The 268,375-nt window shown below is 40.3% G+C and overlaps 13 protein-coding genes and 14 non-coding genes across 45 annotated transcripts; 16 read left to right on the forward strand and 11 right to left on the reverse strand.

Annotated features, from left to right (window-relative positions):
- Positions 1-2,464: 2,464 nt before the first annotated feature.
- n6amt1 (N-6 adenine-specific DNA methyltransferase 1) lies at positions 2,465-4,731 on the forward strand. Its single transcript, XM_023297874.3, has 6 exons — positions 2,465-2,725; positions 2,810-2,896; positions 2,979-3,069; positions 3,837-3,920; positions 4,009-4,150; positions 4,231-4,731. The coding sequence occupies exons 1-6, from the start codon at positions 2,589-2,591 to the stop codon at positions 4,344-4,346; spliced, it is 657 nt and encodes a 218-aa protein (XP_023153642.1). The 5' UTR covers positions 2,465-2,588; the 3' UTR covers positions 4,347-4,731.
- Positions 4,465-19,298, reverse strand: gart (phosphoribosylglycinamide formyltransferase). 2 transcript variants are annotated; one of them, XM_023297870.3, is made up of 23 exons: positions 19,206-19,298; positions 18,924-19,011; positions 17,258-17,407; positions 16,259-16,354; positions 16,016-16,190; positions 15,384-15,495; positions 14,457-14,525; positions 14,243-14,368; positions 14,073-14,160; positions 13,899-13,984; positions 13,648-13,816; positions 11,603-11,834; positions 11,231-11,325; positions 10,757-10,866; positions 10,380-10,578; positions 9,336-9,587; positions 7,897-8,049; positions 7,555-7,758; positions 7,271-7,429; positions 6,718-6,848; positions 6,434-6,575; positions 6,235-6,350; positions 4,465-5,023 (listed from the first exon to the last, which is right to left on the reverse strand). In XM_023297870.3, exons 3-23 carry the CDS (start codon positions 17,400-17,402, stop codon positions 4,826-4,828), a joined length of 3,057 nt encoding a protein of 1,018 aa, XP_023153638.2. In that variant the 5' UTR covers positions 17,403-17,407; positions 18,924-19,011; positions 19,206-19,298; the 3' UTR covers positions 4,465-4,825. The 2 variants fall into 2 exon arrangements, with proteins under 2 accessions (XP_023153638.2, XP_023153639.2); XM_023297871.3 differs by having other exon boundaries at positions 18,924-19,008; positions 19,206-19,239.
- Positions 19,299-20,617: 1,319 nt separating this feature from the next.
- LOC111587762 (protein jagunal homolog 1-B) lies at positions 20,618-23,005 on the forward strand. The gene is made up of 4 exons (XM_023297868.3): positions 20,618-20,772; positions 21,708-21,805; positions 22,354-22,426; positions 22,507-23,005. Exons 2-4 carry the CDS (start codon positions 21,717-21,719, stop codon positions 22,894-22,896), a joined length of 552 nt encoding a protein of 183 aa, XP_023153636.1. The 5' UTR covers positions 20,618-20,772; positions 21,708-21,716; the 3' UTR covers positions 22,897-23,005.
- nfkbiz (nuclear factor of kappa light polypeptide gene enhancer in B-cells inhibitor, zeta) lies at positions 21,493-31,475 on the reverse strand. Of its 2 annotated transcripts, none has more exons than XM_023297867.3 (12): positions 31,138-31,475; positions 30,633-30,730; positions 30,426-30,555; positions 29,359-29,426; positions 28,712-29,025; positions 28,288-28,393; positions 28,060-28,206; positions 25,209-25,263; positions 24,959-25,128; positions 24,583-24,693; positions 23,307-23,474; positions 21,493-23,223 (listed from the first exon to the last, which is right to left on the reverse strand). In XM_023297867.3, exons 3-12 carry the CDS (start codon positions 30,493-30,495, stop codon positions 23,185-23,187), a joined length of 1,248 nt encoding a protein of 415 aa, XP_023153635.2. In that variant the 5' UTR covers positions 30,496-30,555; positions 30,633-30,730; positions 31,138-31,475; the 3' UTR covers positions 21,493-23,184. The 2 variants fall into 2 exon arrangements, with proteins under 2 accessions (XP_023153635.2, XP_054864464.1); XM_055008489.1 differs by having other exon boundaries at positions 29,347-29,426.
- Positions 31,476-31,626: 151 nt separating this feature from the next.
- gk (glycerol kinase) lies at positions 31,627-48,426 on the reverse strand. 2 transcript variants are annotated; one of them, XM_023297849.3, is made up of 21 exons: positions 48,214-48,426; positions 46,269-46,342; positions 45,964-46,070; positions 45,769-45,846; positions 44,620-44,699; positions 44,198-44,335; positions 43,695-43,804; positions 43,451-43,517; positions 43,146-43,163; positions 40,103-40,138; positions 39,941-40,008; positions 39,775-39,817; positions 39,607-39,687; positions 38,450-38,528; positions 38,178-38,274; positions 37,990-38,074; positions 37,640-37,760; positions 36,138-36,281; positions 35,949-36,035; positions 35,042-35,128; positions 31,627-33,059 (listed from the first exon to the last, which is right to left on the reverse strand). In XM_023297849.3, exons 1-21 carry the CDS (start codon positions 48,304-48,306, stop codon positions 33,049-33,051), a joined length of 1,704 nt encoding a protein of 567 aa, XP_023153617.1. In that variant the 5' UTR covers positions 48,307-48,426; the 3' UTR covers positions 31,627-33,048. The 2 variants fall into 2 exon arrangements, with proteins under 2 accessions (XP_023153617.1, XP_023153618.1); XM_023297850.3 differs by lacking the exon at positions 43,146-43,163.
- A 382-nt stretch (positions 48,427-48,808) lies between these two features.
- Positions 48,809-48,880, reverse strand: trnae-uuc (transfer RNA glutamic acid (anticodon UUC)). Its single transcript has one exon. It is a non-coding gene; the product is annotated as a tRNA-Glu (tRNA).
- Positions 48,881-49,454: 574 nt separating this feature from the next.
- Positions 49,455-70,544, forward strand: LOC111587764 (N-chimaerin). Its single transcript, XM_023297869.3, has 15 exons — positions 49,455-49,512; positions 49,846-49,940; positions 52,345-52,383; positions 53,188-53,243; positions 57,011-57,042; positions 57,844-57,957; positions 59,177-59,303; positions 60,492-60,653; positions 64,295-64,372; positions 65,001-65,085; positions 65,511-65,684; positions 66,782-66,859; positions 67,346-67,483; positions 67,656-67,761; positions 67,995-70,544. The coding sequence occupies exons 2-15, from the start codon at positions 49,922-49,924 to the stop codon at positions 68,164-68,166; spliced, it is 1,380 nt and encodes a 459-aa protein (XP_023153637.2). The 5' UTR covers positions 49,455-49,512; positions 49,846-49,921; the 3' UTR covers positions 68,167-70,544.
- Positions 70,545-72,362: 1,818 nt separating this feature from the next.
- trnam-cau (transfer RNA methionine (anticodon CAU)) lies at positions 72,363-72,435 on the forward strand. The gene has a single exon. It is a non-coding gene; the product is annotated as a tRNA-Met (tRNA).
- Positions 72,436-73,262: 827 nt separating this feature from the next.
- Positions 73,263-73,335, forward strand: trnam-cau (transfer RNA methionine (anticodon CAU)). The gene has a single exon. It is a non-coding gene; the product is annotated as a tRNA-Met (tRNA).
- A 330-nt stretch (positions 73,336-73,665) lies between these two features.
- On the forward strand, positions 73,666-73,738 carry trnak-cuu (transfer RNA lysine (anticodon CUU)). Its single transcript has one exon. It is a non-coding gene; the product is annotated as a tRNA-Lys (tRNA).
- A 652-nt stretch (positions 73,739-74,390) lies between these two features.
- Positions 74,391-74,461, forward strand: trnag-gcc (transfer RNA glycine (anticodon GCC)). Its single transcript has one exon. It is a non-coding gene; the product is annotated as a tRNA-Gly (tRNA).
- A 299-nt stretch (positions 74,462-74,760) lies between these two features.
- Positions 74,761-74,833, forward strand: trnai-uau (transfer RNA isoleucine (anticodon UAU)). The gene has a single exon. It is a non-coding gene; the product is annotated as a tRNA-Ile (tRNA).
- Positions 74,834-75,109: 276 nt separating this feature from the next.
- Positions 75,110-75,181, reverse strand: trnad-guc (transfer RNA aspartic acid (anticodon GUC)). The gene has a single exon. It is a non-coding gene; the product is annotated as a tRNA-Asp (tRNA).
- Positions 75,182-75,634: 453 nt separating this feature from the next.
- Positions 75,635-75,705, forward strand: trnag-gcc (transfer RNA glycine (anticodon GCC)). The gene has a single exon. It is a non-coding gene; the product is annotated as a tRNA-Gly (tRNA).
- Positions 75,706-76,137: 432 nt separating this feature from the next.
- Positions 76,138-76,210, forward strand: trnam-cau (transfer RNA methionine (anticodon CAU)). Its single transcript has one exon. It is a non-coding gene; the product is annotated as a tRNA-Met (tRNA).
- A 1,203-nt stretch (positions 76,211-77,413) lies between these two features.
- On the forward strand, positions 77,414-77,486 carry trnam-cau (transfer RNA methionine (anticodon CAU)). The gene has a single exon. It is a non-coding gene; the product is annotated as a tRNA-Met (tRNA).
- Positions 77,487-78,992: 1,506 nt separating this feature from the next.
- On the forward strand, positions 78,993-79,064 carry trnah-gug (transfer RNA histidin (anticodon GUG)). Its single transcript has one exon. It is a non-coding gene; the product is annotated as a tRNA-His (tRNA).
- Positions 79,065-79,273: 209 nt separating this feature from the next.
- On the reverse strand, positions 79,274-79,346 carry trnam-cau (transfer RNA methionine (anticodon CAU)). The gene has a single exon. It is a non-coding gene; the product is annotated as a tRNA-Met (tRNA).
- Positions 79,347-80,295: 949 nt separating this feature from the next.
- Positions 80,296-80,368, reverse strand: trnar-acg (transfer RNA arginine (anticodon ACG)). The gene has a single exon. It is a non-coding gene; the product is annotated as a tRNA-Arg (tRNA).
- A 798-nt stretch (positions 80,369-81,166) lies between these two features.
- trnah-gug (transfer RNA histidin (anticodon GUG)) lies at positions 81,167-81,238 on the reverse strand. The gene has a single exon. It is a non-coding gene; the product is annotated as a tRNA-His (tRNA).
- A 6,074-nt stretch (positions 81,239-87,312) lies between these two features.
- On the forward strand, positions 87,313-112,275 carry zgc:65895 (uncharacterized protein LOC393546 homolog). Of its 3 annotated transcripts, none has more exons than XM_023297857.3 (3): positions 87,313-90,134; positions 109,148-109,199; positions 110,668-112,275. In XM_023297857.3, the coding sequence occupies exons 1-3, from the start codon at positions 88,048-88,050 to the stop codon at positions 110,929-110,931; spliced, it is 2,403 nt and encodes an 800-aa protein (XP_023153625.1). In that variant the 5' UTR covers positions 87,313-88,047; the 3' UTR covers positions 110,932-112,275. The 3 variants fall into 3 exon arrangements, with proteins under 3 accessions (XP_023153625.1, XP_035798635.1, XP_023153627.1); XM_035942742.2 differs by lacking the exon at positions 87,313-90,134 and adding an exon at positions 103,899-104,366; XM_023297859.3 differs by lacking the exon at positions 87,313-90,134 and adding an exon at positions 108,659-108,981.
- Positions 112,276-114,743: 2,468 nt separating this feature from the next.
- LOC111587760 (coiled-coil domain-containing protein 122) lies at positions 114,744-136,625 on the reverse strand. Its single transcript, XM_023297866.3, has 7 exons — positions 136,607-136,625; positions 136,105-136,220; positions 134,655-135,053; positions 134,396-134,512; positions 134,150-134,223; positions 133,740-133,821; positions 114,744-114,923 (listed from the first exon to the last, which is right to left on the reverse strand). Exons 1-7 carry the CDS (start codon positions 136,623-136,625, stop codon positions 114,744-114,746), a joined length of 987 nt encoding a protein of 328 aa, XP_023153634.2.
- mtrf1 (mitochondrial translational release factor 1) lies at positions 115,989-141,537 on the forward strand. 5 transcript variants are annotated; one of them, XM_023297861.3, is made up of 14 exons: positions 115,989-116,077; positions 121,706-121,831; positions 132,496-132,608; positions 134,727-134,825; positions 134,955-135,070; positions 136,141-136,205; positions 137,977-138,077; positions 138,153-138,234; positions 138,434-138,541; positions 139,762-139,934; positions 140,043-140,160; positions 140,828-140,964; positions 141,047-141,145; positions 141,236-141,537. In XM_023297861.3, the coding sequence occupies exons 8-14, from the start codon at positions 138,153-138,155 to the stop codon at positions 141,371-141,373; spliced, it is 855 nt and encodes a 284-aa protein (XP_023153629.2). In that variant the 5' UTR covers positions 115,989-116,077; positions 121,706-121,831; positions 132,496-132,608; positions 134,727-134,825; positions 134,955-135,070; positions 136,141-136,205; positions 137,977-138,077; the 3' UTR covers positions 141,374-141,537. The 5 variants fall into 5 exon arrangements, with proteins under 5 accessions (XP_023153629.2, XP_054864641.1, XP_054864640.1 ...); XM_055008666.1 differs by lacking the exon at positions 136,141-136,205 and having other exon boundaries at positions 134,706-134,825; XM_055008665.1 differs by lacking the exon at positions 136,141-136,205.
- A 503-nt stretch (positions 141,538-142,040) lies between these two features.
- Positions 142,041-146,778, reverse strand: wbp4 (WW domain binding protein 4). Its single transcript, XM_023297875.3, has 10 exons — positions 146,640-146,778; positions 146,404-146,476; positions 146,257-146,319; positions 144,285-144,411; positions 143,991-144,185; positions 143,798-143,868; positions 143,621-143,696; positions 143,237-143,481; positions 142,922-143,154; positions 142,041-142,763 (listed from the first exon to the last, which is right to left on the reverse strand). Coding segments are annotated over exons 1-10 (1,287 nt in total). The 5' UTR covers positions 146,642-146,778; the 3' UTR covers positions 142,041-142,561.
- A 1,508-nt stretch (positions 146,779-148,286) lies between these two features.
- On the forward strand, positions 148,287-224,043 carry LOC111587753 (FERM, ARHGEF and pleckstrin domain-containing protein 1-like). Of its 4 annotated transcripts, XM_023297848.3 has the most exons (28): positions 148,291-148,506; positions 157,973-158,200; positions 186,765-186,869; positions 189,192-189,234; positions 189,428-189,506; positions 193,218-193,315; positions 195,568-195,682; positions 197,126-197,273; positions 198,679-198,774; positions 200,177-200,343; positions 200,428-200,496; positions 200,666-200,741; positions 201,710-201,911; positions 209,310-209,512; positions 210,151-210,240; positions 211,914-212,047; positions 212,783-212,864; positions 213,030-213,091; positions 214,210-214,385; positions 214,471-214,601; positions 214,683-214,751; positions 214,845-214,934; positions 215,152-215,234; positions 216,237-216,349; positions 220,496-220,656; positions 221,628-221,735; positions 221,906-222,057; positions 223,188-224,043. In XM_023297848.3, the coding sequence occupies exons 2-28, from the start codon at positions 158,027-158,029 to the stop codon at positions 223,261-223,263; spliced, it is 3,102 nt and encodes a 1,033-aa protein (XP_023153616.2). In that variant the 5' UTR covers positions 148,291-148,506; positions 157,973-158,026; the 3' UTR covers positions 223,264-224,043. The 4 variants fall into 4 exon arrangements, with proteins under 4 accessions (XP_023153614.2, XP_023153612.2, XP_023153615.2 ...); XM_023297846.3 differs by having other exon boundaries at positions 148,287-148,506; positions 200,180-200,343; positions 214,471-214,751; XM_023297844.3 differs by having other exon boundaries at positions 148,289-148,506; positions 214,471-214,751.
- A 448-nt stretch (positions 224,044-224,491) lies between these two features.
- Positions 224,492-227,001, reverse strand: LOC111587770 (gamma-glutamylaminecyclotransferase B). Of its 3 annotated transcripts, none has more exons than XM_023297877.3 (2): positions 226,905-227,001; positions 224,492-225,391 (listed from the first exon to the last, which is right to left on the reverse strand). In XM_023297877.3, the coding sequence occupies exons 1-2, from the start codon at positions 226,926-226,928 to the stop codon at positions 224,894-224,896; spliced, it is 522 nt and encodes a 173-aa protein (XP_023153645.2). In that variant the 5' UTR covers positions 226,929-227,001; the 3' UTR covers positions 224,492-224,893. The 3 variants fall into 3 exon arrangements, with proteins under 3 accessions (XP_023153645.2, XP_023153646.1, XP_054864163.1); XM_023297878.3 differs by lacking the exon at positions 226,905-227,001 and adding an exon at positions 226,741-226,898; XM_055008188.1 differs by lacking the exon at positions 226,905-227,001 and adding an exon at positions 225,573-225,725.
- Positions 227,002-228,651: 1,650 nt separating this feature from the next.
- arl13b (ADP-ribosylation factor-like 13b) lies at positions 228,652-237,400 on the forward strand. Of its 5 annotated transcripts, none has more exons than XM_035942748.2 (10): positions 228,652-229,219; positions 231,437-231,507; positions 231,848-232,097; positions 232,565-232,670; positions 232,904-233,106; positions 233,543-233,657; positions 233,778-233,931; positions 234,454-234,582; positions 235,286-235,354; positions 235,939-237,400. In XM_035942748.2, the coding sequence occupies exons 1-10, from the start codon at positions 229,161-229,163 to the stop codon at positions 236,013-236,015; spliced, it is 1,233 nt and encodes a 410-aa protein (XP_035798641.2). In that variant the 5' UTR covers positions 228,652-229,160; the 3' UTR covers positions 236,016-237,400. The 5 variants fall into 5 exon arrangements, with proteins under 5 accessions (XP_035798641.2, XP_054864679.1, XP_054864680.1 ...); XM_055008704.1 differs by having other exon boundaries at positions 236,083-237,400; XM_055008705.1 differs by lacking the exon at positions 235,286-235,354.
- The last annotated feature ends 30,975 nt before the right edge of the window (positions 237,401-268,375 follow it).

Here is a 268,375-nt window from a genome sequence, read left to right on the forward strand (position 1 = left end):
GTCAAACCAAGAGTTGTAGTATGACCAGCAGGAGATAATTGAAGGCTCCAGTCATTTTGGTGATACTACAATTCATAAGAGTGAAGTTATTGAATTTTATGACTAATAAAATAATAATTAAATAATGAAAATTCCTTAAAATTCAGATTTTGTATTTAGCATCAAACCAAGAGTTGTAGTATCATCAGCAGGAGACAATTGATGGCTGCAGTAAATTTGGTGACGCTACAGTATATAAGAGTGAAGTTACTGAATTTTATGACTAATAAAATAATAAGACAATAGTAAAAATTCCTTAAAATTCAGATTTTGTATTTAGCATCAAACCAAGAGTTGTAGTATGACCAGCAAGACACAACTGATGGCTCCAATGATTTTGGCGACTCTACAGTATATAAGAGTGAAGTTATTGAATTTTATGACTAATAAAATAAGACAATAATGAAAATTCCTTAACATTCAGATTTTGTATTTAGTTTCAAACCAAGACTTGTAGTATGACCAGCAAGACACAATTGATGGCTGCAGTAAATTTGGTGACGCTACAGTGTATAAAAGTTAAGTTATTGAATATTTGTGTAGTGCCTCTCTTCGCTGTTGCAGCGGTTTTGCTATTTGCAGACGGTCCCTGTTCACTCGTCGCACAGCTCATAGACATCAATGTTATTTCTGCAGCTTGAAATACAGCGACTTTTGATAAAACTGGCCTTGTAGTACATTGTCTAGCTTACAGCGATTTGAAAGAGGTATTGTTTATGTTTTTACAACGTATATCCCATGAGTTATTGAGGCCGGAAGTCCGAATCTGTGAATATCTTGCCAACTTTACCTAACTCAGTCACTCTTAGGAGTTTATCATCTTTGTGTTTCTCTAATATCATCGTTTGCTCTTCATTTCTAAAACGGGACACTTTGTCTCCAGTATTGGAACGTTCCTGATGATACCGGGACTAAATATGTGGTCTGCATGGATCATCTGCTTTTAAAATGACGCAGCAGCAAACATCACAACAAAAAGTCACTCAGAGAGAATCTTCAACTAATTCACTTTAAAACCGCATCTGTTGAAGCCTCAGATTAAAACTTGAAGCTTTGAAAGTCTCGAATCATTATTTGATGTCAACTCCAGCATGAAGGAGTGCAGAGACAACACAGAATAAACCTACTCACCTGGATTCACTGTCCTGCATCCTGTATCTGGAGTTACTGTACAGCCACAACAGGAACAACAAACCAGAATCAGCTGCAGCTGATCCACCTCAACTTCCTCACAAACAGCCTCAATCCAAAGCAGGAGGCGCCGCCTGCTGGTCGGAGGAGGAACCAACAAACAGAAAACGTGGAGGCAGAATCAGTTCACTTGTTGGATTTTCAAAACCCAGAGAGGTTTTAGTTGACAGCCAGTGGTGGATCTTCTGCTTGAAATCGTTTCCTGATGCTGTGTCCAATGAATGAGCAGCAGCTGTTGTATTGGGTTCTTTTGCAAATACAGATTGCTGCTTTGAGTAATCACTGAGCCTCTTTATTAACTGGCTGCAACAACAATGCAGTTCTTCAGTAGTCTCTTCTCATGCAATCTCGTCTGATCTCGGAAGCTAAGCAGGGTCGGGTTTGGTTAGTACTTGGATGGGAGACCGCCTGGGAATACCAGGTGCTGTAAGCTTTTTACGTCTCCTCATGAAATGTCATTCATTCTAGACCAGACTGTCAATCAACTAGCAGCGCCCCTTGATGTCTCGAAAACTTTGACACTTTATATAAAATTCAGCATTGATTTATTTTCAGATTGGCCACCCGATCTCTGGTTTTGACCATGAAAACTAAACTAAAAATCCTGAGCTGTAGAAAAGCAGTCTTTTCGTTTTTGGCCATGTAGAGTTGGAGTGTGAGGAGCTTTTTGGAGCCATACCAGAACCTGGATGTAGTGATGCTGCAAGTTCTTTGGGGTGGGCTTCAGATTTTGGTTGATTGCTACATCCATCTTTCTTATACAGTCATATGATATACACACACACACACACACACACACACACACACACACACACACACACACACACACACATATATATATACATATATATATATATATAAAAATAAAAAAATCCATCCATTATCTATACACCGCTTAATCCTCACTAGGGTCGCGGGGGGGGGCTGGAGTCTATCCCAGCTGACTCGGGCGAAGGCAGGGGACACCCTGGACAGGTCGCCAGTCTGTTGCAGGGCTACATATATAGACAAACAATCACTCTCACATTCACACCTACGGGCAATTTAGAATAATCAATTAACCTCACCATATTTTTGGACTGTGGGAGGAAGCCGGAGTACCCGGAGAAAACCCACGCATGCACAGGGAGAACATGCAAACTCCATGCAGAAATTGACTCTTTTACTTTTTTTGTTGCTTTACAGTGAAATAACGTGGGGCAGCTCATCCGGGGTTAACATACGTCACAGTGACGTTGTTTGTAAACAGGAAGTGCAAAGCGAATGTGCAGCTCGTGGTGTCCTAGCTTTTAGCGGCGTTTTAATGAAGAGTCAGAAACTGTACAAACCTTTGACTCACCGGTCCGCCGTTAGTCAACATGTGCAGCAGCTTTAACACTCCGGTTTACGGTCACGCTGGACGAGCAGAGTTCCGGGATGTTTACGAGCCGGCGGAGGACTCGTTCCTACTGATAGACGCTCTGGAGAAAGATGCGGACAGACTGAAGCTGCTCAGGTTCACTTCTCATCTTTCTTATTAACCTCCTATTAACCTCTTATTAACCTCTGACCTTCTGCGTTTCTTGTTAACCGTTTCCAGCCCGGAGGTGTGTGTGGAGGTGGGCAGCGGCTCTGGAGTGGTGTCCGCTTTCCTGGCATCAGTGGTTGGACCTTCAGCTCTGTACATGTGAGTTTTTCTTCCGTTTTCCAGCCACGTGTGCTTCATAAAACGTGTGAATGGATGCAGTGTTTGCGTGTTTCTGTTGCAGATGCACTGATGTGAATCCCGCAGCAGCTGGATGCACAGCAAAGACAGCTTCATGTAACGGTGTTTACCTGCAGCCCATCATCACTGACCTGGTAAGACCCTGATAATACAGTTACCATTCATATGATTGGTGTTTCTCATTACTGAGATCTAGAATTCAGCTGCAGATATCCACAGCTGGGAGTACACAAGTGTTTTGACTGCTACTAACTCCAGTTTCAGATATCTACAGTTTAATTCTAACTAATCATGAGTCTAGTTCACGATATCTGTAATTCACCTTAACTCAACATATCTAATTAAAAGTTAGTGGAAGATATCTTGAATTTTAATTCTGGATAGTCAAACTTTTTATGTTTTTATGTGGATATTACTTTGATTTGCACCACACAGCTAAATATTGTCACAAACGGGGATGCAAGTTTGAACAGTCTTCTAAACCAATAACTGTCGGCCTGATCAGTTAATCAATAAAACATAAGTAACAAACACAGTGAACTCAGTTGACATCATTTAACATCCCGATGAACATAACGGAAACCTAAACTCCCACAATGCTCTCTGCTTCCCAACACAAAGCTGCCCAAGCTCCACCCGGCGGGACAAACAGATACTGCAGCTAAACTACAATACATATTCTGGCATGCATGTCCTTCACCTTCTGCTTCATCAGTGAACATGCTTTTAACATGAGGTCATTGAACATCTCTAGTTGCAAATTATCATTTAATCAGACCTGAGCCATGGAGACCCCACCGGCACCAGGATGACCTAAATGCTATCCAACAGGAGGTTTTAACGTTGTGGAGTTGAATTAAAGCCAGCATATCTGAATCCCGTCTTCCTGTCCTTCCTTCAGGTTCAGTGTCTTCTGCCTCAGCTGTGTGGGAAAGTGGACGTCCTCCTCTTCAACCCTCCCTACGTGGTGACACCTTCAGAGGAGGTGGTTTGGCTCACCTCATGGACTTGATAGTTATAAGGTGTGAAACTAGTCCATGTGTTCTCATCGGGGGTTTCTGCTTCTCGTGCAGGTCGGCAGCACCGGCATAGAAGCTTCCTGGGCTGGAGGGCATCGAGGCCGAGAGGTGACAGACAGATTCCTTCCCATTGTGGCACAGCTGCTGTCCAGTAAAGGCCTGTTTTACCTCATTACCATCGCTGAAAACGATCCAGGTTTGTTGATTTGTCTTTTCTGCAATGAGCTCCAGTGAAGGAAATTACATGCATGAAAATGTATCTCTTTTTCTCACCAGAGGAGATCATCCGATTACTGGGTCAATGTGGCTTGAAGGGAGAATCATGTTTGTCTACAAGAGCTGGAAACGAGCGGTTGTCTGTCCTGCGCTTCCATAGGAGCCAACAAATATGAACTACAAGAAGTTTCTGGACAGTTTCAGGATGTTTCTGTTGCCTTGTTGGACAGAATCCTGCAAGAACAGATGACAAGCGTCTCTCTTGATGAATAAAACAAACGCCACATGAAATGATTCCTTGCATTCACCCAGACCAGTTTAATAATGCAGACATTCAGCATAATCATACTTAGACTAACGTCATTTCAGTGCAAATCTAACATTTTCATTTGGAATGTATAATTCGTTTTTTTCACAGGAAGCTGAAATGTCACTATCTATGGTTTACAAGCTCAAACGACATGACACTTTGTAAAAAAGGACATCTGAGGGTAGTGAAATGGTAAAAAGTTGACCTTAGCTGATGCTTTTAAAAACAGTAAATGTGTTTTCTACTCATCAGTCTGCTTTGTTAGTGTCTCTTTTGGATTCTAAACCCAGTTTAAGGAACCTGGTGGAGTTGAATGTGCAGTAAGTTGAGCTGGATTTGTGCTCTTTAACTCTGAGAATTGGACGTCCAGACGATGTGTCCGTCCTCTCCCAGCCGAACGGCGCCGCTGGCCACCAGCTCCAGAGCAGCGGGGAAAGCTCGGTGCTCGGCTTCTCTGATTCGGTCCGACAGACTCTCCTCTGTGTCGCCGCCCATCACCGGCACCGCCTCCTGCACGATGATGGCGCCTGCATCCACCTCCTCCTGAACAAGGCAACAGAAAACAGCAGCTTCAATCAACATTTCACCAATTTGCCTCTTTGTCTGACCTTTTAAAGTTTCTGGGTCTTTTTTGCTACCATCACATTTTTCTTACTGTGCCAAGGAACGGCAGAGTTATGTGATGATCAGCATACGTTTGTCTGTCTGTTAGCAACATTACTCAAAAATGGATTAACTGATTTGGATGAAATTTTCAGCGAAGGTCAAAAATGACAAGGACTGAGTGATTAGATTTTGGCAGTGATTCGGCTTATAGTCTGGATCCACAGATTTGTTAAAGATTTCTGTATCACTGATAGCAGCACAGCGTCACTGTAACTATGACTACAAGTGAACGCTACATCAGCTGCCTGCTGACAATCACATGATTGCAATCCTACTACAAATCGACCGCTGCGGACTTATACAAGGAACAATTGAAGGAACAATTCCCACAACCCCCTGCATATTTAGGTCACACGATTCTGCATCCGTACGTAACGTACACATGCATAACACACAACTGTGCTCAGCAAAAGGTCATTTTGTTTGTGGGTACATCTACATTCTATAGCGCCAGGATTTCTGCCACAATTATTTTTCAAGATTTCATCCATTTGAAATGATACGACTGAGCAGCTTTTGCGGAGTACTGCGCTCTCTGAATACTTTTCTTTTTTACTTTGGGTTCATTTTTATTGCAGCGTAAAGTCCTGCACCTCTATGGAAACAACAACCATGAAGAAGGAGAGAGAACTTAGAATGTCATAAATGATCAAAAAACAGAAACAACAAAAGTCACATTTCTTAGATCTTTCAACTTGCAAAAAATTTAAAAACCTGAAGTAACAACATTGGCCACAAGTGTTCCTAATACTGGAAAAAAACAAAATGGTGGCTCGACTTGGATTTTAATTTTAATTATTTTCCTCCTTTCTGCTCTTTGTAAACAACCTGCAGTTCTGCTGAATAGTGACTGTTGATCACAGCTAAGGTAGTCAAGCCTTCTGGTGCAAGCAGTTTATTTTGGGCAAACATTAAAATGTGACACTGATTTTTGATTAAATATTGCTTAGATTTGGTAAATCTCTCCGGTTTTCAGTTTCTGCCTCTGATAAATTGTGCCATTTTGGCAATTTAGTAAAGATAGCAGGCGTTTCAAACTCCCCCACAGGTTTCGGCGCTCACAGGGTTAAACGGCATCTTCAACTTACTGCGACAAAGTGGACCGTGCAGCCGGCGACCCGCACTCCAGCCTGCAGAGCCTGTTTCTGGGCGTTCACACCCTTAAACGACGGCAGCAGCGACGGGTGGATGTTCAGTAGTTTACCTGTGATGACAAACACATTCAGTGTCATCGTACTTGATAGTGCAAACGTAAGAACTAACGTGGTCCAAGGAGCATTTTCACACCGTTCCATTTCTTGACGAAAGTCCCCGTGAGGATCCTCATGAATCCAGCCAGACAGACCATCTCCACCCCGAATTCCTCCAACACGCGGTCGATGGTGGCGTCAAACTCTGCACGGCTGCCGTACAGTTTGTGATCCACCACCTGGTTGGGAAACAACAGAGTGTTGGTGTGTTTTTCTTCCAGCGTCCTAAAAGAAGCGGTGGTCGTCACGTTTCCCCTCATCACCGTGTACGCTGGTTGTGTTGAGAAACGTCCTGCAGCTAATCTCCATTACTGCTCTTACCCGTGTCTGGATGCCGGCCAGCGACGCTCTCTTCAGGCCCTGAACTCCCGGCCTGTTGGAGATGACCACCACAATCTCTGCTGAGCTGGACGGACGCTTGGCCTGCTCTATCAGGGCCTGCAGGTTGGTGCCTGGAAGAAAAGGTTGTGAGAAAACAACAATTTGGGACACGTTTATTTTTGTTTTTTTGCAGAGTTTGATGAGAAGACAGGTTAACTACTACTACTACTTTTGCATGTTTTTGCTCTCCAGCTGATGCTAAAATAAGTGGAGATTGTTAATTTGTCTATTACACATAGAACAGATACACAGTATAATAGTATAGTATAGTATAATTAGGTCCCACTCTGATTGGTCCTACGAGAAACCATTGCTTGCAAAAGGTTCCGAGGTACATACTGAATATGTACAAACCGGCATTTGGAGAATGGATTCACTATCTCGGCTGCAGTCTGAATGCAAGTGCTATGTTGCGAATTTGCGACGGTAGGTGTCAAGGGGTTAACATTACATAGTTTCTGTCAGAGACTTGCCAGCATTAATGAAAACACACCTGTGCCAGAGATGAGAACACCAACTCTTGTCCTCTTGCGTGGCGTAACGCTGTTGCCATGACAACCACCATTCTGCTCGACCGCTGAGTCTCCGCTGGAGGTCGGTCCTGCATTCAGCAGGCTGTGTTTTAGGTTTCGGACCACCACAGGTTCTGCCCCTGCAAGAACACACAAAAAAACCCCTATTTTATAACAGCTCTATCTTTCGGCCACCTGCCTACTTTATTCGTCTGCTCTGGGGATAATTCTGGGTGTTTGTCGTTGCATTTTCTGTCCAGCTCACCGGGCTGCTTGTGTGCCAGCGAACCCACGATCCAGGCCTCTTCGTGGGCTTGGAGCTGCCGTAGAACCCTCTGAGCGTCCACGGGGGCCACCACCAGCACGGCCCCCAGGCCACAGTTGAAGGTTCGGGCCATCTCCTCCTCGCTCAGACCCCCTTCATGGTGGAGCCACGAAAACACAGCAGGGATGCTCCACCGAGAGGCATCTGAGTAAACAGAGTGGGAATATTCATGAGAACTGTCTGTGGCTTAAATAACAAAAATCACATCTATGTGTTGTCAAATGCCAAACCACCTTTCTCCAGATAGTTTTTTTTCTTTATGTTCAAGTGTTTTCCTCTCACCTAAATCCACTGCCAGCTCCTGGGGCAGCACCCGGGGAATGTTCTCCAGAAGCCCCCCGCCGGTGATGTGAGCGAAGGCTTTGACAGCTCCACTCCGCAGGATCGGCAGGAGCAGGCGACTGTAGATCTTCGTTGGAGTCAGCAAAACCTCCCCTGAAAACAGAATTACAGTTAAATGGTGGCAATCAGAGGTTAAACAGCTGAAAATTAGTGGTAAAATGCTCTTCACTGTCCCTATGCCCAAGATGAAATGTCCATAAATAGATTTTTTTTTTCTTTTTTGAAAAACAAATCATTCTGAAACATCCCAAAGACATTAAGTTCAAAATAAAAAATCCTCACATTAGAGAAGCTGGGAATGGGGACTATTTGCTTTTGTTCTGTTTCATGGAAAAAAAGGATTATTCTTTGTTTGCTACTGAACTGCACATCTGATTTTCAGCAAACACAGTCCAACCTTCTAGCAAATCAGATAAAGCAGTAATTTAAGGAGAGAAAGCTCATCTGTATCACTGAAAAAGCATACTGTGATGAGTTAGAAGACTATTTAATTTATAGAAACTGTCCTTGAAGATGGCCTGATGGCCAGTTAATACCTTTCTAGGCATCATCATGCTTTTAGAAATAAAAATTCAAATGTTAAATTCTTCTAATAATCTTTTCCTGTCCTGATCTACCTGTTATAACGTGTTCCTGATGCATTCTTGTTTTTCAAGAACTGTGTAGTTCAGGTGGCCATTTCTTGACTTAATCCAAGTTACACAGTACAAAAGAAGTTAGAATACATCTGTCCAACATCACTTAAAGGTCAAATGGTTCAAAGTTACATCACCTCTTTATAACGGCACTATGTCTGAGCTGACAAGCAGAATATTTCCTTTTATGAACCATCAGATGCAAATACTTCAGAAAGACTGTTGGAAATAAAGTAGAAACTCAATGCAACAAACATGAATACAAGCTACCAAGACCGGTTACCACTGAAACTAAATTGTGTACAGTTGTTTATTTTTAAGCATCCTCACTACAAGAACATGGTTATTACTGTAACAGACTATGTTTACACCCTGCTTTTTATAAAACACGCTGCTGCTAAACTGCATTTCACTGTACTCTGTTCAATGTCAGGGAAGTTGAATGTAATCTAATAAAAGTCTACAGGCTCTGAATCTGTACTGAGTCACTGTGGTGCTTTAACTGAATGCTAACACCTTGCTAACATTTTATAATTAGCACTAAACACAAATAAGGCTGATGGGAATGTCATTTATTTTAGTGTTGAACTAATCTTTGCCCTAATGATGGCACCACATGGAAAATCTGAAAATCATTGTTTATTCAGCAGGGAACATTAAAATGTCACAGCAATCCAGCTTCTATGTATTCAACCAATCATTTGCCACCAGTAGCAGAGATTTGCATGACGATGTTTGACTCACCGACAGTCTGTCCCGTTGTGCTGAAAGCAGCAGTGGAGCTGTAGCCAAGGTTCACCTTCTCCAGGACTTTACGGACGAGGCTGAAGCCGTTGCTGTGAACCCCAGAAGAGGCCACTCCGATCAGGAGGTCCCCCTCGGCGATGTCGCCCAACCGGGGCAGCAGGGCTCCTCGTTCCACCGCTCCAACACAGAACCCAGCCAGGTCGTACTCTCCTGGAGCGTAGACGCCGGGCATTTCTGCTGTCTCTCCACCTGGACAAGGACAAAGAAGGAACTATGAATAAACCATTTAGAATAATTCTTACTAGGACCACGATTTAGGGATCAGGAATGCCGACTCCCTGGTTTGTATCCATTCTCACATGTTGAAAATCTTAGATCAGCCACAAGGACAGAAAAATTCTGTCACAATCCATCACAATTTCATTTAATACAGATGCACTGGCTGAAGGTCATTAAGCGTCACGTACGAGTTGGTCATAGTGGCCTTTTATGCTTCATTTCCACATGGCTTTGTGTTCATATATGAACCAACTGGAACTCCATTCATTCCTATGAGATCTGATATGTTTGCAAAACTCCGCCTTCTGCCATCCTGCAACAGAACATTTCACCAAACTGGCTATACATGAGGATGAACAGCCTCCTCACTTATTTCTCTTCATGCATTACTGCTCCTGTTTTAGTCGCAGTAATGCTCCTTGCACACATTCCACAAACTGGATGGTAAAAACTGATTCTCTCGTACAACTGCGCTTAAGTTTCTATCCATTTGTAATGAAATGCATTTCTTTGCGTTGAGCATCAGGGGGTGTAGTCCAGATATTATACAGATTTATGGACATTAAGCAAAACTATGCGGAAACACGGCAGTTTTTACTTGCCAACATGGAACTACCCACCACCTCCTGCTACTAGAATGGTAAACAGTAAAAGTACCTGGTGGAACAGCCAGGTACTACAGCTACATATACAATACAGTGTTAGTTGTTTATTAATGGTGTTGGCAGATACTAAACACGAAATGACTCAGGTAATCGTTACCCAGCAGAGCACATCCAGCCTTCTCACAGGCCTTTGCAATGCCGCCGACCACTGAGGCGGCTACATCGACGTCCAGCTTGCCGCAGGAAAAGTAGTCGAGGAAGAAGAGCGGCTCGGCACCCTGAGCGAGAACATCGTTCACACACATGGCCACCAGGTCCTGACCAAGACCGTCATGCTGCCCGCAGGCCTGGGCGATCTGATGAAGAAAGAAATCATTTTTAATCAAAGCAAAACTCTTGTAATCTTTGAACAGTGACAACGAATTCCTGATTGAAAAAGTGACAGTGTTTAGCAGAGGGAGGATTACTGTTCATTACCTCACAAACCCTCTATTATTTTCCTAAAAGTTCTGATTAGATTAACTGAAATTGCACCTTCAGCTTGGTCCCGACTCCATCCGTCCCAGACACCAGGATCGGGTCGACAAATCCTGCAGCCTTCAGGTCAAATAGTCCAGCAAAGCCTCCGAGCTCTGCACTACACCCTGATGAAACACACACAAAAAACCTCTTACTTTTATTTATTGCTTCATTTATTCTAATTTAACTCTCTTTACATCGTGGCTGCTGAATTGATCTTAAAACAGACATAAAAATCACAGCATTTACAACTCCAGTTAATGGAAACACTGCAATTTGTTTCCAAATGACAATGATGCACAAAATGGGTCAAAAGTGACCCAAATCCAGTGGGAAATGGGGATCTCCTGACCCACACTGCGCATCAAAGGGTTAACGGTTCCTCCAAGTGCCGTTTGTGTCTGACACACAAGCATCTAATAAGGATTTAGGTTTACAAGACTGTATTTCATGCTCAGGCTTTAGTTTTTGATGCGAGAATAAATTTACCGGGGCGAGACGTTGCCTTTGCCAGAGGTTTGATCATGTCCACCAGCCGGTTACCAGCAGCGATGTCCACTCCGCTGTCCTTATAGGTCAGACCTCTGTCAGAGACACAGTGGAATAACACTCATTCAACTTTCATATCATGCCTATCTACAGCTAAAAGGACAGAGGCTTCAAATCAGCAGGAAATCCATAGTTGTGGATTTAGGTGTCAAATTAACAGAATTATTTCCTTGAAAAGAAAAACTAGGACACATTTATGACCAAAGTGAAGTTTATTACTCTACGTTCATTACTCTACATGATATACAGAACAGAAATAAAGTAGTGCTCAGAACAGGAATGTTTCAGTGTTTCAGCCACATTCACACACACCTGTGTTGGTTCAGGTGAGCGGTGGCTCGGTGGCCGATGTCGCGCCGGTAAACGGCACCCGGGAAGCCGATGGCCGCCACGCCCCGATTGGCCGCCTGCAGCGCCGTCTCCAGGGACGACCGGACCGCCGTGACCGTCAGGACCCGCCCCCCGCTGGAGACCACGGTCCCTTCCTTCAAGGCGGTGCCAGCGTGGAAAACCTGCAGCCCCAAGTCCTGAAGCTGGGTCAGACCTGAGGGGGACAGAGAGACTGAGAATGTGCTGGACGTCGCATGTAAAAGGAAGAAGCGGTTTCTCAAAATTCAAGAGTAGAGGAATTCTAATCCTCATGAAAATGTTTCGTCCCACTTTCAAATGAGACATTAGCTGATTTTTTTTTTCCTGAAATAGGACATGAATGAGGAAGAAAGAAACTTTGGTGTGTCAGTTTTTTAAGTGTTGTTTTCAGTCTAATATTACACGGGTTATAATGGGGTTTCAGAGGCATGTTGTGCTAAAAATTGTCCAGATCATAGTAATTATCTGAACCACAAACTGTAAAAACAGAGAAAACAGTCAGATTTTAACCTTTCCCGCTGCTCTTGAACAACTCAACTGTAAGTTGGAAAACTTAGCGAAACCTGACCCAAAACTGAACCAAAAAAATTCATGATATTTCATCAAAATCATTCATCAAAAAAGATTTTCACACTAAACCTTCTGATCACCTTTGCTTTGCCCTTCCATTAATGTTGGAATAAACTTCTTGTTTCTTCTCTTCTGCCTTCATCATTTCCTCCATCATAAACAAACTATTAAATATAAAGCTTTTTACACAGTTCCATTTAATAAACAACTGATTATTCAGCAATTTTACTTCTTGGAGCTTCTCATTTTTCTAAACACAACTACATTTTATGTCTCTTTAAAAAAAAAAAAATGCCAAAGATAATTTATTCCAATCAGATTTTGAAAAAAAGCCTCAAAATTCTGTCCTCCACAGCAGAATTCAAAAATGACTGACTCAAAAGTTCAGGGACTTTTCAGCTGAACTGCAGGTAGTGTTTATACAGACCAGCCAAGAGACAACTAATTCTAAAAAAAAAATCACCGTCATAGTCACCATTTTTTACAGTATCAGTAACATCTATGGGCACTTTTAAAAAAACTGGAATCAACATGTACAACATTTTCTGAATTTTTATAAAATAAATAACTTTTTCTTTTTGGCATTCTAAATGTGTCAAACTGCACAGAAGACATTTCTGAATTCTCTCTATTTCTGCTTATGGTTCTGTTTCCATAGAGGTACAGAGTTTTATATTGCAGTGAAAACGGTGAGTAAAAATGAACGGGAACTAAAAAACTCCAAAAACAGCTAAAGGTTCAGAGTTCTAACCACAAAACTGAGTTATCACCAGCAGATAAGAGTTCTATACTGTCAATAACCTGAAATAAAAGGGGTCAGAAATGACAGATACAACATTAAGACAGCTTTTATATGTTGTTATTCTTATGAATAAAAATATGAATATTACAAATACAGTTAACAAATATTTGTTACATCTTTTACCACAGAGATGAGGAGACTGGTGAGGAAACAGAAAGATGTTGTTTATTTTGTTAAGGCAACTGCAATTCATCACCAAGAGAAAATACGTTTAAAGACCATTTTATTAAAATCCACCTCAGATTCCTGAGTGTTACTTTTAAAACATGTGTTAATTATTTTCTGTTTCACAAAGTGGAAAAGGAAAACCCACTTATAAATGTTGTATCTGTAGCTTCTGACCAGGATGTATGTTGATTATAGAATACTTTAAGTTTGAAAATAAAGCCCATCCTCGAGAACATTGAATTTGTAGTTTGTAGAGTGTAAAAGGTTTATTTTTGTTTAATTTCTAAAGGAGACATATAGAATAAAGTGACTTCTGCACAGTATCATGGTTTGAAGGTTAGATCTGGTTCTTTATCATGACAGAGCTGCACATCACAGATGAGTTGACAGTCTGATGATTATTTCTGTTTTTACTGTTTCTGTTTCTGATAGAAAAGAATGACTGTACCTGTGATCTGGACTCCTTTCTGGTAGGAACCGGGGTAACCGGCGCTGGCCATCACCACAGTAACTGCAGAGCTGTCCTGGTGCCACACGGGGGCGCTGGAGGCCAGTTTACCACTCATGGTGTTCAGGATGGCCTCGTACAGGTCGCTCTGCAGCAGCGGCAGCAGCACCTGGGAAGCAGCAGCAGTGAGGAGCAGCGTTTAATGTGACATGGAGGAGATTCAGAGGCAGCAGACAGGAAGTGAAACTCACCTGACACTCTGGATCTCCAAAGCGACAGTTGAACTCCAGAACCTTTGGTCCCTGATTGGTCAGCATCAGCCCTGCATACAGCACACCTGAACAACAACAACAGAAAGATGTGGAAAATGAGCACCTTAATTACAGATTCTGAAAGACTCAAAAGAAAAGAAAGGCAACACTTGCCCACATAAGGAGTTCCCTCCTCCCTCATCCCGTCCACAGTCTTCTGAAGAACCGACTCTCTGATCTGCTGCAGCAGCTCCTGACTCACCTGAACAGCATTAAAGACCAACACAAGCATCACTTTGTGTTCATTACTGAGCACTAAAAACCTTTTCCCTTGACTCTGGTACCTGTGGGGTGGGGCAGTAGGCTCCCATACCGCCGGTGTTTGGCCCCTGATCACCATCCTGGAGCCGCTTGTGATCCTGTGCTGGAGGCATCGGCGCCACCGAGTGGCCGTCACTGAAGCACAGGCACTACAAAACCAGAATAAATAATCAGTTTGGATGAAAAATCACCCTTGAAAGTGATCCTGGAGCACTTCAGTGAAAAAGTTCCACTCACAGACACCTCCTCTCCCTCCAGAAGCTCCTCCACCACCACCTCCTCCCCTGCAGATCCAAACGCTCGGTCCTGCAACGCACAAACACCGCAAACTGTTGACACTGAAGAATGTAATTACCTCCGGAACATCCTTCAAGAGATGAATATATCACAACCAGATATTATTCTGCAGAATAACCAGGTGACTCAGCGCCTGAGGCAGCAGAGGAGCTTTAAAGTCAGACTGTGTGAGTGAGAGAAGAACAGCGTTTAAATGCCTCTGCAGCGACTGTTTCTTCTGGGAAGATCCAGAGAGGAGAAAGAGTTTTACATGAGCAAGGCAGACTAAAGATTAGAAAAATTAATAACTGCCAAAAACATAGAATTCGTTTATGGAATAAAATGGAATGTGTGAACAAGCGGCAACTTCTGTGACTGAAAACTGAAGCCAAAGCTGCAGTTCCTCAAAGTGTAAAAGGTTAAAGTGAACATGTTCAGTCAATAAATAAATAAATTAAAGATCTTCCGTCATGTATTATTCCATTACTATTCTGGATGTTTTAGGTTTTTGCTGTGGTATCATTTCAGTATCAAAATCACTAGTTCCATTCAGTTTACTGCTCAACACTGCTTCTGAAAACATCTCCAGTGTTGGAGAGAGTGCAGCCAAACAGTGCAGCTGCTAAAACCACAACAATGAAGTGAAAGGTGCTAAAATGCTCCATAAAGCTGAGGGGAAGTGCAGAGTCGATAACAAGGCCCTGCGAGTTCATCACTATGACCCCTTTCTCAGTGGGCAGAAATAACTGAATATTCATGAAGGATGCCAGTCATTTATCTATTTTCAATAAAATTTTGGCCAAGTACTGTTGGACCTTTACCCCATTCTTTGCCAATGTTCAGCCCAAGATTAATGATTAACCAGAGAAATGTTTAATAACCTCGTACCTTCATAATGTCCATCACAGCCCGACAGGCCTCATCTTGATCTCGGGCCACAATGACTCCCTTCCCCGCTGCCAGACCGCTGGCCTTCACCACCAGAGCTGGGAAGTCGGCCCTGATGAACCCAAAATAAAGAAATAAACTCAAATATTTGCAGGAAGAACAAACATCTTTTCACAGACAAACACATCTGGAGCAGATGCTGCAATGCTGTTACAGAGCATGAAATGTTTCTTTTGTGGACCATTTAACATTGGCAGTGCAGACTGGTGTTTGGGAATGGGTTTGGGATCCATATGGATGAAGGCTGTCAGAATATGGCAGCTGCCGTTCTGCCCAAAAATGACTTTCAGCGAGTACAAAGAACTTTCTCTTTTTGCCTGCAGAGGTTCTGGCTGTTTATGTTGGATCTGTGGTCTTTCAGGGTGCTCTCATAGGAGAAGCAGTTCTTACATCTTAGATCATTAACTCATGAAACCATCTGAGAAACAAAACTTCAGTGAAGATTTCAGTTCTGTGTGTTTAATGGCTCTGAAAACAAAAGTTTCTACAAAAAGTGAGCAGGACAACAGTGTTAAACTCTGACTCTACTGAAGTGTGTCTGTAGGGGTTACGCCTTTATCTACTGTACTGACGTGCGGATGTAGTTGCAGGCCTGCTCAGGGTCGGTGAAGGAAGCGTAGCGAGCCGTGGGAATGCCGTGGCGGTCCATGAAGGCCTTGGAAAAACTCTTACTGGCCTCCAGCTGAGCCGCTTTGGCTGAAGGACCAAAACATGGAACTCCAGCAGCCGTCAGGTCGTCCACAATACCTGGAAGAAATGGTGCACGTGAGCGAAAAATAAGATGTACGAGGCAGGAAAAGGATGGAGACACTCACCTGCTGCCAGTGGAACCTCAGGTCCAACCACAACCAGCCCCACATGGTGATCCTTACAGAACTGAGCCAGGATGCTGTGGTTACTCACCGAAACCTCTGCAGGGACACAATCACACAGGAAACACTCTTCAGCTCTAATCTCCACAATAAAAGTTTGACTTACGGTTACATTTATGATTTATTTTGGCCGTAATTAAGCCAAATGAAAATATAAACCATACAAGTAGTGAAAATTCACCATTAACATTTCGTTATTATTGTATTTAGTCACTTACTTATGTAATTTCCAGTCAGAAGAAATGGCTGGCTGAATAAAAATTCACTGGAAATTTAAATCTGGCATGGGTATGAGTAATTATGAGCTCAAAGCTATTGAGAAATAACAATAAATAAATAAATAAATAAACTATGATCACTTTATCACCCTTATTGTCACTTACTTTCTTGGTAAAAACAGACAACTACAACAGAAAAACACACATTGTACACACACAAAAAAAACAAGTTTTGCTTGAACACCATAATATTTTGTGAAAGTCTCCACATACAAATGTTCTAATTATATCTAATTATTAATAGAATGACTTTTGTCCCAAATTATCTCATGGACTTTGTTCACTCACACTCCTATGTGGTTATTTGTTCCAAAATCCTTTACAGAAGCCCACCAATACGTCAGTAACATTTTGAAGTGTTCTCTGCCTAGTTGTTGAGTCCTTGTAGCTGTAAATATGTGTCTTTCTTCCAACATAACGTTATTATTTAAGTATTTTCCTTCGACATCCCCCCATTTTAACTGAACAGCTGTGGTTTATGGCTTTCTTGGTCTTCAAAAGGTAAAAAACTAAAAAAAAATCTCAAGTCTTTTGAGTGCTGGTGAGACTTAACATAAATCTGGAAATATTAACTTGGGCTCCCAAATGATGGGATGTATATTTTTTCTAATTAAAACGGCAATAAAAGAGTCTAATAAGGAGCCTTTCTACATTGTTGTGTTACCAGAGTTGCTGATCTTGCCACAGCTGGCCGTGCCGGCGTTTCCCGGAGCCACCAGAACCTGCTGAACCTGCGGCGACTGAGCCAGTTTCCAGGCCAGAGCATGTTCCCGGCCACCACCACCGACCACCAGCACCCGCTCTGCCATGACACCTGAACGAGGAAAAAAAATACCTGAAACCAGCGACACACAGCAGCCAGCGCTTCCAGCTCGCCTTTTATCGTCTGTGGAGCTTAATTGCATGCAAGGACTGACCTATAACTGAGCTGGGAGGAAGCGCTGACCTTTTCTCAGGCCTGGGGTCTTATATTATCTAACAAGGATCCAATCAACTAGAACAAAAACACGAGTCAACAATTACATGCCATCGTCACCAGCAGCTCATTTGCATTGAAAAACAAAACCATTACCAGGGCTGACATACAGTAAACTGCACAGCTTCAGCCTCCCTGTCTGCATACGAGGAGATCATGCTTGTTTCTTTTGCAGTTTAATTCACTGTTTGCATGTGTAACATCAAAAATATGCACATTTTAGAGCTGCAAAGAATCCTGTTAAGACCTTTGCTGTTTTTCTGATGATTTTTGCTACTATCTTAAGTGGTGGTGAGTTAATAGCTAACTGTATTTACGTGGATTTTGGAAAACAATGCCCCTCATGACACATTTGGATCAATATAATCACATCACTGATAGAAAATCCTGAATGATTTGAGGCTTATTTTGTTCTGGATTTACAGCACTATTTCAGAAAGTAGTTTGTACAAAGCAGCTGAAGCTAATAGAAGCGTTCGGTCTGCAGGATGCTGATATAAAAGAGGCTAAAAAGAGTTTTCTTTGCAGTACAAGTCAAACAAACCTGGGTCAGAGTTCAAACCATCCCAATCTGCACAGACCTGAAACCTATTACTAGCAGGGTTGTGCAACTGTCTAAAAGCTGCCTCGAACATTAACTTGGATGAGATGCAAGACAAAGAGGCGAGTGTTGCACCGTCTAGCGCACATGTTTCCAAAATTACAGGCTTTGATTGAAATCACTGCGCTCATGTGACTCACATGTCAGAGAAAATTAAATGCAGGAGCCACACTATGCACGCTTTTCTGCTTCCTAAAACCAGATAACACCTTAAAATGTTATGTCTTGTCCAACGATATCCAGTTTAAAGTTATAGAGGAGGGAAAAAAATGACAATATGCACATTTAAGAAGCTGGAATCTCAAAATTGTGACTTTTCTTCCTAAACAAATGACTCAAATCAGCAATTAATTGAATATTTAACTCATTGCAGCTGTACTTCTGTCAACTGACTGTAAAGTGGCATTATTGAGCTTTTTGCACTTTCCTCCTCTTATCAATGAACTCCACGGACTTTTTGGTGAATGTACTAAAAGCTTTTCATTTACTTTGCTGTGATTTAAAGATGCATTTCAGCCATGCATCTGCATTGAAGAACATGCATTTCTTGTGCAATTTAAAGACATTAACATGCATTTTCTCCAATAAACTAGACTTATTTGTGTGTGCAGGCACGTAAAACCTGAGTGAGATGCATTAATTCTGCTTTTCGATTCAAATAATCACAGTTTAGTGACTTTAAAGCTCTTTTTTGCGGTATTAGCACGTCAAACCGTAGAGGAGGGAACAGCTAGCATGAAGGTTAACACTCACCTGTGCGTACTAGTGAATGTGTGCTGCAGGAAATAGCCGAAGCCCGGAGGTGGACAGCAGTCGGGTGTTAGCCGCAGCTCTCAGCCTGCTGAGTGAACGAGTGGATGCAAACTCGTGTTATCGTAGTACACACACATATAACACGCACCACGTGGATCCAATGTAGCACAAAGATGCACACAGTGAAACTAAATGTCGACAAACGCAACACAAAGTTAGCTAAAAGTGCGACATAGCATTTTAAAAAGTGAGAATTCGTCGAAGTGTGAGTCCGTTTCTTACCTTTATCTGAGGCACAAACTAATTTGGGTCAACTTTTTGGGGGATTCTTCAACTTCCTTTCAGTGCAACTTTCGAGTGCATCATGGGAATTGTAGTTAATTAGCCACCAGTCATCAATTAGCCGAGTGTCTTTAAGCTAGCTGCCCTGAAAAAAACTCTTTACTGTTGACCATAAAATATGTTTCATTTAGAAGTAACTAAAATCATTTTCATGCACATTATATATGTAGGCCACATACACACACACACACACACACACACACACACACACACACACACACATATATATATATATATATTTTTTTTTTTTAAAGATATATTGGGTATATACATAATGACAAACTGCATTTCTATTATATCAATTATTATTTACTTTAATTTAGTATTTATTTTTGTTTATTGTATAGTATTTATTTCCCCTGTCCAGATACACCTTTTAAATTTCAGATCAGATAAAACAGCTTTAACAATTGAAAAATATTACAAAACAATCACACATATGCGCGCGTGCGCGCGCACACACACACACACACACATACACAAATAAATTAAATTTTTTTGAAAAAAATGCATAAATTAAAAAAAAGTTGGATAATAGGCCCAATAATAAAAATGTTATAATTTTGATGTCATTATTCCTATGTTTGTCTAAAAATACAAACATTTGTCAGGACTTATTCCCTTTTAACTTTCACTTTTTGTTGGACTATTTAGCCTGAGAAAAGACTAACTGAGATTGTCAACTATTCTGGCCAATATCATGCTGAAATAACAGACACACAACACCCAGAAAATCATACAATAACTCATCATTAGGCTAAAATGCACATTTTTAATTTTAAGTATGGAAAAGTGACCCTTTAAAAGGACATTGTAGGCCTGACTCCACCATCCTTAACACAGCCTTTAAAGCAATCACAGGCAAGTATTCTGATATAAACACATATAGAAGTGAGCACATCTCCATGCAATATCACTCAAATGTCAAATCACTGGGAATTATATCATCTTAAAGCACTTGCATCACAGTTTATCTCTGTTGTATCAAAAATACACGTCCAAGACATGTCCACTATCATCTCTTAATTCTCCTGTTTTTTCAACTGATTTCAACTGATGTAGAAATGTTCTAATCTGATTTAAGCAAGACTTTAATGGTATATTCTCCAATTCAAATATGTTTATGATTTCATTAGGTCAAATTGGTAACAGTTCACTGTGTTTCTGCAGCCTATATCATTATAATTATCCATATTTTATTCCATAACATTTTCAGGCAAATCAGAAATGGTGAAGCAGAGATTGTTGTAAAAATGTGATGATTTGAGGATGATTTTTGGAGGTCATCTGTCACGCCCATAGACTCGATGGTCACACCTGAGGCAGAGCTGGAGGAGCTGAAAAGCAGGAAGAAGGAGACAAACTGACCAGTCAGAGTTGGATAATCTCCCTTCCTGTCCCTGATTCTTCCTGCTTTGTATTTCTCCGGCCAGCAAGCTGCTGTGTAGCCAGTTTAACCAACCATTTCTGTGGTTGAATGCGTTTTATGAACAACAGAAAGTGAAAGGTAAGAGCTGTGATCAATCCCTGATCTGTTTTCATTGATGTTAGGTGAGAGTAAAGCTGCTCCAGCTGCGTATTTGTCTCCCTCTGTGTGACCTACAGCAGCTAACGGTACGCATTAGCTTGTTAGCTCAAATCTTACCTGTTGTATACGTTGCACAAACAGTTTCACTTAACCTGCCGACGTGTATCATGATACCCGAAATGAGCTGGAGCTTCTGCTGAATCATTTGGACAAACAAGCTCACAAGTCGAGTGGAAAACAACCGGAGTAACGCTGCTAAATGCTACCCATGCTAACTTAGCAATGCTAGCTAATGAGCAATGAGTGAACAGCTGTGCAGTGGAAGCATGTTTGCAGCTGTGAAGCTCTTTTATCTTTATTCTAATTTTAAAATCTTGTTACTGTTGGGCTGTTTTATTAATAGTTTTGTAATTTGAAGGCGCTGTTTTCCGATAATATGATCAATTAGAAACTAAACAATGCAAATGTGATAAAGAGACATCATTTGTCAAAACTGCAAGTCAAGGCAGTCATTCTGATGTTGGCATTATTTTATCTGCTCTGGGCACCAGAGTGGTTGTAAAAGCTTTCAAGGACCAATTTAAGTTATTAGTCATCGGTGATTGCAGGTGCTGTATTATGACTGGAATGTTCGACCTGGAAAAATGGAGCCAATATCACTTATTAGGGTTATATTCTAAAAAATGATATTCCATTGGATACCAGCGATACAGAATTTCTTTATTTTATATTTAAAACTATTCTTTGTGTTAATTACAGCATACACAAGGATATTAAACATGCATTCCATGAACATCAGAAACAATACTACATATATTACACACATACTGGATGATACAGCTATAACCAGAGGTGTGAAACCACTTTTGAAAGAAAAGTCCAAGGTTGAACTTGTGTGTGTTTTTTGCTTTCAGATATCCATTATGGCTTCTCGAGCAGGTCCGAGAGCAGCTGGCACAGATGGCAGTGATTTCCAGCACCGGGAGCGGGTTGCTGCTCACTATCAGATGAGGTTAGTTTATGTACAACACAGTGAAATATAACAGCATCACAGAATACAGGGATATAAATCTGTAACTCAGCCTTGATCCAGTAGTTGAAGCATGAGTGACCTGCATCTGTTGACACTGTTTACAAAAGGATTAAATGTTTGCATGTTTGAAAACATTCTAAAAGAAATTAGTTGTAACTTTTTCACAAGACTTTATATCTGTGAGCTTAAAGAAACAAGATAGTAGTTGTTTTTTTTTTTGTTTTGTTTTTTTAGATATTAGAGAACTGATTAGAGCAACATGTAGGTCACAGCCTTAAAGTCTTGTGTGATTCAACAATACACGGCACAGCCCAAACTACTTAGTCTGGGCAAATGCAAAAAAGCCAAAAAAAAAAACACTTTAGTTTCATAGAGCTACATTTCACGGAAGTATGTCTAGTAAAAGTAGGTTTTTCTGCAAAATTTCAATTGTTGTTTTGAGAATTTAGTAGCTTTTAGAAGTTTAAAATTGATTGGTGCAGTCAACCTTTAATGTAACTGTTCTATCTCTGTTATTCTGCACTCAGTGTTGCTTTGAAGTCTGAAATCCGTAAACTCAACATTGTCCATTTGCTGATCTGGGTGCTCATGGCAGCTCAGGTAAGAGCAAACCTTTAGTGTTTCGCTGTTTTTCTAACTGCTGTAAGAGCTGAGCTCCACAGTTGTCTTTTCTTGATCAGGTGACGGTGAGCCAGCTGAGCCTGGTGTCCCACAAGGTGGTGGCCTCTCCATACCAGTGGGAGTACCCCTACCTCCTCAGCATCATCCCCACAGTCTTCAGCTTCTTGGCGCTGCCCCGCAACAACATCAGCTACCTGGTCATTTCTATGATCAGCGCTGGGCTCTTCTGCGTGGCCCCGCTCATCTACGGCGGTATGGAGATGTTCCCTGTAGCTCAGCAGCTTTATCGCCACGGCAAAGCCTACCGCTTCATCTTCGGTTTCTCTGCTGTGTCAGTTATGTACCTGGTAATCGTCATATCTGTGCAAGTACACGGCTGGCAGATCTACTACAGTAAAAAGCTACTGGACCAGTGGTTCACCAGCACACAGGAGAAGAAGAAGAAATGAATGCAGTGGTTGGTTGTGGACTGTAGCCAACAGACTTGCAGAGGCCTGTTTTTATAATTGAGTCTTTGTATTGGCTTCATTGTGTACATAAAATGTGACTGGAAATGCTGCTTATGTGTCATAAATTTAACTGAGTGTAAAGAAAAATAAAGTAGTTTAAGAGATGATTGGAGAGTTAACAGTAGTGCACTACATAGTAATGAACATCTTGTTTCACTGAAACAACCTTCATCTGCCTTGTTAGAGCAAATGTCTTTGTCGAGTTGACTGTCTAACTGACAGTGTTCTTTAAGCATGAAAGAGTTTCCCTTTGAGGATCTTCCACACCTGCAGAAACAAGAACAGCTTTTACACCCACTGTTAAATTCTGTAGCAGCACAAAGTTGTCATTCTTTCCTTTGATTCGGTACCTTTTCACCAATGAGTCCTTCAGACACCAGTTGACATGGCAGCTCGTTCTCCAAGTTCCTGATCCCTGGATCGGCTCCTTTCCTCATCAGCAGCTTCACTGCTTCCGCTTGAGTCGGATTATTTTGCAGAGAGCTGACAATGTGCAGGGCCGTGTTTCCACTGAACGTCTGAAACGCAGAATCACACATTCCATGCAGTCTGAGCACAGGTTGTGAAAATGTAGTTCTACACAAAGTCAAATATCCTATCTGTAATACTTGATGGGTAATTCCATCAAGTATCTCCACATTTTTGCTCCACTATCTGATTTGTTTTCAAATTTTATAGCATACAATATGGATATCTCCAAAGATATTCATGAAATTTCAGCTTGATATATCCAATACTTCATGAGATAACTTTTCCAAAAATTGTCGATCTACCTACTTTTAGCACTTTTTTGTGCTTTGAAATTTAAAGCTTTGGTTAAACCCCTGAAATTTTCAGTTATTTCTAAAATACTGGATTTCCAGATCAAATCTGATTATGGGTGAGTTGAAATATTTAAAAAATTCAAGCGGTCATCCAAAGTCCTACCTTTCAGCACACATTCACAAAAAAAACCCCACAAAAATCATCTGATATTGTTACTAACCATGTCCATCCCTTTATGACCACAGTGTACCCATCTTCTGATGATTGGTTCCACCAGGATAATGCACCATGTCACAAAGCTCAAATCATCTCAAACTGGTTTCATGAAGATGAAAATGAGTTCACTGAACTCCAACGGTCTCCACAGTCACCACATCTATATGCAATACAGCACCTTTGGGATGTGGTGGAACGGGAGACTGGCATCATGGATGTGCAGCCGACAAATCTGCAGCAACTGCGTAATGCTATCATGTCAAAATGGACCAAAATCTCTGAGGAATGTTTCCAACACCTTGTAGAAAGTATGCCATGAAGTATTAAGGCAGTTCTGAAGGCAAAATAAAGTCCAACCTTTTACTAACCAAGGTGTACCTCATAAAGTGGCCAGTAAGTGTATGTCAAGGCATGAAAATTTCCACCTAGAGATGTGCAATAAATGACCTGAAAGTTGGTTAACAAGCAAATTTTTAAAAATCTTAGAAAAGGATTTGATATGTCAGTTTAAAATTTAACAGATATTTTAAGCATCTATAATTTATGATTTAAAAAACAAGCAAATCAGAGCTGGTCAAACAGAACCCCCCTGATGATATAAGATGGACTAAAACCTGACCGCATTATCACAACAAAGAAACGTACCTTCACGTTTACAATCGACAGCGATATTGGCTGATCAAGGAACATGTTCAACAGTTCCACGTTTCCCTCCTCACAGGCCATGTGAAGGCAAGTCCGTCCACTTTTCAGATCCTGCAGAAATAAACACAATAAAGCATATTTTGTCAGTTTTGCTGCTTCCAACATCTTTCTAGGCGATAATATTGTTGCAACACTTCAGCTAATAGGGAATTAAAACCACTGCTTCTATCACAGTGAACTTAAAATTTGGGATTTTACAATTAGTGGCATTGTTTTATTGTCTATTTTGTCAACTGGGACGTGAGGAAAGTCAAGCTGTTTATTGTACTATTGAACCACGTCTACTGAAATGCTGCCTAGGAGATGTAATAATTACCTTTGTCCCATAGGAGGCTCCCATGTGCAGCAGAATCTTAATACATTCCACTAACATCTGCCTCCTCTGCACTCTCTCTGCCACCATGTACGAACACGAATCTTCCGCTTTCCTCATCTCTTTGACGGCGGCGTTGTGGGACAGGACGGCTGCATGAAGTGCTGTCAAACCTGCAGAAAAGCACAACATGATTACAAAAGGTGTTTCACGTTAACATCACCAAGTTTCCAGTTAAAGAGAACAAACTCACCGTCATAGTTGAACATTTCAACATCTACTTGCTGCCCGCTGTTCCTCCAGATTCTCTGTGCAAATAAGTGGAAAAATAAGACATCTGGACAGCCAAGAAAATGTAACATAATGCAGAAAAATACACATTTTATTATTCCATTTATGTTTTTCAACCCTAGGTGGTAAAACATCATGTAGACTATGTTGGATTTAGGATATGTTACTCATAGTTATGAAGTCCAACTTTATTACTCCGCCAAGGAATGCGGCGGAGTTATGTGACGATCGGCACTGGTTTGTCTGTCTGTCTGTCTGTTCACAACATTACTCAAAAACAGACTAACGGATTTGGATGAAATTTTCAGGGAAGGTCAGAAATGACACAACGACCAAGTGATTAGATGCAGCTTATAGTCTGGATCCACGAATCTGTTAAAGATTTCTGTATCATTGCGAGATAGCGGCACAGTGTCACTGTAACTCTGACTACAAATGAACACTATGACAGCTACCTGCTGACGATCACATGATTGCGATCCTACTACAAATCGACCGCTGTGAGCACAGCACCGGTCCATTGTTTTCATCCTTTGGAAATCAGTTTTCATCCAATGGAAATCATACAATGACTGAACAGCATTGGGTGCAGCACTGTGCTCTCTGAGTGCTTTTCTTGTTTTTAATGTTTTGAGTGTTAAGAAAAGTGTTTTTTTTTCTTTTTCTTGAACAAAAACCTGCTCATCAGTTAGACCAGTTGCACCTGAGGTAGAGCTTAGCTGTGGACTGTTGGCAGTCCGCCTAGCTGGGGGAATATATAAGGATATAAAGAGGTTTTTGACTCTCATAGCAGTTGGGGAGTAGAAGGTTCTGCACCATCAGCTGACTTTCTTTGGGAATACTGAGTGTGAGAATCAAATTATTCCTTGCTTCTTTTTTTATTTTCTTCAAACCCTTCACAAAACTAGTGATAAGTTGCGTTTTGGGTCGTCATTTTTAGTTGCTTTATCCTTTTGATGGATTCAGTGGGCGGTAGTTGAGTCACAATCACCCTAACCCCATTTTGAGTGTGCAGTTGTTTTGTGTTGTGTTCTGTGGGAAGGAAAGGTAACACAAGCCAAAGGTTTTTGGCACAAAAGCATCAGATAAACTAACATGAAAGGCTCAGTGTTTCACATTAACTGTGACATTACACGGTTACAAATTAACAGCTGAGATAAGCTGCATGTCCCCAACAGTAGCGGCATTGTGAGCAGGTTGTTTTGCAGACACTCAAAGTGGCTCGAATACAATGACAAGTCCAGTTCACATTTTATATTATTTACACAAGAGTTTTTGGACACTAAAATATCCAAATTTCATATCCTCATTGTGGCCTTTTGATGTTTAAACGTTGCTATCCACACAGCTCGGTGTTTCAGTTTAAAAAAAAAAGATGGACTGGTGCACTAGATAAAGCCTGACGTCAAGCAGCAAAACTGAAAACTTTAAGGAAGGAAAACCTTTGAACTGCTATTAAAATCAAAGCTTGATGCTTTGTTTAGTACATTCAAGTGTTGGCGGATGCCTCAGGTAGAAGTTAGAGTTGCTGGACATTGGTTTAAACTTTATGAGGCTGCCTGTAAAAAAGCTTTTCCTCTCCTCATTATGGGTTTGGATTACATTCATTGCAGAAAATATGATTAAATCATGTCCTATTAAAGGCTTAGGTTTGTGGAAACTTTATGAACTGCCTGTTTATTTAAATCTACAGTGCAAGTTTGGCTAGGCAACTCAACAAACTAAACTTTCATCTTTTAGCTTGAAAGGTATTTCGTTTGATGCCTGTATTTTATTTTAAAGCCTTTATCAGCTGATGACAATCCTATCATTCATCCTTAAATCTGACAATACAATAAATATAAACCATTTTGCTAATAATTTGTACTTTCACTTAAGTTTTTAAAACAGGACTTCATATTTTGTAATTTTTTAAGCTAAATGTGAATGCTTCTGTAGCTATTACTAGTCCTTCACATATTGTGTAAATGATATAGTAAGTCTCTACACTGTACAACTGATCTTAACATTAGTATAAATTATTTATTATTATTTTATTTTTAACTTTATTTAACCAAGAGAAATCCCATTGAGATTAAGAACCTCTTTTTCAAGGGAGTCCTGGCCAAGATAGGCAGCAGCAAATAGAAAACAGTTACAAAATTACACAGTTAAAACACAATTAAAACATGAGCAAAAAACTAATAAAAAGTTAAATTTACAAGTAAATTATGAAAAACAAGTGCATGTTGTGGAGTCGGCCTCAAGAACCCGCAGTTTGGATTTAAAAACGCTCAATGAGATCAACTCGTTTAATTTCCAGTCTTTCTGCAACATATTCCATGCAAAAGGTGCAGAGCAAACAAAAGCCTTTATACCCAATTCAGTACAGGCATATGGAACAGAAAGCAACAAGTGATCTTGTGAATGGAGAGAGTAAAGATCAGAACTTTTCTGTGCAGTTAGAGAAGAAATGTAGGTCGGTAGTAGTCCATTGGAGTCTTACATATAAAAGTATAACAATGATAGAACCCAAATAAAAGCATTTATTTGTAGTGGCATATAGTAAGATTAAAACACTTGGCTGAACTCTGCAGCAACAACGTTTGTCTTATTAAAAACAAACTCAAAATCCAGCAACATTTTAGAAAGATTAGTAAAGAATGATGAGCAAAAACACCAAATTAAAAGCACTCAAAAGTCTGGAATGACTCTTGCAGGGTATTCATCAATTAATTAAGGCATTGATTAACATTTAATTAGGTGCTAAATTGATGCTACATTGACATCATTAAAATATAGCTTGTGCTGGTGCATTTCCTGTCAGTTCTTACCTGAAGACTCAAGACGTGGCCCTTTTCAGCACATACATGTAACGGAGATCGACCCCACGAGTCTCTGGTGTTGATCTGGGCTCCGTGTGAAAGCAGATCCTGGACAATCAGGTGGTGATCGATGGTAGCTGCGATCTGCAAAGCTGTCTGTGCACAAAGATTACAAAAACTGGAGAGACTGTCAGTGACAACTTAAAAATACGAGTGTACACTGATGAGTGTTTGTACCTGCCCGTTGTGTTCTTTCATATCCAGGGCGCCACATCCAGCCATTTTTGCAGCAAGCACATAAGCAAGAGCCCGTTTGCCTTGAGCCACCGCGATGTGGAGAAATCTGACAGTAGGAACCGAAAAGGGCCAGTTAGAGTCAATATGTTGGAGTAAAATTAATCTAAATATGTCCAAGTTTAGGTTCACAGAGATTTGGATAATCCAAAGTTGAACATTTTATTTATACATTCCCTTCATAGCTAAATATGTCAAAGCTTTACATTTGATTTTGTATGATTTTGATGTTATTAATAATCTGCATCATGCCATGTTATAATCCAACAATGCTCCTTTCCTCAACTGCAGAATATAACCCCAGTAATACTAGCGCCTAGATTGGAAACCAGGAGTCTAAAAGATGACTTTGTTCCTGCATACTTACGTGTCACCATCTGAATCTTGCGTGTTTAGCAGCTCGGCAGAAAGTCCTCCAACTTTCTGGGTTTCACGCTGAATCTGCCACTGAAATAAATTCATTTTTTGTCCCTGCAGAGCTGGATATTGCACTGGAAACTGCGCTTGTTGCGGGGTCTTTTCAGCAATTTGAGGAGCTGCAGGAGGAAACTCGATGGTGGGATTTGGGTTTAGTGGTGCTGGAGGGTTGAACGGATGAGGACTCACATCGTAGAGGAAAGGCTCATCTTTTGTATATTTTAATTCAGGCTCCAAGTTGTTGTCTTGTGAGCAGTTCCATTTCTAAAAGAGAATCAATTCAAAGCTGTCAGGTTTTGGTCAGCATATTACTCATTCTATGCTGGTATGTGAATGTAGTCTTGCTTGTAATAAAAACACCCACATGATCTACATATTAATCTTCATGACTTGTACTTTGCTCTCAGTTTTGTATCAGTTCTTCCTCATACTGAAGGAAAGGCCAGGACTTCCCTGTGCTGCATTTTCTAGCTACATGTGAAGATGCTGATTGCAACATTTTCCAGGGAAACCAAACCCTATCATAAATTTGGGATTAACTGATCTTAAACTTGTCTTGTCATGTTCTTGGGCTTGTGGAAATACCTGTTCACTTACAATCGCTTGTCGTTTCATCATTAGAAGTTCTTTCACGGTGTTCTTATTGGACACAGCTTGGGCGTAATCTGGTGGTTTTTGATCGGTCATCGGAGAGCCCGAAAGGACAATCAAAAGAGGGTTGTCAGTGAATCACTAATGGACGCCGTATTGTTGACATAAGAGACCAAACACTTCACAACATGACTAAACACTTCCCTGAACCAACGTCATGCTCCAGTGTTTTTCCAAGTAAACTTTTTCAAAACAAAATGTTGCATTCAGAGGAAGAAAACTTCCATTTTACATGAAAAAAATAAACAGAATCAGGACTTTTCCTTCTGATACTATATTGAACTATACACTACCCTTCAAAAGTTTGGGGTCATCCAGACAATTTCATGTTTTCAATGAAAACTCACACTTTTATTCATGTGCTAACATAACTGCACAAGGATTTTCTAATCATCAATTAGCCTTTCAACGCCATTAGCTAACACAATGTAGCATTAGAACACAGGAGTGATGGTTGCTGGAAATGTTCCTCTGTACCCCTATGGAGATATTCCATTAAAAATCAGCCGTTTCCAGCTAGAATAGTCATTTACCACATTAAATATGTCTAGGCTGTATTTTTGATTAATTTAATGTCATCTTCATTGAAAAAACTGCTTGTATTTCAAAAATAAGGACATTTCTAAGTGACCCCAAGCTTTTGAACAGTAGTCAAATATATTGGAAGCTTTGGCCAAAACAAACACTGCTACCAGTTAATAGCACCACACTGTAAACGTACTATTTCGTTGTATTGTAGTAAAACAATCATCAGCTCAATATAGTTCAAGGATCAAAAGCAGAAGTTCTATCGTCAACAAACTTGGTATAAAAACTTGGTTGCTTAAGAAGGAACTTAGTCATGTTGTTAAGTGTTTGATTTATAATTTAAATTTAAAGAATGGCTTCCGGGTTCTCATGTGTCTCTAAAAGAATACAAGAGGAATCAAATGTTCCGAAACCAGACGGTTACTGTGTCCTACTTGTAAAAGTGTTGAATATGTGTATCAGGTTACCAAAATTATGAAACTGACCTTTATAATCCTGGTTCCCAGCTGACAAAACGTGGCTTCGTCTGCCCTCGTTCCCTCTTGGATCCAACATGTTTAAGGAGTCATTAAATGACTCGCCACCTTCAGCTGAAACTTATCCGCTGCCACACACCTGCAAAGTAAACCACCTGTCAACACAAGTGTTATTAACGGGGCGGTCTTCATTTAAAACATGTAGGACTGGCTCACCTTTCTGTTTGTCACTGCAAAATCAGAAATGAGGAACGACTACACAAAATGCCCCACAACAGGCACAACTTCCTGGTCGACGGGTTCCTCAGGTGACACTGTTGTTCATTTCAAAAGAAGAGTTTTAAACACTTCATCACTGCTAAAACTCAACCCTGAAGGGTAAATCTGGCAACATATTGTCTACTCATTTTTTCTTTGCAGATCAAGTTAAAAGTCTGATTTAAAAAATAAAAACATGCTGAAAACAGATCCCTTTTGTTTTGAAAAGCAGTGAATATTAAAAGCAATATTAAATAACAAAGAAGCCTAATAAAGAAATCAGTTAGTCTTTTGAGCTTTTTGTATATTGAGGATCAGTTGAAATGCAAATGAGCTGACTCACTAATATCTGCAATGCAAATTTGAAAGATCCATGCTCAAATTAAAACGAAACAACATGTTTGACATCAAGTTTGCTAGAAAATCAGAACTTTAGGTTTCTATTTTGCTGTGAGAGACTTACAAGTTAAGTGGGTCGCTGCTGCTGGAGCTTCTGTGGGGTGAAACCAACTGAAAGCAAGTACTGATTAATTTGAATTTGTTGTTGGAGCAAACCACTCCCTTCTCAACAGCTCTATCTGTTGGGATTTCCCCGCTAGAGAGAGGCAAGCTGGTTACGATGAGGAAATAAGTCCCAATTACATAAAAAACACAAACATACACACAGGTTTGTAGGCACGTAAAAGTTTAAAAGTCTACTTGTGGTTGAAAAGTTGACAGTGAGGGCTTACACAACAAAACAGCTGGTGAATAAGTAACTAAGTAGTTAGGCTGGTTGACTTATTTCAGGTTAAACATTCTGGAAGTAAGAGCTTATAATATGCAGTTATATGAGTAGAAATGGAAGAAGCGGTAACAGACACGCTTTGTTTCTTCATTTTAAACCCCTGCTGTATTATAGTTCCTCCTGTTCCCCAAACTTTTCAACATCAGCACACCTGGAAGGCCCCAATTTGGGTTAAACTGCTCTTTAATGTGGTGAGAAACTCAACAGATTTGTACACTTTTCATGTCCCGAATACAAACACTGTTGTTGCGCTGAAGGGGAAAACATGCAGCGTTAGTAGCAAAAGAGTGTGAAAAACCATTTTCCATTTCACAGTTACGGGTCTTTGAAGTTGAATATTGGTCGCACGCGATGACATTTCCTATGTTGTTTGTGCATCAATAAATTATCCATTTGCAGAATTACATCTCTCAAATTTCCTACTTTTACAGGACAGGACAATTTAATAAATAACAGCATAACTACAAGGAGCAAACACCAACCGATTATCAACCAGAACATCTGTTTTGTCTGCAAACTTCATCAATAACCAAACACAGACAGGCTTTTCTTTTCATTTCAGATTCTCATTGAAGACAAACATGACAAATGCCAGGCAACAGAATAAATACTGAGTTATTTACTCACTTAAACTTCCTCAAGTTTCTCAAACTGCAACCAAGCAGCAAAGAGAGCAACTGTATAAATTCATGCGTGTATAGCACAGGTCCCTTTAACTTTACTTTTAAAAAATTATTCAGGGGAAAAAATGAGTAAACACTGACATTTTAGTGCAATAAAGCGGCTTTGTTGTGGTTGAACTTTAAGGATGCAAGCAAAATGTTTGCATTTTACTCATTAAACACAAGTTTTTTGCTTAATTTGACAAGAATTTTGCATGAATCTATGAATGTATGAGTCAGAAAATGTTATTTTTTCCAGAGTAAGTGCTGCTTCAGTTCGAAAGTACTCTTAGTTGTTTTGTAGCATTTTTTTTATCCAATTCTGATCAAATTCATCAACTACACTCCCTTCATTCTTTTGATGTCACTACAGACTACGTGCCTCTCAAATATTCTAGAAAAATATATACATCGACTTGTTAGTGCACAGCAAGACAAAACAGAAACATATAAAGTGCTCTAAAAAAAATAATCCTTTGTAGCGCATAGTGGAGGGTCTTTAACAAAAACATCACAATCTGACAGTTCAAGATTAACAGTAAAATGACAAACAGCAAGTCCTGGATATCAGACAGCGTGCTTCACGTACCACTGCTAGATTTTCGACATAAATAAGCTCAAAAATTCCTACCACATCAGCTCAGTAGAAAAACGCATACTGCATGTACACGTCTGACAAAATGCATGTCTTCTGTACCGATGTGGTTTGTATGTCACGCAGGAAAATAAGAAAAAATTAAGGAAAAAGCACAACAAGAATAATAAAGAAGTTCCAATCGTCAGTTCAGAGTCATCCAGCAGTTCAGGTTTGGCAGGAGTCTTTCGTCAGGAATGGTTTTAAGGAAAGAGTTCAACCAGAGTCAAGTGGTCCAACACCAGGAACGTCCACTTCACTCTTTGCTTTAATGCCTCCAGGAGTCTGAGCCTAGTTGTGGCCTGATGTCGATGGAAAAATAACAGTTATGGTTTGTCACATTAACAAAGAGCTCCAGGCATGAAGCAGAGACGTGGCGAATGTTTGTGATTCTAAAAATGTGGAACAACTGGCACTAACAGGGCTGCATGCGGGATGCTGATGAGTTAGGTGATTCACAGACAGAAGCTGTTATCAGGTAGTGTCACGATTTCCCGGTAAAGAACAGCAACATTGAAATTTTCCACTTGTATAAGAAGTGATTTTTCAATACACCAGGAACATTTTGTAAATTTAGAAAAAGTAACGTAAAAAGAAAAAAACTACACATTAAATAAGGTATTTAGCCCATAACCCAAACAACTTTGTATAAAACATGAACCGAACCAGTGCAACAATCAATCAAATGACTTGTGTTTCGTAATTTTAAAACATCTTCATTGGTTATTCTGTGCGTATAATAGATAAATGCATCAATGCGTCTGTAGAACCACATCTCTGCTGCAGTGATTTTGTTTGACATTTTATTATTTATGTTCCAAGATTCACATTCATACATCAGAACTGCGAGAAAGTAACAACTGAGAGTCCTCATACAGATGCTAATTGCTGTTTTCTTGTTTGTCAGTTTGTTTTTCATTTTTACAAACGCTGTTCTTGCTGCCTTACATCTGATATCTGTTTCACTCCTCCCATCTGATGTCATCCATGAACCGACATATTTGAAATGATGAACCCGCTTCAGTATTTCTTGATCTAATTCTATGTTACAGGTTGGGGTGACATTTTTCTTTGAAATTACCATTACAGCGGTCCCTCGTCTATCGCGAGTGTTACATTCCAGACTGCTCTGCGATAGACGAAAATCTGCGAAGTAGCGACCATATTTTTTTTTTATTATTTATATATATATTTCAAGGCTTTATAGACCCTCCCCACATATCGCAGAGCAACAGTATGCGCAGCGATCAGACATCAAGGTGGAACGGACAAGACCAGATGCTAAATGCTGCTACACAAGAGACAGAGGAGACGGATGCTACGGTCTCTCAGCCAATCAGCAGCCAGCGCTGTACGCTATGCATTTTATTTACATTAAATATCCTTTTAATATGTTTTAATTATTACTTTTATATATATTTATTTTGTATTGTTTTAAATTTTTTAGGCTAGAAAATGCTTATTTTACCACAAAATAATTAAAATAATGTAGCGATCGCAGAGCCTGTCGCTATGATTGAACTGTTTTGCTGCAATGCACCATGGGAGTTCCGAGTGTTCGGGGTTTAAATATCATTATTGTGGTTTATGTTAGTGTTCCAGTGTTATTAGTGTTTGTGTTTTGTTGTGTTGTTGTGGTTTAGTCAGCCTAGTTAGTTTGGTCAAGCGTTACGTTGTCATGACCGTGAGTGTGAAGTGTCGTGTGTTTGATGACTTCCTGCCACATTTTATCATGTCGGTATCTGTGCATGTCAAAATAAAAGCATCCACCAGTTACAGAATGCATTAACGGGAGATGTCTTTTCTCCAGCAGCATTCTTAAACACAGCTTGCCACAATAACAAATATGCAAAAATACCTCTATGTCGCAAAATCCTGCAATATAGCGAAAAATCCGTGATACCAAATGTAGCTTAAAAATCCGCAATACAGTAAGACCTTGAAAAGTGAACTGCAATATGGTGAGGGACCACTGTGCTTCTGCTTTCTTTTTGTTCAAAGACAAAGCAAGTTTTTGGCTCTCTGTATTAATTGTGGATACTTTGGTTTGCAAGCTTTCTTCACTGTTTGCTATCAGCACTGTATCATCTGCGTATGATATTTAAGTTCTAACCTCTGATGGATACTGCCGGTGCAATGGTGTCACTATTAAATTCTATGACAAGAAAATTGTACTTCATGTTGTGCAGACATACCTGAAGACATGCTGGCTGTGCAATAGTCTCTAAATCTATTTCTACCACGTCGAATTGATTGACTGATTGACATTGGAACAGACGCTCACCTGCGAGGTATTTCGCACCAATCAGCATCACCATGCTGCCCATGATGTAAAAGCCCAGTGGGACGCTGCTGAAGATACTCGGTTCACCTTTTGGTCATCGGAGCAGAACGTCAGTAAGTTTGAGGAGAGAAAGACAGTAACAGTGATTCTAAGCGACAAACAGTGAAAACATCTAAGTAAATGGTGGTGCAGATATATTTAGAGTTTAGACTTTTATACCATCTTCATCCACTTCATATAAAAGTCATTCTGCCCAGCCATCTCTGATGTGACAGATTTTTGTTTTAAGTGATGAATATTGATTGAGTTGACCATGTGTAAAATCTGGGCTCAGAGCTAAAATTAATTGTTGAGTTAAAACTTCTCATAGTAGGTGTTGATCAATGTTTGAAACCATAACTGGAGAAATAATGCAGCTGGAGTCCTGAAAGTTTACAGGTTCAGTGATCTGTATATCCGGTCTTTGATGTTAAAACCCTGCTCTAATGCAAATTTTGTCAAAAATGTTCTATTCTGACATTCCACCAACCATAAAATCTTTATTGTTCATCCTCAGAGGCAGATTTTTATTCCTGTGATTGGCACCAATAGAAGCTTTAAAATGTGGAGTATGGAGCCAGTCAGAGGCACTTTATGAAACTATTAAAATTATACTTTTTGCTGTATGTCTGATGCTGAAACCACATCATAGTGTCCTAGCTGGAAGAGTTCTATAATGCTGTTACTGGGCTAAAACAAAAATCAGGGTTTTAAAACTTCAGTACTTGATCTAATTTTAAAAAGTGGAACCATACGCATCAGCAATATGGCAGACTATACAGTACTGTCCAGAAGTTTGGGGGCAGTTAGAAACGTCCTTATTTTTGAAAGAAAACCATTTTTTTTATTGGTTTATGGTTCTTCCTACCGTTTCCGTTACCAATAGGCTCTGTTGTTTCCCAGTTCATGGATTTCTGCACCGCCCTCTTCCAGCGCGCATACCGAAACTCACTCTCTGTTGAGCACACACAAAATGCAAAGCAGCAACTACTGATAAGCACTGAATATCATCATGTGTCTTTTCAGGCGAGCAGAGACAGCAAGCAGCTCATTTTACCTTCAGGGTTGATCTGAGGCTCGAACTTCTCTGATGTGACTTCGCTCAGGTCGTCTGGGTTCAGGCTCCACACACTAACGCCCTCTGCTGCTCCCGCTGCCATCGCTGCCCCCAGAGCTGTGGTCTCTGGCATGGAGGGCTTCACTGAGAACAGCAATTAACGCAATCAACAACAGGTATTAGAGACTCGTCTTCAGAGGTCAATGAGTTCATAGGAGTAATTATAATAACATCAAATCACAGTGGAATAGACAGTGGTGTGAGAGTTTGTTTAACTAAACTGTCCACCTGAAATTTATTGAAAAAAGGGCATTACCAACAGACACTCTGAAACTGGGGTGTTAAACATGTGGCCCGTGGGTCAAAACCGGCCCGCGAGACGGAACAATCCGGCCCACGGGACGACTTTGTAAAGTGTAAAAATTACAGAGAAGACAATTGCAGATTGTAAATTTGTAAATCTAAAAATTTAAAATCATTTCTAGATCATGACAAGTTGTTTTGATCATCAAGTAAAATACTAGATTGCTCACTGTTTTGTCATTTTGAGTCTCATTTTTGTAATATTTTGCCTTGTTTTTGTTGTTTTTTTGTCTGACTTTTGCAGTTTGCTTCATGTTTATAATCGCTTTGTGTTTCCTTTTTTGTTTCCCTTGTGTTTTTTGTCTTATTTTTGCCATTTTGTGTATTGCTTTATTCATTGTTTTGTATATTGTTTTTGTCGTTTTGTGATTCCTTTTTGCTTCCCTTGTGCTTTTTTTGGTCATTTTTTGTCTCATTTGTGTCCATTTTTGTCGCTTTGTAACTTTTTTTGTCACATTTTTGTTTTGTTTTGTGTCGCTTGTCTCATTTTTTCCATTTTGTGTCTCATTTTTGTAATATTTTGTCTTGTTTTTGTTGTTTTTTGTTTCACTTTTGTTGTTTTGATCATAAAGTAAAACACTTTATCATTCAGTTCCAGATACCTGAGACTAAATGTTTTGCTCCTTTGTAGGTACTCTGTGATCTGGAAGCTGGAATGTGTAAATGATAAACTGGGGTATAATGATGTTGAAATTTAAATTTTTTTTAAAAAGAAATTTCTGGTTGTTCATGTTTTATAAAAGGATAATTCCTTAAATGTGAACATTTTTGCACTAAAACTAAGGAAACATTTGGAGTTGTGGTTATTTATAGGTTATTATGCTCCAATTTTACTGGCCCAAACCACTTGAGATCAAATTGGGCTGAACGTGGCCCCTGAACTAAAATGAGTTTGACACTTCTCCTCTAACAGAAAGAGTCAATTAATAATATTTTTTTTCCTCAGTACAACAGCGACACCTAATGGCTTTACATGAGATAAGTGTGTTCCATGTTTCACTGTGCATCAGGACGAGCTCGTGGTGACAGAACTAATTTAATAAGTAACTAAGTGTCTGCTAATACTCTCCCTTCCAGTGTGACACTGATCCCTACAATGGAAAACCTAAAAACATGATAGGAAAAAAATGGAATCCTACCAACAGGGATACAGAGGATGTCGGCCTGAAGCTGCATCAGCAGCTTGTTGGATGTCATTCCTCCGTCTACCTGGAGCTGAGTCAGTGGGATGCCGCTGTCCTGATTCATAGCGTCCAGTATCTGCATCCAAACCAATATCCCAGTTATTACACAAATACCTGCATCTAATCAAATAATAATCATTTTACTTCAAAATGTGGTAGGTTGCATTTTAATAGTCCTTCAAAACAGTTTGATGCAAAATCTCAGCCTAAGAAAAACTGATGAAAACGTTTTTTTTGTTTTTTGGGGGGGAAATGACACACCACTCAGCTAGGTGATGACCAGTTTTAGAAGGGGGAGTGTTTACCTCTCGAGTCTGGAAGCAGACAGCTTCCAGTGCAGCAAATGCGAGATGACGCTTGTTAGTAAACTGTGTTAATCCGCAAATGATCCTGAGACACAGAGGGAGATTAAAATTGAGTTAATCTGAGTCAGACTTATTTCAACTGGCACTATAAGATGTTCAGTACACTGCAGAGTAGTTCTTCGTCGTACCCTCTTGCGCTGGGCTCCCAATAAGGCGCATAAAGACCCGAAAAAGCAGGAACAAAATAACAACCGTAGGATGTACCGACTGATGCAGCCAGCTTCTCTGTAAACAAAAAAAATCTGTCATTAGTCCAATTTCATTTCCCATCACTACAAGGACAATACTGACGTTTTACACTGCTCTTATTTGTTTGTTGTAGAACTTTACTGATCTAGAAACTAAAAGCAGCCTGAAAAATACTGCACATAACATTTGAATAAAGAGGAGGAGGACGTACCAAGCTCTTCAGATGATCCGATGATTCCAAGATTGTCCTGCAGCCAACGAACCACAGCTCCTGCAATGGCCACAGAGCCCTGACGAGAAGTAGCACAAAAAATAAATCATGAGTGAACTGGGAGATTTTTGTATCCTAAGTTTGCTTATGTCTGAAATTCTGAAACTACGCAAACTGTACCCGATTACATTTCACTGCGACCATTACAGTATTTTTCTTGTGCTCCTGAAACACTGAAAACTATCGTCATGTAAAGACACCAAGCACCATCTGCAATGGTGTCAAAATGGCTTTAAACCTACTGGGGAAGCGGAAAAGGTCGCCAGGAGACAAATAAAACAGGACGAGAGAAGACTGGCACCAAATGTTCTCTCTCAGACGTTTTAGGTTATTAGAGTTTAACTCTGCTTCGACCCTGGAGGACTAAATAATGATAGAAAACACTGAGCATGCTCCTGGTTCATTCCTGATCTCATGCACCTTCTCAGTTTCAGACACTGACCACTAAAAACTGCTGTTTCTTCTCTTGATGGTAGCTGCAGACCCACCTCACATTACTAATTAAGGTTCTCAACATGAATCTTGGAAAACTTCTGGCTGCTGACCGATAAAGAATATTTCCTCTTTGCTCCGGTTTGTAGTGCATATTGAAGTCACAGATAGGCACCTACCAGCCAGGACCTCGTGTTCTGTCATGACCCCTCAGAAAGAACTCACAACTGTTTTGAGATTACAAATACTATATAATTACACTACTGTTAAAAAGTGTAGGGTCACTCAGCCAATTTCATGAAAACTCACACTTTTATTCATGTGCTAACATAACTGCACAAGGGTTTTCTAATCATCAATGAGCCTTTCAACACCATTAGCTAACACAATGTAGCATTAGAACACAGGAGTGATGGTTGCTGGGAATGTTCCTCTGTACCTCTATGGAGATATTCCATTAAAAAAATCCAGCTTGAACAGTCATTTACCACATTAACAATGTCCAGACTGCATTTTTGATTAATTTCTTGTTATCTTCATTGAAAAAAACTGCTTTTCTTTCAAAAATAAGGACATTCTAAGTGACCTCAAACTTTTGAACGGTAGTGTATATTAGGAAAGAAGTGACTGATCTTGGGAATGTTAGTATATTTAAATGACTGTACCTCCAGTGCATAACAGGCAGGTTTGTCCCGACCAAGTTTGTACGCCACAGTGGTCAGAAGACCGTGTTCAGACATTACAGGCTGCAGAGCAACAGAAAAACATCAGTGCATGCTGCGTGAGGGATGTCATCATGTATATGTTTAAAACACCAGTCTAAAGCAGTGTACCTTGGCTCCAGTGTTTCTCAACAGAAAGCAGCCAGTACCATACCTGAAACAAATTTTAAAAAATCTAATTTTTAGCATAGTTTCAAACAAAGCGGTAGCTTTACATCTAAAGGGTAAGCATGAAAAATGACCACAGTGTGAGTTTAAAAGGCACAAAGCCACCTACGTGTTTTTAGCCTGCCCATCTTGGAAACACATCTGTCCGACAAGTGCTGCTGACTGATCTCCAAGACACTGGTTATGTAGAAAAAGCAAAGATTTAATTGGATTATCAACATCGAAAAGTAAATGAACAACAATGAAACAATGGAAAGAGGAATGAACTTACCCCTGAAATGGGAATACCTGAAAGAGCCCCTGATTTCTGTCATGAGAGAAAAGAAAACCTGTTCAGTCAGAGAATTTGTTTCTGAAGGCTCTGTGTCTGTATTTTAATATAATCTGATTGACTTCTGGTTGTAACAGCAGGTTTGACTTGGACATGACATTTATCGATACTGACAGTAGATTAAAATGTTTGAAACTGAACAGAAACATTTACTGCCTCTGATCTTCAGTAGAAGCTGACAGCATCACAACTCTTGAAATTATACACCTCAGTATAATTCAAGTGGACAGTTGCACAAAGTGTACTAATTCCACAAAAATCAATGGAGAAACATTTTAATCAGTATAAAAAAAAAAAACAATCTTGTCCCGACCACAACATTAAAAACAAAAAGGGAATTGTTATTATTTGACTGTGTGAAGCCAAATAACAGCAACATATTGTAATATTTGAATTCTACCACAAGATTAGTACACAAAGTAACAGTTCAAACACAGTGAGGGAAAACAAAAGGTGAGTGTGCACCCGTACAAACTAAAATGTCTTCACTCCTATCGTTTTGGTTTTGAAAAGACAACATAAAGATGGTTAAATCAAAATGTGGCAAAGAGTGAAGAGATTTGGGAGACGTGGTGGGACGTTGCCGAGGAAGACGGCCTGAGTGGAAAGCAGAGGGCGTCGATGGCGAGCGGCCTGGTGACATGCCACCACAGAAGCAATGAGGGTTGGGGATCATCCAGCACATTTCCAATGCAGCGTAAATGTATGTGTGCAGTCATGTTTTAGTCTGCTGGGTTCAAAACCGCTTAACAAAAGGTGCCACTTTTTGTTAATTGTACTGCCATGCATGTGAACATTATGTTTCTGTAGTTTTGACAAAACATTTTTAGAGTGTCATACCAGTTACTGCCCACTAGAGGGCAGCAAAACAACTTGTGATCACAACACTACTCTTAACAAACCACCTCCACCCTCCTGTTATCTTGTGGGTCAAATTCACCCATTTTAAAGTAAAAAAATCTTTAAAAAAATAAAATAAAATAAAATAAAATAAAAAAAAAAATAATAATAATAAATTTAAAGTATATTTTTCAGAATTAAATTTCTTCTGCTTGTCTTAATAAGTGTAATCAACATACAAAATGAAAGTGGTTCACTTTACATATTTGCAAACCCAAACTGAACAGAAGAGGTGTCTTGTGGTAATTTATCAACTACATGAAAAGAAAAAAAATCTAAATGCAAAACTAAATAAAAAAAAAAAACAATGTCATGTAATACAAATTTTAAAAAGTTTTAACGCATTTTTTTTAATGAAAAATGAGTGAATTATCCTCATTGAACTATGATCTGTGAGAGGTAAAAAACACCACTGCACTAAATATTGGTAGAAATGTTTAGTAATGGAGTTAACAATGAGATATAAACAATGTTTATTGGGATTTTTTTGGTTTCTGACACTATTGGATAGTTAAACATGACCCAGGAACATTTTTGCTGGAGGGTTAAACATCCAGCAGATAGAGAACATCATCAGCATGGAGTTTAATTTCTGACCTTTACTTTTATCTGTTTTGGTTTGCCCCGAGGGAAATATCTGGCTCTCGAAGAGAGAGATTAGCTGATAAATTCTGCACTATATTCACCAGATAGTTACAAACACTGTCCATCTGCAGCTTGGGGCTGAGCAGCAGTGGTAGAAGTAGTATTAAGATACTTTCCTTCAGTAAAATTATATCCAGCAGTGTAAAACCACTCCATTATAAGAAAAAGCGCTGCATGAAAAAACTATTCTCCGAATTACCTAAAGAGTTAGTAGCAAATGTGGTTTAAGTTATAAAGTTAAAAACAAACAAACAAAACTATGGGTTTGATTAGTCTGATTGGTATATGAACAATTTTATGCATAATTTTATATTGTAGGTCAGCAGATAAATCTGAGGGTGAATAAAAACAATGAAGTTTAGAGAGAAAAATCACAATTGGAAGAGATTTAAAGAGCTCTTAGAAATTTGAAATGTCTGTGAAAGTCTAGACATGTTTTTTTCTGTAACTGAAAAGCCAAAATAAAGTTGTTTTTAAAAAGCGGTAAAATGGAAGTATCCAAAACTGTAAAAACAGACAGAATTATTGAATTTTCAACTTTCTGATGATCCTTGGATTAAACACAAAATGAATCAAATCACATCATTTAAAAATTTGTGAAAAAATAAATGGTTTGTCTGAAGCAGATTCTGTAAAAAACGAAAAATTCTGCGTTCCTCGACAAAACCAACAAGTCATGTATGACTCAGGTTTAACCAATAGTCTGGGGACAAAAAAATAAGGGACTATGCAACTGAGCTGGGCTAAAATGCAGGCAGATAGGAGAAAAGCATACAAACTAATTCAAAATCTAAGTAATAAAATATTTAAAGTATTTAGAGATATAATTTTTCCAGTATTGGTAACGCCTCTTGCCACTTGAAAAACTGTAGCACGTGTTGATTCTAAAACAAAATTGTAACTTTTGTTTTTTCTAGCCAAGGTTTCCATTGAGGTGGAGGAATTTAGATTTCAGTGAAAAATGAACCACAGTTAGTAGAAATGTGAAAGCAGCCAAAAGACCTCAAACACTAGTCCAGAAGGTTAATAATGCGTTGTACTTTAAAAGCTTGGTATATTCTGCATTTTGTAAAACCTCCATTCAAAAAGTAAAGCTGACAGATAAATGTTGAGGATTAGAATGTTTCCCTCTAAATGGAGTGGCATGGAAGTGCAGTGAAAGTAGCATAAAATGGAAATATTCACCAAATGTACAAGTATCTTAACACTGTACTTGACTAAACGTACAGAGTTACTTCCTGCCACTGCTGAGATTTCAGTGTTGGTCAAAAAAATACTGTATATGATATAAATTTGACCCGTTTATGCTACTTTCCTCATACTGAAGTGTTAGCCTCCACGTGAATCTTGGAAATGCACTCAGTGATGGCGTGTTTGTTTTAGCAGGACGGGTTAGTGTTGCATGATGAGGAGAGTAGTGATGGCAGGTATTACTTACCCGACTAGAACATATTTTCTACCAGTGAGAGAAGAGAGACAATGGCACACAAAAAAAAATGCCTAAAAGAATTTCTCAGTCAACGTTCATGCACTTCAACAGTCTGAAAACACACTAACCCAAAAAAACTAAAGTACAAACAAAAAAACAAACCTCTATTATCTTATTAGTAGCCTGTTGTATGAGACATTCCACTCTTTGAAAGCAACGCTAGAGTCACACTAGACACAGCACTGAAATAATTAGAATAAAACATTTAATACGGTGAAATTGTGGGTAAACAAGAGTGATTTGTGCGTGCTTACCATGAGGCCATATATTTCTGAAGAACTCCTCACCCGGGGCAGGATCTCCATCGGAATACCAAAATATCTGATAGAGAATTAAAGCACGTTAATACTTAATCAGACTTTGCTTTCGGGACATTTTTTTGTGGCGTTGACAAACTTCAAATCATGTAAAAATGAGGCGCTGTACTGTGCGATTACGCAATTATCAGGGTTGTTTATTCACAATTTTCTGTGCAATATTTCAAAGTAGATGTCGTACTTGCAAAGTTCTGCGTCCCAGTCCATTGTGTGAATATTAAACAACATGGTTCTGCTGGCGTTGGTCACGTCAGTGCAGTGGACTCCACCTGACTTGCCTCCTGTCAAACACTGTTATCCAGCCATCAAAAATACACACAGGAAGTCAGTTTATCACCATCTTAACATATAGAACACATTTCACTGTCATCCACATAACCAGTCAAAAGTTTGGACTACCTCGTGAAGCTCATCCAGAGAATATCAAGAGTGTGCAAAGCAGTAATCAAAGCAAAGGGCGGCTATTTTGAAGAATCTAAAATATGAAACATGTTTTGACTTATTTCACACTTTTTTTGTTTACTACATAATTCAAATTGTGTTCATTCATAGTTCTGATGCCTTCAGTGAGAATCTACAATATAAATAGTCATGAAAATAAAGAAAAACCATTAAATGAGAAGGTGTGTCCAAACTTTTGACTGGTATTGTATGCATGTACTGAGGGAGAATGTGTGTGGTTACCCAGATGAGCCAGGAGTCCACAGTACCAAACATGGCGCGGTGAGACACGACGGCTTCATGGACCTCTTTCACATTGTCCATCAACCAGCGAAGTTTCACGGCGCTGAAGTAGGTGCTGATCGGGAGTCCTGTTTTATGCTACAGGATATCAAAGACAGAAATAATGCTGCTATGGCTGCTTTTAATTTGAAAATTCTTAAATCAATATCAAGTCTACATGGATAAAAACACGAAACACTGAGTTGAATCGCAATTAAAACAGATAACAGTCATTTTGTAGTATATTAAATTCATATCAGCTTTGCAGGCCACAATACAGAACTGCTGCACCTTTCTACCTAAAACTGAAAACAGCATTCAACCTCAAAAACAGAACTAATGCAGAAAGCGAGACAAAGGCAAGGGAACGGAAAGGACCTCACCTTCAAGTGGTTCTTATTCCTTCCTGGAGTTTTATTAATAAGATTTTCAACGGTTGACTGAGTGCGAAGGTCCAGCCACACTAAAACAAAAACACTGCAGTTATTTCATAGCACTCAAAATCACATCAAGTCACTGTTAATTACAAAGCACATAACAAGTTTAAACACTGAGGTTAAGACCCTATAGTGATATTTATGATGTGAATTTACCTGAGTAATTTAAATATTAAGGATTACAATATTACAAAAAGTATATAACATATGACTTTAGCTGACTCAACCCATAAAGTATTATTTTTTTATGGAGATTAACTCGACTAATCTAGAACTAAAGTCATGAAATATCCCACAAATCCAACAACCCTGCACTAAATGTACGCAAACTCTTGCTTTGAAATCACTCACATGCTGTTCAATGCTGCAGCGGTTTAATAAACTCCGAAGAAAGAAAGCTAGAAGCAAAAACCAACCTTAAAACTCCTGTCAATGTTTTATCAATCCTGGGTTACATTCATTAGTGAGTCTCGTTAAACTGACCTGCTCTGTCTTCATGGCAGTATTGTGTTGTATTTTAATGGAAATTTCAGTGAAATTGTTTTGTAAAATAAACAGAAAACATGTTCAGTGGTTTTGGCACATGAATTGAGGTCTGTTGCGCTCTCTGTGATGCTTTTGGACCAATAATGACAGATAGAGATTGACATTTCTGTACTTAAATTCAAGGCATCCAGCAGATAGGTAAAGGAACAATGTACAAAAGAGCATGCGAGTTGTCGTGTAAATTGTGGTGGTCGAAGAAACAGCAAAAAGATGAATAAAAGGTGCCTAAAATGTGTGCAAAACTTGGTGAGAACATTTGGAAAAAGCCTTCTCCAGATTACACCACACAACTCAAAGTATGTGGTGATCTTGTGCACGTCTACAAGTTACTGTAGCGGCGTTTATTTCAGACTTTTACCATGTTGGAAATGAGCCTGAAATGGAAGTAAGTGACAAATGCTGTTCATTCAGATGTCTTTCGTTTAATGGAAAGGAGTGCATGCTTTTCATTGCTTATACTAGCAAAAAAGATCACATCTGTACCAGAATAAATGCACATGATGTACACATAATGCCACTAGCTGGTAGTACAGAGATCCACATATTTACCGATTGCGTTGTAGAGGGGCTCCCCGGTCTCTTTGTCCCAAACCAGCGTCGTCTCTCTTTGGTTGGTCACTCCGATAGCTACACAAATTCAAGGAGCATTTTACAAAGATCACACTTGATACTGTAAACACCTTTTTTGAATAGCTGACAGTAATGTTCAAGGGCCGCTTGAATAGCCCAGGTGGCAGCACAAACCTTTAATGTTTGAGATGTCTATGTTGAGCTGTGTCAGTTTTTCACAGGTCCGCTCCATACACTCATACACCGACTGCAGAATTTCTTTGGGATCTTCCTCGACCCATCTGAAAACGAGATCAGAAAATAAAAAAAAAATAAAAATCACACATTTCTGAACTGAGAGTGCATCTTTTATGAAACATACAGGTGGACACACCTAATAATTAAAGCAGCTACCCGCAGTGGAGCAGTGTGTCATGCAGTACAAACTGTGAATACGATTTTTATGACATGGAGGATTTTTAGCCAGTTTATTTACTTACCCTTCTTTTGGGAAGCTCTGTTTGATCTCCACTTGATGGTGGCTGAGGAGCTCTGCAGTTTTGGAGTTAAACACCTTGAAGGAGACAATATAGCTTCAGCCAACTACACATTACATTATCATTCATTTACTCAGGGAGCGCAAACAGAGTCTACAGTCACTCTAATGCTTGAGGCCTCCTTTCCCATATTTCCACTGTTTTCTTTACGTTCTCCCTGCAGTTATGAGATTCAAACTGGCTTACTTTAAATCCTAAACCTGTTTTTAAGACTCCAGGCTGCTGCCATCCCACAAAAAAGACTCAACAGCTGTTCATGTGATAGCTCTTGTCAAAACAAGTAAATTTTTTTTTTATCTTCAGGCACACCTGCAATAATTACATAAAACTATTTACTCAACAATAAACGACTGGAGAGTAAACTTGACAACCAATGCTCTTAGAGACAGCAATGCAACGCAGTGTTGCAGCCAACAGGAGTGTAGCTATACAAAGCCAGTATCACACTTTCACAGGACAATTATCACAATCCAAAATACCTCTGCACACGTCATGTGGCATTAAGACGAAATGAGAAGTCACAGATGGCGCTGAAACATTAGGATTGCAAAGTCCAATTAATGATAGACTTAGCTGCAAATCTGTAACAATTTAACCGCATAATTATGAAACAAAAAAAAAAAAAAAAAATCACTTTTTCACCTGTCGTCACATGTCTTCTTAGTCATGCAGTAGTTTGACGTGATTCATGCCAATTAAACTCTTGGTTCTCAACGATCATCCACAGACAGGAAATAACAGAAATATCTCGGAGTGAAAACTGACGAGTTGCAGAAAAAACTCTTTTGATAACTGATTAATCATTTTCAGTAATTTGTTAAGAAGAAAAGGTGAAAATTTTCTGATTCCAGCTTCTTAGAAGGAATTATTTTCTAGTTTCTTTTATTCTTCTCTGACAGTAAATGGAATATATCTGGGTTGTGGACGAAACAACACATGTTCAGCTTTGGGACATTTTCTAACATCTTATAGAACAAAAAACGAATTGATAAATCAAGAAAAGAATAAACAGATTAATGAAAAATTAGAATAATTGGTTGATACAGCCTAGTGGTGGTGCCTTTCTTGAGAAAAAAAAAGCAAAAAAGGAATATAATCACAATTCCTCCAAACCCAATATATCTGGTAGTCAACCTGCTTTTTTTGTCTGAACAATCCAAAGCAAATAAAGTCTACAGTTTACTAAAGCAGAGAATAAGGAACACCACAAATATTCATGTCTGTGAAGCACAAACCAATAAATTTTGTCATGTAAACTGACACTCTTTCAATAATCAAAACTGGTACGGGCTTATTTTCTATAGACCCATCAATAAATTGACGAATAATTTAACTTCCATATTTTCCTGGTCACTCCATAATATTTTCATATTCGGACTGTTTTAAAGAGAAACTGACGATTCAGACAAACAGAGATTATTTCTATTAAACTCCTTTCATTCACTTTTATTTCTGCAATTCAGAAATACAGGCTAGGTTGTCAACTTAATATTGCAATCATAGACTGTATATACGGTCTATGATTGCAATACAGTAATTTCAAAAGAAAAATCTGCGAAGAAATGAATGCATGCATGTCTTTCGTGTAGGAAAGCTCCAACCAGAGGACGACCACCGTCTTTCCATCCTCTTAAAGGCTTATAAGGACAACTGGAGTCATCAATAATTGGAACTATTGATTCACAAACCAGCAGACAAACCAGCAACAAAGGCAATTTACTGACATTAAAAGACTTGTCACAAACCCTCACTGGCACCGTTTACAAGTTCGGGTGTAACAACGGAAGCTGAAATGTCCATCCAAGGACACTACGGGCTGCAGATATTAAATATAACCCTGCTAGCTTGTCCTGAGCTGAGTCCCTGCTGCCGCTACGGTTCGTCTTACCAAAAACCGAGTGGAGCTCGTCCCCTGGTCGATGGCAGCAACCAGCGGCCCCAACATTATCCGGTGTGAGGACGCGGCCATGGTGCCGTTCATGGGCAGCCCCGGAGCTTAGGCACGGAGCTGGGCAAGAAACCGATTAGCACCACCGGCAAAGCGGCTCAAGCTCAGCCAAAGACGGGCGGTCGAGTCGCTCAGTCGCGGCCGTCAGACGTAGCGCTCCTCCTGGCCTTTAGTGATGACGCAACCAGCTGCAATGTTGCAGGTTGCAACGGCAAATGTTCTTCGAAATTATAATTTCTTCCAAACATTTCGAGTAAGATACCGACAATTCAGAACTGGAGTTAAGCTGTTTTCTGTCTTGGTTACCCCGACTTTCTTTATGTCTTTATTTGTTCGTTTGGGGTTTGTTCATGTTATGCTAACACACTGAGCTTACAGTAACCGTATGCATTTAGCACTAGGCTATGGCAAACTTTTCAATTGCATGTGGTTGCACATGCACTGGATTTGTATTTGTAGCAGTGTGGCTACTTATAAAATGGTTTTAAATGTCAGTTATTCCACCGTAGGTTCTACGTATTAAAAATGTAGCGCGTTCCCATACCGGGAGTCGAACCCGGGCCGCCTGGGTGAAAACCAGGAATCCTAACCGCTAGACCATATGGGACAATGTAGTTGCTTTTCGCACTCATAGAATTTAACCCTCGTTTCGTGTCTGTAGTGTGCGTTCATTTTTCTTCTCCAGAGTGTCTCTAAAGTCTCGAGACATACGAATTCTCATTAACTATATGTATATTTTTGCCTTCATGAATTAAATATGGCTGAGTTGAACTGGTACGTCTTAGTGGAGGTGAAGGATGGACATATCGAAAGATAGCAGATGAATTTAATCTTTCGAACCTGGGTGTTCACCTAAATAAGGTAAGAAATATGTAGTTAATGATATTTCCAATGTGTCCAGACTTTAGGGATATAGATCTGTGCACTTTATATACTGTGATTGGTTTGCTGCTGTAACGGAACAGTTTGATGAATTTATTCAGTTTGCTTACTGACTGAGACTTCGGTGAGTCTTTCTTTCCTTTTTACACAAAACATGGCATTCACACTTGTACCACATTACCTTTAAACACAACCTAAATAAAGTTTAACCCGCTAAAAACAAACTCAATAACAACAACGACGTGTTCACCACGAAGAAGTATCAGCGGGTCTGTTGCCATAGTTACCCTGGAGAGAGGGCGAGACTGCTCACGTGACCTAGCAAGATGGCGACCATAATGTAGAATGGATGTGTATGTGAGTACTCCGTATTATTAGCCAGCCTTTAAATGGCTAAACCGACATGTAATTCCTCATTGTTGCCCTTCGTTGCCGCTCTACTTTTACTACATCACAAGGCGAATGTTTTTCTTTTACAATATGTTGTCAACAACATCTCTGTGTTCCGTTTTATCCTCGATTCAACCTGCCAACTAAAGTAACGCGGCGCGGACCCGCTAACGTTAGCTCTCTCATAGTCTGATTATTGTTTATCGTTACTCAGCTGTTTTTACTTCAACCGCCTTAGCTTAGCTTAAAAAGCTGTGAAACATGTCCTCATTGCTCTTTTTTATGTCTCTTCTTTTACAGGATTTGAACTAAGTGGGTGCGTTTTGGTGGAAATTTGGATCTGCTGGTTAATTGTTCATCATATCTGAGAATCAAGATGGCCCTAAATGTCTTTGGTAAGCTGTGTCACACTTTAAATGATGGTCATTGTACCCTTATGTGATTGTGTGTGTGCACTTTGCTCGGTTGAAGCCATTGTAGTAGTGTCTCATTTTTATCACCCAAGCTGATAATATCCTTCTGGTGTATTTTGATAAAACTGGGAGAGGCAGGACAAATCTTAGAACAGTGAGGCAGCAAGTAGACATGACAAGTTACAAGTCCTGGATTTATTTCCTACTTTTATAAAAGTGTCCAACTATTATCAGAAAATATGTAAATCTTAAAAAAAAAGTGCTCCATCTGCTGTAAAAATGTCTGTAATACATGATCCATTTTTAGATTGTTACTGCATCAATGCATAAGAAACATTTTAGTGGTGGAGCCAGTTTAAACTGTGTTGTATACATTTAGCTGATTCCTAATCTATGGGTCAGGGCCCCCTTTCAAAGCACCACAAGATAAATGGGAGAAGGTTACTGAGGAAGGAAAGAATTAAAAACAATGCTTATGTACACACTTTTATTAATTGTTTGGACTTTTGTGCTCATATTTGAAGTGGGAGTCTTGTAAGTTGTCATCAGCATTAAATAATGGTTGAAACTGTAATAAACGTTGCATTTTATTAGCTTTGCCATAAATTTTTAAAAACAAAACAGTCATGTTAAAAATAATTTGTGATAATAACTTGTAGTGTTTCAGTTTAGTCATTGTTCCCTGTTTTTTTGCATCATTTAGTCCATTACCGTTTTTGTACGTTTTTTTAATGAATATTTTCAATCTGCAAATTAGTTGCTAGTAGTGGCTGCCTGGAAACAGCAATGTAGTACAGTGTGTCTTTGGAAAAAGGGAAAATGCCAATGTAACACTTGAGTAATAACCCTGTGAGTGTCAGCAGTCTGTATGTTATGTCTGGTTTTCTTGTTAGTTTGGCCCTGAGGTTGTGTTGCCTCGAGAAGGAGGGTGAGACACTCGACCGGGGAGGATTTGGAGTTATTTTGAAGACAGGATACCGAGACGACGAGACTTGAATAGATAAGGCTTGTAGAGTGAGTACAGAGTACACCGAGGCAGGAAACGGAGCTGTGAGTTTTACCCATGCAGAGACGATGGAAGACGGTATATTCCTGACAAGCTATAGAATGTGATATGGATATTCATTTCAGAGGTCAGAGTGAAGACGTTTCACTTTAGTTTTTCCCTGTTTCAGGGATTGGTTGTAGTGGGGTTTTAAATGGTGGGATTTTAGTATTTAATTGCAATGCAGGAGACATTGGGCGACTTTCGGCAGATCAAAAAATTAAGCACAGCGTTGTTACATATAAGAATAAACAAATTGCATGTTGTATTGAGCAGCATTGCCTTTTTCACACTTCTACAACAAGGCTTTCTTTGTCAAAGTGTCAACACTTGCAGATATAAATCTAATATGTACTGTTAAATTAAAATATTGTATGTTGTAAATGCGGTGTTGCAGCAGTGGCAGGACAGTTGCAGCAGATTGATGAACCACATTCGCTTACTAAAAGCACATGACCATGAATTGAAATCAGTACCTGGACAGGGTTTCGGAGGAGTCACAAGTCCGGATTCTGAGTGGAAATGCTTGGCCGAGTTCAGCCAAACACCCAAAATGAGTGCCTGCAGCTGAAATGTTTCGCCTTTAATCGCATTTACTAATATTAATGTCACTGTTTATGGTCTGCTGCAGCTGAACAAACAAGGAGGAAACGCTGCTATAATGTTGATATCCATCTACAATTCATTTCAGACGGGTGGCCCTGAGGGGATGAAGCATGTCTGAGTGTGAGAAAGATAAACAGCTCATTTACAAGCCACCCTTTCTGCAGCGCAGTACAAATGAATCTTCTGCAGCTTTTCATGCTCCACAGAGTTGATCTATTTATTAAGCTACTTAGTCGCTGTTTGTGTTTAGTGCAGTTTCTGTTGGGGAGAAGCACGTCATCCATCAATATGATACCCCAACGTAATTACCTGCACGTTCAAGAAAATAAAGTAGTTGACTCCATATGTCATTCTGTCAGGGAGGGAACATATTAGGCTGTTTACTTAGTCGTGCTTATTTAGCAGCAGCGTTAATAAAAATGCAAAATTTCCTTTTACACTTTCTGCGCTCAGCCATGAAAATCAAGTGGCTGCTCTCAAATCTCTTGTCCAACTTCTCATCCATTAAGCTGCCATTTGATTGAATGTCTGACTTTGTTTGTACATGAAGTTTTCACTGGATTAGATACTATGTGATGTACAGCAGAAAGAAGATGGAAAAAGTGCATCCTGATGCCTAATTTAGACATAGAACTGGCAGACCACTGTCATATTCTCTCCACTTGAGGGCGCTGTAGCAAAGGAAATTAAGTTTGAGTAGCTGTAAACGCATTGTTGTGCTTTTTCTGTCCTCAGATCATGATGAATACAGGCCACCAGTGTGGAAGTCGTATTGTAAGTATCAATAAAACACAGTGTATATGCAAATACAGTTGAATACAGTACAATACCCAATTTTAATGAATTATGATTTTTGAGAAAAATATTGTGTGAGTGGTAATGTTAAATTTGAACTGTTTTGATGTTTGTTTGTTTTTTTTACTAAAGATGCAACGTCCAAAACTGTTCACATCCCTTGACATTAGAAAATGCACCTTCTGTTATTGTTATTAATGTTGTTTAATTATCATTTACCTTTATTTAACCAGGCTGTCCCATTGAGATTAGAGGTCTCTTTTACAAGGTAGACTTGGCCAAGGTAGCGGCCATACCAAATCTCATTCCAATGTTCCTCATATTTTCTACCATGTTCTTGAGCGTTCTAATACACCAAAAACTGAGAACAGCTGATGCAATAGCTTTCTAGTCAGTTATTCAGCCAGTTTCTTGCTATTAGGATCCGTCACTAAGAGAGAGTTACACATTGTGGCTCCTCAAAAATCTCTGATCTAAGTGTTTGCAAGCATCAGTGGCCACAGTGTAAAGCTCAAAGTGAGTGGTTATTATTAATCTTGTCGATGCTGGGGTCTAACTTTGAATTTCCCTCTGGATTAATAAAGTATCTATCTATCTATCTATCTATCTATCTATCTATCTATCTATCTATCTATCTATCTATCTATCTATCTATCTATCTATCTATCTATCTATCTATCTATCTATCTATCTATCTATCTATCTATCTATCTATCTATCTATCTATCTATCTATGATGAGAGATCCTCAAGTGATCATTTTGCTGCATCTTTTGTGTCACAGTGTACCAGCTCCAGCAGGAGGCACCTCACCCACGCAGAGTCACCTGCACCTGTGAGGTGAGAACACACTTCCTCTCTGTCAGCCAACCAGTTTAATTAGTCTGTCTTGTGTTATTCTTTAGAAATCCTGTTTTGATCCATGTGATCTGGCAGTGATGTAATTTAATAAAGAGACTTGCTGCATTGCTGAAGCAAGAACTATCCCAAGGACATACTCTTTTGGAACAACTAATATTAGCATATTTTTAGATAAATAAAGATTAAAAAGAATAATTTTCCATGGCGTAGCTTTTTAGCAACTGCCATGCTTATTGAGGGATTCAGATGTCCACATTTTTGAGATTTTATTTTATTTCATTAGCGTTGCCATAGTTGATGTTTGACAACGTGCTCATAACCAGCGACAGAAATAATAATGGGATGGACTGAGTCTAGAGCGAACATTCCTCTGCCTCCTCAGAAACTGCATTTGCTGACTCTGCTTGTGGCAGGCTGCTTATTTTTTGCTGTAGCTCACCAGTCCATTGTTTTCAGGGATCTGTTAAGCTGTATATAATCTAAACATGTTTACTGTCAATACAACAGGGTTTTTCATGTTAGCAGGGAAAGCTTCTGTGTCACTGAAGCAGTCCAACAGGATTATTTTGCTCTGTTGTACTTAAAGCCGCTCTGCTTCATTAGCTGTTAGCGGAGGAGCGAGTGTAAAAGGAAAAGATTGGAGATGATGTTGTGCTAAAGGTCACATGCTCCTCTAATCCTGTGCTACACAAGAGAACATGGAAAACATCTTAGCCTCGTGTCCCTGCTGATCCTCGAGCTATTAAACGGAAAAATGGTGCTTTATTAGTGTCCTCAAAAGGATTCCCTTTCACTGAAAACATGTAATTCCAAGTATGAACAGCACAAATGTAAGCTTGTTTTGTGTCAGTTAGAGGTTCAGTTTGGTCTTCGTCCTAGAGGAGGGCATGCAGGTGGTTTGGCATGTTGCTGATGTACGCTAAATGCTTCACACTGGTACATTTGCCCATACAGGGGGCAACTACCAGATGTGTGTTTGTGTGTGAGGCAGCACGGTTTGGGGGAATCCAAGGGGGATTAAGGATGTGAGGGATTGTGGATGTGGTGTTTGTGTGAAGGAAGGCAGACCTCTGAGAGTGTGAGGATGTGTGTGTGCTGGGGCAGATGCTAAATGAGCAGCTGTTGGGTTTGGTGAACTGGCCTCGGTGTTGTGGTCGGTGCTGACCCAGTTAAAGTCAGCAGACAGACGGATGGAGGGGCCCCCTGCCACCAGCAGCCCCATGTTGCCAATGTGGCTCTCGAGCCATATGTGATTTAATGATGCACCGATAAGCACTTATCTGTGGCTGGTGCTTTTTAAAATTGTGAAATACAAGAGTGGCATGAAGGAGAGGAGGGGCATTAGCTAAAAAAAAAAACTGTTCATAACTGTAATTTTTAAAACAATTTATTGTTATTTTACAGTTTTTGTTAAATTACTGAATTACAGACTAGTGAAGTCATAGAAAAATGTATTTATTTACATGTAATCTGTATATCGTACAACAGGTAATTCATTGTTACAATATTTGACAGTAAGATTGCACTCGTTTACTCAGAAAAATATCATCTTTTTTTAGATATTTGCTGCTATTTTAAAGTAAATATTAATATATATTAAGGATTGCTCTGATTAGAATCATAGAAAAAAATTTTCTACATGTGAACCATAAAAATTCCAAAACGATAAATCATGTCCACATCAAAAATCTGCATGTTTTATAAATGGTAATTCATTATTTTACTGTGTTTGACAGTAAGATTACACTGTTTTATTCTAAAGAATATCATTATTTTATAAGTATGTGCTGCTTTTTGAAAGAAAAAATATGTTATATGTTAATCAACATTATCTTTAATAAATTAAAAAAATCACATATAATTATAAATATATTTAGAGGGTTAACAAAACCAAATGTGCACAATAAAAACATAATCTTTGGTTCTGCAAAATTGCAGTAAGTTTAAATTATATTCAAAATGATTAAATAAACAGAGAAATCTCATCATTTCTTACAAATTCTAATTATTTTGGGAATTAACTGGCAAACCGAAGATCTCTGTATCCATTTTCAGGGCCTCAAGGGCTAAACAACATTTAGGATTTGAGATTTGGCTTCATGCAAAACATCTTCTTGTCAGGCTGGAGAAGTTTCTTCCACTTTCAGACAAGTTTCGGTCGTCTAAGAGATGTCATTTATTTTGTTTGGCAGGTATAATTCTCCTACAATAGTTCGCCTTTTCTGTCTCATGAGCCCATTTACCTCCCACAGTGATAGTTGAGTGGAAGTCTTTCAATGCACAGTGGGATGCTCCTTTGATTTTAGTAGAAACCATTTGATAAAACAGCAGGTAAAAGTAAGTGGACCGTGCTAGGATTTGTTGTCAGCTTCAGGTGTCTAATTTAAGATGTTCTAAAACTGAACATGTTGTGTCTTTGCCTGATTTATGTACCAAAATTGGAGATAATCCCCTTCAATAAATGCTCCACATGTTTGTTTCCAGGCTCTGCCAGTCACTCTTCAAAAAAATATTCCATTTCACTCAGCACCACTTTATTTCATCATTTCATTCAAAGGACAGAGACAGAACATACGGCGGGACTGGAAATGTGTTTTTGTTTCAGACAGTTGTGTCCCTGCGGCTCAGCACTCTGTAATGTGCAGCCAAGGATGTGTATTGAGCATTAGTAATGGCTGTTAGTGTGTCCGCTGCATGCATGGTTTCCTGACAGGCCTCAGAGCAGTTCTGGTAGCTGTCCAGAGGTGCACGTGGACGGATGACAGTTAACTAGACCTCGTTTTATTACTTAGCAGGTGTTTAGTTGATGCTCCTGTGGACCATATTCTACTCAAAATACAAGATTGTTGTCTCACATTGAAGTTTAAAAGCTGAAAATCAGATCCTGATTTACATATCGTATTTTGAGTGTGTAAGCCTTTTCTTTGTCTTTTACTAACACACACACACACACACACACACACACACACACACACACACACACACACCTGCTTGTGCATCCCAATTAATATTCACCGCTGTTGTTGGGTCTTTGTTGATTTATTGGCTCGACAGCAGTTTTGTTGAGAACACAGTGCTCAGCTTTTTATCTGACTCATGCGATATTCTCGGCGCCCCCACAACCTCTCGCTTGGTGCCCTGAGAGGTTTGTTTTCAAAAATGTGTCAAATTCTGGGGACACATTTAGCACGAGCACACAATTTGTATAATCTTAAGGCCATTCGAGGTCACACAAGATTATTATAAGTATTTTCATGTGATGGATGATCTTCTGTAGAAAGATACGACGCCATGTGGTGTCGTCATTGAAACTGAACAGTTGATGTAATACTGATCCTTTGAAAATTGCTTTGTTGGTGTGGAAATTCCAACTGTACATTTGTTTTTCAAAGGAGACCCTGGAAGACACACTTCATGCTGATAAAACCATTTTAAAAACCCTTTGTTGAACAAATCTTTTGGGTCACAATCTGCTCATTTCTCAGTTTAAGTGAGTTCTGAGTCAGTTGTGAGTGAATGTGCAGTGAACCACTGAGTCAAGTTCAAATAATGAATGCATGATAATATTGCACTAATTATTGAGTTTGGCTGATTTAGGCTTCATAATGACATACAGTTATCAGAGTCAGATAACTTAAAATTTTCTTTGAAAATCTTGCACATTCACATCACTGAGAATCAATGTCGTCCTTCTGCCTGGTTTGATTTTAATGTTTTGACACAATCTGTTTTCCTTCCCCCTGCAGGTGGACAACCGACCTAAATACTACGGCAGAGAGTAAGTTGACTCTCTGTGTGTTACCGATTCGTTTGAGACATGTTGCTTCAAAACATTTAAAACGGTGACTTTTACGTTTAACCCTTTGAACCCCAAGCAGTTTATTTACTTATGTCAGTTTTCACTCACTGTGGGCTCATGTTTCACTTCCATCTGAAATCCTGCAGCTCAACGCCAACAGAACAACCATGAAGCAGGAGTGAGAACTCAGAAATGTCTTTTGACGAAATTGACAGCATGATAACGTCATAGTGCCATACATAAAACAGAAAAAGTTTAAATTATTAGATTATTTATTTCACAATGAGTGATACTGCAAAATTGGCTTGACATGCTACTGATGTTTTATTACTGACATTTTTAATTTGTTTTCATACTTCTCTCATCTTTACTCTATGAAAACACTGCCTGCAGTTCAAGCAAGCCCCTGAACTGTTGTCACTCATGGCTTCATGGTTGCACTAGCTTATTTACGTTTTTAAGCAATTCAAGCAAATTTTTGAAGGAGACAAGTAGAATGAAGTGATTTTGATGAAATATCAAGATTTTAAACTCAATTTGGTTGTTTTTTTTTTAACCAAACTGAAAGTCACACTTGTTTAAAATCAGGCGATTCTTCCTGTTTTTATAGTTTCTCGTTGTGATGTGTGGTGGGATGTTGATATTTTAAAAGTTTAACCCACCTTTTGTACCTGCTAGTGTGTTTTAGGGTTCAGAGGATTGACAGAAAGTTGTAAATCTTTCAGGTACTGAGGGTTAATTGGATTTTTGTAACTGTTATGTTGCTTCTTTTATGTCCAGGTACCACGGGATGATCTCACGAGAAGATGCCGACCAGTTACTGAGTCAGGCCGAAGGCAGCTACCTCATCAGAGAGAGTCAGAGACAGCCGGGCACATACACTCTGGCTCTACGGTACGTTTGTTTCTGGCTAATTTAAGGAGAGATCGGTGCATTTAATTAACCACTACCAGTAGAAAATCAGTTCCAAATAGAGTCTGGAATATCAAGATCAGTGAATCTAAGTGAGAGGAAATAGTGCAATTGATGTATAATGTTTGTGGGAACTTGTGTGGGTCTAAATCACAAAGTTTTTACCTGCTAGCATTCTGGGATACTTTAGCTCTTCTAGGATCTGCTGCCTGACCTTCAACTTTGTCTTGCATGTGTGCGACAGAATAATGAAAAGAGAGTTTGTGCTGCTGTGTGAAGCGGGTCTAGCTGTGTGTAAAGGTGCTGTGAGGTGTGAAGGTTTATCTCTCCAGTAAAGGCAGCAGTCAAACTGTAAGCAGCTCAGAGAAGCTCATCTCTGAACTCACGTGGTTCCTCTCGACAAGCTGTTCCTCGTGAGGAGATGGGAAAGAGTCGGGGGGGATGAAGGTTAACAGTTTGTTTCAAAGGATTGTTGCTTCAGGTTCATTTCAGTTTCCTCAGTACCACCCTGCTGCCCACTTGTATTTATTTTACTGTCAGATTGATTGTGATGTGAGCATTTTCTCTGAGTAGGTGTCACACTTTTAAAATGGGTGCACGGCTTAGTTTGAATTTGGTTTTGGGTCAGCTGGGTCTATTCATAGCTGTGTCATTCTTCCACCTGCGCAGCTTTCCCTCTCTTCCACTGCCTCTCCTCTCCCCGTGGTTCTAATTACCTTCCATAAATACCCCTTCATAAACTAGTCCCAGTCTGGGTGGTAGAAAAGGAAAGGTTGGATTTTGGGTTAATGATCTAATGGTGCTGTTTTATCTTGCGGTGGTTTCATTGTGATCCACTAAGGAGCAGATAATGTGTTGGCCCAGTTCAGAGTCTGTCCATCACAGCTCTGTCTCTCAGTTTGTGCCATTTCTTTCTGACTTTGTTTTAAGTCGGCACTGTTTTTGGGGACAGAACAATAGAAGTAAATTTTAGCAATGATCAAAGCTCTTTTTAAATGCATTTGTTGTTTTTTGCTTTTGAGCTACCTAATATGTAAAAAATTAAGTGTAACTAATGTTTTAACAGTAGCGTTGCAACGTATTTCATATTACACACTGCTTCTTTCTCTGCTAGGCAGTGCTTTAGCTAATTTAGAAAGCAACATTTGGCTTTCAGTATAATACAGAACTGATTTTGCCCATTTCTGTGTATTTTTCCCAGGTTTGGGAATCAGACGAGAAACTTCCGCCTCTACCATGACGGGAAGCACTTTGTTGGAGAGAAGAGGTTTGAGTCCATCCACGACCTGGTCACAGACGGCCTCATCACACTCTACATTGAGACGAAGGTGTGTGTTGGCATCAATATGACCTTCTTTCCATTGCTAGTAACAAACACAAATGACCTTGAACTCACCAATCAGGACTTACAGCTGTAACTTCTCAATGTCAGTTGAGCTTCATAATTTTTTAAGGTCCCATGAACCTATTAGAGGTTTTCACATTATTTCTCTCAAGAAATTCCATGACATGAACTAGTGGCACTGAGCTGGGTCGACATTCAATGACCCTGTTGCAAGTTTTAATCAAGGGCCAACTGGGTCAAATGTGGTTTCATGGGCAGAAAAAAAATATTGTCTGGGGACACAGAAACACTGCAACTGTTATAAATGATCTAAACCTCTAAGTGTCTCAACCCTTTGATCCCTAAAACCCACCAGAGGGCTTGTCAGGCATATTATATTTTTAAAATAGCCAAAGTAACACAATTTATTAGATCCAGAAACTGTAAAAACAGGGAGAATCAATCCATTTTAATTATGTGTGTCTTTTGAGGGAAAAAAAAAAAAACATTAACCGGATTCTGCAGAGAAAAAAAATACAGTTTTGTGTGCCCTGGTGCAAATGAGAAGTCATTAGTGATTTAGCTGTACTCGGTTGAACTGCAGGCTGTGTTTGGATGGGTGGATGGTTAGATAAATGGATGGATGACCGACAAAAGAATGTGGAATTAACGTGCAAATTGTGCTGGTCAAAGAAATAGAATTAAGGTGCCAAGAATGCTGGTCTTTACAATAAAAGTGCAACATTGGTGGTATTTACAATAAGATAGAGTATTAGAAAAGTTTATACAGACAGGATAGGAGGCACATAAGGAAGAAAAATATAATGCAAGTAGTTAAATATTTATACTAAGTAGAGATACCATTTTTCTGTTACTGTTAACACCCATGATCACTTGTAAAAATGTTGATTTGTTGATTAGAGTTTTTTTTTCCATTTTTGTAAAATGAATAAATATAGAAATTAATTTCTTTTCATATAATTTGCGTCAGTCAAAATCATGTTATGTTGCACAGAAGGCATTTTTGAGTTCTTTTTACTTCTAGTCGTGGTTGTTCTGTTAGAGGTGCAGGACTTTATATTGCAGTGAAAATTGCACCATATGACAAGACCAGAAACCGCTTGGAGTTTATAGGGTTTATTGAAGAACTCTTCAGCTAGACTTTTTTACAGAGACTCTTGTCTTGTGTCAGGCAGCGGAGTACATCGCGAAGATGACCATAAACCCCATCTACGAACACGTGGGCTACACCACCCTGAACCAGGAGCCCACCTTGAAGAAACACCTGCCACATAGTCCTGAGGCGCTCGATGGACCTGCTCCGGCTAAAGATGACTGCAACACCGAGGAGAGGGTGAGGACAGACACATGTGCATGTAATAACACAGACTAAACATTCATGAAATAACAGGCTAGTGGATCAGGCAGAGGGGTAGAATCAATGAATTTGACATCATTACTGTTGTGCAGACCTGAGAATATAAATCTCACATTTTCTTTCTCATTGTATTTTAATGAGTGTCTCATTATAAAGAAGAATTATCAACAAGGGATACGTTTTGGAAGCTGTGTGACAATAAAGTCTTAGCAGCAGTCACAGTAAATACCAGTCAATATTTTCATCACTCCCTAGAAGAAATATTGATGTTTAAATTGGACTCTGTGTTGGCACTCAGGCCAGAAGCCTTCTCCAATTAATATACGTTTCTGGCAAACTGACTTTAAGGCAACAGGGGGTTTTGGAGGGTTAGTTTGAATAAGAAATTGAGTTGCTGGCAAAGAGTATTGGCTGCAAACAGAATAATATTCCCTCTAGTCTAAAATTCTCTCTGAAAATTATAAGACAAATTCCTCAAATCTCTTTAATGCCTTTAGTGAAGGACTATTAACATTGAGTGATAAAACATTTATAATGTCAAAATAAAAACTGTTGAAGTGCGCAGATTGACAGTAGAAAGTGTGAAGTATCTCTGAGGTGAGTCCTGTTTTGTATGATGCAATATTTACTTTACATGTTTGCAAATCCAGGCAACTTAAGTAAGAATTGTCGTAAATTTCTGTTTGAGTTCAGCTGAGAACAGAAGTGAGTGGATTTGTGTTGCGGGCAAAATAACTTGCCGCAAAACTTTTCTTAAAGTCACTAAATTAAACTGGATTAAATAAAAGTTATGTAAGTCGTCATGCATAAAATGTTAGCAGCACAGTATTTCTAGAATGTAGTAAAAAGTATAAAATACAAATAAGAACTGTCTACAATCTATAAATCAGGGATTGTAAAGGCTGTTTTTGGAAGATAAAGTGTTATGAAACTGTAAAGAATTCAAATAAGGACAAAGGTGAGAGAAGTTGCTGTATATGCAGCAGTCGGATGGAAGGATGAGGAACATTGTGAAAGAAGAAGGTGAAGAAGGAGAAGGAGGAGGAGGAGGAGGAGGAGGATGGATCCAGAGGATAGATGGCCTCCAGCCAAGGGCTCTGCAGTAAAATTACATAACAGCGGTTTGCCTGCAGAAACCTGCTATCTCCCAAACGCCGCCTACTAAGTATTCAGGCATCGAGTTTGCTGCCGGCTCATTAATTTTCATTCAGCTGTGAAGTGATTAGAGTTTTCTTCCCTGGAAACTTTTGTATCTTATCGGTGAGGCTTTTAGGGGCAAGAATGTGACTTAAATTTGGGAGATGTGAGGTTTTTGTATGACGCAGGAGCTAACTTGGATGCTAATCACTGGTTAAATGTAAATCTGAGTCCTGCAGCTGTGTGTTTGTGCAGGTGGGTGCGTGAAATTGAAGCGGGAGATGCAACTACTGCAGAACCCTCCGACTCACAAACAGAAGTCCAGCTTTTACACAACAACAGTCGGGTGCAAAGTAGTACCGTTAGTGTGTGTGAGCGTGCATGCGTGTGCGTTTAGCTGCTACACCGGCCTCCCGAGGCCTTGTATGACCTGCAGTGCATGACCACCTACACTGCACTTCATACATCACTGTCTCTGTGTGTGTGTGTGTGTTTGTGTATGTCTGTGTATATGTGTGTGTGTGTGTGTGTGTGTGTGTGTGTGTGTGTGTGTGTGTGTGTGTGTCTGTGTATAAAGGGGGTGGCCATGTGTACGTGTGTGCTTTCCCAATCGAGTGGATTTGCAGACGAAGCATTTCGTCTGTGACATTGAGACCATTGGTAGCTCTCTGTAGGGAAGACAAACACACCAGAAATTCATATTTCATGTGTTCATACAGCTAATCTCCTTTTATTAGAGGTTAAATGCAGTTTTATGGCCCCTGTGAGGACGATAACCGCATGGTTCTGGAGATTACTTTTTAAAAATGAATTTATAAGGCCTTCCTGTAAGATTGAATTTGTTGCATGGCGATGAGAATGGAGATTGCAGGAACCAGATTTAAATTCACCTTTGATCTGACAGAAAAGAATAATGCAAAGTTTGATTCAGCAGCATCTGTTGTTTATTCATCTTCCTTTCTGTGTCTGTCTGTAATCAAAATGCTCTTTTGTCCGGGGAATTGTAAACCATCATTAAATATCAACATTCTAAATGAGCTGCGATTCATAAACTTGAATGTGTGGTAGCTTGCTGAGGTTACAAATCCTCATTTTTTAACACCTTAATGTTGTGCAAAATATCCAAAAAACACCAAATCTTGAAGTCTGTGGTAGGATTTTATGCACCTTTGCTCAAAAATGAGCTGGAAAAAAATGCTGAAGACAACCAAACATTCATCCATCCATCCACCAGAACAGCCAACTTCTTCTAAAGTGCCCTTCTTAAGTGAAAACATAGCCTCGAACGTCTCTTATGTAATGTTACTTGCATGATCTGAGATAATGGATGATTTTCAGAGTCATCCAAGGACACCGTTGTTGTCAGTTTTAAGTACATAAAGTGGTTGCATCAGATGAAAAACAGACAGATGCTGCAGGTAAAATGACAAAAGAAAAGGAGGGGAACAGAAGGGGACAGAAAGTGTGAACGAATGAGCAAAATAACAGCTTGTTTCTCAGCTCATTCTTTCTCCTCTCCTGGGATAATTGAGGTGGCAGAATCGGTGGCAAACAACAGGACTTGCTGCACCCTGATTGGCTGCTTCTCCTATCATTGTGACCTGTTAAATTCATCCATTACTGCGCCGTAGCTTCCCCCCCTCCTCCTCTGCCGGCTCTCTCCGCCTCCATCCATCCCTCCCTCCTCCGCTGCTGCCTGCCGAATGTGGAGATGATGGGGAAAGAGGATTAACACGCACTGAGCCATGTGGGATGAAGCACTCACCTACACGAGACAGAAACACTGGGATTCAGTGTCGTCGGCGCGGTCTGGAGGATTTTACAAAACTCATCCAAGCAGTGAAGATTTATTGAGTTATTTTCATTCAAGTTGCCTATCTGGGGACAGATTTAATCTTGGCTGGCTGGCTTTTGTTTTGTTGTTATGAACTGGAATTGCACCATGCAGCTCCATCAGTATGCAGCGTTAATCTGATTGGCTGATCTTTGTGGTACTAAGACAGCAGGATTGGTCCCGCGCTGCCTCCTCGGTTTGGGATGTTGTTGTCAGATGGAGCTTTGAAATGTAGTTGTTGTGCTATTTTCTGTCAGAGTATTTCCTTTTTTAGTCAGTTTGATTGGCTCACTTTGTTTATTAGTGAGATTTAGATTTTGGTTTAACATCATATTTTTTTTTTTGTTTGAGTCAAACCTTCGCCACAGCTCCAGGTTCCATGATGCCGAGCCGAGAGTCTTATGTCGTTAAAAGAGGTAAAAAGCCTCGCAGGAGAGCAGAGAAGCAGAAAAGTCAGAAGGGCTCTTTGTTTACCGCCGCTCTCGGTTTGAATGTCAGTGCTGGTTCCATCCCCTCCTTGCCGGTCTCTGGTGGCGCCTCAGACTCCGGCGCTGGCTCAGGAGCCCCTCTAAGCCGGGCTCCCTCCAAACCCACCTCCCCTGCTTCCACCTTCTGGCAACCAATCAGATCTTTTGCCCTTTCGCAGCTCACATCGCTGGTTCGGCGGGCCACCCTGAGGGAGAGCGACTTGGCGCCCAAGTACGAGAAGGTCCACAACTTCAAGGTGAGGCGCTCCTTCACTTCCCCCCGATGCTGTTTGTGCTGCTGATTCAGCTCGCAGGGTCTTATTCAAATCCACCTCAGAGGGCACAGAGACAGTGTTAGGAGACTCACACAGTGCTGCGCTTACATTTAGTGTTTTCAGCCTTTGTTTAGCGCTTTACATTCACAGATTTAAATACTACAAGTAGCCATTAGTGAAGAGCAAGAAGGTCAGAGCCACAGAATCCTGAGCTCAAGAGAAACACAAAGAATGCTGTGATGTGATGGAGGTTATTAGCATTTCATTATAGAGTCAATTTGTGCAATAAATGAGCAGATTCTCACTATAATTCTTCTCTAAGTACCCTTTCAGCACTCCCATTGTGTCTCCATCATTCCTTTGTCAGTGGCTGTCAGTTTATAATAAAGATTACTGCTGGGATTCAGGTGTTACTTGACCCAATCTGGACATATGTGAATAATTTTCTCATCTTTTCTTCTCACCGTATAGCTGGTCAAATATACCAATGTGGCATATCTAAGTTAATTTATTATTTTGGCTGGGCTTATCTGTTGTCAAGTTTCATATTTAATCTCATAAAAAGTAATTTTAACATTAAATTACCCTTATTGTCTCTTTCTGTACCCAGGTTCATACATTCAGGGGCCCCCACTGGTGTGAATACTGTGCCAACTTCATGTGGGGTCTCATCGCTCAGGGAGTGAAATGTGCAGGTAATTCACTTCTTCAAGTGGTTTATTTTCCTCCTGTACATCCGTGCTGTTCAAGATTCGCTTTCTTGTTGCGCCTCCTCTCTGTCTTAAACCGTGACTCGAAACTGGGACAGCCGGCGAAAGTTAGTCACTTTGCTGTTGACTCATCTGCAGTGTTTCATTGGGCTTTTAAATGTTAAAAGATTCGGTTTGTTGCCAGAGAACAGGCTGTCAGTGTGATGATGACTGTGTGGGTGATGAACTGTGCCTCTGGTACTCCTACGATCAAATGCAACTTTTTTATGCAACCATCCTGTCTAGTAATTACAGCTCAGTGTCAGAAAATCACATTGTGCCATGTTGTTATTGTGTCATTTATGTAAATAAAACAGCAGAAGATGCCTAGAAGAGTCAGTTCCAAACAAGTGTGTGTTTGTATCTGTCAGATTGTGGGTTGAACGTTCACAAGCAGTGCTCCAAAGTTGTACCGAACGACTGCCAGCCGGACCTTCGGCACGTCAAGAAGGTGTACAGCTGCGACCTGACCACGCTGGTGAAAGCCCACAACACCAAGAGACCCATGGTGGTCGACATGTGCATTCAGGAAATCGAAGCTCGAGGTGAGAGAGAACAAGAGCATAAATGGGCAGGAGTGAATCAGTGATTATATAATGTTGACAAAAAAAGCTTTTAAGTATTGTTTGCTGCAAGAGAGACTACAAAGAGAGAACACCCACGAGGCTGGTGTACGTATACAAGGTGTGTGTGTGTGTGTGTGTGTGTGTGTGTGTGTGTGTGTGTGTGTGTGTGTGTGTGTGTGTGTGTGTGTGTGTGTGTGTGTGTGTGTGTGTGTGTGTGTGTGTTTGTTTGTCAGCCCACCCAGATTGAATCCAACATGTGGATTTATGTGAGTGTATTGGGTGACAGGGTGACATTTTCTCCCGGAGGGTCTGAGTGGTCACAGGGGAGCTGCCAGACGGTATTTTATTGACTCTGATTCAAGACCTGAGTGAAACTAATATGTGAAATCGATAAAGGCACCTGACTTGAAGTGATTGAAGTTGACTGCAGAGCTGGAGCCAGCTGAAGTCCTCCCCCGCTCATTCTGTCTTTCTTATCTAATCAATCTTCACCGTCTACCTCTTCTGTCTACGTCTTGTCTGTGTGAGCTGAACAACTGTTTCTGTAAGTCCTTGATTTACTGAAGCCGCTCCATTGGGACAACAGGAAACAAACACATTGCTTTGTCTCAGTTAGAGCTGCAGTTAATATGTTTGAATATTTTTTTAGAGGAAAAAAATTGGACTTTTCTGATTCTAGCTTTTGAAATGTGAATGTTTTCTGGTTTCTTTGTTCCTCTGTGACATCAGACTTAATGCATTTTTTGGTTTTGGGGGCAAAAAAAAGTAATTTCAGGACAATATTTACTAATTGACATTTTTCACCATTTTCTGACATTTTATAATATAAACAGTCAGTCGATTAATCCAGAAAATAGTCAACATATTAATCGAGTGGAAATAATTTCAGTATACATAACAGGAAAACAGACACTCACAATCACAAATATTCTCATTTTGGAAACTGACAGCAGTAAATTTGTGGCATCATGTCATAAAAAATGGCATAAATTACTTTATAATTAGTTATACAGAATCGAAGCCAACTTTTACACTTACTTGATCTGTCAAACTAATCCCTGATTTCCTCCCTCCAGGTCTTCAGTCAGAGGGATTGTACAGAATATCAGGCTTCAGTGAGCTGATTGAAGATGTTAAGCTGGCCTTTGACAGAGGTGAGTGTCGCCCCGTTGTTTCTAAAATAACTTCTCTCGTTGGATCAATGAAATGTCACTGTGATTGTTTTATTTGGCTGGAGTCACACTACAGGAGTTTCAAAAGATTCTGAAATTCACGCAACACATAAAGAAACGCTTCACAGATATTCTCTCTAATCTCAGACCTGCACACAATAGAGCAAGCGATTTGTTTTTGGCAAATTTTTACACAAAATGGTTTTGATGAAACATCCCCATCAAACAGAGACTAACACATGAGTAGTTTAAGAACAGTCAGAAGTTTTAATTATTTTTTTTTTATTGCAGTTTCTGGCTCCAAAAAATGTTGCAGAGTTGCTGATATTTTGAACAATAACATGCCTTTCAATCCTCACAGCGGCTTTTAGGTTTCAGAGATTTAAGACTGGATCTGTGAAAGGTACCAGACCAGATTTCTCCTCCAACTCACATCAGTTTGACTGACTTAACTGATTTCCTCCACAGATGGAGAAAAAGCCGATATTTCTTCAAATGCTTACGAGGACATCAACATCATCACCGGAGCCCTCAAACTCTACTTCAGAGAGCTGCCTATTCCAATCATCACATATGATGCCTACCCCCGCTTCATAGAAACTGGAAGTACGTCTTAAAACTTCATGTACTTTAATCCACTCTTTTACATTATTACATCACATTTTTCTTACAAGGGGCAAGAACAGATACTTTCTCAATACCACGTGTTGCTTTGGCACAATATTGCCTATAATCGGTGCTCCTAAAACACAGTTTGATATTGTAACGCATGTTGCAGAGATTACAGACCCAGAAAAACGGCTGGAGTCCCTCCATGAGGCCCTGAAGCTGCTGCCGCCGGCTCACTGCGAGACGCTGCGATACCTCATGGCTCACCTCAAGAGGTATGAACACACAACCGAATGGAAAAAGGCAAAATTCTCTGATACATGGGAAACAGTGACTGACATTTTTGACTATTTTCTGACATTTTATAGACCAAAAAACAAATTGGTTAATCAGAAAAACAATCAACAGTGAAAATAATCATTTTTAGCTCTGACACACACGCTGTAGTTTCCCTTTCTTTTTTAGTTGTTTGATTTCTTTACAACACTTTTCTGCTTTCCACATCCAGAGTGACCCAGTACGAGAAGGAGAACCTGATGTCCAGCGAGAACCTGGGCATCGTCTTCGGCCCGACGCTGATGAGGGCCCCCGAGCTGGACGCCATGACAGCGCTGAATGACATCCGATACCAGAGACTGGTGGTGGAGACGCTCATTACCAACGAAGACGTCCTGTTCTGAGGGGAGGAGATGAAATAAATCCGCCGGTGAGGACAGAACAGGCAGACAGATTTGTCCTTTTGTGAAAAGATGGAAGAAAAAGTGACTCCTGGCAAGAACGTGAAGGATCAACATGCAAGACAACAGAGAGTCCTGCTAGAGAGGATAAAAAGTACACTACCTGTTTTGTGGATAAATGGAGCAATGAAGGAAGGGACTAATTGCAAGGAAGAAATTTTTAAAAATATCAAAATCTCCCAAGATACAGTGAAAAAGAAGATGGTGGAAGGATGCAGTGTTTCCCTATGTTTTTCATGTAAACATTAGCAAAGCTTAAGGCATTCAACAAACTGGAAGATCCCATATCTATGACATTTCTGGAACACTGAACCCTACTTGATAGAAATTAAGTATTACTGTCTTTCTTGAAGAGATAAGGATGAGAAATAAGTAGCATTGCAACAAGACTACTTAGTCTGTGGAGGGGAAACACTGTTTGTTCCACCTTTACGTTTCGGTCTTAAATGAATTCCTTGACATGTTTTATTCCTCTGGAGACTAAAATAACCTGTCTGGTTTTTAGCATTTGTGACTGAAACCAGAAATGGTTGCAAGTGTCACCAGATATCGCTCAACTTTTTTTTTTCTTCCAGATTCTGGTGATAAGAAATAGTTTTGTTTGCTTTCTTTTCCATGGTGTCAAGGTGTCCATTTAATCAAGAACCAAGAAGCAGCACTGGCTTCGCAACAGCAGACAGCTGGATGAATGAATGGAAGAAGTGAACTCATAGCACGTACTCATTCCTCTAAATGCAGCTTAAGTGATCTGGACCTATTGTGTTTTCATTCCTGTTTTTAATTTACTGTACAGCTCCCTCTTCTGCTCTACTAGTTGTAACTATACAGCAATCTAACATGAACAACTGTCATTTTTTAGATGCTTACATGGATAAAACAGTTCCCAGCTGCCCTTTTTGTGTCATTTTTTAAATTTTAGCTTGAAAAGTGTTTGGTTGCTGTGTAATTGCACTCATTTATGGAGCTGATGGAGTTGTGAATTAACATATTTCCTCACTATCTTTGAACCAGTCTTCTCACTCCCTCACCTGCCTGCCTCAGCTGAAATAGAAAACCCTGGCAAATGACATTTACAAGCAAACATATGTAAATTTAAATTCAATCAGCATATCTTCCCCCCCCCACATTTGCATCTACAAGCTAAAATGTTGCTCCTGTCTGTATGACCAGTATTTGTCTGGCAGCTTTTCATTTCAAAAGCTGTCATGCATCACACCAGCGGCAGGTGAAGAACAGAAGAAGGGTGCGTAAGTGACTTGAAACATGAATATGTGAATCAGTGCTTCACGTTGCTTTGGTTTGTCATCCGTGTGAAGCAGTGTTGTAATTAAGTAGTGTTATGAAGCAGGCTGATAATTTCAAGGCCTGTCTGCTTTATTGGCCTGAGTGGGATCATTCCAGCAGCCAAATGCTCGGCTGCACCAGTCCTCCAGATCATTCGAAGGATTTTAATATCCCATCCCACAAATCAAAGCAAAGAAGCTCAATAAAACAGAAACTCATAATGTTAATTACTTTGCATCAGTGTTTGTCATTCAGGTGGCGCTGGTGCTTCCCATCTGTCACTTCTGTTGGCGAAAACATATCCAGCCGATGCCATTTAATCTAACTGTGAAACTGGGATAATAATAATAATGCTTACATGGGAGAAACGTGGGTTGATTTCTAGTTCTTTTTGACTTGTTTTCCTCTTTTACTTCTGCCTTGGACAGACAGAAAATGAGATTTTACCTGAATATAGGTTAGAGTAACGACATGCCATACAGATGATGTGATAAAAGCAGTATTAATTGTACGACGATGCTGATAGTCGTCTGTGATATGAAGGAGTGTGTTTGCAATGTTTTTTCTTTATTTTTTTAAAACTAGTGCCATTTGAAGGGATGGAGGTGTAGAACAAATGCCTTCTGCATGTACCCCCACCTCAACAGAAACCCACTAATCCCACCTTCTACATATTTCAACCCCCATTTTTGTCGGGGGTCACTGATTAACTTGTGTAGTGTCGACCCACCAGGCATCAAGGCCCATTTTTCAAAGCAGAGCTAAAATTAAATATCAATCAAATGGATGTAACATATAATTAACATCAGCATTTTTCTAACAAACTTTGTTTTTCATGTGTTCTTAACTGTTTTATTTACTTAACCATGTACTAACTATTGTCAGACTAACTAATGACAACTTGTGAGCCTTCAGTGATCTGTGACACCTGCGTTTTTTTTTCAGCATCATGAAATGTCTTTTTTTTTTATTACTGTCATTGCTGTAAAGTATTTTCTATTTGGTTTATGCATGGTGAAATTAAATTATTAAATATGCATTTTGGTTGTTGGTCTTTATTTCGTTTATTACAGATAAATATATACTAAAAGCAACTTTGAAACCTCACAAAGAAGTTTTCACATTGAACTCAATCAAACTTTATTTATAAAGCTACAAAACAAGAGAAAACTACAGACTATTTCGCCAAATTAATGGAATAAGAACCTAACCCTAACCCTGTATTATGATCCAGTGTTATGCATGTAAACCTTAATCCTCTAAATAAACTACAACTCCCAGAAAATGCGATACTTGCATTCAGTGCAGTTTTTAATGAAACTAGTTTTTTTTGGTGGTACGTGTTTGTAGGGTGCACGTCACGTGATCATGGCTCCTCCATTGGCTGCTCGTTAATTGAAGGCGCCTCCGTGTCTGCAGGTGACTTCGTGAACGGTAATGACGGATTTACACAGTCGGTTATTACCGCTTACTTTTACACTTTTGGAAGCATTTATGCTTCCGTTTGCTTCACAATTCGTGTTTTTCATCGAATTCCGGCGAGGACGGCCGGTAAGCAGAGCAACGGACTCCCGACATGAGCTTACTGCTAATGTCGGGACTGCGGACTTCTTGTCGCGCCAGGTCGTTTGGAAATTGTCGCCTCATTAGGTGAGTTATTTTTGACACACAGACACACACACAGCGTTTGTAATTAACCGTGTTGCTTTTGTGACTTTGCTCGGTGTCTAAACGACGTGTTCGTGAAATTAAACTAAACCTCCAAAAAGCGCAGTTTACAAGCTAACTAGCATAAGAAGCTAACCTGTTAAAACGTAATAATTGGTAACAGTTGACCTGCTGCGTGGCTAACTAGTTCAGGTCACCCATTACCTGTTTATGAACACTTACTAGATGTTTACATTCTGTTAAAGTGGCTGAAATGGGACTCTTTCACAGCTAAATGCCGTCGACGGCTTAAAAGTTTGTGCTGTTTGGAGGTTAAACTTGGAGAGGTTTTCATGGCCTACTTAGCATTGTGTTTATGGACATGCAGAGAAAGTTGGGTAAAGTTTATTAAACTTTATTGCTTTCAGCTCTTGAAATGATGAGTGAGTACATTTTTATCCAGAAAATACACAAAATTTGTACCTTTACTTCAACCTCGTGTATTTGGGAGGAGCTGTTTGCTATAATTATGGCGCTGTTTAAACATAATGAACAACTAAGTCAAAAAAAACTCCTGTTATGCTAACTTTAATTTAACTTTTTAATTAGCTTTTTGTATTGTGTGGTCATCCAATGATAGCTATACGACTTCTGCTGCCCTCTGGTGCAAAAATAATATTAGCTACCAATTGTGTTTTGGGTAAAGGTATGGAAGGTAAAAAGTGGCCGAATTTGCATTTGTTTATTGCAATTCAAGCCAAAATGCCCATTTTTTTGTGTCAAAAAAGCAATTTTAATACTGTTTCAACTGCAGGGTTAGGTTTAAACAGTGTTCCAATTGCAAGTTATGGCGCTCTATTGAAATGTTAAGATTCTGCTTTTTTATGCAGTGGCCCTAAGCGGGACCAGTAAGGAAGGTAGAAAGGGCCTTCCTTTGTTTTTTTTGTTTTTTTAAATGATTTTTTATGTAGTGTTTCTGTAACTAACCAGCGAAGGACAAAGCTAGTCCAAAGTAATGCATACATGAAAAGTGCCTAGCTAGCATTGTTAAATTGTGTTGTTCTTCTGTGGGTTGTGTCAGCATTTGTTAGTGGGAAAGGCGACATACAGCATTGTAAATAAAGTCCCACCGCCTCTCCTGTCGCATGTAAAATGTGAGTAGTAGTGGGATTTCCATTAATAAGGCTGCCTCCCATGCGTGTTTTCAGGCCTCGTTGGCGCAGTAGGCAGCGCGTCAGTCTCATAATCTGAAGGTCGTGAGTTCGAGCCTCACACGGGGCATATATTTTTGCTCCTTCCTCTTCCCTATCAGTCTCATAATCTGAAGGTCGTGAGTTCGAGCCTCACACGGGGCATATATTTTTGCTCCTTCCTCTTCCCTATTTCTCTTTCTTTGACATACTTTAGGTGTTATTAACTCACGTATTTCTTGAAACTGGGTCACTTCCACTTGGACATCTTGCTTATGTTAAGGCTGAACAGTATGTAATCTTGCCACCTTACTTTGACCGTGCTTTGCATAAAAACCTACAGATGGTTTTGGTGAAGACTTTGGTATTGCAGCATGATTGCAAAATTGTTTATTAATAGTGTAGGCAGACTTTTCCGTTTTGATGTGGACACACCTTGTACTGGGTTGTTCCTGGCTCACAATGGGCCATTGTCTGGTGACTTTGCACAACAGAAAGCCTGGTCAGTCTGTGGACAATAAAGGCAATGTGCCTGTGTTGCCTCATTTGATAGAAATCTGTTCAAATTCCTGTGTTGTCTGATGAATAAACTGTTATGTAATTGTTGTCTTAAACTACTATGTTTATATTATAATGGAAGATAAGGAATGGTGGCATTTCAGATCAGAACAGGCTGTTCGGTGGGGTTGAAAAGTGCATTGCTGCCACCTGTTGGTTATTGACAGGAACCACAAGCAACAGAGAGCCTTTTTTTAACATCAGTTACAGTATAAACACCATTAATTGTGGTGTGATTTATTTTTTTTAAAGGGGTTTTGGTGATATAGGAATGTGAATGAATATGAGCACATGTAAAGTTAGTGCTGTACAGTCAATTGCAGTGCCTCTAAAAACACTTCCGGTCACACAGGGATTCAGGCCTCGTTGGCGCAGTAGGCAGCGCGTCAGTCTCATAATCTGAAGGTCGTGAGTTCGAGCCTCACACGGGGCATGTCTTTTGATATTTAGTGTCTTTTATTGTGGCAGTTATTTCGGTGTTTGTAGTAACTATTTTTCTACTTTTTTCCTGATTTTCCCATATATATTCTTAGAAATACTTTTGTGTTGCATTAGCCTAATGCCTAAAGTCAGCAATGTTGCTTTTGTTAGTAGCAAGTTGGTGCTACGATGTCAATGCTAAGGTCATGTTAATTTGGTTTGTTTTGAGTAGCTAACAGCTAATTGTTGTTGTTGTACAACCAAATGCTAAAACAGATATGAACAATATAAGTTCCCAGTTGTGTCACATTATAAAAACGGAAGGTTTTGGTTGTTGCAGTAAGCCCGGCTAGCTCAGTCGGTAGAGCATGAGACTCTTAATCTCAGGGTCGTGGGTTCGAGCCCCACGTTGGGCGTCCAATTTTTGTCCTTTTTATTTCTGTTGTTAGCGGTCTAATTGTACTATTCATGACCACAAACAGCTGCACTCATGCTACGATTTTGGGTAATGCGTTAACCCTTTGATGCACAACGTGGGTCAAAAAATACCCACTTTCCATTGAATATGGGTCACTTTTCACCCATGTTGTGCACCAAAAGGTTAATAAGCAACTGCTTCTTCACTTCGTGTGCGGAATGGCCCACTAAATGTTGAGACAATAATTACATGAACAAAGCACACAGCTAATAGCCCAATAACAACCCGTGGCTCACATACTTCGAGGTGTGAACACTTGTGAAACTCCCAGGTCAGGGGTGACAAAGAGGGATTATAGTGCAAACATTTGCACCTCACCATACACATATGTTATGCAGAGTGGTTTATTGCTTCACCCCCTCTGTGCAGAAGTGGCCATTCCAGTTTAACATACATGTCTTCTGTCACTCTTCTCTCAAACCATCTGTCCTCTTTGACCTCTGTCTCTGAATGCAAAATGTTTTCTATACATAAAGTAAATCTGTGCAGTTCTTGCTGCTTTGTATTACATGTAAAATGTGTGTTATTGCACGTTGTATAGCTGGGAGGCTCAGTTTTTTAAAAACATGCCCACCGTGTTTTCCATGTGAGCATTGGTGGTTCAGTGGTAGAATTCTCGCCTGCCACGCGGGAGGCCCGGGTTCGATTCCCGGCCAATGCAGCATACATTTTTGTGTTGTTTATTTATAAGATGTTAACATTAAACTCATCTGCATTGACCTTGTGCCTGAAACTCATCTATGCTTGAATATATAAACTTTACACTCTTTTAGCATACTACAAAGAAGCTACAACACAGTGCATAATTCACTAGTTCTTCTGTTAGACACGGGTATGGATTGGTCCTTTTTTTACGTCATAAGATTCGTGTGTGCAATTAGGAGATTGTTAATGGTATTCATCATTTTTCGTTTAGGGCAAAATTTACGATTTTGACCATGCAGTTTGTTAACATTTGAGACCTCGTTGGCGCAGTAGGCAGCGCGTCAGTCTTATAATCTGAAGGTCGTGAGTTCGAGCCTTACACGACGCATGTCTTTTGTAAGATATGTTGGCTTGCCAAGCATTGATATGTATTCTGGTGAACACAGTCCGTTTCTTGTCTTAAGTTGTATGAAAAAATAAACGGTTACGGTTGGTTTAGTGATGTGCATACCGTTTCTATAATGTGAGACTCAGTAAGTGTCCATCAAGTAAAAGAAAGGTTCTATTAAAGGATTTGTATTCTAAAATGCTCTGCAGTTTGTTGTGTGAAGTCTATGAAGTGGTGTTTTGTATATGGTATAATGAAAAAGCAAAAGCATGTGCACTCCCCGTCGGGGAATCGAACCCCGGTCTCCCGCGTGACAGGCGGGGATACTTACCACTATACTAACGAGGAGATGTTGTTGCTTTCTCAGTCCTCCCCTTTTAAGTCATTTACATACCACAAGTAGAACTGCAACCCTGTACTGTTACACCTGAATGCTTCTGGCCTGTATAGACCTACACTATCAGTCAAAAGTTAGGGGTCTTTTCCCTCCTGCAAGCCAGTATAGCTTTAACACTTAAAAATATAGGTCTTTCCTATAGAGAAACTGCTAAGAACGTCAAGGTATCAGTGAGTACAGTTTTCTTCACCATTAAAAGGCACTCAGAAACTGGGGCAAGCTCTGGCAGGAAGAGGTTTGGAAGACCTAAAGCCACAACAGAATCAGAAGACAAGTTTCTGAGAGTCAACAGCTTACAGTACATGACAGCTGTCTCACTCATCGCCTTGCTCAGCCTGAACTTTCAACACGGAACGTCCTCATGATGTGCCATCGTGAGCCCTATTGACGAATGCATTTCCTAAGCATTGGTGGTTCAGTGGTAGAATTCTCGCCTGCCACGCGGGAGGCCCGGGTTCGATTCCCGGCCAATGCATACCTGACTTTTTGGGGTTTTTGTCTTTCTTCTTGAATATAAATCAGAATCTGTTGTTGTCATTTAAATTTTCAATACACATGTGAAGCAGGTGTCAGGTGCCCACAAAAAGCTCCCAATCAAAGGATTCCTATTGGATTGCTGTTTTTTTTGCTGCAGCATCAGCAGCATTCCCTTCATCACATGATTCTTTGCTGAAAGTGACCATTCATTAACAGTATTCAACTTTTTGTAGTTGTGTTTGTTAGGCATCAGAAACTTGTGATGTCTCGAAGGCTCTGCTTTTAATTACATTTTCAGAGGGGAATCACAAAAGGACTGTGGTCTGCAGTGGATTTAGGCACATTTTCAGACCTTCAATGCATGTGTATGATAAATTGGCACAGAGGACGTGTGAGCGGAAAAAAACAATCCAATTTGGTAGTGTTTCAGGCCTCGTTGGCGCAGTAGGCAGCGCGTCAGTCTCATAATCTGAAGGTCGTGAGTTCGAGCCTCACACGGGGCAAATGTTTTAATGCTACAATCTCATGTACAATCAAATTGAGACACAAAGCAAATACAATATTTAACTGTAGCTTGTCAAACAAAAGTACCCCCACAGGCTTGTAGGCACGAGCCATGATGAGTCCATCACTTCATCTGCCTCTCTTCTCACTGTGTACCATACTGTGGAACAGGGTAAATTTGGCCTCATCAGACCACATGACCGACCACATTTATTCCTCGAAAATGATGGTTCCCCAATATCTTTTCAGGTTTTAATAATGCGTTGGACAGTGATTGTAGCAGTTTCAGAAATCTCCTTAGTTGTTTTCTTTGCTTGATGCAGGCCAATAATTTGACCCTTCTGAGACAGATTAACATCCTTTCCATGACCACAGGATATGTCTTCTCATATGGTTGTTTAAGAAATGAGAAGCTCCTCGCTGCATCAGTGAGTATTAAAATAAGTTGTTGAGAAGCTAAAGGCTTATCGAGCCAACCAGCAGTCGAACCTAGAATCTTCTGATCCACGTTATCCATTGCGCCACTAGCCCTACACAAGTTGTTTTCAAGTGGGGACTTTGGGATCTGCTGTATTGTAATTGGCCAAATGCTTGATTTATCCTTTTATGAACTATGTTAAATAAAGCAGATGCTGTAGCATTTTGAACAGCAACATAATTTGAAAAACAACATTACAGCCACTGGGTTTCTTGGTGCACTGCTGTCGTGATGAAATATTGTGATGCTGGATGGATGAGAACTTTTTCCACAGGTTCTTTCAAACAGACTACTCCTTTTATTTTCAGTTAGCTGTTTATTGGTTAAAGGTCAAGTTTTGCTGTGTGGGAATTGGTCAGGGATGAGGAAGAGAATGTTAGGGGGGTGGGGTTAAAAGAAAAAGGGTAGATGTATGTTGGGGAGCGAGAGAGGAAAATGGACTTGTGGCTGGAGTTGTATTTTAGAAGTTATAAGTTGTTTATCGTCCAACTTCCTATTAGTTTGCCATTTCAAAGCAATATGTCTGTGTAGATTCTCAATTATCCAGGTCACATCACTGGAACAGTGATCTTTAAACAGGGGAGGAAGTTTACTGCATTAATTATCAAACAGTAGAAATGCAGCAAGAAAGAATAATATCCTTTTCCTAATAATATCCTTGTTATAAAAGAGTACCAGAGTACACGTGAGCGGAAAAAAAACACCCATTTTAACTGTCCTGTGTGCCTCGTTGGCGCAGTAGGCAGCGCGTCAGTCTCATAATCTGAAGGTCGTGAGTTCGAGCCTTACACGGGGCATGTCTTTTGATGCTACAATCGCATGAACAACCAAGTCACCACTGAGACACTAAGCAAATACATTATACAAGATATGACTGTTGGTCATCAAATGGAAGAATATCAGTTCTTCTGACGCTGAAAATATACATGTAACATATGAGAGACGCTAAAAGCTTACCGAGCTAGCCAGGAGTGGAACCTAGAATCTTCTGATCCGTAATCAGACACGTTATCCATTGCGTCACTAGCCCTACACCACCTCCTTTTAAGATGGGGCCTCTTCGGTGTTGTCATTGGTTAACAGGTTGCGGAATGTTTTGAGTGAACATGATTTGCTGAGTCTTCAAGTAAGGGGGCTCACCAACTGGAACACAAGCTGGGCACCATCAGAACCTTACAGCACCAGACTGAGAGGGTAAAGAGCAGGAGCACATACATAAGCAGAAAGCACTGAAAAGGTCTGACTTTCCCAAGTGGGACTTGTTGAGGTCAACAAGAATATCTGGGAAAATCTAGCACTACAGCAAATAGAGAAATAAAAACAAGCAGAAGAACTGAACGACTCAGCAATCCACCTGCATCTGAAGGATAAGGGACACTCTTCCAATGACGGCAATATTCACATTCTGGACAGAGAAGGAAGATAGTTTGAGAGAAGGGTGTAGGACCCCATCTTTGTTTAAATGGTACAGCGACCTCTAAACAGGAGGAGGCTACAACACCAATTACAAAACTACTTTGGTGCAAGTGGAGTACTGAGGTCTCTCCCTGTCAAAAACATCTTTAGAATGACACTGATATGTCAGTTTCCTATCCTTTGTTATGTAAACCGGCAGCTCCGCAATCCTCGGTGTTGTTGCTGGGACACTTGGTTTCATAAACATTCACACCTTTGAGGCTCGTGAGTTGTGGGTCATCAGTGGGCCATTAGACACATGAGCTGAGGGTGACGAGATACATCCCATACAACTAGAACTGAAGAAGCCTCTTGGATGAGCAGTGAGATGTCTTCAAGAATCTGAAACAGAAGATGCATTGCTTTTACGAAAGCTCCTTGAATCACCAACATCTGGAAATGTAGCATATGAAAAAACAACAATACTAACCAGCACAACATTACTGACTGACTATGGCTCAGAAGATTCTAGGTTTGACTTGTGGCTAGCTCGTTAAGCCTTGAGCGTCTCCATTATGATATGTATTTATATATACAGCATCTGCATAAATTTGTCTGTGCTCACAAATAGCCTCTATACAAATTTTTTCAGTGATTGCCACTGTTCTGCTTGTGCCAAACTGGATAAGAGGCAGAAGTCTAGGTGCATTTTGTTCAGGTTTAGGTTCTGCCGGTGCAGTCGACAGCATTTCAGTCTCAGAACCTGAAGATTGTAGATCCTGTTTTTGGGATGGGAAACAGGTGAAACACTCCTGAACAGGAAATCAATCAGTTTTAACAGAAAACAAAAAAAGTGTGATATTCAGAGCTCATAGCATGCCACCAATCGGACTCTCCAACATCCAGAGGCCGTGATCGTATAGTGGTTAGTACTCTGCGTTGTGGCCGCAGCAACCCCGGTTCGAATCCGGGTCACGGCAGATCATGCTTCTTTTAGTCAGTGATTACAGATAACCGAAACACTGTCAAGCATCGCCAAAGGAACTTACATCAGTGTTGAGTCAAATATATTTTCCCGTTTCAAGAAACTTAATTGCAGAATGAGCCAATCATCTGATCGCTTTCTTAATGCTTGTATGCCTATTACAAGGACGTAGTTCAAAGTCCCCGTTCATAGCATCAAAACACATGCCCCGTGTGAGGCTCGAACTCACGACCTTCAGATTATGAGACTGACACGCTGCCTACTGCGCCAACGAGGCCCACAGCGCAGCCCAACTGGGCGTTTTTTTTTCCACTCACATGGGTATTCTGGGGTTTGTCACCCGAGTGACATTGGATTGGCAGGATTTTGTTATCATTAAGGCCCTGTGACACACATTCACCTTTACTTGGTAGCTGTTGCGTTCCCTCATATTTTCTCTCCCTTATGGTGTTTTTCAGGAACACTCCATATAAAAGAACCTGTGGAGAAAGTTCTCGTCTGTCCACTATCACAATATTTCATCACAACAGCAGCCCACCAAGAAACCCAGTGGCTGTAATGTTGTGCTGGTTAGTATTGTGTTGTGACTGCAGCAATGCTGGTTCAAAAACTTTCTGAAGTGATGCTTCTGCTCAACATGCCACAGCATCTGCTTCATTTATCTTAGTTTAGCACAGGGTAAATCAAGCATATGACTAATTACAATAGGACAGATCACAAGGTCCCCACTTAAGAACAATTTGGGTGGGGCTAGTGGCGCAATGGATAACGCGTCTGACTACGGATCAGAAGATTCTAGGTTCGACTCCTGACTGGCTTGACAAGCTTTTAACTTCTCCCTCATGCTATACAGAATTGGCAAAAAGTTGTTAGCACTCACAAGTAGTCACGATACAACTTTTTTCAGTGACTGTCACTGTTCTGCTTGTGCCAAACTGGGTAAGAGGCAGAAGTCTAAGTCCATTTTGTTCAGGTTTTGGGTCTGCCGGTGCAGTCAACAGCATTTCAGTCTCAGAACCTGAAGATTATAGATCCTGTTTTTGGGATGGGAAACAGGTGAAACACTCCTGAACAGGAAATCGATGAGTTTTAAGAGAAAAGAATGCAAATGGTTCAGGAAAGTTCTAGTACAAGATGGAACAGTAGTAACCTCATATGCAGCCACTTACAGGGAGCTGGAGAAAGAAGGTGAGAAACATCCCACACATGTGAAACTAAAGGGTTATTGAGCTAGCCAGGAGTCGAACCTAGAATCTTCTGATCCGTAGTCAGACGCGTTATCCATTGCGCCACTAGCCCCACACCACTGTGCTTAAAACAACGCCTCTCAATGTTGTCATTGGTCAACGGGTATGAGGACTGTGAGCTGATGGTTTGTTAGTCTTCAAATAAGGGGGTTTTCACAGGAAAATATGCCTGACTCAAGCTTCTTCAGGTTGTAATACTGATGTGCTGTTTAGTGCTCAGTGTTTTAGACTCACAGTCTGAAAGTCTTAGATTTGAGCCGAGAGTGTGTGTTTAATGCATTTTTCATTTCTGCTAAAACACTATCAAGTACATGTACGTGATGGGAAGAAAATATCCATTTTAATCACGGTTTGTGCCTCATCAGCGCTCTCTGCTAATCGTGAGTCTTAAGTGAGTTTGCCAGTCTCTTTAATCTCCTGTTCATCAAGTTTGCTTACATTTTTAGAATTTTGCTGCAAGTTAGTTATTTTTACTATAAACTTGGACCTTTTGTTTGGAGTTTTCTTGGACTTCCAGCCATCTTTTGTTTGTTCTCCTGCCTTCTTGTGTTACCTGCGAATCGCTGACACACAGAACCTCCTCTGCAAGTGTATTTGGAGCATAACAGAGGAGATGATTGTAGGAATGTGGCTGCTACTCATCAGAGGTTGCTGCCACTTTCCTGTTCTGTTCCACCTTGCAAGTGCATCTAAAAGATGTGCCATGAAGAAGGTGTCTCTTGCCAGTGAAAATATGAGCAGTCAGCACACTGAACCTTGTTATTCCCTGATATAAATTATAGTCTGTCCCTTTGGTGATGCCTGACAGTGTCTTGGTTATCTATAATCACTGACAAAAGGAAGCAGGATTTGCCGTGACCCGGATTCGAACCGGGGTTGCTGCGGCCACAACGCAGAGTACTAACCACTATACGATCACGGCATCTGAGTGCTGGAGACTCCTGCTGGTGGCATGCTATGAGGTCTGATTATCAAACATTTCCTGTTTTTCGATGAAAATGCTTTTTTTTTCCCCATTTGGACACGTGTCTAAAGGGTTTCACCTGTATTCCTTCTCATCTCAACTTTTGTTGGTTAGACGCATTAGAATATAAGTGTCTGAGACACCGCCAGGCTGGAGAGTCTAGACTCTAGTGTACAATGAGAGATCTTTAAAATTTTGGCTTTAATATGCTGTAAATGAATAATGACAAATCAAGACTATACTGTCCAAGTTCAAGATGTTACAATCGGAATAGAAATATTTACAGTTATTTGATTCAGTTTCCTTTTTTTTTCTAAATTTAATGAGAAAGTGATCAAATCACTGGTCAAGTTGCAAAACAATGGATCTGATGAAGGAAAATAGCTTAACTTATCTTGTTTCAAACAAGAAATTATATACTATGCAGACATAGCTCTACAGAAAATATTAGTCTCTGAAATCTTCTATACCATCTGCCTTATAAATGTATTAATATACATGCCCAGCATGAGGTTCATCCTCAGAACCTTTAGATTATGAAACGGACACTACCTACTGTGTCGAGGACAAAAGCACAAGTACAATGAATGATTTTTCCCACTTACAGGCCAGTACTCCCGAAATGTTTAACTTTTTGCTTTGTCCTCTTACCTCTACAGGTCTGTGGGGGTTGCAGGCTTTCACACAGGATCTACAATCTCCAGGTTATGAGAATGAAATACTGTCGACTACACCAGCAGGCCTAAAACCTGAACAAAATGCACTTACACTTCTGTTTCTTGTTCAGTTTGACACAAGCAGAACAGTTACAGTCATTGAGAGAAGTTGTGAATGACTGTCACTGATTCAGGAATTCTAGCACATGTTGGAAGGATAGGAATCTAATTTACAGCTCTTTTCACCTCTATTTATGTACACAACAGAGGCCTCACACGGAGAACATGTTTTGTTGCTACTATCTCATGTACAGCCAGATGAGTGCAGGAAGCAACCACGTTTCTAAGTTCGACTCATAAAATGTGATGATGCTCCACCTGGTGGCCTAAGCAGGTATTGCAGTCTGGAGGCAATTGGCAAACGCTAGCTTGAGAAAACCTTCATTTACCTTGTGATTCAAGATTCAAGACCTTTATTTATCACAAACACAATTATGCATAGTATAATGCGCAGTGAAGTGCATTGTGCACCTGTTCCAGGCCGAGTATATATATAAGCCTTATATATACATAAGGCTAAAAGTAAAGATATTGAACAGAATTTGCAGCTTTGATTGTCTGTTGATCTGTTATATTGATTTGACTGTCTACTGAGTCTACTATTGAATTTTAGTTTATTGTAAGTTATTGTATTGTACTGTTTCCTTCCCCCTGTAGGAAGAAGCTCCTCCTCATCCTCTCTGTGTTTGTCTTCAGGCAGTGGTAACGCCACCCTGACGGCAGCAGAGAGAACAATCTGTGGCTGGGGTGGGTGGGCTCAGTCGCAATCTTCTTGGCCTTTACTCTGCATCGTTTGTTGTAAATGTCCTGCATGTTGGGGTGGGTGGTTCTGATGGTGCGCTGAGGGTGGACCAGCCTCTTCAGGGCCAAGAAGTCCTGCTGGGTGCTGCTGCCCATCCAAGTGATGATATTCCCAGCCAAAACACTCTCAGTGGTGCTGGTGTCAAAGCTCCTGAGCACCTTGAGAAGGAGCTGAAAGTGTGCTCCATTTCCAGTATTCATTCTATACTTGCTGTGAATTCGAGGAAAATTACACATGAATGAGTCATACAGTTAATTGCCATCCCTGTAGCATGTGCTGGAAGCTACCTGAATCTACCAGTCACAGCTTTCATCTTAGAGTACTGCTACCTGACAAAAAAAAATATTATCCCTGAAGAACACACAGAGTTGCTGTGATCCTGTAGTGGTTCGTCATTTGTGTTGTAGGTGTAGTAACTCACAGCTGGTTCATGGCAAGTTTAAGTTAAGCTTCATATATTTAAGTAGCTGTTCAACATACTTGCACTGGTGCTTCAAAGTCCATGTTTAAGTGTTTGTGCATCAACAAGCATCAGTTTTGGGACATTTTAGGCCTCGGTGACACAGTAGGCAGCGCGTTAGTCTCATAATCTGATATATATGTACTCATCCTGTGATACCGTATCGCCCTCAGTAAATCAGCATTTTGATGGGTTATATCTCTAAAAAACCTCTGTCCACTATGTAATGAAGCTGAATCCAGCTGCCATATTTGGTATAAAAAACAAGAAGACAAACTCTTCAGAGATGTCTTTAAGCCTCCAGATTGTGAGACATTGATACTCAAAATAGCTTTTGGCCCAAGTATCACTTTTAACAACTGGAAAGTCTGTCAGTGCTTCTCGTCACATCATTAATGTGGGTCTTAAAGGTCATATCTCTGTTACCATAATAAATCCTCTTCTGATGTTCATGTGTTCGGTGTTGCTAAGAGAACATGTAAATACTGTCACAATGGAGACATAAACCAGATGATCAGATATGGATACAGTCATAAAGTTTATCCTGGGGAAAATGCCTGCACTATTTTCCTGTCAAGGTCAAACGTTTACAGATTTTTATTCCTTGTGTTTCAGCCATCTTCATACAGTAAACCAGGAAACTGGAGCCAGAGAATCAGATTCTCCTCAAGTGTCTGTGATTGAGTCCTGAAGACACTGATGGGTGTGGAAACACAATTATCATGAATTACAGCAGAGGAGTTTTCAGAGAAACACAAAATGCTGCAGGTAAAATGAAGCAAAATGGCATTGTGCAGGTAGAAAGTATATTAACAAGGATTTTTTTTTTTAAATTGCATCACCCACACCTATAGATTTAAGTTTCCTAAGAGTAAATAAACATAAAAATATTTCTTTTATATCACACATGACCTTTGTATGTCAACTTTCCTGTAGTGGTGCAGCTCAAAATAAAAGCCTCTGCAGTGGTAGTCCCATTAAGGACGAAATAAAACAGGATAAACGTTTATTAAGAAAGTAAATTAAAAGCAAATTATTTGGTTTTGGGGTCAATTCTGCTAGCGGAAATAAAGGGAGAAAGCTGGAGGATTGGTATTCTAAATCCTCATCTAGAGCCGACACTTGGTGGTTGAACTTCCAAGCAGATGGACACATTTAGAGACTAGCTGATGGCTGCAGTGGAGCATCAGATGTTCTCCTTGTCACGTGTCAAGAGATGTTTTCCTACTTAAGATTGTGTGAATATGCTACCTTTTGACCGACAAATTTGCCATATCTCCATTTCTTGGTTGTTGCAGATTAAAATACTGTTTCAGAATTTTTTAAATCTTGACCATATGATCATAAACTCCCTCAGCCCCTCTAAATGGCATATCATCTTTAAACAAAATCACCAAAACTACAATATTTATCACAGCCAAAGTCTGTAAAAACAGAACAAAATGTCTGATTTTCAGCTTTACCTTGGTTGTTGAATTGCTCATCTTTGATATACTGTTTCATCAGGAAACCAGAATCTGAGCTTAAAATTGTGATTTTTCATCAAAGTCATTCTGTTTTACATATCTTGTTTAAAAATCTACAAAAAATAACCGTTTAGACTTACCAGATTCTGTTTAAAACAAAAAATTGAGGTGAAAAAAAAAAAAGTCAGGTGGACTTTTTGACTGAACTGCAGGCAGTGTTTAAACAGCATAGAGGAGTAAGTATGGAAGTAAATTTAAAATGTGAATAGTAAAATACAGTATTGATAACAATTAACAAATTTAGTACATGTTATTTTTTAAATTTTTTTTTAAAAATGTAAATAAGTTTTTTCTTGTTTACGATTTACAGCATTATTATTTTTGATTTACTGCACAAAAGACACTTTGGAGTTCTCTCTCCTCCTTCACAGTTGTTCTGTTTCCATAGAAGTGGACTTTATATAGCAGCAAAAAAACCCAAAACACAATGATGAAAATATGAGACAGGAGCAAAAGAAGCCCAGAAACTGCTTGGAGTTCAGAGAGTGAAACACGAGCATGAAGACATGCTGCCATTTTTTGCAATAGGGGGGAAATCCATAGTCTTAGCTTGGCATAAGAATGAATTCACATGTCAGCGTGGATATTGCCTTCAGTGTCCAAACTACTTCTGACCTGACCTGATGTCAGAGCAGATCCAGGCTGCACCAGACATCACTGCAAGAAACGCACAAAGTAAACAGAATTACAGTGGATGTTTTTGTTTCTTTTAGTGTGTTTTTATTGCTTTTATGCATTTACACTTGGATTATATGTGTCATTATATGATCATAAATCAGCTCTCTGAATTTGAAACCCACCCTAAAATGCAAAAAACAAAGAAAGCATGCACTTCCTCTGTTGCAACAATGGTGATTAAAAATGAACCTGAAGCAGACTCACTCCTGAGTTTATAATGAAATCACTGTCCCTTGTATTGTTTTTGGTTTTCTCCTGTGGGATTTCTCTGATATTCCTGAAATAACCTGCGGTGGTTGCTTTTTATTCCAGTGTTAATATTGCAGTCTACTCTGGATGATAAACAGATTTGCCGCATTAAATTTCTTCACAATTTTTGGAGTTTTTGTCTCGCTCCTGTTTCCATAAGCGGTAACAAATAATCCTTTAAAAAAAAAAGATTTTCTCACAGAAACTTTGAGAATTTATAAAATCTCTTAGTTTGGATGGTAAATGTAAATGGGATACTCCCTCATACATACAGTAAAATTATGTTGATTATTTGCTTCTTTTGTTTTTTTGAGTAAATAGATCATGTTTGCTGCAATAAGCAGTTCTTAAGCCGTGGTTGTTTTAACGCTCCCGTATCACTGTCACTCCCATGTAAACACTGTCCTTATCAGTAGAAACAGAGGCTGTCTAGGAACACTCTTGACGTTCATCGTTTACAGAAAGCATGGCTTGTGTCTCTCTGTTTACTTTCTATGGTTCCAGCATTATGCAATCGCTGGAATCAGACTTCACAGTGGAACTTTCCCAGAGCTCACCCTGCCCTACAGGTGCATATGACATGTTTATGAATAGATCTGGTGCTGACATGTTGAAGGTGCTTTGACAGGCGTGTATCAACTCCAGTTTTTTCTCTCTTTACATTAGCAGCACATCAATCATATCTGCTATCCAAATGTTAGATGTTGAACATAAGAATGTCGCCAGGAGGAAGTGTAGAAGTTTGCATAGAGCCTTTGTGGCTGACTTAAGATCTGACAGGGCGGAAAAAACTGGCCCTGTAAGATAAGATGAGATAAGATAGAAGTTTGTAAATCCACAGGAAATTCTTGTGCCATAAATTGCTCAGAAAAAATAAAATTAACAAGAGAATGAATGCCGTGCCTAAGCACGGTAACTGACACTGACATTGAACATACTATTAAAGTATTCTTTAAGGTTATATTGATATTGTTCTTCAGCGTTTTGTCTTAAATCGCTTGTTGTCCCATCGATCAAAATGTGATTTGAATGCAGAAAATTAAGGCTAGAGAAACTTCTCTAGGGAGGAAAATCGGTCTTCCTCAAATTATTGTGTGATCTGATGAAATATTAAATAAAGCTAAAATTTGTGACACACTATGAAGCATAAACAAGGAAAATACCTTCGCGTAGAGAAAATATGAATACACCAGTCAATGGTGTTAAAGTTCAAACAGCTCGTGTTTTCAATACAGTAGTCGCACTTCCCAAACAGTGGGTTCCTAGAAGAAAAAATAAACAACCCAGAGCTCATGCTGCATTCACATACCTAGTACACGTTGTACGATCTGTTCAGAACATGAGATTTCAAACATTGGGAAAATCTCTGCGTGTTACCAACATCAGAATTCTCAAAATATTGCATAAGTAGAAGAAATCGGATCAATGCCTGGATAAATGGGTGATAAAAACAACAAAAAGGCGAATGCGATGTAGTTAAATGCTTGGATGTGGTAAAATCCCATTTGACAGCGGAGCCTGAACACTGCACCAGTGTTAAGAAATTGGCACTGCTGCGCATGCGCAGTGCCAGTGTTTGCATTCCTCCTCCCTCCGCTGAGACTGACAGCCCGTTAGCTGCTACTGCTCACCGGCAGTGAGACAGCAAACACGGACGCTGTAAGATACACCGACATGGACTTGGTGAGCACTTTTTATCACTACAAAGACGGATATTATTCACACGCCGCCGTCTAACGACACCAGACGGCGTGTATTCTTACCTGGGCTCGGTTTTGTTTCGGGGAAAAGGAGACTCTACGGCCGGGAGAGGAATGGATGCGACGACTGCTTTCCTGCGACATACACCGGCCAGCTAAGAGGCTTCACTCTGAAGACCACCTGAATTATTCAAACTAATTCCTCTGTGCTTAATTGTGACAGTAATATCCTCTAAATAGTCGTAACTGGCAGTGGAAAGGTACACAAAGTTCAAGAGGAGCGAGGCTAATCGCTGCTGGCGACCCAGCGCAGCTGTTAGCTAACAGCAGCTAGCTGAAATTCGCATTCTTTATTTTATTTGGCTCTTTAAATACACTGTTTTTAATCTTTCTGAAGTTGGAGTACTACTTGAGCTGAGAGGAGGAACTCCGCCGGCGAGCTAACGTTTCAGCCTGACTACATCTGGGAACGTTTAGCTTGATTTTAAAGGACATAAATCATATGACTTCTCACTTATGGCTCGTTAGTATCGCGGTACTGCAGCTGACCCAGCTAGCTAGCATCTGTGTTAGCTAGTCGGTAGCGCACATAACCGTCTGCCACTTCTTGGCCTTGATAACTGCTTCACGGTAAGGATGCACCACCAGGACTTCTCCGGAGACCCGCCCGGGACCGGGACCCGAAAAACGTCCTTTCACTACAGGAGGGGAAGCAGCGGGGCGTCCGCCTCCTCCGCAGCCGGTGGCAGTGGAGTAGCCACGGCTGACGACAATCCAACCCAGGCTGGATCCTCCTCTCCCGGACCCCATCACCAGCCCCAGTCCCAAGCAGCTGGAGCTCAGGTGAAGAAGAAAAGTGGCTTCCAGATAACAAGTGTCACCTCTGCTCAGATAAATGTGAGCGGCAACAACAGTTTAGCAGATGACACAGAGAGCTATGATGACATGGATGAGTCGCACACTGAAGACCTCTCCTCCTCTGATATGCTGGATGTCTCCATGTCCAAGGCCACGGATACAGGTGTGCCGGAGAGAAGCTCATCGGATGAGACGCTGAACAGTCTCCACGGGGTGGACACACCTGGACTTGTGTCTCCCAATGAGCCTCTTCAGCCTCATTCCATCCCTCAGGGGTCCCAGCAGCACACCTCTATGGTCAATGGAACCATGCACCATCATTATTACCCTCAGCAACACAGCCAGGCCCACCACCATCACTCTGACAGCTTGGGAGGAGTGGAACCATCTTTACCAACTCTTCCCATTGCCCCTTTGGCTACCTCCAGCCCGGCTATAGGTTCCAAAGCTGGGCCCAGCCAGTCCCAAAGGCCACCAGTACTGGATAACACTAAACTTGCAAGTCAACAAGTAGCCGCTGTTGTCGGTGGGTCAGTCACTGACCCACATGTACAAGGTAATGTGAATATTTCTAATGTGTCTGCTGTCCCTGTTGTTGCTGCTGCTGCTGCTGTTCCTCCTTCGGGGCCTGCAGGTTTAGACAACACTAATGTGAGTGGGCAAGTAGCTTCTGTTGGAGGAGGAACAGGCCCATCTGCTGCTGTTGCCCCCAACACTCAAACCCAGCACACTCAAACAGCGACCGGCTCTCGTTTCCGAGTGGTCAAACTAGACACTAACTCTGAGCCATTCCGCAAAGGAAGATGGACGTGCACAGAGTACTATGAAAAGGAGGTTCCTCATCCGACTACATCTGAGGCACCAAAAGCTGCAGATGTGGCTGCAGAGACTGATACGGGGAATGTTGGGATTAGTCCGGGTGTACCTGCTGCACAGCCGCCTCACACCCTACAGCCCTATCAGCCTCCAAGCCAGGACTACACCAGTCCACAAGCCATGCAGAGCCCACCACAGGGACTCGCTCAGACCACTCCTCTCACCTATGTTTCACCCCAGGAGGTTGTTTGTGGAACTCACATGCAGAAACCTGTGGTTCCTGTCACTGTCCCTCCAGCAACGTCACAGGTGACACCCCAGGCTGGTGTGAGTCAGCCTGCCTCGGTGATACCCCAGCAGCTTCCCTATGTGATGGATTCCCACCAGGCTCAACCCCAAGGAGGTTACCCCGCACCTCAGCTCCATGCGGGGGTCATGGCCCCAGCAAGTGTCAGACAGCCGGATTTTATCCAGCCTACTGCTCCCTTCCAGACACAAGTCCAGCCTCCGCTGCCGCATGTTACAACAGGAGTCTCCATAGCGCCAGTACCGGGGGTCATGGCACCACAGCCAGTCAGCATTACCCCCCAGTTGTCCCATCAAGGTCAAGTAGCCCCACCTCCTCAGGCAAGTTTTGCTGCAGGACAGCCACAGATCCTCCCAGCTCAGCCTCCACCCCAGCCTCACCCACAGCCACAAATCTCAGTCCCCATGCTGCCCACCCATGGGACCCCCTACATGCCTCTGACTGCGCTGCAAGCTGACCTTCAGCCCCTCCTCACTCCAGGCACAACCCTCACCCATGTCCCTGGAGGAGGGAGCTCCATAAAAGCCTCCCAACTGGAGGATGCCCAGAAGCTTCTCCTCCAGCACCAAGGCCTGCTGGGTCTGCCCAGGCTCGGGGTGGCAGCAGGCGGAGAGGGATCTGCGGAGGCTGGCAGTGCTGTAGGAACACTGGCCCACATGGGGATGTCAGCAGAGGCTAGCGCCTTCATGGTGGCTGCTGCTGCAGGCCTCAGGACTCAGCATGCTGAAGGAGACGAGGACAGGTGAGGATGGATGACGTGCTGAAACTGTTGAAATGTAAACTCTGTTTTAAAGTTCAGGCTGCAGCACAGTTGCTGCTAGAAAATCAGTGAAATGTCTGTCCTATTCTAAATGGTCAAAACAGTCAAGTACTGATTATGGTGTCTCTTCTAACCTGCAACTGAAGCTCTGCTTGTAGGAGTGTCCTGCCATTGGTTTTCTTGTAACTGCTGAGCAAAAGTTTATTTCATATCCGCATGTTCAGTGTCACATTTGCTTGATCCTCTGTCCCCTGTGGCCCCTCTGGCAACCTTCAGATGTGAAACATTGCTGTGGTAGAACATCAGCGGTTGGCATCGAATCAGAGCAACTGCTGAGTCACTGAGGGAGCTCGTGACTCAGCAGATGCTCTGCCCTGGTCGACCCCCGACCATCACACATCCACTTCCATTAGCTCGCCACTCTGTGGTTGCATTTTGCCTGTTGTTGTGTCTCACTCTGTCCTTTAGTCGCTCATTCTTTCCGTCTCCTTTCCCCCTCTCCCCAAGGGTTTAGTCTTTTATTAGACTCTGGATCTGTTGATTTGTACCACTCGGGGGAACTGTGCAGCAGTTTATTTATATGTACGAGTACTAAATGCTATCTCTCTCAGCTAGTTCTCATGCTCCAAAGTGATCACTGCAGTTACAGGTAGTTTCTAAAAAATGCAAGGTTGGTCTAATTTGAGTCGATGCCCTAGAAAACCTTCCCATGCCCCATTTGAAGTTGCTGTGGAAATGTTTGTCTGTGCTGCAGAGGCCGAACTGGATCAGAAGTTGTGTTGCATAAATCTGATGAACTGTGGCTGCAGAGAAATGGAGCACTGTTTTGGAAGCAGTCTAGTGTTACCACTGTACTGTCCTGTGTTCTGGTTAAACAGGAGATTCATGTTGTGAGGACAACAATAATGCCTGCAGGGTATGGAGGGAGTTCAACTGACTACTGTCAGCCTCACCAGAGCACCCATAAATGAAATACAAAATGTATTCTTGAAAATTGTAGCTTTTATTTACCTGTTGGCAACAAATGCATAAAAGGAAAAAAGTTTTCTTCAAAAAAATATCAGCAGTATAATGGAGACAACTAAAGACTTGTCAGTAGTTCTACATGGAAATCAACAATTTGCAGAGCAAACAAGTGCAAATCAAATGCAATTATGACCACAGCAGCAGTTTTTGTTGAGCTCCGAAGTTTTATAGTTTCAGCTGATCACATTATGTCTGAGCTGGAGGAAAAGAGGGATGGAGGGTGCAGTAACTGCTGGCTTCATGTTGATGTAATCTTACTAATATTCAGCTGCACACAGAGACGGACTGTATTCTTTGTGGAGGCTTTTGTCAGCAATTCATGGCACCCGATAAAGGCTGTATGCGTTTTACATGGCCTCTGCATGCCTTCTTCTGTAAGTGTGTTTTCTGTCTGTCTGTCTGTCTGCTTCCTTGCTGTGAATTGTCCTCTGTGCTGCAGCAGCAGACAGTTTCAGTGTGTGTCTTTGTCTGTAGTCATGTCATGCTGTGATCAGCCTCTGTTTCTATTACTGTCACTGTTTTCTTTCTGTCTCCTATTCTCTGTTTCTTTCCCATTTGTCAGCCTCTGTTTTCTCTCTCTGCCTCCATTCCTCTGCTGAGCCGCAGTACATCATGTCAGCTGTTTCTTCAAACCGTTTCTACTCGACACTCGGCTGTTCTTCTCTGCTAAAATGATCATCTCCCTTCGCTGCTTACATGCAATGTTTTCCTCTAAGTTAAAAAAATCTCGTGCCATAGGAAAGTCTGCATGTTTTCCCCTAAACGCTGGCCATTTCCTCCTGTGTCTACTAATGAGTAGAGAGGCATGTAGAGAGACAAGCACAGTTTGTCTGGACAAGTAAAGTGTCCGAAAATACTTCATATCTTCAAATGTTTGCTTTGTCACACAAACAATCCAAAACTTATACTAAACCATTTGCAGTGATACTGTAAGATGAAGAAAAGCAGAAAAATTGAGACACTGCAGCAGCTTACACCAGAGAATTATACACCTCAAATTTGAGCTGACCCTGAAACCTATTTTAGTCATTTTCCACCTGTAAATTACTGGAACAACAGCTAGTTGTCCAGGTGATTTTTGGAAATGTAGTGTTGCGTATGGAGCACAAATGAGCTGATTCCTTGTTGTCAGAGTGGCGTTGAGCTGTTTAATAGACATGCTGCAGCTGTAAGGAGTTTGGAAACGCCTGCTGAGACACACCTGTATGCGTGGCTGCCGGCTGGTTGTAAAGCAGAGTTGTGAAGGTGGGTGTGTGTGTGATTTACAGGACTCTGTTTGCTGCGTTTCACCTGCTCGCTGTCACTTTTCACATCCGTCAGTGATATGAATCATAAGCTCCTTACACCTCCTCAGGCAGAATTTCAGCCTGCAGGTCGGTGCCGGTATAATTTGACGTTTGGATATCTGCCAGTGTCGGTTCACAGTAGAAGGGACAACATTTCTGACCTTCACACAGACACGCACTTCCAGTAGACTGTGCACCTGTCGCCTGTGTCGTATCCACACACCTTTCTCCCTTACTGTCAACAGCAAAGGCCTGTAGAGAAGCATGACTTGGCATCCAGTTTGCAGGGAATTCATTGCTTGCTCCTCTTTGTAGACCCAGTCATAAAAACAGGCAGACTTTGGAGAAAATAGCTCAATCAGTGATGTTATTTTTCACCAGTGTGACCCTGGAAGTTGTTCAGACTTTAACATGAGCAGTTAATTGTCTTTCTTACTGTACATTGTGATGCTGGTAATGAGCCAAAACCAAAATTATACCTCATAAATAACTGGGCGTGCAAGATTATACTGATTGCTTGGGTTCAAAGCATTAATCTGACTCATTACCATAACTGATGTTTTATATTGTTTCACCTTAAGCGTACAGATATACTTCCCAGGTTTTGTATATAGAATAGAATAGAATAGAATATTCTTTATTGTCATTATACAATGTATAACAAGATTGCAGAGTATGGTGCAAGTGTTTAAATGTTTGTCATGTGCTTGTATGTTAGAAAAGAGATTTTATAAGTGTTTCACACCCAACTGAACATCCAAGGTAGCTCAACTGTCATATTGCATTTTGTAGTGCAATTTATCCGAATGACTTCATCCTTTAGAGCCATAAAAATCAGAGGTGCAACCTAATGATTATTTTCACAGAAAACCTGTACACAGCATTTCTCTACAGCTTTATATATGCAGCGTTCTTTCATACTTTTAGGTGCTTTTTTTCCTGTGTTTTACTAGCATTTCAATGAAAACCAAATGTCTGGCAGCTGTTGAGTCAGTTTAAACGTCTGTGAAGTCACTGGGTTCACAGTTTGAATTCAAAGTGAGGTGATACTAGTAAATCAATCGTAACTGTCTCAATCGCAGGCATGAAAAAGGTAGATAGTCGGAGCCAGCGCTCCTTTTGTTGTGCCGGGCAAGGCACATTAAATTATCAAAAGAGCCTTGTTGTAAAGGGACTCTCTGTTCTGATGTGCTGCCAAGGAGCGGGGTAATATTTTCTAGATGTAGTTTTACTTTCTGATTGAGAGCTCCTTCAGAACTGTACTTTGAATATGTTCATAAATCATTTTTAAAAGCTTTCATCTTGTCATTTACCAGCTACATTCAGAGCTTAACATTGTTTGTTGTCTTGCTTGCAAGTAGGAGTTGATCGTTATAATGAATACTAAACTTTGAGTGTACTTTTCTGTTGGAGGCACTTTGTGTAACATGTTTGTCAAGCTTACTTGTGTTTCTCTGCTTCTGTCAAGTATTTTATCCTGTATGTGCACATATTAAGTGTGATTAGAAGATTTGCCTCCTTTCAATCTTTTGTCATTATGTGACTGAAAGCTGCTCTTTTATGTCACTTCAGTGTCCATTGATTGTTGTCATGCATTGTGTGTAGCTCTACCAGCTCTGAGTCATGATTTAGGTTCTGTTAATATTGACACACCTGTTTTTAACTGACTCGCCATCCAAAATGGAGGCAGAGGGAGTCCCTGACGGGCCGAGATGAAATACGCTCAGAGGCACACTCGAAAGGAATGTTTCTGTCTTCAAGAAAATACTAGATTATGTAATTCCAGGTGCTGAGGATCCCCAGGGCTTTGCTGAATTTACTAATTTTGGTCACCCCCACTTGTGGTTTAAACAGTTAAGTTGTGAGTCACACACGGGCAAACCGTTGCTCAAGTTAACACACCCCATGATAAGAATGTTAGGTGTTTAGTTTGTACATGACTCACAAACAGGAAAACGACCAGAATAAATTAGGACTCTAAGATGGTTGTAGTTTAGCCCAGAAGAAACCAGCTTAGACAGATTTCACCGGTTCTCTTTGTGGTTTGAAGGGTTCAGACTGTGAGGCCTTGTAATCGAGACATGATCAAGAGTTTACTGGAGACGTATGTGCAGAAGTTTTATTACAAATGTGTGCTTCATTCACTAATATTAGATCCTAAAATACTCCATTAATATTAAATTGTGTGGCTGTTTTTATCTTTATTTTTTCGCATTAGTTTTATCTGTTGAGAAAGGCCTACTCGAGATAAATCCAATTTAAGTTTATTACAGGCAATATTTTGACCAAAGAAACATGCAAAAAATGAAGACTTTTATTATGAATTTAGGAAAACCAAGAGTTTTAAAGATTAGACTTTTCAGGTTTACTTGGACAAAAATATGTATTTGTTCCCTCTGAACAAATTATCTCTATACATGCCGTGATTGAAGTGTTCCAACATGATTGTCCTAAAATTTGTCTTAAATTTACCCTTATTTTAGTCTTTTAATTTTAGTTCTTATACCACAGCTTCAAGACTTATCTGCCAGTCTTCCAAATTTGCAGTTGCAATACTTGGAATTGTAAACCGGCTCATTTCATTGTGTGTGATCTTTTTAAATAGGCTGTTCTGTGAAATGATAGGCTTAGTATTCCTCCTGATTCACTGAGCAGCCTCTTCTCCTGTCTGTCAAGGCCAATAAATCACTCCTAAAGGTTGTTAAGTAATTTATCTGTCAGTTAGACTTACTGTGGAGTTATGCTTCAGCAGATGCATTGAATGAGCCGTCATTCTACTCTGCCTTGCTGCTGTGCTGCTGTTTCCCCACAAGGTGGCGGCTTGGACTCATAAATCCTGCCAGCCTGGGCAGCAGTTGTTTATGTAACCATAATGCGCTTTGAGAATCGGTGACCTAAAATGTGCCTTGCAGCTAAGTGGAAGTGTACTTCCTGCATGCAATGAATGAATGAATGAATGAATCCCAACCCAATGAGTGGTTTTAGATCTGCTCTTAGTCAGGTACATTCGTATAGATTCTTGTGGACTCTTTACCTATAATATTTGAATTTGTGCAGTAAGTTTGTGATATTATTTCTTGATTGGAAAGTACTTTGGGTCATTGTTTGTTGTTTTTTATGTGTTGTATAACTAATGTTGACTGGACTTGTAGTCAAAAGTTGGTGTATCATGGCCGATCAGCTCCCCAGCAGTGCAGTGACTGATAGAATATATCCTCAGGCAGGTTTTGATCGTGTTTGTAGGTCTGGACGAATCCAGTCCTCCTTTGGACATCAGCTTGTCAGCATGACTAATAAAAGCTTACTCTGGAAGCCCTTCAATGTGTCGTGCTGCAAAAGATTTCATATAAAGTTTCACTTGGAAGTCAGTCGGTTGGTTAAATCATTATGACATTGACTTCTCAGAGCACGTGCTGGTTTTGTGTTTCATCGGCACACTGCGTTTGAATTGCTAATACTTTTTGTTCAGATTATTCTCTGGATTCATTATGATTGTTATAATATGGTATGGAGGATTTTCTCAATCTATATATTAATGTAATCATCAGAAAATTATTCAAGAATGGAAATATTGGTTGCCGCTGACTTACCTTGAAGTCTTTGTTTAGTTTTTGTACTTCTTTTACTTACTGTGGCTCATTTTTCACTGAATATTAAATCCTCTATGGAAACAGAACAACCACGAAGAAAGAGAGAGAGAACCCAAGTGTATTTTGTAGATAGATAGATAGATAGATACTCTATTAATCCCAAGGGAAATTCACATTCAAATTCTTTTGTATAGTATGACAGTTATATAAAGCAATAAATCATAAAAAAGACAGCTGCAAGTTTAATTTCTTTGATTACTTTTTACAAATATTTTTTTAAAAATCCCAAAGTGTTCCAGACACTTTACTGTTTACATTTTTTAATCAGTTTCATACTTGTCTCCTGCTTGTCTAAACACAGCCTGCAGTTCAGCCCAGGTTCCCTAAAGAAGTCCCTGAATTTTTGTAACATCACTGTAGCTCGAAGCAGAATCATTAAAGACTCATCAGTTGTGCTGAAAAGCACAGAATATTTAGTTTTGTACAGAATCTGGTGAAAGCAAGCAGGCGAATTATTAGAACAAGAAAAGCACTCAGAGAGTGTAGTACTCTGCCGAGGCTGCTCATTGGTATCATTTCCAATGGCTGAAATCTTGAAAAAATTTGTGGCAGAAATCACGGCACTAAAGAATGTGGCTATTTAATATAGATGTACCCACAAACAAAATGACCTTGCGCTAAATAGGCGTGTGTTATGCATGTGTACGTTGTGTATGGATATCGAAGCGCGTCACCGAAATATGCAGCAGGTGGCGGGAATTGATGGGACTCAGAAACACCCTCACAATTTAATCAATTGTTCCTTATATCATGTCCGACAGATAAGTCCCGATAAGTCCACAGTGGTTGATTTGTAGTAGGATCGCAATCATGTGATCATCAGCAGACAGCTGACAGTGTTTGCTTGTTGTCATAGTTACAGTGATGCTGCGCCACTATCTCGCAATGATACAGAAATCTTTAGCAAATCTGTGGATCCAGACTATAAGCTGCATCATGGCCAAAACCTAATCACATTGCCATTGTGTCATTTCTGACCTTCCCTGAAAATGTCATCCAAATCCGCAATTTTGCCTAAAGGAAAATGTACGTCGATCGTCGCAGAACTCCGCCATGTTCCTTGGCAAAGTAATAAAGCTATATCGATGAAATATCACTATTTTAAGGCTAGATTTAGTGGCACATCAGAGATGACTAGTTTAAGAATTCGATGATTGCTTTGGTTATACAGTTTCTGGCTCAAATAAATGGTGTCATTTTGGTGATTTTTTTGTTTATGGATCAGATTAATCAAGGGTCAATCAATGTGTTTTGTGTTTTTAGGACTGATACCAATGTGGATTATTGGTAAACTGATATTTAGGACAGATTGACAATAAAGATGAAAATTCTGGTGTCAAAATTTAGAATGACACAAACTCCAATGCAAAACTTTATTGAAATCCCTTCTTTATTTATGTTTTGCATGTTTAATCAAAGGAGAAGTTTTCAACATTCAAGCTTCAGTGTTGATGGCTGGTTTTACTTGTGATGTGTAACGAGTCAGCAGGACATGAGAGTGTTGACAGTCGTGCATTTTTGAATGGAGAATTATGATATTTGAAATCACAAAAATGCTGAATATCAGATCTGATAAATGACCAGTCAAATCATCCACTCATTTTCAACTACTCTGTGGAACATTTTGTAGATTCATTCTGCCGTCAGTCTGCATCTGACTAGTCCAGTTTTATTATTTATGCATGTATGTATCACGTGCAGATATTTCTGACAGTCATATTTGATATTTATTTACCCTACTTGAGGCAACATTGGAGGAGCAATGTATTCAGACTTTGCTGTCATCCCTGAAACTGCATCTTGATGTGTGTGAAGATCAGAACTTTATCTGCTCGGTGTTTCGGTTGGGGGGTTTTTTGGGCAGAGCCGAGCAGTCGAGTGTCACGTTTTCTGGCCTTGTGCTTTTACATGCAGCGCTGCATGTTCTCATAGAGAGTCACAGGCCGGAGAGGAGCTACTATGCGTCCATGCATGTCTGTCTGCTGTTCAGAGTTGGGAGTGTTTATGACTTCAGTCGTCAAGGCGGTTTATGGCCAGTGTGTGTGTAACAGTCGGCATTTACAGGAGACACATCGAACTGCTTTACACTGAGGAAAAAAACATGAGCTAAGAAGCAGCACTTCTGATTTGTAGTTCCTGGTGTCACAAATCTTTCTTCTGACACCTGTAATGTTGGTTTCATTCTCCCTGTCACTTCCCTGCTTCTCCCTCGGGCTTTTCTCACAGCAACCTTTTCTGAACGTACATCGACTTAACGGGAGAAATGTGATGAAGCTTCACATCCTGTAATTAAACTTTAGGTGCCGAAACACCTAAAAGTCGGCAGCAGCTGTGAGCAGTTTTACTAAATAAGGAGAGGCAGGTGTAAAAAATGTACTGTTTGCTCACTTACTCCCACTGTAATTTCATTTTCTTGGAAACTGCTTCTGTTTTTTTTTTTTTTTTTTTTAACAGTGTCTGCAGGCTTTGAAAAGTCCTAAAGTTTTTGCATTTCATTTCCCAAATATAGGCCTTTAGAAAATCAGAAGTCCTGCATTTAAATCACAAAAATTAAAAATTTTTTTGTTGCCTCCTCATAAAATGTTTTTATATCTAATCGCAGCCTGTCCTGCGATGTTTTGCAGTTCAGTCTTTTTTTTTTGTTGTTTTTTTTGTAGAGTTTCAATCTGCACCAACAAACTTCAAGCTGCAACAATTTTGAACAACTGAATGCCAACCATTTAGAAAATTCTGTTCTTCATAAAATTCTTCATAAAGTTCAGTATTTTTTGGTTTCCTTTATGATGGTAATCTGAATATCTTTAGGGTGTGACAAAACAAGGCATTTGATGAGCTTTCCTAAACTGTGTTGGACATTTTTCACCATTTCCTTACTTTTTATAGACCAAAACAACTAATTGATTAGTTGAGAAAACAGAGGACATATTAATTGACAATGAAAATAATAGCAAGATGGAGTCCTAATCAAACCTCGAGTAACCATAGTTAGTGTTGACAGCTCAGAGGTGCTGAAGAATCATTTTTGCTGTTTATCTGGGGCCTTGTTGCTTTAATTTGGGTAATTATATAATTAGAAGTTATTGCTGTACACTGCTGGGAAGTATTACTGCTTTGCTGTCATACTTTGACATGCCAGAATAGCTGTAAAATGTGTATTAGATTGCATCAATCTTAACTGGTCAGCACACACACCAATGAAACATCTCACGTTACTCAAGTTTTTGTCTTGAAATAAACTTGAAGACGAAGCCCTCTGCTGTACTTTGAGACAGCTGTGTTTTTTTTGTGGGTGCTGCATATTTACGGTCAGCATGGCTTGTGACCAAAACAAAATATCAAAGTAAAAGTTTCTGTCAGTGCTTTCCAGACTTGTCTCATGCTTCCCTCCTCCCCCAGGAGATTAGATGGATATTAAAGTAATGTGATGCTCTGTTATCGTTACCCTCCACCTGCTTCCAGAGGCCTGTGCTTTCCAGCTTCTTTTTTAGATTTCTTCTGAAGCAAAATTTCAAACTCTCACACACAGTAACCTGACCACTGTAGTACTGGCTCAAGAAAAACATTTATCCCCCCTGAAAATGACGCTTCCTGGTAAAGCACAGACTTTAGGGTAAAGAGAAATAGTAATAATTCTGCGTAAAGCCAGTTCTGACTGTGTGGCGTCGTAGCCCGGACTGTTCCCACTGTAACACATTCACATCCCCACGTGAAGCCGACACGCTGCAGAGAGCCTCGAGCAAAGTTTCTCAACCGCTGCTGGGAAGATCCTCACTGTTGATGTTCCGACTGTCAGCTTTCTCACTGTGTTTTCGTTGACAGCGAGCGCCCTCAGACCTTAAACCTAAACACAGTGCAGGTCCATGTGACTGTGGTGAGGAGCGTAGCGTCATGTGACGTTTCTCTGTAGTCAGTGTGTGTACGGTTGTGTAATATTTGGTTTTATAATATGTGTTTAAACGCATGGATTACAGTAAGTGAAGGAGAAGTTGTTTTTATGTGGAGAAAAAGCATTTGCAACTACAAGTATATGCTTTTTCCAGAATTACACTTCACCTTGTATATACAGTATATGTTATGTTGCACTATTTGACACTTTTATTTGTGTGTGTGTGTGTGTGTGTGTGTGTGTGTGTGTATATATATATATATATATATATATATATATAGTGTGTTATTATTCTTATTGTTTCAGTGTGGGACAGGTGCACAATGCATTTCACTGCGCATTATACTATGTATAATTGCGTTTGTGATAAATAAAGGTCTTGAATCTTGAATGTAGATTGTAGTTGGTCAAAGATGGATTCACTGGCAACTGTTATCGGTATTATATGACCTCATTCTAAATTGTGAGGATGTGCTGCTTTGTTTGTTGCAACAGTAAACCAAATACCTAGGTTTTAGACAAAATAAGGAATTTGTTGGCTTCACTTTTGACTTTAGAAAATGACATTTTTTCAACTGAATTATTAATAATCTGCAGATTAACAGGCAATTAAATCCATTTGTAGCGGCATTATTTACACATGCATGATAGCATCTCCTCAAGGGTTGTAATTAATTTGTCAGTTATTTTCTGAGTAATCGATCAGTTGTTGGGTTAGTAACATGTCACAGAATGGTGAAAAATGTCAGTCAGTGTTTCCCACAAATGTCCTATTTTGTCCACTAACCACAGATATTTAGAGAGTTTGAGAAAAATAGTTTAGTTCAATGTTTGACAAGTCAAGTCTCCTCCCTGGACTGTTTTCTATATCACCTTTCTTTCAAAGGTGGATGCTGAAAATGCTCCGTTATTTTTGTCCGTCTTAAAAACTTTGGAGTGGGTGAGGAATGTGTGAGAGCTCTGAAATGCAGTCGCTCATCCATCATGTCTGCACGATCACTGAGTGGGTAGAGATGTCGGGGCTCAGCCAGCGTCTTCTGCCTCTTTCATGGCCCATATGGCTCTGAGGCTGGTTATATAAGGCATTGCGTGCACGGCAGAGACGGATTCATTTACGCTCCAGAGAGCTTCCGCCCTCAGTCTGCGATGCCCTGAGACCTGTTAGAGTTTTGGGGCGTTGCTGCTCTTTGTTTTGTTTGGGCGAACATCAGGGGAAGTTGTCCTCAGATGGTAAAAAAGTAGATGCATTTTGTTGGAGGAAATAATTGCATGTTGCAGCTACAGATTCAGCTGTGCGAGTGTTCCTATTTTTTCTTCCAATTTTGGGAAAAGTAAAAACACGCTCACTTTGCTTGAGTTAAGTGTGTATTTGTGTGTGTTTGTGCAGTTGCGCATCGGTTCTCCGCCGAGTAAAGGCCAGAGTTAAAAAGCCTACCAAACCGGTTTTCGCCAGTCTGCAAACATAGACGCAAACACACACTAACAGGATGGAAGGACGCGTGCAGACACACACACAAGCTCCCAGCTGCTTGAAGGGGGAAGTGATGCGGAAGGAGGCAGGCGAATCACAGCGCAGCATACAAGCCGATGGAGGAAAAAGGAAAAAAAAACAGGGATGCAGGGAAAAATTTAGAAGCAAGGTAATATAAAAAGAAAGTCAATATCAAAGTGTGTGACCAATCCCATCAGTTTCACCTACTGTCGAGATGCATTAGTGAGTCTTCAGAGTGATTGATGGCTTCCAGTTGTGTTGTGGCTTTGGTGGAGATGACTTTCATGAATGATCCCTAATTGCTTTGCGATGTGATCAAACCCTTTCGTATTTTCATATAAGTTGCATCAGAGTCTGGATCTGTGTCCGGACCACACACTGCAGCCTGACTGATGGCTCCACAAGAGCTCCGCGCTGCTTTCTCTCAAACCACACAATAAAGTGCGGTGGAAGTGTTACTTACACTCAGCTGGATGCTTTTGTGAGCCACAAAGTGGATAAAAGGAGGTAAAAGTGGGGAGACCGTGACTGTACAGCAGATACACCAGGGGTTAGTTTTGTGGACATCATGCCAAGAAAGCTACCTTGAGTTTTTGTCTTCTTTTAGATACTTAACAGAGCTCGAGTTTAACTACTGCAGGGAATGAAAACAAAACTCCCTGAGGTTAAACTGTTCAGCTCCTGTCATGTATAGAAAAGTCTAAATTGAGCATTTCATCCACTCAGTTTTGAAGCTTGGTAGCTAAAACTGCCAGACTAGATGTAAGACAGGCGGTGTCACTTTTCTCAAACACACTTCACTGCTTCCTAACTATGTGGGAAGCACCATGTGTTCTGTGTTTTCCCCACATTCATCGGCTGCCACACCGTGGCTCCACATCCACCCTTATGTAAGCTCCTCAGGGTGTGGCAGAGATGTGCTCCACCACCATTTTCTCTTGTGCTCAGGTCTGCATGAAAAGTGCTTTTTGAGAAGGTGAGAGATGCACTTTAACGTGGTACGTTCACAGCATTTTAAGATCAATGGAGATGCTGAAACACCATGTGGATGGGTGTCTTGTTAAAGGCTTAAGAGAGTTAAAATGAGCTCTGCCAGTTGTTTTATCCACAGCTTGGCGAGGTTGAGAGCTCATTACCTAACTAATTAAGTCTAATAGCTTGGCGGAGCATCAACAAGGTAGCTCGGCCAGGAAAAACGGTTTTAATTTGCCGTTATGATGCCTTGAGCTCTTCATCAGTGTTATGACATTATCTCCGCTCTGCCTGTTTGTTGTTCTGCCGTCTACCAAGTGTGGTATCGACGTACGTTTAGCTTTGCATAGTGGTTAGGTAATATATGGGTCAGGCTTCTCTACAGGCAACATACACAAGCTTTGGAAGAATGCGGATACATAATGAATGAAAGCGTCCCATCTGTGATGTCATGACATCAAGGTCTGTCATCATTGGCTGAGCAGAGTCTTTTGCACCATCGATGATTGGCTGAAATCAACTGTGTCCTCATCGGTGAAGGCTTCCCTGCGACCAGTTTTGAGCCTTTTGTTCCAGGCGAGCATGCGTACACCGACCCTGCCCGGCAAGTACACAATGTACAGATATATAGAGCACGAGGAGTTTCCAAATAAGAAACGTTTTGTGTATAACTGACCAGTGGTGGTTGTTTTTTTTAAGAGGTCACTGAAAACACAAGTTGACAAAATGAGTCCAACTTCAGCGCCTCAGTGCTCTTGTTTCCGGTCACTGGCTGTTTCTGGGATTAGTGACACTTACAGTGAAGAGAAGAATAGAAGACGTGACCTTCACCTAATGAGGTTAATAATTTCACTGCATGTGTTGAGCTGAAACCCACCAACAAACTCTGTGAGCGCGCCCCTCGCCGCCATTTTGTGATCCCCACCACTGTGCGCCATCTTCCACCAGAGTTCCTCTTTGTTCTCCACTTTTCCTCGACTCATTAACTTTGGCCGTTTTCTATACTGCTGACTTGTGTGAGTGTTTTGTGAGTATTTGGTGCTTGGTATCGGCTCTTTGTCTGATGTGTCGTTGTGTCTTTGTTCAGACTGTAGTGTGGGAGCCGCATGGAGGTACACGTGTAGCGTTTAGACCCATACTGGGAGTGTGTGCGTCCACTGATGAGGGCTGACAGGACGGCTAAAGGCTGGCGTGGTTCAACGTACACATCCTCCTCTGGATAATTGAAGGAGGGAGGAACTGTGAGGGATGCAGCAGGTGGACGATGGAGCTGTAGAGTGGCGAAGCTCTACTGTTTTCACCTCAGACCGGATGTTGCAGGAGCGATGTGAAGGAGCTGTGGGCGGCAGTGAGCGTGTTAGCAGGGTGTGTGGTCAAAAGTAGCTCATCCTATTGGACGGATCACCCTAATCTCTGCTGACACTTTACATAACAACAAAGAGGGGGAGGCGACACGGCTCCTTATGCAGTGACATCAGCGCCTGCCCTCCTATGTCTCCTCTCCACGCACCCAATCATCTTAGAGTCTATATGTGATTCAGGCTTAGTAAGGGTTCAATCAGGAGGACTTAGCACAGCCGAGCGCGCTCCCGTTGTACACAAACACTCCCTCTCCCGTCCCCGACCTCACAGCTCCATCCTGGGCTCCACCGTCGGTCAGGCTCCCCTATGTGAAGCTCCCCCAGCTGAAGGGAGCAGGGGGTCGGGGGCAAAGGCCACAGGTCAGGAGAACGGAGGAGGAATAGGGGTGTTTGTTTTGGGGAGCTTTCGGTGGGGCGGGTTTGCTTTGAGCCTGAGAGCATCAATGAGAGAGAAGGGGCTGGCCGGGGCAGGAGCAGCGCAGGGCAGGGACGCCATGGCCCTGAAGCTGCTCTTCTGGGAGCTGGAGAAGCATCTGAAGAGGTAAACGCTGGCTGTGGTGTTGTCCGGGGGTTGGCGGTGGTGTGGCGGGCAGCCTGGGGGTTAGACAGGGTCGCAACAAGGGGCTTTGTCGTGATGTGTCGTGTGTGATTGTTGATGTCGCGTTGTCGGCGTACAAGCATATGCTAAAAACATGCAGCTGAACGTGAGCGTGTGAATGCATTACCCTCCTCTACCTGCAACGAGGAACCACCTGAGCATGTTCTAACTGCTGCTCCGCTGCCTGCAGCACTGTTCGAGGACGCAGTGTTCTTGCTCCTGCACATGCATGTGTGAGAGGGTCAAAGCGTGATTGGTCGATGCTCATTCACATGACTAGTTTCTTTAACATGCCTACATTCTGTGCAGTATTTCCCTCCAATTTCAGCTGCCTGATATAAATCCAGTTCCACTAGTAGAATCCCAAACCCAATAAACCAAAATGTGTACATCTGTCCAACCTACAAAAACACAATATTTCCTACAGTTGAAGTACTTTTGTTTCACACCCAACACCTGACTTATACCTTTTCTCTTGGGTGTCTGCAACTTTTTTTTTTATTAACATTTGCATCAGCATTTATCACAACAACATGTGACGCTGCTGCCTTCGAAGACAAAAAAAAAAAAAGCAGAAGTCACTACAAATGTTATTTTCCAGTTCTCTAAAATCACTCCATCACTTCAGAGTTCCCTCCACTTTCCACCTGCAGTCAGTGACGGTGCTGGAGGAAGTAAAACACAAAGAAAGTCGCTGGTTACAAGCTCTGTCTGCTCATCAGATGAGTTTCTGGTCTCCTAACTTACCCCCAAACTGACTCACAGTCCACTTCCCTTCAGTACATAGAGCCAGTCAGACATAACACAGCTAAGGTGCTTAAAGCAGGACAAGAGCTGCAGTCAGAGATCACACTGCTGCTGTTTCAGGATTTAAATAATTACTGAATCTCTTAAATGTCCTGTGAAGGTCAGTGAAAGCAGTCAGAGGTCAATAAGCTCAAACTGATTTCGTATTTGTGTAACAGTTTGACTTTCTGTCTCGTTATCTTGACCACACTTGTTTGCATTCAACGTACTTCCCCTTTGTTTGCGTCCTGATTATCCAAACTGTTTCCATAGCGATGACATCAGACCACACCATTCGTTTACCTAAACTGATAAGTAATCTGAGAGAAGTATTGATCTGATCAGGTGCTGGAGGAATTTCCACGCCGCTGAGTAAATCAAAAAGAGTTGAAAATCTATTTTGTAATAAATCTGTAACTGATTCACATTTGCATTGCAGGGATCAATCGATCATATAACAGGTTATGCGAGGAACTAAAAGCATCAAAATTCATTACATAAAGGCTGCAACTCAATGTTATTATTAATATCAATTCATCTCTATTCCGTTTATTGTCAGAGAAAATGAAGACATCGACCAAATATAGCTCTATAGTTTCCTCTACAGTTGAAACAATGCTTTAATTTTATAATTATTTCACAAAACCTTATTTACTCAACGTAATTTCCATCATTTATCAGGTATAAATACTGAAGAATTTCTGTTTTCAGGTTTGCAATGTGAGGATTTTCTCCTTTTCTCTTTTTATATGACAGTAAACAGAAAATTTTTGAGTTCTGGACAAAACCAGACGTTTAAAGGCGTCTTTATCTTGGAGCTTTATTTGCTGCATGACATTTTATAGACTAAATGCTCAATCATAAAAATTAATGGTATGTGAAGCGATTCTGGAAACAATCATTAGTTGTTGTACTAGTTCCCTTTCCTCACTTCAGCTGTTTTCCAACATCCCATTTCATGTTTCATTGTCCTCTTGCATAATAATGTGGCTATAACAAATACAAAGCCTGTTTGTCAAGCAGAGTTTGTTACAACTTAAGCATTTTATTGGTATTATTATCTCATAATCAGACAAATAACACGATTATTGTGTATAGTATTTCTCTTGATGATCATTGCATCCGATTTTTGATCATTTGTTGATGATTTAAGCCATAAAATATCAGTAAATGGTAAAGATGATGTCTTCAAACAGACATTAAATATGGCATAAACCTGATGAAAGGAGAAACATGACAGTTAAGCCACTAAAATCAGTTTTCAGAACTTCTGCTTGATAATTAAACGAGTAATTTATTGAAATTTAATAGACTAAATGCTCAATGATAAAAATATATCGCACATTAAATTCAACCGATTGATTATTTTCCTTATCAGTGAAGCTGATTTAGTTGCCATTTTTAATCTTACCATCTAATAATCTGGAAAAGTACAGTTGCTGCAAGTAATATTGCACAATATGTTCATCATTTAAGCTGCAAAATGTCAGTAAATAGTAAAAGTGATGTTTTAAAACAGTCCAAAAGCTTAAAGAAATGAAGTAAAATGACATGAAACTGAGAAAACGTATCGTCACATTTGAGCACTTGAAACCAAGGATTGCTTGATATTAAACACAGACTAATTTATCAATACTTCATTGACTATTTACTCAATAATCAAAACACATGGATCAGGAAAATGATCATTAGTTGCCGTACTAGTCACCTGTTATTACTTCAGCTGTTTTCCAACACCTCATTTCATGATTTATTGTTGTTCCATTATTAACCCCTTTGTATCCATTTGTTTCAAGCCGATCTAGTTGCATTTAGTATTTTATTGCCAACAGTTACTGCAATATGACATTTTTTTGTTTTTCCATTATCATTTCCTTTACATAAATGTTATTTTTGACAATTTTTTGTTTACTGACATTATAAAATGCCAGGTGAAGTCTTGAAAAAGCTCAAAAGCCCAAATAATTCAATAAAATGATCTAAAACTGAGGAAAGCAACAACATACCATCATATTCAGCAGCTGAAACCCAAGATTGTTTTTTTTGCTTCATAATTAATTGTTTATTAACATTTAATGTACTAAAATGCTCACTTATAAAATTACCACTGTCTAACCAGGAGAATGATCATTAGTTGCCTTAGTCTCACTTCAGCTGTTTAATGTTGCACTATTGCATTATTATTGTGCTGTAAAAATGTGATTCCTTTATTTTAAGCTGATTGAGTCACCATTTTTAATTTTACCATCTAAGATACAAGAATATAAGCGTTCTACAGGAAAATATATTTAGTCTTTTTTTCGTTATTGGGTCGTAATTTGTTGACTATTTAAGCTATAAAATGTGTGTCTTCCAACAAAGGAATGACAGGAAACTGATGAAAGGATCAGCATCACATTACATAACAGCAACTGTTTGAGTAACTTTCATTTTACATGTTTTATAAACTAAATATTAAATCATAATAGTAAATGTCACATTGATTGATGAGGAAAATAATCATTAAAGCCATATAAATCCCCTATTCTCACATTTGCTACTATGCTTTATTATGCCGCTATAACAAAAGTGGTTCCTTTGTTTCAAGCTGAGTTAGTTGCCATTCATTCTTTGTGTTTGATTTTGTTGCATTTTACTGGCCTAGAATCTGGAAAATGATGCTGTTATTGCAACTAATACTGCTTTCCTGATCGTTGAAGCTATGAAACAGTCCTAAAGCCCAAAGGTATTAAAAAAAATAATTTAAAACTGAAGAAAGGAGATGGATATCATCACAGTTAAGAAACTGAAACTGGGAATTGTTTTAAATTCTCCCTGTGGACAGACTCGTTATTTATCAGAAGGAGAGCTGAGGCACTTTGTGAATAATTTGCACCGACGCCTCCTCGCTAATAGAAAAACAAGAGGGTGGTCCTGATTGAGAGCAGAGAACAGAGTGTTCCCATTTACTCAACTAAATACAACAAAGCTGCTGAGGGTCAATCTCCTCCTAATGTTAGTGATTATTTGTGTTGGACTCTTGAGGTCAGCTTTCACCCAGTTTTACCTCAGGGTCAACTCCTGGGAATTTGAGAAGTCAAACTATGAATCATATGGAGAATGTGACCTCCTCATTAGTGTGGAACCAACAGGGGGAGGTGTTGGTTCACTTAAGATTTTCCTCACAGATTTGAGCAAAAACAATCTAATATCAATCAATATAGCTGCATTTTATGTTGAATTTAAGAGCAGAATGTAGTAAATGTGCTTGTGTAAGTGCTAAATGTGCTGTTAAGTCGCTTGTTTTGTGTCTGCATGCAGTGATGTGGATGCTCTAACTGGCAGCAGGTACAGAGATGCTGCAGGTTTTATTCCAATGAGCCACTTTCTCGTCCAATCAGGCGCCAGCGCCGTGCATATATTATGCTAATGAGCCCCCCCGCTCAGCCAATCACAGGCCTGCTGGCGCTGTTTTCCTGCATGGATTATCCAGAGGATCTGTGCCGAGTCGAGCCGCAGCCGCTGCTTCAGTCTTTGTGTCGCTAGTCCGGCTGCGAGCAGCGGCGACCCCCGGCGCTCAATAATGCGCCATTTTTCTACTTTTCTACCGCTGGACGTGCAGTTTGTGCGGCCGGTGACTCGCCTGCGGGGAATTTAAGGGGCGGGAGGGCATGAATTCTCAGTGCTACACGGTGGCGATGGACCTGGGCGTTTGTCAGCTGAGGAATTTCTCCATTTCGTTTCTGTCCTCTGTGCTCGGGAAGGAGAGCGCATCGGTGCGGGTCGACAATAGGTAGGCTTCCTGCGCACTGGGTTTGGCGCAGAGCTGCTCCGACTGGACGCCGAATGGGGATTTATTCAATAATAACCAGTTTCTCTCCACCATCACAGCATCGTGAGGAGAACCCGTAATGTTACATCATTCAGGCTCTGATGTGCGTGTCTCTGTTTGCTTGCAGCTCTTCTGGCGCCAGTGTCGTGGCCATCGACAACAAGATAGAACAAGCGATGGTAAGATTCTGTTTCTACCCTGTGTTGCTGCTGTTATGTAACCTCACACACACACACCAGCTCCTGATCATTGTGCTGCACTGAACTGGACAGACACACAAAGCTGCTGGATGGATGGATGGATGAATGAATGAATGAATGAATGAATGAGGTGACTTTCAGTTTGCGGTAAAAAGCAACATTTTCCCGCATATCTGCACCTGCTGGACCGGTGACCCTGCATCCAGTTGGCAGCTTGATGTGGACCAAACTCAGGTTCACACGCCCCCCCCCACCTCCCCTGGTTCTCATGCATATACATTGCCCCTCTCTCCCCCCTGTCTCCCCCTGTCCGTCCCGTGTTGCTAGGCAAGCAGCAGCCTCCCCTCGGCGCGGTATAAATAACTCCGCCGGTGATTGGCTCCTCCCATCCCGGTGCAGAACATTTTGTTCCCTCGCTGCTGCGTTTGGAGGAGGAGGAGGAGGGAGGCAGGAGGCAGGCAGGGGCGGGTCTACTCAAGAGGGGATGCTCAGATTATTAATCCCCCTTTCAACAGGCTGCTGCTCGGGCATCATCACAGGATTACAGATGTTTCTCTAAAATAATGATTTAAATCCAGCTTTTCCTTAGGAGTTCATGCTGTGCACATTTTCCTCCGAGTGTGGTGACGCAAATGTGGCCGTTTTTAGCCTCTAGTGTGTTTGTGTCACTTCAGTCCCGCAGATGTGTCATTTTTGCGCCACTTGGAAACCCCCGTGTTAGTGGAGTTATAAAAATAAGTGTCAGATAGCTTTTTGAAACCCTGTGGTGCTTTTCTGCCTCTGTTCAGCCCACCCCATCTAATAAAACAAACACCTTCCCCAAAAAAGCCCAACCAACAGTCCAAACCTCTGATAATCAGCTGACAATGACGTATGACAGGAAAGCAGCACATCCTCACATGTAGGAACCGACATGCCAACACGGTTGCATAAATGAAGCAGCTAATTCAGATGTCTCATTCATCCAGTAGTCTGTCATTTTTCAAGAAAAAAATTCTGATTCCAGCTTCTTATAATGTGACTGTTTCATGCTTTCTTTCTTCCTTAATGATGCTAAACTGAAAATCTTTGGGTGGAGGAGAAAACAAGATATTTGTGACCACTAATTGACATTTTACAGACCAAACAACTGATTAATTAAGAGAATAATCTTGAATGAATCTAGCTGCAATGTAATTTCAGTAATCTGGTGAATATCTTGTTGCTAACTTGTTAAAGTCCCTCAAATTCATCATCTCATCTGACCAACAGTCCAAAAACATTGTGAGAGAAAAGCGTTGAATCTGTACATGTTGGGATGAAAACTGTTGTCATTTCAGTTCAAAGTTTAAAACTGAAAAGTGAAGCAGCTTTGTGTTGTGTAACAAGGCGTGAGTGTGAGGAAGCTGGTGTCTGAGAGCAGACGAGGAGCAGCTGAATTATTCATGTGGCGTCTCTTTGTGTTCAGGACCTGGTGAAGAGCCACCTGATGTACGCGGTGCGCGAGGAGGTGGAGGTGCTGAAGGAGCAGATCAAGGAGCTGATCGAACGCAACACTCAGCTGGAGCAGGAGAACAACCTGCTCAAGAACCTGGCCAGCCCCGAGCAGATGGCCCAGTTCCAGGCACAAGTCCAGACCGGCGGCTCCCCGACCAGCACCGCCCAGCCTCCGGTCCCGGGCGGAACCACACAAGCCCTCCCCTCCTCACAGAACTCCGGCTCGTCTGCGTAACACGGAAAACTGCACATCGGAGAGCTCGATGACGGACAGGGGGGATGGGAGGAAGAAGATGAGGAGGAGGAAGGAGTGTCGCCATAGTGTGAACGGACTCTACGCCACCGTCTGAGGAGCCGCACCGAACCGGCCGACGAGAAACAACCTACTTTTTGTTGCACATTTTATTTAACCGACAGACTTTGGAGTTGCACCGGTGTGTGAATGCGGGAGTGACTGCGCGTCTGCTTCGTCTTTTATTACTGCTTCAGACAATCGTCGTCGTCGTGGTGATGAGGAGGAGGAAAGACGGAGCCGACCAATCGGAGGCTCTGGTCCAATCCCCCTCGCAGTGTGCCATCGTCTCGCCTCCCCCCTCCTCACCTCAACCATCCATCAGTCGTTTAATCGTTTCCTTTCTCCCCCAACGTGCACTTTGTTCGAAGCAGACAAACTTTTTAAAGGAAGATTCGTACGAGCCCATCTGGAATGGGAGCTTCCTGGATCTTTATCCTCGCAGCATCTGAACAGGACAAGGAGGGCGCCACAGAGAGGGGGTTTCATGAAATAATTATGAAACATGAATTAGCTTGCGCCTCGTTGTTCACTCTGAGAACTCGGTGTTCTGCCGTCCCACCCTGAACTCCCCACGTCTTACCCGGATGGAGCATTAAAACATTTATGCAGGGAATCAGTGTTTTTTAGGGAGGTTTGTTTTGTTTGTTTTGTTCTTTTTTTGTCTGTTTTTTGCTCTTATTGATGTAATAATGTCCTGTAAAGAAAAACAAAAAAAACAATTAGGACATGACTGTTTCTAGGTAGTGAACTTTGTACAGATTTAAAATTTCCAATTCAACTCTGCCAAGTGCCTGGTTTCTAACCATAGATACATATATCCAAGCTGTTTTTTTAAGTTGTATCTGTGTTTTCTATATATATATCTATGGTTTACCAGGTTTTAACTACCAGTGATGTCAGTACTCAGGGTGGGAACAGAAGAGGAAGTTTTACCTCAACACTAAAGATGCTGTCTCTCCTGCAGTGACTCACGGCCTCGTACTGTATGTGAATCCACTCGCTCCAATGATCTGGACTATTTGTACCATTTTTGGGGACGTGTGTTGTCTTTTTTTTTTTTTTTTTTTTTTGTACAGCCAAGTGTTTTGAGTTGCTCGTAGTGCAACTGGAGCGCTGAACACAATAATATGACACACTTGGCGATTTAAAGAAAGGATAAAAAAGCAAGATAAGGAAAATGCAGAAGTATGTGGATGTTTTGTGCATGTTCCTCAGCCCATCACAAATGTGACATTACAATTGCACTAGACAGTTGCACCTCAAATAAAAACAAAAAAGCAAAAACGCTGGACTGTTTGGTTTTTCTTGTTCTTCACACATATGTGGTAAAAAGTTGATAAATAGCCACAAAATGTTGATTTGAGTCGTTAAATAAAAGCAAAACTGCAGCTTGACCTCCTCTAACATAGATAAATGTGCTCGTTCAGTTCCAGTCCAAAGCCTCAGTGCGCATGCTCAGTAGCTTCCCGCAGTGTATCCATACGTGGCCCCTCATTGGTCATATATGAGCGAGCCCCCGTCACCGGCAGCCTATGGAGGCTCCGCCCGCCGCCCGCTCACGTGTACCTCCACACTGGCGGCAAGCCGCGCGACCGGGAGCGCGCAGAAGGAATATAGGACGACGTCATGTGACGAGCCTGAAGGCTTGACATTGAAACGTGCATATTCAGACTTTATTTATTCACATTTTTCAAGGTGTTTAAGGTTTTTACGACATTACTGTTTATATTACATATACAGGTGTGTTGGACTTTTAAATAGAAAGTATAATTATTAATTTTTTATATATATATAGTTAATAATTTGTGGACACTTCAACAAATCATGTGGACTGCGTTTTTGATTTTTAGAAAATCTTTTAGTCTCATTGAAAAGAATAAAACAAAAAACACTTTTATGTAACTCCAGTTTTCTTGACCATATGATTTGGAAAACAATTTTTAAAAAAACACAGTTTTTGGTTTCCTAACAACAACAAAAAAGAATCACCCAAAAGAAAAAAAAGAAATAATTGACTTGGTTTAATAGTATTCAAAACAAAGAATATAATTATGTATTATTTCATTTTTAAATTGCAAATTAATTATTTGTTGATACCCAGAACAAAAAAGTGAAGAATCTTGTGTCTGTTGTTATTGTAAAGATTTCAGTTTTCAGCTGACTGCATGTCCACATAATCTATGGAATCCTAGTTGTGCTCTCATGTCTCTACGGTATTAATGTACAGATTTTGGTAGGATTACTTCTATAAGCCTTTTTTAATCTGCAAATTGTAGAGTGTATGCTATCTCTGCGCAGACCTATAGATTTTTTTCTGCAAATGAATGAAGGTCTTATGTTTCTATAATGTGTCATATTTTTTATGCCAAAATAGATGGTTCATATCAGAATGGCTGTATTTTAGCCCTTTTTTCAGTGTCTGTAGCTTTAAATGTGCCTGAGATGCTGCTGACCACGCTCCTTTCAGGAAGCAGACTCTCTGCATCAAACTACTTTATCCGAGTGATCATTTTTCATGGAAATATGGGTGAGTTCTTGAACTTGTGTATGTTAGGAGATAAATAATGAACCCAGTGGCCCCTGCACTGAACCCTGAAGAACTCTCCTTCGACAAACGGGAACCAGAGAAGGACGCTGCTGTCGACCCAGATGTCAGCCAGGCGTTCCGTTAACTATAAATGGGAGCTGAAGTCAAAGGTGACAGTGAGGTTAAGGAGGATGATGATGGTCAGAAGGCCAGCGTCTGTTATTGCTGTGGAGGTGAACCTGAGCTGTTAGTGTCTGACACAATTTCTGAGATAAGTAGAAGGTAATAGGCCTGTATTTATTTAGATAATTTATGAAGGCAGAGATTACTGCAGAACCTTTTATTGATTGACTGAACTGTGCTACTTTTAGTTTGCTCTGTCTAATAAACTAAGCGTCTCTAATATCAGTACACATGTACTGATAATGCAGTACAGATAATACAGACAGTCAGGGTGAGTAATTCCTCTTTTATCTACACTGAGCACAAATATAGCACTGATGTTTTATTGTGGTAAATACTACAATCTAAATTTACTGACATATTTACAGTTCTCCTATTATAACTTTCAATATCCAGAGAACTGTATTTCCAAGCAGTACTGTTGGAAATGACTCGGTGTTCATAAAACAGAATTAAACTGAGCGTGATTTGACTTATTTTGAAGAAAACGTGGGAACAAGTAGTTCTTTATTTCATTATTACTGGTTTCTTATTTGTGTGCCGACGTCTCAATAAATGATTTATTCCAGCTTTAAATTCCAACTGCTATCTCTGTAAATACAGTATAAACAAGGGGTTTGATGGTTTGTCCTAGCTGCGATAGGGAATATTTGAGTTCTTCAGTGAGTTATTTTCATTTTTTTTAATGAATTGTTGAGCAAAAGCTGTTCATAAAGGCCATGAGAACGCTCCAGAACCCTGAGGATCAACTGAGATAATATTTCAGTTTAGTTTCGAGGCCAGATTCTAACCTGAAGGTGCAGCAACTCACTGATATTTTTAGCAACATTTTCTAGGCTGCACTTTTCCTCCTGTTCTCAGCTCAGACTCGCGTTCCTCTGACTGCAGGCATCCAAAACACGTCTTCTATCGCATGTCCATTTCATCTAAATATGAACAAGACGTGATATTAATCTGTTTTTGATCACATGATCGATGCAGCGTCGCATTTTTTTTTTTATGTCTGAGAGCAATCAAGTGTGTCAGTTTGAGGAGTTCTGGGTCAGACTTGAACCATCTTTGATCTTGAGAGACTCAGACCTGCTCCTTCAGGTCGGTCTGATCCACTTCCTGACCTCAGAGTGGCTGGACGGTGGATCAGACGCCGAGTGGAGACCGAGCTCGTGCTCTCATGCCCAGATGGCACTTTCTCAAATCCCATTTCATTGACAAAAGGTGTTTTCTGGAAGCAGGCGGGTACAGGATGTTCTCAGAGGGATCACACGTGGATTAACCTCGTCTATTTATGCCTCGGCTGATGTTAGGGGGCAGATATGGAGGTCAATTTTTTACATTCAGACACTTCTAATTGAGTTTTTTTTTTTTGATGCTTCCTCTGGTCCTGGCCCAGACATGCAAAGACCATTCTGCCCCAAAATCAACCCCAAAAATCCTCTTTACACCCCTGTGAGCGGACCTCCCCCTGTGCTGTAGATGTGTTCCTTGTTGCTGAGAAAGCAGGTGTCCCGCTGGTTAAACCCTCAACGTCCAGACTGTCAGTAAGCAGGACTCCACCTCCTGTGGCCCCCGAGACTCTATGTAGGATTAACTCAAGCGAGACACACTTTGTGTTTGTACACACAGAAATCAAAACCTGTTTACAGCACTGTCTTGACTGCAAAGTCCCAAATACACAAAGGGTAAAGCCAGATTTTGCAGTTGAGCTCAGAGAAGAAATCCAACATAACATCAGAGAACATCAGAGCACAAAGCAATGAAGTTTCTAGTTTTTTCGATGTATCTGCTGTGATCAAGTTGCTGTTAATCTAATTTATTGCCCTGTCAGTGTTCTTTATTAATGCAACCAGCCAGCTTCGTAAGAATATGCCAGTCAAATCAAAAGCTTTGATTTGTCAGCTGTTTCTCTGAAATAAAAAAAAGAAACAGCCATGAATAAATTAATTTATGAACAAATCTGTGATCTGAGCAACAATTCAGATGTCTGTCGGCGTCATTTTTCCTTGATGTGATTTTTTTCCTCTGATTGCAAAAAAAAAAAAAGCCATCAAATAAAGTGGAAATTGACAGCTGCTATCACTACATCTACACAAAGATGCCCCTCGAAGCCAGACTGAACAATGAGGTCGTGCTGATCATGTTTTCCATTCACACCACGGATTATACGATGAGACATGAAGGCGTTTTTTTTGGTAAAATTCAATCTGACATGGTAATCAGATGTTCCTCCCCCAGAACAACCCTCTGATCCCACTCACAGATATCTGATCAGTGAAATCAGCTGTCACGTCTTGTTTCCTGTCACATGCACCCACGTGCTCAATCACTTTGAATCCAAGTCAGCTGCTGCCACGTCCGGCCTGAACATCCAGAGTCGAGGTGAGTTATTCCATGCTCCATGTGAGAAACGTGTGTGGAAGTGATGGTTGTAGTGCTCAGGTAGTTGTTGCTGTATGTGGGTCATGTTTGTGCGTTTGGAAGCAGCTGAGGGGAGGTGTGAACACTGAAATAGATTGTGAGAGGCGAGAGAAAAAGATTCGCACACAACATTTGAGCTGCTTCACCTGCACAGAGGCTGTTTTCTTTATTTTTAAGGACACGGTGTGGAGCTGACCTGGTTGTAACGCAGATGCTGGAAAGGCCTCAGTATGTTTCTACTTGTTTTTCCTGTAGCTCCCCCTCAAACAATCTCATCGCACGTCCCGTCAACAGTCAAGTGCATCATCTTTGAACGTGGCCATTTGCTTTCTGCAGAATTCACGCTGCTCGTGCCGACGGGAACTGATGGCGTTGTGTGTCTCATAAACAAAATACGACACACAATACAACACAAACTAATAAGCACATTCCACATGGCCGTCTGTGGCTGAGTTCTGCCTCTGATTAAACTACAGCTTGATGCTGCCTGCGCTTTATTCAAGTGGGTTTTCCTGCTTCAGGAAAAACAGCAGCACAACTAAATGGACAGCATCTATCCAGGATGAATACTTTAAGCCATGAGAGGCATTAGGAAGTTGTTTGGAAATGCTCCAATTTCCTTAACATACGACATACTTTGGACTTACAATGCATTGTTAGCAATGTTCTATTGTTGAATGCTGTTGAGTTTAGAAAGAGATTTTTTAAATTCCTGCTGCAAATTTCCCACTGATGAACTGCAAGCAACGATCTTGAACCATTAAAAGACAAGAAAAACACTTTGATTCTAACCCACACTGAAACATATTTGCCAAAATTCAACTGCTATCTGATCAGTGTCAATTTTATTCCTTAAAGGAAAAAAGAATTCACAATAAATTAAGTGCACCTGCATTACCGTTTAAAAGTTTGGGGTCACCCAGGCAATTTCATGTTTTCCATAGAAACTCACACTTTCATTCATGTGCTAACATAACTGCACAAGGGTTTTCTAATCATCAGTTAGCCTTTCAACACCATTAGCTAACACAATGTAGCATTAGAACACAGGAGTGATGGTTGCTGGAAATGTTCCTCTGTACCCCTATGGAGATACTCCATTCAAAATCAGCTGTTTCCAGCTAGAATAGTCATTTACCACATTAACAATGTCTAGACTGTATTTCTGATTCATTTAATGTCATCTTCATTGAAAAAACTGCTTTTCTTTCAAAAATAAGCACATTTCTAAGTGACCCCAAACTTTTAAACGGTGGCGTACATGCTGAATTTTGTATTAAATAACAGGAGGAAGCCTGCAGTGACTGTTTAGTGTTTCTGTTCAGGGTTTTCGTGCCCTCACCAGCCGGCTGCAGGCCTCTTCTCTGCTCCGCCCGTGTCCTTGTTTGTCCTCTGTCCAAAGTCACATTTCTCAGAGCCACGTGCCGTCGCCGGCTTCTGAAATTTCAAAACAAACCGCAGATGGAAGCGGCACGTAGCTCGCACCCCACTGAGGAGAGAAAGGGATTATGGGGATTTACGGCCCTCAGTTATCCTCCACTTTTCCTCCCCTCAGCTCCTCTTGCTCCCTGAAAGTGGACAAAACAGGAAAAGTTCTCATCCTGAAATCTGCCTCCGTCACTACAACCTGGCGATGTGGTTGGGTTTTGCATTATCTCGTTTTAAAAAGAGACTTTAGTTGTAATTTAAATACATCTTAAAGAGAAACTGATGAACCGTCGCCCTCACAGTGATGTTTTTTTTCTGTCTGAAGTTATTCTTTGATACGTCGATCTAGTTCGACTGGTTTTCTAAATGTCATGTTCCTGTGAAGATGCATTCTAGGCGTGTGGAGCATCAGAATTACAGTGAATACAAAACAATCACTACACATTTGAGATTGATTTATGCCAAGCTTTACAAGAACGGGAGACTTTCAACCAAACTCTAAACTGACACTTCGATTCTCCTTAAGTGCACTTCACTTTAATGCTGTTTGTTCTGGCTGACGTGACGAGAGACTGTTGCCTTCCACCACACATTACAGCACTGCTAAACTGACACAGCAGGACAGACAACAACAGGCCCAGCAACGCTACGTTCACGTAAAGAGCTTTCCTCTTAATCAGGCTGTTTATGGCACAGACTGCTCCAGTTTATTAGAAGGACGCTTGAAGGACTTTCAGTTTATGAGGCATGAAGTGGAGTGTAGAGAATATCAGTGTCTGGGAGGCTGGAGTGTACCAAAACAAGTGCATAAAATGAGAGCGTTGCACAATAAAATGCACTGACCTACTTTGTTCACCAACTACGTCACCATCTATCAGCCATGCTAGTGTCATTTTATATTGTAGGATCACTTGATAATGAAGAAAGCTGGCATGCTTTACTTTTACTATTTTGACCCACTTCATTCCATCTTGACTGTCACTGTTCCTCCAAATGCCTTCTAAAATGAAACATCCAAACAACTAGCTTAACAAGCTAGCACTAGTGGGCCCATTAATCTGAACCTTTCAAAATTTTAAAAAGCGTGCATGTTAAGATAAGATAATCTTTATTGATCCCACAGTGGGGAAAGGTCACAGTTACAGCAGCTCAAAAGACAGGGGTATAAGGGCAATATCTTAAGAAAACAGTGCAAAAATTGAAGAAGACATTATATACACAAGATGAGCATGATAATTTTCAAGAACACTATGTACACTAAGCTACGTTTAGTCTGTTTCTGCCTGTCTGTTGTTGTTGTAACCTGCATATTTGCCGTGTCAAAACGAAGAGCTTTACAGACACAGGAGTGACTTAGCAAACAGATAATTGCTTCACACTGTGGCATCAATAGTAATTGATTTCCAGACTGTCTCATGAAGTAAAGTGCAGACGGTCCTCAGTTCCCTGGCCGACAATGTGCTGAGCTGCAACAATCGGAGGACATGCGCGGCTGTCACAATGCCAGCGTGAGCATTAAACGCATCCTTCCTCAGCACTCAGACTTCAGACCGCAGGAAAGACAAGTCTGACCTTGTGTGGCAGTAACGTGACCTAAAACCACAGCAATCTCCAAAATAGCTGCTAAAGAGACCCGATTGAGAAAGACTTGATGATCTGAAACCACTGCAGTGTTGTTCCACGTCTTTATCGTGACTGTGTGAAGTTTTCCTTTATGCAAATGTTTGAGCAGGTGTTGAATAAAGCCGGACGCCTCTCAGAGGAGAGGCAGCACAGATCCAGTAACGTTCATGCAACCTTGACCCTGGATCAGCCCAGATACTGGAAGCTTTGTGTAAATGGCTAAACAAGCAGCTGCAGGCATCATCTGGTTAACATCTTCCCATCTGTACGGAAACGTCGGCAAGAACGTGCAAAGCCCTTCAAAGGGACTCACAAATCCCAGTTTTTGTTTGTGGAGACGGAGCAGGGTGTGCAGATCATCTGACACGGCAAAGTGACTTTGCTGAAAAGCATATTTGCCCTGAGATGATCTGTTGTAGAGAATCCACAGAGCCTCTGTCTGCACCTTGTATTCATGTCTGTTCACTTACTTCCTCCTGCAGCTGAATTAAGATCTGGGTCTGTCATGAATATGTGAAACTGGTTTAATTCGTTTCCGGTGCATCTAAAGCTTCTGTTCCTGTCCCCTTCATGTCCTCGAACCCTCATGTCTGGAACATGGCGTTCAACTGCGTACATTTATAAACAGTCTGAGGTCAGCTTCTATCGCTGCACTGCTTCCTGTTGGCTTCCTTCTTCCGAGAGAGGAAGAGCAATCTGCAGCTTCTCTTTCTTCCTCACTCCGTCCTTCACTTCTCACCTCACATCATCTCTACATCCATGATCTCTTTTCAAACGACTGCAGGCGAAACATGCAGCTTCTTTATCTCCACGAATGTACTATCATCAAAACCAAATCACGATTACATTCCTGTCACATTCCTCTCAGGCTGATTTTTTTTTATTTTTTACTTCCTCCTCCGACGTCAACTCTTCCACAACTCTCCTGTCTCTGATGGCTCTTCTTAAATCAATACTCAGACTTTTGTATTTTTAACACAGGAATTCACCATGTTTTTTGACATTTGACTGACAACAAAGATTGACTGTGCCTCAAATATGGTAAATAATAATGTACTGGTTAAAAAAAAAAAGAGAAAGAGAAAAAAAGCACTAAAAATGAAATGTTTATTCTCAAAAATGAAACTGTCAAAAAATGCAAATATCTGTAAAACAATGCTTTTTTAAAAGCTGATTTAAATACAGTAAAACAATGTGATTTTTATTGTCATGTTGTAAGACAACAAATGACTGGAAAATGTCGTTTACAGTTTTGGCCTTTTCTCTTCTAAAATTATTTAATTCTTTTCTGTAATTTTGCCAATAATTTAACAAAACAGGAATAAATCTGTAAAATGACACTTAAATAAAATAACATTTTGAATTTCTTTTTCAAATTAAGGCATATAACTGTAAAATAATTACTAATTTAAATAAAGCAAAGAATATGTTTTTGTAGACGTTAAAATACAATTTCCATCTCTAAAAATACAGATTTTTGATGTGGACCTTATTTACACTCTTGGCCTGATTTCTAAGGGTTAAACATGTAAATTATTATTATTTCTGTGATTTAACAAACCATTTTTCAGTTGTTAGTAAAGATAGTTTTCCGTTTAAACAGCAAATATCTGTAAAATAATGATATTTTTAGCTGTTTTTTAATACAACAAAGTAGAATTTTAGTGTCTAATTTAGTAAAAGAACAAATTACTATTTGTAACAAAATCATGTAAAGTTTTGGTCTGTTTTTTTTCTTTAAACATGTACATGTATACTTTTGATCATTTTACTAGATATTAAGAAATCCATCCATCCTAGATATTCATCTATCTATCTATCTATCTATCTATCTATCTATCTATCTATCTATCTATCTATCTATCTATCTATCTATCTATCTATCTATCTATCTATCTATCTATCTATCTATCTATTTTTTTTTTGCTGTGTTTAAAAAACAATTAAAAAGTGTAATTTTATAGTCAAACACTGTAAAAGAACAAATTACTTTTCATAAAAACAGATTTTTTTGATGTGCACATTATTTACATTTTTTTCTGTGATTTTACCACTTATCTGTAGTTTAACGAAAAAAAATTACAGTAAATGGTTCACAAATTATCTTTACAAACTGGTAAAAACGTGTTTTGTTTTGTTTTTTTAAAGTGTGGGTTATTTTTTTTTGTATGGGTGTTTGTTTTGCATTTAAATACGAAAAAAATAAATAAAAAATATCTATGGTATCTGATAATTCAACTCAGATTTGATCCTTTAAATGATGAGAGCATGAACTCCAGAATCCCACAATGAATCATTTGCTGTGATGCTCCAGGACCGACCTCTTCTGAAGCCTCTTTTATATCTGTGCATTACACCACAAAGACTAGGGGGATGTTACATGTCAATGTCAGACGTGAAAAATATCACTCAAGATCAATATTCAATTTCCAAATAGAGATAATGTTCATTTTGCCCATCAAGATTGAAGTGCTCTAGCCAGATAGTGTTTCTTTAAATCTTTGCCTCCTTAAATCTGCGTCTCTCTCACGTTTTCAGTCGGGCTCCAGGCAGCAGCCGGCGACACGTGGAGCCGACATCAGCAGGAAGAAACTACCGACAGCAGCAAGAAAAGAGGGAAACCTGCTGCCTGAGTGAAGAGGACACTAAAAACCATAATTTCAGGTGATACACAGCTGCTGTATCACTGTACACCATAATGTGATTATACAGAGAAACTGTGAAAACTGTGTGTTTATCATCCCGTACAGTCGGCATAGAAGCTTTAGAAAGTGCCAACAGAAAATCAGTAGCACCAAAATGATAAAAATGCATATTTCTGATCAGTTTTGTTAACTTGGTTTTCATTTACGCAAGTATAATCTATATTTTTGTTCATGAAATGGTTGGAAATGGCAGGAAAATGCATATAATTCTGTTAAACAAGGTAACACAGATTCATAATCTTCCTGCCATGTGTAGTTGCCCCTCCAAGGCCCATTCTGAGCCAGGAAAAAGCCTGCTATGGCTTTGAAGTATTAATTTGGCCATAAAAGACATGTGACCTTCAGATGGATGAAACTCCCAACAGCTGATCCAAATTTACAATCATCTAACACTATGATCACAGGTTTTCAAGGTTCTCAGAGTAACACGATGCATACATTTAACTGTATACTGACGAGAACCAAAGACATTCTGTTCTGTTAATGCCATCAGTGTTACTCAGCTTTCTTTCACCAGCCTTTCTGAAAAAAGATTTCAGTTTTTTTAAACCTGTGTTAGTCCAGATGAATGAGACTGATCTAAAAACAGCTGTTGTGCAGAGCAAAACAACCTCTAGGAGAAGTGGAAGATCTCAATTCAATTTTGAACAAATGTATTTTGTTTGGGGTGGGAACTTGATCCGACTTCAGCAGGTTGTACTCTGCTAACGCGCTAATGAGGCCAGGTACGCTTTGCATTCTGGGATGCGGTGAAGCAAAATCAAGATATGACAGCAGCTATAGCTAGAAAAGAAAGTTGGATTTGCAGCAAAGTATGTTTATTTCGATATTTAGCGAAGGAGTCTCATGTAGCGTTTAATGATTCTGAAAAGAAATGAAATTTATCAACTCATCTATTGATTTAAACCACAAATGACAAAGTGGAGGTTTAAAAACCACCTCGGCAGTCACATCTGCTGTCCTGAAACGCCCTCATTCTCTCTGTGCTGCTGTTCTTACAGACTCTGGAGAGAGATGCAAACTAAAAGCAGCTGAATTGAAATAATGAACAAACAAGGAAAGCTAGCTGCCGAAACGACACCAAAACAGGATGAATAAACATACTCCTTTTATGCGTTCACAACTTTTTCTTTCCTGTGCTTTTCTATACATGCCAAACAAGAGATTTATCCATGCAGCTTATGTACATTTTTAACTATTTGCGGCGTTATTTATTCATGGAGCATCTAAAGACATGGCAGAGACAAAAATGTCGACAGGAAAACAAAGATACGCTGATTGCATTTTTGTGAAATAATCACAAACACACGGCACGTAGATCGATACATAATAAAACAGATAGAAACACAGTGAGGTGATAAATAGGTCAAAGCCAGTGCAGCGTACTGACCACCCTCCAGCCCTCCTACCTTTGGCTGGGGGGGTTTAGGCTTTGAGAAGCACAGTGTGTTCCAGCACAGTCTGTACATCCAGTATACAGCTCGCATTCAAACAGACACGCATGCATCCGAATTAGCCGCCCAGCTTCCATGCACACTGATAGTCACATTTCCATTCTGTGCATTGTTTGTAATATTTCCTCCTCTAAAAGAACAGGTGCAGAGCGGCATTAAACACGAATGCTGGGACATTTAAAGTCTGCAGTACGTTGGAACGTAAACCCTAGTCTTAAATGGTGCAGTACAGATTAAATTTATGAGGTGTGATAGGAAACTTTTTAAACATATGTCCTCATCTTTCCTTCATTTAACAGTGTTTCTGGAAGGAGAAGCTAATTAACAGTTATTAGAAACTGCCCGTTTCCATCTGCATTCACAATTTATTTAGTTAAACCAACATAAATTCTTCAATGATTACAAACCAGGGTTTTGTGGTATGGAAACTAGAGGCAAATACTTCCATAAATATAGATGGAGTGAGAACATTTTCTCTATAACTATGGAGTTCTTTCCAGGGAGCTATCTGGAAACATCTATAAAATAAAATGGAGCAGGAAAATTGAATTTCTTTGCAACATTGAGGCCACTTTGGTTGGTTCCCCAGAACTGAACATGGATTCATCAACATTTGACAAATAAATTGACTATTTCAATTTGTTAACACTAAATTTGTTGTGATTATACCTTCACAACATTAACTACTAACAGGCCTGTTCTCCATTACTTTCACACTAGCATTAACACATTCTTGAGTCATCTCTTTCACACTGTCACACAACGGTGAGCTTTGTCATTTGTTGACAGCGAAGATTTAATGCCTCTAAAAAATGTAATATAACTTCTGAAACGACATCAGATCTCCTGTATCTTCAAAATGCTCTGAGCAAAGATCTCATTCCTTGCCTCCATCCAACACTCACACCAACAATGTATTTGTAACTTTAGAAATGTGGGACTTGATGCTTAGCACAACTCACACAAACTCAAACGCGCACAAAGAAACCCACACACGCGCAATACCCATCGAGAAATGGCAAGCAGAGGAGGGGTCAGTGTTTCATCTGAAGTCACGATACAGCAGCGCGTGGGCAGAATGTGTAAAATACTGTAGATCTGGAGCGCTTCGAACAACAAACCCACTGCCTTTTCAGGTTCACACGACTGTCTGTGTCATAGCTGTGTGCGATTTGTCACTTTTACCATACAAAGCGTCAGAGCTAACATGGCATTAGCTGCTGTCAAGGCTTACAAAGGCATCCCAGAATAAAAAGACTTGACAGTAAAGCTTGTAATATAACATGTTCTGAAGGGTTACTTCCTGAGGGAGTCTCTTTGTAGGTGCAAAGTGATTGACATGAACCAAAGACGCACATAAATCTGGTATGAAGCTCTTCAGCACACTGAAGTAGTGACAAAACAGCCTGAAGTTTATTTTCTGTGCTCCTCATGCAAATGCTTTCAGAGGCATACAGCCTGTCAGACCACTAATAGTCCCTTTTAAAAAAACAGCAGCAGGAAAAGGGCAAATATTGGTGTCCCAACGCCCACACGCACCTGCTGTACAGCACTAAATGGTAAACAAGCAGCCTCTTCACGAGCACGAGTTGAAAAGGAGGCTGGGTTTGTTCGCATGATGTGTTTATCACAGACTGGAACCTCTTTTAAGTAAAAATGCACAGAAGTCCACTTTGTTTCGAGCGACCTCATCCTGCCTGAAGCTAGAGGGCTGCTGTAAGTGTCCTGCATTAACTCTGTTTCTAGTAATTATTTGGGGTTTGTGGGAGATAAAGACGAGTTCTAACGTCATGTACAGCTGATTTCCACAAATAAATACTGCAGCAGGAAACACAGTGCTTATGTGGTGTCACTTTATAGGAATTCAGCTGAGGAGCTTCAACAAATCAGAATACTATGGATAGCTATTGTCTAAATCAGGATTACTATTACATAAAAATAGTATTACTGCCTTGTGGTTGCGTGCTTCCACCAGTAAGTGAAGTTACAGTTTAAATTCAGTCATAAAATGTAAAAACATTGAAAAAATTTAAAATATAGGCACCCAAGATTGGCGCCACTAATCCAGTATCCAACCAAATGTTTAATATACTCACAATCTCAAATTTTGTCATAAATGGTGTATAAATTCTGGACCTTGACTTTTTACCATCAAAATCTAATTAGTTTATGCTTAAGTCCAGTTGAGCGTTTGTCTTCAACAGAGACCACGTTCATGAGAATGGATATTACAGACATGTTTGGGGCTCTGTGAGGCTGCGTTTGCCATGTTTTTAGCTAAATGCTGCTAAACAAACAATGTTAGCACTGTTTCCCATATGTACTAGCAGAGATGCAACACTTAGCTTTCAAACTGGACAGCCTGCTCACCAAAACAAATAATGTATTTGAATTAAAAGTACTCATTATCCAGAATGGCCCATTTCAGAATGATATAAATTGTATTATTGTTGAATTGTATTTTATATTGATAATGTAAATGTGCAAAACAACTAGTAAGTCTTAAAGTAAATGTAGTACAAAGTGCAATATTTGCTTCTAAAATAGAAGTATAAAGTAGCCTACCATCAAAATATACGTACATAAAAATTGTAATTAACTACAGTTTTAGTAATTATACTAAGCTACATTTCACTGATGATGCTAACATTTGGTAACAAGAAAAGTACTCAGAGAGCGTAGTACTCGGGCAAGGTTGCTCAGTCGTTGGGTGATGAAATCTTTAAAAAAATTTGTGGTGCGCAGCGGTCGATTTGTAGTAGGATTGTAACACAAAGTTGTCACAGATTTTGAGACATTCAAATAAAACCAAAAATCTTGTGAAGGAAAAATCAGTAAATTGCAAAACAGTTCATCCTCTGGGGACCATGAATGTACCACATTTTACAGCAATTCATCAAATAGATGTTAACACGTTTTCGTCTGAACCAAAGTGCTGCAACTAACGGACCAATATCGCCTTTCCTAGAGCTACACCACAACGATATATGTGACATATCCAAATTGGGGTAAAACACATGGATGTTCCACATTTATATTCAAAGACAAATTATTAATAAAGCATAATATTTTAAATTTTCAGTATTTCTAATACTGTAATAGGAATCTTCTACATCCCTACCAGTTCTGTAAGGTTAGCTTTATCTGTAACTTCAGGGTTCTGAGTGTGAGTGAACAATAAACCACTGCATAGGGTTTTGTTCTCAGTCATACAGGAACATTTTAGGAACAGAACACGGCGGGTAAAGGGAAGGCTGTTGTTCATGTTTCCCATTGGCGATGCTAAATGCCCCATGAAAAAAAAGAGAATCACTGTAGAGTGATAAAACTGCAGCTGTGGTTTCTGAGTGCCTGAGTGAGAGGGGAATAAGTGGGGAACAGTTTGTACGTTACAGCGGCGTGCGTTTCCATCTCTGCATGCAAGGCGGGACAAGAAGCAGGGGAGGGGAAAGACAATTGAATTTTAGTTCCTTTCCACCGATGCTTCCTTCTGTTTCATTCATAATTTACTGCCCCACTGCTCCGTCTGCAATTAGGACACAGAGGAGAGGAAGCAAACTAAGACAAACCTCCCTCTTCCTGCGAGCACAAACACTTGCTCCTATGATGTAATGGTCGAGCTGGGACTCCCTGCTGCTCCCTGTCGCTGCCCTACTTTCTGGCTGTGGAGGAACAAAATCACCCTCATCGTATGTGCTGCCATTTCAAGACGGGCTTTTACGATCCTGTCTGCATGCACGGCATGTAAAGCATCCAGTGCCCGCGATGACACTGTTTATTTACCACGCTATTTATAGGGAGCGCACCAAAGGTGTGTTGCTATCTCCTTGTGGTTAGCTGACTTGACAAACTGGTATTAAAATACAAGCACCAAGCTAATATGGTGTTCTCAAATGTGGCCTATTTTGGAAAAGAAATAAAGTCATTTGTTTCAGGCTGTTTTTTAATCTAGGTCACTGTGTGCTTTTTATAGAACCTCCTCAGATTGAAACACAAGGAAGATTACGCAGCATAGTGAGCACCAGATACATGTGTTGTCTGGAATTCTCATTATTTTAAACAATAATCACAGAAATAACACCTATCTAAAATACCCATTTTAGCAGACAAAGCTTGTCAGTACAGTGGAAGGAGGACAGGATTAACTCACAGTTTGTAATACACAGACTTATGCAAGCATTACACAAAATAGTATATGATACACCTGCTGCACAAGCTGATTTACACCGTTACCAGACACCAGAAGAAGCTTAAAATCTTACTTAGACCTGATTCACAGAAGTGTTTTCTACATTTTCAATTTATGCTGATTTACTCTCCAATACATTTCATATTGAAATATTTTTTCTCAGGCTCTGTCCACATGTGCACGGGTGTTATTGTAAATGTAGCTTTTTCAATGTGTTTTGACCTTTTGTCCACATGCAGTTTTCCGTAAATGCAAACAGCTTTTGGAAAACTTCCCCCAGAGTGAAGATGTTCAGAAACTCAGAAACTAGTTTCTCGCTAGCAAATTTCCATTATCGAATCCAGGTCTCCCTTGAAACACAGATCTTCAGGTACTTCATGGCTAAAGCAAAGGATAAAAATCTAGTGAAAGGTTTACTGATTTATTAATTAGATAACAAAAGCAATAGTACCAAGAGTTCAAGATTACCTCTTCAGATGTCTTCTTTAGTAATTTACAACAAGGCAGCCAGCTACTCTATTAAAAGACTGCGTTACTGTTAATTCCTCTGGTATTTAATGGCAGAGTAAATAATAAGGTAGCACTGATGGAGCCTCGAGGTACTTTAATTTTTATACAATTTTTCTTCCATTGCTGTCGATTAGTGCTGAAGGATTTAAGATGGCTAAATGCTGAGCAGCATTTACAAAGATGACTCATGGCTGGGTGGGTGGGTGTGAAGCACCGACTGCACGCCTCCACATGTACACTGGGACCACATATATCATGTACAGCACAATCTACATGTACTGTTGTATGTGCTATACTGAATTCATGACTCATCTGAGTATATATTAATCACTACATGTTACAATTCCTGTCACTATGTTGACACAAGTGCTTAAGCACAACATACAAGCCGCCTACATGTATTATATGATGTAGTGTTTGTCCAAAGAGAGTCATAATCTGTATTTTAGAAAATGTTCTGTCATCTACCGTGGATACCAGGACTTAAAAGCATGTGTTTGTTTGCGTTGCTCAGGTGCGTAACAGGGTGGAGCCTAATTACAGGCTTAGTTGTGGGTTAAAGGTTTCTTTGATTACATCTATTTTTGGGCCTGGGCTATTTCCTGAAGTCGAGCAGTCGTTTAGCCACGTAATGCCCTTAAATTCTTTCATCCCACATTCTTGACGTAAAGTCACAGTGAACTGTGGATCATGTCTGTGCAAATCAAAACATTCCTCAGACTGTAGCCACAACCACACCCTGAAATAACTCTGAACACCTTTACCTGGTTTCAGTGTGCAGCTCTTTGCAATGCACCCAACAAGCTTGTTTGAAGTTAAACTGAATTCAAGAGAAAATTTTAGTCATCAATGAATCACTTGGAGATTATTATTATTATCATCAAAGTAACAACAACAGGCCTGTTGTTTGAAGTTGGTTAAAAAGTCAGCAGGTGTTGTCAGTAAACCCATGACTTGCTGTTTAGTCTAACAAGGACCAGCGGGAGCAATTAGAGTCCAGCAGAGTCACAGTAGTTCCCCTTGTGAGTCTGGTCCTCCTTCTGAGGGATATCCCCTTCTCACTCCTTTTTAATTTGCTTATCCACACACAAACTACAGTGTACGCTTATTTTCCATGCACTGACAAAACTGACTCATGAATCATAATTACTGCTTTATGACACAGACCCATCTGGATTACTGTACAGGGACAGTAAATACTTAAACAAAAGGAGGTAAATAAACTCTAAGGTTGACTCTAAGCTGTTGCCAGGAGGTCTGTGAAGCAGCAAAGCCACAGTGAAACATTTACCGACAGCAGTGAAATATGGGTTTAACTGGGAATTGATACTGAAACTGTTCATCTTTCTGAGAAGAACAAACAACCTTGTGATCTCTCCAGACTGCTAGAGAGAGGAGAGGAGGGGCATTTACTTCAAGGGTTTCTTTTTCTCAGAAAGCTCATCCTACCGTTTCTTACAGTGAGAGCTACTGTTGTCATAGAGGACAACTTTAGTGTGGTGTGTGTTGTGTGTCTGCACACAATCAGCTCAGCTGATTGTGTAAACATAAACACATACAGCCAGTTGAGTTGAGGTGAAACCCGCCACTCGCCAGCTGCTGGGTGGGAGTCCGGCCTCAGGCTGGGAACAGCACTTGTTAGGGGGTTGCCGATCAAAGTGTTGTAAAGGGTAGAAGGGGCTAAAACAATATTGATTTTTGGTAAAAGTACTATTTATAGATTGTGCAGGTGAGAAAATACACCTGGCAGTAGTACAAAAGCATTAAACATGTCCATTACTGACCATAAGGCGCACAAAAAAGGCAAAGTTTGATATTTCTTGCTTTTCAAACAGGATATATTCTGCTTTAATTCATCTCCAATGACAACAAATTGAATCTTTTTGGCTTTATATGGTATCATCTTGACATTTGAAAAGCTGGAACCAAACAATGTTCCTGTTTGTACTGGACTCATACTGTTGTTGAAGTTTCTGCCAACTGACAAATTGTTGGAGTACTCTATAAACTCAGTAATCACTTTGCTGAGTTTTCTAGATCTCAAAGCTCACACTGTAGCCAAAACCAAACAAAACCACCTGCCATGTGCCTGTTATGTTTTAAATTAAAGTCTGGTGCAGCCTAAACCAAAGACCGAGTGAAGAAACTTTTCAGCACTTTGAGAGATTTGCGTATAGAGTTAGATGAGTAGATTGATACTACTCAGGTCTAATATGCAGCTGTTAGCTTGGCTTAGAAAAGATTGTAAACAGGATCACAGCTAGCCTGGCTCTGTCCAAAGATTTAAAAAAAAAAAATCTACTTACCAGCACCTCTATGTCGGACTATTTAACATGCTGTATCTTGTTAAGGTTTGCCTCTATTTCCAGTCTAATCGTACTCAATAGAGAGATATTAGAGCAGTAATTTCTCAGGAAGACGATCCCTCAGTGTTGTTACACTTCCTTTACAATAGCAGAGCAATCGTGACTGGATAATGGGAAACTTCAGATAATATGAAACGACACTAAGAAGCAAGGGTACTGAGTTACCTTGGTGGCTTTACTAATTAAAGGTGGCGTATGCAAATCTAATCTAATATACTTCACTGAAAATTTCCTTGCGGTCTGCTAGCTGTCTGATTTTTGTTTGCACTGCAAAAAGAAGTCTGACTGTATAGAAATCAATGAGAAAGCAGTCTGACTATGTAGATGCTGACATTCATCTTTTATATACAATCTACTGGAGCAAGAGGGACAGCAAATATATGACATGCTAACTAACTAAATACGCTAACTCGATAAATATCTACAATCTTATTCCAGAATTGGAGACTCCACTGTTAAAAACCAATCTGTACTGATGGAAAAAGACCTGTTATACTTGGAGAGTTTAGCTCAGGTTATTTATCCTTGTTGTACTTTGCTGAGAAAAACTATGTGAGCAAACAGCTGCACTATTTGTTATTGTAAAAGGTGGAGTGGCGGTAGGCAGTAAATCTGTATGGAATGCGATCTGTCCAATGGTGACGAGTGACAACACTTAAAAAAGGCATGAAGTTTTCATAGGCGGGTGATTATCCTAAGACTTGTTTCCAAACTGACTGTCAGAGTGGTGAGAAATAATGCATCAATATGCACCCACACATATATACATTTTGGAACCCAAATAAGGTTTCCATTAGATGATAACCACATCCAAACAAGCATCAAATAAAAATACACTCTCACGGTGCATCAGCTGTTTTTCTATCGCTATATTTCAACAGAGTTGGCCGCTGTGCCACACTCAGTAAATACACCTCGACTACAGTGGCAAGAGTCCAAGAATTCATTCCACACAGCCCAACACTCGAGGAATACACACAACTATATCTACAGGTAAATAGTGAGAAGAGGTGCAACCGCTTCTAATATTCAAACTAAATGCTCCTTTTCAATGAAATGATGCTCAATTGAGGGGAACAGCAGCTTTCCTTGTTTGAATTTTTAACAGATCTTTACCTACTCCTACTTTCTGTATGTACCTAATTATGTTGTGACATTCATAAATACTGCATTCAGTGTTGCACAGAGAAAAAAATGAGCTTCAGTCGATGTGAAAGCATGCCAAGCACGTTTTATAGGCACATTCCTTCCTCAAAAGGCCAATGCAAGGTGAACACAAGGTCAAAGAAGTGTTTCTTGGCAGCAGACAGGCAAGTTCAAAATGTATTTAATGATTTTAACAGTAGATTATGCTGTTAATATTCAAAAAACACAGATTCATGGGCTAGTTTTTGTCACTACAAGATGGTGTTATTATAGGATGCTGATATAGTTCATAATAATGTAAAAATAGCCTTTAAGAGTGAATAAAATCGACTGTATTACGTGTGCCACGGGGAAAAAAGCTCTCTAAAAGGACTCATGCTCTTCAGTTTTAAATTCCCACCGGCTGGTAAATCCCCAAACTCCTCTTCTATTTATCAGCCAAGTATATTTTCAAATGACAGTCGATGCCAGAGTGTAGTAGAGAAATGCGTCGCAGCCAAAGAGAGAAAAAAACAGCATGTGGCAGAAGGCTGGTGTTAAATTCATTCCCTAATTAGCTTGGCTTAATTAGGCTGGAGTGAGAGCCTATGAATGGCATTTATTTTAAAAGTTTCTTACAAAGGAACTTGCTGCACTTCATCGTGGAAAGGCTCTTGTTATGTAACATATTGTGCAAAACAATGCATACAACTTGCATTACAGTGGTGAAAACAAACAAGGGGAAGCGTTTCATTCTGACGGCTTACCACTATGGAACACTGGAACATTATTTTCATCTACAATATGATAATCCAATTTATGATTATGTAACAAACTAATGAGATGGAATCATGGCTATAAAGGAGACGTGTCTTTTTAAAAAGGCCACTGTGAGTGCGTGTGTGCAGGCACATGGCTCTACTGTACAATGTGAATGAGGGGAATGCAAATTCACTACAGTATTTTTCTATTTATATAGGCCTGTCCTTTCTGAGAGGATGTTTCGGGCACTTTGAGTAGAGGAGGCCTGAGGCTGAGTGGCGTCAACAGGACAGAGCAGAGGTTCTGTCAGCCTGAGAACATGCTAATGAGGTCAGTCAGACACAGCAGCACTGGCTGGATGAAGTTCACCTTTAAAGAAATGTCCCACTAAACTACAGTTTATGGCCGATTCCTGGCTTTTAGGTAATTAATCACACATTGTCCTTTACCTCTCACACATCCACGGACCTGCTGAGTGTAATTTAAAGCTTTAGATACTATGGGTAGTTTGCTCCTCCCATACCTATGACTTTTCCACAAAAAAAATCTTCTTTTTAAGATTCACATTGTAGTCAGATTTGCAATAGTTTGGCCTTAGGTTCATGAAAAAAATATATTTGCAAAATTTTGTTAAATTTCTATGATTTTTCCTGGTTGTATATTTATTTTACAACTGCTCCAACAATGCATAAAGCCATATCTTCTAAAAGAAAACAATTTGGAAATCAAAAATGTGCAATTTAAGGAAATATACTTGATATCGCAAGGTATAGCTTTCCTCAGAGGCTGACGCTATGCATTACAATTTTGTGAAAAGGAAGTTTTAGCGTCTAATTGGTTCTGGTTTATGGCTGAAGTAGCACAGTCACGCCCTTGTTAGCCGACAGTGCGAATGTCATCTCGCGACCATCAAGCGACCCGGTGAAGCGGAAGCTGGAACAGTGCGTACCAAAACAACACCATCCACCGACAGTTTGAGTGTACACTTGGCTTTTGTTTTGCACGGGTCACTGTGGTGGACGAACTGATTCACTGTCACCATCTGACCTAAAATCCCATCCCACGCCCTGCTGATGATGCTGCCCCTCATCCAAAAGAAAGTCACGCACTCTTGCACATTGTCCTGCTATCAGAGGTAATCAAAAAGGCTGTGACAATAAGAAAAAAACTATTTTATACTTGTGATTTCACTCTGACAAAACTTGAACGTTTCAAGGAATAACAGCAATAACCATAGCATTAACATCAGGTCTTAAACTATTGTGTAACTGTCCAAGTGATGGCGTTAAAGAGATAAAGCCAGACATTTAGTGGACACTGCTGCCCCCAGCTGTCGAACTCGAGTAACAACAACAGCCATTCCTCCAGCTAACATGTCCATACCGAATTACATTTATCCTTGTAACAGAACAACTGACCCAAATTAGAAGATGCTGGCCGTACAGTTTAATGACCACTGACCGCTGAGTTGTGTGATGACTGATGCTGCCTCCTGAGCTCAGCTAGTTGTCTCTTCATGTGGTAGATATCATCAGACATTTGCCTGAGTAAAGCAGACACAGTTTAGAGGCATCCAGTGAATGAAAGTGTCGCACTACAAGCAGTTTGCCTCCAGAAAAGATTCTGTTAAACTGCAATAAATGTAAAGACAGTCTGAGAAGTGATGGTGATATTATTGATAAACCCCTGGATGGCAGTAAACAATTTGCTTGTGTCATTTCTATGCAATGAGACATATTTATCTGTTCCTTATTTCCTGTGTTGTAAAATCTAAAGGATCATTTTTACACAAAGAGCAAACTTCTTTGTGTGCATGTATGCAAATATCATATCAAATAGTATCATTTTTGGTGTTAGTTAGTTAGTTTTACCTGTGGGCAGCCTGGGCCCTGCTCAGTTGGCAGCGGAGACGCTTGATGATGGCTTCATAGCGCCTGTTCTGGATCTGAACAAGGGAAAATAAGTTAGGCTGATGAGTTGTCACAGATGCCGCCATATACCCTGGGGGAAGTTTTGACTATATTCAGATGTTAGTAGGTAAATTTGTAGATTAACTGACTGTTAGCTGCAGTTCTTATATAAATGGTCAACAAATGCACAACTTCTCTTTGCAGTACCTCTATGTCTTTCTTTATCTGGGCATGAATCTCAAACTCTTTTTGCAGTTGCTCCTTCTTCTCAGCTATGATCATTCTCTTCGTAGAGCGCTCCTTCTTTAGAGCATCAATCTCACTCTGCAGAAAAGCAAATACATAAAAAAAATAGTGATGGATACTGAAGATCTTAAAGGAACCAACAAAGAAATTAAAAAAAAAAAAAGATGTCAGATTTGTCCTTTGGAGCTAATTAAAAACACCATTGTGGTTCTTTTTCCACCTTTGCCATTTGTACAGTGTTTCCATTTGGATTCTTCAAATCTTCTTTCAGCTCCTCTTTCTTTTGTGTCAGCATCCGGACCAGCGCTTTCTTCTCCTCCAGCTTTTTATGAGCGTCTGTTTGGCTCGCTGCATACAAAACAGCAGCTCTGTGACCCTCCATCTTCTTTCGGTAAGTGTTGAACTGTGCCAGTGCCACGTCAGCCACCTCCTCCTCCTCTCTTATAAGAACCTGAAGTTCTGTGTTGTCTTTGCTGATGGATGCACAGCGATCACGTTGGACTTTTGTCTGTCTCTCCAGTTGCTCCAACTCTCCTTCCAGCATCAGGAATTCCCTCACTTTAGATCTCAGCTCCTGCTCTGCCACCTCGCCTTTGCCCTCAACATCTGACAGCGTTGCCTGGAAAAGGAGGCACAGTATGTTCAAACTAAAACATCCAAACTGTAAAGTTGTACGTGTAAAGGCCTTAAATAAGTAAGTAGGTAGATGGCGTGCCCTCACACCTCTTTAAAACTTGCAAATAAACAAAAAAGGAATCAATACTTTTTCCAAACAACCTTTACCGCATAGATTGCATTGAATTGTTAAAGCAGTATTATTCTAACTGAGCTATGGTGAGACAATGAGTCTGCACGGTAAAAAAAGAAACAATTCAAAACTGCACTGTATCAGCAGCTGTGGCATCAAAAAATTACTATCAAATAAAGGAAAATAACCTTTAAAAAATTGCAAAGTTAGAATTTTTAACATTTAAAATACATTTTCTCACCTTATTTCTATAACAATATGTATATGTTTTAGCTTAGATATTGTACACTGATGAAAAACACATTCTTTTAGCATTGTAATGTGAAAAGTTCAACTAATTATACGTTTATATTTCTCCCATTTAGCAAACAAATCTATATGAAATTACAGAGCCAGTGTTAAGTGTAATTATCTAATTTTAGATATTTACTGTATTAAACTTGAATTTAACAGTTTCATTTGTTAAATAAAAAATGAAGTCTTTGTGAAATCGCAATAAAGTTTTTAATATTTTAAATCTAATATTTCTCAGTTATTCAATCATTCTATCACTTTACTGATATTTTTCTGTCTTTCAAAATTATGGGGAAGAATCTGTCAAATAAAAAAATACAGATTTTTTTGTTTATTAATTTATTGATCTGGATCCACATATCTATAACAAAACCACCAATGTCTCTGTAACACTACAGCAGATATAATAACAACATATATGTGGCACTTAATTGCCATCTATTGTGCTTCACTTCTACCACCGCTTTCATTCTACAGCTTCTACTACAGCTAGTAACACTAGTAATAGTTAATGCAAACATTCCTGTATATACGGAAAAGCTAGAAAAGTGCCTCATGTGCATAATGAAAAGAATAATTAAGTTGTACAGTGTTATCCTGTGCCGTTAGTGGAGGGTTAATGGTGAACCTGCAGATAGCTCAGTGTCCTCTGTTTCTCTTTCAGGGCCTCTGTCTGGACGTAGCTATGGTGACTGACATCCTCCACTGCTTTGGTTAATGAACACTCAGGTTGTTCTTGAAATCCTGGCAAACAGTTCATAAAAGGCTTTTTAAAAATTCTGTTAAACCGACTCACTGTTATTGTAGTTAGCAGTTATCTTCATTGATGAAATGCCAGCCAAGAAATTATGTAATTTAACTGTGCTACAGCTAAGCTAGCACAGTAAAGTTAACAAGCCTAAAGTCTCAGCCTACTGAGTTAACGTTTACCAGCTAGTTAGCTAATAACTGGCCATAGCATAGATAACTGGCTAATAAAGTAGGCATAAGCCTTAATTATTATAAATGGTTTTAGAGGTAAATCAACTTTAAGATTCTCTTTTGCTTAAACACTCCAAGAGCACATTTATGCATTTATTTTCAATAATAATACAAACATTTAACTATGTAATTAGCTTATTTAGCCTTACCTCCTTCGCTAGCTCTCATGTTGACCTCAGTTAGCTGTGTTAGCTAGGATTAACGACGCATTAAGCTAACACTAGCATAGCTAATGTAAAAATATCCAACTTTAGCCACTTGAACATGAGCCAATTAATACAGTTAGTATATATATTAACTAATTATAACTATTTACTGTATTAATATAATTGAACCCATGAAAGGCGACTGAAAAATGTTTTATTTTAATATAGCGTTAACTGCCGGTACATGAAAGCATAGTTCAATTTTCCTTCGCTTCTTTTCCCCAGGCCAGGCATTTAGCTAACACTAGCATAGCTAATGTCGAAGTATTCAACCTTAGAGCCACTTAATATGGCAGTTAATTCAACTTTAAGTAAATATAATTTATTGTATAACTGAATCCGGTAAATCGTATTTCAGCGACTGAGCATATGAAAAGCGACCTAAAATATTTGATTTAATATAGAGCGAAGACGTAGCTAAGTGGCTACACATAAAACTACATTTCCCAGAACACACTTCGTCTTCACCTCGTTTCCCAGAGTACACCTGGTCTCCTTCAGCTAGCTTTAGTAGCTTTACTCTGCTTGTTAAAACTTGTATAACACGTATAAACATAGTTTTATTTATCTTGTTTCTAATTAAATATAACTAAATGCTCGTCAGTTGTCGGTTCCGGCTTTGCTCGTTGTGTAGCCGTGTAGTTCACAGCAGCGGTGGAGGAATTAGAGGATGGAGGACACTGAACTATGCTAACATGACAGAGGTGCAACACTGGAGTACAGGAGCCTCAAAACGCTTCTCTCACAGTGATCTGGGGGAGTTGTACAAAAACGAGAGTGTTCAGAGGTATCTGGAGCAGCTCATGGAGGAGCACAGAGACCTGAGCAAGAAGTTACAGCATGTTTACCTCAGCGAGTCAGACAGAAAGGTCCTCATAAAGAAACACACAGAGCTGCTGCCTCTGGCTAATGTGTTTGGGAGCATTGAACAAGCCCTGAAAGACCTTGAGGAAGTGCGTTCACTTTTGCATAGTGAGTGTTTTTATCAGTAGTGCTTGTCAAAAATATGAGAACAGAAGCCATACATACTTGTAATAGCTGTTATACAGTCACCGTTCAGACCACAGAGACCTTAAAGTGTTTCTCAGTTTGTATGAGTCTGTAAAAGTCTGACAAACTTCATTTTTAGTGCAACGATGAATGTAGTCTGTATTTCAGAGCACCGTTAATGTCCATGTTCTTGTGCAAATAATAATCCTTTATTATGGTGGCATGTATTTGTAGCTGTAATTGTGCAGATTTTTCTTTTATGTTTTCTGTCAAAGTGCAGACAGCATCAAAATAACTTGTCCTGCTTTGCTCACTGACTGCAGGTTCAGCTGGCTCCAAAGATGATGAGGATGAACACCTGACCCAGCTGTTGAAAGAAGAGGAAGCAGAAATCTCGAGCAAGATTTTAGCATTAAGGAAAGAGGTAAGCATATAGAAATATATGTAGTGCTCATCACAGATCATTCTGTGTTAATGAAGATATCTTCGTTCTCTGCAGATGATCAAAGCTCTTGTCCCCACTGACCCTCTTGACTCGAGTAATATTCTGCTGGAGGTAGTATCAGGACGAACGACGGGAGGTAGGAAGGAAAACAAACACATTTTTGTTTTTTCTGTTTTGTTTGTTCTGTTTCTTAAACAAAAAGTCCTGCAGTAAATAAACAAGCACATAGATACGTTTTTAGACAGGATGTTATTTAAATAAAGTAATACTGAGCTGCTGCATCAACAACAACATGCAATATGTGTTTTTACAAACATCCATTTGTGTGGCTTCAGGTGACATCTGTCAGCAGTTCACCAGAGAAATGTTTGACATGTACCAGGGTTTTGCCTATTACAAAAATTGGGACTTTGAGGTTTTGAACTACACACCTGCCGAGTACGGTAAGCCGTATTTTTTGACTGTATTTCTGCATCATTTGTTGTTCTTTCCAAAGCTGAAATTGCACGTGTTCACAAAATCCATTTCCTTTGTTTGCCTTTTGGCGACATCCTGAGAGAGTCATGACTCTGTTGTTTCTCAGTTGTCACTTATTTCTAGCTTCCTTTAAAAATAAAAGACAAGAATGAATACAAATTAAACATTTTAGATAACTGCAGCCATTGCAGAAATTTTTTATCTCGATATCTGTAACTTAATTACAAATAGTCAACTTTTGCCACTGACTTCAATTCAGTCTCAATTACCAATATCTATAATACAATTTTGATGTGTTGTAATTTCAAGTACACATATTCATAATGTAATTTGAACTAGTTGGAGTTCCGATTATGATCACCAATGATTGTTTTTGCATGACAGATATAAATAGAAATCCAGAGATTTAAAATTTTACTTTCAATTATTATTTCTGCTCACAAATGTAACTACAAGAATGTCATTTCAGATATGCATTTCAGATACCTTTAAATACCATCGTAAAAAATTATCCCAAGTGCTTGAGTAAAAGGCATATGAACTTGTTTTTTGATTAAAAATATATTCATACTCATTACAGTTATATTTACAAATGCTACAATTTGTTTTATAATTAGTCCGAATTGAATGCAGTTGGCAAAAATAAAATTTCCACTCATCAAAATGCCACTGTAGACATCCTTAATAATACATAAATGAACGTGTATGCTAATGAGGTTGGCTTAATTGAAATAATTTCTTAAGAAGTTGGCCATATCGGATATGCAATTACAGTTGATACCTGAAATGGGGAATTACATTTCCCCTAGTCACAATCTTTTTCTTTTTCCAAAATGTAGAAATTCAGTTGTAGATGTCTATATTAATTATTCTTACTAGTGAAAAAGGAATTACTGACATCTTTGATTAAATTATAGATACCTGTAAATCAGTTTTGAATCATCAAAATGTAATTTTTAGTGAAAATATAGATTTTAATGTGCCAAAACTGCTTTACAGATACTTAAAATTAGCATATAAATGTCATTTCTATGAGTCAAAACTAAAAGATTGTGGTGTACTGATGACTGGAGAACAAACTGCCCCCTTGGGATGATAAAGATTACCTTGAACCTTGAAGATTGATTAAATGGTAAAAGGGCTCACACTGTTGAAGACACTGAACAGTCTGAGTTGTGTCTCTCAGGTGGTTTGCACCATGCAGCTGTGAGAATCGCTGGAGAGAACGTGTACAGACATCTGAAGCATGAAGGAGGAACACACCGGGTGCAGAGGATCCCTGAGGTTGGCCTCTCCTCCAGGATGCAGCGCATCCACACGGGAACCATGACTGTCATCATCCTGCCTCAGCCAGTGGAGGTAACCTCTGCTCATGTATCTTCATGTCCTGCTTTTTCATCAGTACATCCGAGTAAATGGTTTCAAAAGTGTGTCTCTGTGGTTGTCTTGTGTGGTTTGTGTTCTTAGTTTGACGTTCACATTGATCCAAAAGATCTTCGCATCGACACGTTCAGATCTCGAGGCGCTGGGGGCCAAAGTGTCAACACAACAGACAGTGCAGTGCGGATAGTTCATCTTCCTACAGGTAAAACATGCGAGAAGAGTTTATTTTAACATCTCCAGGTTCTGAGGATTTTTGAACATTTGGAGACAGTCCAGAGGGTTGCATTGCGAAGTGAGATCAGTGAGTTAGCAGGTTTGTTGAACCAAAAGTCACAGTTTTCAGTGTCAGAAAGGTGGCTCTGTTTAAACAGGCTCGAGCTCCATGGTAACTGATGCTGTGGAGCTACATCTCCATGGTAATTGATGCTGTGGAGCTAGATCTCCATGGTAACTGATGCTTTTTTTCATATAATTGTAAATAAATTCAGGCATCAAACGGTTAACACATGATTTCCAGTTTTCTACCTGCATTCCATTTACAGTAGCAGCACTTTTTACCATCATACATTTTATATTCCTCATTCTTTGTCGACTGAAGCAGCTGCACACAATCGGTTCATTTACTGCAGAATAAGAATGCCATGACGTGTTAAAACGCCCCCTTTTATATAAACGGAGTTAGAAGTAGAAAGTTGAAAACCACCTTCATGGTATCTGCTAACCCTGCCTGGGATTTTAGTTTTTGTTGAGCCGACTGACACAAAGAAAGCCTGGATGTCAAAACGGGCTTCGTAGTTCAGTCCTCTGCTCTCATGTCAACAAAACATCAGTCCTTGTCATCGCCTGTCTTCACCTCGTCCTGCTAACAGGTATAACTGCTGAGTGTCAGCAGACTCGCTCTCAGCTGCAAAACAGAGACACGGCCATGCGTGTGCTGAGGGCCAGACTCTACCAGGGCATGATGGGAAAAGAGGTCGAGCAGAGGGATACGGCACGAAAGCAGCAGGTGAACGGACAAGGAAAAAATGTGCGATATACACAGGTATTAGTTGTTTTTCGCTGCGTCTTCATGGTGTTTCTTAACACAGGTGGGCTCACGCTCTCAGTCGGAGAGGATTCGTACCTACAACTTCAGCCAGGATCGTGTCACAGATCACCGCACTGGATACGTCACCAGAGATATCAAGGTTAGATATGAAGGATGTCTGTGTCTCCAGATCCTGCGACTTTTAATCCTCTTTGTCATGAGTTATAATCAACTAATGTGCGGTGTTTAGGAGTTCATGAAAGGAGGAGAAGCTCTCGATGATCTGATCTCTGATGTGCATGAACACACCGAGAGGGAGGCTGTGATGGAGGCGGTGGAGAGCAGCGTCCGTCTGAAACGACCAGATTCTGGACGATCTGGAGAGTAACAGCCACCGCAACTTACCAAACATACAGCACATTATTTGGTGACTAGACACCTGACAACATTAATGGTGCAATTGTGTATTAGCCATACTGTAAATGGTGCAATGTAAGACAACCTGCAGACATATTTAAGAGGTTTTATTTTTGTAATAAAACTTAACTTCTATTTTTTGTGTCATAACATTCCTCTAGATAACACTACAGCTTTAGCATGAGCATACACTGTATTCCTATGTCTAAATATGTTTTTGTGACATTTAGTTCCAGCTCTACAACTGTAAAGAGTGTGATCCTGGAGCTCCTAGATCATACCAGTAAAACACTGGAAAGTACTGTAAAGCTAACTTTTTTTATTGAATACAAACAGATGCCAGTGCTGTTTATTGTCTGCAAGTTTCCCTCCCGTGGTTCTTTGCCAATCAGGGTGCGGTGAAACCACCTATCAGCTTCATGCACACATACACACACCAATAACATGTCACACCCTGTATATTGGTGCCAGCTGACCAACAGCCTCCAATATTTTTCTGTAGTCACTTAAGTTCTTGTTATAAATTAATGTTTTCTTCGCCATGGCTGAGTAAACTCTGACCGGTGGCCTGTGTTTTTAAAATAACTCATCTGGCAAAGTTCTATTTTCAGTATCTGAACACTAATCATTTATTCTGATCACATTTTTCCATCTATTTAATCACTTCTATCCACACAGCATCCAACAAACATTCACTTCAGCTGACAAATATTGCAATTCTGTTTGAACAAATAGCTTTTACACTTTTTACACGGGTACAAAAAAAATAGTTAAAGAATGCAAAAACTCATTTGAATTGTTTTGTTTAGTTACACCTGCATCTGCCAGACTACAGGAAGAAATGTCTCCACATTTTCAAAGTTACCACAATCAGATGCTGTTCTAATACTCGACTCTAGACACCTGCATTATGACACAAATTGGTACAAAAAAAACAACACTTCTTGTGTCCGTGGTAGATTATTCTAGAGTTAGAAAAAACATTTTAAAGAAACATATTTTTTATTGGGTTTTAAAAGTTTCTCATAGCAATTTGTCCTAAAAATGTCTATACCTGTGCATCTTTGAAGATCAAAACGGTGCATCAAAATGTCCAAACGGATGCTGTGTAAAAGTCTCATTCTGCTGCATTCTGGCTTCAGGTTTTTATGTGCTGTGGTCAGTCGTCGTCGTCTCTCTGTCGGAGGCTCCTGGATTTGCCGTTCTGCGTCTTGTTTTTCCTGAATGAAGCAGGTCCGCCTTCCTCTCCAAGCGAGGTGATGATGCGTTCCTTGAACTTTGGCTTCGGTTCCGGTGGCAGATCAGCTGGAGCGCTGGCCGAGTTTCCCTCCACCTGGGGCAACTGTAAGTCCACACTTGCACTGGAGAAGAAAAAAAAAACAGACTTTTTGACAGCTTCAAGCACCTGTATCTAGTCTTTGATGGATTATGTAACCTGCATCCCAATTCATGATCTCTGTATGGATTCAAAAAACATTTAGATAGATTCAGACGGTCCACCGATAGATGGGACACTTACTATGGATCCTCCTCCTGCTGGATCTTCTCCCAAGACCCATATGGATTTGCAGTTTTTGGCCTTTTGGCTTGCACCTCCCGCTGTGTCACCCGCTGTTCTGTCTTCACAGGTTCAGCTGCTGTGCACTGAACCTCTTCATCTTTTTTCGTCTCATTGTCTTCCTCTTTAGGAGCATCATCACCGGCTTTATCTTCTTCCTCTTTTTCTGAAGGCTCTGCCTCTGCTTTCCTTTTCTGAAAAAGAAAACATGGAGAGCTGCCATCTCTGCAAATTGTTTACATAATCATTCTCATTCTGTGCCCTAACTCCTCTCACCCTGAAGCTGATCTTTGGGACTTTGGGCTGCTGGCTGGTTTGTTCAAGAACTTCAGCCTCCTGAGATGCTGGTGCCCCGTTGGAACCATCCTCTCCTCCAGAAAGAGGCTCCGGCTGAGGGGTCGAAGGCTCCTCCAGACTCCCCTCCTGACTCGCCTTCTGACTCTCTGACTCTACGTTGGACACAGAGCTGGTTCCAGGTGGCTCAATGGAAGGAAAGTCTGCTGGTTTCTCCCAGCTGGACTCTGAGAGGTGAGAAATAATGACCATGATTACCAGGGATCATCTTGGTAAAGAATAGGAAACAGAATCCAGAACTGTATCAGTTTAAACAAATTCAGTGGTGATGAGAATGAACTTGAGTTTTATAAAAACGTATTCTACCTCCTGTTTCTGTGTTGTAGTAATATGTAAAACCATCAGGACTGACAGCTTCCATCCAAGCACAGCCTGAAGAACTCTGAAAGCAAACACAATATTAACGTACAGATTCACACAAGACAGTGTCATACCTGGTTTAAAGTAAAATATTACAAAAACTAGAAATGTGTGGAAACTAACCCCAGGCTGTTCAGGCTGTACAGAGGCTGAACTCTGTCCCTGGAAACCCTCTGGTTTTTCCCACTGAGATTCTGTTGGTGAAAAACACAGGGAACGTAGGACCACAGCAGTGTTGAAATGAGTCAGGTTGACCAAACAGTATGAAATATTGAGGATGTTTGATGGTCGCAGTTGTGATTTCAGGTTTCCTCACCTCCAGTTACTGTGTTGTAGTAATATGTGTGTCCATCATCTGACAGTCCTTCAACCCAAACCTGCATCTCTGTTCGCTCTCTGGGCTTCTTGTTCGCTTTTGCTTCTTTCTTTTGCTGTTTCTTGGGCTGCGGTTTTGGTTGAGGTTTTGGCTGAGGTTTTGGCTGCGGTGTTGCTTGGACTGGAGAACTAGATCCTAACACAAAAACACTTGATTTAAATACATTCAAAGAGCAAAAGCTCCCGTCATAGCTCACAGGTTACAGACTATTTCAGCAAAATGTCCAACAAATACCTTCAGACTCTCTTTCCATCCTCTTCAGATCTTCCTGATACGCCTTCAGCGCAGCCTCCTCCATCGCTGCAAACTGTTTTGACATACGTTCCTCCTGCTTTGCCTTTTCAATGCTTTTCTTTTTAATCTGCAGAAAGACAGATATGGGAGATGAGTGGCAGCAGCAAGTAGCCAATAAGAAGACAACTTTACTGTCAACGTGTCGATGTCTGGACCTTATCTCTCTCAGCAGTCCCGAAAATGGTGCCAAGGCAGCCATGTTTTTCGTAGCTGTTAGTATTCGTGTTTCACGCTGTCATTGAGAACCTATATTGATGTGCATGTATAATCTGCATTTTAAAAAGCAGCACGTGTTTGTGCAAGAAGCAGAGCTGAGGGCTGTATTTATGTTAGCTGGCTTGACAAAACCTAAAACCCCAATCAAAGATGATTAGAATTATTACCAACTTTCTTTCTGAATCAGGTTTTCTCATCAGACTTGTGACTCTTCTTCTGCACAAAATGAACTGATGGTGTGCTGCATACCTCAGTCAATAGGAATAGGTTGATATAATGGAGAGCTATAAGGAATTTAATAATATTAAAGCACTGTGACAGAAAAACAATGCAGTGGATGAGTGCTGGGAGAAAGTTGTTAATCATGTAAGTTAATATATTTATTTTACCAACTACTTGCATTGAATTTTTTCAGTTACATTGAACCCATTGCACAACTGGTCTTGAGCTGGAATCAGTCCAACAGGTAGCTGGGGTGGGAATGCTCAGGAAACTGAACTCTCACCCACTACACAATCTGGAGGTGTTCAGGCAAAGCACCTTCAGCCACAGACTCATCCCCCCTCAGTGCAGGTCTGAGCGCAGCAGGAAGTTCTTCCTACCAGCTGCAATCAGGCTTTTCAAATCACATGAATTCACATTAATATTTTAACTTATGATTTACATACTGTGCATATTTTTTCTCACTTTTATACTATGTATATGGTCATACTGATGACTATTCATGTTGCTGTTCTGTCTGGTTTGTGGGTTGTCTGCGTGTTAACATGCTGCTGTAACAATATATAGTCCTGTAAAGGATCAGCAAAGTACTATTGTATTCTTCTACTCTTATTTCTGATGTGACAGTGGCACATTACAGCTATAGACTTCTGACATTTACACGATACTTAAGTAGAGTGTATATAGGTCTGACACTAAGGGATATATGGAAAAATCTTCAGTTTTTGACCAAATCAAAGTGAACAGATTGAATATTCTAATCTGTGTTTCAGCCGCAAAACATTGCAGCCTGACAAAGACTTGGTTGTAACTCAGGACAGCATATTTATACACTTCCTGCATCATTAACTAAAAGCATATAACTTTAAGTGGGCAATGGGGTACATGCAGTTTGTCTACTGGAACTGCACAGCTTCATGAAGTTGCTTTAGTAATGTATAATAGAAAAGAGTTAGCATTAGCTTTCTTCAAGCCAGTTTACATCTGAAACTTAAGTTACCAGCATGACCTACACAAATCAAAAGAGACCCACCTTTGGGACATGGAATACTCTGGCTTTAGGCTCAACAAATCTAATTAAATCATTAATATCTCTTTGTAGTGCACCGTCTGAAAGGCTGGCTCAAACAGGGAGCACCTTTACACTGCAGGCTTTGCTGGTAATTTATTGAGATAAGACAGAGCATGATTAATCCTAAAAGATTTTTTTTTTGTGCCAGATGTTGCTCAGAAAAAACTACAGTAACATGAGAATACACGTTGTGGCTGATAAAATAGCAATAAGGCATACTTTAACGTAATAAATAAAAAATAAGCTAAAATAACACTAGAATAGAAAAGTAATATTGTCAAAGAGTAATACAGAAATATTAGAAATATTGCTCATTTAAATGAAACAGTGCACTCTAGATTGGTGTAGTAATTTCCTCCCCGCTTAAACACAGAAATAAAACATTAAAATTAAAGATAATACCTCGGTAATTTTGGCAGCCACATTTTCTTTGTGATTCTTCCCTCTTTCGTGGAACTCGATGCTCTGCAGGGCAACAAAACATGAGATAAATGTCACAACGTATGAACAGTCTTCATTCACGTGAACTGTGTTTTCTGGTCTACTCACAGGCTTATTGTCTGCAATCCAGCACTTACAGTACTGGCAGAATTTCCTGGGTTGTGACTTCCAGTAGTCAGCCCTGAAAACGCACAAATTATGAGTGGCGAACAAAACATGAATGAGTGTTTTAGCCTGGACAGCTAACAGAGCTAAATGACTGAATTATTGCTTAGAATTCAATAATTAATTGCCTGCATTGTATACCGTAAAACCTAAACCTCAGAGTGTATGTCATTACTTACATTCTAAGTCTTTGTAGTCGAAATACGACAAAGAATTAAAAACGAACCAAATGCAAAGAGAACCACTTCCCACATTTCAATAACGACAACACTGTCCGTTGGTGATTGCGTCATCGACAGGCGCCGGACAGACGAGCCTTCAAGCTGAAAACGCCTGTTTGAAGTTAGAAACTGAAAAATGTCAAAATAAAAATAAATGAATAAAAGTTAAAAAAAAAAAAAAATCTAATAAGCTACAGACACAAGCTAAAAAAAACCTCGGTTGATTACAGATTTGATTGTGGAATACAAACGTGCTTCATAATATGGTAAGTTTGTTGGATTCAGCGTAAGCATAATCAGCTGAAATAATAAATATATTTAAAGTAGTAGTATAGTAATATAACTTAATGGAAAAGAAGGCAGAACATGCAGGCCAGTTTTTAAGTGTACAACAATTGTTTGTCTATCAACTTAACAATAAATACCAACAACACATACAATCACAGCAGTGAAGAAGCAGTACCGTAGTCAAGATAGCAATACTGTGGTCAAAAATAGTGCATGATAAGTAAAATCCTGCATTAAAACTGTAATGTTATGTATGATGCAGAAGTATGGCAAACTGAATATTCATAAGCTATCAGAAGTGAAACCGTCCTCACAAGTATCATATTATGTTTTATTATATTAGTAAATGATATTTTCTGACATGTTAAAATGTAACCAATGCTGTATTATATAGACAGCTGAGATCAATTTAATTTTAACTGTATTATACACTATAAAGTAGTTTCATCTATAAAGATGCATCATAATTTAATAAACATTTTTATGTAAAGTTTTAATACACCAAGTAGCTTTGAATCAAAAAGAAAAAGCTGAATAGTTCTCTTTTGGATGTAGCAGACATTAAAGTAGTATGGCATAGAAACAAAGCACAGCACTTCAGTAAATCTATAAAGTTGTATTCTACTGCTGTGTATTAATGGCTGTATATCAAGTGCGCATACAACTGTACAGAACTGTATTTAAATGGAAGTATTACAATTAATTTTCATAATTTATCTACAGTATTGAACAAAAGTATGCATACACTTGTAAAGACAATATATACAGTATGGTGGGAGTCTTTAGTTTCAAATGACTCCTATGATTCTTAATTTTCAACAAAAGAATGAATAAAACACGTGTCCACAAGAAACAATCCATCCATCCATCCATCCATCCATCCATCCATCCATCCATTATCAATATACCGCTTAATTCTCATTAGGGTCACGAGGGAGCTGGAGTTTATCCCAGCTGACTTGAAGCGAAGGCAGGGGACACCCTGGACAGGTTGCCAGTCAGTCGCAGGGCTACAAAAAAACAATAATGCGTTGTCTTTATTTTACAGATTACAGTGCTTCTGGAAATATGACAAAAGTTTGTTCCCTATTCTTGATGAATATGTAGCAGAAAATTGTAAAAGAGAAGGTTTGTGATTTTACTGGAGATCAAATTGGGCTGAATGTGGCCCTTGAACTAAAATGAGTTGGACACCCCTGCTTTAGTTCATTCGGCTACAGATTCTGAGTCATTTCCTCCACACCACCAGGAGGTGTCGCTGTGGAGCTTCCCCCGTCCTTGGGCACCAGTGCCGTGGCGCACAGCCCTGGAGGCGGTGTGTGGCTCTTTATTGTTCCAGCAGAACGCTCAATGCGCGGCTGTGGCCACATTTGTTTCAATGGCTGCCGCACAGAAACCACGTCCCACCTGAGAGGGAGCGGTTCAGCTGCGAACACAGGAGCCCGCCGAAGCCCGAAGTTAGCCGCAGAACAGCGCCGTGTGCGGAATAAACGCTCTTTTACTGACGGACAATCTGTGGATCCTGGAGGAAGAGGGGGTAAGGAAATCACGCTATCCGGATTATGAAGCGAGGTTACACGTAGCCTCTCTGCTTTTCCGCCTTTAGAGCACTCTGGGTTGTAGATTTAGCCAGTTCTATTGCAATATGCGCGCCGGTTTTGGTCGATAAATGTCTTTTCTTTCTAAGGCAACAGTGCGTAATGCTTGATGAGCCTGATATCCAGAGTATTAAGCTCGCTTCCACTGCAACCAGCCTGTTCGTTTTCCTAATCGGCTGAGCTTTAGGAGTCCAGCAGAGCTTCTTTTACTGGAAGCTTAATGACACACAAGGATTCTCCAATAAGTGCTTCTGCATTTTCACTAAACATTTTGTAGTTTTAGCTGCTTTATCTTTTAGTATTTTACATTTTCTCCCCCCAGCTTTTCATTTGAGTTATTGCCCTGTTTTGTGTTAATAACACATTTCCACCAAACCTGACAACAATCTGAGCTTCTTTTCTTTTTTTTGAATCAAGTCATCACATGCACATTAATACAAAACACACACACACACACACACACATGGACACACCAGTCAGTCAGTCTGTTGACTGTGAGCAGGTTGCTTTAGCCTACTGACATCTTTGCTGTGGCCTAAAGGATTACTCTGCTAACCTACATTCTAGGGCTTGCACTTTGCCAACTGTAATGCAACATAACTGGATGTGTGCCGTAGATTTTAGGGAGGATAGGAAGGAGATAGTAACCTGGTTTGGATCCAACCTCCCCTCACAACTTCCGGCCCATCTCCAATCTCCCCTTCATATCCAAAACATTAGAACGTGTCGTCGCTGCCCAGTTGAAAACTCACCTCACCTCCAACAACCTGTATGAAACCTTTCAATCCGGATTCCGCTCTCATCACAGCACTGAAACTGCTCTCCTCAAGGTCACCAATGATCTCCTCCTCTCCTCAGACTCTGGACAAGTCACCATCCTCATTCTTCTCGACCTCTCTGCAGCATTTGACACAATCAATCACTCCATCCTCCTGTCCCGCCTTCAATCCTCCATTAACATCACCGGCACCGCCCTCACCTGGTTCACATCATATCTCACTAATCGACAACAATTCATCAAGGTCAACAACTGCACATCACCCACCGCCCCCCTGTCCCATGGTGTCCCTCAAGGATCAGTACTTGGCCCCCTCCTCTTTATCCTGTACCTCCTCCCCCTCGGCAACATCATCCGCCGCCACAACCTACACTTCCATTGCTACGCCGACGATATCCAACTCTACATCTCCACCAACACCACCGCCACCACCACCCTCCCCTCTCTCTCCAGCTGCCTGGCCGACATTAAATCCTGGATGAGGAAAAATTTTCTCCTGCTAAACTGTGACAAGACTGATCTCATCCTTATCGGACCTAAATCACTCACACCATTTCCCCACCCCCCCATTACCATTGATAACACCACCCTATCTCCTTCTGCTCACATCCGCAACCTCGGTGTGATATTTGACAGCAACCTCACTTTTGAACCCCACATTAATCAGATCACCAAAACTGCCTATTTCCATCTCCGCAACGTCGCCCGTCTCCGCCCCTTCCTCTCCTTCTCAGCCGCTGAAACCCTCATTCATGCCTTCGTCACTTCCCGCCTTGACTACTGCAATAGCGTTCTCTTCGGCTCCACCTCCAAAGTTCTCAATAAACTTCAATTCATTCAAAACTCTGCTGCCCGACTCCTCACCCGAACCTGTTCTCACGACCATATCACACCCGTCCTGCGGAACCTCCATTGGCTCCCCATTTCACACCGCATCCAGTACAAACTGCTTCTCCTCACCTTCAAGTCCATCCATAATCTAGCCCCCTCTTACCTTACCGATTTGCTCCTCCCCTACACCCCCCCCAGGAATCTCCGTTCCTCCCACACAAACCTCCTTTCCATCCCGCACAGGACCAGCCGGCGACATTGGGGGGACAGAGCCTTCGCCATTGCCGCCCCCACACTCTGGAACTCACTCCCCCATGCCCTCCGTGACTGCACCAACCTCACCACATTTAAATCCCTTTTAAAGACTCACCTTTTTAGATCTGCTTTCCTTAAGTGATTCTGTATTTTATCTTGAACTTGTTTACTATCTACTGATTTTAATTATCTGTTTTGTTCTATCTTATTGTATTTTATGTACAGCGTCTTTGAGCTTTTGGAAAAGCGCTTTATAAATAAAATTTATTATTATTATTATTAAAAGCACGAAACAAGCACATGACTTTTTCAAAAGCTTCTATCATGTTCACTCGCTGAGGCAAAAAAAAGAGCACAAATTGGTGCTTAAAAATTCACCAGAATGCAGGAAATTCAGCGTTTTACGCTGCAAATTGCTGCATTCTGCCTCCAAGATGTACACCCATGTATGCTGTGTGCAGATCTAGAGGTGAGCTGGTGAATGAGCACCTATTAGGTGTCAGCTGACAAGCAAATCCCTTTCATTTATTGATGCCCCGAGGGACACTTGGTCTTTTTTTTTGTAGCGCTCCGCCCCCTTCAGAGGTCAGAATTCAGGGTCGGCGAGGAGGCATCACAGACGCTTCATTTTCCTAATGGACGGTGGAGAATGGGTGGTCTCCTTAATCACCACGCCTTCCTGCTGCCCATTTACTTTTGCAATCAATATCTCACGGCAGGATTGGCGTCCACTCGCCTCCTTTTTCCACAATAGAAAGCCTCTGAGGGGCAGCTTAATGGAGGATGTCACCTTGGTAAAACGTGCCATCAAGCACAGTGGTGGTCTGTAGGTATAGGTGTACTGGGTTGTAGCCTTGATCTCACCTGGGCTTGTAGCCGATGTGTCAGTCAGTAAGAATGTGCACAACAAGCAGCTCAGACTGGTTCATAGCTCTGTTTTATTGCATTTGCATGGAGCTCCGAGCCAATCTTGTCTGCGTTTTTAGCTTTTTGGTGGGGTGTTCCTATCTGGGCATGTGGATTCAGTCATGACCTTGGAGATGCATGTTGCCTGGCTTTTCCCTGAACTGTCAAATGCCGTATATCTCACAGCTAAGAACAGGATTTTGCCCACGTGGTTGCTATGGTCCGGGAGTAGTTAAGCAGGTCGACCTTGCGTTTGGAACATTTGCAACCTTGATTTCTTGTCTTTTATTTTATTTTTTTTGTGTGTAAATCTAAAGTCTGTCTTAATTCCAGCTCTTTTCCGCCTCGCTTGTGCTGTCTTGACTCCAAGGTTGTAATTCAGCATTAGAGCTAAAAAGATCAACCCATTGTTTGATGTGTAATCAGTGACAATTCTGGTAATCCGTTAATTGTTTAAAGACCCCCTCTGGTGCAAATCAAGTTAGTTTCTTTTTTGTGTTTGTTTGTTTTTTTTTACCTTGTTAGCATGTCCGTATGGTGGTTTGTTTCCTGCTATATGACAAGCAAAATAAGCACCATGGCTGAGCATTTCCACCTTAAAAGTCATTGTGGTTTAGCTGGTGTGGACATAAACTTCATAAATCTAAAGAAAGCTGAAGTGTATAGTCACATCTAAGACATTTTAATGCAGTAAAGGAATATATTCATGGAGAAAAGCACCTAAATGCGTAACTTGGAGACGAGTTTTTAGAGGTTAAATCAATGACTGGAGTATTTTTGTAATCTTAAAAACAATTCTGAGGCTGACAAGAAGCCAGTGGACTGAGGCTAACATTGGAGTGATTTGCTCCTGTTTCTTTGTCCCTGTTAGAATTCGAGCAGCACCATTATGTACTAGTAGGAGCCGATGAAGAGACATCTGATCAATACCGACATACAGAGAGTTGCAGTAGTCTAGTCTAGATGTGATGAAGGCATATATGACTTTCTCAAAGTGGTTGTGGGACAGATAGAGCACGGACGCTGTCAACTATTTGGTCTGGAAGGCTAAAAACAACGATCTCCAATTAATGTCCAACCATGATTTTAGATCCTCTAGGCAGTTTAGTAATGGCTGGAATGAATCAGCAGTTTTAGGTCTAATTGATAAGTAAATCTGGACATCATCTGCAAAACAGTGAACAGAAATGTTGTGTTTCTTTATGTATAACAGAACATAACGGTGAGATTTGCCGATTACCCAAAACAAAAGCCTTAGAGCCGGATTAGTAACTTTTAACATGAAGCTCTTCTCCAAAGATGAACTTGTATATGGACATTCACATCCGATTCCCAGGGCCTGGCTTCCCCCTCACAAACTCTTGGGAAACTTTCAACTAACACCAGTTCAAAGGCTGCTAGAGAGGCCTCGGTCCCTCTGAGTTAAAGCCGAGCTGCTGGAAGCTCCCACAGTAGCTTCCTTTGTGCCTGTGCGACCAGCTCGCTCTGTATTCCAGTCTTGCACAACTAACTCCACATCGAACCCTCCCAGCCTCCACACTGAGGACATGATGAAACTGCCACTCTTTAGATTTAATTGGTGGTGAAATTGATCCCCAAATTTACAAGGGGTGTGTTCTTCTCAAGCTCCTAAATCAGTCTCATGATTTCATTTGTGATGGAAAACTCCCCGTGGAAGAAGCCGCTTTGGGTTTTAAGCTCCCATTTGTTTCCTTGTTGATGAGTTTTTATTGAAAGAACAACGACTGAAGGCAAACTAACCCCGCTGTCTGTGTTTCATATCATCCACAGATGTTTGCAGGGTAATTGGCACCTGCTTGCTAGTGAATGATTAGGTAGAGCTATAAAACTAGTTCTGCAGTTGACACTTGTTTTGCTTTGAAGGGTGACTCAGCGGGAACTGAGTGCAGACGGAATATTTAAGCACCTCTCCAAGAAGAAGTAAGGGAAATTTTAGTGTTTTGCTAAACAGCTGAGCAGAGCCTTGATTTCAGTGTAGCGGGGAAGTAGCACAAACGAACAACCGAACGTTCCCACAGGTGTAATTAGTAACTTGAATGTCTGGTCCCTTTTTTTTGTCCGGTCACTTCCTTGGCTGGGCTCCAGTTTCCAGTTTCAGCTTTTGTCACTGAGGTGAGGAGAGATAATAACCTGTGTGTGCAGGTGGTGGGATTTGGGAGGATAGTGTTGTGTTTTTTTTTTTCTCTGTCTTTGCAAATGTGTTGATGTGTGAATTCTCAAGGAATAATATACATTAAAAAAAAAGACTAGTCGAGGTCTCAGTTTAGAAATAAACGGCTCAGTTAAGTGTGAAAGATGAGGCTGTTGCTTGTTGTTTATTCACTAAGTCTCATTCTACCAAGTCCACTTTCTCACTGAGGTCGGAGGTCATTTCCCTTGGAGCGCAGAGGCATTCACTGACGCTGTGTCATTTCCGGGCCCAAGCTGAAAGCTCTGCAACTTGGGATTGAACTTTTGAACAAATTTCTTACCTAGTAGAGCTAGTAACTAATATTACTAGTAGAGCGGGTATTATTAAATATGCTATGCTCTAGTAGCCCATAGGCAAGGCAAGGCAAATTCATTTGCACAGCACAATTCATACACAAGGCAATTCAAGGTGCTTTACAAAGGCAAAGAAATACATTCAGAAAATTAATTCTAAGGATGATTTAAAAGTAGACATTAAGATCATACATTAAAATCAGTGAAATAAAACACAAAAGTACATTAAAAGTCAAAAAACAAATTTAGCATCTAAGAGAAAGCTACAGTAAACAATAGAGCTAACAGTTTGAGCAGACCTCAAGTGTTCAGGAAGTTTGGTTCTGGTTCTGGGAACACATAATAAACCCGTCCCTGATGACCTGAGGACTCTGGATGCTTCATATGCCGTCGTTCAATAGGTGAGCTCTTGCTGGAGGTCAATAATCATCGCAGACGTCTTTGTCATGGTGACCCATTGCTAGCTTTAAGCTAACATAGCTGTTTGCTTGCCAACACGGACCTGCTTGTCTACAAAATGACTGCCTCCTTGTGTCACTAGATTGTTAAATAGTAAGATTCCTACAGCTTATGTACAATGCATTTTCCTCTGTCTTATAGGTTAATTTATTTTAATTCGGTTAAATTGTTAACAGCAAATAATAGATGAACTGTTTAACATCAACAGCCCTATCGTTGACTAAAATTTTCTTCAGTGTTCACTAATTTGCTGGTTTATTTTTTGATTTCTAAATCATCTGATCGATTAAATAAAACAGAAAGTGGTCAAAAACTGCTCCATTGCACAAAATGCTACCTTGAATGTTTTGTTTTTGTCTGGCCAAAAGTGCAAATTATCAAGATATTATTAATTGTTTTGAAGACTGAAATCTCTGCAACTAGGGATGCTAAATATGAATAATTTTCTTAACAAATAATCAGTAGCAATGTCAATTAAAACTGATTAAAACTGTTGCTAGCTAGATGCCCACAATGCTCTCTGTCTGCCAACATAGAATTGCTTCTAGTCTGATGAACTGCTTCTTTGTGTCACTACAGTGTTAAATAGTAGGAAGTGCAAACATGTCTTCAGCTAATGTACAGTATATTTTCTGAAATGTAAGTCTTTCATTTCCTGCCTTATCTGTTTTCACCAGTTACATTATTATCTGCTTGTTATTTTCTTGATTTAAAAATGATGGAAAGTAGTGGGAACTGCCCTAATGCCCAAAGTAATGCCCTGAAGTTGCTTTATATGCGTAATCAAGAGTGGACATCTAAAGATATTCTTTTATTGTATCTGTGCACATCAATTTTCTTTGTCCCATTAGTTGTTTCAGCTCTACCCAGTAGGCTGAATTAGCCTTGTATCCTCAAAGTAGACACTAGTCCACAGAAGCTTTACTATAGAGTCATAGTACTTCCTGTCTTAGTCAGACCACAAATTACACATCAGTTTTACTCTGCAGATTTGGTCGAAGGAAAGCTGTATTTTTCAGGCACATTTGGAGGACGCTCTGGAATGGTACACCTCCATAAACTTGATGACACACTGTAGCTGCTCTTGAAATTTAGACCTAACATTGGACACTGAGTGAAACATACTTATTGAGGGTGGATATTTGCCTTCCTGGAGTCTTTAATATGCAGTCGGTCACCTCTGCCGACTGCACCACCCATTTGTCCCTAAATATTTACAGCAGTCTTGTTTATGTTAATGCAGAGTTGCTGGTAAAGAGGGACATTTTTTAACTGTGACTCACCCAGTACTGAATTTTGAAAGCAGATATCAATAGAAAACATACACAAAGATTCTTTCTAAATGATGCAATATCTGTACTGACTGATTTTTCTTAATACTTATCAGCTGACAGTGATATGATTCATTTGCAGTAAGCTAATGCTGACTGATTGATTGATTTATTTAGTATATGAAAGATGAATGTAGCCTACAGCTCTGAATAGTAAAGCCAATGACGAAGTCCCTGAAACCTGTGTTTTCTCTAACAGCCAGCAGGGGGCAACTCCCCTGATTGCAAAAATAAATCTGATTGTATGGAAGTCTATGAGAAAATGAACCTACTTCTCACTTGTTTTGCTCCTCAGTAAACATTTTCCCAAAGAGTTTATAGTCTCAATTGCTAGTTTTAAGCCTCCTTCAGTACAGTATGATGCTAAATTTGCAAATTATGGTCATTATGGTCCCATTTAGAGTAAATCAGATGATAAAGCAGAGTAGGCTTTTGTGTGGAGTTACCGGTGATTGACAGGCCGATACTGTATCGGTGTGTGTTTAATCCAAGCTAGAGGCTTCAGAATGGTAGCACACAAACCGATTAAGATCACTACGTCCATATTTTATAGTATTTTACAGTCTTTTTTTAAAAAAAAAAAAAAAAGAGGATGCGTGGTGCTAACAAGAAGAAAGCTGATTTTAACCTGTGACTACAACCTAGTAATAAGCATGATGTCCCATTGATCCCTCATGACATATTGATTTAATGGTTTATTGATAGAAAAATCCTCTGCACTTGAGCAAATGTCACTGCATGAAAGAGAAAATTGCATTTTCAGTAGGGGTCAACTGATGTAATTTTTTTCATGGTTGATATCGATGAGTAGTTAAGGATATTTGGACCAATAAATTTTTGCAGTGAGGAAATTATAACCTTGGTGTCAAAATTCAGAATAATGCAAAACCCAACGCCAAACTTTGGTGAAATACCTTAGTTTACTGATGTTTGACATCAAAACCTTTATTTTTTTTGACATTTATCCTTCAGTGCTTCAGTGCTATTACTGGTGATGTTTAACCAATCAGACAGTGCTGTGGGCGGGACATTGCTTTGCACAGAGAGAATGAGCTGCCAAATAATGCATTTTTAAAATAATTAGTTTTGTGTACAATTGGTTTTAACGAGATGCAGATAATTTAACAAAAAAAGCTACACTTCGGATTCAGTGAGCTGATAATTACTTGGCCCCTAATTTTCATCTCTCAAAAAACAAAGAAAATTGGATCTGACTGTCAGTAATTCTGCTGCCAATGCACTCACACACACAAACTGATTGGGGCTGAGGAATGCTGCAGACGGTGGATTAGTGATTGTGCTGGTGTGTAACCATCGTCCCTGCTTTGCCCCTCGACCATCTTCAGAAACATTCCTCAGCCGTGATGTCACCGACTGTCTGAGGGCATATTTATTGTCTGAGGTTGAGGTTTATCAAGTGTGGGATGGAGGTAGGGGAGGACGGGGGAGGCGCTGAAAAGTTTGTGTGTTTGAGAGCTGAGTGGGGGTGTTGAGTGTCTTTGTGCGCTCTCAGACCGTATCTCATGCGCCCTACTTGTGAAGCTTTGATTCAAGTCTGAACTGGCCTCAGACGGAGTTCCGTGTTTGGCTCGTAGCTAACGCAGTAAATCCCACCTGCATGTGGTGGAGCTGGAAGAAGTGAGTGTCTAGCAAGGTGTGAGACACGTCTGTCTGCTGCTTTGTGCATCTGGCCAAACTCTACATTTGCCCGTCTGTGGTTTATACGCTCATTTCATCATCCAAACTAATAAAAAAATCACCACTGAAAAACTCACTGACTAAATATCTTGTGGTTTTTACAGTGTTCAAGGCCAATTTAACCCAGACTGAATAAATGTGGGAAGATGCTTCTTAGATTTCTTGGACTAATTATAAAAGATTGGAGTTTCCCTTCTAGCAAAGTTTTCTCCATTGAACCTCTTACTCCCTTTTAAATGAGGTAAATAGTGTATTTATATTCACATTTAGAACTGTGTTTATTCTCATTCGGAGGTTGATGGAGCATCTCTTCATATTTGTGCAGTTAGCGTGGGTTTCTTAAAATGCTAATGCAGTTTTTAGTTTATCAAACACCCACAAAAAGCATTTGAAATGCCTTTATAAGGAATATTGGAATGCCTTACAAGGAAACTGTGTCAACAAATTTACCCCGGGATGTGACGCAAGTGTTCTATTTATGATGAAGCTTGGATGCTGGAGGAAATGCCTGATCCCTCCTGTTTAAAACTGTCTAGTATGTATTTAGGAAGCCTGAAATCAAGAATACCCCAAATCACAGACTGAAGAGCTTTGCTGGCTTGAAGCGCATAAAGAGACACAAATCTTTCCTTTCTCCACCAGACGTGAACAGAGGTCCCTGCAGCTCGACAGCCCTTTACTGCACCGTCTGTCACCATGGTGGAACCAGCCGATAGGCCGTCCACAGCCGGACAGAGGCTGGGCGCCCCGGAAAGCTTTGGGGTGTCGACCCTGGAGCCCGGCCTTCGTCCTCCTGCTCAGCCTCCAGGACGACTAGTCTCCATACGGGTGCAGATGCTCGATGACACACAGGAAGTCTTCCAGATATCGGTGAGTCATCTAACTTTGAGGATTTTGTTGATATTTTTCGTTTAACCTAGAAAGATTTAAAATGAATGTGTGGGAATGCATTTAGGCTCCGTTTACACAACGAAGTTTCACCCAAAAACGCAAAAGTGTTCCCTATGCCATGTTGGGTTTACACGACAGCAGAATGAAAAATATTCAGCGTTTTCATTGGAATGCTGTTTGGAACGCTGTAGTGTACATGCCAGGCCGGTAGTTGGCGATGTAACTTTGTAGAGGTGACCACTACCCATTCCTCCACAGACCAGAAGAATTACAGCCGTCAATGTAGAGGTGGGTTGATTATCTGGTGTATATATTGAATGGGTCTTCGCTGATTGCAGTAATGACTCAACAAATGCACGTTTTGCTGAAGGAGATTCAATAAATTCAGTCGACTGTGCAACACAAGGTATCATACTTGTTTGTAACTTCTTCTTGTGTCTTGTCATTGGTAATACGTGGCTCAAGTTTAGTTGTTTTCTACACAAAGTGTCATCAGAAAGTATCCTCTTTAAAGTGGTCTTCTTGTACAGCAGTTCACAGCTCCCAGTGCTCCTGCGACACTTGGGAGATGCACATTTGTGATTTCACCTTGGACCTAGAGCAAACATAAAAATCTGAGTCAAACTAACCTTTATGTTGAGGATCATCACTGGTGATTTAATTTGGAAACTAAGACACTAAACAGCGGTTGTTAGTAGAAGAACCCCGGAGGCCCGTCAGATCTACATGCTTGTTGTTTAGTTAAACATTCCATGCCTTGTGAATTTATTTCCCAGAGTCAGACTGTCAGCATTGAAATCTACTGTAACGTTATCAGGTGTCTGAGGGAGAACGTTTGGTGTCAATGAGGCTTGTGCCCTCGAGAGTTGAAATGTTGCAACACTCGGTACATTTATCTGATTGCAATTTGTTTCTGTTCCCCGAAATTACGTTCAAATTGACTGTTTGGACACAGTAGAGTAGATCCGGCTTTTGTTCAATTGGTGCTTGATGCATTTATAGAACAGGACCTGTAAGAAGAAGTCTGAATGTAGCAGGAGCACTTGGAGCAGAGCATCGATGCACAGGAAGGCTTAAATCAGGTGGTTTTTGCTTTTTATAGGTGCAATCTGGGAACTTTGGTAAACTATTCACTTTTACATCAGAAATGTTCCTGTTTTTACTGAAGTGGAACCCAGTGGCAGATGTTTGTAGTTGCACTTGAACAGTTTTCACCTGGTTATTTATTGCATCCGTTCTCAGACCATTGTTGCTGCCAGTTACTCAGAAAACCTCTTGGCTTGTTGTGATCCTGTTGACACCTTCAGACTCGTAATAAAATGCAGACACACTCCATCGTCAATCATGATGGAGATTAATAAAACCAAATATGCAATAAATCCACATCTGAAACTCATACCGCTCTCTGGGTGGCACAGTGTTGGCTTAAAGTTACCGACCATGTCAGTGTTTATTCCTGTATATATTACCCAAGCTTTTTTATTTGAGAAATCTGTCATTGAACACATCTCTGTTTTCTTCTGAAACCTGTTGGATAACATAAATGTGGCATTGAAGTGGTGGCAGCATGTAACAGAAGCAGCTCTAGAGTGACAATGTGGCCTTCAGGGCTCAGGCGAGATGTTGAATTCCAACATTGCTGTTATCTCATGTTTGATATTGACCGACCTGTTCGTCTCTGTGTCTCTTGCTTCACTCGTATGTTAATAACTGATCCAAAAAACAACACAAGAGGTGTCTGTTATCACTCTGGATATTCAAATATGTTTCCTCGGTCCTTCTGCAATCCGTCGCTAATTGTTTCTCCAAGACGATCCCTCCGTATGTTCATTCACCTTGAGTCTTATCTCAGATCTGTGTATCTCCAGGAAGCGGGAGAGAAGCCAGCTTCCCGTCTAAACATGCCCCACCTACAGTCCCCGATCCTGCTTTACACACAGAAACACTTTATACAGCCTCTGTTTTTAGCTCAGTTTCAGCTTCTGCTTTCCTGAGCTCTCATTTTATTACAACACCAAGCTCCCAGGATGCTAAAAATGTCACAGCTAGCCACTATCTGTGCATTTTTTACCCAGTCACCATCACATATAACTGGATGTTGTTTGCATATTCCATTCAGATTTCACTCTGATCAAGCATTTGCATACGTTTTGAACTTCTGTTTCAGCTTGAGCATGTCAGGAGTGTGTGCTTGCGTATGAGAGAGGCAACTGGTGTGTTTCTGTGGAGCTCCCTGACTTCCTAATGCTGTTTAGAGAAAGGGTTCCTCTGAGACGCCGCTCTGCCAGCAGCTTTAATGACATCGGTGCTGCGGTGCTTCGGCATGTCATCTCCGGGTGGAGGGGCGGACGAATTTCTGAATTAATGTGAGGCGCGGGCTGACAGAGCGTTTGGTTTCATGCCCTCCTCGGCGATTTGCATGCCTTTAGAGAACCCAGCTGCTGTATTATTATCAGCTTTATATTTTAGGGAGTTTCTTTTTTGTGATGATAATTAAGAAAGAATCCAGGAAGAATCGCTCCCCTCAGCCGGCTTGTCTAACATCCAGAGCTGCCGGTCCAGGGAGCGGTAATTGGCTCTTGTGAAAATGCCAAGAATGTGTGTGGTTGTTGGAATATCAGTGCCTGAGGACGTGTCTGTGGCCGAGTGGACAGTTTGACAGGATTTGGTGTCATCTGCATGAGTGTTTTTCTCCCAAATTTTAAATTGACGTCCTCTCAAATTGATGCAAGAATGCAGAGCTTGTGGTTCTCCACACAGCAGCAGCATTATCTTTCTCTGTGCTCATCCTCTTCCACAGCCACTAAATATACTCATAAAATAGCCCATCTCTTGCTTAGACCACAGAAAGCAGAACATATCAGCTAACAACACCAGCAGGATCTCATAATACAGTACTTAGATTTGGATGAAGGTAGAAAAGCGTTGAAAGTGAACCACTGACAGTTGTTTTCGGCACTTAATACAGATGCAGCATAATAAGGGAGCCATTGTGTTTCCAGCTTGACTCACCTAATCTGTCTTTTCCTGCTACAATGCCTCCCAGTGTATTTGTGCAGTAGGTGTAGTCTAATGTGTGAATCAAGAGATAAGCCTTCAGCTTACACCGACGTTGGCACTTGATTGGGCATTTTCTCCCCAGCAGAAGGTTCAGTCATTAACCAGCCTGTTATCTGAAAACCTCAGCCAGAGGGCAATAAATTTGAAAGCTCCAAAACATGTTTTTTGTTCACACTTGAAGTAACAATGTTGGCATACCAAGGTGATGTTGTAATGCTTCCTAGAGCTTTTATAGCTGATTTTTGGATTTCAACCTGTATTACTGTAAGTTTAAAAGGCTTAAGTGGCAAATTACAAGAAAGTGCACTTGATCTCAAACCCACTGACCCTTTATTTTGGGTTCAGAAGGAATTTTTACACAAAGAAGACATCACAGCTCATTCTTTCCTTTTGCTTTTTTATGCCAGTGTTTGTTCTTCATTGATATTTTCTGTCTTTTTTCCACAAACTAAACTAGACCTATGCTTGTGTTACATTCATCTTGTGTAGTGTTTTTCATTTACACAGATTTTTAGGTCTTTTTTTTTTAACTTTTGTCTTTTTTATCAGTCTTTGTAAGACATGTTAATATGTATTTTGCCAATGCAACGTCTCTAAATGTACTTTAGGAGACCAGTATCAGGTAGATGATATTGGTAGCTATCTGCCAGTGACTCTGTTAACATTAGCGCTTTCTCAGAGAATTTGGAGGGAGACTTGGATTCATGGTCACCAAGAAAATAGAGGAGAAACTTTTGAATGTGACTTTTAAACCATGATATTTTACTAGATCTAACCAAGTAGTTTTTGTTTCTAACCAAGAGTAGCCTTAACACCTAACTAAGTAGCTTTAGTTACTAAATCTTACCAAGTAGTTTTTGTTCCTAACGAAGTAGTTGTAGTACCTCTTGCCCAGTTGTTTTGGTTCTTACTCAAGTACTTTTGGTTTCTAAACCTAACCAAGTAGTTTTGGTCCCTAGACTTGACCAAGTACATTTGTTTCCTAAATTGAACTAAATAGTTTTGGTTTCTAAATGGTGTTGTGTTATTGTAGATTTTCAGTCTAAGTAGTTTTGTTTTTTTTAATCTAAATAAAGATTGTCTTTTTTGTTCCTAAACATATCCAACTGCTTTTAATAATTCAATGTTAAATAAATGACCATTCCAAACCTTCAGCTGTGGCATACATCTTCAGTAAAGACATGTTTCTTCGATTCAGGTGGTTGTCATTCAACTCTGTCTTTCATCCTCCAAAGACCTTTGTCCTTTTTTCTAGTGTTTATACCATCACCTGTATCCTCAGGCTTTCACTGGGGAACATGGAACCCACTCAGCATCGAGAACTGACTCTGTCAACGTGGAATCCATTAGATCAAAAGAAGACGGACAGAGTTACAGCCAGACTCTGCTGTTTTTAGAGGCACCGAGCCTGAATACCATTAACAACCTCCTCATGGGGGAAAACAGGCTTCTCAGTAAAACATTTGTTTATTGATATTTAACATTTCTATAATTCATTGTAATTTAGTTTTTCCTCCGTTGTTTGAGCTTCACATTACGTGAATAAAACATTGTAAGACTACATTGGCACATTCTGCATTAGTGACCACTGCAGCTCGGCTTCATTATTAATGTGGAGCAGCTGCAGAGGAACGTCTGAGTGCAGAACATCAGCGCTCACTTCCACCTGGTAAATAATTAAAGGTAGAGCTGTGCATTTGCATGCACGGTGAATAGTGGAGGATGTGTGTCACTCATTTGCTTGGAGATGATTGTACCTGTTTTGATCTTCCATCTGATTCGATGTCAGTGAAACCATTCAGAGTCTATTCTTGGGTTATTTCACTAAAACTCCGACTGTAACTGCATTTACTTCGACTCTGGTTTGGATTCGCACAATAGCTTTCAGCACCAAGCAGCCACGAACGTCTGCACTCTTGACCCAGGCTGAGATTGTTTCCGTGTGTGAGTCACCAATGAAGCCTCCTGTTCCAGATTGTTTCAGGTTAACTTGAGCTCTTGGTTCAGGTCATTGAGGGGAAACAGAATAATCACAACTAAAATAGTTTCATAGCATAATTAGTCTTTAAGTTTAATGGAAAAAGTGGAATAAATCAGTCCTTTTTAGGTCTTTTCAGTGTCGTACAACCACTTTAAAGGATCTTATTGTGAGCAAATCCTATGAAAGGCCAGAAACAACAATGAATTTATCTGACGAACAAGTACTTCCTGTGTAGACTGATATATCCTGTTCCTCTGCACCAGATCTCCTTTGTTCTGCAGAAACAATTTAAAAAACATTGTTGCACTGAGTGACATGTTCCTTTACTACCAAAACATGGGTGTTGGAGTTTATTGTCATTCAGTCTCAAATGCAGAGATGTGGATTAAGACGAACATCTGTTCTCTGTGGAGAACTTCCTCAGGTTTTTCTTCTGGTCTAAGGCTGAATACATATACAAATACATATACTCGTGAAGTTTTTCAAAAACTACAGTGACTGGCTGTTTTTCAAAGTAAAGCTTTTTCACCTTTTTTACAGTTGAACATACACTACCGTTCAAAAGTTTGGGATCAAGCAGACAATTTCATGTTTTCCATGAAAACTCACAGTGAACGTTGACATTTTTCGTCTTTTGTCAGCTGATATTAGCCGAATTTAACTCTATGGAAACATCTCATCAGTCAGATGAGTTAACTGGGAAAACACACTTTTATCTCCCATTATGCGCATAAATTTGTGTTCAAAAATGCAAAAACTAGTGCTCAAACTTTTTTGTATTTGTTTAAATTTCACTGTTTTAATTATCATCTTCTGCACTGTAAAAATGTGAATAAAATACATTCTAGAAACATGGTGAGTGAGTTTAATCGCCTAAACAAGAAGTAGCCTCTGGGCGTTTTTAGTCGCTTTGGTTTCATTTTTCCCTGCAATAAAAAGTCCTGCACCTCTGTGGAAACAGAACATAGAGAGAACTGAATGACTTTTCTGCATTATAGCAGTTATAATGCTGTAAATCATAAAGAAATGGGAAAATAAATCAAATTTTTGTCATTACTGACTTTATAAAAATTGCAAAATCGTGGAATGAGCATGTACAGCCTTCTTCCAAATGCCCACAGCTGTTACCAATAGTGGAAAATGAGGTGATGTGACATTTTTTTTTTTGATATTTTACTATTTGTTTCTGTACTTGTCTCCTATCTGCTCTTTGTGGAGTCGACCCAGATCAGTCCAAAAGTCTCTAATGTTGTGTCCATTGTGCCGAAGACCAGAATAAAAAAAAAAATTTGTATCGTCTGGTTAGTGCAAACATTTTGGCCCATTTTGACATGAAAATATCACAATTTTAAGCTTAAATTTGCATCAGTTTTTAATCCAGAACAGTGCATTTCAATCGAGTAGTTCATGGACCATCGGAAATTTGTAGATTGGGCAGTTCTTTGTGTCTTTACAGTTGTCCCGCTGTGAAAAATTATGCAATTCTGGGTATTTAAAAAAAACAAACATTCCTTTAAAGCCTGTTGGGGGAGTTTGGGTTGAGAGGATTCAAATGACTGGTTTTGTTCTTTAAAAACAGCAGGAACAGGAAAGTGTTCTTGGTCCTGACAATCCCTATCCTCATCACAGCTATCTGTATCCTCTGAGCCATGATTTGCACACATCTGATCTCTTGTCCGTGATGCCTGCAGTTCTTTCATTTTCCAGCTCAGGCTCAGGCTTCATTATGGTGACAGAGATGGAGTCCTGCTGGTTCCTCGGGGAGCAGTAGAGCTCCGTTAAGCTCGTCCCCCACAGACCTGCCGTCGCTAACAAATCTGATGAGACCTTTGTAATGGTTCCCAATGCTAAGACCTGCACACATGGACCCATGTGTCCCGATGAAGTCTTTTTCTTATGTCTCTTAATTTAATACTCAGTGTGCTGCTTTTTCCTCCCTGGTGTCAATGGATGGTGTCTGATTATTTAATATGCCTCCTGTACTGCCTTGTCCAGCTGACTTGACCTTAATCCCTGTACGACCATCCAGTAGATCAACACGGACTTTCTCAGTGGAGGCTTTAAAAACACACCATGCGATTGCAGGAGTGAGTTTTTTTCCATGTGTGTGGGGGAGGCGTTCAGGTGCAGTAAGATCACGGTGAAGGTTTTGATTGGATTTATGAACTGCATCGCTCATGTTTGTGTGCGTTTCAGCTTAAAAGAGAGCTGATGATGGATCCAGGACTGGAGGGGAGGCTGATGAGGATTAGGATGATAGAAGTGCTTTACAGACAACATCATTTGATGGACTAGCGGCTCCTGAGGCCGATGATAAATGAGCTATGAGTCCCCTGACGCGTTGTCCAGAAACACGCTCACACGCTCAGTCTATAGTTGACGTTTTAAATGGATGGGCCTTTGTGCTGTCGGCTGCCTCGGGAGTCGATGGCACATGTGGAAGCAGCAGATATGGAAGGAATCCAGCCAAACCTTTTGTTAAAAAAGAGAGAAGGAGCAGTGAAGTTTCAGAAAATGTATAATTACATGGTGGTAACAGGAATTTTCTCTGTGAAATTTAGCTTCTTGTCAGTTTTTATTACATGTAATTATCATTTTAAGGAGTTTTGGCATCTTCAGGTCCACATGCGCTGCAAAAAAAAATTTAAACTATTTTTTACAAACAATTTATTGTTATCTTACAGAGTTTCCCTGTTGTGTTAAATTACAGATAATAAATAATACAATCATGTAAAAAAAGCATCAATTTACACATTAAACGTAATCATTTTTGCAAATAATTACTCATTCTTTTGCAATATTTGTCCATAAAGCTGCACTATTTTTTAATCAACAAAGCATTTTATTATTTTACCAATATTTGCCAACATTTTGAAGAAAAACGGTGTGTATTATTTTAATTTTACAGATTATTCATGTTTTGTGAAATTACAGATAAAATATGATTACTTTACTGATATTTGCCATGATTTGAAAGAACAAGAGAAACTTTTTTTTAAATGGTTACAGTCATTTAAACTATCATTGTACAGATTTTCTCTGTTTTCTTAAATTACAAATAATAACTAGTGAAATGACTTTTTAAATTAATAATTAACATGCTAAATGTATTTATTTTACAAGTAATAATTCAGGCTTTTACAATGGTTGTAAAATGATGCTATTTTTCTGTATTATAATCAGCAAAATATATTGTTATTTAACAGATATTTGCCAACCTTTTCGGGAAAAATAGCAATTTATAGATAATTACAGATAATATCTAAAAACATCACTGAAAAAAAAGTATTCATTTACAGGTTGACTGCAGATAAACAAACGAAAAATAATCTAGCTAAATCTGTGGAAAATGTCCACATCAGAAATTAGTAAATCAAATAATTCATTCTTTGACAAAAATATTAAAAGCTGCACTATTTTCTACTGTATTCAAATTAGCAAAAACATAGCCATCATTTAAAAGATATATAAATAATATAAATAGAATATAAACTGTTATTTTGCTTTTTTCAGTTTTATAAAATTGCAGGTAATATCTAGGAAACAAGAAAAAAATTAAATGTTGACTGTTACAAAAGAAATTTATTTTTAAAAAAGGAGCCAAAGTTATGCTTAATGTCCCCATCAAAAATCTCTATTTTTACAATTAACTTTTATTCATTTATACGTGTGAAAATATCATTATTTTACTGATATTCACTGTTATTTTAAGCAGTTTTCTGTTTTATAAACATTTCATTTTCCCATTATTTTATAACAAGTCCTTTCCTGGTGCTTATGCTGCCAGGTTTTTGCTGTTTTTTCCAGTGATTTTTGCATAAAAAAAAAAAAAAAAAACTTAAATCCAGGCGTCTCTCTTCTGCTAAAAACCCATTTGTGAGTCGACTGTATCCATCCTCCTCCACAGCAGCGCTATGAGGGCCTCATTGTTGGACTTCCACCACTGAGACTTTGGCTGTTTGGGCTTCACAAGAGCAGAGGAAATTAGTTTTAATGCTGCCTTCCATTAGTGAATTAGTATGCAAAGAGCCAGACTGTCGCAGCTTTGTCCAGTCCCAGATATTTTTAAACTTCGGGTTGTGCAACAGCCTCTTTTCTCATAATTTGCACATATTTGTACGTCTTCTACTGCAGTTTCTTTACCCCGAAGCGCAGCATTTGAACTTCCAGAGAGAGTACAGAGTGATAAGAGATGAGAAAATTTGTGTTTTGGAGCTCGGAGCCAAACTCTGCTCGTGTTTCTTTATGTGTTTTAAAGTTGGCAGTTAAGTTGAGTGTGTGGGTAGAACCAAGGTGATGTTTAGAGACGGTGAAGTGTAGTTATTTGAGGGTGAGGCTGTGTGATCTCTGCAGGCTTGTGACCCGTCGACTGCTCTTCACCTCCAAGCCTTCTTCTCTGATCTCCCAAATAATCTGCTTCTTTTGTTCTGCTTCTTGGAGCGCTGACAGAGCTAACAGTGGTGTTGGCAGGACTCGTTCATCATCATGCTGCTCTCTGTGTGTTTAAACTCTCAGTCGCTGCTCAGTCCAGCAACACACTAAACCTGCACTGATGCTGTTTACGTGGACTCACCAGGGCCTCATTAAACCACGTTATACAGTGGAAAAGTATTTGCCCCCTTCTCAAACTCGTATTTTTTTGAATATTTCCCCCACTTAAATGTTTAAGACCATCAAACAAATTTAAATATTGGACAAAGATAACCAAAGTAAACACAAAATGCAGCTTTTAAATGATGATTTAATGTTTTAAGGGAAAAAGCTATCCAAACCTACCTGGTCCTATGTGAAAAAGTAATTGCCCCCTTGTTAAATCATGAATTAATTGTGGCTAATCTCATTTTTTGGAAACAAAGTTAAATCTCACTGACCACACCTAAGTCTGATTATCTCCAGACCTGTTCATCAATCAAGAAATCACTTAAATAGAACCTGTCTGACAAAATGAAGTTGGCCAAAAGATCTGAAAAAGCTGCAACAAAAGAAATTGAAGAACAGATGAGAAATAAAGTAATTGACATCTATCAGTCTGGAAAGGGTTGCAAAGCCATTTCTAAAGCTTTAGGACTCCAGAGAACCACAGTGAGAGTCATTATCTACAAATGGAGAAAACATGGAACAGAGACGAACCTTCCCAGGAGTGGCCAGTCTACCAAAATTACCCCAAGAGCACAGCAACGACTCATCCAGGAGGTCACAAAGGAACCCAGGATAACACTGCAGGCCTCCTTTGCCTCAGTTAAGGTCAGTGTTCATGACTGTACAATAAGGAAGAGACTGAGCAAAAATGGCATCCATGACAGAGTACCAAGGCCAAAACCACTGCTGACCAAAAAAGAACATAAAGGCTCGTCTTACTTTTGCAAACAAACATCTGAATCATCCCCAAGACTTTTGGGAGAATATTTTATGGACTGATGAGACGAAAGTTGAACTTTTTGGAAGGTGTGTGTCTCGTTACATCTGGCGTAAAAGTAACACAGCATTTCAGAAAAAGAACATCATAGCAACAGGCAAACCTGGTGGTGGTGTGATGGCTTCAGGACCTGGACGACTTTCTGTGATTGATGGAACCATGAATTCTGCTGTCTACCAGAAAGTCCTGATGGAGAACGTTCGGCCATCAGTTTGTGACCTCAAGCTGAAGAGCACTTGGATTCTGCAGCAGGACAACGATCCAAAACACACCAGCAAGTTGACTTCTGAATGGCTTAAAAAAAAACAAGATGAAGGTTTTGGAGTGACGTAGTTAAAGTCCACTTTTGAATCCGATTTAAATGCTGTGGCATGACCTTAAAAAGGCTGTTCATGCTCAAAAACCCTCCAGCATGTTGCTGAATTCAAACAATTCTGCAAAGAAGAGTGGGCCAAAATATCTCCACAGAGATGTGAAAGACGCATTGGCAGTTATAGAAAACGCTTGATTTTAGTTGTTGCTGCTGAGGGTGGCCAAACCAGTTATTAGGTTTAGGGGGCAATTACTTTTTCACTCAGGGCCAGGTAGCTTTGAATTTTTTTTCCTTTGATAAATAAAGTCATTTGTAAACTGCATTTTGTGTTCACTCTGGTTATTTTTGTCTGATATTTACATCTGTTTGATGATCTTAAACATTAAAGTGGGGAAAATATGCAAAAAAATAAGAATTTGAGACGGGGGCAAATACATTTTCACAGCACTGTATGTGTAAAAGCCTTTTTTAGCATGAACATAGATGCATCAAGTCTTGTGTGCTCTACACTTCCACACATTCCTACAATGAGTTAATTACAGCTCTACTAAAATAAATATTTGATCAGATTTGCAGATGCAATATCCTCCCCTTCATGAGAGTCTCTCAGATGAAGGATGAGCGCGACTAAATAATGCATTGTTTTTTTTAAAATACATGAATGGATGATGTATCCTCTCCACCGCAGAGCTGCACAGAAATATGAATCAGGAAAATATGTGACATATGCTTCCAAAAAATTCCTTCCCCGGAACATGAACTGTCCAGCTTCCAAAACCAAAAACACATGCAGACGCTTAAGGACTTAATTAAACCATCTGTTAGTCTGCTCTCATGTAAGATATGCATGTTACCGTTTGTGATTTAATAGCTTAAACACTTGTGTAATCCATAATAGTAACGTTGCTCATAGTAGAACAATATTTCATTAGCTAAGTCCATTACTCTGTGTTGTGAAAGATTACATTATGAAGGTTAGCAGCTGTGCTAATGTCTTTACTTACTTTGTATAAGTGTAAACTGCAGCATCCCAAACAAATTCTTAACTCTTGAGATCATAAACTGGATATAAAAGATGCATAACTTTTAATGGAAAACTACAATTATTTTTGACTAAATATGATTTTTAACTTAGATTTGGTTAATTTTTACCAATGGAATCACACACCATTGAGATGAGTGGTTTAAGGACCATCGGATAAATGAGAATTTTATAAATTTTTCTATTTTTACAGTTTTGACTGACAATTTAAGGGGACGGAGGTCAGAGTTCAGCTTTTACAGAATCTAGTTATTTTAACAATTTATGTATTTTTGAATGATACGTGTAGAATAACATAGTTTTGATGAAATGCTAAGATTTTGTTTCGTTTTCCAATTAAACTGCATTGAACTGAGAGATGAGTCGTTGAAGGACAATTGGAAAGTTGAAAATCCAACAATTTTGTCCGTTTTTACGACGTCTTGTCTTCAAATTTTGGGGCTCGACAAGTTAACTGACAATCAACTTAAAACATCAGCAAACATGTGGCATCGCATGAACTCTGAGCTTTCAGGAAATGTCTACATTTGAGGTTGTGAATACCACAGGGACCGTTCTGGTGAAACTCCATTTGAAGGCAGCAGTATTTTCTGTCAAACACGCATGAGAATATCACTTTTATTACTTTCTGCGACCCTCATCTGCATACTAAGTGACCAAAGCTGCAGTCCATGTGGATGCTTGCATGAGGGGAGCTGTGCTGTATTATGTAATGGTTGGCATTCATTGTCTCATTCCTGTGGTCAAAGAGCTCAAAGAGAGACTCCTGACTGTGGATTGACTTTCCTTTCAGCTACTTCTTCTTTTCTCTGTCGCTGAATCCGAGCTTTGACCTGCCAGTGGAGGCGATGCAGAGAAGTATGAGGTTGACAGAGGTGATAATGTTGCATTTTCTTTGTGACAGATTTGCTAGACATTGGTGCGAGATGGAAGCAAGTAGGTTGCACTCCTTCATAGAGGCCTGCATTTTCTGACCTCGCTTCTAAGGTGGGTTTGTGCACGTGGAGCCACGTGGAAGCATTTAGACGTGCTGAGTTCAAAGACAGGGCCACAGACGGAGCTGCCTCCGAGCTAGGAAGCAGGGAATGAGGCTGGGAGATTACTGCTGGTGAGTGCTGATGGAGGGACAATTACTGAGACTGTTGCAGAAAGGGAGCAGGACGGGAGTCGAAAAGAAACGAGGAGGGCCCCGCTGAGGGGCGGAAAAGAGACGTGATGTTGCATTCACTGTGATGGAAAAAAGGGGAAAACAGACACACATCCGTCTCCCGCAGAAGCCTTTTGCATTACGCCGGCGGCCAATGAATGAGCAAACACTGTCCCTCGCCTTGGATGCAAGATGGTATCCCCCCTTTTTTTTTGTATTTGCAGTGAATGAGGTCCCTGGTGAGGAGAGTCAAGCCAACAGTCCCATTTAGAGTAATCACTGTACCCCTGCTACACAAATCACCCATTCAAGCAGCCTGCGCTAGCTTTAGCAGGTTTATCTGGTCATTTTATCCTCAGGAGTTTGACATGTAATCACATCTCGGCTTCCAGTTTGGCAAACCTCACTTGTTGTTTGAAGCACAATGGAAAATGAACATCAACTGCAAGACAAATGCTGGCAGGTTTATCGTCTGCACCAGACACCCTGGAAAGCGGCCAAAACTCGTTTGTTGTATTTAAAAGATGAATCTGGATCAGGTTGTCTGGTTGAAAAAAAGCGAGAAGCTGCTGTGTGATGCTTGTTGCCGCTTCAGGTTTAGACTCAATCAGCCACCAGCCAGTCCATGTTTTCCTAAATCAGATCTTCTCTCACTCATGAAAACTAGAACCTCCTATGATTAAACAAGGCCTTTGTACAAAATGTGAAGGAACTTTACTTTCTCATCATCTTGACAGGTCTGTATGAGTTATGAAGCTATGTGGCTTCTCGTTCCAGCTGTCTCTGCTGCTGTAAATCTTCGCTGGGTGATGGAGGAGAATGGTTTGCTTCTGTCAGGGTTTCCCCTCGGCTCCGGTGATAAAGTCACCAGTGAAGTCTGTAGGAAGGAGAGGTTGATTTCTCCACAAAAACAAACCAATGAAAGCAAATCTTGAGGCAATTTTTCAAGTCAAATACCTGTTCGGATGGCTTTGTAAATATAATCACGGAGCTCAACTTCTTCCACAAATTGGTTCTTATTCCCCCTGAACTGCTTAACCCAGACATCCATCTTAAATTTTTTTACTAATTTCTTCAATCGAATGACGCTCTAGTACCTCGGAGCTGGAATTTCAGAACTGAAGCCTAATTGAAGGTAGAAACTGGACCTCAACGATAAAATCATCAATAACTAGAAAAGCACTCAGAGAGCTGCTCAGTCGTTGTATGATTTCCGACGGATGAAATCTTTAAAAAAAAACTTGTGTTCTGCAGCAATTGATTAGTAGTAGGACTGCAATCATGTGATCGTTAGCAAGCAGCTGATGTAGCTTTCACTTGTTGTCATAGTTACAGTGACGCCGTGACGCTATCTCGCAATGATACAGAACTCTTTAACAAATCCATGTCATTTCTGACCTTCCCTGAAAAATTCATCCAAATCCATTTGTCCGTTTTTGAGTAACGTTGCGAACAGACAGACAAACCAATGCCGATCGTCACTCTGCAATTCTTTGGCAGAGTAATAAGAAAAGAGAGAGAGAATGGTTTACACCTTCATTTAATGCATTGGCTGCTGTTATTTGATCATTCTTAAAAAGACAACATGCATTTTCATCCCACTGGAGGGAGGCTTAAGTGATTCTTTATCAAAAAGTCATTAATTAAACTTGACAGGAATGAAACATTTTAACGTGATAAACTTTTGTTAGATTATCGCTCAGTCCTAGGGATACTTATGGACTATTTAGAGAATGAATTATGTAATGAAATTAAGCGATTCCTCAGCATGAGTGCACAAAGCCTCCACTTTAAACCCAAAGTGTCAGCTTCAATCTTCTAAATGAGATTTCTCCTCTTTGCCAAGTGTTAACGTGGCTCCTTGTTAGACCTTTCAAAGGCCTCCTGGTAACTTCAGCCCTCCATGTCTGGCTGCTGTTGAGTGTATGCTGCACTGGGATCTCTTTCAGTAGGTGAAGTGTTTCTTAATCTCGTTCTTCGCTGCCTCCTCGTCTCTGCTTGGACGTTTTCCAGGAGCCTCGGTGGAATTCAATGGCGTCTCCCCTGCTGTGTCCCCGTCGAGTCTCCAGCCGTTTGCTTCTGGGAGAAACTAGCGGAGGAATGTAGCCTGAAATGGGATGTTTGGGAGAAAAAGGAGTTTTGGTTTTCACCTCTCGCCACCTTCCTGTTGTTTCTCTTCACTTCTTCTTTGTCTCAGACTTCATGTGGCCTCTTTCTCTGTCAAGCTGTTTCGTCACACTCAAGTCTCATCATTCATGCTGCGTTTAAGGACATATTTAACTGCAAAAACCTCCAATTGGGAATTTCCAGGACTGCATCCCTTGATCATTCACTCCATGGGCTTTGGCTGTGATTGATTTATTTGACTAAAGTGTGTTTTTTATAATATTGAAATACTTTGAGGGAACTTTTTGATGCTTTTTGGGAGCATCTCACTTGAACTTGAGTGCATTCAGAGAATATGCAAATATTAATTTCATAAAATGTCATGCCATATCACAGAGCTATCTCAGTTTTAATGGCAATTATGGTAGAAGTAAAGTGCTTTTTTACACTTGTAAATCATTTGTGCATCCTCACAGTCACACACACACACACATGTGCTTACCGCAAGCCCAGTTTCATTATTCTACTGGGTTCCCACACCCTTTTATTCTGTATAAATCAGCTGTTTCTAGCAACATATGCACACAAACAAAAAGCCATGCCAAGTTCAGGCATCTCTGACCGGCTTTTAATGGCTGCTTCTTTGCTGTGAGGTTAAATGGGGTGAGGAACATAAAGCTCTTAAAAGTGCTCTAGTTTTAATGATGCTGTTGAGCTGTTCTTGCCTACGAGGCTGCAGGAAAAGTTATTAGTGAAGGATTTTTTTAATAGGTTGTTTTTGATGCTTTGTCCTACTTTTGTTTGGAGGATAATGATGCTGTAAGTTTTGGAGCGACAGATCCAATGATGTTAACAGGAAGTATTATGTTGGCCTTGAGCCGTGGTGCTTTAACCTGTATTTATTCACAGATTTATACACTACCGTTCAAAAGTTTGGGCTCGCTTAGAAATGTCCTTATTTTTGCAAGAGAAGCAGTTCTTTTCAATTAAGATGACATTAAATGTATCAGAAATAGAGTCTAGACATTGTTAATGTGGTAAATGACTATTCTAGCTGGAAACGGCTGATTGTGGATTAGACACAGCGATCACTGGACTACTTTGATCCGGATGGAAACTCTGGAATCATAATAGTTATTTAGGGCATTTATTTGCTTTCAGAAATCATAATCTTACCTGGAAGTCACAGTGAGTCATGAGTTATTTAGATGTGGTTGAGTTCTGACGCAGAGAAGCCAAGAGGGAGTAATCGTTTTGACAAATTGCAGTAGTTGTGGTTTTAAGGTACCTTTGTTGCCTCCATCAGCTTTGTGTTTTGACTGTTGTGGCAAGTAGGCCACAAATTACAGTAACTAACTTCTAACAGGGAGTAACCTGTTCCATCCAGCTTGCAGTCTGCTTTAGAGTGTCCATTGTTATGATTGTCTAGATAATTTCTTTAAAAGTCAAATATATTGAACTATGAGTGGATGATCTTGTATTGCAGATGATCTTATTTTGGCCTGTGATTTGCTGAATGCATCATCGGGGTGCTAACCAGCAAGGCCCATTCCATCCCAGCTTGTGTTTTCACGTGAAGGCCCGCCAGGTTGCTGTTCATCACTGGTGTCATTCAGCTGCCTCTCTAATGACTTTGTCTTCTTGACAATGATCCAATGTGACCTGGAGAATATATCCAACCAGAACCTTCAACCCAGTGTCCATGCCTCTCAAATAAAAAGCTCTACAATCCATTAGGAAAAAACGTCCCTCCTGCATTTGCTTTACAAGCTCCAAAACACAGCAAAAACCTGTATTCTCTACATTTTTAAAATTTATTTCTTTAGCCTTTATTTAACCAGGTCGGTCACGTTGAGATACATTGACCTCTTTTTCAAGGGAAGCCTGGCCGAGGCTGATCTACAACACATGTCCTGACATGTGTTGTAGATCACCCTGAAGTACCTGATTGCAACAGTAGGTGGAACCTCCTTGTGTTTGACACCATAAAAATCTTAGAGGTCGGTCCCTTGGATGACAGGTAGTCCAATGCTGGCAAGCAGAGAGCATTGTAGGAGTTTAACTAGCAGCATTCACCATGATAAAGACGTGTGACACTTAATGTCTTCCGACCAGCTCTGCAGTGTATTAAATATAGTGACCTCATGCAGCTTATGCTCACCCACATGTGACAGCACATATAAACAAAGGTCGGTCTGAGAAAATATGCAAAACTACTAAGTTAAACAATGCTTTGATGAGCTCCAATTCCGATTCTTGAAATCGGCTCGGGACATCGCTAGCTGCTACAAGAAGGTCAAAGGGAACCATAAAGTCAGGCGCTAGAGTCAGACATATTTATGCTGTGTAGACATCTTGAGGGTGGGACTTAGCAAGTAATCAGAAGACAGCATGATAGACAAAGAGCTGGTTCGTGTAGGTGGCAGATGGACCTCCTCAAAGAAGCATAAAAGCAGTGAATGTACAAATCACCGTTTTGGTCAAACATTTCATACTAAAATTAGCAAAAACAGGATTTCCTTTAGCTTTCACTTGTGAAAACAAAGCAACCATATACACAAATAATCAATGATCACAAATTTAGGTGATTGTAACCCAAAAATCTTGATATACTGCATATTGCTTCACAGATCTTTGGCAATATCAGCACTTGTAGCCCAAGAGTTTAAGCTGCACCATCAGCTACCTAGCTGTCATCTCGTGGTATCCAGATAAAAGCTATGACGTTTGGTCGACTGTTTCCATTTTATCATCCTGTTTCTCCATGGAGCTCCAGAGGCTTTAGGAAACAAAGCAGCCCTGTTGTGAGATTTACACTCCTCATTATTGCACGAGGCGCAGTACAAACGAATCACCACCGTACTACAACAGACACTAATTGCTTTTTTTAATAGTACAACATTGTGCGTGTATTCCCTTCTGCTGTTCAATTTAATTGTCTGCCTCTAGTGTGCTGTGAGCCGTGACATCCACACATGTACATGCTACACAAAGACACACAGCGTTGTCTTTACAGCCGCCTGTAGGCATTTTCATCTTCCCCCATCAGGGTGTTGCCAGGTTGATTTCCCACAACCCCTCACTGTCACTGCAGACACACTGGCAGGTATTCACTGTCATGCTGTTTTTATTCAGCGGTCCAGTCAAACAGACGTATGTACATGCGTGTGCGACTCCCTTCTGGCTGTATTGAAAAACTGGCTTTGACGTCTTTCTAGGAGGTTAAGCTGTTTAACCTAATCTGAACCAGAGGATGTGATTGGTGGACAGTCGAGGAGGGAGGAAGCCTCTCCCAGCTGTCCTGCAGTTGGTTTTTTGAACTCTGTCTTGACGGGAAATTGCAGAAACATTCTTCAGCCTTATTCGAAGCTGATAGAACATAACACCGATTCTGCTGCATCTAATGCAGTTTTTTGTGCTCGGTTTCTAGAAACACAGTGTTTGTCAGCTGCTGTGGCGCTGTGGTAGAAGTTGTGTACAAGTTGTGGATAAATTCTGCTTTTTATGGAAAATAAAATCCAAACTTTACTTGATTTTTTTTTTGGCATTCCAGGGTATGTTTTCTCTTTTTCCCTGTTTTTTTTTGTTTTTTGTTTTTTTTTTTGTGCTACAAAACGTCTTCTGCCGTTCTCCAGAACTTTCAACCACACCCAAGCATATAAATTAAGATTAAGTTAATTTAATTAACTTACCAACACATCGGCCGGTATTCTGTGCATATATGCATACATTATGTTCAAATTATAGTAAAAAGGGAAACAATGGGGTCATGTTTATTTGCAAACCAGTTAGTAACATTTCCTGAAGACACTGTTTGGGTCCGCACCATACTCTGCTACATGTGCTGCAGGCAGCACTGAGAGTGTGTGATTAATGGAGGCTAAGTCGCTGTTGCTTTGAAACTGAATTGCCCTTACACACAACAGCATATCAAATATACTTGCAAATATCAGAATTTTACCCATTCAAAGGTTAAAATGTTCCTTTTTATTCTCAAACGTTCTCTTGAATAATCCATTATTATATTTTCGGCTGTAAAATGTTAATAATGAATTTAAACAATGAGAATTAAAGTGCAAGATAAAGTCTTCAAATAGCACAGATTGTCTGGCAAACCATCCAAAACGTGAAATTATTCAGTTTCCTGTGATATGAAACAGAGAAAAGCGGCAAATCCCCACGTTGGAGAAGCTGCAACCAGAGTGTGACGGCTGGTTTTGATTCTCAGATGACTGAGAGAACAAATAGTTTCAGCTCAGAGTGTAAATCAACAAACAAGTTAGCAAAGTGAAACCTGCTGACCGTCAGTAGCAGCAACATAAATTAACTGTAGTAATTCATATGTGATAAAATGCAACATTTCAAGCATTCTAAGGTGCCTGTTTATATCTCATCAAATGTTCATCTCAAATATATCCAACATGATTAGGGGTTGTTTTGAAGGCCTGCGACGCTTTAAATGTCCATCAATATGCTATCCCAGCAGGCTGCAGGGAATGTCTGATATTAAGCTGAGCCGTTGCTGGGTGAACAGTGGGGACAAACAGCAGGGGATCTTTGGGATTCATCTTCCCATGTGATTTGCTTTCGGCAGCATCAGATAAAACAGTACCAGCACTTTTAAAGCTGGGCTAAACTGGCTGTGGGACACGACTAAGCTAGATATTATGTATTGCTGTGTGCAGGCTGTTAGAATGTTTTGAGCTCTTGGGGAAAAACCCTTAATTTATCTCATTTCTAATCGTTCTAATGGCTGCTTTGGGGTTGGACTAAACGCTGGTGTAGTTGCTGTAACTCAAGCTGTGTTGGTTTTTGCTCCACTGACATGTAGTTTAGCAGCAGGACATGGTAGGTTTTGTGGTATGAAGCCTTCAGGGTTTCTTGATAAGACTGACCATAAGTAGAATATACACATTTACCGCTCAGATCACTGCACAAGTTCAAGTGTTTTTCTCTTCTAGAAAGGTAATGGTTTATTTTAAGCTAATGACAACACGCTCCTCTCTCCTCCGCCTGACAAATAACTGTGATCCCGCTGGAATTCGTAGCAGGGGACTGAAAAGGAAGAAAAGGAACAGCTCCGAGGTGTTTTTTTTTCCTGTCTTTCCCCCCGTGGAGAGTTCTTATCATCCGTCTCACCCATCTGGTTTCCATCCCTGTTGACATTAGTCAGAGTTCTGCAGAGACGGACCTTTCAAACCTTCCCTTAAGTTCGGGCCAATCTGCCCCAAGACTTTTCCATTAGTTTCATGCGTGTGTGCAATATTGAGCATTTTAAACAACACAATCCCGATGATTTCTTGGTCTTCTTAATTTCTGGAAAACTGGATAAGGAGAGTTTAAATATATTCTCTCATTAGCTCAGGTATTAATACTACAAACCCCACTCTTTCTGTTTTCCTTTTTTTGGGTTTTTACAGGCCATTTGCATCCGTGACGCTTTGAGACTCTCTGTAAACCCTCGGCACACCACAGCAGATGGTGAGAATGTTTTACTTGGCCGTGGGTTGCAGGGCATTAGAAGGACGCTGAGGAAAGAGAGAGTGAAGGGAAATATCGGAGGATAAATAAAATAATCAATAAAATGTGTCTATTGACTTTCATATGGTATGTGGAAAACTGACCCAAGTTTTGAGGGAATATAAGTGAAATTCTAATATTGGCTGCTTTTGCTTCAAGTGTGATGTTAACTCCACTTCCAGTGTAGAGATTTGGGGAAACAGTATTTCAAATTTGCATAACAATGAAAATTAGCATGAAATGACTTTTATATTAGTCATTTTAAACATTTGCTTTTGGGTCTGACTGAATATAATTTCAGAAATTAGCCGCCTGGAGCAACCACTTTACTGAAGAGTTGAGCGTTCAATCCAGTTGTTTCTTTTCTTTCAGTGATTATTAAAGCTGCAGATTCATTAGTTGTAATTCCACGACTGGAATTACTCTCATATGTGGACACATGAAGGTTTTCCTGCAAGTCCGCTGGCAGCAGAGCGTAGAAACACCACCAGTTTCTCAAGTTACGATAAAAGAATGTAAAGAAACCAGCATGTATTGATGAACCTGTTGGTGTTGAAGTCTCCTTTGATGGTAATCCCTAATTCAGTTTGAAAAATGTCAGCTATTTTTTTAGTTTAAGGCCCTGAAAGACAGCGTATGTTGGGACACTGTTGGTTTCCTGAACTGTGTTTCATGAAAAAAGTAATCTACATATGGAATTACAACTATTGTAGCTTAAAAATGGTGTTTGGGGTACAATGGTTGCTCAGTTGGTTGAGTGGGCGACCCATGAACTGGGGCTATATTCCCGACGCAGTGGTCATGAGTTCGAGTCCAACCCACGGCCATTTGCTGCATGTCATTCCCCCACTCTTCTCCCCACATTTCCTGTCTCTCTCTACACTGTCTTCTACAAAAGGCCAAAAAACCAACTTAAAAAAAAGGTGGTGTTCGACCTTCTCAAAGACCAAGACAGTTCAGACGAAACACTCAGCTCTCTGTAGTGAGTAAAAGTTAACACAGCTTGCAGAATGTCTGTTCTAAGCAGCTATTTTCTGTCAGTCAGACTCCAAAACTCATATTTAAAATATCAGTTGTCTTCGGAGAGCTGCAGGAAGCTCATGCTAATTTTCTCCGCAACGGAGGTGAAGAGTGCAAAATTAGCATCGCACTTAGAGCCACATTACTGAGAGCTGGTTGAAATAAAGTGGAATTCTGCTTTAAGCTCACACAGACTCCTAATGTGAGTGTTTTCCCAACTACTGACAGAGGTTTCTCTCTACAATTGATGCATTTTCATTAAGCGTTCATCTCTAACATAAAGAGTGCTTTGTCCTCAGAGAAACAGTAGCAGCGGAGCAGAATAAAGAGCCAAGAGAAAAGTGAAATATATCGAGGTTTTCACAGTTATCGCCCTCAAGGGGCAAAAGGAGGACTGTGGTAGGAGAGAAAAGAAAGTGCAATTACTTTGATATAGCACATCCCACTTCAGCCAGGCACTGACCTTGTGGCATGAGAGAAGTTTGGGTTTAAAGGGAGCGAAAGCGTTCGGCAGGAAGTGTGTTGGCTGGCTGATGACGAGCCGACGACTCGTTGGCCAGTTTCCCTGATAGGCAAAGAGCCAAACTGGAGTCCTGACAAGTCGTGGAGCGACTCCAAAGGAAATCCAAGAGATGCAGAAATGAGCAACATCTTCCCCACTTACTGAGCAAATTGTGTTTCGCTGTTGAGTTCAAACCAGCAGATTTGAAGCGTCTATCTTTGGTGCTTTTGCTACAGATTCATGGTGCTTTCCGCTGACACAGGCTCCTCCGGCTTTGTTTATTGTCAAACCGCTGCCTGGATCACACCACAATCAACCTGCCAGCTGACCACAGTGGATATTTTTGTACTTACTTGTGACACTAACATGCAGTTTTTCTGCAGGGGCACCACTGTAATTTCTATAATTTGTGTGCAGAAAAGGCCCTGAGTCATTTTCTGAAAAGTGAACAGAAAGTAGAAGCAGCTGCAGATTGGCCTCTGGCTTACTGACTCTCACTACACAAAGGTGTTGTTTTCCTCATTAACTGCATCCCAAATGAGAACACTGGATTTTGACCCTCAGAGAACACTTACTACCAACATAAACACCACATATGGAGCTGTTTCAATGGTTTCTTTAGGCTCAAACTGTTTTGGCTCCGTTGGTTGAGTGTTGGTTGCCAGACTGGACTCCAGCTCAGTTCACTGATGGACAGTCGGTTGTTAAACCTTCTAATTACCCTAGAAGAGAGGAGCCATGCTGGTGTGAGGCCCAGAAGGACAGCTGTGTGAAACTGGACCCTGCCTTTAAGGAACGCGACCTTGGCCTTTGCAGGCTGCTTTTTACAGTCCAGAGTTTTTCTCAGACTCTTTAATTGTTTCTCTGCATGCAAGTCAACGCACCAACAAATGTTTCAGTGTGTATGTATTCAATAGCGAGGATTGCAGAAGGCCATTCCACACCTCTTAGATAACAAAAGTCACGCTCCGAGATATAAAATGATAAAAATGTGTGTGATTTTCTGGAGAGCTGAGAAAGCCTCATTGATGGGAGCTGCTGAATGAGGCGATTGTGATTTGCAATGAAAGGAGCTCGGTCTGCTCCGGTTCAGCTGCAGGATTTCGACACTCCATTTATTTTTAGGCTTCCAAACTATGTAGAAATGTGTCGAGAGGTGTTCTGTCATTAACGTCCTCACCATCCCTGACCATTCCCCTGGGAGGCCTATTTTTATTCTCTTGTTTTATTTAAGAAAAACCTTTATGTACATATCATGTTTGACCTCTGCTGCCAAGATCAGGGCAGATCATGAGATGTTTTATCTTGAACTTTTAGACCTTCAGTAACTCTGAGAACTAGAATTGAAATACTAAAATATCTGATAGCATTTTTTGATGTCTTTAGGCTTCTCTATTATCCAGGGATGTTACTTCCATCTCCTAAAGAGTCATAAAAATGTAAAAAAGACACAAGAAAGTTCTCAGCAAAAATTAGAGGAACAGCCCAAAAACATAACCAGATTTATGAATCCGAACTTTGTATTTTCTTTTATTTGCATTAAAAACTGGATATAAAGTAGTTCAAATAGTTACTAATCCAATATTATATGTGAGAGACCAAACCAGACATTTTAATCCTAATTCTTCAGTAGGATTTTTCATGCATCACTTTTACTTTCACTGCTGTATTGGCACTTTTACTTCAGTAAAGAATCTGCATTTTTAGCTCTTAACACAGTGAGGAAGTCCTCACGGTTTAGTTTCACATCGTCCCACTTCTCTGTTCCGTTTCCCACATTTCAAACCGCTGAGTGAAAGTGAAAAACGCTGCAAATCTACAGTAAACAAACACAGAATTAAATTTGAATTGGAGCTGAAGAACCGTTCCAAAAGCTTAAAATGACAATCAACATTTTTCGACATGCAGCAGGCTTTCGGAGCTTCCCTCCCTGCTCTGCCGCCCTCCACCCTCGGCTTTGAAGTCTGAAGTCTGCTTCTTTCAGCACTGTGTTGACCAGATTTAGTAAATTTGGCTACTGGATGTTGTTTTTCGAGGTTTGCTTCGGAGCTGAGTCCGACCGCGCCTGTCTGTTCGGGATCCTGCTTCAGCTCTCACCTTTTCATTACAGCTTTTTTTAGGCTACGTTTCGCCTCGTGACTTCCAGCTGCTGCTTTGACAGAAAACTAAGTGGAGACAGAAGCAGGTTCGATGCTGTCAGGTTCCAGAAAACTGTATGTGAAGGTGTTTAAAGCTGTAAGATCCAGCAACATGTCATCTGTTGGTGAAGCCTGTGTTATTATAACTGGTATTGATATTGAAAGATTTCCACCACGGCGGCGTTCCCATCTGCATTCCAGTGTTCCATTACCTGAATGTGATATGGGGTATCTCCCCAGTGCAGCATGCAGGCTTTCTGTAGTTATTGGAGAAGGGTTCACTCATATTGAAGGAAATTGCCTTTCCCCAAAACATACTTGGTATTCAGTCTCAAGATTTTTTTTTTTTCTGGGTGAAGAGGAGCTCTTGGTTCCAAGTGTTTTCTTGTTTTTTTTAGTTCCTTTTCTGTTGCGGCCTTGCCAATCTTTTTTTTATTTCTGCCTGAGTTTTCTTCTTTTTGCCAGTCTGCTGTCTTTCTGTCTCACCATGTGCTCGCTGCTTTTCGAGTCACATGATTAAACTCCTGCGTCTCCTCCAAGCTCGACAGTGCTTTACGCTGCAGAAAACTGAAACCTCGTGTTGTTGAGGTTGGATGTTTTGTGCAGGAGAATCCAGGCGAGTTTCTCTTAATAAAGCACATGTGAGTCCCAAAAAAGCACCCGGCAGGCTTTTAAAGGTGTGTTGTCTGGACAAAATCACCAGAATTACACCATTTATCAGAGTCAGAAAATGCAAAAACTGAGACATCAGACTTTGAAGTTCCCAAAGATCCTTGAGTTGAGTGTATGATTGCGATATTTCATTTAAAATCAGTTAAATCTTTATGTATCAACTTAAAAACAAGTCAAAAATAATCAATTTGCATTAACTAGATTCTGTGACAAACAAAAAAATTGATGTTCCTTACCACAACTGTGAAGCCATTAGCGACTCAGCTGCGACCAAAATTCGCTTGACTAAAATTCAGAGACTTTTCAGCTGAACTGCAGGCAGTGTTTACACAGAGCTAATAGAAGACAAGCATGGAAGCAAATTAAAAATGTAAGTAGCAAGTTTGCTATGCTTCTAAACTATTATTGTGCTGTTTCCATAGAGGTGCAAGACTTTATATTGCAATGTAAAATGAGCCCACAGTGGCTAAAAATGTGAGAGAAATAGAAAACTGTTTGGGATTTAGAGGGTTAAAGAGGAACACACAAGCAACAGCAGACAAACAGGCCAGTGATGCCGTGTAAAGACTGAAAGACTGGAACTGGTTTTCAGAATAATCAACAGAGTGAATGAGACTCATTTACTTGTGGCTGCAGCCTGAGAAAAGGAGATGAGAAAGGCTGGATTTCCTCTCTCTTTGTCCCCTTTGCTGTCGTTTAAGCCATCTTCCTCTCAGATTCCCCTCCAACCTGTTCCTCGTCTCCCCTCTTAACCTCCTTTAAACCGAGATTAACGCGACCTGGAGCTGGATCCCGTCCACACTCCAGAGATCCAGCATCTGTCAGCCTCACTGTGGGAACACACAAACACACACAGGGTTGTCATTCAGTCAGTTTGTGTCCTGGATATATCCGACAGCAGCCAATGTCCATCTGCAGGCTGTTTGTGTGTTCGCTGGGTGGTGGGTTTATGCAGTGTGTGGGTTTATGCAGTGTGTGGGTTTATGCAGTGTGTGGGTTTATGCAGTGTGTGGATTTATGCAGTGTGTGGGTTTGCACAGTGTGTGGGTTTATGCAGTGTGAGGGTTTATGCAGTGTGTGGATTTATGCAGTGTGTGGGTTTATGCAGTGTGTGGATTTATGCAGTGTGTGGGTTTGCACAGTGTGTGGGTTTATGCAGTGTGAGGGTTTATGCAGTGTGTGGATTTATGCAGTGTGTGGGTTTATGCAGTGTGTGGGTTTATGCAGTGTGTGGATTTATGCAGTGTGTGGGTTTATGCAGTGTGTGGGTTCATACAGTGTGTGGGTTCATTGTGTGTGTGGGTTCATTGTGTGTGTGGGTTCATTGTGTGTGTGGGTTCATTGTGTGTGTGGGTGTGTCTCTCTACATACATGCGGTATCCAGATGGTGACAGACTCGACTCACACCTCGGCCTTCGCTGCTCCTCCTCATTTTTCTACTCACCGCTCTTTAACTGTATTTACTTTTCCTCTCCACCTACAGTTCAGTTGTAAGTCGCAGCGCCTGCTGTGCTTTTAAAATCCACTCAGACTCCCTGCTTAATGCTTTTTCTGCGTCTTTATCCTCCACAGTTCCATATTGCATTGATTAGTTGGTAGCTGCCGATACTTTGTCCTTTAGTAGTATACGTTAGATGTCCGGAACCCCAAAGAGTACAAGAAAGACAAAAACAGACTATGAAATAACCACATACACTCATTCATGAAATAGATAGGAATTATTCACTAACTTGTGAGGTAATTACTTGTAAATCTTTTATTGTGTTTTTATTAGAGCGTGACTGATGCTGGATTTTTGGTGCTGATGTTGATTTGAGGGAGAAACTAATTCTATTACCGATATGTTCTCTCATCTTGTGAGTTTCATTGCTTTTTAACTTTTTATGAATGTGTTTCATAAACTAGTTATCCACTTATTATAAAGACATAATTTGACTCCACACCTTCACCTGCTCAGCTGTGATGCGTTCTCTGCTACATGTGCTGCAGACAGTGCATTGTAAATAACTGGCATGAGAGCTCCTCTGCTGGACAAACTGTGTAATGACACTGTTTCTAAATAATCCCATGCTTCGTTTTCTGTATTCTGCTCTGAAAAAGAAAGTTTTCATGTTGGAGTATGCTGGAAACCATAATATCTGTAACAGGCCAATACCCACTGATGACATCAAGCAACCATTTTATGCCTCGGACTCTAGTTTTTATGTTATTTTTATAGAATCTTTCCCTGCTATGACTTTTGCTATTGGTAATTTTAACTAGCCATTTTTACTTTTATTCCATTTTTCTGTATTTTTCTGTTACTCTTTATATTGTCTTTATGTTTTTATTGCTCATAAGACATTCACAAAGCACAAATTGTTCAAAAACACGACAAAAATAGTATTTAAATGCACAAAAAAAATCACAAAGGCAAACATTTTGCAGCGGGTTGGAGTTTAAACCGTTGTCTTGATGTTTTTGCAGTATCATGCCGTCGTCATGGTGACAGTCGCGCTAATGTGGTAACGCTCCATCACATGTTTTTAATCTGTCACACAGCGAATAATGCAGTGAAGCCTGACTTTTCATAAAACTACATTGCAAAACAAATTGTAATGTCTGTCAGAAATTGTGTAATTATGTGTTTTCCAGTAAACATTCGGCCTCACACAGCAGCCACCAGTATCCATAAGAACTTTTCAGATTTTAATCCTGCTAGTCATCAGTTTTATGCTCTGTGTTCTGTGCAACATGTGTCTGATTTGATTTAATTTAATTCGATTTTTCTTTTTCTGTGCCTCCAGATCTATTCTGTTTTCCCCCTCGTTTGTGAATGTTGCTGTGCGGGATGCTAATGTCACACATGCACGTACCTCTGCTCGTCCTAGATGTCTCCAGATCGCATGTTTCGCTTTTTATAGTGTCGCTCCCCAGATTCAGATTAATCTGTGCTTTTGCTTGTGTATGCCTGTCACAGTCAGGAATGTTCGCCTTCGTAACTACACATTAACTTAACTAGAGCCGCATCAGACGCGCTGCATGTATAATAGCACGCTGTAACTCCTCAGCAGCTCTGCAAACTGACAAGCTGGTGCCATTTAGCTCGAATGGCACCAGGAGGGGATTATTCTGGGCTAATTTTGGGGTTTGCTTCCATGTCTCTGTCTATTTTAGCTCCACTTCTGGCTCTCCGGCTTGTAAGTGGAGTCCAAGGATGTCAGATTGTGGAGAAAGAGCTCACTACGTGATTGTAACGTCGCAAACGAAGCTCAGGTGTAGCTGCTTTATTAAACAGCTGATGCTTCACATTTGTGGTTGTTTCTCCAGCTGAGCCTCGGCCTCCAGCTATTCATTAGAGCTGAAGCCTCGAGCTCACATCAGGGCCGAAGGTCAGCGGCTTGTTAGTGAGAAGATCTACTTAATGCTTGAAAACACTGTGCAATTCTCAGGAAAGCTAAGTGACAAATGTGGAAAGTTATTAGATTACATGCTTCAGAATAACCTTTAAAACAGACTCACCTCGCTTCCATTAGCAGCACTCTTCTGATCAGATGCTCTGTGGCCTCTTCTCACCTCCGCTGACCTCCAGTTTCCTCTTTCTTTTAATCTAAATCTTTTTTTCCACCTCTGCTCTCGTCTTCCAGCAACGTTCGCCCGGCAAAGTGCTGTTCGACCTGGTCTGTGTCCATCTGAACCTGTCAGAGGGAGACTACTTTGGACTGGAGTACCAGGACCAGCGCAAGATGACGGTAGTTATTGGGTTTTCTTGTTATTTTTGCCGACAGACATTCTGTAATTATCTTCAATAATATCAATAACAATCGATGACACCAAAGCTTTCCACACAATAAAACATCAAGCACTAATCCACATGCTAAAGGACAGAAACATAGATGGAGAAGATTTCAATTTGCTCAATGCTCACAGAAAGATTCTTTCTCTTTTTCCCACAACTTAATGACATTAACCCCACTCTGGGGTTGTGTAATAGAAATTCACAGGGAAACTCTTCTCACACACAACCTCCACCTGGATTCAGGGTTTCTACATACACTACCGTTCAAAAGTTTGGAGTCCCCCAGGCAATTTCATGTTTTCTATGAAAACTCCCACTTTTATCCATGTGCTAACATAATTGCACAAGGGTTTTCTAATCATTAATTAGCCTTTCAACACCATTAGCTAACACAATGTAGCATTAGAACACAGGAGTGATGGTTGCTGGAAATGTTCCTCTGTACCCCTATGGAGATATTCCATTAAAAATCGGCCGTTTCCAGCTAGAATAGTCATTTACCACATTAATAATGTCTACACTGTATTTCTGATTCATTCAATGTTCTCTTCATCTGAAAAAATGCTTTTCTTTCTAAAATAAAGACATTTCTAAGTGATCCCACACTTTTGAACAGTAGTGTATGTCAGATTTGCTGTATGCTCCAGGGTTCCTCTGCTGTTCTTCTGGTAGAAACTCTGTTAATGCATTAAAAAAAAAGGAGAATTTAGCTGCAGCACTGTTCCCCAGACAGACCAAGCCATTTGTCAGTCAGTGCACACAAACAGACTCTCACTGTGCATTTCAGTGCCTTGGGGCATCAGAGCAGTTGTTTTGAAGTGGATCGATGGAACAGATGATGTAATGTTGAAGAAATAATTACAACATCGTCGGCTCACATGCACAGGGAGCTGCAGACCGACACACAAAGACACGAAGCCATACATCAAGTAGACAACCCACATTTAAGACGCATCGGAGGCCATTACAAGCAACGTGTCAAGCGTTTAGATTTAATGCGCTGATGATGTCGACATCACAACGCTGCTGTTATGGCTCAGTGTAGTGATGTGTCCAGTGGGACTGTTAACATTGTCACCGTTTTAAATCAGTGTCAGCTTAGTGCTGCAAAAAACCTGAATATAATATATATATTTGCATTTTCCTACAGGGCTGTGCTGTTCAGCATTACTTACAGGACAATAAAAACACATTTTAGTCAGCACACTTTAGATATATTATTTAAAGCTCGCTGCACAACTGGTTCACCTACAGTTCAGCAACATAGTTTTTACTGAGTTGATATTACTTTATTTAAACTGAAACTTTTCTTAGCGAGTTTCCATTTTCCTTCTAATTAGTATCAAGCTCCTGGCAGAATTTCCAGAAAGTAATTTGGATTGTTTTTTGTAAAATTACACACCTTTAAAGAGATTGTTCCATACTTTACTATCCGATGCAGCTTAGTCACTTGTGGCTTGAATTTTTTGTTTTACCGATTGTTGTTAAAGCAGAGTTTTGGGAGGTCAAACTTTTTGATATGTCATCGAGAATAATGAGATTTTTTTATAAAATAATGCAATTTTAAACTTAAATTTGGTCAATTTTCCCGATGAAGGTTGACACCACACGCTAAAGATCTGACCATTTTCTTGCCTTTTCTAGTGTTTGACTCTGATAAATGGTGTAATTTTGGTGATTTTGAATTTTTTTAAAAATATGACCTGCTTTCCAAAAGTGCTAATGGGCTTTGGGGTTAATATAATTCAAAAGGATGAGTAATATGAAAATTGACCATCGTATGTTTTTTCCTGAGAAGAGAAAATAGCATTAGAAATCAAACCATTTTTAGTACCAGGCTGTAAACATCTTAATTTCTGCTGTAAAGTCGGACATTTTAACATGGAGTTCTATGGGGATTGACTCATTTTTAAGGCCAGCTTCAAGTGGACATTTGAGGAACTGCAGTTTAGGTGTTTGCATTTTTTCCAGTTTTCATGGACCTCATACAACCTCAAGATGCCTTTAAAACCAAATGTTGCCCTGAACTGAATCATTGGAAGGTTTTTACATGTTTAATTTATCTGCACATTTTTATACCAACTAAAACAAAGCAAACCTGAAAAATGTCTGACATTTGCACTGCAGTACAGAGGTACTCAAGTTACTTAAACAAAGGTAAATGTTCTGAGCCTTTTCAGGAATGACATGATGAATTTCCCCTGGAGAAATGAATGATTATTGCGATTGCAGGATGTGCAGTAGTGTTTTACTCCAGCTGCTCTGTTCTCTACAGGTGTGGCTGGATCTGCTGAAACCGACGCTGAAGCAGATCAGAAGTGAGTAGCTTTATCTTTCCGGCTTCAAACACACCGAGGGTTTCTACTGTGGCACCAAACTGTCAGATAACATTTCAACAGTGTTGATTTCCCTTTTTAAAATGTTTAAAAGAAGACATTTGATTGTGTACCCTTTCTAAGAGCATCCAGAGGTATGTCTCTCTAAAGCATCTCCGTTATTTCCCTCCTTCAGGGCCTAAAAACACCATCCTTCGCTTCGTGGTGAAGTTCTTTCCCCCTGACCACACACAGCTCATGGAGGAGCTGACTCGGTACGTCTTCTCCACACTCAAACCACACCTATGTGAGGAAGAGCCTCTTAAATTAGAAGACGCACTGTTTTGCCATTGGTTTCCTGTCTGGTCAGGGTGTTTTCGGCCCTTCAGGAGGATTTTTCAGCAGCGATTTATGGTTTACAGCTGAAGCAGGGGCCTCGTTACAATCTGCTCTCATGTCTTTTTGTTCTTTTCTGTTGTTCCTGGTCAGACGCTTGCCATTTATAACACATTTATGTCCACATGCCTCAACATCAAACAGTTTTTTTTTTTGTTTTTTTTTTTGTCTTTTCTGGAACCCGGACACATTTCAGTTTGCCGTCTGGGAATCTCGCTCATGAAACCACTTGTTGTTCTGACGGGAGATGATTGCTCCAACTGCTGCACTGCACTGAAAAAAAACTCCTGTTTCTTTCTCTGGAAGACATATTTTCATCTAGTTATCTGGAGGAGGATCTTTAGCGTTCAAAGATTAGATTATATTCCCACCTTCTTGTTTCAAAAGTGTAAATTATCTGCGGCCATCTTGTCTGCCTGTTTGTTTTGTTTAGTCTGACTGAAGCCTATTAGAGCAACTGTTTGTCTGAGCTCATTCACTGCAGCAGCGTTCTCCATCCCATAAACAAAACACAAATCAGGAAATACTTGACCTTCCACATTTTCCCATGATGCTACGGTTCCCTCAGCTGCCCACATGGATTTTCTTGAGACAAGAAGGGGGAAGTTTGTCCAAACTAAAACCCTCTTCAATAATATGAAGTCCTGCATCTCTATGGAAACAGAACAACAATGACTAGAAGTAGAATGAATACAAAAATGTCTTCTGTACACTGTGATGCAGTTATAATGTCATAAATTATTATTTCTTTATACGTTTTAAATTTCTTTCCTTTGTCTTTTATCTACTGTGCATACATGTCCTGCAGTTCATCCCAGTTCAGCCCAAAAAGTCCCTGATTTTTTGTCATGTCACTGTTGGTTACGGCTGAGTCACAAAAAAGTCCATGGTTGCATTAAGAAGCATAAAATTTTTCGTTTTTTGAAGAACATGGTTACATCGAATGGTTTATTTTTGAGGGATTTTTGAACAGGACATGTAGAATAAAGTGGTTTTGGTGAATGATCACAGTGGTGAGTGGTTCAATTTCCACTGGAATGCTGAAAATTATTTCTATATTGCAGATTCTGGCTTGGATAAATGGTGTAGTTTTGGTAATTAAAAACAAATAAACAAGCAGTCTAAACCTGTCGGTGGGTTTTAGGGTTTTTAGAAGGTTAATATCTGGCTAAATTATGAGAAAGTCAGAGTTTTGTCCAGTGAGTATGGGATTAATCCACTTTTCTGCACATGTAGATGAAAAGTGGCACCAGAAAACAGAATCCCCATAAATTCTGTTAGTTCATTTGCCTGTAGCGTGCTCCCTTGATACTCTTTAAGCTAACAATGAGGCTAACCCGCATCCACATGATTCCTTCTGATGCAGGGTAGAAATAGAAAAGCATCAGATGTGTTCTGGTAAAAGCTACAAATTTGGAGGTATCAGCTATTAGGAACACTAAGTTTAGCAAAAATCTGTTAAATGATACAAAGAAGATTTAACTCTACAACTGAATATCTTCACCAGGTGCCTTAGCACATTTTCCACCGACATCCTCTCAGCTGCCCAGTTTATTCCTCCGTTCTTGCATCTTGTTGGATCGTGCCAGCTGACTGTAGCGTTAAACGGGAAGTGGGCACGCTGCCTTTTTTCCTTTGTTTGGCCCTCAGTGTTTCCTTTGATGGGTAATGTGGGCACAGAGTGGCCAAATATGTAGATTTTGTGTATATACCGAGCTGTCACTGGCCTTTTATTGGAAGTGGGACTCAACAGTGTTGCTCCACTATGGTTAAGAGTTGTGCTTTGATGCTAAAACATTACCATAGCAATCGTTTCTTTTAAGGTTTTTAACTAATATGATGCATTTTGCTGTAAATTTGTGCATCTTAGTGAGGTTGTACAAATGTCTGCTGTTGTTTGACTCCAGGCAAAATGAAAACAGTCTAATTATAGAAGCTTCATTGGCTTTATTAGCCAGTTAATCATGCAGTTATAAAAAGGTCGAAATGGATATCACATTAAAAGATGCTGTGGATCGTTGATCACACTCGTCGATGAATCAGCTGAGCTCCTGTTCAGCCATGTGGGAAAAAATGAAAGTAGAGGTCAATTTTGTCATTTTGTACTGAGAGATTGTGTTTCGCTTGCTTCATTTTTACCATGAAATATAGAACAAATGCTCAAGAAATAATGTAAGTCACTGCAAATGATCCTTCACAGACTATGATTGAGTTGAATCTGCATTTAGTCTTTGAGCTGATAGGAGGTTTTGTCCCTCTGAACCCCAAACCCCACTGGCAGGTTTGAAAGACATATTATCCTGTAAAAGAAAATACTAAAATGACAGCATTTAACAGAGCAGAAACTGGAAAAACAGAGAAAACCATTGGGCTTTCAACTTCCGAGTGGTTCTTGAATATATAATATGGAACATGTAGTTGCATTAGGAACTAGAAAAGCACTCAGAGAGCGCAGTTCTCCGCCAAGGCTGCTCATTTGTTGTATGATTCCCGACGGATGAAATCTTTAAAAAATTTGTGGTCCGCAGTGGTGGATTTGTAGTAGGATCACAATCAGCTGATATAGTGTTCAGTTGTTGTCATAGTTACAGTGACGCCATGCTGCTATCTCGCAATAATACAGAAATCGTTAACAAATCCGTGGATCCAGACTATAACCCCCATCACTGCCAAAATCTAATCACTTGATCCTTGTGTCATTTCTGACCTTCCCTGAAAATTTCATCCAAATCTGTTTGTCCGTTTTTGAGTAATGTTACGACCGAACAGACAGACAAACAAGCGCTGATCATCACATCACTCTGCCTCGTTCCTTGGCGGAGTAAAAATAGCATTTTTTATATGTTTCAGTCATAATTTTTTTTTTTTAAAAGAACCTTTTTGCTTTAACTAGATCTTGTGTATTTCATGTACTTCAAGTAGCAGAAATACTGTGATGACTTGCCAGGACTATCACAGGAGCAGTTCCTCACTGGAGGGGGCAAAGTTTCCTAACCATTGACTTTTGATAGTTCGTCCACTTACCAAACAGGCATCAGTGACTGAAGCAGCTGTCTATCGATGTTCACCCACCCATGCTATCACTATTCCTGCTTCTGGATCTTCGCGTAGCCCTGCACGGTTGGCAGGCGGGTGCCATGCCTTGCCAAAGGACAGCCCGTGATTTGGTCCGAGACTGCTATTAACAGCTAACCCTCATATCTGAGGGCCGTTCCTCTATCCACCACCTGAGGATGCATGTTTGCCCCAAGCTCTGATAAATGGTGTCATTTTGAATCAGTCAGGTTGAAGAAATATTAACTTTCATGAAGCCCAGATTGCAGTAGAAGCAGCTGAATGTACAGATATTAACAGAAAAGGTCATTTTCTCGAGTAGGAATCAAGCAGGAAGTCGGTAAATGCGAAGGATCAGCAGTATTCAGTGTCTGGATGTGTATAAATACTGATCTTTGATGGTAATGGAATTGCTTTTAACGCTGTTGAGTTTTTATAGTGTGCATTAACCTCGTAACCCCTTCCTCGCCTCTGTGCTCCATTATTCATCTCGCTTTCCTTCTTCCTTTCCTCCCTCCATGTCTTTCTGTCTCCAGGTATCTGTTCGCCCTGCAGATTAAACGTGATCTGGCCTGTGGTCGCCTGATCTGCAACGACACCAGCGCCGCCCTTATGGTGTCCCACATCATTCAGTGTGAGTGCAACACAGAAAATACACAGTCCCAAAAATGTCCGACCAGCTGCTTCCTTTTTCCACATCTTTAATTTACATCAACTGCGAGGAGCAATAAGTAAATTAATAAATTAAAAGTCCAACAATAATAATTAAACGGTTCTCTAATAATTTCCCATGTACGGACTGTTAGACTTAATAAAACAGAAAGCAGACATCTGTATCTGATACGCGAGGAAACATAATGAGGGAGATGTCCGGTATTAGTGGATTCACTGGGGATTCATTTAATGCTGCAGATGACCTTTTATGTGTGAATGAAGCCATTTCTGAATAACAAAACAGCTTTTAGAGCTCGGTGAAGCCACAAATGTTAAGTTTTCCATGTCTGAAAATAGCTTCAGTCTCATTGTAGAAAGAATTCCATTGTTTATGTGGAGGGTTGTGACAGATATTCTATTTGTGAGATGATGCAACATCCAATAATTTAATAATTTACTGAAAATATAACAATAACTGCACTTAGCTGAAAAATGTGACAAGCCGAATGCATTACTTGGACCAGTAATAATGTAATATAATGTCTTAAGTGGCATGGTTAGAACATTTTACTCGTTATGTAATCCATGTCAGGTTTGTCATGTTGTTCCTAAAACTGATGTAAAACAGCACTGAAGTCCCCAAGTAACATTTCTGGAAACCTTTTTCTTAGACTTAGATGACCTTATGAATCCCTTGGAGGGAAATTAGGTTGTTACAGCAGCATGGATATTCAATAAAGAGATAAACAGTAAGACAACACGGAACATTAGGGTGTAAAGTGAAGGTAAAATAAAATAAAATTAGATTAAATTAAAATCAAATAAAGCAAAATAAGATAAAAACATATAAAATACTAGAAAAGCACTCAGAGAGTGCAGTACTCCACCAAGGCTGATCATTCCCCCATATGACATTGTCAGAAATGCAGCAATTTTTTAAACAAAAAATTCAGCATTTGTTTATTAATTATTCATTATTAGAAATCACAGCAACATAGAATGTGGCCATTTAATATAGATGTACCCACAAACAAAATGACTTTACGCTGAGCACAGGCATGTGTTATGCATGTGTACGTTATGTACAGATACCAAATAGCGTGCCCAAAATATGTAGCGGGCAGTGGGAATTGATAGGACTCAGAAACACCCCACAATTTAATCAATTTTTATAGGTGTCATTTCTGACCTTCCCTGAAAATTCCATCCAAATCCATTAGTCCATTTTTGAGTAATGTTGCGCACAGACAGACAGACAGACAGACAGACAGACAGACAGACAGACAGACAGACAGACAGACAGACAGACAGACAGACAGACAGACAGACAGACAGACACACAGACAGACAGACAGACAGACAGACAGACAGACAGACAGACAGACAGACCAACGGCAATCGTCACATAACTCTGCTGCGTTCCTTGGCAGAGTAATAATATAGAAAAAATCAACGCAATATACAAAAATGACAGTGTTTTTTAAATTTATCTTTATTATCTTTATAGTATTCTTCACGGATTCAAAACAAAACACCTGAGATATCTGCACATTTTACATTTCAGAGAAAAAAACATGCATTCTTACACTAATAACAACAGTTCCAAAGCCATTAGGACCTTTTTCAATGTCTTTGAGAGCCTTTCCCTTAAGGGCTTACCTGAAAAACGTCATTGATGTGTGTCACTGGTTAAAGTTTAACCTAATTTCATTGCAAGTTAACAAACATAAAGAACATCACTTCAATACAGAGTTGTATTTTGTAACATTTAACAATTAATCCTTCCCACTTACAGCATTGTGCATCATATTTTAGTGAAATAAAACAGCCTGTGGGAGCATCTCAGCAGCCCATCATCACTGTTGTCATTCTGCACCATATGTGGAGGATGTAGGACTCACAGACTCAGTCTGGCGGGCGGCTCAGCATGCTTAAGGACGTGGCCTGGTTGTCGTGGTAACCGTCGGTGCTGAGGCTGCGGGTGGTGCAGTGTGTGAGGTTGTTGTTGCTGCTGTTAAACAGATGGAGACACACGCATCAGCACCCTTCATCTCATCTACAGCCCAGCAGACGGTCATAGTATAAATAAATCTACAAGAACCAATACACAACTTATTCCCTTTTTAACCCCCGTCCTCGTCTCTTCTCTGTCTGCGTCTTTATTTAATGTTATCTGTCACATCCTCTTCATCTTCACTTCAAATAAATATTCGTCTTTCCTCCTTCCACCAGCCGAGATCGGGGACTTCGACGAGACCCAGAGCTGGCAGCATCTCCTGCACAACAAGTACCTGCCCGACCAGGACGCCATCCGAGACAAGATCACCGACTGCCACCGCAAGCACGTGTGAGTGTTTGTGTGAATACATTCAGCATTCAGCAGAAGATCAAGGGATGGAGTCTATAAAATGTCAGGAAACGGTGACGGCTTCCCAGAGATCTACAAATGTCTCTTTTTGTTTGTTTTCTTTTACTGCAATATAAAGTCCTGCACCTCTATAGAAACTGGACAATTGTGACTAGAATGAGAGCGAATATCCCAAAACTGTCTTTTTTAACACAATTGTAATGTAATGAATTCAACGAATTGAAAGAACTAGAATCATCATCTGACTCTCAATGCCAGATAGATAGTTTACTTTTCACGTTTAATTTCCATACTTGTCTTCTGTCTCCTCTGTGTCAACACTGCAGAACTGCTTGAATGCAGTTTAAACTCTCAGAGAGAAACCTGAAAATAGGATTTTACACAGTGAAGCTCAAACATCCAGCAGGAAGGTAAACGCATTCTGAGTGGAGGAGGCAAAATGTGCTTTTTAATCGCAAACATCTACTTATTCTCAGGAAGGTACAAACAATCCAGGTCATTCTGTTTCCCTGGAAATAGCTGCTCAGGATTATCTCTGCTTGGAAAACAAAGCTGAGCTGGCCGGGGCTCAGTTTGTGAGTGGCGCTGAGCTCGGAGGTGTCAGGACGGATTGTTTTTAGCATAAACACACGTGCAGAGATTGTTTGTCCGCTGATTTAATTAAATGTGGAGTCACAAACACTATTGCACAATTACACCCAGCGCATACGTCTCCCTTCTGCAGAGAAGTTTATCTCTTTAACCACAGCTGCCAGCGAACACTCTTCTAAACCTCTCCCCTGCAGTGGTTTCTATCTGCAAACAGAGCACATGTAGCTCCCTCTGCACCCCGGGGACCACATACAGTCAGCAGTAGAAGGGTGCTGGTTGCAAATGCATGACATTTCCTTCTTTTCTGCATGTAAAATCCCTGAAAACTCCCAGATAAGAGCCGAAAAGCAGATCTAGAGGGTGGCTAACTTGCCACCCTCTCCCTCCCCCCTTCAGTCCCTCACCCCTGCCTCGCCAACGCAGGAAGGAAGTGGCTAATTCAGCGGCTTATACAGGAAAACGGAAGCTATTTTCAGATTTTGTGAGGAAACAAAGTCCTTTTGTGGCCGCCGTCTGATCCTGTGGTTTGTTTTCAAGACTTAAGATAACAGAAAACTGGAGAGTTTGACATCTGCAACACTTGGTTGTTGATTACCTTGAATGTCGAGTAATCAATCGAGAAAGTGCGCTTACTGTTGTTGCCATGGTAACAACAACAAGACTGGGTGTGGAGACAGACACTTTTATCTACGAGCAGATAAGAACTGAAATGAATGTTTTGCTGCCTCTGATTGAGGAAGAGTTGAAATCACCACCTGATTGATTGATTGATTGAGTGATTGATTGATTGATTGATAAGTGATTGGACTGATCGATCGCTCTCCTCCACAGCGGACAGACTCCAGCAGAGTCGGACTACCAGCTGCTGGAAATCGCCCGGCGGTTAGAGATGTACGGTGTTCGTCTGCACCCGGCGAAGGACCGAGAGGGAACCAAGCTGAGCCTGGCTGTGGCGCATACCGGGGTGCTGGTGTTCCAGGTAAAACTGAAATTAAATGACCTGGATCCATATCTACACAAAGAAAATCCAATTTTATTTCCACTATAGTGTGAGAGTATCTCATGATTAATGGCATGACTGCAGAAAGGATTCAGTCTGAAGAGATTTGTTCAATAATGAACAAAAACAGATAACATTTTAATCCACAGTATCATCACGACTAATGACGTTTTACCAAAAGAAGAAAATAAAACAACAGAAGCCAGAATTTCAGAATAAAAGGACCCTCCTCTTGCAGCTTTTCCCTCTCCGTTAATATCTTTAGCCTTCTCTATTATCCAGGGATGACAAACCATTTCAGCATGCAACAGGTGAGTTTGCCGATTAAGAATTATAATTAAAGATATCAACAACATAATTTTGATTAGTCATCATTACACTGATATCTGTAATATTTTTCAAAAATTTTGAACAGTCAAAAAAATGTGAGTAATAACCTTCTTAAACAGTATTCAACAGTCTGGCCAATGTTTGTGCAATGCTTCTGTTACTGAAATGATTCATTTAATGTTATCTTCATTGAAAAAAAAAAGCTTTTCTTTCACAAATAAGGACATTTCTACGTGACCCAAATGATCCCAATGGATGAATTAGTATGCAATTTGAAACAAAAAGGCCAGCGATGAATAAATTCTCACCAAAAACAAGGCAGAAAAGCAACTTCACTGATCCTTTACTAACTCTGAAATACATAAATTGCATCTATTTAATGTAACGCAGTCCTCAAAACACATCTCTGATTTTTTACTTTTATCCATCTGATCCCTTGTGCTTCTGGTGTAACAACATTGCTGACAGTTTGAAACTGTTTTGCTGGAATGTGAGTTGTTCCAGAAATGTTTACAAGGCTGAAAAATAGGTTTGAGCTGTAAATTCCTCAGATTGCGAGGTCGTCAAATATCTTCCTCGGCTCATCTCATGGTGGAAGGTTTTCTTGTGCGAATAAAAAGCCCAAACTGACACAAGGTCACACTGAACTGCAGGATCAGGTTTAAACATAGAAGCTTCGGTCAGCCCTTGATGGTTTAATGAAGGCCAAGGCTTCTTTCTAACAGTCTGACCAACACTTTCAGAAACCAAACACGAGATGCATCATCTTTGGACCAGACTGACCCCAATTAAGTCCAGTCTGCACTATTCTTTGCCCTGATTTTTCTCCCACTTTTTCAAAGAGTGCTGGGTTCTTGAAAATTTAGCTGATATGAGGGCTTGATTAATTGGATCCTGAGGTTTTCAGCCTCCACCCTGCAGGAGAACCTCTCAGATGGGAAGAATGCACTGAGTGGTGGCTTTTGCTTGCTTGATCTTTTCTATTGAAATGCACATAAAAGTGTCTGTAGAAGAAGTAAATCTAATGTGCTTTTCTTGGTGTCTTTCTTCACAGGGCTACACAAAAATTAACGCCTTCAACTGGTCCAAGATTCGCAAACTCAGCTTCAAACGCAAAAGATTTCTGATCAAGCTGAGAGCCGACCCCACTGTAAGTTCATCTAACACCGTCTTTATGTTTTTCTTCACTAAATATTAATCTGAAGGAGATCAGATGTGCACATACACTACCAGCCAAAAGCTTGGACAGACCTTCTCATTTAATGTTATTTCTTTATTTTCACGACTATTTACATTGTAGATTCTCACTGAAGGCATCAAAACTGTGAATCAACACATGTGGAATTATGTAGTAAACAAAAAAGTGTGAAATAAGTCAAAACATGTTTCATATTTTAGATTCTTCAAAATAGCCACCCTTTGCTTTGATTACTGCTTTGCACACTCTTGGCATTCTCTGGATGAGCTTCATGAGGTAGTCGCCTGAAATGGTTTCCAACAGTCTTGAAGGAGTTCCCAGAGATACTGAGCACTTGTTGGCCATTTTGCCTTCACTCTGTGGTCCATCTCATCCCAAACCATCTGGATTGGGTTTAGGTCAGGTGACTGTGGAGGCCAGGTCATCTGACGCAGCGTTCCATCACTCTTTCTTGGTCAAATAGTCCTTACTCAGCCTGCTTTAGCATTCACTTCATAGTTAATGGTATTTTTTCTTTATTCCTTTAATGTTTGACCTACTTTGGGCTCAATTTTCAATGCAATATAAAGTCCTGGAGACAGCACAACCATGGCTAGGAGGAGAGGTAAGTCAAAAATGGTCATACATGAATTTCTTTCTCCAAAAATTTGAAAAAAAAAAAAAAAAAATGGAATCAACATGCAACATTTTTGAAGTTCCAAGAGGTGTTCCCAATACTGCAAAAAAAAATGTTGACTCTACATCTTGGAGATAATTATTTAATTCATTGATAATGTGCTTGCATATTTGTCTCCTATCTGCTTCATGTAAAAAGTGCCTGCAGTTCAACCCAGTTCAGCCCTAAAATGGCTGAATTATTGTCATGTGACTGTTGGTCAGAGCTGAGTCACTCCTTGCTTCATGGTTGTGTGAGAAGCACAGAATTTTTTTTATTTTTACAGAATCAGATTTGAACAAACAGTTTATTTTTTGTGAATTTTTAAGTTTTGCTCATTGAGTGAATTTTTAAAAATATAACACGTGTTTCAAACCTATCAGTGGGTTTTAAGATTCTGAGGGTTTGTAAAGAACTTTAGGGTCAATTTTAGATGGTTTTTGTATTGTTTTGCTTTTACACCTTTTTGTATATTATTAAAAATGATCATTTATGCCTTCCTATAGCGCTTGGGGAATGTGATTGGTGCCACTTCCTATTTAATGTGGCTTCTCTTTGCAACAAACCATTTGCAGGATGAAGTTCCAGCTGCGAAATGTTCTAAATGTGTTTTTCCAAGTTAGACAGTGTCGCCTTTCCTTTACTTCTTGGCCTTTTCACTGCTGTGTTCTCACTCATATCTACCTGTGCGTACTCCAGCAGAACGCCCATCACGACACGCTGGAGTTCGCCATGGCCAGCAGGGATTGCTGTAAGATTTTCTGGAAGATCTGCGTCGAGTATCACGCCTTCTTCAGGCTCTTCGAGGAGCCAAAGCCCAAACCTAAACCCATCCTGTTCACCAGAGGATCCTCATTCCGGTTCAGGTGAGGAGAGGAAAAGAGGCAGGAAAAGCAACACCTGCATTCATCTTTTCTTTTGAACATGCTTTTCTCTGCTTGCACCTGCAGCGGTCGAACCCAGAAGCAGATCATCGATTATGTGAAAGACTCGGAGCTCAAAAAAGTTTCATTTGAAAGGTTAGCTTGTTTAAGTCATTGCCTGAAGCAGATCTAAGCTGAACAGCTTCCGTCACATCGTAACTGTTCCACAGCAGTTACTATTGTAGCAAAGACTCCAAACAGTAATCAGATTCCTCCATTTGCTCATTGGCGGCACATGGTTTCAGCTCATCTCTGCTCTTTTCAGGAAGCACAGTAAGATTCTGTCCAGCGGTAGCATGTCTCCACAATCTTCTTCCTTCAGATCGCAAGTGCCAAGAGAGGTAACCACACTGAAACAGGCTCAGACCCTTTATTCACTTGCAGTCTTGTATTTTTTCTTGGAACTAGACTTGTTGTGCATATTTACAGGCTCTTTGCGTCTGTTTTTATGACTCCTCTGTGTCTTTCCGTGTAAATCTGGAGCTTCTGAGTACAAAGCTGTTGTTGTACCGAGTGAATGTGCAATTGTGTGCTTTGTTTAAGGCTGTTCCGTAAATAACTATTCAGTCAAAGTCAGTAATTTGCTTTAACCCTCTGAACTTCCAAACCATTTCTGGGCATTTATTTGCTCCTGTCACATTTTTACTCACTGGGGGCTTCATTTCTCACTGCAATATGAAGTCCTGCAACTCTGTGGAAACAGAACAACCATGGTTACAAGTAGAGAGTCCTGCCAGATGTGAACAATGCTGGGAGAAAAAGTGTGAATATGCCTTATTTTCAGTATTTTCTACTTCTATTTTTCATTTGTTGCGGTCTCATATCTGCTCTGTGTTGAGTTCAGCTGAAAAACTGAATTTTTGTCATATGACTGTCATAACTGTGTTACTAATGGAGTGCACCAAGGAGCACCAATTTTTTTGTTTTTTCACAGAATGTGGACAGCAAAGATTTCATTTTTGGTCAATTTTTAAATGAAACATGCAGACTAAAGTGATTTTGATGTAATATCACTGTTTTAAGCTTCCGTTTGGTTGAGTTTTCCACTAGAATGGCACATCACAGGTGGGCAGTTTAAGGATCTTTGTCAAGGACAAAACCTGATGATTTTTCCTGTTTCTGGCTCTGGTAAATGGTGTAATTTTTGGTGTTTTTTTAAAGATAGCATGCCTTTCAAACTTGCCACTGAGTTTTGGAGTTCAGAGGGTTTGAAAGCCCAGTTAAACAAGAAGTCTCCCCTCTAACCTCTTTAATCCCACATCTCCTTTTCTTTGCCCCCATATTGTGCCTTTTTTTGCCTTATTTCCAGAGTGCCATGTCGGTCCCGTTAGCAGACCAGCCTGACTCGGCCAGACTGGGCCATCAAGCTGAATCTAATGGTTCAGAGGAGCCACCGGTGGTCGCACATCCCACCAACGGTTTCCACAACGTATCAGCAGCACCTGGATCAGACCCAACTCAACCCCGACTGAACCACCACCACGGCATAGACCAGCAGCTCCTCAACCCAGGTCCATCCTGCAGGGCAAACAAAGGCAGCAGCTCCTCTATTCCTTACATAGACTGCAGCGACATAGACAGTGAATGTGATGTGACAAAGAACAGCAGGGCTACCAGGGGCCACAGCAACGCAAATGACAGCAATGAGGATGAGCCATCTGTGTTAAATAGGCACGGGGGTAGTGTTGGTCGCAATGGGGGGCAAGCTGGGGGTCTGTTCGGAGTTGTGAATGGGTTCTACCACACCAACCACCAGGGAGTGATGCAGCAGGGTAACGGGAACATGGCAGATAGGTCTCCGGTGTCCAGCAAGTTTAGTCACGAGCTCACAGATGACGAGGTTTTGCCGAACGGAGGCTCTTTTCATGGCCGCGTCCCGCTTCACAGCACGCTGCTGGATGAAATCTTTCAGGGTCGAGACAAGCGAGGCGCTGCGTTGGGTCGACCATTAGGAAGCGGGACTCGTAGTCAGTGTTCCAGTCCGGTGATCAGCAGCTTCCATCACCGTACAAGCTCGCTGAGTCACGCCGAGATGACAAACGGTCACGGTCAGCCGCGCTCGACCTCACGGTGGGACGACGGCGGACATTATTTCAGTAAACGTCCCGGAGCAGTCCCCGTCGAAGCTCCCAGTATCCCGCCGTCATCCCACCCACCAAACCACTACGGCAGCTACTCCCCGATCACCTCGAACCGCACGCCGCCACCACATCTGGCCAAACCGTACAATAACAATAACATGAGGAACCGCTCTGATACCGATCCATTCATTCTCAGCCAGCTGACCTCCACCCCCATCCACCACCATGACCCCTACCGCTCCGGGCTGCACGGCCATGCGCCTTGTTCCGCCCCGATGGAGCGGCGAATGATCATAACCAACGGCAATCATGGGAACCTCATGGTTCCAGGTCAGGCGCGGTCTAATACGGTGCAGCGGTTATTTGGGCGTCAGGGAAAACCGGGCAACAGCCCGTCGCATAACAACCACAACAACCTAAACCAGCCGGTCCAAATGATCGACGGTTCTACCAGCAGTGGCACCGACACCAGCGACACGGAGTCGGACACCGGTAGCAGCGCGTACAGCCACCCGCTAATGTATGGAAACCCGGCCGCCGTGAGCTCCATGAACTCGGTTAACTCAAACGGCATGAATTCGTCCCCGCTGCCTCATAATAAGTTCTCCTTTGGGAGTCTGCAGCTGGAGGAAGGTGACGATGGTGAGGGTGAGGAGGAAGGCTGCTACCGCTTTAATGAGGAAGACATAGGCGGTCGAGTTTTTAGCTGCTGAACGGGAAAAGAAATCGAACCAGAAATTAACGATACAGTCCTGTTATGTAAAAAAACTTCTTAATTTAGTATATTACAGATAAACTGACTAACGTTTCAAGCCAGTTTTGTCTGCTGAGATACTTCTCTAATCTCTATTATATGAATACTGAAATACAAGTACCTTCCAGTGAACTCATAGTAGAGAACTACTCCACTTTTATATACTTTACGCACACATTCTAACATTTTTTGAGGTGTGAAAATGGAGATGTGAAGTCCTGTCTCTTCTGCTTTGCCCCTTGGACCATATCTAAGGAAACATGCATACAGGCAAGAGACATGTAACAATTGTGCCATGAATTACACATATATCTGCCAATTTAAGATAAGCTTGCAAGTCAAGAAAATTACCAGTTTTGCACTGTGTGAGTAAATATTCAGTAGACGGACACATAGCACAGGATATCTGGAGATATCTTTGTTGTAAAGACTGTAAACTACCATTTATTTTGTGAACTTTCGCCTGGTACAACATCAGGAGCTAACACCACCAATGGTCATTACCTTGGTATATTTAACCTTGTAGATGAAGGGCAATAGTCTTAAGAGAGGTGAACTTGTCGACACGCTATGTTGGGATCTACAGCTATGCAGCAAATCTGTTTATCTGTGCACGGGATTGCTGGAGAATTCAGGACTTTCTGTTGTGTTTGGGCACCGTCAATGGAAAGCATGTACAAATGGAAGCACCCCTGAAGTCCAGCAGCGAATACTTAAATTGTAACTTTTTTTAATGATTAATTGTAAAGATGCGGATGACGGAGACTCAACTTTCTTAACTTGCAAACTGATCTTTTAAATTGGCAGACAACATACATTTGGAATTCATGGCAGCGTTCAGATACTGTTGACTACTGTACATGTTTTTGGAAGGGCAGGGCTTCACCTTTCTGCTGACATTTTTAAATGAAAAATGTGTGTTTTTTTGTGTGGTGAGTATAAATATCTGCTCTACTTTTAGATAAATCAACTATAACCTCCATTGTTTCTATGCGAGTTTTCATAGTTAATGCTGATTTTAATCTTTTTTAAGGCAGTCAGCTCTTTGTAAAAAAAAAACAAAACAAAACTAAACAATGAAATGAGCATAGATATTGTTTAAAGAAAAACCTTCCTTACAATGTGCCATAACTTAAAAACTATATATTCAGTGTAGATGAATGTGCAGATGAAAAATCTAGAGGATCACCTTCACATCTGGAGAAGTGTTTCTACAGTTCTTCCTTGTTTGTCTTCAAAAATCATTTGTTAGTGCTGAATATATTCCATTTAGGAGAAATTCCGTTGATTGTAGCTGAGAAATGAGAGAAACCTCCTTGTTTGCTGATGAATTGATTGGCATTGATTGTGACACTCGATAGCTTGTTGGGTTCTGCTGCCGTTCTGTGGCATTAAACCCTAATATGACTCTGTAGTGGTAATGTTTCCCCTTTTGTAGTGTCCTGTGTAGCATTTTCTCTAAATCAGACTTTTATAACTATTTGTCTTGTGCAATAGAAGGGCTTTAAGGTGGTAGCTGGAGTTCGTGAACGGATTTAATGGGGAAGTAGTGGAGGTTCAAAGGGGAGTCTTTGGTTGATCTCGCAGGAATCATTGAACTGACATGGTCCCTTTTACCTGTACAGTGTATCTGAATGTTCTTGGTAGAGAATGGCTCGTAGGTAGTAGAAAAACTGTGTTTAATGTGAAAGCTGTTGGGATCTGGGAGGAGGGAAGCTGTAGCTTTCAGACGGTCTGTTTGTCTCATTGGTTTTGGCCGAGTTGACGTCCTTCTCTTCTGAGCACTTTTTAATGCTTCCAGTCAACTTCTGTCTGTCTGTCTGTCTTTGTTGTGGGCAACTTGCACTGTAATTTGGATGTTTGTGGTAGAGCCTTTTTATAGTAAGTTCTCTTTTGTATTTACCCTTAATGGAAGAATTTGAATAGATTTGCATCAATTAAAACCGTTAGGGTCGTGTTCAAACCCTCCCTAGCCTTTGTATCTGTATTTTTGATAACTGCCGCTCCGACGTTTCTACTGAAGATGTATTACACTGCTTGGGCTTTTTTCAGTCTTTATTTCTTTCTGTGGGTCTTTTTTCTTTCTCTGACGGTTTCACACGCACAATAAGCGATAAACAAACAGCCATTGTCCTTAAATCATCCATAGCCGAGTGCTTTGCTTGGCTTGGCCCCTGGCATGCACGACAACCACAAACAAAGGTAACTCGCTGTTATCTGTCACTTTCTTTGGATGCCGCTTTCTTACCTGGTCCAGTGCTGTTTATTGAAGGCTTCATATCCTTTCTCTGTCATTGGCTGGCTGGCTGCTCACTGCAATGCCCCTCTTTTTTTTAATGCTCTTACTGCAGTGTGAACAAACTTTACCCTCTGACCCCAAGAAATTTCTGGGTGTTTGTTTCCTTCTGTTGCATTTTTAATTAAGTTGATTTTCTTTGATTATTATATGGTACATCCTGACAAAAAGAATAATCTTCTTCATGTCCCGAAAACAAAGTCAAGAAAAAGGTTATTCTCAATATATATTTTTTTTGGGAGTCAGAGGCATACCCACTAGCAGGGCAAATTCTAATGTTACTGATACTTTTGCAAATTGGGTTTTGCTTCCGAACTCTTCTTATGAATGTTTAAATGAGCACGAAAACATCTCTTTAAACTGTGCTTTCTGAAACATTAATGTCAGTGGTTGAAGCTCTAAGGTGACTTAACTGGGACTAAATGTCATCAAGATTTTATCACTTCTTGGAAGTCAAACAAGCTTCTCTTTCCTCAGAGCTACTGCTTCTTCCTGAAACCAATGTTCATGCTTCACGCTCTGTAAATGCACTGTGTTTCTGAGCATGTTTTTTGGGGGAAAAAAGGGCTCCTCAGCACTGTTTCTTACCATTTCCTTTTCTTCACTGTGAATGCATGTTAACTAGGCTAAAGAATTCCCTGCTTTTCTGTCATTCTGCTCTGTTGTTGCTCACTTTGTCACTCGGTGTTTCTGTCATGGGGCGCCAAATGGTTCCAGATGTTTGAAACCTAGTTGGTGCAGTTAGCAACTAAGTGTAGCTTCACACTTTTTCTGTCACAAGCTCCTCTTGTTGGATTTAACAATTTAATGCCTTTTTTTTGCCACTGCGCCCTCATGATTAATTAACTGCACCATGTCTTTTTCAAATATTTAAGAACCATTTCTGTTTTGCCCCAGGCTTGCTTTCCTCGAGGAGAAAACATGGCCGACTCAACTCTGGTACTCAGAGAAAGCGAGAAGGCGAAAGTAGACAGACACAAGTAAAGTTAAGCTTAATGCATAATGTAAGTGCAAAAAAAAAAAGATATCTTTGAGAGTCGAGGCATTTTATTTTGTTCGGCATGAAAGTCTGAGTATTGTCAGAAGGTGGACAAGCACATCATGAATACTGGAGTTGAGTCCACCTTGTCTTTCTGTCACCAAACAACTTACAGTCGGGCACTTCCACTGTTATGTAACTTTAATGTACTGTACATACAGTAACAGACTGATAGATTGTGATTTTATATTGTAATTTGTATGTTTATGGCATTAATCAGAGCCAAATTTGCTAGATTTCCTTTGAAATGAAAAGTAATATCATTTCTTCTGCATTGTACACACTGTGGTGATGGGAACATCTCGATATGTTAATATCAAGTTGCTTAAAAAAATTGGAAAATGCACTTTTTTTTGCTTTTTGCTGAAAATTAATTAAGATTGATACCTTTCATATCTTTGTGCTAAATATTAAGCTACAGCTAGCATCTAGTTAGCTTAGCTCCGCAGAAAGCCTGGAAACATGGTGCAACAGCTAAACTAGCTCTGTCAGAGCCAACAAAAGCCACCTATTAGCACAGCATGACCTTATTATTTTACTTATTTGTACAAAAACTGAATTGCATAAGCGACAGGTTGTAGTTTTAGTAAGATTTTGTGACCTCTGTTGTCATTTTTTAACTTTGGGTTAGGGGGTTAGGGTCAATAGCTGTTCCTGGTCTAAATGTTAAGCTAAGCTAACCAACATCATATTTGACATACAAATATGAAAGTTAGATGAGAATATTGACACCACTTTCATAGTTTTGCTCTGAGTATGAAACTACAGCCAGCAGGTAGTTAGCTAACTTAGCAGAAAGACTGAAAACGGGGTTAGCCTAGGTGTGTCGAGAGGCCACAAAAACCACCTGTTAGCACCTTGAAAGCTCATTATTTTACTCCTTATGTTTAATTTCTTTAATCTGTACAAAAAGTAAATTGTAAAATCAACAGGTTGTACTTTTATTTGGACTTTGTTGCTGTTGTTGCCCCTTAGCTTTGGACAGAGGCTAGCTACCTGTTCCCATTCTTAATGCTAAGCTAAACAAAGCAGCTTAATATTTCACATTAAAGTGGCATCAATCTTCTCATTTAATTCTCAGCAAGGACACAAATAAGCATATTTCCTAGTATGTTAAACCATTTTCTTAAATTAAGCTGATTTAAATGACATTTTAGAAGCACGTCTGTGCTTCTCTTTCTCTTTACATGTTACACTTTGACAGACTGACTTCTTTTAAAGGAGTAAACTAGCTTTCTGGCTGTTCTTCTAATGCTGAAATATGAAGATTGGTGGCAGTTTAAGTTTGCATGTTATGTATCCTCTTGATTGTCTTTTATGGTGCATGTCAAGGCTGTGAAATGAAACAAATGCTGAGCATGCAGAGGCTGACTGCTTCCAATCTGAAGAACTGCCAAAAAGTCTTTAAATGAAGAAAGGCATTGAAATGATAACTTTTCCCTTAACGCACACTGACTATGAAGTCCAAACCTGCACTGACTCACTGGTTTTCTCTCACTCTTGTAACACTTTGTATTCCTGCACATCTGTCCTTTTTTATTTTCACCACCAAACATCTACTGGGTCTGATTTTTTTGTCACTTCTCTGAGTTTTGTTTTCTTTACTCTTCGTCTCTTTAACACTGTAACTGATTGTGTTCACTAGTGTCAATAAAGAACGACTTTGTATGTCCGAAGAAAAGGGACTCGAGAATTTTGTGTAGCGGTTGTCGAACGCCCCTTCCTACTGCTTGGATTGTGACCCCTACCTGTGTTGTGTTGTGGTAGTTAGTCTATAGTGTAGCTGCTGTTTGTATCGTTGAGTGTTGCGCATGAGTCCACCCGTTTTTGTCTGTGTTTTATGTTTTATAGCCTCTAATAGCGTGTTGTGTCCCTGTTTGTCATTCTTTCTTTATCACTAGTAGTTTTTAGTGGCTTTCTGTTTGGTGGTAAGTTCTTTTGAAGCACCCCCCTCACAGATCTGCACTCAGTGGTTGCCATGGTTTTACCCATGATCCAGTTTGATGTATAGCAGTGGACTCTTTGGAAACTTTGGGCAAGTATACAGTCACAACCGAGTACCATGTAGTTAACGTCTGTAGTGACTTTAGCTGTAGTAGGTTTAACTTTTTATTCTTCTGGGTGGATGATTTTCAGACCAGACTTCTGTTAGAAAACAGCTGATTTTAGGTTCCATCTCTATAAAAGATCATCATCCCTTGAACAAGAGCGTAGATGCACCCTATTATCATTTTTATTGCATACTTGTATAATTCATTCTCCTTACTAACAACTCAACAATCACTGCAGTTTTCCCCCTCTCTTTGTCCCTTTTAATTAGTATTTTAAAAGTGGACTTCAACAGAAAATAGAGTAGATGTAGCCTAGTTTAGAGTCACAGCAGCTAAATTTGGGTCATAGCTTCACCTTGAAATTCATTGCCATACATGTTAGTTAGATGAACTATTTGGGGAATAGATTCTTCTTGCTAAAAAATGCATCTAGAAGCTTTTTCCTTGACTGAGAAAGACACAATGAAATTGTCTCTGTCAGAATTAAATGATAAGGAAGATGAATACATGTTGGCAGTGAATTTCACGAGAGCAGCTGAATGGCTTTTTTGTATCACACATATAGAATCTAATTTAACACCGTCCCTTATCCTCTCCTGCCATCTTCTCTCTTATCTCACTCTATGTTCTATTCCTGTCCCCGCTTCCCTCCCCTTTTCCATTTTCCTATTTTCCTCTCATCTCTCAGGAAGTCCCGCTTCACAGGACTCTCCACTGGGAAGTCCCCGTGTGGTTGTTAACGGCAACGCCTCGGTGAACGGGCAGGGCGTCGGCGGCGTCCTGGGTCCAGGGCAGATTCCTGAGGGGCAGCAGCTATCACCACTTACCAGCCCGCTGCTCACTGAAGCTGGATACGTCCGCAATGAGGATGAGGATGAGGCGAGGAGGAAGGTGGGCATGCAGAGAGGGAGAGGGTGGATGGGAAATTTGAATCTTGAAGGTCACTATGCATGTTGCATTTATAAACTAAAAAATTGCTGCATGTGTCCCTAGATTCACTTGTCCCTGAGTGAGGCACCTAGGGACAATTCAGTCTTGGGAGGGTTCCGAGTTTTTATTTACATAAATTGATGCAAAAAGGCACAAATTGGTGCATAAAAAATCCCCAGAAAGTAGGAAGTCAAGTGTTCATGTTTATAATTTCCCAAAGGAGGACCCCCATATCCCTTGCCAAATGTGTCCTACTAATATTCGATAGCTTGAGATTAAAGTCTGTTTTTAAAGGAGCCCATGCAAGTAGCCCCTACAACTACATTTGCCACCTCCTCATTTCTTCCATCATCTTTGCGAAACACTTTAAAGATTTTTAGCTCTGTTCTAGAACACTGCTTTCTTTCAGGGTTTTTTTTTAATGTCAGACAAGCCACAAAGGGCCTGACAGTGTCCATATTCTCTTTTGTTTATGGTAATAATATCAATGTCTGATCTCTTTTGTGCTGAGGACTGAATATATGACTGAAGTGATTACAGCTGTTTTCTGTAGAAGACGAGAACTGTTGGATCGATCTCATCTCTCTGTTTGTGTCCAGAAGTTTCCCACAGACAAGGCCTACTTCATAGCAAAGGAACTGTTAACCACAGAGCGGACCTACCTCAAAGACCTGCAGGTCATCACGGAGGTGAGCATCTCCATATCATTTTTTGTAGTTTCTGTATTGTCCATGGAGTCGGTAGTTTTGAAAGCACAAGCTACATGGACGTGTGTTTATCTAGATGTCCTGTCCACCCAGTCGAGCCAAACTGTGAAGTCATTCTCATCTGGCTTTGAGAGAAATCATAAAGCCATCTGTGTTAAGACCAGGAGCCAGTTTGGCAAAGTTCAGTCACACTCCCTGAAGTACACAGCAAGCCAAGGTCGCTCTCTTTAGAGCCTACTGCCTGGAACAGTGAGTCAAAGCAGGTCGTTTCAAAGCCTGAATTTTGGGAAAGAGAGCTAAAGTTAATCTTTTAAAAGCTTGTGTGTTGGAACAGTGAGTCAGAGGTGGTTTGTGCAGCTGAAGAACTGGAGTCAGATATAATTTGGTGTCTTTTATAACTAAATATTTAAAAAAGTTACCATGTTTCAGCCATCTTTAGTCTTAACTATTAACCAAAATCACAAGCAGAGTGGTTGTTTTCTGTAATCTGACATTAATATTACATTGGAGATGTTTGGGTGCACCATTCCAGCATTTATAAAAATTTTTTATCTCATCCAGAAAGTGAGCTTTTATGTGCATTTAGTTTGGCCCACAGCTGAACACTGAGGTTCTGAGGGTTTCTGAGCATTTTTTTGTGAAGGCACGATGAGAGATGAAAATGCAGCTTCCAAGTTTTTGACTGACATTCAATGCAACCCATGTGTTTAGCTCACCTCCTTTAAAGAGAGCAAACCTGCAACTTGTTTGCTCTCCACACAGACTATTAGCTCCTGGCTCTTGAGTTTACAAGTAAAACCACAGAGGAAAAACTCGGCCTGCCTTTATAAATACAACGTCTGGATCCCAAATCCTAGGATGAAAGTGCAGCTTAATGTGGGTCTTTGCTTTTTACTGTCTGTCTGTTTTTACTGTCTGACAAATGAGGGATAAAACAGCAGCAGGAGGGTAATGAGTGAAGACCACCAATGTGGGAAACACAGGTTCAAGCACCTGCCTGCTAAACCTCCTTCACCTTAAGATTAAAAAGTCGACCTGTGACCTCGGTGTGGAGGGAAAATATCCTTCTTCAGCTTTATTCTCCTCCTCAGCTGTTTTCTTTCTCAACAGTAGTTTCCAGTCTGTTTGATGTGGGAGGAAGGCGTGTGCTGGCACTGTTTCTTTTCTGTTTTTTTCCAGCCTCTTAAATGTTTTCTTTGGCTGGCACAGCTCAGGCCTGACATCCAACACTCTTCCTCCCTCCCATCGAGTCCCTCTGTGAAGCAGCTCTACTTCCCACCGTCTGATTTGCTCTGAGGGGAATCTATCACCTCTGTGTCGGGGGGTTGCCGTGCGTTCACATAAGGCCACGAGGACCAGACTTGCTTCCGTTTAAGTGTCTTGTCGTGTTCTTTTAAGTCCATTCTGACCCGCTGACCACAATAATGTACTAGTAAACAAAAGACTAAGTCCAAATGACAAACTAAATCTCCAACAAAGTTACAAGTCCAATTGTTTTGTTAGTTCACGTGTGTAAAGACACACTCATATGGATCATGCTGCTGTGTGATGCTACACATATTAATTCCCTCATTACAGCTTTCACATGTAAAGAACCTCTAATGGTGCTCCATATTCTAATCAGTTCTCTCTGACTGTGTTTGTCAACCTTCCAGTCGTTCCCGAGCGCCGTGGGCAAGGACGAGGCGTTTCCAGACTCCGTAAAGAACATGATCTCTGCCAGCTACGATCCGGTTTACATCTTTCACCAGGGATTCCTCAAAGAGACGGAGCAGCGGCTGGCTCAGTGGTCAGTGCTTCTCTGGTCTCATTCTCAAAAGTTTTTACAGATGTGGGTATTTGGCAAAAAGCTGCAGGTCAAATGAAAATATTGTCCTTTTTTCTAACAGAGAAAAATAGCATAAAACTGGAAAATGGTCAGGAATAACCATTGACACATTTCATCCAGATGTGAGGAAAAGTTTACCGAAATGTTGGAAATAATGAGAAAACAAATGCAGCTTTGACATGAGCTGGATCGGAGCAATTAAGTCGGATGTAAACAAAAGAAGTAGAAAAGAAAAGTCCAGATTAGTTTTGTTGCTGTTGTGTCACTAATGCAGACGAAAACAAAGGGATTTACTCGACTGTTCTGCCTTCAGTGGCCCAGATTTGGAGGAAAACCAAAGCACAAATGAACTGATTTGAACTCTGTACATTAAACCGGACATAAATGGTGCAACTTTTTGTAACTTTTAGGTCACAAATGAATCCCAAACCTAAACTAACTTCGATAAAATGACATAAGAAGACCTCAGCTCTAATGTTCACAGCTCAAAGTCCTCAAAGTCCCCCCAATGGGAATCTCCTCGGTGTTATTTCTGCTCTGACAGGCAGGAGGACTCACTGCTGAGATGAATGGGATTGTGGGAACTGAATGAAGAGTTTCCAGTCTTGAGTTAGAACCTCAGCTATGCTCTGACACCTACTGGTGGATCAGTGTTACTGCACACGCATGAATCTGAAATATTCTCTCTTTCTTCAGGGAGGGCCGATCCAACGCCCACATTAAAGGAGACTATCAGAGAATTGGTGATGTTTTACTGAAGAACATTCAGGGCCTGAGGGTAAATATTCTACATCTGCCTCTTCTTCTTTTCTTTTACACCAAAAATCCTTCATTTTCAGTGTGAGATTTGGATTCAAATAATGAAAGAAGGAGCCTGTGTTGTAGCATTTCTCATGTCGTCTTTGCTCGTGATGGTTTCATCTCATGTCTTTTGCATCTGCAGCAGTTGACTGTTCATCTGCAGAAACATTCAGAGTGCCTGGTGGAACTGGAACGGGCCTGTAGGTAGGTGAACGAAAAACGAAGGAAATCCTTAAAATAGGAAAAACAACAAGCGATTTCACTGGAATATATTTGCTGTACAAACATGAAAAAAATGGAAAGAATGTGCATAATATTTTTCCCCAGGCAGTACTGAAAAAAAGATGACTGTGTAATACAGATATTTAACTACCTATGTTTTTTAATTTCTTTCCGTATTTGTCTCCTGTCTGCTTTGTGTAAACACTGCCTGCAGTTCAACCCAAGTGCACAAACAGTCCCAGAATTTTTGTCATTTGACTGTTGATCACAGCTGAGTCACTAATGGCTTCACAGTTGCACTAAAGAAAGCAGATTTTTTTATTTGTTACAGAATCTGGTTAGTGCAGACGGTTCAGTTTTGGTACATTTTTGAATGAGATCGATTTGGTTCATTTCACTAACAGATGAGTAGTTAAAGGACAGTCGGACAGTTGAAATGAAGATTTTTTTTCTGTCTTTACAGTTTGACAAATGATGTGATTTTTGGTAATTTTAAAGATAACATATCTTTCAAACCTGCAGGGGGGTTTTGGGATTCAGAAAGGCCTACAAGTGAAGGAAAGAAGAGACAGAATGAAAATACAACTCTCATATCTACTGCATAGTGTTGTCACATGGAGCACAAGGATTACACAATATGCATACAAATGTCATACAGTGTATTTGTATATGTGGTTAAAAGATTGAAAGATGAACAAGATGAAAATGACAAATCTCACTGAATAAAGACTGTACTCAGTGAGATAATTGTTGTGAAGTCAAATTTAGAAAGTCCTCCTTTGCATATAATGCCTTATTTATTAAAGGTTGCACAAACTTTACCTCTAGCTATCAGAGAAAGCTCCACCTTTGTCACTTTAAAGAGATTACAGATAATTGATCATCATTGTCTTTGTTTTACCATATTGTTTTTATGTGTCTGTAACCCTCTATATTTTTCTTTTATGTTTGGGACAATGGATGGAAATTAGCCTCGTGCTAAATCCGGCTTATTTACTGCAACCTTGTGTAAACTTATGAGATTGTACGTTCATTAATATGCACTGGCCCGTCCAAATAAATAAAGAAATGTAATGAAAACTTTGCCTCTGTGTCCTCAGGTCCAGTCGGAAGGTGGAGTCTCTTTGCCGAGACTTTGAGCAGCAGCGAGTTTGCTACCTTCCCCTCAACATCTTCCTGCTGAGGCCTCTGCACCGCCTGCTGCACTACAAACTGATCCTGGAGCGGCTGTGCAAGCACTACCCGCCCACCCACGACGACTTCAGGGACTGCAGAGGTGCGCATGTGGCTCATCTCCGCCTCCCATCAGTCCTGCGTGTTTCCATTTTTCTACATAAAACCATCTTTTAATCTTCCTCCAGCTGCCCTCGCCGACATCTCCGAGATGGTGCTGCAGCTTCAGGGCACCATGATGAAGATGGAGAACTTCCAGAAACTTCTAGAGCTGAAGAAAGATCTGACCGGCATTGATAACTTAGTCACTCCTGGAAGGGTCAGACTCTTGAATTTATCGAGCCAATCTTTGCTTTATATTAGTCATTTTCACGTCATTTACCGTGTGTTTGATTTGCAGGAGTTTATTCGGCTCGGCTGCCTCAGCAAGCTGTCAGGGAAGGGCCTCCAGCAGAGGATGTTCTTCCTGGTACCACCTTCACTTCTGTCTCCCAGTTGCATTGATAATGTCAAAAACATGTCTCTAACACTCTTCACTGTTGTGTCTTTGTCGTCCTTCCAGTTCAGTGATTCCTTGGTGTACACCAGTCGAGGAATGACCCCGTCCAATCAGTTCAAGGTTCACGGTCAGCTGCCTCTCTTCGGCATGACGGTACAGAATCACCGCCACTTTTTTGCAACATTAAGTGGAAATAAAGGGTGTTTTCTTTGCAAGGCTGTTGAGATTTAGTCGTATTTTGAAATTAGGTTTATTTTTTTGAGCAGGGTTTTTAGTATTTCACACTAAAAGCATATTCTAGAAAATGCCTAAAGTGGGGTTTGTGTGTATCAATACTCTAATTTTGCTTATATTACGTGTTTTCTCGCAGATCAGAGAAAGTGAGGAGGAGTGGGGAGTCCCTCATTCGTTCACCTTGTTCGGGCAGCGCCAATCTGTGGTGGTGGCAGCCAGGTACACATCAACATATTTCAAACATCCTAAAGGGAAAACGTGGGGCAACGTTACAGGGACAAAGAAGACATGCATTATGAATGGAAGCCGTGTGCTTCTAAGAATAACGGTTTTAAAGATTCATGCAGGTCAGCCTCATTAAAAATGGATTTCTTCTCTGCAGGACCTCTGACACAGTCTGATTGTCCTCAAATTAAGCTGTGCGACCCAGTTTCCATTCAGTCGCTCTTTCACTGATTACACACTTCCATGTGGTTGTAAAGTAGAGATTGCAGACTGAATTATACAGTTATATGGCTGATTGACTTTGTTGTAGGTTGTTGGTTGGCTGACAAATGGAAAACCTACACAAATACATGCACAAGATGCAAGAAGAGAGAAAAATATATAATTACATTTCAAAAACAGGATTTAGATGTACTTATAAAGGAAACATGGACTAGTTATGTTGCTTTAGAAGTATGTTTAAGGGTTAGATGTCCAGTTTTGTCTTTTATGGCCGAGGTTGATTAGTGTAATGAGGAGAACCTGTGGTGTTCCTGGGTTAGTTAACAGCTGGCTGCTTTCTAATCACTCTCTGCTTCCGTCCGCAGGTAGCACACCCTGGCTTGGTTGTGGTGTTTTAGTTTTACCTTTCAGGACTTGGTTTGCATTCACAAGATTCACACATGCCACTGACCCTACTGATTTCCATAACCACATGGTCATTTTGAGCCAGGTCATAACACAACAAACGATGGTTTATGTAACATTTTACAAGGAGGTTTAACCTTAGTGCATCCTGTTAGATCAAAAGTATCTTTTATCTTGTGTGCAAGAGTCAAATATATGCTTCCTATGCAATCAAATGGGATAAAATGGACAAAATTATGACTGGATCATACCAAGTTTGGTTTCCTAGTTTCTTTAAGCTGATGTTTGGTTCATCATTTCACATGATTTTATTGCAGTTTTGTGCTTCATTCAGGTTCCTATAATCAGATTTTTTATTCTTGTCTGCAGCTGTGCGTCAGAGATGGAGCGCTGGGTGGAGGACATCAGGATGGCCATTGACCTGGCAGAGCAGAGCAGCAGCCCAAACAATGATCTGCTCTCCACCAGCCTCTCTGACAACAGTAAGTGCTTCCCCTGTACAGTAACGCGACCGGTTCAACCCTCAGTGCCTCGCTGTTTGGCTTTACTCACCTCAATTTTCCTGTTATTCGAACCAATAAACCCAACCGCCTGCTTCTCTAACCTGCTGTACCCAGACATCATTTTATCATCAAGTCTTGCAGGATTGTGGGAACCAGAGTTTCTCTGTGGCTATCCATACCATAAAAGCTGCCAGAAATCTTTAGCCAAGTCATGAGCGCTGTATTTACACATGTGAGTGACAAAATCCCACAGCTGAATTTAATCCTGTGAACCCCAAACTGTTTCTAAGTGTCATTTGTGTTTTTCCTCACTGTGGGGTAATTTTTTACTGCAATATAAAGTCCTGCACCTCTATGGAAACAGCAGAATCATGACTAGAAGCACATAGAATTCAACAATGTCCTCTTTGCAGTGATAATTGCATAAAACATGAAAAAAAAGAAAATCAAAAGTTGAATTTCTTTGATTATATATTTTACAAAAGTGAAAACAAACGGGTATCAACATGTATAACATTTTTAAATGTTACAAATCCTGAAAAACAAACAGTGGTGGATCTACATATTATAGATATTTTACTATTTACATTTTTACAGCCTCTACAGACTTGTTCACACCACTCTGCGCAGTAAATCTGGAAGCATGCTGAATGTATGCCAACAACTTACTTCTCTCTATACTGTTTTTGAACAATTTTATTGATAAAGTATCCTTATGTTTTCTCCTCAATCTCTAATCTCTAATTTGTTTCCATACTTATCACAGATATTTTGCTACATTCATTTGAATTTGTTTCCCTCCCTGTCTCCCATCTGCTCGGCGTATACACAGCCTGCAGTTCAACCCAGTTTAACCGACAAGTATCACTATTTTGGTCACGTGACAGTTGGTTGCAGCGGAGTCATTAATGGCTTCAGGGTTGAGTCGATAAGTCAAAAATTTTTAGTTTTTTTTTACAGAATCTGGTTAGTGCAAACTGATTATTTTTGCAGAGTTTTTAAATGAGACATAGAATAAAGCGATTGCAACAAAATATCAATGTTTTTATGCCTGCATTTGGTTTATTCTGCAGATATAACGGCACATCACACATGATTAGTTCAAGGACTGTCTGAAAACTGAAAATCCAACTATTCTTTCGCTTCTATTCTTTTTGAGTCACTGGTTTTAGACCAGGTTGCAAAGTTGCTTGGTGGTTAGTACTGTTGCCTTGCACCTAGAAGATCCCCAGTTCGCATCCTGGCCTTCCTGGGATCTTTCTGCATGGAGTTTGCATGTTCTCTCTGTGCATGCATGGGTTTTCTCCGGGTACCCGGGAGTCTAAAAACATGCTGAGGTAAATTGGTGATTCTCGATTGTCTGTAGGGGTGAATGTTAGTGTGATTGTTTGTCTCTATATGTAGCCCTGTGATAGATTGGTGACCTCTCTAGGGTGTCCTCTGCCTTCACCCTAAGTCAGCTGGGATAGACTCCAGCCCTCAAGGAGCCTAATGAGGATTAGGCCATGTGTAGATGATGGATGGATGGTTTTGGGGTTCAAAGGGTTAATGTGACACAATAGCTTCAGCTGGGACCTTCTATCTTTCCTGACTGGTGATATTCACTTCCATCAATAAGGTCTTTCTCTAAGGCAGATAGACCAGCATATACCTGTGTTACTCCCACAGATGGGGAAGATGCCTTTGAATCCCTCTCTTCTTTTTTAGTCTTTGACACGACAGGCGGCAGCTTTCAGCACCTCATGAATAATCTCTTTGGATTGTTCCAGCTGGTCTTTCATCATATTTTTAATGTCACCTGATATATGTAGGTGCAGTCCCCAGCTGTCGCCTCTTTTCTCCTCTTCTTTTTTCTCATTCTTCAATCGTAAAACGCCTGTCAAGGCGTTCAATGAGGCCTCCACCTGGTGACCTTTGCTTTGACGTCTGCATTATCTCTCATTTTAACTCAAACACTTAAAGAGTATTTCCTTACAAGTGACAACAAAAGGGTGATTTTTTTTTTTTTTTTTTTTGTGGATCAGCCTTTAGTGAAATTGCTTTGATCACTATTTGGGCTCAGTTCTTTGTTCTGTATCAGAGAAGCTTCTCTATGTACAGGTTATATATATTGATGTCTATGAATACTGCAGCCTGACCAAAAAAAGCCAAAACATACAAACATGTTCACCTCCTTCTGCAACCTGTTAAACTACCAACAGTATCCAGTCATGTGTACTAAAACAATCTTCAGGATGTTGCAGAGCTTGTTTCAGAACTTCTTTATGTGAGTCTACAACTAGTTTGGCAACAATAGAAGTTATGTCTTTAACACTTGGTCAGCTGCCTTTAATACACTTTTGCATTAAACTCTTGAAAGAATCGTACTAGCTTTCCCATTTTTTGCCATGGATTTAAAGCAAAGAAACTGGGAATACACAAAAGTGTTTGCATTGTCAGTATTTGCTTGTTTGGAAGCAGAGCCTAGGTGTGTTCCTTACTTTGCCTTTGTTCTTTCATTAAGATTTGGCCATGCCAAAGCCACAAGATTGCAAAACACTACGTTCAACGTTCAGAAGACCAAAACAGACGTGCATGTTGGAAACACCTCCCCACTGCTTTCACATTTCATTTACAACCAGAGCAAACAAAAAAATAATCCTGCCAACGTCTTCTCTCCGTTTGTTCCGATCAATGCGTGGCTGTTTCTACGGTCCATCGAACCGGAGCAGAACAAGCACAACGCTAACAAGATCCTCAGAAGAGACTCACTGAGCTGAGATGAGAAGGGTGCACATTAATTCAGTGAATAACAAATACAATTCACTTGAACTTTCAGTTTTACAATGAGGCGCCAAAGGGACTCTCATCTACTAACGTGTACTAACGTGTACTAACATGTATGCACTGGACTGGCTGAACAACAGCGAGTCTCAGATTACGACACAGAGGGAGTGTGACTTCAGTCTCTGCTGAGGATTCATTTCTTCACTGTACTTTTACATGTCAGATAGCTCTTTGCTGCTATATTAATGCTATATTTATTTAAAGCACAATATAACAAGACATTTTCCACCAACACATCATGAAGACTTTGTAGCATCATTATACAAGCACTTAGGGCAGGTCCGAATAGCAATTTCTGGGCTCTGGATATTTGGATCTCAAAATGAATATTGGGATACCACCACAACGACCGAATGTTCGGATATTCGGGTCCAGCCCAACAAACACTACTGTTCAGAAGTTTGGGGTCACTTAGAAATGTCCTTATTTTTGAAAGAAAAGCTTTTTTTTTTCAATGAAGATAACATTAAATTAATCAGAAATACAGTCTAGACATTGTTAATGTGGCAAATGACTATTGTAGTTGGAAACAGCTGATTTTTAATGGAATATCTCCATAGGGGTACAGAGGAACATTTCCAGCAACCATCACTCCTGTGTTCTAATGCTACATTGTGTTAGCTAATGGTGTTGAAAGGCTAATTGATGATGAGAAAACCTTTGTGCAGTTATGTTAGCACATGAATAAAAGTGTGAGTTTTCATGGAAAACATGAAATTGTCTGGGTGACCACAAACTTTTGAATGGTAGTGTATGTCTATGTGTTTATAACTCTCTGAACACCAAAAAAAATTATATTTTTCAATGATTTCTGTACAAAAGACATTTGTGAGACTATCTTCTTCCAGTCATGGTTGTTCTGTTTCAGTAGAGGTGCAAGACTTTAGGGAAAAGTGAACAAGAAGAGGGCAAAAATTTAAAAAAAAAAAACTGCTTGGAAACATGAAAACAGGTGCTACAGAGCCGCAATCTTTTATCTGGATGAAGGGATTTTCTCTGTTTTGTTTTCATCCATTTCACTAGAAAAAACTTATTTTCTGTGCTCATTAAAAATGACGCTAGAAGACAAAATGAAACTAATTTCCTGCTTCATTAAAGAGACTGATTAGACAAATATTTGGCTTGAAAACAAAACAGCAAAACTTCACAATAGTGCTCCTGCTAGAAGATGATGTTGATGTATTTATGATTAAAATTAGTTCAGCTGAAAGCAGCGTTTTCCTGAAGGCTGAATCCTCCTGGCAGGATCATAAATGACTGTCTAATTCACGTTGATACCAGCATGTTTCGCCTCCTCAGAGCTGTCGGAGGACGGTGGAGGCGATCAGGAGTCGGAGGAGGAGCTCGGCGGCTCGCGCTCGTCTCTGGAGCGTCAGGGTCACCGTGGCAACACCACCGTGCACGTCTGCTGGCACCGCAACACCAGCGTCTCCATGGTGGACTTCAGCGTCGCCGTGGAGGTACGGCACTGTGTTTTCTAGCCGCCTCTCCACAGACATCACACTCCTGCTGTGTCCTCTTCCAGTGTGTTGTTGTCCGTCCTTCTGTCCCAGCATCCTCCGTCCTTCCTTCATGTCGTACCTTTGTCCTGTCCTCTTTTTTACACTCCATCTTCACCCATCTGTCTTTGCTAATGGAGGCATTTGTTAATTCTTGACTTGTTAGTTTGCAGTGTCCCTATCAAGTAAATGAATAAAAAAAAAATCTGTCCACACTGATAGAGGCCAGTAATGAGTTGATGTGGCCCCTCAGCAGCCTTCAGGGGCCCCAACTCTCTGGTTCAGAACCAACAGTCTGTCCTTTAGTGACGCCTGCTGGAGAAGAGAGGTACTGCAACTACAGAGTGCTTTATGTAGAGCAGGGGTGTCAAACTCATTTTAGTTCAGGGGCCACATTCAGCTCAATTTAATCTCAAGTGGGCCGCACCAGTAAAATCATAACATAATAACCTATAAATAACCACAACTCTTATGATCAAAACAACTTGTCATGATCTAGAAATTATTTTAAATTTGTAATTTTACAAATTTACAATCTGCTGTTAATGTCTTCTCTGTAATTTTTACACTTTACAAAGTTGTCCCACGGGCCAGATTGGACCCTCTGGCGGGCTGGTTTTGGCCCACGGGCTGCATGTTTGACACCCCTGATATAGAGGAATTCATGTAAAAAATTAATTGATGTGGCATGTAGAAATATATCCAGAAAAGGAGACGAATATATGAGAATATATGTCCTGAAATCCACATTATTTTCATTTTTTTTTGTTTTGGTTTTTTTTACCATCCTGTCATCTCATGTTAAAGGAGAGTAATTGTAAATGTCAGGTTTCTCTTCCCCCCCTTTACACATCAAAGTAAAAAGAGATTTTGTGTTATTTTCCTGTTTTTAATCGAATCCCCTCATCTCTCCTCCTGCCTTGTGTTTGCAGAACCAGCTCTCCGGAAACCTGCTGAGAAAGTTCAAGAACAGTAATGGGTGGCAGAAGCTCTGGGTGGTTTTCACCAACTTCAGCCTCTTCTTCTACAAGTCACACCAGGTCAGACATGCAGGAACGCGCTGATAATGACCCTGTAAATAAGCAGGGATGGTCTATTTTTAAAGTTTACTTTAATGTGCATTTTAGCTTCATTTTCATGAGTTGCATCCAAGTTGTTCATTCAGTTTAATTTGCTGGTTTTCCTCCCCGTCTGGCTGCTCTCCCTGCAGGACGACTATCCTCTGGCCAGCCTCCCTCTGCTCGGCTACTCCGTCACCGTCCCGGCGGAGTCAGAAAACATCCACAAGGACTACGTCTTCAAACTCCACTTCAAATCTCACGTCTACTACTTCAGATCAGAGAGCGAGTACACATTTGAAAGGCGAGTATTCCACCTCAGTTCATCACATTTTTAAGCTCGCACACAAGAGAACGTGCAATTAATGAGCAAGTTGTGCTGCTCGAAGAAATAACATTATAAGGTGCCAGAAACGCTGATATTTACAAAAAAAAGGTGCAAAGATTGTTGGTGTTTACAGTAAAATAGAGTACTAGAAAAGTACGAAAAGGTGCAACGTGAAAACAGAAACAGGATTATTGGTTCTATATGGGATGGCAAAGATACAGTTTGCTTGTCGCATGTTTTCATCTTTAAATTAGCTTCTGACACTTTTATTTTTAATTAGTGCTGGGCAACGATGAACATTTTTAATCGCAATTAATCGCATGATTTTCTGCGATTAACTACCGAATTTATGCAGAATTTTCTTAACAAAAGTAGTGTATTGCACACTTTTATTACTCTGCCAAGGAACGCAGTGGAGTTATGTGACGATCAGTGCTGGTCTGTCTGTCTGTGTGCAACATTACTCAAAAATGAACAAACGGATTTGGATGAAATTTTCAGGGAAGGTTCGAAATGGCACAAGGACCAAGTAATTTGATTTTGGCAGTGATGCGGCGAATCACGTGGCCTAAATATGTAACGGACAGCGGGAATTGATTGGACTCGGAAACACCCCCACAATTTCATCAATTGTTCCTTGCATCATTTCCGACGGTTAAGTCCTGATCAGTCCGCAGCGGTCGATTTGTAGTAGGATCGCAATCATGTGATCGTCAGCATGCAGCTGACTTAGTGTTCACTTGTTGTCATAGTTACAGTGACGCCGTGCCGCTATCTTGCAATGATACAGAAATCGTGAACAAATCCGTGGATCTAGACTATAAGCCGCATCACTCCCAAAATCTAATCAATTTGTCCTTTTGTCATTTCTGACCTTCCCTGAAAATGTCATCCAAATTCCTTAGTCCATTTTTGAGAAATGATGCTAACAGACAGACAGAGAGACAGACAAACCAATGCCGATCGTCACATAACTCTGCCGCATTCCTTGGCAGGGTAATGACAATCAAACCTTCTGTATTCTAGATATTTTGAGCAGCAGTAACACTTTTCGAACTGCTGAAGCGACTTCAATAACGTAGAATGTTTGGGTATTTTTTCCCCAGGTGGATGGAGGTGATCCGCAGCGCCACCTGCTCCGCCAGCCGCTCACTGCCCAACACCAGGAAGGACCTTTACTGATGAATCCTCCTCATTGTTGCCGCCTGGACACCAGAAGAGACTCTCATTACAGCCACAGAATGGTGTTGCACACAGCAGACACTAATTAATACCTCTGAACAGCTGATTCACCCTCACTCGGGGCTCCTCCCTCCTATTACACACTTCCTGCACCTCTAACATCCACCATCTTATTCATTATGTCATTTTATTGTGTCCGGTGCCAAACTGGAAGCACAAACTCTTGCCGGTGGTGTTTTTTTTTCCACATTATTGAGTGTTGTTCACATGCACACACTCACAAACCCACGGAGGATTTTATTTTTTATCATAAACCTGAATTAAATGCGTTAAAACAAGGGTTTGTGCACCATGTTGTATTACTTCCTCGCTCTTTGTATCTTTTTCAAATTAAAAAAAGAGGTTTTAATCATTTCTATGTGACAAGCTGTGTGCATGTGAATGCACTTTTTTGAAAATCGGTGTCACAATCTTTATATAATTTGATGATTTAAATGTGATGGACACAATTACAGAATCGTGTTTTCCTTTTTGTAAGGCGACTTTTTGTACAGTACTTTGATACACTGTGAAAATGTTCTTCTCAATCATTTGTCTATGTTTTTTCTTCTAATCTTTTTTGTCTTGTTTAAGGGGGACAAACTGATTTCAACACTTTGAACCTGCTTCCAAAGCCAACTGAGATTTTGCTGGTTTATTGCCAATTACCTTCTTTTCAGTATTCCTCCAGTTGTCTGGATTTTCCTATTTTAAATAAAGATGAGAAAAATAATGTGTTCATATGGGGAAAAAAGTATTATTGAGAAAATTGTTCATTTTCTTTTGTTTTAAATCAACTTTTTAAAAAAAATGCTTTTTGACAATGAATCATGGTCACTTATTTTGTTTTATTTTATCATTTATATTTAATTCATATTTAAGTGGACATTACTGTGTAGAAATAAGTTTTTTTTTGGAAATTCTTGTAAAACAAATAAATGACCATGATTTAGTGTTGAAAGGCAATGAATGGGAACAGTAAAGGGGTTGAATACTTTGTATAAGTGCTGTATGCAGCACATTTGAGCCTAAATAATTATAAGTTGACAATGCAATTTTAGAGAACATACAAATTTACCAGGTTCATTTAAATATGACGGAAGAGTATTTATTTATGTGTTTAGGTGTGCATGGAGGGGGTTATAGAAGCTCATAATTCATATTTTGAGAGTAAAAAAAGACCCAGAACTGAAGAAAAAAGACATAATGGAGATATTATTGCATCAAAAAGTGGCATTTTAACAGTTGTTCAAAATAAAAGTCCTCTGCTTCATATCAACACTATAACAAGCACCCAAGATTCATATGATTATAATCAGTACATATGTTGCATAGTTACACAGACAATTGGCTCTGATGCAAGTATAAACTAAAGTATTCTTAGTTAATATTTCTGTAGATACAGCTGATATTGTAGGATTTACACTAAAATAAAAGCTCTTTAGTTTGATTGTAATGCTTCCAAGCTGGATTCTGTACCCTGATCTGTACTTGAGGACTTCCGGAGGATCTCTGCATGGCCCGGAGGTGAGTTTTCTTGATAAATGGAGGCTCTTTGTACAGAGGTAGATCCCAGAACAGAACCGCTCCATCAGTCTCGTGTTTCTCTGTACGCATACTTGAGGCCGTGATCTCCATTTGCGTCGTAGCTCTCGAAGCATCGCAGCGTGGTCCAGTCTGACTGGTACATTGTCGTGTTGTACACAAATGCCTCGGTGACGCTTCCCGGTGACGGCGCCGCCTCCCCTCCGTCCGGCTTCCCCACCCACTCCTTCACCTCCAGCCGCACCACGTTCCGCTGGTACCAGGTGGGGACGCTTTCAAAGTCGTCCAGGAACTTCAGCATCTGGTCGTCCACTCTGTAGACCTCTCCGTGGACCCTGTGGCCCTGGCCGGGGATGTTAAGGAGGAAGGGGATGTTGTACTTGCTGGCGATCACGAGCGGGAACTTCTCGGTGGTGAGCGCCGAGCCGAGGTACTCCGCCTTCCCGTTGGCGGCGTCCAGCATGCGGTGGTAGTTGGGCTGCCCCTTCTTCAGGGTGCCATAGACGAAGACATGAGTCATGAGGATGGAAGATGGCAGACGAACCTGAGAAATAAACAAGTGTGAGCATGAGTATTTGTCCATGTTTTTTGCTCCCGTCACATTTTTCCTAAAGTCAGCTGTGATAGACTCCAGCCCCCCATGACCCTAATGAAGATAAAGTGGTGTATAGATAGTGGATGGAGGGATGAAATCAACATGTACAACATTTTTTTCAAGTACCCACCTGAGTTACCAACACTGGAAAAATGGTGACTCTACAAACTTTGCTGCTTACATTTTGAATTTAATTTATTTCTATGCTCGTCTCCCTTCAGCCCTGTGCAAACACAACCTGCAGTTCGGCAGTTTTGAATTTTTTTTCATGTATCCGGTGGTCACAGCTGAGTCAGTAATGGCTTCACGGTTGCGTCAAGGAGTGCAGAATTTTTTGTTTTTACAGAATTTGATTAATGAAAAAGGCCTATTTTTGGTGAATTTTGAAATGAGTGTTTTAAGCTTAGAATTTGTTAATTTTCTTAATGAAACTCAACATCACAGATGATTACTTCCAGGACCATTGGAATGCTTGAAATCTAATGATTCCTTTTGCTTATACAGTTTCTGACTCTGAAAAATGGTGCAATTTTGGTGATTTTTTTTAAGGCAACACCTTCAGTGGGTTGGGGAACTGCAATTTGGTTTTTGCTGTTTTTGCTTTATTGTGATTATCATCCTGTTTTTCTGCCAAAAACCTGAGGACATTTCTGGAGACTTTGGCCATACATGTGCAAATCTGAAGTGCATTTAGACTGGCTGATGCCACCACACATTTTAATAAATTTGTAGGAATGTAATAAACGAGATATACACATTAAATAAAAGGGAAACAAAAGCAGAGTGTTGCTAAAAATATTGAAAATGTGGACAAAAGTCACACACACAGAAGCATCCGTGCATCTATAACAGACACTTTTCACTAAACCTGCCAAGAATTGATAAAGAAAACAATCCTCAGATTAATCAATAACCTAAAAACAAAGACCAACATTAGAAAATAGAGCAAAGACGTGTCATTTTTCTTTCTTATATGTGGCTTTGATTCTTAGGGTGGGCATGCGAACATCATGGGTGTGTCTAATGTGATAAACACCTTCCATAGTTATCTCAGTAGTTAAATATTCTTGCTCTTTGGACTTTGTCATTGCAAAGTATCATCAGTTCAATAATTAATTCACTGTGAGGGGCTGACTCTGACCAACACTGTGTACTAAGTTCATCACAGCAGGAAGATCCTTCAGTAACCGTATGGAGGGAGTGAAGTACTAGTTCACAGTTATTACCATAACAAGACAGGAGCTCTAACAAAAGGCCTCAGAACACAACGTACAGCAATTAAAAATGTCTGAACACACCTGAGGGCTGAATTAAACCGACGGAAATACCAGAAACACGAACAATATTCAAAACAGACGCTGTTTAGTAACAAATTTCTCCGCAAGTCCTTCAGTTTGCATTATTACGAATAAACAGATATGGATTATAAGCCTAACTGCAGTAAAGGTAAGTAAAGTCCTACCCGGAATAAGGAACCGAAACTCATGCAACCGCTACAGCCGGGGACACGGGTTCACGTCTGACGCATGCGCAGAATCAGATAAGCTGAACACGGAAGTAACCTACGATCCAACAAAAATAGATAAAAAACTGCACGAAAAGACATTGCGCTTGAAGCCTTAAGAGTGATTCTTAAGTGTTGCTTAGTGATGCTATGTTTCACAAATGCATGGGGTGTCGGAAAACTTTTTTCCACCACTGTGTGTACAAATATTAAAAGCCTGTCTAATTGATGATATTTTTAACTGCGTTTGTGACTCGAAAAAAAATATTTAATTAAATTTTTTAGTGTAGTAATGGTTAAAAATGTCTGGAATTTACATTTTGAACAGGGACAAAGTTTCCCCCATACCAAATAATGGGTAATTCTTCCTAGTCAAAATGTAATTATCATATATCTTTAAAAGGAATTTCAACTAGTCAGAAATCCACTGCTACTTGCGATTTCATCCCACAGCCCGTTAAAACAGTTACAGTGTATCTACAATGGATCCAAGTATCTAATAAAGATTATTACTGTGGTACTATAGAGCAGCAGTGTGATCTCATAAAAACTGCACTGAAGCTGTCTCAAGAGGAGATTCTGTTTCCTCTCTTGAGTACAAACATTCTTCATCCAACTCCTGACTGCAGAGTCACCTGTGAGTGTTTGTTGAGATGAGCTGGGACAATAACTCGGCTCACGAATTAACATCCATCTTCGCCTCAGCAAACACTTGACATTCAGTCCAGCAGCAAAACAACCTGCCGACTCAGCTCGGCCAAGCTCGAAAAATCTAATAAATTTTCGGGTTTGGCAGAAAGAAGGGAAATCAGTAACTCAGGTGAAGCAATAAGAAAAGATTTGTCCTTAAAAATGCACTTGTGGCTCAGCCTGTCTTTTCGTCCCTTTCTCTCCCTGAGCTGATGTCAGTCCAGTTTAGTGTTATGAAAAAGAGATGGTGTAATTAAAAGCTACAGACATAGTGGATGATATCAAAAACCTAATAAACGGAGCAAAAACTTCATAACAGATCATCTGCAAAAGCCAATTAGGGAGCAATAACAAGATATTAGAAAGGATATTATGAAAGAATATTATATTTTCACTCTCGCCACATTTCATGACAGTGACAAACTATTTAATTAATTTCCCGTTGTTTTTCTCAGTTTCTGTAACAGTTTTCATTATTTCAAGGTTGTTTTTTTTCGTCACACAGCTATTTATGCTTTTTTGTGTTGAATATGGCACCAATTACAGTCACTCTCTTTCTTTCTCTTCACAGAGCTGAAAGGGAGATATAAAGCATAAATGGGTTTTAAATGTTTTATCATATGTATATGTAAATACATATGATAAAACAAGTCAGTCAAATCTGGAGGAATTTAACTTGTTGCATGATATTTTCCCCCTGGGTTGTAATGACGTTACTTATTTACATTTAAATTCACTATATATCAGCAAAGGGTGGGAATGTGGGGGGAAAAAACAAACGATTACACAAATTTATACATAAAATGGCCAATACTGTCTGTTGTTTGTAATAAGAGAGTTTTGCAGAAAGAGACGGAATATTGAGACTTGACATTTATTGTTGTATTATAAATCAATCAATAGTTTACTTCGAACTGTTATTATTCCAGCTGTTTGCCCACAGGAGTCGCTCTTTCAACAGCATCTCCTCAGTGCGTATTGACGCATATGCGTTGGACGTAATGACGTAACCACGTTTGCAGCCTAGCAGCAGAAAAGACGGCGTAAACAAAGCAGGCAGTTACAGATGAGCTAACGCCAAGTAGCTAACGTTTCGTGAGTAAAATGGTTAACGTGGCAGCATTAGACGGCATATCGACACGTTTTATTGGCGAAGACAGCAGTTTTTTATGAGGTAAAAGAGTCACTCGTGTCCTGAGGCTGAAAACATACGAGTTAACTAGAGACCGTTAACGCTAGCTACATTAGCTTCTGCTAACCTTAGATAACGGGATTTTGTATATGTAGAAATTGGTGTTATTCAGGCTAACATTTGTCGATTACACATGGTAACAGCCACTTAAATCACTGGAGTCGGTGAGCGAGAGAATTCTAAAGGGTCCTAGTATTGAAATAAGTATGAGTTAGCTCGCCATGTAGCAAATTTAGGTCAAGAATCGATCAGCTGGCTAAACCAGGCTGGATAGCGGTGTGACGCTCCTGGCTAGATGACCACTTGATCGCAGTCGCCTGGATCGGACTGCGATGTTTAGCCTGATGGCGAATTGCTGCAACTGGCTAAAGCGATGGCAAGAGCCTGCAAGGTGAGTTCAGGCGCAATATGATGCCAAAATGTTTGAGACTTCATCCCCATCACACATACTTTCGTGGTAGTAGTTGACAAAGTTGAGCTTCATCTGCAGACAGTGGTGTGTTCAGTTTCAGACCACTTCCTCACAGTCCATGTTAATTTTTGCAGCAAAGCTTTAAATGAGCTGCAACCACAGACAGATTCCACATGTCACTAGAAGTATTTATCTGCTCAATATTATTGCAGCGTGTGTGTAAATTTGGCTACTTTATGTGGCTTCAGTAATAAAAGTGACATTATGAATTTCTGTTCTGTGCATATTTTGTCTTTCTTGTACCAGCACAGCACAGCACAAAAGTTGTATTTTTAAAAGGGCATTCTTGTCTTGTGATAATGAAGATGCCTTTGATTTGCAGTAAATAATGTGTGTCTAAAACAGTACTCTTTAGAGATACTACATTTTTGGGAACTTCTGTGCCTTTTTTGGAGCTGAAATGATGACTTGATTTGTTAATGGACAGAATAAATAACTTTACAAAGATTATTTAACCTTTAAAATAACTGTCAAACAAAAAAAAAAAGAAGATCTGGGATTCTTAGAATGCCTTCTTGGATTTTTTAATGATCTGATATACAGTTTAAATTTTAGCCATTATTTGAGATAGTCAACAATGAGCTACCTCTTCTGTACTTTCAAAGAACGGCTGTAAACAACATTTTTAGTATTATTTAACTTTGCGAGGCCATTTGCTCCTGGAATCACAGCATGTAAATCTCGTAAGTGTGAAGCAGCAAGACCAGCAAAATGTAACTGACGGTGCTTAACTCACGTGGTACTGGTGAGGCATCTGATCCTTTGGACTTAGTCAGAAATCCTCACCTAATCCTGCAGTCAGGTCGATTCGGTGGGTCTCTTCCATTTGACCTGTCCGAGGGGTTTGTAGCAGCGTGGACGAGCGGTTATGGTTTAGCAGTCAGTGGGTCGACAGCGTCTCACCTGCGCATCCAGAGCCTGCCCCGATGAAGGCCGGCTGGCTCCAGAACACAGTTAGATGGATAGTGCGGCTGATGTCTTTTCGGCGCAAGTGTAAAAGTTAAGTATGCAGCCAGGAGACAAAAATGGGTCGTGTTTATGTGTACGATTTATCTTCACGGACTTGTCTTGTTACTGTAGGTCCTGGTAGTTACCACCTTTTACTGTGTGTTTACTCACTGCTGGTTTTATATTTAGCGTGTTTCACTCCTTCTCTTTCCGGGCAACATTTAATGCCAGGAGACATAATGTAAGCCTAAAGAGAGAAAAAGTTTTTTGTTTTTTTTTAATGCTTTTTATCTATCTTCCAAAGATTCAAAAAGTGTCTAGTTTCTTCAATAGGATTGTATTAGCAAAGTTGTTTAACTTTAATTTTTTGCAGATTTTTTTTAGACAGGTTCGTTGTGTCAAAATGAGGTCAGACTGTCATTAGATAGATAGATAGATAGATAGATAGATAGATAGATAGATAGATAGATAGATAGATAGATAGATAGATAGATAGATAGATACTTTATTAATCCTGAGGGAAGTTCAGTTGTTCAGCAGCTTACATGCAAGAAAATAAATAACAAAAAGACAGGACAGACAGGTTAGTAACATTTACGTTAAAGGTTAGTATATACTCTGAAAAACTTGCTGTAGAAATACTAAATGTGATTGTCAGTGGTTAGCAAAGAATTTTTTTCAGAAACATATGTCACACCTGCACATTAATATATCTGTTAGATGTTGTCAACTGTTTCCTTCCCAGCTTGCTGCCCAGGTGTGTCTCTCCAGAGATGACTGACTATATTGGCTATATTGGCCTGCGTCTTTCTGCAGGGGACTTTTAAACGAGATCATTTCATTGTTTTCCTGCTTTGAGGTGTATACAGATGTCAACTTGCCACTTTTACCGTAAGCTATATACCATAAAAGCAACTAGCAATATTGCCCGGAGGAGCTCTGCAGGATCTCTGCCTTGTTCAGTTTGTGTTAGTTCACCATGTGACTGCTGCTGACTCATTCAGTACACTTTGCACATCTCTGATTGCGTTGGTCATTCAGATTATTAATTAGCTTATCTGTGCCCCCGAATGCGTCATGAGAACTAATGCCTGTTCAGCTCAAACACTGCAGGGTGGCTCTGTCGAATGTAGCAGTGATGTTTGTCTACATAGTCAGAATTTTTTTTCCCTCCTTCTTGTCTTACAGGAAAGTGACTCTGGTGATGGTTGGACTGGATAATGCAGGAAAGACTGCCACAGTGCGAGGAATCCAAGGAGGTTAGGACTCTTTGTTTTGTTATGAATCTTAATAATGCATTGTCAGTATTCTCAGTTTTTTGTGCACTTTTTTGTAAATAATAGAAAAGTTAACTTGTTCCCTGTCCTGTTTACTCTGAATAAACTGCCTCTCTTGCTCTTCTTCTTTGTGTCTATTATCATATACATTTTATGCTACATTTGACTGCTTGCAGTTATGCCTTGCTGCTTTTATATTGTGTTGTCATGATTACATTTTAAAAATTTAAAGTTGTGCTACAGAAGTCATCATCAAAGCTTTTATTGCTCTTACAGCATGTGTTGCCTCTGCTAACACATTTTTTTTTTTTTTTTTTCCCAGAGAATCCCCAGGATGTGGCTCCCACAGTGGGCTTCTCCAAGGTTGACCTCAAGCAGGGCAAGTTCGAGGTGACTATCTTTGACCTGGGTGGCGGGAAGAGAATCCGCGGCATTTGGAAAAACTACTACTCCGAGTCACACGGTGTGGTGTTTGTAGTGGACTCCAGTGACGTCCAGCGGATCCAAGAGACACGGGAGACCATGGCAGAGGTCCTCCAGCACCCACGTATCGCTGGCAAACCCGTGCTAGTGTGAGTGCTCTGTCTTAAATATTGTATATATGAACATGTAGGGACTGCAAAAACAGAATTAGTTGTTAAAGAGTAGCGGAAAGATTGAGATAATGCTGAAACTGCCCAGCCCAGAGTCCAATTTGCTGAGTGGATGCGCTGCAGGTTGATTCCTGGAGGCATCTGTTTAATCAGTAATCAGGACACAAAGAACAGGCTGCAAAACAGAGCGTTTAAAGTATATTTTCAGGTATGCAGAGTGCTCAAATCAACAAACCACAATCAGCGCAGTCATTTCCATAAGATTTCCAGCCACTCTAACGAGACGGCTTGCACAAAGTGCTAACTGTCCTTGGAAGTGCTTTACTTTCTCTTCAATGACACAGTGAGCTGTTTCTACCAACTAGCTAATTGAGTACAGTCAAAAGTTCAAATTTTTTCTTCATCAAATCAGTCTGTTTTCATTGGTTTTTCCTCTCTGCTCTCAGGCTTGCCAACAAACAGGACCAGGAGGGAGCTCTGGCTGAAGCAGACATCATTGAGAATCTGTCGTTAGAGAAGCTTGTTAATGAGAACAAGTGTCTCTGTCAGATCGTAAGTGTTTCTGCACCTGTTGTGGAACCGCCATTGAATGACATTAAGGGCATTTGGCTTTAGCTGCAGCTTCAGCCTGTGTAGACAAACACACAGACAGCCTGCAGTCTGGCAGCTGCTTCCATCCGAAGTTTCAAAACAACATGTGCATTACGATAACATATCTGTCTTGTATTTCCAATGCCGGGAGGTGCTAGTAATGCGTTGTCTCTTAATGTATGTTCCTACCCCAGGAGCCGTGCTCTGCCGTGATAGGCTATGGGAAAAAGGTCGACAAGTCCATCAAGAAGGGCCTCAACTGGCTCCTCAGCAACATTGCCAAAGACTATGAGGCCATTACTGAGCGCGTGCAGAAGGACACGGCTGAGCAGCGAGCTTACGAGGAGCAGGACAAGAAGGAGAGAGCGGAGAGAGTACGGCGGATGCGAGAGGAGAGGTGAGGAGAAAAGACAGGAAGGACAAATAAGCGCAGCAAACAGGGACAGTAAAACTACATCCAAACATGACAGAGGTTAAAATACACATGTAGAAAGATAAATGAGGGCAGAATGTGTTTTGGGGATGATAAAGGAGGGAGAAGATGGCCAGAGAATAGTAAGTAAAGCTTGGGACCAATGCAAATGTTAAAATGCCAAAGATGGGAAGGTGTGCCAACTCCTCTGTCTGCAGAAATATATTTATCCACAACTATAAGAGCCATAAAATATTCCTCCTATTTGAAAAGAGCAAACTGCTTCTCAGTGGTTGAAATGCCAAGTTGTACAAATGCAGTTTAATTGAATCAGAGCTCGGATCAATGTTTTATAAATATGACATTGTCACCAAGGAGGGGTGTCATCATGCTGAACGGTTAACATCCCATCCGTCCACAGGGAACGGCAGGAGCGGGAGGAGGCGGAACGAGAAGGTCGACCGATCCAGGAAGAGGAGCCTGATGAGGAGAACTTTCAGAGCCCCTTCCAGCCAATCGGAAATGTGATTTCTGAGGTGTGTAGCCGCTGTGAACGCACCGGCGGGAGGTTTATTACCGTGTTTGATATTGCTGGAGTTGAAGTTCATTTCAAAGAGCTCAGGAGTAATGGCTTTTGGCTTTCATGTTCTCGTCAGAACGAGGATAAAGAAAAGGAGAGGAAGAGGCAAAGGGAGCTGCAGGAGGGCAGCACAAACAGCCCGAAGGCAGATCGGGAGGAAGACGAGGACGAGGAGGACAACGATGAAGAGTCAGATGATACGAGACAAACGCCAGAAAACAACAGCTCAGGTGAGCGTTTGAGGATCCTTATATGATCTTCTTATCAGGAGTTTAGTTTAAAATTGTGGCTGTAACTAGTCATCAAATGTGTGCTTGTTCAGTTCAATCTTTTGGCAAATGGTAAATTTCTGCAGTTAAATTTCTGCGCCTCGATGTGAAGGCAGAGAGGATCTTTGAAGAACCTTTGCTAAAGCAGCATGTGGTTCGGCTTTTCAGCACGGGGGAAAAAAGTCAGAGCTTGTTCTTACTTTGAAAGCAAATGATTAAATGCATGTTTATTTAAGCTATTTTAACATTCAAAATGAGATCCAGTCAATTGACGCAACTGTCTGATAATCATCCTCTGATTCTTAAGTTCTGACTTTGTGAGAGATCACGTCAAACACGCTTTAAGAAGACACTGGTATGGATAATTACAGGATAAAAAGGAGGCAGCGGGGAACAGTTTAAACACTGAGGGCAGGAGGCATTTCAACGCTTTATGTTGTGCATTTCTAACAGCAGGATTCTCCCGGCTAAATGTCTCCGTAGGTTCAGCCTCAGCAGGCGAGCAAAGCAGGAAGAAGACGAGCAAACTGCACCTGAAGAGGAAGCACAGAGTCGACCCGCTGAGGACGGAGGACGCAGCAGCAGAGATGCCAATGCCTCCGCCTCCTCCAGGTCAGTCTGAGCTGCTGTCATGCTGTTTCTTTTAAGGCTTGCTTTAATTACGACTCCACTGCGTCCAATGTGGAGAGAAAACTCCATTTTTTAGCCTTATGCCTTCACTCCTGTCGGCACTTTTAAATGTAATCCAAATACAAGAATTTACTCACCTTAAGCCGTATTAAACCCACACATTCAATCTTTTTTTACCTCCTAACCAGCGGGAGATGTGGGTAATAGGAACTGTAGTGTGTTGCTCACAGAGTTGTTGAGCTCCACTGTCAACAAAACTGGTTCTGATAGCAGCACATGTGGCGCTGTTTGGTTTAAGCATTGCAGGGACAAACAGACCACGCAGCTGTTAGATAAGAGCTCCGTGCGACAAACAGAACAGAAACACCACCTGCACATCACCGACACGTTCACCTCGCTGTGGCATCCTGTGGAAGAACAGCTGGAAGGGCGCCGCCGCTCAAGCTCGGCACAAGTATCCTCACCTCCAGATCGATGGAGCAGTTTGACAGCTGATTTTGCTGCTCGGTGTCTGACCGTCACTTCAGATGCTTCTTTGATAAAAGGCAGCAAGCTGAGAAAGTAGCCGGTGTTGCTGCCAAATGCCATTGTGCCATATCCGTCTGGATCTCCAAAGATCGGTGCAGCCGGAGCACGAATCCCACATTTGTCCTCACCGGTGTGTCTTTATTTTGTTTCCTTTTAGTGGGATGGGCCACACCCAAAGTGTCTCGGCTGCCAAAACTAGAGCCACTCGGGGACACGAGGCATTCTGGTAAAGCTGCCTGGCTCAACCCCTCACTGTTAACCATAAATTAATTTCATGCATTAACGAGCCCTTCGCTGTTTCACTAACTCGGTCTTGGTGTGGATTGACTCATTCATCTGTCATGGTTCGGATCAGTGTTTCTTCCGTGCAGCGACACGCCAGATCAAATTAAGATCCACGTTTTGAACTCTGAGGTCGGTGGGTTTGTTTGTGGTAAATTTCTGTGTGCTGTTGCAGAGGAAACACTGAACTCTGTCTGCCTCAAGACATGTGCTGACTGTTAATTAGTATCACAGACCCACTTTGCTCTTTTTTTTCCTTCTCCTGCATCTCACCAGGCATGTGTTTGAATGTGTGTGGATCCTTCATGGCTGCAGATGTCTTGATCAACTCAAAGGCTTGTTTGTGTTTTCATTTCTCCTCCAGTCTTCACATCGTACCAACCTCTGTGCAGCATCTTCTCCGGCTTCTCCTTTTGCTTTCATCGTTTTGACTCTTAGATTATTAAACGGTGGCTGTGTTTCTTGTTTCCAGGACTCAGTGGATGTAGTTCACTAACAAAGCCAAACCTCTTCTCCTCCCCTCCACAGAATTTTACAAGAAGCCTCTCCCGCCCGTCGCGAATAGGCCGCGGCCTAACGGCGACGCTCATGACGTCATTTTCTAACCTCCTTTACAGATTGAGAGCGACTCTCGACCAATCACAGCTCTCTCCTTTGCTTTCTTGTCTCAAGCGAGCGGTGTGTAGACAACCAAGCTAAAGCGACGGATGCGGGAGCCGGTGAAGTGCGGTGGACGCAAAAAAAAAAAAAGACGACGTCAAGTCCTGCTCGGAAGCCGCAATTTGCTTTCACAAACTGACACGATTCAGTGTGAAACGTTTGCCTGAACATTTGATGCTGAACTCTTCACAAACTTTTATTTTTTATTGTTGATATCAGTGTTGGAAAGTTTGGACTCCATGTGTCCGACTGAAATGCTTTTAATTGACAAAGAATGTAAATATAACCATATATATGTGTCTGTTACTGAAAAACGTATTTGTACACACGCCGCCATTAAAACAACCATATTTATATCATTTATTTTTGCATTTTGAGATTTGTAGTGTCATGTGATCATGGATAGATAGAAAACTAGTCGTCTTAAGTGGCTTCTCACAGCTGAGTGCTTTAAATTTGACCTTTTTAAAGTCATTTCTCTTTTTACAACAGAAATGTAAGACGAGGATGAGTCACAACTTCCCGCAAATAGTGATTGAGGAGATTGATGAACAGGTGAATATTAAGCTGCACTGTACTGTACATGGAAAAGTCACACTACATCATGATGGTCAATCAGCTGTTTTTTTATTAGGAATGAATGTCTGTAATGGCCAAGAAAAGAAAAACACAAATTTTTTAAATCTGTAAAAGGATACATTTTTTGTCTCCTGCCAGCAGTATGACAAAAAAATCTTTATTTACTGTTAAAAATGTAAAAAAAAGAAACATATTTGTCTTTCTTTGGCTACAGGGCTACAGATTTTTTACGCATTCCGCTGTTTACACTGTGTACCTGGTTCTAAAGTGATATTTCTCTGGAGGCAGGAGTCGGCCTCAGACTTGCTGCCTTTCAGCTGCCCCTGAGGTGAGAACCAGCACTGTTGTTGTTCCAGCGTTTCTGTCTCTGCCTGCTACACCCATTTCCACTTTGAAACACCTCAAAATAGCTAAAATTGCATCGGGAAAAAAAAACATAAACACAAATCTGGAACTTGGAACACTCCATTGCCCCAGTTAAGTTTCTTTGTATGTTGGAAGAGTTTGCAGTGGGACGATAAGGGAGGAGGAAATATCCCAACACCGACACCTGGAACAGCCAGTACTGGGTCAGAACACATGAGAGTATGCGTAGCAAAAGTATGAAATATCACTTTAAAACCACAATATTGTATTTCAGATCTAGAGTACGACGCTCACTCTCTTGTGTTTGAGCTAGATGTTTGACAAAAATATTTTTTCTACCTTGTTTGAATTTTGCAACAGCACAATTAAAGATGTTTTAAATATATTCTTGAGATCTGGTGTTTTGCAGCATTTCTACACTGAGCAGCAGCTGCTGGATTAGAAGTGTAGTGTTTGCTGCTGTGGAGTGTTTGCTGTTTTATTTTTGGCTCAACATGAACATCAGTTGGTTCAACAAGCAGCTCTACACCTGTTTCAGTTCGTCACTGCTCATGTTTATTCAGTGTTTCTGCTCGAGGCTCTTGGGGTTGGTGACACTTTCAAATCAGGTTTTCTATTATGAGGCTTTTAATTGCACCTCATGCTGTCACTGTGTAGTAGTGAGCTGACTGCTGTACACACTTAAAAAGCCCATATTGTGCTTTGAGTCATCTTTGTCACTTAGTGTGTTATGTATCTTTTCTGTGTGTGTGAAAGATCTGCAAATTTACAAAGTCATAAGGTTCCACAGAAAACGCTGATCCTTACCCGCCTGAAACACCACATTTGCAGTCCAGGGTTTTCATCCCTTGTTAGGTTGCAGTAAATAACCAGCATTACCATCAGAGCAGACTGGGCTTTTTGGTGATAGCCTTAAAGAGACAGGAGCTGTGTCAGAAAAGAAGAAGCAGATGCACTGTGTCGCTAACAAGCTTTTTGTTTCCGACTCTAACCTCAAGTCAGAGTGCAATCATAGTGGATTAGGAATAAGAGGGTGTGTTATGCTAACCAGGATTACAAATTTGACATTGTTGATGGCAATGTTAAGGAAAAGAGTCCTATTTGACATCGTTAGGACAGAAAAATGATGCTTCTTGTCTTCTCCGAGTTTAAGCAATCAGTGCAATCAAACCTGCACTAGAGGTGACTAAAACAGTGCTGCAAGAGGTTTTACATGGGCAGTTCTTGCAATCAGAACATACGCAAATATTCAGGCAGCACTAAAAGGGCCCACAAGTCCCTGCAGTGAAAAATGGCAGCATCAGCTAAAGGGATTAGGGCTGGTTGATCTGTTATTTTGGTGAAAATATTACCACCGTTTGTCAGGATTGTTTTAACATTCCATCTTAAGTTGTACAGCAGCAGCTCACATCCAAATGTTCTTTTTAAAGCGTTCAAAATAGGACTTTCAAAGAGCTGGCTGCAGCTTTTTGATGCTTCAATGAAAGACCCAGGCATGGCAGAAACAATCAGCATTGTGATTTCAAAAACCACTGCTTCTGTTGAGAACTTGTTTTCACTGTGGTATTAGGCTGTTAGAGTGATATGAAAATATCAGCAGTGACAGATAAACTGAAGTGAGACGAGGCTTTGAATGAGCACATTTGTTACGCGCAACAAAAGAAAAATGATTCAGAGTGGGGAGATCAAAACAAGATGGGAGAGTATCGAGACATGTAATGAACTTCCGTTTGACAAATCATTGTGGTGACTGATTTTGTCAGCCTAAAAACATAACTATACGTGTTTATACCCCGAAGCAATACGTCAGACTTCATGCTTTTGGACTTTGTGTTTTGGGTGAACTGAGTGAACCTGCTGCAGCTGTAAAACACACAGAGCCCAGATCTCTATTACTTCTCATCACACAGTGCAGTGGAGATCTGTCACTAATACAAATTAAACTCCCAGCGGCAAAACATATTTCACTTTGGAATTAGACTGTATAGTAAAACAAATGAAGCTTCGCGCTAAAATGGGCCAGAAAATTGGGGGAAAAAAAGTGACACCTGCTCCGAAATGATAGATACCACAAAATGTTAAACTACAGCAATTCTTTAAAGCATGATGGGCAATTTCACTCCCTTGTTGACAAAGTAATTACACATTTACAAAGTGCTGATGCGAGTTAGCCAGAAAGAGCAGGGAGAGGAATATTTGGCAGGATTTTTATTAAGACTAAGAAAGGGGGAAGATTTTTCTTCTTGTGACGATTATAAATGAGCTTTTGCAATCTGCTTTTCCACTAAAAATAGTTGTTTGTCTGCACTGCATCCTCGTTTAGACCTTGTCAAACATATGTTAGCGGCGTCTGCAGTCGGTGTCTCTTACAAGCAGAACATTGCAATAATGTGCTGTCTCATTACTGTCCTCCCTGTTGTGGATGCACAGACAGACTTCATTTAAGTGAAGGATGTCATGACGCAGGAGCCCAAATTCAAACAGAGACGGAGAAGGACAGCAGATGTAGCAGTGGCCTTAAACGGGTGCTTTCAACCATCAACTCCTCCCCAGTTCTGACAATAGATGTGTCTCAATTGTTGTGCAAATCTAAGTGCAGAGTTTGACAGCATAAAAATGTCCTTCTATTGAAACTACTTCAGCTTGACATCAGGTTCAGTCCGTAAGTCTAAAGAAAACTCTAAAGATCCATTTTAGGTGGTGTGGTTTACACTCTTACAGCCACATTTTTTGGTCTACACGAATGGGTGACAAATTAAATGTAAATAAGTGTAACAACACAATGCTTTGGCTTTCACAATCACCCAAACTCTGCCATGTTGTCAAGGAATTCAGGTTTGTTCTTGAAATCACCCAGAAGGATTAACAAGCTTTAAGGATGTAACTCGAGACTGTTCAGCTGAGGAAAAGCTGCACAGGAAAGAAACAGACTAGACAGAACTAATAATGCTTAACGACACTTAATGAGGACAGAGTTTTATGTAAATGAAGAGCAGACACACAAATGATGAGAAATGTGAATGAGAGGAGACAGTGGAAACTTGGAGGTGCTGCGATGCTCAGCAGGAGCTGCTCAAGCTGTTTAGTGCAGTGAGAACAAGAAAAGCACTCGGAGAGCGCAGTCCTCCACCAAGGATGCTAAGTCGGTTACTGTGACGCCATGCCGCTATCTCCCAATGATAGAGAAACAAACAAAGTTTTGTTAAACAAAGCTGGATATTTCTTTTTTTCTGCTGTAACAGTGCGGGTGGTTTGTGAAATGAAAGGTCAGGTGTATTAGACATTCAAAGCATTTACCTCTGTAGATAAAACAAGCAAAGCCATATTACTTACTCTTTTTGAAAGGGGTATTTCACAGGAGCCATATTTTTTTAAACCACTGCGACATCTTTCATGCTGTGCTCAAATCACCCCTCAATCAGAAAGTGTCCATTTCTTTATTCTTCCGATTATTCCAAATAAAACTGCGTCGGCTGGAAACATAAAACACATCATCTTTCCTGGGAACGACCTCCAGCAGCAGGGGTTTAAACAGCTGGGACTTTCAGGAGTGGGGAATGGCTTGAATCACTGTTGTGTTAAATCACTTGGCACCAGCGAGCAGCAAAAGGGCCGTGAACTGAGATGAAATCTTTGTGGGCAGGAGTTGTGCTACTGCCAGTCGGGCCACCATTCATTTGGAGATGCAGCAGGGTTGGATGAGGCCTCATGCTGCCCTCCGTGGCTGCCCTCGCTCTCTATGGCAGCGTTAATAACATCAGGTAATATCGCTGCTCGCGCTGAGAGGAATTGTGGAATTGTTCAACTCAGTGCTCACTGACTCCTGACATCTTGAACACACACACAGCAGAAAAGTCTTTTTCGTAAAGTTATCATCCAGCTTTTTAATGATAATTTCTGTATGACAGCTCAATCCCATTCGACAACAGTTCTAATCGCATTAGTAGTCAAACTAGTGTCGATGCATTAGAGCAGGGGTGTCAAACATGCGGCCTGTGGGCCAAAACCGGCCCACCAGAGGGTCCAATCTGGCCTGCAGGATAACTTTTAATGTCAACAAGTTGTGGAAGTCATTTCCTGTCAGGAGCTGCATTGCCACATTGTTAATGATCATCTTTACAGGCTTCTGTTTCTGTTCAAACCCTATAAATTGTTGGATTTCAGTACATCTGTTAATCTCACAGAACAAACTTATCAAAGCTTCTTTTCACGTTTCACATACTGCTCATTTATTTCATGAGTCTCCCCATATGTTCTTTTCTTTTTTTCCTTATATAACCAGTACTGTTCATTAGTAGAGTTTTCACTCCTAAATAATTATCATCGTTATATTTTAGCTGCTGGGATTGTATATTCCAGCATATCTATTAAATGTAAGCATGTACATAGTGGAGCTGGTTCTGTTAGACATATACTTGATTCTTACTAATGACACACTAAGGAAATTATCAATTAAATAACAAAATATATTTGTCACCAAAAGATTTGGTAAGAATAGAGAAATACAGGGTTACTCTAGACAAGCATTTTGAAATTGTGTTTGACAAAAATGTCAAAATATGTGAAGTTAAATTCATCTTAAAGCTCCCACATTGTGCAACCTCCCAGCAAATGGATATTGAACAAGTCTCATATGTCCCAAGGATGTCATGTTCATTCATTTTTTTTAATATCAAACTAGTAAAAAAGGTTCATTTCACCATTTGTACCATCATTACATAAAAATTTTACTCCTGATCTTAAAGCCTTTTTCAGTGTCTGTAGCTTTAAATGCAGCTGACCTTCTGCTGTCCACGCCCCCATCAGGAAGAAGACTCTCTCTGCAAGTGAGCATACAATCAAAACTAATCATAAAGTTGGCCACATCAGCCAGACAATGTGCTGCAGATTTTACTCTTGTCGTTGGGATAATGCGATCAGTAATCAAAGTTATCTACTGGGAGTTCGGTTCCTCAGATGCTGGCAGCGCATGAAGACTCCTGTGTTCACTCTTGCAGCCAACAGAAGAATGTTTGGTGAGTTTTGAGACATTTTGAAGTTAGCAGAAGCAGCTCGAGAAAGTGAACAAAGGTGGTGGACTGTGAGGCAGTTCTGATATTGTTCTGAATGGTTCACCTCTCTAGCTGCAGGCAGCATGGAGGCAGGATTACACAGAGAATATTGGGTTGTTAGGTGTTTGGTAGCACTTAAGTCAAATCCTTACTAGCTTGTACAGCTGGTGGGCTGTCTAGTTGTGGATTTTTACACCTCTAAGTTTAAAACAGCCACAAAACACTACAAAATGAAACAATTTTCACCATATGGAGCCTTTAATTCTGAAAACAGAACATGACTTTTCGCGTTCTTTAAAAGAAAAAAATTAGTTAAGATTTGAGCTCCCCCATTAAATCTGATGACTTGGTTCAGACCAATTATCCCACCTGTGCAGGTTTCACCCACAAGTAAGTGCTTTTACTCCTTTCTTTTACAAGCATCAAGATACAGACAACTAAACCAGAGGGAAATTTAATAAATCAGCTTTGCTCCACTGGAGTGTTTTCCTGAATGGTATTGTTATTTTGAGAGCGCGACCTCATTTTCACCTCCTGTCTGAGAGCCAAAGCCATGGAGCAATTAGAGCGGGAAGAGGAAGAAAAAGTGTCAGTGTAAAGTTGGGGTTGTCTGGGTGTTCCTGTGGTTTCCTTTAATGAATTACTAAACTGCTACCGTTTAAACTGTAAGAGCTACATGGGGAAAAAAATACCAAAATACACAAGTAACAACGTAAGCTCAGAAAATGTGGATTTCTAAATGTCACTGCTAATGTCTACTTGTTGCATCCATCACATCTGCTTTTACTTAAAGATAATATCATAAAGAAGTCCCAGAGGTTATGATTAGATTGTTGCACGCTTCTCTTTCCTCTGCAGCGATCAATATTTGACCAACAGGATGCCTTATAACTCCAACTTTTGCTTCTACGCTTCAGTTTCTAGTCTTCCAGGCAAACTGGCAGTTGATCAAAACCACACCGATGGGCCATGCCGCCTGACTGCCGTGGCCCGTCGGCTGGTGCTATCATGAACACGATGAAGCTTTTTGTTTGTTTTTCCTCTTTTTTTTTTTTTTGAATTGCAATTTGCTCGGCAGCTCCAGGTGCTGCTTTAGACTCTGTAGCTCAGGTATGATGCGACTGGCAGAAGTGGAAAGTAACTGTCCATTCGCTCAAGTGCCGGACTGAAGTACAGTTTGAGTGTTTCCATTTATGCCCCTCTTATCTTTTGCTTCAGTACATTTCAGAGGAACATTTTATACTCTGTCTTCCATTACACCGATCCAAAAGCTGTTCCTCATTTTTCAAATTAGGATTATAAGTTGCAAGTCCATAAGAAATTGACTGTTAAAGACAGATTCCCACACTTTCTATCTTGTCAGGTTTCAGTTGTTAGCAGATTCAAAAGGTAAAATGTCCAATAATTGTGCAGGCAATCAAAACTTTGAGAAAATTCCCAATTACTGCTCCATTAATCATTTGACAACCCCTTAGATTCATCTTATGGCCCTTGGATGGAGCCCAACTCTAGGCTGATAACTGCTGGACTTAAACTGCCCAGTTAGATGTAAAGTGGTTAAAACTGCTGACAAATTAAAGGAGAATGCTGAATAAATGAAAACAGTGGAATGAATGCAAATGCTGCTTCAAGACGACAACAAGAAAAGATAGAAGTGACTTAAAAGAGGTTCATTGTTGGGGCACAGATGGCAGGAGCTTCAGTTACGTAGTTTTGTGAACTTGCTAATGTTTTGATAGAAATAGTGACAAAACATTTAGATCTATGAGAAAGACATTTGTAGGTAGGTTTGGAAATTATACTTGTGTAGTTTGATGACTGAGGTCTGTGTGCTTTAGCGTGATCTATAAGCAAAATGCAACTCTTGCTTAGGTGGCAACGAAGGACATGAGGAGCAAGAACAGTGCATATACAATAAAACAGAAAGGGATATTATGGTAGGAATGCAGTAAAAAAAAAGTCCTCATTGCCAATATAAAAGCACATTTGAGAGTTAATTGGTGTAAAAAAACCGCAGACAAGCTAGGATCAGATGAGTCATGCGTCAGTGTAATATCAACAGGCCTGAACCTTTGGCCCATAGAGTGAAGGGACAGGTGCTAATAATGTGTTAAATCACTGCGGTAGGATTTTAAATGGGACTTGTAGATTGTTCTATTTGACCAGTGGTCATAGTTTTACTTTGTTGCGACAGTCCGATCTAGTTTAGATTTATTTTATTTGAGAATGTTGGCGAGTTCTAAGCACCCACAGTGCTGCATCTATATTCTCCCTATTATCACACCTTGAATGAGTACAACTAAAGCTCCCAACTATAAAGCAGCTTATAATAAATAAGGAAAAAAGTCATCCGGAGTCTCACTCAAGGGCATGTGTGGGTTGCTTGATGCATCGAGTTCAGTCCTGTTCAAGCCACTCAGCTGGTGGATCTGTACAGTGATGGGGAATGTACCTTGTCAAGTTTTGGCTGCAGTCTGGAAATCCCATCAGACGTTTTCATATTGATGAGTTGTTGACACCGGTGCAGAATATCTGAGCCAAAATGGTACCTGCAAACATCCCAAGCTGTCCGCCGCATCATTTAGTCAAATCTGGACCCAGATATCTCCCTGGCATCTGCTCCCATCGCTGTGTTTTGATACTAATTTCATCTCACCGTCTTGTCATTTATCACACTACATCGCTTTAAATGCAGCGACGATGCTCTCTCCCAGCAGTCGGTCACTGCAGGAAGCTCTCAGTCTCTTCCTGTGCCATTAAAAACAGACAGTGAGGAAGACAAATATGTGAAGGAGGCAGCAGTGTTAGGACACGTTCTAGTGATAAGTCATCGCTGTGCAACTCTGGGATCCTACATCACTGGTGTCTGGGGGATGTGTAACCGGGTGTGTTATCCATTTTGCAGCGTAACAAGTTTTTTAAAAAAAACGCCTGCAGGGTGTCGACAGAACACAAACCTGCCGTGAGAACCTGAGGGTGAAATGAAGCGGAAATAATGTCCAAGTCGTGTTTCTGGCTTCCTGTTTGTGCATCTGTCTTTAATAAGGGATGGAAAAGGTGATGGGTGATTGAGTGTGCTGGAGGGTTTATACAGCCTTCAGGGAATCACTGCTGCTCCTTTTGTCACTGTGCACTCATTTCTGTTTGCCTGCAGAGGGCAATGCAGCTCCAGTAATGCGCCACATTAGCAGCACGGGGAGTTGGGGATAGTTGGACACTACTGACAACGGTGCCATTCATCTGAGCTGAAAGGCATCTTTTTGGTTTGTTTAACCCGAGTCTGTTGACAATGAAGGAACAAGGAGGCCGAAATCTACTGAGCCAGGAACTGCAGGCCGTTTTTCACTAAATAAGCTTTTATCTGATAATGGAGCACATATAATGACTGATTATGCAACGTAACAGGACGCAAAAGAGGAAAGCAGAATTTTACTCATCTTCTGGAGTTTGCAGACTAAAAGCACAGTGACTGTACATTTTAGTGCTGGAACATAATGTATCGAGGTGATGTGATGGCAGGTCGTCAAAATATGAAAAATAATATGTGAAAGGAAAGTTTTTACTGCTATTTGCTCAGTGGATAACATTATGTGATAGTGTAATAAAGAATGCTTTATTTGCATGAGTATCATTTTAACAGCCGTTTTTATTTATATAATGTGCTCTATATGATTACCATTGTTTGGCAAACACATATTAATACGTGTTTTCCACTGTTGATAAACTTGCATTAGCACAGTCAAAGTTATGCTTCTAATGGTGTTGGTGATACATTCCTTGAGATGATTTATGTCTTGTATCTTCACCTGATACACCACGGCCTTCAAGTGCCCCCAAAGATAGCGTCAAACGCATGTTCTACAGTATCTGAAACATAAAAAAAATATACATTATACATTTTCCTATTTATGGAAACTTATGGCCCACCCTGTATATGTATACACTACCGTTCAAAAGTTTGGGGTCACTTAGAAATGTTCTTGTTTTTGAAAGAACGGCAGTTTTTTTTCCATGAAGATAACATTTAATAATCAGAAATATAGTCTAGACATTGTTCATGTGGTAAATGACTATTCTAGCTGGAAACGGCTGATTTTTAATGGAATATCTACATAGGAGTACAGAGGAACATTTCCAGCAACCATCACTCCTGTGTTCTAATGCTACATTGTGTTAGCTAATGGTGCTGAAAGGATAATTGATGATTAGAAAACCCTTGTGCAATTATGTTAGCACATGAATGAAAGTGTGAGTTTTCATGGAAAACATGAAATTGTCTGGGTGACCACAAACTTTTGAATGGTAGTGTATGTATATGATAGGTAGATTCATATTCAGAGAAGTGTAAATATGTGTGCTTCCACTTATTGAGCAGAATGTTTTCCTTCTCTTTGTTGTCTACTTCCATGAATTCGAGTCTGTTTCTGTTTTGCTTCACAGACAGTAAGAGCTGATGTTCTGCCAACTTTTACTCATGGTTTAACACCAGATAGCGATGGAGTTTGTTTGGGTTTGGGTCCTATGCTGTTCTAGATAAGCACCTTTTTTAAAAATATGTAATAATGTGATTGACTGATTAGTGTTTGCAGAGCAGAGCAGGTTTGATGTGATCAGTCCATCTCAGCATCAGATGACTGAAGGGACTTTCTGGGTTGAAATCTCTGAAGGTTAGGTTTTCTTATTTTAATGTTAACAATAAAAAGTTGATTTTACAAAGATATTTAGATCTTGTTATATATGAAGCAGGAAAATTTCCATTTTTCTACATTTCAGATGCTGGAATCAGAGCGTTTGTGGCATTTTCTGTGCAAAATGGCAAAAAAATTGATTTTTCAAAATTATATTAATCTGTGAGGTTGTTGATCCATTTATTTTAAAGCCTGATTAGCAAAACTTTCGACTTTAGTTTTTGTGGGGAAGGTTTTCTATATATGTTGTCACATGGCCAAAGTAATAATAATAATAATAATAATAATAATAATAATAATAATAATAATAATAATAATGATGATAATTATAATAATTATTATTATTATTATTATTATTATTATTATTATTATTATTATTATTATTATAATTATAGTAATATATTTGTATATATCAATTAAAATTGCAATTTAAAAAATTCTGTAAAATTGTTACTTGTAAATTTACAGTTGTTTTAAGTATTATGCCATAAATGCCAAATTTTATTTTGATTAACTTTTTAACATTTTTTTTCTGCTTTGTTAAAGTGCACACAAATGTATGGAAAACATTTCTTTGTGATTTTAAGATTTTTTTTTCTAAATAAGCAAAGCATAATTTGGACTTGATTTGACTTATGACCCTTCCCTGTGTGTTTTTGTGCAGTGCTTCACCTTATACCTTCACATTACTGTTGTTGGGATTCAGCTCATGATAGAAGTTTTCAGTGTTTGCATTTTTTTTGCATCATAAATGTATTGTTTTGTACTCATTCTCTACAAAACTGACAACTCCTGCTAATTCAAGTCCATTATGAACCTTTTCAAAGTGTTTACGATGGTAATTTAGCGACTTTAAAATCCTTTTAATGTGGTGCTTCTATTATACTGTGTAGTCCCTGCAGAGGCATTATCAGTTTGATTGGTCTGGTGCAGAAAACGGTGCAATATAGAGCTGAATCTATTAGCCAATTAATCAATTCACTGAAAAAACATTTGCTGGTTGCAGAGTTTTAAAAAAAAAAAAAATCCTCCATTTCTTTGACGCCTGTGGGAACAAATTCTGTCCTTTCTGTGCTGCCACAAAATCCCATAAAGCAACATTTTTCAATCAAGCAGTAACTCAAAAACGCTACTTATTTATTTATTTTGTACAAGGGAGCAGTGATTCCGATGCAGCTGGCCGATGTGTGTCCTATATTGTAACATCTAAAAAAGCTTTAAGTGCTGCCTCATGGGATTCAGGCTTGATTCCACTGAAGCAATTTGCACCTATTGGTGAAGATGAATGCAGTTAATGTAAATGAAGAAACTGCCCTGCAAAGCACTCGAGCCAAAGCCTCGCTATCTAGTGCCCTTATCTACAAATGCACTCACCTCTGCTAATGGTGGGCCTATTTCAATGTCACATTATAATATCATTTCTGATCCAATAGCCTCATTGCCTGCAGTAAGCACTCATCTAAAACAATGGACTAATGCGCTCAGTGCACTCCGCTGTTAGTCAGTTCATTTCCCACAATGCGTCCTGAGTGTTTGGGTACCGGCACACCTGATACGGCCAAAATGCGAGGCTTGATTGAGGTCAGAAAGATAAAAAAAAAAAAAAAGTGGAGGTTAACAAATGGCACAGGGAGATGCAGAGAGGCAGTAAGAGAGGGAGATTAGGGGGAAAAGGCTGTGAGAGATGGGAGGGAGACTAAGAAAAGCAGATAAGGGATAATGAGGTGTTCACGGGCAGGAGTGATAGAAAAAGAAAGGAAAAGGTGCAAATAAAGGCTGAGTGGAATTTGGGGAAGAGACAAAGGAGATAAAAGGTGAATAAGGAGCGGAGGAAGGTTGCGGTATATCTGGGCAGACTCAGCGAAACAGGGTCTGAAAGTGTGAGAGGGGATGGAGAGAAAGAGGACGGTGAGGAAGCTCGACATGGATGAAGCCTTCGACTGACAGGACGGTGAAGAAGGCTCCAGGGACTGAACTAGGGAGGCTGCAGAGGGAATAGGACGTCTTTTAGCAGCCAACAAATTTAGCTTTGCCTGTTGTCGTCTCGAAAAGAAGAATTTTTAAGGGTTGGAACAAAGATTGCAGAATAAATTCTGACTGACAGGTGATTGACAGGTGTTCTTCTGTACTGCAATGCCAGAAATCCCTTCCACACCTGGATGGATGAACACGGCGAGCAGCGGACTGGCAGTGAGTTCTGCTTCAGGGCTCGCATTATTTAACTGCTTAAGGTGAAAATTTGGAGAAAAAATCGAATAAAGTCCCTTGAACTCCAACTCACAGACTTAAAGGCGATTTAAGGGCCCTTAAACTTAGATTAGCGTCTCAATAGGATAAAAACTGAACAAGCTAGCACCACTGGTATTATAGTCATGGTAGACTGATCGATCTGTGCAATATTTTTACATGAAACTTAAAATACACATTCATGGGAAATGTGAGACTCTCATTAATTTGGTAAAAACGGGGAATATATGGGACCTTTAAATTGTCTTGGGGATTATACTGGACTGTGATGTAGAAATAAAGCACACAGACTAATAAACAATGTTTTGTGTGTAATCCAGTCCCTTCCTTCACTCTATACAGCCTGCCTCTATATTTTCCTTTATTTCATCCCTATTTTTTTCACGAATCATTAAATAAATATACTAAGAATGTAGTTTATTGCTGGTTTTACACCAGTGAAAACCTCTTATTCTCTACTTTGAGTGAATAAAAGTTTAATAAATACATGTCCAGGCCCCCAAACTAATAAAACATTTTCAAACTACCCACTGAAATTAGTTTAAAACCACATTTGAGGTCAGAAATACACCACTGAAATGTCAAATCATACTTCATTTAGATGGACAAGTTAAAGCAGTTACTGTCAAAGCTGTGAGAAGGTTAGAAAACAGTCTGTGGTCTCAGAGGGGATTTTAACCCTTCGACCCCTCTGTCCACCTCCTGATAGCAAAATGTCACTTGTATGGGTTGTAGTCATTAAGGTGAGCAGGAAAAAATGTAATATCTGCAGCGCATTGCCATGTTGGGTTGTTTGCGAAGGAGCAGTGATTTGAGGCACGATAAAGGTGGAAGTAAAACTGCGAGTTAAATGTAAGTGCATTTTTGTCCACCATCTGATCTGTGTGGATTAATGAGGGAAAAAAACAACATTTTTATCAATAGTTTGAGGTTTGACTGACATTTTTCCGATTACAGCATGAGTGGACGTGTGCTCTATTCCAACAATAGCATCATGGCAGAGAATTAATGCCATTATTTGTTTGTCTAAACACAAGCAGCTCCTAATATTAGCTAGTAAATCCACACTTAAAATTCATTCTTTTGCCTATTAATTGACTATTCTTTGATTCAGGCTTTGCACCAGTTGCGATTATCCAAACAGCAAGTCTCTATTAATCTATTAATACCTCCGACTTACTGCATCGTCCGTGTTGTCCTGCCAATGAGTAATCTTTCCGAAAGCCACTGCATCTCCTTAAGCCTCTGTTTGTTGTCCCTCGAGTGGATCTGGATCTATGAGCAGTTTCTTTTCCCTCACAAGGATGTCTGCTTGGCTTTTACCTCTTGTGCCTTTGTGTAGTCTGTCCTTTCATATCTGGGCGAAGAGCAGCTCAGGTCTTATTGTCGGCTCCATGAAGATGCTCATGTTTGTCATACACGATACAACAGACATGAATACAACCCAGTGCAATATCAGTGAAATGTATGATTATTCAAACTTATATCACGTCCCAGTAATTGCGTTACTTCTAAGTAATGGTGGGGTGTTTGTCAGTGTGCTTTGGATGGTTCTCATGCTGGAATATTCTGCTTCTGTCAAGCTGCTGTAGACTGTGAGTCATCTTGTCAGACAGTATTGTGGTTTATCCGCAGACCTTTTACACCCAATATTCTCACACTCCTACCTCCGTGCTTCACTGTCAGGACTATGCATTCACTGTGGTAGTTCTGTCCAGGTTCACAGCAAACATGCTGAACTCCGTCTGAGCCAGACAAATTCATCCTGGTCTCATCTGACCAAAGAATGTACCCCCAGCATTTATTAGGCTTCTTTTCATGTTCTTTAGCAAAGTTGCATTTTCGCTGGTTTGCAAACCTGCAGCAAATGGGGATATTTTACTTGGACGTCATCTGGACGTCTTTCATTCTGTTATGAGGCATCACAGAAACTTTGATTTTCCTTAACAACCCCTGTGTCAAGTCTGAAGCAGCTGCCCTTCTGGTTTTCAGAGCTAGTTTGTGCAAATGACACAATGTCAGAGGTGGATCGTCTGTGTAGAATAATGTCAGTGGTGTCATTTTAGTATGACAACTACTGCAGCTCTGATTGGTGGTACTATGGCTACTTCTATACCTGTAGCCCTGATTGGTGGTAATATTACTGCTGCAACTGTGTTTAGACGATTTAGACTATTTGACATTTGCGCAGTCTCCCAGTCAGATTTTTCACTTCCTCTTTTCAATTCTTTTCAATGTGGAGCCATGATGCAGACATAGATAGACACATGACCATGACAACCATGATTGAAAATCACTGGTTTGCTCGGTTTTGTTTCAGTGATCACAAGTATACTTACATTTATGGTGCTGATATCCTCTTTCTGTATTTTCCATATGGTCTTTGTAAAATATTCGTTTTTTATTGCTTGTAAGTGGAAATATTCTGCCTGTCGACTTAGAACAATGCAAATATTGAGAAGTGGTACAATTGTGACTCATTTGACATGTAAATGGCATTGTACTGGTGTGAAATTACTTCTCCTGTATACTGTAAATATTTCAGTCAATATATAATTACTTTGATTCTTCATACTTTACTATGTTGCTCTATTCTGTTAACATAACATGTATTAGACATCCCCCCTCTGTTGATCTTCCTGAAGCTTATTCTTTAGTTCTATATTTCTATAGAAGTTGAGTTTTTTGTGTGTGTTTTGTGGGGGAGTTTTTTTCATAATCAATTCAAGAGTTTAAAGTCAAATGGTTTTGTATCCCAGGGCAGATTCGTGATATTGTGCTCCGCATATAAAACTATAAGACTGGAAATTCAATGAAAATCTGCATTTCATTTGGTTGGAAACTTGACTTATGAACACAACTTGGTTGTCTCCATGACGTTAAAGCACCCATACCCAGTGATTCAGCACCACCAACTGTCATGGAAACATGGAACTTACCACCTGAATATTAATATGATTGTGGTGATTTACTCTTTATTGCATCTCTGCATTTAATACTGGGACTCAACAGGCCGTCGATGCCACACAGGTTTAATAAAAGCACAGCTGTGGGTGCATCAATATGCACTCAACTCACCCCAAGTAGAAGGAATGTATTGTTTTATACACCCAACAGAGCTGCTGATTAGAGAGAAGGCACCTTACAAGCCATGATTCAAGGTCATACAGGGTGATGGAGGTGTACAGACATGGTCATAGGATGTTTAAGTGTCTGTCTGATGGTGAACTTTGGTTTATTTCATGTGTCGGCACAAATGAAGAACTAAGTTATGCGATGGGAGAAACGTGGAGCAAAGAAAATTGCATAAATTCAAGTCCGACAGAAGGTTAAATTGTTGGAATTGAACTTTATTGTGATAGAAACTGCATATTATCAAGAGATTTTTCCGTATTTTCTACATATATATGCGTCTGTGTTTGAACAAAATTCAAGCAATTTAGTCAGAGCCATGTTCCTCTGCCTTCTGTGTCTGTGTTTTTCTTCAGCTGATGTATATTTTCACCTCTGTCCAAATTGCTATTAAAGTCACAGGCAAATACACACAACTCAGATTAATCCAAAGTGCGATTTTGACGTTACCCACACACAAACAGAAGATTCTGTTCCCACTGAAAGACTGATCCATGCTGAGTCGGGCCGTAATTACTTGCTAGCAGACGGTGGAGGATAGAAAAGCCAAAAGAAATCATTAGGGAGCTGTCAGCTACCTACAACGCACTGATGTCAGTCTTCTTTGGGCTCAGTGAGGCAACGGCATTGTTGTTTTCAAGCGTCTCTGCTTTGCTGAGGAGAGTGACGGAGAGGATGAAGGAAAGGAGGTAAAACGCCAACAAGGTCAGCGACTGATTCTCAGCCTTGCGAGTCTGAGATTACAGCAGACAAGACAGCGAGAGCACATGAGGTTCAATCCTAAGTTGTATTGGAAGGCCTGCTATGACTCCTAACCCATTATTTGATCTGTCCCTCGGGCTCTTTGGGGCCCTTTTGGCATTAAAGTTGGGATTTTTTGGCCTAATTCGGTTACTTTTGAAGCTCTCCACACTTTGGCTCAGTCACATATTTTTATTTTCTGCTCCATATTTTTCAGCAGGTTTAGTTTCCAAACATTGTCCGGTATGATGGTGTTTTTTTGTCTCGATTAGTCCAGCTGGGTCAGTGCAATTTTTCAAAAGCAAACACTTTAGGAAGACTATATTGGAAATACAGGACCCAAAGTAGAAACTCAGTGCAGCAAAAGGGAATCCACCTGTAAAATCCGGCGATAATTTAAAATAAGCTGAGTCCACCTGTCATCTCCAATCAGCTAAGTTGCATGAACATGGCCATCAAATGAGTCAGGAACTTTTCAGTTTAGGACCTATAGATTGTATCTATGTGACTGTCTGCATCGTGAAAAGGAATTGCCAGAGGAACTGGAAAATATGATGGATCCATCAAGAACATATAACGAACCACTAATCAGAGCTGTAGTCCTCCTAAAATGACTCAACAGACAGTGAACTACTTTCACAATGTGGTACAGAGATTATCAGTGGAAACTGAAGTTTCTGTGAAGCTCAGACAGTGAGAAGGAAATTGCATTAAATCAGCCTATATGGATGAATATATGGATCCCAGAAAAACACCCTTGTTTGCTCTTTGGCACAAAACTTGAAGATGAAGCAAATAACATTTAAAGAAGCCTGATATACACAGCCTGTCCAAAAAAAAGTTGCCACTTGGAAGGGCCTTCCTTTGAATAATTACTGCAGTGGTGAATACGTTTCAGCAGGCAACAACTATCTTAACCCTAGCGGATGCAGTGAGGAGCTTCTCATTTCTTGTCCGAAAACATGTCATGGAAAGGATGTTAATCTGTCTCAGAAAGGTCAAATTATTGGCCTGCATCAAGCAAAGAAAACAACTAAGGAGATTTCTGAAACTACTGAAGTCAGGTTAAGAACCGTCCAACACATTATTAAAACCTGAGGGATAGTAGTGAACCATCATCTTTGAGAAACAAATGTGGTCTGATGAGTCTAGATTTACCCTGTTCCAAAGTGATGGGTGCATCAGGGTAAGAAGAGAGGCAGATGAAGTGATGAACTCATAATGTCTAGTGTCTACCAGCCTGTAGGGGTTAGGGTTATGATCTGGGGTTGGTCAGGTTCAGCAACATTATGTTCCCAAAGAATGAGGTCAGCTGACTACCTGAATATACTGAATGACCAGGTCTTTCCATCAATGGAGTTATTCTTCCCTGATGACATGGACATGTTCCAAGATGATGATGCCAGGATTCATGGGGCTCACATTGTGAATGAGTGATTCAGGGAGCATGAGACGTCATTTTCACACATGGATTGGCCTCCACAGAGTCCAGACCTCAGCACCATTTATAGTCCTTGGGATGTGCTGGAGAAGACTTTGCACAGCGGCCCGACTTTCCCATCATCAGTGCAAGATCTTGGCAGAAAATTATTGCATCTCTGGACAGAAATAAATGCTGTGACATGGCAGAAGCCTATGGAAACGATGGCACGGTGAATATGTGCCGTTCTCAGAGCTAAAGGTGGTCCAACAAAATATTAGAGTGGGCGACTTTTTTTTGTACTGGCAGTGTAAATTGGGAGAACATTCTGGCCAGGACTACCACAGCGAATGCATCGTCCTGGCAGTGAAGCACGGAGGAGGGAGTTCGATGACGTGGTGTTGCAGAGGTGACATTTATAGATGAAACCATAAAGGCTTGTGGACAAACCAAAATACTGGCATATTACTCTAGTGGAAAGAAGAGGACTATTCCAGCACTGTGAAAACCACACAAGAGTTCTAAAGAAGAAAAATGTGAAAAGTATGACCCGGGCAAGCATTTTACCTCACTTGAATCTAATAGATCATCTTTGAGGTATTTTAAAGTGAAAGTCTTCGAGCAAAGAAAAGAGCTGAGGGAAATAGTTTTTGAAAACTGGCAGAATTGTCTCTCCAGAAATTTGGTCAATGCTGGTATTCTCCATGCTGGGGAACATTGAGTCTTTTGTCGTAATGAATTGTTGTAAAAAAAAAAAAAAGAAAAAGAAAAAGATTCGAATCACACAAATGAAAGATTCACTAAATTTTGTTAGCCTATATTTGTATTATAATAAATCTAAACTATTAGCTTTAAATTTTACTAAAGACCAAATACTCACCCCAATATTTCACCCTAGAAATAATGCGGTTATGACACAATTTAGAATCCAATGACATTTAGGTAGTATTGCACACTTGCTGCTGCTTCTTGCAGCCTTGTGATAGAATCACCTGAATAAGTGACTGGGAGCTAAATGAGGAGAGAAGGCTTTCAGGATCACTGCTAATGTGCTTGGCAGTTATGTTGCTATTCTGGGTAAAGTAGACATGCAACCAATGAATGCAATCATCCAAACTCTAGTGTCGCTCCAACTACAGCTCAGTTCACACTGTTTTAGTATGTGGAGAAATGTAAAGCTTGGCAGACCTTCCTTTGAGAGAGGCGTTTAATTAACAATCACATTTTTTCATGACTAGCAGGGACACATGCAGTGGTAAAAGCATTTTAAAACTATTCTCTGCAGAGATAATATCACACGCAGTCAGCCTGTGCATCAGTGTGCGATATTGCGATGCAGATTAGGTTGTAATGTTGATGAGCGCAGCAAACACCGGCGCTGTGAAGAGAGGTGTGAGAAGACCTTTCACCTCTTTGCATCACTTCATTTCATGTGTGATGTAAATTTTCTGTTTTTTTTTTTTTTTTAAAGATCAACCGGCAAACTGCTGACAACAGAAAAGCCAGTCTGTGCTCTTGGATGGCGGATCAGGTGTGTCTAGGTGTGTGTGTGTGTGTGTGTGTGTGTGTTGGTTTGCACACATGCAGAAAATATCACTTTAAGTCAGAGCCAGTCGAAATCAGAGAGCTGCAGATCAAACCTATCATCAGCCGCTGGACCTGTGGGACGACAGTTGCTGTTATTTTGTTCGAGACACAGACAAAGTCTTTTTATCTGGCAATGTCATTTCAGAAGGTCATCTTTCTCCACAAAGGCTGAACTCATTAAATTCATCGTGCAGACACAAACCGTTACAGGCGTCATACAGACATGTGCAACAGGCCCCAGTTCCAATTGTCTGGCTGAAATTAGCAATCAAGATCTTGAGACAAAATAAACTTATTCAGGGTAAAAACAAATTAGAAAATTACACACTGTTCTCTGGTGTTCAACTCTGAATGTTGAAAAGTGTTTATTAGTTACATTTGTATAACCTTGCTCTACTCTTTGCCCACTGAGTTGGCCAGTTTTATAATGAAAGAGGTCTGGGAGCGATGGGATCTTCAATATCTCCCATGCATGCAGCCGGCTGTATGAAAACACTTCCCTATAATTGTAAGAAACTGGACGGTTTGTTTTGCTTTGTTGCTGTTAGAACATATAATTTCATCTTTGGAAATAATAAATGAAGATGGAAACTGGCAGAAATCATTAATGCAGACCGTGCGGTAGAACAAACAGCCATTACACTGTGTTAGACATTAAATCTACACCCATGCAAGGCACAGAAGATTTCAAAGACGGATGAAAGGGGAAGGCATTTTATTTATTCATCTGGCTTTCAGGGAATAAGCTTATTAGCTTTCTCACCAAGGCGTAGAATAGATTGGTACCACTCTCATATCTGTACAGTGAATAGAAAGCTACAGCCAGGAGGCAGTTAGCTTAGCTTAACATTAAGACTGCAAACATATGGAAACAGCTATCTGGACATCATCCAACATTGCTCACAAATAACACAATATATCTTTTATATAGTTGAAATTAAGTATTACATGTTAAATATTGTCTTTCAGAGTTATGTGAGTTTTTGCTGCCTTTGGACATGACCTGGCTATCTGTTGCCCATCTGTTTCCATGCTAAGCTAACTGTGCCTTGGCTCCAGCTTTACATTCATTAGGTGGACTTGAAGGCAAGTAAATGTTCATTCATTTTCTTTGCTTGTCCAGGGTCCGGCCATGACGGCAGCAGGGTAAATGTAGTTTAATGCAGTTCCTGGAATGTCCACAAGAGGCTGCCTCAGAAAGTGAGTAGATCTCAACATACCTCCATGTTAAAATGTCCAACTTTACCGCAGAATTAAACGTGTTTCCCAGCCTCCTGCAAAAACAGTTTTGGTTTCTACAGTTAGTGGCTGGGTTCCTGACAACTGCATGAAGGATTCATTTTTATTAGTGGTGGGATGCGATTTAAAGAAATTAATCTAGTTAATTAGAGGCTTAGTCACATTTTTTGTCAAATAATAAGCACAATAAGCTAAGTTTTTCAATTAAAATAAAGTTTGGTTGACGAATGAATCAATGAATAGACATACATGAAGTTAAACAACAAAAATGTTTATATTAATGCGATGAAGTCCCTGCCCTACTTTTTTTTTTTTTTATATAACTCACCGGTTTAAACAGAATTAAGGCTTCAAATGATACATTTTTAAGACTGCCTTGTCCGCCTTATCTCCACTTTATCTTTATCTGAAGTCTATTATTACCACATGAGACACCATCAGGACCATGGCTCCCATAACAAGGACAGCATTAATTAGTAAAAACCACTGACACATAATCTATATGCTAAATTGCAGCCCTTGCGACTTCCTAATTACATTATTTCAAATTCCAATTTAGAATTGGAATCGATTAAAGGAAACTGAATTGAATATTTGTGCATGGAAATATTTCTAAAATGTTTTTTTTTATGTCGTTCTCTGACCAAAACAAAGTGATTCTTTTTTTTTTTGACAAAGTGAAAAATAACACTGGCCTCCTCTGCTGCTTTGAGTCCTGACTTATAAATATCCAACATACTCAGAACTCACCAGCCACAAGACACAAACAAGCTCTCCTGTTTCCCTGCTTCCCTGTAAATATACGTATTGATCAGAAACTCCTACTTATTACTCACAAAGCTTCACAGAGCCCGGTGCCTGTGTACACTGTTGCTGTGATTTATTTACTACCCACCCATACTTTCCACTTACAGGATGCCTTGTCATCGCCCTCATTTGAAATTAAACAACTTGCAGAGCCTTGGCTGCTTCGCTGTCTCTCTTTAACGTCCCCGCAGTCCATCATCTGCCCGCTTCTGGCCGCGCACCTTTGAAGTTCATAAACTGTGAAGCAAAGGATGGCTGATCTGATGGTCATTGCAGCTGAGGCAGAAAGGACCCGGTCAATAAACCCAGAGAGTGAGATGCCTTTTGCAGAATCGCAGGCAGACATTAAAGCCACGCTTGTAAAATCATGCGCCCAAGCACTTTTTACCTTTTGCTTGGGTGTGGTGCGATGACAACGAGGGCTCTTCAGGGTTCTTCAAGGATAGCTTATGAAAACAAGCTCACGCAGCTCAGAACGTGAGAAATTATTGGGTTTTTGATTTCGTGTTGAAAGCTTGGAGGTTGTTTCCCGCTGTGACTTCATCAAGGTCTCTGCTGATGAGCATTTTAAATGTGTGTTTTGATCGTTTCATCACAGTTACATGTGAAAAGTTGCATACCCTGAAAGTAAGAGATCGTCAATACCGCTTAAAATTCTAATATAAAGTGACATTAGACTGCACATTAGGCTGCACAGTGGCTAGGTGGTTAGCACTTTTGAATGCAGATATAAGATCCCCGGTTCACATCCTGGCCTTCCTGGGATTTTTCTGCATGCAGTTTGCATGTTCTCCCTGTGCATGCGTGGGTTTTCTCTGGGTTCTCTGGCTTCCTCCCACAGTTCAAAAATGTGCTGAGGTTAACTGGTAACCCTAAAATGTCCTTAGGTGTGATTGTTTGTCTGTACCGTGATAGACTGGTGACCTCTCCAGAGATGTTAAACATTTAAAGGGGTCAAAATGACCCCAAAGATATTAGGACAGTTAATGGCTGCTCCACACATAAAAAGCAAGCTTTTATTTTGAAACTACCCCATCACTGTCATATGTAACACACCAATTGCATGAATACATCATGAGAGCTGAGGAAATCAGTATTCAGGACGATGCCACAAGCTGTTATGGGGCTGCTGTTCAGACATAATGAATGTGTTAGAGACCAGACTGCATGTAAAGGGAATGTGGGAAAAAATGAAGTTCACTTGACCTCAATATATTCCCCCTCAGCTCCTGAAAATTGCTTTTGCTTTGGTCCTTCCACTTGATATCTTTTTGCCAATCACAAAGAGTCACAAAGATCCAGCGAGTGTCCTCTGCGTCTGTGCACCGTCAGCGCTGCTGTCGTAGCTCAGATTGTGCTTAAGAGCATGATGCACATGTGCCAACTCAGCAGCTGTCACCCTAAAAGTGAGGAAGGCCAGAGTATGAAAAAGAAATCTGTTCTCGCCTGACACTTTTCAAGTTGCAAGAATAGCAAAACAGCGTGTGGAGTGGCAGCATGGCCCAGTGGGTAAACACATGCCTGTCTCTCAGAACCAGGGAACCGGGCTCAAGTTGCTGGTTGGAAAGAGTCCACGCTGCTGAAGTGTCCTTGAGCAAGAAACAGAATCCTCAGCTGCTGAAGCATCACGGCTAAATACGCACGACTGCCAGAGTGAATGAATCTCTGCAGCCTTCCTATTGAAGATAAAGTCAGTGTTTTGTTGCTGTCAGGTATCGATTCTTTTGTTTTCTCTTCATGGAATTCTTCACGAACGCTTAAAAATGTGTTGTTTTGTGTTGAAACCCAGATTTCAAGTGCAAATTTGAGCATTTCTTTCGATGCAGGAGGTATTTTTACTTCGCCAAGGAATGCAGTGGAGTTTTGTGACGAGTGCCATTGGTTTGTCTGTTTGTCTGTCTGTGTGCAACATTACTCAAAAACGGACCAACGGATTTGGATGAAATTTTCAGGGAAGGTCAGAAATGACACGAGGACCAAGCGATTAGATGTTGGCAGTGATGTGGCTTATAGTCTGGATCCACGGATTTGTTAAAGATTTCTGTATCATTGAAAGATAGCAACATGACGTCACTGTGAACACAATCAGCTGCCTGCTGATGATCACATGATGTACATTAATATGGGCTCAAGCTAATTGTTAACATTTCATTTCTTTCTTTAAGAGGTAAATCAGAGCGTTCAATTCATCCACACTCCATAGCTCCAATCTGTGGTAGTAGGTGACAAAAATCGCTGTAAGCAGAACCTCTACTCACTGCTGTAGGTTTTGTGGAAGATTCAAGTCAATATTTAGAACATTTGTTCCCCTTCAAATTTCAGTTTTATATGCAAAAACTGCTCTAGTGATGCAACAAAACCTCCAACACAGATGAGTGTTATGCAGTACTACTCTAATTTAACACTAGTACTCTAATAATAAGAGTTTTTATACTTACTATATTTGACGTGAGTAACATTTAAGGAGTTTACTCCCCCAAACAAAACACGGAAAAAAGAACGAGTCAATCATATCTATGTGTGTTGATAATAGTAAATGAGAAAAATCTGAAAGCAGCACAAAATTCCCAAGAGTCTGACTGCTTTAGATTTAACAGCATTTTGAATTTTCACCTGGTTAAAGACAATTCCACCATAAATTGACACAGAAATGGAACAAATTGATGTGTAGAAATTCACCAGAATGCAGGAACTGAAATGTTTTTATTTAATGACTCCCCCAGTGCTGCCTCTGTTGTATGCTTAGACTTCACAGTGAACCTTTAGACATCTATGGATGTTATCACAGACTCTGAATCTTTTTGCTGCTCCACTTGTGTGGGTGCTGATGTGTTTCTGACATTCCTGAGAAAACGGTTGCAACTCAAGAAAACACAAGCAGAAGTGCAAAGTGCAAGGGAACAAACAAAAGCTGAATTCTGCTGAGTTTTGAGGCTATTTAACCGTCTGACAAACACTTCTGGTAAAACAAAGAGGGCCTCTCAGTGAGCAATTTGGCAACATTTGGATTCACGATTCTGTTCACTTGACAGTTTTTCAGTATAGAACAGGAATACACCTCTGTGCAGTATCAGTTAAATGATCACCTCTCAGGAACTGCATTATTTCGACATTAAACGATTATTTTACACTTTAAATTTAAGATGTTAAAAATTAATCATTACCAACATCTTGTGCATTCTCACCTCCGTTCTTCACTGTGAAGTTTCACAATCAGATATTTATATATCTCTGGCAATTTTTGGTCCGCCAAGGAAAGTGGCGGAGTTCTGTGATGATCGGCGTACGTTTGTCTGTTTGTTTGTCTGTCTGTCTGTCTGTCTGTTTGCAATATTACTCAAAAACGGATTAAAGAATATGGATGAAATTTTCAGGGAAGGTCAGAAATAACTCGAGGACCAAGTGATTAGATTTTGGCAGTGAAATGGCTTATAGTCTGGATCCACGGATTTGTTAAAGATTTCTGTATCGCTGCGAGATAGCGGCACGGTGTCACTGCAACTATGACAAATGAACACTACGTCAGCTGCCTGCTGATGATCACATGATTGTGATCCGACTACAAATCGACTGCTGTGGACTTATCAGGACTCAACCTTCAGAAATGACACAATGACTGAGCTCTCTGAGTGCTTTTGTTGTTTGTCCATGTGGAGCCATGATGAAGGCATGCAGCCAGACAGCGCATAGGTACAAAACTAAGAAAGTTTCCATTGATGAACTCCGTGCCAAATCTGCAGCAGCTGCCCATCTGGTGCTAGAAGCAGACTGAAAGTAGCTCACTGTTTGTAGGGACATTTATAAAGGACTGCTCTGATTAGTGGTACTACAGCTCATTTTGTTCTTATGATTATTAGTGGATTATACAGTTGTTGAGAGTTGATACAGTTTGAAGTCACTTGACATTTAAGTGATATTGCAAATTCAGTCTTGGTTTCCATCCACTCCTGAGATGAACATCTGGCATTATAGCAGCTAAATGGTTTATTATATTCACCAGCTAGCTGCTAACTTTGTCCTTGGCTGATGAGACCAGTCAACCAAGAGGAGTATTTGTAAAAAACAAGCTGATGAGCTGAAAGAGGCTAAAAAGTGCTGCAGCTCTGAGTGATCATTTTCTCTTAGTTCAAGACCTCTTTCACATGCATATGCACATCCATTACATCCATTGTTAAAATGAAAATATTCATTACTGCAGCTTTAAAGGGAAATACAGCAGTCATAACAGTGTCTGCAATTTGGATTCTGGTGAAAGAATGACTCTACTGTGCTCTTCAGTTTCCAAAGAATAGCTGAATTAAATTCTCAAATACAACCTAATTCGGCTAGATGAGGTTTGTCAAAACTGTATTTAAATAAAGTACATGGGGATAAGAGCTCTTTATCACTCTCTGCCCTGTGTGGAGGCATATTCACCTGGTGCATTAAGAAATCAATCTTGTAATGAGTCGAAGCAGCAATAAAATAGATTTTATGGTGAAGAGCTGCAGTCGGTGAGGCTCAATGATAAGAGCTTATTGAAATGTCACATATTTGATCCATATAATACCCACTATGTCTCCTTATAATACACATAAGCCCCTCTCGGATGCATTAATAGTATTAGCAGACGGCCTAAAATGTAAAAGAGACCGAATTTGACTACAAAGAATGAAAATCTGTGCCTGACTACCTTTGCCAGCAGGTAACTTTCCAACAATCTGTGATCGCTGACAGTCTTGTAAAACACCGAGGTACCTGGACTTTGAAGCCCAACGCTCTGGGGTTTACAAGACAAGTGGTTTTTACCTGCCAAGCCACAGCATCTGCTCCTGCTGCCTTTTCAAGTGCTGACTGAAGCAGCTACAAGCTTTGAAGGACAGACGTTTGATTTTCCACTGCAAACACCGGATTGACCAAGTTCCAGCGCTTCCTCATAAGAGCCTTTTTTCGCCGGGTTTGATCAGAGCCGCGTTATGGAAAAATGGAAACATCAAAAGAGCAAAGTGATTAGGATCATATGTAATTTTTCATGATGTTACATCATGGTTACCGTCAGCCATATTATCCTCTTGGTTCTGCTCCTCCTCCTTTATGGTGTAGCTTAATCACGCGGTGACATCAGGGTGCATTGACAGAGTGTTGCCTCTATAATTGGGTGCAGTGGGCAGGGTGCTGCATGGAACCCAGAGGAGTCATGACAGCGATTCAAACAAGCTGCTGGAAGGTCGTGGGAGTGAAGTGACACTTGACGAGCAGCATGCAGAACGACCAAGGGGTGGAAGGAGGGACAGTAAATGATGCAACTTTATATTTTAATGAAGAATATAATCGGATCTCACACCACATTAGGAAAAAAGGTTGCAACAAACAGCTATGGCCTGTAGGGGAAGCAACTGAGTCTCACAGATGGAGACCTTATTGATGTAAGAGATTAAACAGAGCTTGACTTAATTTATTGCAAACACAGCTGTGACTGCAAAAACTCAGAGCTTTAACATCTCAAATGACTCACATTTCGCCCCTTTTCTGCTATTTAATCAACGTCTCACATGTCCCCAGAATGTGTCTTTTCATTTATCTGCTCAGAAAGCTGCAAAAATGGGTCATTATTGAAACAAGAAAAACATTCACTCTTGCTTTCAGATTTCCACAGTTTTTACTCTGCCAATGATTGTTATGTGACAATCGGTGTTGGTTTGTCTGTCTGTCTATCTGTTAGCAATGTTACTCAAAACCTGACTGACGAATTTGGATGAAATTTTCAGGGAAGGTCATAGTTGCGACTCCAAATCGACCACTGTGGACCACAGATTTTTAAAGATTTCATCCGTCAGAAATCATACAACAACTGAGGAGTCTTGGTGGAGTACTGCGCTCTCTGAGGGCTTTTCTAGTTGACATTTACTCTGCATTTTCTTCAAAAGTACAAACTTCTGGTTGACACCAAACTAAAATGGAGCAATATGATTCTTTTCTTTCTGTATAACTTTGACAGGACTTTAAAAATCAGATGCCATCATTTAAGACACCCTAAATAAAATAATACACGTGGAGCTTGCGCTGCATATATTCAGAGGTTGGGAATTTATATACACATAATATTAGAATATAGCTCCAATAAGGACCTGGAAGAAGCTGATATGGAATATATACGACAGACATAACTGGAAGGGATGATCACCAACCTTGAAACCATCTCGGGGAAAATAAAAAGTGAAAATGGGACGTCACGTTTTGACTCGTATTGCCAAGTTTGAGAGCAGAAGCTGCTTTTAGAAGACTTTTATGCTTTGAGTAGTTGTGATTTTTATTGCCTGGTTATTTTTTATGTTTGCATGCCTGCACCTTTTATGCCCACCATAACACTGCTTCCTTTCTTGGCCACGTATCATCTTAAAATTAGGTTTTTATTCTATATGCGGCAAAAGCAGTTGAATAAATAAGAAAATGCAGATAGTAAAATAGCCATTCATGTGGAGATAGACAAATTTTAAAGAGGACTTTTCTCGACACTGATTTGGGAGGGCGGCTTTTGTGATCCCACAATCCAACAGCACTCGCTGTCGGCCGCTTCAAGTGGAGTGAGGGGCGACAAAGGTGGTTAGCCATTGTTGCATAGACATGTATAGTAATTACATTCTCCTCCATTCAGCCCCTATCTCCATCCAGCACCAGCAAACCCTCTCACACTCCATTATATGCTTGCCAAATGGAACAAAAGCTCAACATTCAATAGTTGTGGCACTCAGAGAGACACCCGGCCCGTTCTGGGGTTACACATCAAACTGTGTCGTGGTCTCGACTATGACTTTTAATTTATGGTGGTATCATCGTATCAGCGGCTGGATTATCCTCATCTTGGCAGGGACGCACTTGAAAGCCCTCAGCTTCACTCCGACTGGGTTCAGGTCACTAACTTTAACAGTTTTTTTTTTTTTTTTTTATAGTTTTATAGTCTTGCAGCACCATATTCTTTGAATTTCTCTGGTTATTGTCTTAAATATAAGTTTCCAAAGACAGAAAGTTTTTGATGTATTTATTTATTTGATAGGGACAGGTGAACTGCACAATGGCTTGACGGTTAGCAGCATCGCCTTGCAGCTAGAAGATCCCCGATTCGCATCCCGACCTTCCTGCATGGAGTTTGCATGTTCCCTTCAGGTTCTCCAGCTTCCTCCCACAGTCCAAAAACATGCTGAGGTTAATCAGTGACTCTAAATTGTCTGCAGGTGTGAATGCAAGTGTGATTATTTGTCTGTATATGTAGTCCTGTGATAGACTGCTGACTTGTCCACGTTGTCCCCTGCCTTCACCCTAAGTCAGCTGGGATAGACTCCATCTCCCCCGCGACCCTAATGAGGATTAAGTGTATAGATAATGGATGGATGGATAGACGTAAATATGCCGGCTTATAGCAACAACGCTAGCTTACATCTGCAGTCCCTTGGCAGGTAGCAAAAAACATAACAGTGAAACATACATATCGGACATTAGGTCACAATAAAAGCACATTACAGAAAGCACACAAAGAAGTTGAAGGTCACAAGACCTGATCACTTTCAGCCACTGTTTAAAGTGGCTTTTAAAGGTTGGTAGCGTGGGACACTCCCTTATGGAGAGTAGAAGACTCTCCCAGATCTTATTGGCCTTCACAGAAATAACATTTTTTTCAGAAGGCTGTTTTTCTGTGTGGGACCTCATAATCCCCTCTAAAGGAGCCCTTCTTTTAACCCTTAGATGCTCCAGTGATTGGATCTTACGTTCTTCCACAAGTGGGTCAAAAATGACCCGTATCAAAATCAATGTGTTTTTATGCTATTTTTGTCATTTTGGTTCAGAATAACAGTTTGTATTGTTGCTTTCATTGCATTTTTGTCCACACAAGAATGATTTCATGTTTGAAACATGTTTATTTTTCACTTTATAACAGATTTTGAACATTTTGATAATTGAAAAAGAACAATATTACACAAAACAGCAACAGAAGAATGTCAACCTCTATTTGCTTGACATTTTCCCACTATTTTCCTCCAGCTGTTGCTGCTCTCCATCCCTCCCCTCTCTTGTATGATATTGTCAGTTATAAAAAGCTTGGGGTAGTAATACAAAGATGACAACTTCTTGAAAAGTACAAAATGCAGCTTAAAAATTTGAATGAAATGATATCAAAACATTTTTTTGAGGTATAGCTGGAATATGAATTGAATAAAGCTTTTCATTACAAAGATATTGCAAGAAAATGACCTCACCAGGTCATTTTTGACCAACATTTTATATCTCTTGATGTTTGTTTCTCCAGTGAAAAGTTTCCCCGAAAGAGTAACCAACACAGAAACTCTTTATTGTTTGTCACAGGCAGCTTTTCAGACACGCTCTAAATTACACCAAATTGAACTGTTAGGACTCAGTAGACAATTCCTAATGAATTCAAGGGCGACACACATCTCATGCACAGCAGCTTGAGAGCGCACAGATGTTATAGTGGAGCCTGAAGTAGCGCACAAAGCAAGGCACTTGTCTTGTCTGATGAGAGGCCTCATTTGGAGCTGCCATTAGTCGACGTATGATTTATGGCTGTGGCTGCCTCTCCGACTGAAACCAGCGCCGCTCACTTCGGCAGCCCGGAGTCTCTCCCTGCTTCTGGTCTTGTAGCTCGGATGCAGCACACTGAGCTTTAGTGGGACGGATCGGCGGCGGGGAGAAGGTGTCACGAACCACTAAGTAAGAGCTGTTGTAAAAATAGAAGGAATGATGAATGGGAACAAAGACACTAATGTTCCACTTTGATCCATAACTGTCAGGAAGTTCTCTGCAGCCACTTTTTCTGCTAATGTAAGAATACAGAGCAGGCTTAAATTAGGAATCTTGTCGAGAAGGTGCTGTAAATGCAACTGATGCATTTAAATGACTTAATTATGCCAGATCTGCTTTGTTTTTGAGTACAGAGATGAAGCAGGAGCTACACCAGTAGAATTTAGCACAATAAAGTGGCTGCATGTCTGTTTTTTTCTTCTTATAACAAAGCATTTACATTTAAAACTCTAGCTCCTCTAATCTCTCCTGCCTCCAGCTCTTATTAGTCTGTAAAAGGTTCTGTTGCATTTTAACATATTCTTTATTAACATTAAACTGGACCTTCGAATTAGGCCTGTATGAGAATAATAATAGCAATAGAACAACAATCCCGACCTTGTGATGTATATTTGAGTATGAAAAATGACAGGAATTTTCACCAGATGACTTCTAATCATTCTAAAATGATGGGGATGATCGGTGCACATGCATCCAATAATAAATAAAAAAATAAAAAAGCTGATGAAAAGCTAACAAAGCACAGGAGAAATGTCACTAGAAATGTCCTTATTTTTGAAAGAAAAGTATTTCTTTTTTCAAATGAATATTGAATATAGCATTAAATGAATCAGAAATCCAGTCTAGACATTGTTAATGTGGTAAATGACTATTCTAGATAGAAACAGCTGATTTTTAATGGAATATCTCCATAGGGGTACAGAGGAACATTTCCAGCAACCATCACTCCTGTGTTCTAATGCTACATTGTGTTAGCTAATGGTGTTGAAAGGTTATTAATTGTTGCAATTATGTTAGCACACGAATAAAAGCGTTAGTTTTCATGGAAAACATGAAACATGGAATGCCTAAAAGCACTGTTTTTGCCAGTACATATTGTATTTTGTTTTTGCCATAGCTATTGATGTAAGAACTTAAGTGATTTTAGTTATTATCAAGAAAACTGTGGAAAGTGTCTAGATATCAACTCTTCAATTAAACGCTTATGAGCTGTTTTTGTTGTTATCATTATATTTGTCCAATCAAATGTACCTTTAGCTGTACCAGGCATTAAAATGAACAAGAAATTGAAGAAAACAAGGGTGGTCTAATATTTTTTTCCCCAGGACTGTATATAAATGCACTTGCACTTGCCTGTTAATGTTTACACAGCAGAAAGGGCACATAATAAAATCGAAAGGGTAAAAAAACAATAGAACATCAAGGAAAACTAAACCAGTGGCACTAAATGCATGCCGGACCCTTGTTTTATTAGCAAACCTATGTTTATTCCTGTGTTTTAAGTAGTGTGGTAATGATTCTTAGTGTGAAAAATGCACACCTTTAGTAAAAAGCTTCTGTTTTTACTGCATAACTTTATTCCTGCAATAGATTAATTTAGTTAACAGCTCAAAGAAATACTTGGTATATTTGGAAACAACTAATAATAATTTCATTTTTTTTTTGTATCTATATTTGTCAACATCATCCTTTCTGTCGCTGAAAAAAATCTATCCAACTGACTCAGGCTTGGCCACGATAACAGCCAAAATAATTAATATGTTTGTTTCTCTTTGGTCAGGAACATTGACATTATAATTATTCATCGCCATAATTAATTGATTCTAGAGACCAAATATTGTTATTGCACTTTTAGATCTAAACAAACAGGCCTT

The sequence above is a fragment of the Amphiprion ocellaris genome, chromosome 24 (assembly GCF_022539595.1).
Source record: "Amphiprion ocellaris isolate individual 3 ecotype Okinawa chromosome 24, ASM2253959v1, whole genome shotgun sequence".
NCBI lineage: Eukaryota > Metazoa > Chordata > Actinopteri > Pomacentridae > Amphiprion > Amphiprion ocellaris.

Coding starts and splice junctions, on each gene's coding strand:
- zgc:65895 (XM_023297857.3), top strand. CDS start 88,048: ATGCACCACCAGGACTTCTCCGGAGACCCGCCCGGGACCGGGACCCGA. Junction 90,135..109,147: donor GCTGAAGGAGACGAGGACAG/GTGAGGATGGAT, acceptor GTTTGCTTGCAG/CTCTTCTGGCGCCAGTGTCG. Junction 109,200..110,667: donor ACAAGATAGAACAAGCGATG/GTAAGATTCTGT, acceptor CTTTGTGTTCAG/GACCTGGTGAAGAGCCACCT.
- wbp4 (XM_023297875.3), bottom strand. Junction 143,869..143,990: donor CTACAACACAGTAACTGGAG/GTGAGGAAACCT, acceptor TTTCACCAACAG/AATCTCAGTGGGAAAAACCA. Junction 143,697..143,797: donor TACAGCCTGAACAGCCTGGG/GTTAGTTTCCAC, acceptor GTTTGCTTTCAG/AGTTCTTCAGGCTGTGCTTG.
- LOC111587770 (XM_023297877.3), bottom strand. CDS start 226,928: ATGAGTTTCGGTTCCTTATTCCGG. Junction 225,392..226,904: donor GTTTCGGTTCCTTATTCCGG/GTAGGACTTTAC, acceptor TTTATTTCTCAG/GTTCGTCTGCCATCTTCCAT.
- LOC111587753 (XM_023297844.3), top strand. CDS start 158,027: ATGGTGGAACCAGCCGATAGGCCGTCCACAGCCGGACAGAGGCTGGGC. Junction 195,683..197,125: donor GACTGCCACCGCAAGCACGT/GTGAGTGTTTGT, acceptor TCTCCTCCACAG/CGGACAGACTCCAGCAGAGT. Junction 214,386..214,470: donor CGACTTCAGGGACTGCAGAG/GTGCGCATGTGG, acceptor ATCTTCCTCCAG/CTGCCCTCGCCGACATCTCC.
- gart (XM_023297870.3), bottom strand. CDS start 17,402: ATGGCAGAGCGGGTGCTGGTGGTCGGTGGTGGTGGCCGGGAACATGCT. Junction 15,496..16,015: donor GCCTGCAACTACATCCGCAC/GTCAGTACAGTA, acceptor TGGGTTCATCAG/GGCCGACTTCCCAGCTCTGG. Junction 13,817..13,898: donor TTGGAGATCCAGAGTGTCAG/GTGAGTTTCACT, acceptor GCTGCTTCCCAG/GTGCTGCTGCCGCTGCTGCA.
- LOC111587760 (XM_023297866.3), bottom strand. Junction 135,054..136,104: donor GGACACTGAGCTATCTGCAG/GTTCACCATTAA, acceptor CTCCTTTTCCAG/GCAACGCTGTCAGATGTTGA. Junction 133,822..134,149: donor AGGGCCCAGGCTGCCCACAG/GTAAAACTAACT, acceptor TGCTTTACTCAG/GCAAATGTCTGATGATATCT.
- n6amt1 (XM_023297874.3), top strand. CDS start 2,589: ATGTGCAGCAGCTTTAACACTCCGGTTTACGGTCACGCTGGACGAGCA. Junction 3,070..3,836: donor AGCCCATCATCACTGACCTG/GTAAGACCCTGA, acceptor TCCTTCCTTCAG/GTTCAGTGTCTTCTGCCTCA. Junction 4,151..4,230: donor CATCGCTGAAAACGATCCAG/GTTTGTTGATTT, acceptor TTTTCTCACCAG/AGGAGATCATCCGATTACTG.
- LOC111587762 (XM_023297868.3), top strand. CDS start 21,717: ATGGCTTCTCGAGCAGGTCCGAGAGCAGCTGGCACAGATGGCAGTGAT. Junction 21,806..22,353: donor GCTGCTCACTATCAGATGAG/GTTAGTTTATGT, acceptor TTCTGCACTCAG/TGTTGCTTTGAAGTCTGAAA. Junction 22,427..22,506: donor GGGTGCTCATGGCAGCTCAG/GTAAGAGCAAAC, acceptor TTTCTTGATCAG/GTGACGGTGAGCCAGCTGAG.
- mtrf1 (XM_023297860.3), top strand. CDS start 137,257: ATGCTCGTCAGTTGTCGGTTCCGGCTTTGCTCGTTGTGTAGCCGTGTA. Junction 137,636..137,976: donor AGTGCGTTCACTTTTGCATA/GTGAGTGTTTTT, acceptor CACTGACTGCAG/GTTCAGCTGGCTCCAAAGAT. Junction 141,146..141,235: donor ACGTCACCAGAGATATCAAG/GTTAGATATGAA, acceptor TGCGGTGTTTAG/GAGTTCATGAAAGGAGGAGA.
- gk (XM_023297849.3), bottom strand. CDS start 48,306: ATGAACGGCACCATGGCCGCGTCCTCACACCGGATAATGTTGGGGCCG. Junction 39,818..39,940: donor GATGGGCAGGCTAAAAACAC/GTAGGTGGCTTT, acceptor AATTTGTTTCAG/GTATGGTACTGGCTGCTTTC. Junction 36,282..37,639: donor CATCCTCTGTATCCCTGTTG/GTAGGATTCCAT, acceptor TGCTGTTCTCAG/TGAAGCCCTCCATGCCAGAG.
- nfkbiz (XM_055008489.1), bottom strand. CDS start 30,495: ATGTTGGATCCAAGAGGGAACGAGGGCAGACGAAGCCACGTTTTGTCA. Junction 29,427..30,425: donor TGGGAACCAGGATTATAAAG/GTCAGTTTCATA, acceptor AAAAACCACCAG/ATTACGCCCAAGCTGTGTCC. Junction 25,129..25,208: donor TGAAATGTTCAACTATGACG/GTGAGTTTGTTC, acceptor GCTTTTCTGCAG/GTTTGACAGCACTTCATGCA.
- arl13b (XM_035942748.2), top strand. CDS start 229,161: ATGTTTAGCCTGATGGCGAATTGCTGCAACTGGCTAAAGCGATGGCAA. Junction 233,658..233,777: donor TCGGAAATGTGATTTCTGAG/GTGTGTAGCCGC, acceptor TGTTCTCGTCAG/AACGAGGATAAAGAAAAGGA. Junction 234,583..235,285: donor AATGCCTCCGCCTCCTCCAG/GTCAGTCTGAGC, acceptor GTTTCCTTTTAG/TGGGATGGGCCACACCCAAA.
- LOC111587764 (XM_023297869.3), top strand. Junction 65,086..65,510: donor TCAGGGAGTGAAATGTGCAG/GTAATTCACTTC, acceptor TGTATCTGTCAG/ATTGTGGGTTGAACGTTCAC. Junction 65,685..66,781: donor TCAGGAAATCGAAGCTCGAG/GTGAGAGAGAAC, acceptor TCCTCCCTCCAG/GTCTTCAGTCAGAGGGATTG.